This window comes from Thunnus maccoyii, chromosome 21 (assembly GCF_910596095.1).
Source record: "Thunnus maccoyii chromosome 21, fThuMac1.1, whole genome shotgun sequence".
NCBI lineage: Eukaryota > Metazoa > Chordata > Actinopteri > Scombriformes > Scombridae > Thunnus > Thunnus maccoyii.
Genome location: NC_056553.1, coordinates 1,659,906 through 1,918,169, shown reverse-complemented (window position 1 = coordinate 1,918,169; position 258,264 = coordinate 1,659,906). Strand labels below are relative to the sequence as shown.

Genomic DNA, 258,264 nt, shown 5'->3' with positions numbered 1-258,264 from the left:
GAGAATTGATGATCAACTTAGGAGATGCAGAGAGACAGACAGTGACTGAGATGGACTGTCAGTATCTGCGCTTATTCTTCTGTATTTAAATCACAGCTGGGCTCCAGCCACACAACAGAGACTAATCCAATTATTAAAATTTGAACCAGCTCTGGATTTAAGAGCAAAAACTAGCCAGGGTGGGGAACTTGACTTTCCGCCAGCCACTGCGGCTTTCCAAAATTCACCAGCCACGTTCCCTGTTTGAGCAGCCGTTTAGATAATTTTGGATTTAAACGTACCTACAGGTGATGGCTGGGAGGCCGCCGAAATGGCTGGTGGTGTCACCAGCAAGCGGGCCGATGACTGCTGCTCATCTCCCACTATGTGACTTTTGTAACTGGAAAACATGGCAGGCAGACGAACAGAAAGGCCGGCATCTCGTCACGGTGCCTTTACTGCACCGCCGCCAATCCCCGAGTCTCAGCTGGTTCAGAAAACACACAAAAACACTCACGAACTCGTCAACGTCGCATCAGATTTCTGTGTGAAAAAGAACTCTGAAAGGGCAGATATAGTGTTTGTGTTCTCCATGTTGTTTTTTTTTAAAACCCATCACACTATTGATCCCTTTATCCCTCGAAGCCACCCTGTGAGTTGGTTTGTGTGTTAATAATTTCTCATTCATAATCATTCTCAGTTGATTCCATGTGTGTACAGAGTCGAACATGTGGCACGTGATGCTAGAGTATTTTCTGTTTATTTGCGTGTGTGCGATTATCAGTGATATTTAGGTGTAGGGAGGGGATTTCTTGTTTTTTTTTTTTTTTTGTGGATTTTTTTATAACTGAACAAATCAAAATTTTTGTTGTGTTGGAATGTGTGAGACTCCCACCTGTCTGTCATCCTAGCCCCCTAGTGTTCATGTAGGGTTTATTACAGGGCCTCTGGCGTGCTAATGTATATTGCCGCTAACGGCTGACCCAGGTTCAGTTTACCTCAACCTCTGCTTTTAACTGCAACCATTAAAACAACAGAAGTGCAGCTCTGTAGGCAACCTTTTAAATCCTATGTCTTCCTAATCAAGGCGAGCAGGACTAATTCTTTGCTAGCCTGGTTTCCACTGTGGGCCAAATCAGAGCTACCAAGGGCTAACTCATTAGCCTGGCGCTAAACACAGCAAAGCAGGGCTAGCACGCCTAAGTCGTTACTGGCTTGGCTTGCACAATGGCCCAAACAGAGCTAACGAAGGCTAACAACAGTCTAGCATACAAATAGCAAGGCTATTGCTAGCCTGGTTTACGCATTGAGCCTTAACACACACACACACACACACACACACACACACACACACACACACACACCAGAAAAACAGCGCTTACTTAGTAGCTTAGTCTTCACCACGACTTATAAAATGGTTAACACTAGCTAGCTGGAGTTATTAGCCTGTATTCTGGTGTGACTAAACAGATATCAACCACAGAGCTAACAGACCGGACAAGTTAACCACATTAACGCATTGTTAGCTTGGTGAACCTGTCTGTTAGCTCTAGCTAGCTCTAATCATTAGCCTGAGCTTTGCTTTGTGGTACCCTAAGATATCAACCACAAGGTAAAAACACATGTTAGCTAGGGCTAACTGACACCGGGCAAGTTAACCAAGCTAAGGCATTGCTAAGATGGTTAACAGCATATCTAGCTAATAGCGGGTTTAGCTAGTCTCTTTCTAGTATTATAGCCGAATCTTGAGTTGGCCCCTGGAACACTTTAGTACTGTTTGTCCCTGTTTAGTCATTCATCCCTCTTTCCTGTTCCTTTCTATCCAGAGACAAACAGAACCGCTAAAATAATTTTAATTACTACATTACATATCCTTCAGTTTTTTTTTTAGAAACAGCTAAACTGAACGGTCAAACTCAGTGTTGATGTATCATCCCTGAGGTCATTAGATACCTGAAGACGTGGTCATGAATTAGCGTTGGAGACAATCAGATATATTTTTCAAATGATGGAGTGAACGTCAGGCTAAACGGATGAAACTTTAAAACTAAACCCCTCAGTTTAATCTCAGTGTGCTTTCCAGAAGAAGCTAGATGACAAGGTGAAAGGGATGGATGGATGGATGCATGGACGGATGGATGGATGGATGGATGGGTGGATGGATGGATGGGTGGATGAAAGGACAGACAAGGAAAGATGGATGGATGGGTAGGTTGGGGGGTTGAGAGCGCAACACTATTTTGTGCTCCTGAACTGTATTTCCCTGCTGCACACACAAACACAAGTTAAAGGGCTAATTCCTCCCCCTCACACCAACCTAACCAGACATTTCCTTATTGATCCTGTAATCACAACCAGAGGGACGGGTAGTGTGTATGTGTATTTTCTTTTTCGTGTGAAGATGAATATAGCTAATTTTTCTTCTTGTACATTTTCGTCTCTTTGTTTTTTTATATCAAGCAACCTCATAAGCAAAACAAATCGAACCTCAGCGGCTCATAACGGAACTGTAAAGCAACGACAGTCAGTCATTTAGTTGGTCAAAAAAAAAAAAAAGAAGAAAAGAAATAATGATCAACCGCAACTGGACTGACTGGCTGACTGACTGGACGCTGCTGTGAACTGGCACTAACAACTTCCAAAACTACTACTACTTCTACTACTAGTACTACTACAGTGGTATATCGCGACACAATCAAGAGAGAAAGAGAGTGAGAGATTCCCCCAGTTTGTCTAAACGTTTGTACATCACGCTCAACCTTGTAGTCCTCAACAACACCTGATATTGTTACTGAACACCTATCACACTGCAAATTATGAACAGCAGTTGCAGTCCTAATATCAAATCAAAAGACATTTAAGGTCTGGAGAAAGCAAGGAAATTGATATCAGAGTTTACAGTATGAATATAACAAAGGCTCAGAACTCCTGAGGTGTAAAGTTTTGAGTCCAGGAGTGTGTCTGAAGTAAAGCTGAAACTAATTTCCCAACTTCCCAGCTATTATTTCAGAGTCAAATCAATTTCTTTAATATGGAGCAACTTTATTGTGTCCAAATGGAACCATCTATTGTCTCTTTTCTTGCTTCAACATTTCCCTGCTCCGTCATTACTGACGGCTAACGCCTTCTTGTAAAATAAGCCAGTGAAAGTTACAGAGAAACTAAAGATGTAATATAGACATCTTATTACAGAATTATCTATGTAATGAAAAAGCTTTGTCCAATTTTGGGGGTTTCACGGTTGGAGATTTGCACAGGGGCAAGAAAAGATTTTGGTCTTAATCAAACAAAAAATGTCAATCTCAAAATTCTCTCCCAGCTACTCAGAGTAGTTCCAATTCGTGAGCAGTGATGCGGAAGGAAAATTTAATTTACCATTTAAAAATGACTCCTCCAGTCGCTAAAACCCTCAGTGTATATTTGAGTCTTTTAGCAGTTGTAGTACCTCTAGTGGCTACTTTCTTATATTAAGGCCCAGTCACACCAGAAAGCAGCACAGCAAAGTTCATCCTCAGGAAATATGCAGTGCTAAAACTGTCATCAACTCGCAAGGCTAGTTGATGATCCATTGTAGCCGGTAAGCTAATGGGCTAATACATTAGCTCTCCAAGTTACAACAGTCAGTTAGCAACCTTGTAGCTTGGGCGCTTATGATAAAATAAGTTCACATTGATCACTTGAGACCTTCTTGTACAATCAACCATCATAATTGAGTCCATGTCTCTTTTGAGGAGAAGTTTATATTCTGACAGAGGAGCGTTTTACAACAGCTAACTAGCTTCAACTAGCTTCCATTTTGGATTCAGTGTTCCTCAAAGGTCAGCACCATGTAGATGGTTATCCATTGGTCAAGGTTGAACCTGACGCAAAAACTCTACACAGATTTTTTTTTTGCCCAGTGATGAGACCACTGATCGCGACAATTCCATTGAAATTTACTGGTCTTGCTGTGAAATGTCACCATTTTAAATGCTGGTGTGAATGGGCCTTTACATTCTTGTCCTCCCGAAGTCCACAAAGACAAAGGAAATTCAGATTTAAATCAACAAAACCCAAAACAAAAACCCACGTGAACACTGATATCTGCTGGTGAAAGCAGGCTACTACTGATCTGCCATTGGCTGGTCTTTGGCACCAAGTAAATCTGAGTGATACCGATTGGTATCAAAGACCAATCAATAGTTCTATTTCACAGCAGACATTTTTGCATGTTGCAGTTTAGCTGTTTCAGTTCCAGGGTCCTGGTTATAGCACATGCTGGCTCATACGCTGACATGGTTTACAGGGACACTTGGACAGAACAGAGCCTGATTAATATTATTAGTGACACCTGTGCTTTCCCCTGCTATGACCAGTCAAAAGTGGGTCTCAGCCTCCACAGAGAATCTGCTGAAGTTCTTTTCATGACATACAGTCATAATTACTAGAATCTTAGTCAGTGTAACAGCTTTTACTGGTTACTTCTGAGTTTTGACATTCTTTTGATTTTCATATCAGTAAAGGGATTCTCTCTCTTTCTCTCTCTGAACTGTTTTATGTTTTGTTAGCTCTAGATCTATACACCCCTCTCCCTCGGGAATATGCGTTCATGTATGCCTGACCGTGTGTGTGTGTGTATGTGTGTATGTGTGTGTGTGTGTGTGTGTGTGTGTGTGCACGGCCATATGAATACTGGACTTCCATTCGAATGCACATGGACTGTTTTTAATGTATTTATTTGGAGCCCAGGTGTGTGTGTGTGTGTGTGTGTGTGTGTGTGTGTGTCAGTGTGAGTTAGTTTCTACAATGACTTGAGAAGAAGCCATGTATTAAAAATATCACATTTATGCTGCAGAACTGTTTTGAGGAACTGATGGTTTGTGTTGTGGACTAACCGGCTTGCCGTAGGGTGCAGTGGGCCGGGGTGCGAATCGGACTAGCAATAAGAATCCCTCTGAATCCAAAAGCTTTATGTAGATCTCCTGTATATGAGTTGAGAACAGACTGTGTGGGTCTATTGGATCTGTTGTTGTTTATTTTTAGTTTGGCTGAGAAATGATTTTTGTTGTGTAATTTTTTTCTTCATGACATATAAATGCGTATAAAACTGTGAAAATCCATTTTGTTCAGTTAAAGGGTGAGTTTTAGGCTAGGTTTTTTTTTTTTGCATGTTAATCTAATTTGTTCAATTATGGATGATTTATCCTTTCTCCATCTCTTCTTGCGCTATACACAAACATACATATATATGTGAGTGTGTGTGTATGCATATATATATATATATATACATACATACATACACACACACACACATATACAAACATACATGAATCTCGCTCTCAGGGTCTTTCACAAATCCATTATTCGAAATACTTCATGTTCTTATTTCCTGAGTTGCAATTTGTTTTTTCCAAGTCCTGATTATTTTGTCTTTTTTAAAAAAAAAAATGATTCAGAACTGTCAATCACTACATTTAGCACTTGACTGTGAACTCATCATTACCTAACAGAAAAGATGAAAGATGTTGAATTTTGGTGTTTTATAACCCAATTATTGTTGACATTTTTGTTCTGTTCTCCCCTCTCACTCGGACATTTGGTTTAAAAAGCCTTTTTTTTTGTTTTCTGCTTTGGTTTAACATTCATGTGGAACTTTCTGTCCTGGTCAGAGGTCAAAGGGAACGTCATAGAGGAGCTTTAAACACAGACTCCACTAACACAAACACATACACACAGATGCTGGACCTCAATCAGAAAGCATTAACACACAATCAATGGAAGACGTTTACTTTCTGTTGTTGTGTCTCCATCCTTCCATCCCCTCGTCTGTCCTCTCATCCCCCTGCTGTTAGTAAAACATGACAGTGTTTCACAAAGTCAAGAGATGTAAACCTGTTCTGTATTCAACCCAATAAGAAAAAGCAATAAAGATTATATTAAGGAAAGGTGTGTGAATCAAAAGCTGTCAATGTTTTTTGTCTTTTTTTTCCCCTCATATGAACATTACTGTTACAGTGCTGCTTGAATTTAGAATTTGATCTATTTCTGCATAAATATGACCTCAAACGTGATCAGATTTCCATGTCAACCAGATAAAGAGACATCAGTTAAACAAACGAGACAAAAACCTTCCACTTTCTCCTTTATTTATTGAGGAAAAGGATCCAATGTTACATAATTGTGTGTGGAAAACATATGTGAGCATCAAGGATTATCAATTCATTTGAGAGGGAAATTAGAGTCAGGTGTTTCAGTCAATGGGATGACAATCAGGGGTGAGCCGGGAGGTCCCTGCCTTATTTAGAGAAATCTGGGTCTTTACTATCAAGTCTGAGCTTCAAAACACAGGTTTATGGAAGTGTGTCATGGCTCAAACAAAGGAGATTTCTGAAGACATTATAGGAAGAGTTGCTGTTATTCACCAGGCTGGATAGATTTGTGTACAAATGGAGGACATTCAACACCATTGTTACCCTCCCCAGGAGTGTTCAATCAACAGAGATCACATCAAGAGCAGGTGTGTAACAGTCCAGGAGGTCACTAGTGATTCTCCAGGATAACGTCTAGGAAACCAAAGGCCTCTCTTGCAGTGGCAACAGTTAATGTTCATGAGTCCACCATCAGGAGAATATCAGGCCTCATGCAAGAAGCACTCTTACAAACAGATTCTTAAAATGCACGTACAAGTGATTGAAGAACATTTGTGACATTCATCAGTTTTCTTGTAGACTCAGTATTTTCTCTGAGGTATGAAAAAAATGTAGGAGTGGTCCAGACTTGTTGTACGTATCATAAATAAATCATCTCTGCCTTTCTTCACTGGGGAGAATTATAATGCCCTCAGAATTATAATGCCCTAATCTGAATATTTAAATATGATAACGAAATTAACAAAAAATAAAGTGAAGTAAAATAAACTTAATGCAAAATTTATTTTCTGTTTACCATATTTTCATCACATCATCACTGCAAATTTACTGAAAGGTTTTTATTTTGGTGCAGTAACGTCTAAATTTCAGTAGTTGTTGTAAACTTTTCTCAGTCAGACTGCTGCCTGTGTGTCTCTCTGCAGCTCTCTGTCCAGCATCATGTTGTGTTGCAGCTGACAGTGTAACATCACCTGTAGACTAATATCTCTGTGACTGTGACATCCCTTCATGGAGCACTTTGCTTTAGAGAGACGTTTTTTTAGCATCTATCCTCACGTCAAATCATTCCCTCTTTTTTTTTTCTGTCACAGTGCAGAGCTGTTCTGATGACATGTTAGCTGCATAAGTTATTGTTTTAGATCTGCTGAATCAAAGTCACTACTCTCATAGAAATACTGTGGAGGGACCTGAAGTCAGCAGTTCATGCAAGGAAGCCCACCAACATCCCTGAGTTGAGACCGTTCTGTAAAGAGGAACAGGCTAATGACCCTCCAAGCTGATGTGCAGGGCTGATAAACAGTTACCGGAAATGTTTGATTGAAGTTATTGCTGCAAAAGTGGGTCACACCAGTTACTGAAAGCAAGGGTTCACATACTTTTGCCTCAAACAAATATGTAAGATTGTAAAATTTTCCTCAATAAATAAATTAATTAGTTTGATGGGGTTTTTTTTCTCATTTGTTTAATCTGGTTTCCTTTATCTAGTTTTAGGACTTGTGAAAATCTGATCACCTTTTAGGTCACATTTATGCACAATTAGTGAAAATTCTAAAGGGTTCATAACCATTCAAGCGCCACTGTATGTCCCCTTTACCTTCAACCTTCAGCTGTTGAAGTTTTTATTCTGTGAGCTCCTGTAGTTCTGATATTTCCGACAATCACCTGAAGGCAGGTGTTCATTATTTCGAGATCTGAGCACAACACAGTCAGTGTGTTTAAGTACGAACTAAAGTGAAGTAGGCAGCAGAAATGGAGCAGATGTGATGAGCTGCTCTAGTATTAATGCTGTTTGGTGATATGTGGTGGTGATGGAGAGAACTGCAGCCTGGTTTGATTCCTGAACCAGTTTAATACTGGGATCTTTTCACTGCTTCTTCATATAGAAAAACTCATCAGAACCAATTACTACCACCAATTAAACCACTACACCTTAACTAATTTGATCCGGATTTGTATTTATATTTATTATGTCAAGACTTTGTGATCATAACATTTCTTGGTGATAGAAACATTTCTTTTCCTTCTGTAACAGCAGAGTAATTGAGATGATGCAATTTAGTACTAAAATACTTTTTAAGTGTCAACAACTATTTTTATTATTTATTTATTTATTTATTTATTTTTATTTTGACATAACACAGATATATATTTTACAGGATTCACCATCACAGTTAAGGCCTCCAATAAGACCACCTTCAATTTCCACGTCATTCATTGATTTCCAGATGCATTTTCGGTTCATTTAATTTTGGTATAAAAGAAACAATTTATACGTTAATGTTTGTTTTGCACTTGCTTTATGCAAGTTAAGCAGGAATACATGAAACAAGAACACATGAACACAAGGAATACATGAAAAAAAACACTGACAAATTTCTGTTTAAATATTCAGAATATTTTGAGACATGACATTTTTGCTGGATAGTCGGCAGACTAGCCAAGAATAGTTTTGAATTATATAGAAGTTTGATTTAAATGTGTATTTTTCATCAAGACAACAATTTTTCCCAATAAAAACATTCTTCAGTATCTCAGGGCCCCTTTTCATCGCTACTTTTTCCCATAATGAGTAGATTGCTTGATTTTTGGGGGGAGGAAAACAAATATACTGAAATTATTTTGTTTTCTTTTTCTGAGCACACCTCTTTCTTGTTCTAAACTGATTTTCACATTTTTAAAATGTACAGTGACTATAGAGTTTGATCAACACCTTTCTGACAGTGTTACACAAATTCCAGTTTTCTTAATTTATAAAACATGATTCTGTGTAATTCTATGACGTTCTAACAGTGATGACCAATAGTTCACTTGTGACAGTTGTCTCATATAAATGGGTCAAACGTGGGTTGAATGCTCAGTTAGCAGACTTACATCATATCCATCATCTCCTGTATGAAAGAAGCAAGTAGAAACGGAGAAAAGAATTAAATAATTAAACCTAAACTAATCAGTCTGCTTCTGGGTCCAAACCTTTGTAACTAGAAGCGTCAGTGGCAAAGCTACTCAAAACATTTAAAGTGCAGTAAAGACTGCACTGCATCCATCCAATGATGTTTTTGTACTTCTGTTCATTTAACACAAAAGAGTTGCCAGAGTTGAAGCTGCTCCTCTGTCTGGAATGAAGTTAAACCTGATAAGCCACCCCTCCTCTTTCTGCTTCCTGGTTTATGTCTCTTTCATAGTTCTGCCAGTTCACAGATGGCTTTAAATAATATGATGTGAAGTGGAGGAGCTGATCACCTCATTCACTGCAGATCAGCAGGTGAGCCAAAACAGAGAAGTCTGACTTAATGTTTGAATCAGAGCTCAGCTTTTATCTGTTATGAGGAAGTGAAACTCTCCATTTAGCATCTCTGAGACACAAGAATGGCTCAGCAAGGACTTCAGCTGGACGGAGAAAAATTCTGCTGTGCGATCTGTCTGGATCTACTGAAGGATCCGGTGACTATTCCCTGTGGGCACAGCTACTGTATGAGTTGTATTAAAAGCTGCTGGGATGAAGAAGATCAGAAGAAGATCTACAGCTGCCCTCAGTGCAGAAAAAGCTTCATACCGAGGCCTGTCCTGGGGAAAAACACCATGTTAGCGGATTTAGTGGAGGAGCTAAAGAAGACTGGACTCCAAGCTGCTCCTCATCATCACTGCTATGTTGGACCTGAAGATGTGGCCTGTGATTTCTGCACTGGGAGGAAGCTGAAAGCCACAAAGTCCTGTCTGCAGTGTCTGGCCTCTTACTGTGAGAAACACCTCCAGTCTCACTCTGAATCATCAACTTTTCAAAGGCACAAGCTGGTCAAAGCCTCCGCTAAGCTACAAGAGAACATCTGCTCATGTCATGATGAGGTGATGAAGATATTCTGCCGTACCGATCAGCAGATTATCTGTTATCTCTGCGCTGTGGAGGAACATAAAGGCCACGACACAGTCTCAGCTGCAACAGAAAGGACTGAGAGGCAGAGAGAGCTCGAGGTGAGTCGACAACAAATCCAGCAGAGAATCCGGGGCAGAGAGAAAGATGTGAGGATGCTTCAACAGGAGATGGAGGCTATCAACTGCTCTGCTGATAATGCAATGAGGAACAACATCAGGGTCTTCACTGAGCTGATTCGTCTCATTGAGAAAAGAAGCTCTGATGTGAAGCAGCAGATCAGAACCCAGCGGAAAACTGCAGTGAGTCGAGTCAAAGAGCTTCAGGAGAAGCTGGAGCAGGAGATCACTGAGCTGAAGAGGAAAGACGCTGAACTGAAGCAGCTCTCACACACAGAGGATCACACCCAGTTTCTACACAACTACCCCTCACTGTCACAACTCAGTGCATCTACAGACTCATCCAGCATCAATATCCGTCCTCTGAGATACTTTGAGGATGTGACAGCAGCTGTGTCAGAGCTCAGAGATCAACTACAGGACATTCTTAGTGAGGAATGGACAAAGATCTCACTGATAGAGCCAGAACTGGATGTTTTACTGTCACCAGCAGAGCCAAAGACCAGAGCTGACTTCTTACAATATTCATGTCAAATCACACTGGATCCAAACACAGCACACACAAAACTGTCACTATCTGAGGGGGACAGAAAAGCAAAACGTATGAAAAAAGAAGTATACTCTCGTCACCCAGACAGATTTACTAACTGGTCCCAGGTTCTGAGTAGAGAGAGTCTTACTGGACGTTGTTACTGGGAGGTGAAATGGAGTGGAAGAATTACAGTAGCAGTCGCATACAAGAACATCAGCAGAACAGGAAGAGAAAGTGAATTTGGAAACAACGACAAGTCATGGGCATTAGATTGCTACAGTGATAGTTATGTATTCAGACATAACAGAGTCTAGGCTTCCACCTCTGACCCTCAGTCTACGACAGTAGGAGTGTACCTGGATTACAGGGCAGGTATTCTGTCCTTTTACAGCATCTCTGAAACCATGACTCTCCTCCACAGAGTCCAGACCACATTCACTGAGCCTTTACATGCTGGACTTTGGGTTGGTGTTTATGACGGATCCACTGCTGAGTTGTGTCAGCTCCAGTAGCGTGGAGTTTTTTAAGTATGTGACATTCTGATTTATCTCTAATTTGACTTTGGACTTTTTTCTATATCTCTGTGGTTCAGTGCTCAGAGATCAGAGATCCCTTGTCCATAAAAAAGAGGAGGGCGGGACAGTTCTTCCTCATTCTGTATTCCCATTTCTGTATTCTGTATTCTGTATTCATTTCAATTTTCTGAAAACAACTCCTCAATATCACTGAACATAGAAACTCAGGACTCTCCTGGATAATGTAATGATTATATAGGCTTAAGATATGGACACCAGTTTTAAATATTTCAACTTTGTTTCTGAGAAATAATGTTTTCTCCATCATTTTGGGGGACTGCTCTAAATACTACAATACCCATGAGCTTTGGCTGCCATTGCTATGTCATCTGTAAACAGGATATGAATTTACACCAACAGGCAGCAGTGGTTCTTCTTTGTAGTTTTCATTTGACATGTATGTGTATGAGGAGGATGAAGAATGAGACAGCACCAGAATCCGACACAACTCTTAAACCAGAAGAAAAAAGACAACAGCACCACGATAGTCATATTGGAGTGTCTGCTTTCCTCTTGGCTGCAATGAGAGTGATCTTTAGAACAGTGTAAGTGCCAAGTTTAACCAAGCCATGCTCTTATTTATATTTCAGTTAATCAAACTACTAAATGTTCCTGTATGAAAATGTAGCATAGTTTTGGCTGGAGTTAAGGCTCAAGCCATAGCAGCTATTTGTTAGCTATAGCTAATGTAGCATCAAACATCTCATCTGTTACAATTAAGTGGGTATAAAATCAAGACTCAGATCTTCAAATGCATTTTAAATAAACCAAGAAAGTTACTTTTGTTGTTTCAAGTACAGATTTGAAATAAATCAGAGATGAGGTGGAATTGCAGAAAGACTGTTTCCAGCCATTGATGTGACTTCCTGTATACATCCATGAGTTTACGTCGTCCACCATGTTGCTGCAGCCAGGTTCTCTTGAAATCAAAACACTTTGTTATTGCAGCAATAAGACACAGTGCCATAGTTACTGAATTCATCCAGAATTGACCCAAAGTCTTGGGTCTTTTTAGTTTTCTAGCCAAAATTTTACCTTGAAATTATTATGTCCACAGTCTTGTATCTTCATCTTTTTATCAAAGAACCAGATATTTTCTAACACACTTGTTCATCTTTTGTTCTGATGATTCAACCAGGTGAGTTTCATGTTGATCCAAACTGTAGAAGATTGAGAACTGTGAGTTACTGACGTTGTCTATGAGAGAGACACTGTCAAATGCAGCAATGTTTTTATTTTTGTCCAATTTATGACATAAAAAGTAACTATGCATTATTGTTTGCCAAAAATATTTAATCATTTCCCCATATCATAGAGGCTGTGTTTACATCTTTTCAATTAAATAATCACCAAAATATGTTATTTGTCAAAGGCTGGCCAAACTTTTGCATACAACTGTACAGAGAATTACATGAAATTCAGTTTGAGGTTGCAGGTTGACCAAAATGAACCACAACCATTAAAAACACCCTGGCCTGAAAGTATTCAAAGTATTCACCTAAAGCTCATGTTATTCCACAACATACATCATTTGATTCCTCAGCCAGAGAAGGACATCACAGCTGACGCAAGCCTCCAAAATTTTTCGTATTGTGACTCCACTTTTTTCAAAGCAGTCAGTCAAGCTCACACTTCAGACACTCCAGACTTGAGACTCCAAATGTTAGATAATCCCCAGACGTTGTCCCAAATTACGTTATCTTCCTCTGCATCATCTTGTTTCTTCTTCTTGCAATATGTGCAATAAAGGTTTTTAGCATGTGGGATAGCTGGCTTTTCCTTCACATGGCCCAACTGGCGAAAAGGTGTCACACATGTCTAGTGGCAAAATTTTAAAAAAATATTTCCACAGTTCCACTTGAAGTTGCCATCTCCTGAAAGTACCAGTCAGCTAGCTAAAGAACAGGAGTGACAGTCGAATATTAACATCCATATTTATATTAATGGTGGGTGTGAACATGAATGACAGGTGTCAAGAATTGTCCAATCACATTAGATTAAAAAAACATAAAAACAATACCAATTTGCTGCCAATAAAAGTGGGAGTGTCTGAGGTGCAGGCAGCTACGCCCGTGGAAAATCTGAAGCAACCAATTAAAGGGCAGCCTCAGGTCACCAGCTTGCCAAAAGTTGAAAGACCTACACACACGCTAATTTTACCAGCGCCCTTCACCGGGAAGTATATGTATTCACACAGAAATTAACCAAATATAATTTCTAACCAATTTTTAAATATTGCTGACAGACTACCAGGTGTGTTGTATGAGTAAACAATTTTTATTGAATAACTATTTCACATTATCTAATTAATTTATGTTAAACATATTTAAGTAGACTTTCTTCTCTAGATATTTGGATGGGGGTGATAACAACTGAGTAAAACCATCATCACGATAAAGAGCAAAAACTTAAGTTACATTACATTTAGGGTCAAATATACTGTTTTCTAGTCTAGAAAACGGTAGCCATGTTTATTTGATTGTAACGTGTTGTATATTTACAGGCACTGTTGCTAAAAACAAGCAGCTTATAAACATAAGAATGCAAAAGGAGAAGATGTTTACAAAGAAAAGAAATGCAACCAAAGAGGCTTGGGAGTAATTTTTGTATTATAATATATGTATATGTAGTATTACATATAATGAAGGCTGACTATATGTTTGAAATTAGTGTCATTTTTTTTATTTAAACAAAACTGGTTTGGACAGGAACTTCTGTAAGTTGTTTAATATATTTATAATGGAACATTAATACATTTTTAAAAGGTTTGACAGTTACTTTGTGTATCATATCTCATATCTCACATGTATTTCATATCTTCGGAGACAGTTAGTGTTAGTGGCATGAGCTAACTATACTTGACTACAAAAGTATAAAGGAAAAGGTACATTTTACTGTTTCATTGGGAAAACATTCATTAAAGTTTGTGCACAAAAGTAATTACCACAGATAAAAACAAAAACAAAAGGAATAAAAGATCTAAAAACCAATAAATCACCAGGCAATGATGGGCTTACTTGTGAATTTTATAAAGTATTTGCGAACCAAATTGCAAAATTTTTACTTGCTGTTCATATTGAGGCTATATATAAGGAAGAATTACCCCCATCATTGAGGCAAGGACTTCTCACTCTTATTCCCAAAACAAAGAAGGATCCCTTAGTCATTGATAATTGGAGACCAATTACACTCCTTAACAATGATTAAAAAATGATTGCCTCCATTTTAGCAAAGTGTCTAAAGACTAGCCTAAAGGAAATAATTCACAAATCCACAAATCACATGTGTGGATTCATAAGTGGCCAGCATATCTCCAATAATATCTCTCTAGTTATTGACTTAGTTAATTATAAAGACTTACTTGATGACAGTCCCTTAATTTTATTCTTGGACTTTCAAAAAACGTTTGATAGAATGTCCCACAATTTTTTCATATTTGATAACTTTTCTATTAAGGCATTCAAAACCTTATACAGTGGTAACAACGGCCCTGTCAAACTGCCATATAGTACATCACTCAGATTTGACATAAAGAGGGGAATTCACCAGGGCTGTGCCATCTCTCCTTATGTTTTTTTTTTACTGGTACACCACGTTCTCAATTTATTAATGACCCAGCTTCCTTTTAAAGGCAAAATTAATTAAAGTACCCCAAATAACCACCACTCTGACAAAACACTCAATGCAGAGTGAAAGATGAGAAACATCCACAAAGTGAAACAGATAAAAGAGCAGGGGGAGTTAACAGATCATTAGAATAGTTATAATTAGAATTAAAATAAAACATACCAAGATATGAGTGGAAAGTATTGTTCCGGCAACTGCATTTATAATTTTTTTTTTTTTTACTCAAATGTAGCTTAACCATGTCATGTGATATACTACTTCAGTACACTTTACCAGCAAATATTACTGGGCCCACTACAGAAAATTGCAGATGAACATTTAATATCCAGGAATTCCCATTAAAGACACTACCGCTGACTATCTTTTTAAAAAAAACTTGGCTACAATATCACACACTGACCAGACACGGTCCAGACATATAGGTTTTGACATGGTCTTGTTGTTCTTCAGAACAAGCTTGTCTCACAAAGTGGCCTCACTGTATGTTTTTTGCTTGCTTTGCTCAATAACTGACAATTTATGTTTATGGATAGGATAGGATATATCAGCTATTTTACAGTTGTGAATTTTAAAATGACTTTATCAGAAGGGTTCCTTGAGAATGCCACCCCCACTATGCTGAGAGTCTAGCTCCACCCCTGTCAAACACTGTCACATTTAAAAACCTGTAACAAAAAATTAACCAAAACTATGAATTTATGCAAACACTTCAGTATTATGCCTGATTAGATAAACCTCGTGTGTGTGTGTGTGTGTCTGTGTGTGTGTGTTCATATACTTTTTTCTTTTCCTGTTTCCCTTTATACATCCATGAGTTTCCCCAGCAATCCACCTGCCAGGTATGAAGTAGATCGGATGAACGGTTGTCGAGATACACGAAGGACAAACACATACAGATACAGGAAGACAGACAGAGATTCCTTGCTTTATATAGAGTTCACTGTCAGTGGGTCTAGTTTTCCCCCTGTGGACTGTAGATAAGCGCTTATCTGTTTGACTTCACCTGTTGACACAGAACATACGTTTACTGGAAAATAATTGTTTTTAGTGCACTGAAAGTCTTCGTGTCTGTGTTTGTGACTAACAGCAAGTGAACGGTCAAAAAACTTTTCAGAAAGCTTTTAAATTCAGTTCATCGCTCGCACCTTAAACTTTAAGTGATTCGAGAAAGCGAGCGACTTGAAATAATAGTAATACAGCAAGTAATACACACACAGAGACGTTCACACACACACACACACACACACACACACACACACACACACACACACACACACACACACACACACACACACACACACACTTCCATTAAAAAAGTGGGGAGGAGCAAATAGGTAGGAAGTTAAATTGAAACTATTCAGTAAGACTCCATTTTAAAGTCAACAGAGCGGAAGGGGGACGACCACAAGTTTGAGGCATTGTGAGTTTTAATATTAGTGCTGCAAATAATGAAACTGTCATTACTGATCAATCTGATGATTATTTTTCGTATTAATTGTTTAGCTGATTAAACTGTGTCAGAAAAATATGAAATCATCGTTGACGTTGTCAAACGTTTCTGTTTGTTCTTTTCCTGGTTTCTTTGTCCTCAAAGCGATGTAACATGGCACACTGGCGCGGTCAAAATCGAGAAAAGTCACAGTTAAGAACAAGACAGATGTTTATCTGACAACTCATTCTCACAGCAATTAGTCACGAAATACTCGTGAAATTGAATCTATAGATTCATGTACGTGGACACGATTTTTCCACTTTTTTCATGACAGCACGACTTTCAGACTGAAGTATTTCAATCGGAAGTAGGTTTCACATTACACATCCACAGCGGTCCGTGTATCCTCCGTCCAAAGCTGTGTTCAGTTTATTTGATAACAGGATCGACAAATATACAATGCATTATAAGTTTTTCATGTGAATTAAAGAGCAGAAATTCGCGTGCTTTTCTCGTTTTCGTCTTCAAATCGGCAATTGGATTGAAATTAAATCAAGCTGCAGTGGAAGTATCATAACAAAAAGGGACTTTGGCACTAAAACGACTGTAACGTTGGAAGATATGTGCTTGAGTTTATTAAATACTTGCAGGGTACCCCCTCATTAAGAGAGACGCTGTGTGTATTTACGCACGAGGCACAGCAGCGTAACTTTGTTATTTAAATCTCCAGACATGCAGTTTCTTCACACGAAGAACAGCAACAAAATAATGCATTGTATATTTGTTTTTCCTGTTGTCAGACAAGTTGAACAGAGCTTTGGACGGAGCATACGCTGACCCACAGCCTGTATCAACCATAACAACTTCAAAGCACAATCAAGTCAACATTTCAAGGTGTTTGGGTTGTGTGTGGTGGTTCTTAAGGTTTTATATGCACACTAATAACAGATCATAATCGGCATATTAACCATAACACATAAGTCTGTCTTTCAAGAAAAATGGATACGAGCCGTTTTTAGTCAAATGGTGATTTTAATTCATCATGTTTGAAACTTAAGAATGCTGATATGTACAGTGGTAGATTTGTAGGCCTAACATGTTATGTCATACATTTAACATTTATTTTCATACAATAATTGAGATTTAGGAGGGTCAGCGTGAGCAAGCATTCTCAATGTGACCATTTCGTTTCAGTTTTGTGACTGGTAGTCTATATTCCTTTTTTAAATTCAATTCAACCTTGTAATGAAGTAATATTTTTTTGCAGTGTTTTCCACCTTTATATAGCCTGCATGAAACAACATGGTGAGAATGTCTGGGGCGAAGTATCTAAGATGCGCTTTTTGTAGTCCATCTTCAGAACATTGTAGTTTCACCACGGCAGGCCCATGTCAATAACATCCACCGTTGCATAATTATGTAGCCCAGTGTAAGTGGAGTCGGATTCCCCACCACGGTTGTCTTTTCCTAAATCCTTATGAATCCTCCTTCACATCTGTCCTTGACCTTGTGATGCTTTCCATTGAGGTCAAGGAAAAGTGGTCAGACGATAAGAGGTACTTTTCGACCGCAGCCTTTATTTCTTTATTAATTTTATCAGTCCAGTGGGTGGACCGGAAAGGATGCGCTGTGTATTTTCCTTACTGTTGAAATATAACATTTCTCAACACAAAAACACGAAGGTGTCCTTGATAATCAATAATACGAAAGGTTATGGCCATCCGTTTTATATCACAATTCTTGATTCTGAGAAATGAATTGTTTTTGTCAGTTTGGGCTGATAGCGGAAGCGGCTACATTAGCCTACCCATGATCCTCAGCGTCCGTTACTATAGTCAAGACGCCAGCTAAAGCCGTAGCATAACCTGTATTCAGTATAACATTATATAGTACTGCAGACTGATGGTTACAGTCAGGAACAAAATACTGTGTTGTATATTGAAATGTAAAGAAAATAATGTGTGTATTTTTCTTGAAGCAATACAGTTTGGGACTTGTAGTTGACTGAAGCTTTATAATGTAGCCTACACAGTCTCCCTAGGTTTTCTATTTCAACACAGTTGTTATTTGTTTGTACTGATGAACTGGGAGAGTTAAATGCTCATGCAACTGTTTGAAATGTTTAAACAGACCGCCATGAAACAGTTCATTTGGAAAAATGAATGGGATTACTTTTTCTTGTTTTACTGTTACTGTATGATGATTGTTAATACATCTCTTTGTTGTAAAAAAAAAAAAAGAAAATTAAAAAAAACATTATTATTGTTATTATTATTATTATTATTACTACTACTACTACTTCTACTACTACTACTACTATTATCATTATTTGTGAGGAAATGATCCAATGTGCTATTAATCTAGATGATATTTTTTTGGCCTATTCTTTTCTTAGCCTGCATCCACATCATGTGACTGTCAAGTTTCTGTCTGCTCAAACAAATAAAATGGCTGTCATTTCTTTTATTCTCAGGGGTAAATGCAATATCTTAAGATAGTTTCGGCATTAAAGTGCATTTTGATAACATTTCTAGTGAGAAATGTGCAATTTATTTTCATAATGGTTCAGTGAATGTATATGATGTTTAGTTGGTCAGTTATTAAGGAGATTCTTGCAGGCTTTCTGTTATTGCTATGGTGGTTGCTATGAACGCTATTATCGCTGAAACCACGTACTTGCATGTTTTTTGGATCGTCTGCATTGTGTAGTTATCTGGGTTGCTATGTTGTGTTATTTTATGTAACTGTTTGATGATGTTCTTTCAATAAAAAACGTAGATTTTAGAGCGCCCCAGGGATTAATTGAATTTGAAATCACAAATTTGAAGCTTTGTGATTGGCTTGAGAGGCAGGACTGAATTTATTATACTGTTTATGTGTGTGTGTCTCCAGTGTTACTGGTGTACCTCAGACTCCTCAGAAGAGGACGGAGCAGAGTCTCTAATATCCAGCCATCTGTCTATGAAGAGTGACCGGTCTAAAGTTTATCCTCCACACTTCAGTAATGAACCTGGATCCTCAGACACAAAGTAAGAGAATGTTCTTTTAGTAAACTGACCTGAAGATGATTCATTGTTAAAATGTCATTTAAAAACAAACACCACTGACTGACAACCCACACTCTACTACAACTATCTCCATCAGTTATTAGTGAGTGTCTGAAGATCTTCAACAGCAAGTTTAGCCATCTAAATATAAAGTGGCACCTGATGTCTGTAGTAAAGCTGTGCATCTCATGAAAATGTTTGTAAATGATACAGTCAAACTACATGCATGCGTCAGACCCTACAAACAAATTGTGAGATAAATGTTTAGGATGTGTGTCATTCATTCAGTGTTAACACATGTAGAAGTTCAAATCTCTTTGTGTTCACGTCTGTTTTCAGCTGTAGATACTTAAAGAAGCAGAGATCCCATATTCAGAGTGTGTATGTTGTTTTTTTTGTTATTTGGTATTTAAACACTATTGTGAAGATGCTGTAAAAAGGTTATCACCTGAAACGATGAAGCCCTTGAGGTGGGTTCAGCTATAGCAGTTAGAAACAAAAGGCCCAGTTCTGACACAAACACCTAAACTGTTTCTTATTTGCACAACAGAAGATGCTCCAAATGGTGTTGAGTTCTGAAAACTCTTCATACAATCATCAAAATCACAGACTGAACCTGCTGAGTTTATTGATCTTCTCTGGTGTCACAAAGAGCTCAAAGAGGAGAAGAACTTACTATCAACATCATTAGATGGGACTAGAATGTGATTTATCATAACTAAAGACAGACAGGACGGATGAAACAGGATGAAAAACGTGATATTACAGAAGGATAGTCACCATGTTTCACTCACTTTTTATTGGTGAACTGCTGGCTTACAGATCACTTATAAGATCACTTCCTTGACAGATTTGCATTCAGCAGATAGATTTAACAGTAGTTTAATTTTTAATTAACGACTAAATCACTTATGTACCCTACTATTAAAATCTTGTGGTTTGTCCTTTTTGCTTTCACAGAACAAAACAACACACAAGAGTCCACTTTGAGATAAGACCCTCATTTTCAGGCACTCTAGATTGACAGCATTAACGAACCAATCAAAACATGAAAAGACACCAGAGTTTACTGAACCAAAACAAACAGGTGACTTGTGAAAGCACAAGACAAACTGGACCTTGTGGTGAGATTGCTTTGCTGACTATTGTTTAAGATTGAACTTTTATTCTCAACATTTAAGCCAGAAAAATGTAAATTTTAACACTTACATTTCCTTGAGAACAGAGAATACTCGATCTGATAGAAAGCTCCAGAATAGTTACTGAGTAGACTTGTGGTGAGTTGTTTTTACTGAAGTTCCTCTTGAGTTTCTCTGACACTAAAAATTACTGTGGCCAAACTAGGCTTTTTGTCAAATCAGTCAGATCCAGTAAGCACAGAATGAGTTTGTACTGGCAGATAGACAGAAACACAACTAACTTGTTCTGAGTCACATCCTTCCTTTTCGCATGAGATGGTGTCCACCCCAGCAAAATAGGTTCTCACTTTCTACTGGATAATATCTCCACTTGTTTTGCCCCGATATTCGACTGTGGTAGAGAAATGTTCTACTCAGGTAACAGCATCTCTGGTTAATTATGCTTCCTACCGACTCCTGCCCCCTACCCCATCTCCATCATATCTACATCTACATCAGCGTGACCTCCAGCACAACATACATGTCCTATGTAATACAACTCAAGCTGATGCCTACACTGTACATCAAAGAAGTAGGCCTAGGACTAAAAACTTAGTGCAAATCAGCTTGAAGAAGCTTGATTCTGCACCTTCCATGCCCTCCTCAAATGATTTGAAATTTGCATTATGGGACATTAGATCACTATATATTAGTAATTTTATTTCTCAATATGGTCCACATTTTCTATTTCTTACTGAATGTTGGCTCTTGTCCACTGCCTCAGCAACATTTATTGAGGCTTCTCCCCCAGGCTATAACTTTTTATTCTCTGCTAGACAAGGCAAAAAAGGGGGTGGAATAGCAACCATCTCTTCTGATTTGGTCAATTTCACTGAACAAACTTTTGGAGATTTCTCAAACTTTGAATATTGAGCTATGATTATTAGAACTAAACAACACATTTTGTATTAACCATTTATAGACCCCCAAAGCACAATCCTAATTTTCTGTCTCAGTTTTGAATTTTTGCTGAGGGTGATTTCAACTTGCATATAAATGACTGTTCAGATTCTAGAGCAGTGGACTTTATGGACCTTGCTACTAGTCTAGGGTTAGGGTTTACCAACATGACAAGAATGCTGCTCACAACCATGGAAATACACTGGACCTTATTTTTACAAAGGGTATTGATGTTGATGTTTAATCTTTTCTACAGGTTCCAGTTTCTGATCACTCCTGTGTCTTTTTCAAAGTTTTTCTCTGTACTCCAACTAAGTGTCCAGAGCCTGACACATACACTTATCACCATGTTGACAGCACTGCTAGGTCTATACTGGCTGGAGTGTTTACCTGATATACTTGACTCCTGTAGTGCAAATTCTGATTCCCATAAACGCTTGACTCCGTTGCTCTTCTTACAACCAGAAGACGTACTTGAATTAAATCAGCACCATGGTTTTCAGAGGACACCTGTGCACTCAAACAGATCTGTAGAAAGTTTGAGCGCAGATGGCATATGACCAAATAAGAGGGTCATTGCCTTGCCTGGGTTGAGAATTTTAAGAAGTATAAACATGCACTTTCAGCTGCTAGGACAGCATATTTCTCTCTATTTCTTCAACTTTAATAAAAAATAATCCATGGTTTACGTTTGATACTGTTGCTAAACTCTTGCAGAACATCCCTGCCAATAGCTCTTCATTCAGTGCTGATGATTTTCTAAAATTTAAGACTGACTCAATTAGAGGTAAAGTCACTTGTCCACTATCCTCTCAGAATGATGGCTATGAACTCTCCAATACTTTGATGGATGCAGGCACTGTGACTCGGACCAACTGCACCCTTTCACAGTTTGAAATAATTTCCCCTGACACCTTTACCAGCCTGGTAACTGCTTCCAAACTTACAACCTGCATATTAGACCCTATGCCATCCAATATTTTTAAGGAACTTTTTCCTGTTTTAGCTAGTCCTGTTCTTGATATTATAAACAAGTCAATTTCCATGGGCTTGGTTCCCTCAGCTTTTAAAACCACTATTATTAAACCGCAGCTTAAAAAAAATAATATTGATCTGCAGATTCTGAACAATTATAGACCAATTTCCAATCTTCCTTATATGTCAAAATTACTTGAGAGAGTAGTTGCTGATCAACCTACTACCTACTTATCCAGCAACAATCTTTTTGATAGATTTCAATGTGGCTTTTGGTCCCATCATTCCACTGAAACATTCTTGACCAGAGTAATCAATGATCTACTAATTACTGTTAATTCTGACTTAACATCATTGTTGCTGCTTCTTGACTCGAGTGCAGCTTTTGACCCCATGGACCACAGCATACTTCTAGGCCGCTTGAAGAACCATATTAGTACCCAGGGGACATGGTTTCATTCATGTTTATCAAATGGAACTCAATGTGTAAATTACAACAATACAATCTCTGAAGTTTCTGAAGTAAAGTTTGGTGTACCCCAGGGATCGGTCCTTGGCCCTATGCTTTTTTCTATCTACATGCTTCCCCTTGGTGACATCATTTGCAAACATGGTATTCATTTTCATTGCTATGCTGATGATACACAGCTGTACATATACATATGTACCTGTAAAGCCAAATTATCCTTCCCAACTCCTAAATTTAGAGGCATGTCTATCAGACATAATAAAAAAAGGATGGATATAAACTTTTTGTTTTAACAGCATTTAACAGCAGAGTTATTAGTTGTTGGACCAGCCAAATATGGGCATTTGTATGAGAATTTGAGTGTCAACATTGATGGCTGTACTATTTCTGAAAGCTCAACCATCAAAAACCTTTGAGTGATTTTTGATTCTCGTCTGACATTTCAGTCAGTCATATCAAGGCTATTACCAAGACAGCATTTTTTCAACTTACTAATATTGCCAAAATCCAACCTATAATTGTGTGATGCTGAAACCTTAATCCATACATTTGTATCTTCCAGACATGATTATTGTAATGTTCTTTTCTCTGGTCTTCCTAGTTGTGCTACTAGAAGTCTGCACTTGTCCTGAATGCTGCAACTAGAATCTTGGCAAAAACTAGAAAATTTGACCATATAACACCCATTCTGGCATCTCTTGACTGGTTACCAATGCAAGATAGAGCTGATTTTAAGATTCTCCATTTAACTTATAAGGCCTTGCATGGACTTGCACCACCTTACCCATCTGAGCTAATTACACCATATACACCAGCATGCCCTCTTCGCTCTCTCAAAGGCGTGGTCATTCCTTCAGTTAACAAAAAATCAGTTGGCTTTAGAGCATTTACCTACCGTGCCCCTTATCTCTGGAATGGCCTTCCATTACATGTTAAAGAAGCATGTTCAGTTGAAATCTTTAAATCAAGAATGAAAACCTAACTTTATTCACTTCATTACAGCCTCCCTTAAAACTTAGCCAGGCCCATCACCTTTTAACATCCATTTAACATTGATGTCTTAATGTGGTTGTTTTAATTTTTATTATTGTAAATTGGTTGCTGTATGTTTTGTCCTATGTATTCTTTTTAACTGTAAAGTGTATTGGGACCATGCTGTATGGTGATTCTGCTCTTTAAATAAAATTGATTGATTGAACTCTTCTCTTATCAGTGTTCTCTAACTTTACCAGAGAGCCAAGATGACAGAGAGTGACCAGCTCCTCCTCAACATTCTGGATGATTTAGAAAATGAAGAATTTAAGAGATTCAAGTGGCACCTGCGGCGAGAAAAAGTGGGCGACATTCCATCCATCAAAAAGAGGAAGTTGAAGGCAAAGAGGCGGGATGTTGTGGATCTGATAGTGCAGACATATGAATTTGCTGGAGCTGTGGAGGTGATCAAGTCCATTTTAAAGAAGATTAGCAGGAATGATCTAGTGGGGGAACTGCCAAACATCGGTTCAGGAGCAGAAGGTCAGTCACAGGAAGAGACAAACATGACATCACATCCAAACAGCAGATCTGTGAGGAGAAACAGCCTGTGTCTTTATATTTTTCATAATTTTAGATACAGTCCAGATAGCAAGTGATTGGACAGTTACACATACTAATTTTTTGCTCTGTGCTTCAGCACATTCAATTAAAAATAAAGTATCTGATAATACAGTAAAGTCTCAGCTTTAATTTGAGTAGGTTCACATCAACATAGAAAGGACTATATGAGAGATATAGCCCTTTAACACATAGTGCCTAAATTGAAGGGGTTCAAAAGCAGTCATGAAGTCAGTCTAAATAATCATATAATGATGCAGACATAACTACGCTAGCCGATGCCTACAGTAAATCCAGCAATATCTCCTCCACTGACTAACAGACTCTGGTGGCTCTGAGACATACAGTACTTCCTGGAGGCTGATTTCACATTGCGGGTAATTTGGGGGGTTGTCATTGGATTATTGAAAGATTGTCACGCAACTTGGGAAACATGAATGAACTCTTGTCAGGTGGGCAGTGACGTAATTTTGATGGGTGGTTTCTACAAAGTAACTGTTACTGATTACTGTAATCAGGGTTGTAGATCTGTAGAACTTTGAGTTTCACTATGAATGAAAAGTGTGATCTAAATTAAATCAATTATTTTTATTATTTACCCAGTTAGATTTTTCCTGGAAAATGCCAGTTGTTCTGCCATGTGTACACGTAGCATGCACTTAACAAAAGAATGTCAATAGGGAAAGTGGAGCAGGTGAATGACAGGGGAGATCATTACACAGAGGGATTTATCCTTTCATTTAAAGTCATACTAAAACTTAGACTAACACAAAGTATCCTCTAGAAGTCCAAATAAGTTGGTTTCTACCACTTAACATGTTACTGTTTGTTGAATTCAGACGTAATAATAATAATAATCTGATTACATAAGCACATGTAAACACACTGATAGTTGTTCAGATCTATATTTTTCTTCTGTTCCAGCAGATGGTTATCTGCAGAAGGTTTTAGATCAACATAAGATCAGTCTGAGGAGGAGATGTCAACATGTGACTGAAGGAACCGATGAATCGGAAAGTGAAACCCTCCTCGACAGGATCTACACTGAGCTCTACATCACAGAGGGAAAGAGTGAAGAGGTTAATACCCAACATGAAGTGTGGCAGCTTGAGACAGCTTCCAAGATGGAGACCCTCCATGACACTCCAATCAAGTGTCACAACATCTTTAAAGCCTTACCCAACCAACAGAAAGTCATCAGAGTCGTTCTGACAAATGGTGTTGCTGGCATTGGAAAAACCGTCTCAGTGCAGAAGTTCATTCTGGACTGGGCAAAGGGTTCCAAAAACCAAGATATCAGTCTGGTGATTCTGCTTTCGTTCAGGGAGCTGAACTTGATCAAAGATAAGAAGTACAGTCTTCTGACACTGATCCATGTTTTCTATCCAACATTAAAGGTCACAGCAGAGAAGCTTGCTGTCTGTACAGCTTTGTTCATCTTTGACGGCCTGGATGAAAGCAGATTTTCGTTTCATTTTGAGAACAGGGAGGAGGTCTTATCTGACGTCACAGAGAAGTCATCAGTCAACATGTTGTTGACAAACCTCATTGAGGGGAATCTGCTTCCCTCGGCTCTTGTCTGGATAACTTCCCGACCTGCAGCAGCCAATCAGATCCCTCGTAAATATGTTGACAGGCTAACAGAAATACGAGGGTTCACTGACATCCAGAAGGAGGAGTACATCAGAAAAAGATTCAGTGATGAAGAGCTGTTCAGCAGAATCATCTCACACATCAAGGCATCCAAGATTCTCCACATTATGTGTCACATCCCAGTCTTCTGCTGGATCACTGCTGCAGTTCTGGAGCACATGTTGAGTACAGCTAAGAGAGGAGAGCTTCCCAAGACCCTGACTGACATGTACTCACACTTCCTGCTGGTTCAGACAAAGAGAAAGCAGCACAAGTATGATGAGGGACATGAAACGAGTCCACAGGAACTGACGGAGAGTGACAGAGAAGTTCTTCTGAAGCTGGGGAAGCTGGCATTTGAGCATCTGGAGAAAAATAGTGCCGTGTTCTATGAAAAAGACCTGAAGAAGTGTGGTCTTGATAAAAAGGCTTTGATGTTGTCAGGATTTTGTACAGAGATCTTCAAAACAGAGTGTGTGATCTTGAAGAAAAAAGTCTTCTGCTTTGTTCATCTGAGCATTCAGGAGTTTCTGGCTGCAGTCTACATGTACCACTGTTATACCAACAGGAACAAAAAGGTACTGGAAGACTTCCTGGGAAAAAAATGGACATATGAAAACAGTGATTCATCCCAGGATGTCCTCCAAATGGGAACCATAGAGGACTTCCGTGAAGATGTGGATGATGACGAATATGATGAAGCAGATGATGAAGAAGATGACGAAGATGATGATAATAAGGATGGCGATGACGGCGATGACGGCGATGACGGCGATGACGGTGATGACGGTGATGACGACGACAATAATGGAGATGATGACGATGACAGAAACGATAACCATTACCCCTCTCTGGATGTCTTCCTGATGAAAGCCATGGAGAAATCTCTCACAAGTAAAAATGGCCACTTGGACCTGTTTGTTCGCTTCCTTCATGGCCTCTCTCTGGAGTCCAACCAGAGTCTCTTAGGCCTGCTGGGTCAGACAGAGAACAGTCCAGAAATCTTCCAGAGAGCCATCAACAACCTGAAGGAGATGAATACGCGTAATATCTCTCCTGACAGAAGCATCAACATCTTCCACTGTCTGATGGAGATGAATGACCGCTCAATACATCAGGAGATCCAAGAGTTCCTGAAGTCAGAGAAGAGATCAGAGAAAGAACTCTCTGATATCCACTGCTCAGCTCTGGCCTATATGCTGCAGATGTCAGAGGAGGTTCTGGATGAGTTGGACCTGAAGAAGTACAACACATCAGAGGAGGGACGACTGAGACTGATCCCAGCTGTGAGGAACTGTAGAAAGGCTCAGTAAGTCCAGATGTTATTAACATTATAAATCAATGTAGATTAGTAGTTAAATTCTTCAAATATAAACAATAAGAAAATATTCGTATTATTCTTAAAATAGTTCTTGTTTATTACAGAAATTATGTCATTTATATTTAGTCTCAGATGTTCTTGAGCTGTTTAAAATGCTGTTGTGTTTATTGCTGTCAAGTTAATGAACACAGTGATTTATTTCCAATAATTATTATATTTTACCATTTATTCTTCTATTTATCTTCCTTTTGGGTGGTGGAGACATCATGCAAACCTGTAAAACAAATTAAGGAATTTAGAGGTTTTGGTTTATGTTCTATCATGGCTGCATTTTATCACAACATATTAGGGGTGTAACGGTACACAAAATTCATGGTTCGGTTTGTACCTTGGTTTTGGGGTCACACTTCGATACGATTTTGGGGGGAAAAAAAGGTAGAAAATAACACTTTGGTCCTTTTTTATTTTAAAAAATGTAAACATCCAACAATCTAGGAAAACACCTACCACTAGAACAATGAGACTCTATAATGCGACATACAAATTATTTATCGAAATGTGTCAGATATAAACTTATACAGATGAAAATATATATATATATATAGGCAATGAAAGTAAACTGACAAAAATATTGCTATAAATTGTTTTAATTTATCAATTAACTTCTTACAAAGTTGAGTAAACAGCAGAAACCTAAATGAAATCAATATTTTCTGTGAGCAGGCTTTGCTTTTAAAACAGCACCAGTTCTCCTCAGTTCACTTCAATACAGTTTTTCATGGTAACTTGCAGGTAGGTTGTTGTAACCATCCTGGAGAAAGAATGTTCTTCTGTGGATTTATTATTTAGGCCATCTCAGGTGCTTCTTCATGTAATCCCAGACTGACTCCATGATGTTGAGATCAGGGCTCTGTGTGGGTCAAACCATACCATCATCATTCTTCTTGTTGCTAAAAATAGTTCTTTATGACTCTAGCTGTAAGCTTGGGGTCATTGTCAAGTCATGAATAAATTTGGGACCAAACAGACACCTCCCTGATGGTGTTGCATAATACATAAGAATCTAAACATCTAGGGTGCCTAAAACTTTTGCACAGTACTGTATATATATATATATATATATATATATATATATATATATATATTACAGTCAAGGTGGCTTCATTCTAACATTGTGGAGATGGACATCGGATCAGATCACACTGACAGACTGTGGACATTATGTAAGCCTTTACGTAACTTATGCTGGAGGCCACATATAAATTATGTCAAAGCAAAAATATCAGTCAGTTGCAATACTGTATAAAGTTAAAGATCTTCTGAATCAAGGTTCATTACACACCTTATATTTCCTTCATAGTCTCATATATAAGTTACTGTTGGAAAGTTGGGAAATACATATGAAATAAACACTAATCCAATCTTCATCCTTCAAAAAAGCCATAAGAATTGTGAACAAAATCACTTATAGAGAACCAAAAAACTCACTCTTTATTAAATTAAAGGCTCTGAAATGTAAAGATTTTGTCGACTTTAAAACAGTTCAAATGATAGTTAAAAATCAATTAGCACCTGAAAGTACCCAACAGTTGTTTCAAATGAGAGAAAATCAACATGACCTGAGAGGAATTTGTATGTTCAAAAACCAATTAGTGAGGACAAATGTAATATATCATATTACAGTCAAAGGAGTTAATTTATGGAAGAGCTGTAGTAAGGAACTGAAAACATGTAATACCCTTAGTAAGCTTAAATGAACATTTAAAAATAAAATATTAAACAGATATGAAATGGACGATTAGAAAGAAAGACTGTCATAGGAGGACAGGGCTGCTGCTTCAGCCTACACTTTTTTTCAGACCGCAGAAAAAACGAGATTTTTAAGTTGGTTTATTGTGCTGTTTTGAACTGCTCTATTTAAATGTTTTTTTCATGCATTTATATATATAAAAAACAAACAAAATTAAAGCTGCAAGCAGCGTTGGTTGGGGCCTTGCAACCTAGCCTGTCGGGATCAGATCATTTTGCTTTTTAAAAATGAGGGATATTTCTTACAAGTGTGGTGTGCTTATTTTGAAAGTTTGATTGACATGTGTACTGTCAGGTGTGTAGAGACAATAAGTAACTGCAGCTGGACACAGAAAAATACTCATATATTTGAATGGAGAGTGTGAGCAAACCCACACCTTTTTGAACATTTACTGCTTCCACATAGTTTTAGATACAGACTTCATTTGAACTTTAAATGAAATCACAAGACTTTGACCTACAAATCTTGAATTTACGTGTTTTCTATCTTTTGCAGTTTTTGAGATATTAGAGTGTGAGTTTTAAAGTCTTCTTGCGCCTCTTGTGATTTTATCATGAGTATGTATTGCGGAATGTTTCACAGCACTGAGGGAGTGACATCACCAGGAGCAGTTGGAGAGGAGGATTTTAGAGAACGCTTCTTGTGAAATATCCTCATAAATCCCATTACTTTGGCCAAATCTAACATTAAGAATGATATTTTAGTGGGAAATTTCGTTGCGAATCCATTGATACAGGTTTGAAAATGGTCAGACTTATAGTTTAGACATCAGAAGCCTTTGTTTGGAACAAAGTTCATGCCCATAGATCTCCCCATTGGTTTACATCGTAAGGTGCGATGTGGCACTGCAACTTTCAGGGCTTATCAAATCCAAACCGTTCGAGTTATTCCAAAGTTTTTAACAACTTTTTTTCAGCACAGTGTCATAAGTCATGTATTAAAGATTGAATCTGATACCATTAACACCCTCGGAGGAGATAGCGTTTGTTGGGGGGCCAAAATTGGAGCAAAGTCTTATTTTGAAAGTCTGATTGTGGACCTCCTGTTGGATTTAGGTCAGGGGTGTCGGTGTATGATTTGTAGGTCTTGATGAGACTAATAATTCAGTTTTGGTTTGATCTCTCTACAACATTCCTACAGGCCGTGGTGGCCATTTTAGTTACATAGGTGGCGCTAGAGAGCACATTTTGGCCCTTTAGGGGTTAATTTTTATATTTTATCAAATTTTTCACCAGACCTGATTTGCGTGCCAAATTTGGTGAATTTAGGGGGTCAAATTTAGGTGTGATGTCCCCTGATAATAGAGAAAGAAAGAAAGAAACAAACAAACAAACAAACAAACAAACAAACAAACAAACAAACAAAACACACGAAAAACAATAGGGTCCTCACCCTTAGACGTTTTACATTAGTCCTTTGCCTTTTGGGCCCGGTCCCTAATGAAAACAAAAACAAATTTGTATATGCAGACCGGAAATAAATTCTAAACATGTTCTGCAAAAACTTAATTTTCTCTCCCTTAATCTGCATGATTAAAGCAAAGCACGGATTCAAAGTCTGCAGGCATGAAAGAGAGTGATTATTGTTTCATTCAAATACAATGACATAAGATTAGCTGAGCCACTTATGTGAAGGGAAGATGTTAATGAAAACAGGAAACATCAAACAGTTTGTCATCAAATACATGAAGTAAATATAAAGTGTCCTCTTTCATGATAACATATGTTGTATGTAGACTTTCTGACTGTGGACTCTCAGAGACTCACTGTGAAGTTGTGGCCTCAGCTCTGAAGTCCAACCCATCCCATCTGAGAGAGCTGGATCTGAGCGACAACAAGCTGCATGTTTCAGGAGTGGCGTTACTGTCTGCTGGACTGGAGAGTCCCAATTGTGGACTGGAGACTCTGAGGTCAGTTCACTGACTGTAGCTTTTGGTTGTTTTTCGTATATATTCAAATCAAAACTTTTAAGTTTCAAATATTTGGTTAATAAATTTGCCTGAGCACAAATTTGTACAATTTAATTTTCCGCAGTCAAAATCCACAGTTTTGTTCTATGAGAAATTGCTTCTTAAGTTTAAACTAATGGGGCTTCAACAGTCTCAGTTACAAATATCAACTTACTATCTTTGTGTTTCCAAAGTGTTTTCTTGCTGAGCTTCAGTTGAGGGATAGTAACTCAAAGAGGGAATTTTGTACTAAATACTCTATAACTGTGGTAAACACTAGGCATAGAATGATATAAAAATTTCATGTCACAATAGGACAGGATATAGTACTGTTGAACTACACATTTAAAACCTGAACATATCTATTTGGATTTTTAAATGGATTTTTATCTGCATCATTTATTCTTTATTCAGACTGAGTGGCTGCAGTTTGTCAGAGATCAGCTGTGCTTCTCTGGCCTCAGCTCTGAAGTTCAACCCCTCCCATCTGAGAGAGCTAAAGCTGAGTGACAACAAGCTGCAGGATTCTGGAGTGAAGCTGCTGGGTGATTTTCTGGAGAGTGAAGACTGTAGACTGAAGACTCTGAGGTCAGTTCACTGACTGTCTGTTACAATTGTTGATCTTATATGTTTAACAACTGAATGTAATTGATGTACATACATACCATGTAACAATTGAAGTATCCTTTGTAGGAGGACAACTACTTGTTCTTTAATTGTGATAACTAATCTTTGATATCCTAAGAAGAGGAGACCGACATGCCTGGATTCCAAAGTTGGTAAGCGCAGAATCTGGCCTGCAGGACTGACCTTTGTAATCCTCTATGTGGGGGTTGATCAGTGATGCTCAACAGACTCAGAAGGAGCTCTTAAAAGACCATTTCTTAACATACATCCAAAAATTATGGCCTGAACTAAAAGTAGAAAACTGCCACCTTAAATGGGACACAGAGCTTCTTGTTTGCACAATCCCAAGGGCATAAAACTCAAGAGGAACATTCCTTTGCAACACTGAAAAAATGAACTCCCATTACATTCAAAACTTTAATAACTGAAATGAAAATCATTATATGGACCCTGTCATACTGTTTAAATATAGATTTGAATAATCTCAATTGGAATTTCATACATTTGCATGTAAAAATTAATTTATTTCAGAAGATGCAGGCTGCAGACACTAGCCACACCTTAAGTCCACTGAGAACAAAGAAATTGAATATTCATCAGTAATTTTGAGTGTAAACCTTTAAAACACACCCAAACTCTGCCTGCATTTCCCTTGCAAATAAAGCCTCCAAGAGGCATTGCCTCCCTGAACTGGCCTCCTTGCCATGAGTAAGAAACTCCCCTTTTAAGATGTCTTTCTTTTTTTCTAAATAAGCGTATAATTTTAACTTTGTTTGGAAACAAGTTCAGTTATCGTTCTTTTATTTTGTAACATTAATCCTTGCCTTTTCATATATAGTCAGTGGAGTCAGGAAATTTTATTCTGCATCGAACCAAAAGATCACAAAAGACTCAAGCCTGAGTTCCCACTGGCACAGTGTTTTACAAGAAGCCAGTGAAAGCCCAACTTGACCTCTGCACATCTGTGACCCAAAGTCAGATGATCACTGTGGGCTGAGACAACTTGTCACAGCCTCACTTGCTCAGTGACTCACTGCTTTCTGTTGCTTGGGAGCAACTGATTGCCCGACAGTCTGACCCAGGACTGATCCACCCACCTGCTGTCCGAGGGACAGTGAAGACCCTCCAAGCTCACAACCACAACATCATCTGTGCTGTGTCACTTCTGAGACCCGGAGAGACCCTGGCTGCCTGCTAACAGCCAACTGCTGGGCCAACTTGACACCCCTAGACCTGCCAAGACACTTATGGTTAATTTTCAACAAAACAGTAGGCATACAATGACTTGTTGATCACAGGTTGATGCTGAATAACCTAAAATTCAAAGATAATTTCTGCTTAAGGTATGTAAGCTCTCCCTTTGCTCCCCATTGCTATATAATAAATGGAGAAAGAGAGAAAATGACTAAAAAACACAAAAGCACAGTCAGTGGTGTGCTATTTTGTTTAGCAGTCTGATAGCAGCCAGGTAGAAGCTTTAACTGAACCTGGCAGTGCTACTATGCAGGCTGCTGTACCTCTTACCTGAAGGCAAGAGGGAGAACAGTCTGTTGCAGGGCTGAATGGAGTCTCTCAGGATGCTGGTTGCTTTAGCGAGTAGGCATTTTTGGGCCAGATCCTCTATAGGTGACAGCGTGACCCCAATAGTCCTCTCTGCTGTCCTCACCACTCTCCTCAGAGCCTTCATGTCTGAGCTCTTAGAGTTCTCATGCCAGAGAGAGATGCTGATGGTCAAGAGAGAGAGATGCTGATGGTCAAAACTCTCTCAATTAAGTGCAGTGGATATAGCATCCTCAGTGGAATGATTTGGGCGATAGGCAAATTAAAGTGGGTCAAAGGTCGAGTCAGGGGGGAAGGACAGATGTGATATGATCCTTGACTAGTCTTTCAAAGCACTTCATTATAATGGGAGTGAGTGCTACTGGTCGTTAGTCATTTAGACTAGTAACTGTAGGTTTGTGTTTCCTCCTGACACTAACAAATCCTAACCAAAAAGGAGGTTGTGCTCCTGATAATGAGGTAATTAAATAATAAAGTATTAATACTCCTACACCTTTGTATAATTTAAAGGCAAATGTAGTGAAATGAAAAGGTAGGGTAACATGACGCCTGTTCTATCTGTAGCCAGGCTGGATCACCATGACATTTGGATGGTTGGACTCAGAAGAAGAGGGTGTGAGTGTTACAGGCCCAATAATAAAACTGATAGTGAAGTAGTCCCATACCCCCACTGGGTTTAGGCCTTTGCAAATATTCTCATCATTTTTCTAAATTTATTACCTTATTTAGGGTTGTGAAAAATACTTCTTAAGGATAAAGATAAGGATTGTAATACACTGAAATAGAAACAAAAATTTTTGAAGTGTATTCATTTTAAAAGCATTGATTCTGCTAGCTAATGAAATGGGGAGATGGGACCACTTATCATAGTCCTGTCATAGAGATAGCCAAGGGTTTGATAGCAAGCGCAAATAGTAGGGGGGAGAGAGGACAACATTGTCTTGTCCCATGTTGTAAGTTGAAGTGATCTGAAGAAATTGGTCTGGACTGATGCAAGAGGAGTGACATAATATAACCCACAAGATGATTTTTTTCACTGACCCAAACCTTTCACAAAAAGAAAGTCCCACTTGACCTTGTCAAAAGCCTTTTTGGCATCTAGCAAGAGAGGGACTTCTGGATGTTGAGAGAAAAGGCTAGAGGCTAGAGGAATAAATGATACTGTACAATCTGTGAATATTGGAAAATACAAATCTGTTATTTTTAAAGGCTGTTTAAACTGATGAAATGATGGTAAGAAGATGATTTTCAAGACAGGAAATAAATATTTTAATTCACAATTTTGTATTAACATCAAAAAGACTGATTGGTCTATAAAGCATTAGTTCATTTCTTAAAGTTTGGATAGTAATTTGCTTGTGTACTGCCATCTTGTCAGATTATACTGCAGAAGTTTGGACACTTTTAGCTTTCTGCTGGCTTCTCAAGTTTGGGGTGTGACTCATGTTGAACTATTATTTAATATCAAGTCTTGAAAATCTTATTTTTAATAAGAGGTAGCAATGTTTGAAATTAAAATTGAAATATGGGAGCAGATGGGACCTCCATCTAGCTCATGTCAAGTGGAAGCAGAAGCCGGAAATTTCCCTTTTTAAATTAGAAACACAAAACAATCAGACAGTAACAAATATAATATCCAATATTAACTCGCTCAACACTTTTATTAAGCTATGCAGTGTTTATACTGATTGAAATATTTAAACACAAGATGCTGTGAGTTTTTATGGTCATCATTCCATGAATGTAAATATAGTAGAATTATTGAATATCAGTTTCTCCCCAAATGCCCAAAGTCCATCCTAACATATTTGGTATCCTTGTAAACATTGGGATCTTGAGAAGAATCTGAAATACATTTCTGTGGGTATTTGGCTTGTGTTTGGCAGAACAACATGAATTTGTATAGATGGAGTCACTGGTGCAGCTGCAGAGTCCATATGTCTTTATTGAAGAAGCAGTATGTTGTCATTAATATTAATGGGAGCTTGTTTTCACTGTTTGTATATGACAGTTTTTAACCTGCATTCTGTTGGGTTCAGGTGTTTGGATTTTCCATTTCTTCAGCTCTGAAACATTGAATGAAACATTGACTGATTTCAAGCAGGAACTTTGTCTCCAAGTGACATCACATCATATATTCTCTATACAGATTGAATTCCTGCAGTTTGTCAGAGATCAGCTGTACTTCTCTGGTCTTAGCTCTAAAGTCCAACCCCTCCCATCTGAGAGAGCTGGATGTGAGCAATAACAAGCTGCAACATTCAGAAGTGAAGCTGCTGTGTGATTTTCTGGAGAGTGAAGACTGTAGACTGAAGACTCTGAGGTCAGTTCACTGACTGTGTTACTATTGTTGATCTTATATGTTTAACAATTGAATACAATTGATATACATACATAACCTACATCATTTTTTTATGATACAAAGTTTAGTCTGTAGTTATAGAAGATGACTGATACTTAAAGAAACTGTACAAAACGTCCACTGCTAGTTAAAGTAAATTAATGCTTTTTTAATGTTTGGTAAAATCACATCTGTCACATCTGTATACAGAATATCCTCACAACTAAAATTGATGACGTTTACTTGCTTAAGAAAAATATTTTTTTGATTTTACATTAATTTGAATCATTTATTCTTTATTCAGATTGAGTCTCTGCAGTTTGTCAGACACCAGCTGTGCTTCTCTGGCCTCAGCTCTGAAGTCCAACCCCTCCCACCTGAGAGAACTGGATCTCAGCTTCAACAAGCTTCTGGATTCAGGAGTGAAGCTGCTGTCTGATCTTAAGGAGAATCCACACTGTAGACTGAAGACTCTGAGGTCAGACACCATTTTTACCTCTGTGCTGAGATTAATATGATGTTTAAGTTGTGGTGGCACTAAACTGCAAACATAAAGCTGATATTATGCAGATCCAGACTGAGTATTTTAATAATAAAGTCTATTTTCTTCTTGGTTGGTTTAGTCCATTGACTGTTTCAGAACAATGTTGAGCTCCGCATATAAAACCTTCATTGGCAGTTGACAGTTTTTAACCTGCATTCTGTTGGGTTCAGGTGTTTAGATTTTCTATTTTCTAGACTTCTACATTCTAAACCTTTTCAGCTCTGAACAGATTATGAAACACTGAATGACTTCGATCAGGAACTATGTCTTCTAAAGTGACATCATTTATTCTTTATTCAGATTGAGTGGCTGCAGTTTGTCAGAGATCAGCTGTGCTTCTCTGGCCTCAGCTCTGAAGTCCAACCCCTCCCATTTGAGAGAGCTTGATCTGAGTAACAACAAGCTGCAACATTCAGAAGTGAAGCTGCTGTGTGATTTTCTGGAGAGTGAAGACTGTAGACTGAAGACTCTGAAGTCAGTTCACTGACTGTCTGTTACTATTGTCAATTTTATATGTTTAAAAACCCAATTGATATACATATGTAACTTAGATCCCTAAAGTTAATTTCCTTTGTTCCATATTTTAGTCTATAGTTATAAAAGATGACTGATTCTTAAAGAAACTGGAAAAATGTCCACTGTTAGTTGTTAAAGTAAATTAATGTTTGTAATTTTTAGTAAAGATTCACACCTGTTCATAGAAGATCCTCTTAACTAATATCTGTTTTAAATTGATAAAGTTTACTTGCTGAGGAAGAACGTTTTTACAGGTTTACATTCATTTTAATGTGTTTTAATGAATAATGTTTGTTTACTGATATTGATCCTATGGACACACACACACACAAAGGGACACAGATATCAATGCAGGTGTTTAAAGTATCAGTAGTATTTTTAATGAATCAGTGTTGACATCAGAATAAGAACAAGTTTACTTTTCAAGTCTGCAGGGACCCAGCAGAGGGCACTCATGTTGCACACAACACAGAAAACTCAGTTATAACTTACACATTACAATCACACCAGCAAAATAAAATATTAAATAACAATATTAAAACAGACAGGTGACTAGTAATAATGTAATTCAGTGCACATCCAGTAATAATAGCAAAACACTGCTACTAATGGCACGTGGAGTCATTAACTCCACTACATACATGATCATGTGCAGAACAACAGACTGCAGACATAGAAAGTTACAGCGGAGCAGCTGGATGAAAGCAGAGATCATTACATAGAATAATGCATCCTGGTATTTAAAATGAATCCATCTGAAAATTGACTGTCACTGAACCAAACCAAACAGCCTATAGAAGTCTAAATAAGTTCATTTCCAGTGCTGAACATATTTGTTAAATTCAGACACTTTCACTTGGGAGGAAAAACTGACTGCTGTCAGTCTGCTCCAACACAAACACACTCACCAAAAACACACAAAAAGAGTCAGAAAGCAGTTCAAATCAGTGAGCAATGCTTTGAGAATAAGATCGGGTTTAATGGAGAAATGTGATTACTGACATGCTGCATGTACACAAGGACTTACAGTAACCAGGTTACTATATATACATATATATATGTCAGTAATCACATACAGCATGTCAGTAATCACACATATATATCTATATTTATATCTGTACATATATCTATCTATCTATCTATCTATCTATATATATATATGTGTGTGTGTGTGTGTATATATATATATATATACATATATAAGGATGTATGGTAACCAGGTTACTACAGTGAATGTAAAGACATTGATTGATGAGGACATAGTAATGTTGAACTACACATTTAAAATTGGAACAGATCTGATTGGATTATAAATGTGTTTTTATCTACATCATTTATTCTTTATTCAGATTGAGTCTCTGCAGTTTGTCAGAGATCAGCTGTGCTTCTCTGGCCTCAGCCCTGAAGTTTAACCCCTCCCATCTGAGAGAGCTGGATCTGAGCTTCAACAAGCTCCAGGGTTCAGGAGTCAAGCTGCTGTGTGATTTTCTGGAGAGTCCAAAATGTGGACTGAGGTCTCTGAGGTCAGTTCATTGACTGTCTGTTACTATTGTTGATCTTATATGTTTAACAACTGAACCTAATTTATGTACATAACTTAAAGTTAATTTTCTTTTATCCATATTTTCATTTTTTATTGTACTCCTTTAGTCTGTAGTTATAAAAATTACAGATTCTTAAAGAAACTGTAGAAAATGTCCACCGTTAGTTGTTTAAGTAAATGAAGGTTCATAATTTTTGGTAGACTCACATCTGCATATAGAAGGTCCTCTCAACTAATATGTTTTAAACTGATAAAGTTTACTTGCTGAGGGAGAAATATTTCTTTTAGTTTTATGAATGTTTGTTTACTGATATTGATCCTTTAGATCACACACACACACACACACACAGGGACACAGAGATCAATACAGGTGTTTCAAGTATGAACACAGTATTTTTTAAGAATCATTGTTGACATGGATATGTGTTTGAATGATGTGGTGTTATTGGATAATGTCTGTCAAAGGCTGACATTATGATATTATCCAAATTAACACTAGGGCTGTACGACATGACAATATATATTGTGTGACAAGAGAAAAACGTCTATAGTTTCATATTATGCTTGATTGTTTTTTTACGTTGTGACGTAAATCATACTCTCTGCGGCACTATTTTTCGTCATTTGGAGTCTGTCCATCTTTTGCGTGGATTGCATTGATAAATTACTCTTCTTGGCTTTTTACAGGCAAACCTTTTATTGCACTTACAGTAACGTAATGAGTTTAGTTGTCATCAACTCTCCACCGTCTGTCTCTCCTGCTGCGTTGCACATACACAGTGGGTGGGAGTCTCCCTATTTTTAACCCTCTCTCCAGCTGTGCTCCCGACTGGCAATTATGGACCAACTATTTATGCATGAATTAAAATGTGCTATATCGGGATAGGTATCGTTATTGGGATATGACATGACCTATATCAGGATATAAGATTTTGGTCATATCGCCCAGCCCTAAATAACACAATGGCAAAGTTACTCTGCTCATTTTGGTGAAAAGGTCATTGATGAAGACATTATAATGTTGAACTACACGTATAAAACCTGAGCACATCTGATTGGATTATATATTGATTATTATCTACATCATTTAATCTTTATTCAGATTCAGGTCCTGCAGTTTTTCAGAGATCAACTGTGCTTCTCTGGCCTCAGCTCTGAAGTCCAGCCACTCCCATCTGCGAGAGCTGGATCTGAGTCTCAACAAGCTACCAGATTCAGTAGTGAAGCGGCTGTGTGATTTTCTGAAGATTCCACACTGTGTTCTGGAGACTCTGAGGTCAGTTCACTGACTGTCTCTTACTATTGTTGATCTTCTGTGTTCAAGAACTGAATCTGATTTATGCACATACGTAAGAGACAACCAGTTAATTTCCTTTTTTCCATATTTTCATTTTTTATAGCACAAAATTTAGTCTGTAGCTATAAAAGATGACTGATTCTTAAAAAAAACTGTAGAAAATGTCTACTGTTAGTTGTTAAAGTCAGTTAAATCATTTATAATTTGTGGTAAAAAGTCACATCTGTATACAGAAGGTTCTCTCAACTAATGTCTGTTTTAAATTGATAAAGTTTACTCGCAGAAGGAGAAATATTTTTAGATTTATGAATAATGTTTGTCCACTGACATTGATCCTTGAGAACACACACACACACACACACACACACACACACACACACACACACACACACACAGAGGGACACAGAGAGATCAATGGAGGTATTTAAAATATTTTTTATGTATCAGTGTTGAAATGAATGTGTTTGAATGATGTGGTGACATTGGATGGTGTCTGTAGAAGGCTGACATTCTGGTCATTTACAATAGCACAATGACAAAGTCACTCTACTCATTTTGGGTAAAAGCTCATTGATTACAACATAGCAATGTTGAACTACACATTTAAAACCTGAACACATCTGGTTGGATTATAAATGGATGTTTATCTACATCATTTATTCTTTATTCAGATTGAGTTGGTGCAGTTTATCAGACATCAGCTGTGCTTCACTGGTCTCAGCTCTGAAGTCCAACCCCTCCCATCTGCGAGAGCTGCATCTGAGCTACAACAAGCTGCAGGATCCAGGAGTGAAACTGCTGCGTGATTTTCTGGAGAGTCCACAATGTAGACTGAAGACTCTGAGGTCAGTAGTGAGTTGAAGTCAGTCCATGTTGATGAGCCCATTTATGTGTCTCAGAGGTGATATTTTGGACAATACAATTAGCATCCAATCAAAGATCCAGTATTTCCAAGTAGGGTGGATACTTTCCTCCATTAGTGTTGAAGGTGTGAGAGGAGAATGGAGCAGAGCCCTGAAGTCATATTTTCATTAACTGTCTGGCATCAGCTGCTTAATTCATTGATTACTCCCCACCACCCCTATCTCTTCCTTATGGCTTAAGTTTTTGTCAAAGCTATTTTAACTCAGATTTAATATTCATGTATGTTTATTAAGAGGGGATTATTTCTCCTGCTGAGTCTCCCTCAAACAGCTCAGCCTTTTCCTTCAACTCTAACTGTATAATAATTTGCTATAAGTTGTAATTTTCCTGACGCAAGTGTCTCTGGCTGAAATATATTAGTGTATATACTACGTGTCTAGGTTGTACAATTCTAAAGGGTCACCTCTCACATTGACTGGAAACCAGAAGATGAGTGGTTGTGTGGAGAAAGTGGACAAATCAGAGTCTCCAGTATCCACCTGTGTGTCCAAACATCATCCTGCAGACTTCAGTGATGAAACTGGACCATCAGACTTAAAGTAAGAGACTGTTTCTACTGAAAGCAGAAAAGCAGTTCAGTAATTTACCATAATGTGAGCAGGAACTTTTAATTCTCTTAATCATGAATTTAACTCTAAAGGGAACTTGATCTTCCCCTTGAGGAAATTTTCTGGGTGATGTATAGTGACCAGAACTTGGGGTGTAAATATTAATATTGCTGGTCTGCGGTTGTGCTTTGAGACGCACCACAAGTCCAGATTACTCCCCACTTCATGTAAATTAACTCATAGCTGGATTGAAAACTCCAGATGATGATAAACAGCTTGGTGGTTGTGTGGAGTCACCAGAGTTATCTTTAGAGAAGAGATATTCTGATTACTTGAACCCTCCAGACAGTCCAGCTAACCGCTGTGTTTGTATTTTTCCTTACAGGGTGGAGGACAGACAAAACAGCGCTACACCTGACAGACATAAAGGATGTGAGTGTTGGGACTGTGACCAGTTCAAAGTGCAATTGTGACATGATAAAATACACATCTAACGACAACTGGTTGAGACTGTGTCTGTGGATCCCTGTGAAGTATGTTTCTGACTAAGCTTTGTCTACCAGTTTTTATTTCACTTTGAATGCACCATGGTGCTTTTGCTCACTTATCAGGGATTCAGACCGAAAACAGCCCTGAGTTAAAACAACACAGAAGACTGTGTTGATGGGGTGGTTGTTGAGGTACAGGTGAGACAGGAAAGACCATCCAGGAAGTTCGTTTGTTTATTTGTGCTTTAGAACGCAACCGCTGTGAAACAATCAGAAAATAATGTTGTATATCTGCCATTCACAGGCTTTCTTCCTCTCAGAGAAAGCTTTCTACCACTGTCTCTCTGTCACCCTCCCATGCTCTCAGCTCACTTGCCCTCTCTTTTTCTCTTTTTTAAAATGAGGGGAAACCCACAACAAAGCCTAACTTTTAACTTTATCAAACGAAGAGAGATCTTGTCCCCTACTCTCTCTTATGGCAGTGTTGTGCAGCTCTGATTATGACATGCAGTCACAGACCCCAGAAGCCCTGGCCTGCTGCTGCAGGGCGGAGCGGCTCTGACTCTCTGTTCGCTTGTGTATTCAAAGTTTATTGATATTAAACGTGTTGCGTGTCCAAATTGCACCAAAAGAGCATCTATCTCCACAGTTAATCACCTGTTCAGTGTTTCATGGTTGTTTATTTGTTCTTTAGAATGTAACCACCATGAAACCATCAGAAAATAACATATTTCTGACCTTCACAGGCTTTCTCTCTTTCAGGTAAGGTTTCCACCACTGTCTCTCTATCGCTCGCTCATGTACTCTGTTTGCTTGCCCTCTCTCTCTCTTTTTCTCTTGTCTTTTTTAAAATGAGTCAGGAAACCCACAACAAGGCTTACCTTTTAATGTTATCAAAGGAAGAGAGATGTCACCCCCCTCCACTCTCTCATGGCAGGGTTGTACAGCTCTCAGCATGACATGCAGTCACAGAGCCCAGAAACCCCGCCCTGCTGCTGCAGAGTGTTGCTGGCTGTCCTCTTGTTTATTCCGAGTTTATTCATATTAAATATGTCTTAGGTCCAAATTGCACCAAATTTCACCAGTGCACAGCCTTGTATCCCCAGCAATACAATGCAAAGTGTGAAGTAGATCAGATGAACAGTTCTCAAGATATGCAAAGGAAAAGCAGACAGACAGACAGAGATTCCTTGCTTTATATAGAGATGAGAGGGCTGTGTTTTTTCACACAGAGCAAATGTCTGAAGATCTGACTGCAGCCTTAAAAAGTGTCAAGCCCTAATATCAGCTTCAGGGTGGTCTTAGAAATTTCAAACATTCATTTGCACTGTGCATTAGGAACAATTGTGATCACAAAATCTTTTAAGCAAGGTTTGACATTTTGTAAAATATGCTTACTTGCTTTCTGGCAGAGTTAGATGTTCAGATGCGTCGCTCATGTCTGTACGGTAAACATGAAGCTACAGCCAGCAGTAGGTTAGCTTAGTTTATCTTAACATAAAATCTGAAAACTCCCCGTATGGTGGGAGATTGTTGTTTTTACACTTCAGTTTTTGTCCAGATTAAACAAATGACAAATAACATGTTAATCAATGAGTATTAGAGGTGCTGGTAGATGGATTTTGTTATATTTGGACAGAGCCATTTCCTGTTTTTCTCTGTTTTATATCATTGTAAACTCAATATTTGGGGGTTTTGGTCTGTTGGTCAGATAAAACAAGGCATTGGAAGACATCACTTTGCACTCTGGGGAACTATAATAGGCATTTTTAAAATTTTCTTGTATTTTCTTCTGCTTTGTTCTGACCCTTTTTGACTGTTGGGAAAGATGATGTGTTGCCTCACTGGAAGAAGGTCTTCAGTTTGAATCTCAGTAACTTCTGTGTTGAGTTAGGGTTTTCTTCTTGTTTTCAAATTCCAAAGACAATGTGATCATTGAAAATGTTTTGTTTATGGTTTGAGCAAAACAAGACAGTTTGTCCCACTGCAATGATTGAAATAATGGTGAAAAAAATGAAAAAATGGCAAAAAGAATTGTTTATTATACAGATGATATTGATGATTAAGTGTTGTCACAAGACTTTGGCACTTAGACTCTACAGGGAGACTTTGAATTGAGGGACATCAGTCCTGAGCAGCAGCAAGATAAATCCCCCCATGGACTCCAGACACTGGTGGTGGTGGCGGCTGATAACTTCTGCAGAGACTGATAAGGCCGATGATGAGTGATATGCTGATGAATTTGTGAAGACTGGGCAGTGATGGGGAGGTGGTGGGCTGCACAAAACGGCACCATGAAAGCACTAAGGCAGAGAGGGAGAAAACATATTTAAAAAGACAACTAGTATGTCACTGTGCTATTGGTTAGATGTGACCAGCTGATGTGAACTTAATTGACACCCAGGAGATGACAGCAAGGAAATAATAAGTGAGCATGTGTGAGGGATGGGAATGACGGATGGTTTGAAAAATAATACTACAGACCTGAGCATGCAAAATATAGTCTTCCTGACTGACATTTCACTAAACTTCATTTAATGGACATTTTGTAAGTCCAATTTAACTTGGTTTCGGTGTAAATTTTATGTTCAAACTTGGTCTGGACTGAAACATGACTGTGCTTGGTCTGAAACTTTTTACAGTATTTCTTTGCCATTTTAACTTTATTGGAGGGTTTTTCAGTAGAAAAAACAGGAGACGTGGAGAAAGTCTGTCCAGCCTTAAACTGGGACTTTGTGTTGCGACTTTCTGTATGTGTCTTAGCCCACTAGACCACAAGGATGTCCAGAAATGAGTTTAACATCTGCTGTATGTCTTCTCCTCCACATCCAATGGCTCTAATCTCCCACCAGATGCGTCCACATCCAACACAACTCTTAATGTGTCTGAGGACAACAGAGAGGATCAGCTGTATCCTGATGATCCAGAGAGGTTGTTCAGAGAGGTAGAGTCAATGCAAATGTCCATTTTTCACTGTAACATGTTTATTAATTTGTTATTGATCAGACACAGGTTCCTTCATAGGTTAATACTCCGTACATCTAAACTACGAAAAGGATTTATTGTCATCTGTATTATCTGAAAATTCCTCTTTACCTCTCCTCTCACTCTTTGCTCCTTCCTCCTCCATCAAAAACTCTTTCTATTTCATTTCTACCTTCTCATCTGTGAAACCACCAGATGCTGTCCAATGTAGTCCTGCAAGATCATTTCACTGAAGAATGTAAACTTAAAGAGTAACTGATCATTTAGTCATGTGGAATACTGATAATCAAGTGATGAAAAAACAGCAAAGGGTGCGGGTAGAGTAGAAACTGAAGCAGTGAGGATCCTGTCAGCTGTACGACCATGAGAGCGAGGTGGTCAGTTTCTGTAACTAATGTTGTCACTTTCTACATTTTAGGACTCCACACCCGAAGTGCTGACTGAGTCTTCAAACATTTCATACAGGTAACCAGAACATAAGATGCAGAATATTTCAACCTTCAACCTTGTCAACTCCTTTCAGTAATGACACTTAACGTCCTTTCAGAAAGTTCCACTCTGTTAAGTAGTTTAACTCATTTTAGTTCTCAGACTTCTTTCGGTGATTTACACTTCACTTTTAATACTGCTCATACTCTTCATACTCCTGCAACTGCTGATTCATTCACATTTTGTCCAGCAATTCAGTTTGGTCTCCAGCTTTTTAAGCACTGCAGCAGTCACAGCACATTTTCTTCAGCAAATTCATTCTTCAGTTTTTATTCATTCAAACCAGTTGGATGACTTTGTGTTTGTGTTGTGTAATCAGCTCCTCTGTGTCCACAGGTTCAGGTGTCCTGGTCCAGGTGTGTTCCCGTGTACTTTGACTGGACTAGTGTTTGTTATGGCTCAGGAGGCGGAGCTGTTGTACAAGACTGTCCAATGGGATGAGAGCCTCCTACAACAAATTGGCAAGATGGCTGCAGGGCCACTGTTCAACATCCAGAGTCCTGATGGTGCTGTCAGTCAGCTCCACCTGCCACACTGTGAAACCATGAATGGTAAGCTGATTGCACTTTGTGAGTTTTATTAAAACAACAAGATTTCTGTTAGCACCACCTAAACCACCTACAGGCTGCAGAGTTCAGCCACAAGATAATTTCTGTTCTTAGAGTCTTACTAGCAGTTGAGCTAAACATGTTAAGTTTGCCCTGAGGAAAATCATCTGGGGAACATGAATATGTTAAGTAAATTTCAGAGAAATATGATGTTATATCATATCTTGTATATTAGTGGAATCTCTCACCTGATGGTAGCACTAGAGAAAAGCACTAAGATGTGCATGCATCAGCATTGTGTTTTGTCTGCCAGAAGTTCTTTCTTATCTTTACCATATCTTTTAACTGAAAAAAGGATTTTAGCCATTGGACATATTGATCTTAACATGTTTTCAAGAGCAGCAATGTGACTGTAACTTGTTCAGCAATAGTATGGTTTATCATTTGCCAAACCCTGTTTACAATTTCTGATATTTTAAAAATTTCTTCACTGAATATCGGACATGGATGCTGTTTAATGATTTTAAAGTCTTTTGAACTGTTCTACAATTCAACATAACTCTGACTTGCTGGGCTTGGTTCCAGTGGTTTTTGGGCTGCTGGCAGCTGAGCTAGCAGAACTATCAGCTAGCGACTAACCTTCACTCTGTGTCTGGCTGGTTTTATATAAATAGAAATACCAGAGCTACAACAACAACTAGTTTAATATCATTATGCGCTGCAACTAAAAAGCAGGGCACTGCAACTACTAACCTCAAGAATGTTAAGACCTGGCTTAACCCTCAAGTGTTCCCAGTTGCACCAATGATCTCCTGCAACAGTAAAGCAGGCAGGTGAAACACAGTGAAATACAGATGACACCAGGGGTCATCACACCCACCCCCAACCCCCACCCACCCCTTAAGACGGGGTCCCAATGGGATCACTGCAAACCCAACCCAAACTAATCACATAAAGAATAAAATAAAATAAAATAAAAAAGCAAAGCATATACACATGACACCCCCCATCCTGCCCCTTGGACTGCTAGTTGCCTCAGCAACCCTGGTGCCTGAGAAGCAAATTAAGATAACAGGTGAGGCAAGAGCACTTCCAAAAAACAGGATGAAATGGTAAACTAAATCAAAACCCAAACAAATCACAAAACAAAAACAATTTACAAAACAATCCCTCAATGAATCCACTGGGGCTGACTACCCAACCCCAGCAGGAACAAAGAGTTTGGCAAACAACTGGAGGACCTGAGGCGTTAACAGCTGGTGACAGGCATGGATCCTAGCCAACAACGTTGAGTGATGCTTTCCTATCCTACTGCATGCGACAGGAACTTCAGGACCAGGAGTCTTTATGTCCCTCTCAGGATCTGCAAACACAGAATCAATCACAAGTGCAGAAGACCAATTTTGCACATCAGCTTGTGTAGCTTCCAAATCTTTTCGTGCCACCTTACAGTCCAAGATGAAATGCCCAAATGGCTGGCTGATGGCTGGAATGGGCCAAGATGGAGCAGGCTCAATAAGCTGACTCAGTTCCCCTGTGAGCTGGCATATAAAGCACATCTTGACATACTTCATCATGCTTCAACTGAGGCCAAAAGAAACAGCGGAGGACACGGTCACCAGTTTTCCTTATCCCCAAATGTTCAAAACCATCATGACCCTCCTCCTCCCAACTACTCCTTCTTGAGAAAGGAGGAGTAGTTGGTGCTGTATTATTAGATCTGCGTAAAGCATTCGACACAGTCAATCATGATATTTAAATGTCGAAACTCTCTAAATTTAACTTCTCATCTAGAGCACTGGCATGGGTATCTTCATATTTATCTAATAGGATACAAAGTGTTAAAGTTGGTGACACACTGTCTAGTAACATGAAGTGCAGAATGGGTGTTCAACAACGGTCAGTGTTAGGTCCCCTATTATTTAGCCTATATATTAATGATTTCCCTCAACAGTGTCATGATCTAGAACTACCAATGTATGCAGATGACACCATTGTGTACACACATACAAAAAAACAGCTGAGTTAGCTGCTCCTAAGCTCACAATTGCATTGGAAAGGATCACACATTGGCTTGATTAATCATTTCTGAGTCTAAATGTAAACCAGACAAAAGGTATGTTTTTCTCTAAAACCATGGTAGAACCTCCTAATGCTGATATTCAAAGGTGAAAAGAGTGACATAGTTACTAATTTTAAATATCTTGGTGTGACAATTGATCCAAATTTGAACTTAAAGAAACATGTTAAAAAAAACAATTAGCAAATTTTCAACATATTAGAAACTGTCTGGCTTTGGACATAGCCAAGATATTTATGCATGCTATGATTTTTTCCCATATGTCTTATTGCATCACATGTTGTGGGCAGGCTGGAGAAACAGCCATAAAACCTCTTGAGTCCTTATACAAACAAACTCTAAAAACTGTGGACAAAAAGCCCATGCATTTCCATCACTGTAGGGTACTGGAGAAATACAATTTACTGAGCTTTGAGAATTTTAGATTATTCTCAAATTTGTACCTAGTTTATAAAATTTTAAATGGTGTGGCCCCTCCTCCACTATGTGATTTTGTGTACACTCGCTCAGTAAGTTCTATTAGATCCTCCAGAATATCCTCTATATATGATTGTACCATACCATTTCATCACACTGCATTTGGACAGTCATCTTTCTCTGTGAAAGCCACAACTCAGTCAAATGTCCTGCCTAATGATATGAAGAGCTGCAGTTCAATCAGTATATTCAGAACCAGGTTGAAGAATCTGCTGAAGGCCGCTCAGCTTTGTGGCCACTGAGTCTAGATTTGATCTCATGGTCTTCTCAAATAATCTTGCTTATGGTTCGACATGCTTGTATTGTTGAATTCTGGTTGACATTGTGGGTGTATGTGATGTGCTGTTGTGCATAGCTTTGTATTTTGTATAATGTGTTCTGTGTGTTTTTTGCTTTGTACTGTTTGTTATTGTGCTGTTATATGTTTTAATTGTAAGGGACTGCATATGAAAATTAGCCTGAAGCTAAATCTGGTACAGTGCATCATTTATGTTAAAAACTGTACACTGTCCCGATAAATAAATACAATACCATTACTGCTATACGAGTTGATAATTACATCAATTTTTTGCTTTTAGTACCTGACATGCAGATCCAACTGCCTCATGATGGCAAAATCTCTCATCAACCTCAAGTCCTATGGCCACAGAGGCCTGTATTGCTTTGAGGATGGGCCCCTCCACCATCACAGCAAGGACCTCCAGCGTTTCATTACTATGAAATGAGACTTGTAGTTTGTGTTTCTTCCAATCTATAAATGAAACAGAGCATGTATTATTTTTGCAATATTTTCATATAAGCTTACAATGAAAATATCAAAATAGCTCAAAATTGTACGGAACCTTTTACCTTGAGCTTTTCAAAATAATCTCAACCAAGTAGCTCTGCCAAGTCCAATAGCGCTGGATAACTGGTGTGAGGAGTCTGCTCACTTTGTCAAGTGGTACAGACATTTAAAGGCCCCTCTGACTACAACAGGCTCAAAGGCAACCAAGACTGAGGAACCTGTGTGCATCAGTGGAGGCTGGTCCATAGAAGCAGAGGAGGTTGCTCCTCTATTTTTTCAGAGGCAAGAGGGAGATCAAAACATAAAAAAGAATATTTGGTTGAAATAAACCATCACCAAATCTCAGTATTATGTATAAAATATTTTTCTCTCTTCTTTGGAAAAAATCCATTATTGAAATTCTGTTCTGGGGTGGCAGTGGGGGACAGAGGATGATGGGCTCCTGCTGTCCTCCACAGGGCGGGATCTCCTACATCAATTTAATGTACTTCATTTTTTTTCATGCTAATCTATGATTGGCCAAGACACGTAAAATGATGCTCCAAGGGAGGATGGCCTTCCTAATCAATCAACCAACAGAATGCAATATTGACATCGCTTTGGTCCAATGGTAGTTTCCAGATTTCATCTTCGACTCTGTACCACTGTAACTTACGTGAGTGTGACAAACTGTTAGAGAAGAAGACCGGTAAGATATAGATACATTACATTTCACTTCTTTTATGGAGCAGTAGATAGCTGCTTGCGTTAGCCAACACAACAGTTGGCTTGTTGTAGCAGCCCTGAAGGACTGTTAAGGACTATTGTTAAGCTAACGGGAGAATGGATCTGGACTGGGCAATGCAGCAGTGGCAGGACGCCTGGGAGTGGCTCGAGAGAGAACCAACCGGAGAAATAACCCAGGAGAATTAGTTTGTTTGTTATTGTTGCTAATGATATCAGACTGGTCAACCAGCAGCCACAAAGTTCTGTTAACTGACAAACAAGATGATCAACAGCCAGAAATGGACGTTATGGATACTTCATCTCCATGATAGAAAGAAGACACCAGATGACGTGAGTCAGATACAGCCTCTCTGTCTCTGTCTCTTTGGTCGATAATTTCATCTCTGATGGTCAAATGTCTCTGTGGCTTTTTTGTGAATTTATCTCCTTAACAAGAATGCAGCAGAGATATATATATATAATGTGTTGTGGGTAGTTTGCTTGTTGAAGTTACAGTGAGCTGTCTGGACTCACTCATTCATTTGGAATTGATCCAGTTTTTAATTGAGTGGTTGTTCAGTCACCTGTTGATGTTGTGTGATTAGTGAATGAGTGTGCAGGAGGTCTGGCTGCTTGCTTGTGACAATTTCTTCAGTTCGTTTTTAAGCTGAGTTGTATATTGAGTAATAAGCTTAAACTAACTAAAGTAACAAGTGTTAACATGTCAGCTTTGTAGACTATAGTAAGAGTACTATATACTAAGAGTGTGTAAGTCATGTATTTGATACATGCATTAATACTTTCTGATGTGAACCTACACTTTTAGATCTGTGAATGTTTTTAGTGTTCAGTCTTTATAGTATTCAGTACTGATCTGTATCTGTATCACATTATAAGCTTTGTGGTACTTTATATATTTCTGTATACTAAGAAAATACACAGGAAACACGTGTAAATCATGTGATATGTTGTCTGATTTTGATGAGAACATAAATCTGTTGTCACAAAAGAACAATACTATAAAGTTGAATTTCACTTTGTTGGTAAAATGACACATCCTGAACCACTCCAGGGCTTAAATGAGCACTGCTTCTTCTTATGTATATGCTAAATGTCTTTAAAGAAGCAGCCACTCAGGGGTTTTTGTTATTAAAAGCAAATTGTTTTAGTGGCATATAAAATTGTCCTCCACCCCTCCAATTTCATCAGGTGGGAGACAATGACATAGTATGATGCGGTTTGTTGTAAGATTCCATGTTGGTTTTTCTCCTGTCATCCCAAATTTTTTGAGTCACCAGCTGCCACTGGTGTGCATTGTAATTTACAAAAACATAACTTTTTCTTCCAAATACAAAATTGATGATGGGATTTAACACTGTTCCTATGGTGTTCACTCATCATGTGTCTGTTTAAACAGTCCAGGCAGTAAACCAGTGAGCCCTCTTCAATAAATGGGCGCTTTGACACTCCCCTCTTGGCTGCATGTCTATGTTGCCTACATAAGCAACAGAACATTCCTATAAAATGATGGATAGATTCATTAAGAATATTTTCATTCATATATTTTAATTTATTCATTTTACACACTCATTTTGTATTTGAAACTTGCCATTTGAAGTATGGTACAACCATACAACATTTTGCCATGACAGGCTGCCACGGAAAAATGTTACCAGTGGAAACACTGGGGTCTATGGGGAGTCACTCACTTTTGGAGCCATCCTCATTCGAGGAACTGCAGTTTTTGGCAGCTCTGCATTGGCCTAATTTTTCAGCCCCGCAGATTGTCACTTGATTAATATAATACTTTTATGTATTATATGCATTATTGTATTTTATTATGTATTGTTACCTTGTGTGTATTATTCCTTTACTCATGTTTTGTGGCAGATGATAATCCATCTGCCTCAACTGGAAAGCATTTTGGGTCAACTCCTGTTGTTTTTTAATGTGCTATATAAATAAAAGTGACTTGACATGATTTGACTTAACATTGGTCCATAGCATGATGTGTTGGGACAGAAATGGAGATAAAAAAAAATTCTTTTCCACAGAATTTGTCCAGGTATAGAGTTGTGGTGGTAAAGGGAAACAGAGCAACCAGACATCATCTTCTCCTGTTCAATTCATGCCTGCTCCTGTTCAGACTGCCCATTAAATTTTGATGTTTGTGATTTTGTAATAAGAGGACAGATGTCATCAGGATTTATCATCTAGGAATCATGAAAATACTAAAAACCTTTATTTACCTTTATTCCTTAGATTTTCCTTTTCTTCTAAAATTAATATACTTTTTATCTCCTTTACACCTCCCCCACTCCTCACAGAAGCCCCGACTGACCAAAAGGAGTCACAATCCTTCATTGGCTTCCCACCCACTAACAATGACAGATGTTACAGTTTCCTAACCTGGGAAACTGTTTCATTTTTCATTGACCAGACCAGACAAAAGTCCTTGAAAATTAAATTAAATGAGCACTAACATTATAATAAGGTTGTTGTTAGTGAAATAAATCTGTGTTTTCACAGCTCCGCTCCCTGAAGGTCTGCTGTCTGTCGTCCACATCACTGATGATGGAATGAACATCCTGGAGCCGCTGGAGATTACAGACACTCATGTGGTTGTGAACATCCCTCACCTCTCTGCCTTTGGCCTGGTCTGGGATCTCGTGAAGAGGTTTCACATCACACCACCAATTAGAGGCCAGGTTCTGCTGTCCCTCCAACCTCATGGAATACTCAGTGTATTTCTGCTGCAGGGCAACATTCCTCTGGACGAGGTAAAACTATTTGTCTTAATGTGTTTATCATCAGCCTGAACTCATGTTTTAAACCACAGTCAATTATGCCTCACTCCTCTATACCTGTTAACAACCCTTCTCAAGCTGTGGTAAGAATAATATTATTGTCCAGTCTGAACTGGAAATCTTCAGATTGGTCTTTCTTTTTTTTTCTTTTTCTTTTGTTTGGGCGGTGGTGGGTTTTCTAGAGTGCATTATTGTGTGCCATAGAGTCACTCATGATACCAGTACCAGGTGGCGAGAATATTGAATAGTGGGCTAAATTAATATAAAATGAAATATCTAGGTATTCCATATGGCTGCATGTTGGAGACACCATGACAAAAACTTTTGCTCAGTTTCTTGTCATAAACTTCTTGTTTTAACAACATATTTTTCATGTTATGAGATATTTTCTCATTTTTACAAGAAACTTTCTCATCATAATTAACAACATGTAACTATCTATATTTTCAACATAAAACTGCTTCTACAGGATCTCCTGGACAAATAAAAAGAGAGATCAATTACAAACATTACAGTGTTACACACTGCCACCACAGGGATGGAGGCTTGTTTACATCAACCTACAACTCGTCTAGATTCATCTATAGATGTCCAGCATGTACAATAACAGAATATGAATAGTGCAGATAAGTCATTGTCTATCTATCTGAGAATAAACGCCAATATAAATACGTCATTGAAGGTTGCCGCCCAACAAGGAGAAGCTAAGAACATCAAGAGCTCTTCCAACTGTCATCTCAGAAGTGGTCAAAGTTACAGGGTTCACTGTGAACCTAAGGCTACAATACAGCCTGAGGTGAGTCAGCTCTGATACACTTCTAATGGTTACAAACTAAATTATTATATGTACAATTTTGGAAAGTTGATTCGCGATCAGAGTACTTGATAAAAAAAATTTACAACAGGGATGAAAATGACACTTTGTTTCTGGTTTTCAGCATGCACCATTTCGCACACAGTATGGACCAAAGTTCAATCCAACATTTGAGGTTTCCCTCACTACAAACCAAGAGAAAGTGACTTTGATGGTCCAGGACCAAGAGGGGACACAAGTGTGGAAACGTGTTCTGACAGGTAAAGCTTTCACCCCGCTGCAGCAGCACTTCACCTCATCTCATAGTTTAGACCCCACTTACAATCCATAAGACATTATTGCTCCAATAATGAATCAAAGATCCACTTCTGGATTTGTCATGCAGCCTTCAGACAATGTTACAGAATTCTGAGGGGTTGTATTTAAGAAAGCAAAAAGATTTATTTTAGATACATCTATCTGGATGAAAAAATATTTGGTCAGCTGAATGATGGAAAAGATTTTAACCCATTTCCTTTCTATATCAAAACAAAGATGGCCGCCCGCCATCTTTGAAAATTAGTTGAAATTTGGGAAAATCTTTATCATTTAGTGGATTCAATGTTTTCATCCAGATGGTTAGAATAGTGTTTAAGGATGCTTGAAATACATTTCAGAAAAAGGTATGTTATAAATGTTGGGACGGGCAGTAGTGCGTTTGGTTATTAGCAATAATTCATAATTATCATAGATAATTATGAAATGAAGATATTGTTAACCTTAATCAATAATTCGGGCACCAACTGTTGGATCTGTGGGGAGCACAGTTGGTTATTAACAATAATTAACAATTATCAGTGATAATTAATTAGTGATAAAATTAATAGAATTATTAATATGTATTAACAAATACGGGGCACCACCTGGAAACCGGGACCAATAACCAAACAAGGTAGTCTTATAAATGGGAGCTCACCTAGAATGTTAATATCTGAGAGATATCAACATTCAAGGGTGAACAAAGAAGGGTGAATTCGAGCTCTGACTCCCTCAATCAACAACTTTTAACAATATGTTAGACACAATAATGACAAAAGAACTTCTCTTTAAAGATATAACAGTGTTTATTAAACTTAGCAGAATTAACAAAGTTGACAAATGCTTCATTCAATAAACAACTATTCTAAAATCTAATTCTACTAAACAAAACACAACAGCCATGTACAGGTTGAGCACAGGGGAATGCATGTGTGTGTGTGTGTGTGTGTGTGTGTGTGTGTGTGTGTGTGTGTGTGCCAAGATGGCGACTTGGCCTGACGTGATGACGTCGTCGGTCTGCGACGCAGACGTGACTATGGCTGGAAGTCATGTCACACGAGACCCGAATGGCGGACGTACGGCGGTGTCTTGGTTAGACAAAAGCAAGATGGCGCCGCCTGGTGGTCGGCGTCTTGCTCCCACCCAATTCTGTGAAAAACACACGTGTCTGATGGCAGATAAGGGAAGACAAAGCAAAGCTTTGTCCGACGTTATCTGACCATCAGATGTGCAAAAAGATGTCGGTGTGTGTATGTATGCGCGCGCGTGTATGTGTGTGTGTTAGTCGCAAGAGAGGGAGAAGAAGGAAAGAAAGCGATCGTGAGAGGAAGAGAAGCGGTTCCTTTGTCCACAGACAGCGTGTGTATGGACGGCAGTCTGTAACGCACGTTGTCTGGTTTCTGATCGACAAAGCCACTTACTTTCTCCCTCACAGTGGCACAAACACAGCAGTAGTCCTGAGCGGGACAAACACAAAACAGTCTAGCGTGGTGAACAAAACTAACAGGCAGCAAACTTAAAATACTCCTCAGAGTAAAGCAGAGAAAATGGACTCGGCGGTCCGTCAACAACACAACAAAACAATAGCAATAAAACTAAAAGCTAAACAACAGCACTGATGCTGAAAAGAACACACAACTAACACTGCCTCTGCCCAGACTTATGCCTCTTACTTGGTCGCCTCAGAAAGCGAGCAGGGTGTGTGTGTAGTCCGTCTTTCTGTCCTTGGCTCAGATGCAGACGGTGGCCGTTCTCGCACGGTTGGCGAAAATCACGGCAGCTGGCTCTCAGTGGCGTGGCGGAGAGAACAGCAGAGTCGACTCGGTGAAGAGGAGCGGGGCAGAGCAGTTCCACGTCTTCCTGAAGAAACTTTGTTTCTTCCTTTTCGAGGGAATTTGAGGACGCTGGTTGCAGCAGCGGTCTCTCTCAGATCCAGGAATGTGTTCGGGTGAACACGGGCGAAGTCTTGTCTCGTCTGGCGGGGGGAGTCTTCGATGAGGGGAAAACATGTGCATGGGGTACCCCCTTTAGTCAAGCTGACTCACAGAGGAACAGAGGTTACCCCTAGCTCAGTGACATGGAAAAGGTGTGTGCTTCAGGGCACTTCAGTTTTTAAAGGGGCGGTGATGTCATGGCTGCGTCATCAGGACACTCCACTGTGCAGGAGCGTCTCCGCCAATGAGGGACTGTATGTTGACTGTTCCCTGCTGAGGTGTGAAAATCGCAAAGCATCCTTGGAAATGGAGTTTGCAATGGACTCCCATTGTCTGTAAGCAGCATTTTGGTGCTATTCCTTTGTCTCGGGGGAAACAAAAGAAAAAGCACCTCGTGGTCAAGCCTCACAGGTTACATGTAGGCCTTCTCTGTGTGACCTCGTGGTTTGAGGCCAAACATAAACGACAATGGTTTCTCAAACATCACAGATTAATTATCTTTTAGAGAAACTGATAGTTATCTCTGTGTCCGTTTATGTTTCCATGTAAGTGGCAGTGTCGCTCTGCATTTTAATGAACGGGAGCATGATGTTAGCCATCTCAGAGTTATAGGCATACAGGTGGTTAATACGCCCAAACACAGAGGGAATAGATACAGACTGTTGCTCCAGACAGAAGCTTTTTGTATTGATTTTTTGTAGAAGCTGAAAGAAGTTGTTTCTGAATTGCTGGCTTGCTGGACAGCTCCTCCCTGTCTCCTGCCACATGGAGATCTTGTTTAAATGTTGGTCATTTCTAAAAGGTCTCTGTTTAAGCGACTGTTGGGTTATTAAATAACAGTCTTTTCTCTGGTTATCTTCCAGGTCAAAAAAAGAAGAATTTCTCAGCAGGGGACATCGTCCCAGCAAAGGTAAATGGTCTTGGAAGTTGACATTAAAAAGCAGCATCCAGCGTGCATGTATAAAGTTACCTCTCTAAAGTTCTTTTTATCACCAACAAAACACCAGATTAATACCAGACTCTTCTCATAGTTTAATAGATAAAGAATTGTTTGTAACAGAAAGAAGATAAAACCTCTAGAAAGTGTGAATTAAAACAAAACTTGACTGAGGTCAGCCTGCAGCACTGATATTTCTGACAGTCGCCCGAAAGCAGCACAGTGTTCATTATTCCTGAACTTGGTCTCAGTTTAAACACAACACTCAGTGTGTGTCAGCATGAACCAAAGTGAAGCTGGCAGCAGAAATCTGTTAACTGCTGTTTGGTGACATCTGGTGGTGATAGAGAAAACTGCAGTCTGGTTTCATACCTTAACCAGTTGATGCAGCTTTATACTGAAAAACATTTAAGAGATAAATCTTCAAAAACACACCAGCAACCAGAGAGCCAACATCTATTTAAAAAAAAAAAATAACAAACCCAAGAATCACCTTCAAACATCTGGACATAACTACTCAAAAAATGAAACAAAACAAAACCATTTCTTGAGGCTAAACTTGTTCCCTTCCCTGTCAGACGGTCCAGCAGCTTACTTGAGACTTGACCAGTTCTTGTGCTGAGTTCTGCCCTCAGATAGTGTTCTTAGTAGCCCTTCTCTCTCATGTCCCAGTTTATGTTTTGGTTGCAGAGATGACAGGTAGGGGTTGGGATTAAGGTCGAGTTCAAGTTAAGGTAAGGGGAAACCAAATTAACGCAACATGTTTATCTCAGTGGGACTAGCTGCTTCAGTAAAGGCTCCACATCATTGTATCATTTAATGACTCTTCTCATTCATTTGACATATCAAAGTATGCAGTCTGACTGGTCTTATGTCTCACAGATAAACCTCCTGACTCAAACTGTTAACAGCAAAACGCTGATGTCTAGTTAGCATAAGTGCACAGTTGATAAAAAAACATTATGTGAGGAATGAATTGTGCAGAATCTACTTTTTGCCATGATATCTCCTGCTTGGGTCAGCACCTGAAGAGTTTTTGGAGATGTATACTGTAGCGTTTTCTGCTCTGATCAGACACTAGAGGCGTCAATATTCTTTAAACAAAGTGTTTGTCGAATCCTTTAACAGCAGCAGAAACTCCCGGCGGGCCTTTCGAACACCAGAATTGGTCGAACTGTGTGACTTTTCTGAAACAGACAATCTGACACTCACTTTACGCACTGATTGGTCAGCTGTGTGTAGGTGTGAAAGGAGGCGGGGTTGAACTTCTCTCTCAAACTCTTTTGTCATTATTCACATAAATCTGTCACATTTAACGTGAACTACCGAGAGACTGTGTGGACATTCAGGACGACTATAAACACTTTTGACTTTAGATGTCAGACAAACTAGTTGGTTTCAACTCTTTAGTTCAGGTTTAACTTTCAGCCTGATTATTAGTAGAGAATCTAAGATGCTAATAAATATGGACATATTTTTTTAGATCATTTTTGCTCCTCACACCTGACTGCATTCTTGTTCCCTAAAAATCAAATATCCCTCTGTTTTCCAACATGTTTGAACAGGATGGCTGCTTCTTACTTCCATGTGAATGGTGGATTTACAGTAAATGTCAAACCATGGTAGATTCACAGTCTGGAACTTCCATCAGAGCAGTCAGACTACTTACTTTATTAGACAGACAGGATTAATATGTAGGATTTAATCTTTGGTCCACAGTCAGAAGCAGAGGGTGGCGGTAATGCACCTCATACGCTGGTTGCTGACCACTGTTATAAACCAAAAAGAAGAAGAAAAAGATTTTTCAAACAGAGTGGTACATCCTGTCAGCCGAGGGATTTCCTATCTGTGCAGCTGAACACCACAGCACTTCCACGGACTAACACATCCTGACGGTCCCGGTGTTTCCTCCGCAGGCTCCACTTCACTCAGCTGCCCAACAGACCCGCTGCTTCTTCCCACTTTAACCTGAATAACAAACCGGGGCTCGGTGCTCCGGTTGGATCCAAATGGAGAGCTGGGACTAGCTGGGAGGCTAGCGGAGCATTAGCCGCAGCATGACCAGAGCGAATCACAGCCAGTTAGCCTCCGCTAGCCTCCCAGGGAGCCCCGGTTTGTTATTCAGGTTAAAGGAGGAAGAAGCAGCAGGTCAGCTAAGTGAAGTGGAGCCTGCAGAGGAAGCACCGGTTAGCCCTGGTTTCACTACAGGCAGATACACTCGCTACAGTGGGCGAAGAAATAAAACCAATGAAGGGAAGTGAGGAGCAAAAGCGCACCGCTGTAAAGGAAACAGGTTTTCTAGATTTGCAACACAAGACAAAGCGACAGCATCATTACGAAATAACAATAAGAAACAATCATTGTTTTATCTCTGTTATCTTGTTTTCATAATCGGTGGGAGCCAAAATCGTAATCGAAAATAAAAATTGACTAATCGCACAGCCCCAATTGCACCCTCAGTTTAATATTTTGCACCCTCAAATTTGAATAATAAATGCCAAGTGCAGCGTGATAGGTCTCAGGTGCACGGACTGTGCGGACGTCTCTATGCTCAAATTTGGTTCATGTGTTTGCAGCAGCACAACGTGCGAAAGAGCTGAGTGAAGGTGAATAGATCAGCGGTGGTGATTAATAAATACACTCACATCACTGCCCTCATAACTCTGAGACAGCTGTGCCAATCACAGTTAAAAGTTAAAAAGTTAAAGTTATCAGTCCTGCTGCCTTCAGGTGGCTGCAGGGGTTTAATGAACTGAAGGAGAAGCTTCTTATACAGTATAAAGCAGCTGTGGACAGCAGATACAGTAAGAATCACTCACGTCCATTTATAGATCAATGCAAACTAATTTACTAACTCTCCTGCTTTTCTATCAGTGTTTACACTGGCACGTGCATGCCCAGTGTACGTGAATGGTCATGTGATGTGTTTTCAGGTGTGTTAGTATGGACAGAGTTTATTTCTTAAACAGTGCTAAAACATATGTGTGGTCAGAGAGCGTTTATTAGTGTGGACGTAATCTAAATGAACCTGTTATTTTGTCAACTATTGTATCACTTTTATTATTAATTTATAAGCCTGTAAAATATTTGAACATCTACTGACATGACAACTGTGCAAACTGCATCTGCCAAGGAAGACCATGTGACACAACAGAAAGCTCCAGAACAGCTACTGAGTAGACTTGTGATGAGACATTTTTACTGAAGATCCTCTTGAGTTTCTCTGACACTTACACGACTGCAGACAAATTGGGCTTTTTGTCAAATCAGTCGGATCCAGTAAACATAGAATGAGTTTGTACTGGCTGACAGAAACACGACTATTCTCTTATCAATGTTCTCTGATTTTACTAGAGAGCCAAGATGAAGGAGGACCTCTTCACCATTCTGGAAGATTTAACAGCTGATGACTTTAAGAAGTTCAAGTTGTTCCTGAAGGATGAAAAGGTTGGCGACATCCCACCCATCAAAGAGAGCCAGCTGTCGAAGGCAGAGAGGCTGGATGTGGTGGATCTGATGGTGCAGAAATATGAATTTGCTGGAGCTGTGAAGGTGATGAAGAGCGTTTTAAAGAAGATCAACAGGAATGATCTGGTGAGGAAGTTGCCAAACATCGGCTCAGGAGCAGAAGGTCAGTCACAGGAAGAGACAAACATGACATCACATCAGTCAGAGAAATGCTTTGATATCACATCATAACAGTTTGACGTGTTTCAGCCTGCATGCAGACAGCAGATCTGTCTGACGGAGGACTTGATATGTTTCATGATTTTAGATGTAATGATAGTCATTACTGAGACCTGTGTTACAGTTTCATGTCGGCAAAGTCACATTTCACCAATAATCTTTGCTGGTAAATTGCAGGTCATTTGTGAGTCCCACTGAGTTTGCATGTCGCAGCTTTGTTGAAAATCCAAATTTTACTGAAGCAGTTTTTAGAGCAGGGTGGAGTGACTTAGTAAAACAGGAAGTGCAGGTTTTTGTTATTCTTGCTCAACTGTCTTGCAGACAAAGTCCTAAAAAAAATGTTTCAATCTTGTTCCAGTCTTGCATCATTTTGAGAAAACATCATTTTAATGTATCTATAAAAAATCAATTCAAATTGAGAATTTTGTAGCACATTGCTCGGCCCCAGTCTGAACCACAAACCTGATGGTGGCGCTAGAGGAAAGGCTTGATGATCACTAAAGTCAGTAGTCAAGTCATGTTTAATTATAAAGCACATTTCATATGACAGGCAAACACTCAATGTGCTTCAAGATGAAAAGCAACAAAGTGCTGAAAGTGCAACAATAAATATGAGATAAACTCATTTAATATGAAATACAGACACCAAAAGCCTCACACTTGGAGCGTTGCTGCAAAATGTTTGTTGTTTGCTTCCTCAGAGGATGTAAATGTATTCAGCTAGAATTCATGTGATAATGTGGATTATCATGAGTTCTGCAGCGGTGAAAGACTGAAACTATGAAAATAACCAAAGTTGTGGCCTGTTTGTTCAAGCAGTAGATGATTTACATTTAACATGCACATGTACAAAAGTCATACTGGTAAAATGTCATGAGATGAGAACTGAATACTTGTCCTTCATATTTAAAATGTCTCTTATTTTCAGCAGGAGGCATAATGACAAAACCTGAAGAGGAGCTCTTTAAAATTCTGGCAAACTTAACAGAAGATGAGCTTAAGAAGTTCAAGTGGTACCTGGTGCAGCGTGGTGCCCTGGAGGGCTTTAAAAGCATCCCAAGGTCTCAGCTGGAGAGAGCAGGAAGGTGGGACACAGTGGATCTAATGATACAGAAATATCAGCGTCCTGGAGCTCTGCAGGTCACCATCAACATTTTAGAAAAGATCAACAGGAATGATCTGGTGCAGCGTTTACAACACCTCCCCTCAGGACCAAAAGGTAAGTTAGTGGAAGGAATCTGAAAAGCAGAGTCACATGGATTTCATACATTATTACATGAGTTATGAGTTATAGTGTTCTATTAATAGTAATGTGTTAACAAAAAACATGTAAAATAATGTTAGAGATTGATTTGTCATTATTTATGGAACCACCTCCATCAGAAAGATAAAGCAGCAGAATAAAGAATATTTCTTCAATGATTCACATGCTAAAATAAATTTGGTTAACTGGCTGAAAACATGAAAAAAACAACAACTCTGTTCCTGTTTTTACCTGCCACATCCTTGTTGTTGGCTGCAACCAGTCATTTGTTAGTCTCACTCTCCATCTTACCCTTACTGGGAAGCAAGAGCCCAAGATACCTGAACCTCCTCACTGATGAAACCCCAGAACCAGAAGAGATCATTTAACTTTTTACAGCCTCGTAGACTTATCTCAACTACTTCACACTTGGTTACAGATAAGATGAGACTTAATCGACACACAAAGCTACTGCTGTACAGAACCAAATAATTCAACATTACTACACATCACACTTCTCATAAATACCGAGATAAAAAATACTGAATATAAAAACTAAAAAGTAAATACTCAAAATGAGTAAATCACTTAAAAAAAATCACTTAAAACATTCAGCAGCTTGTTTGTGTTTTTCTGGTGGAACCGTGTCACTGGACGTTTAGAAATCAACCCAGTACTTGTAAAGGTCCTGGTTCAATGAGACCAGAAGACCTACAGTGGACACACTTTCTCATTCAAGTGAATGGGATGGTGGTCTGGGGTCTGTGCGCCAAGGCTTTACCTTTGTTCATCATCTGACTGGCAGTGCAACAAACCTCAGTGAGTCAGCATGGCAGCAACCCCATGTTGCTTTTTTGGGTCAAGTTTGACTGGACCAGATAGGTGCTGGTGTGGCCTCCAGGTCCCTCTCAGGAATCAGGACTCTCAGGTTTCCATTTTCTGCATAAAGTTGCTCTGTCAGTTATCAGGAATGATCCGGTGAGGAAGTTGTCAAACATCGGCTCAGGAGCAGAAGGTCAGTCACAGGAAGAGACAAACATGACATCACATCAGTCAGAGAAATGTTTTTATATCACATCATAACAGTTTGACATGTTTCAGCCTGCATGCATACAGCAGATCTGTCTGACTGAGGACTTGATATGTTTCATGATTTTAGATGTAATGATAGTCATTACTGAGACCTGTGTCACAGTTTCATGTCAGCAAAGTCACATTTCACCAATAATCTTTGCTGGTAAATTGCAGGTCATTTGTGAGTCCCACTGAGTTTGCATGTTGCAGCTTTGTTGAAAATCCAAACTTTACTGAAGCAGTTTTTGGGACAGGGTGGAGTGACTTAGTAAAACAGGAAGTGCAGGTTTTTGTTATTCTTGCTCAACTGTCTTGCAGACAAAGTCCTAAAAAAATGTTTCAATCTTGTTCCAGTCTTGCATCATTTTGAGAAAATGTCATTTTAATGTATCTATAAATAATCAATTCAAATTGTGAATTGTCCCCAAGCTTTAAAAAATATTTTTGTAGCATACTGCTTGGCCCCAGTCTGAATCACAAACCTGATGGTGGCGCTAGAGGAAAGGTTGATGATCACTAAAGTCAGTAAGAGTTATCTGCTAAGACAATCCACTTAATAGTTGAGATATTTAAGTGACTAAATCACAAAGTAACATATGGACTGCTGATGTTCTTCAGAGCTGCTCTGAACATCTGAGACAAATTCACATGAATTAATTCTGCAAACAGAAGATGATGTGGTCTAATGTCAAATGAGGAGAGGAAGAGGAGAGGAAGAGGGTTAAAAATTTAAAAAATGTGCAACAGGATTACCTGTCAGCAGGTCAGAGTGTGTTTCCTTGTTTCAGCGACTAGATGGAGAGAAACATCACTGATGAACAAAGAAGCTGCAGCATCAGGGAGAAATCAGAGAAACAGCAGATTTATTGAAAGACTAAAAATTAATATTGAATAAAACATAAAGTTGTCAGGGACAGTGGCTTCATGCAGCTAATTAATCTTTTTACACCCCACACACAAGTTTAAACATCACATAACGCAGAGCTGAAACCACCAGTCAATTAATGAATGAGTTGATGGACAGAAAATTCATCAAAACTAACTTGAGATTTTTTGATTTAAGAAATTTTTCAATAAAAAAAAGCTGAACATTACCTAGTTGCTGCTTCTCTAATGGCTCAGATTTTCTGCTTTTCTGTTTTGTCTGTCATTGTAAACTAAATATCTTTGGGACAATTGAAGATGTTGCCTTAGACCGGGATGAGTGTTTTTTGGCATTTATAGACCAAACAATTAATCAGTTAACTGAAAATAAAATAAACAATAATGAAAATAATAGTTAGTTTCAGCTCTAAATCAGAGCTCCTGCTGCTGCTCTTTCGGTGCAGTTTAAACCTTACAGCATTTTTCTTTTGGTCCTGTTCTTGTCACCTCTACGAGCTCTCTGTTAAAAGTGACAGCTGGTTACTGAACACAGGTACTTCTTCATCTTCCAGGTCCTGGTCCGGCAGAGACTCCGAGTGTCCCCGCAGACGAGAAGCTGAAGTCTGTTCGGATACAGTTTGTTGACAGAGTGTCTGAACCTAATCTACACAAGCTGCTGGATAAACTCCTGCAGCGTAGGGTCATAAATGATGGTGAAATGGAGTTTGCCGGAACACTGAACAGAGCAGATAAAGCACGGCAGGTGATCGACATGGTGCGAGGAAAAGGGCCAAAAGCCAGTTCAGCTCTGATCGCTGCTCTCTGTGAGGTGGATCCATTTCTGTCAAAAGAGCTGAACTTACAGTAGCAGAAAGTCTCACACCAACATCTTCAGTTCTCAGGTGTTTCTTTATTGTTTAACAACATTTTGTAAGAATCTTAAAACTCACAACACTGTGCTGCACCAGAGTTCAGGCTATGAAATCAAGACTTTTGGTGAATTTGAAAGAGTAACAATCAATATGAAACATTAATTCTCTTATTAAAGCTGGTGTTTAAATAATAGGACGAACAAATATTCTGTGCTTTCATCCATTTATTAACTCCAGTTGCTTCTATTCTGCTCTAATGGTGGTTATTCTGCCTCTTTTTTTAAAAATGGTTTCATTTAGAGGTCAACCCTTTGCTCTGTTCCTAAAATTAAACGCATAAGATTGAAAATGTATCCTGCTTTGACTCATTGAATACTGAAACATATGTGCCTGTAAGATTACTGAATATGTGTAATGTTGGAGCTTTCAGGGTTAATAAATCACATTTATGTCCCAAATCATCACCACTGTGGCTGTTTCTTATTTTCAGGTAATGATGAGAACTTTCGATTGCAATCAGTGCAGGTTTGAATCCAAAAGATCTCAAGATACAAAGAAACCATCGATACTGAGAACAACTGAAGAAATAAATGTTCTTTCTCCTGCTCCATGTACATTATTAACAGCTCTCCTCATAACAAAACCACCAACAGCATCCAGCTGCTGAGCAGAAAACCTACAAGTCTCCTCTCAACAGTTTCATTTTAAGTCTGAGATGGAAAATAATAATTAGTTTTCAGGTTTTCTGGTCAGTGGTGGAAAATTTGACACACAAACTCAATATCAACCCATTTTCACCTACAGACTTGTCATCTTTCTCAAAAACCTGTGTAAAAAGTGTCAAGTTCAACCTGGGGCAATTTGGGTTATTGATGGGGTTTTAAAATCCCAGCAACCCTGATTCCCTCAGTTTTACCATCCGTTTAACATATATCTGGACTTTCTTTGAGTAAAAAAAGACCTGTAAGATATTGTTTTTTTAAAAAAAAATCATTAATTATTTATATTACAGAGTAAAACAGTAAAACATACAGGATCTTTAAAAATATTCATTAAAAATGTTATGGAATTAAAACACAAAGACTTAGATGATGGTTTTACAAGAACAAGAAAGAGTAAAAGTTCAGTTTGGGAAAGTTAGATTCATTGTTTAGTTCCAGCTCCTGTTGGGTTTGAATGGCCTTATTGTAAGTGACTTTGGGTAAAAGCAGCACGTAATGTCATGTCACGTCACAGCCTTTATAAAATGAAGCAGAACAACAGGTTGAGTCGTTCAACACTCACACTGTCTCTCTGTCCCCGTCTTTCCTCCCGGTTTATTTTCCACAAAGGACGCTGCTTTGTTGTGTGTTTAGTTGCCGAGTCACTAATACACAAACCTCCCAGCCAGGATTACCATGGCAACAGTCAAACTTTTCCTTTACAGAGCCAATTTTGATTTACTTCCTGATTTCACTGCAGCTCTCTCTCTCTCTAATTGTCTCAGTGTTTCTCTCTCTGCCTCTGCCTCTGACCCGCCGGTTTACTTCAGTGTTTCGGAGCAGCAGTGGCTCGTACTCAGGTCAGTCACCAGTCTTGTCCTTTTTTGCAGCTTGTAAAGCTTCTCTCTGTGGCTCAAGGGCACTTGGGTAGTTCAGTTTGATTAATATGATGACTTAAACTCAGTGTTGGCAGAGTTTGTGTCTGGTCTCATCAAATGTTTACATGTGAGAGACAGTGATCCAAAATCTGACTGATTCAACTCAACTTTATTAATAAGCGCCTGTCATACAAACATACAGCCCAAAGTTCTTCACATAGCAGGATTAAAACAACACAGACAAACAAAAATGAATAAAAACAAAATAGACAATAATAAATACAATTTTGCAAGACTTAAAATTACAACAATAAAACAATGATGTTTCAAAAATAGAATAAAAGTCAATGAAATAAACACCAGGGATGAAATGATATAAAAACCAATGATTAAAACTTAAAAAATAAAGCTTAAGCTGTAGCATTACCCCAAGTTAAAATTAAAAGGCAGATTAAAAAGAAAGGATTTTAACTTCCTTAAAAATACAGAGAGAGCTTGATATTCTAATATCAGAGGCAGTGTGTTCCACAGTTTAGGGCCATAAAAATAGAAGGCAGCCTCACCAGTACTTTTATGGACGACACATAACAGAGAAGTGGTGTGATCTTAGTGATCTGGCTGGAACATAAAATGAAAGAAAATCTCTGATGTAGGGAGGAGCAAGGTTATTTAAAGCTTTATAAACAAGTAAAAGAACTTTAGAACTTAACTAAGAACTTAATCAATTCTGAAAGATACAGGTAGTGTCTTAGGCAGTGGGGTGATGTGATCCATTTTCTTTGTTTTAGTTTAGACTCTGGCTGCAGCATTCTGAACTAGCTATAGTGTTCTCACCGACTTTTTAGGTAATCCAGTAAAAAGGGAATTACAGTAGTCGACATGGCTAGTAATAAAAGTGTGAATGAGCATTTTAGCATCTCTCTGAGTTTAAAAAGGTTTGACTTTGTCAATATTTCTGAGATGAAAAAAGGGTGTTTTCATGACCTTGTTAAAATAAGAATTTTGTGCATTGATGGAATTTTTTCTCATGCAGCTTTGGGTCCTATTAAAAGAATTTCAGTTTCAGAATTTAAAGTGCAGTGTTATTAATTTTGCTCCCTGGTGAACCTGCGGTGTTAGTGTCAATCAATCAATCAATCAATCAATCAATCAATCAATCAATCAACCCTTATTTATACCATTTATGTTCATAGCACCTTTGTGCTTTACACGTGACTGACAAACACACAGGATGGTAAATATGGATTGGGAGACGCATGCACACTAAGATAAAAGTAAAAATGAAAACAAGTTCACTTGTAAAATGTAAATAAAATTAGAACATAAATAATAAAAGATTTTTCAAAAGATTAGAAAGAAAAATATGTTATAAAATCTACTTTAAAAGAGTTCATTGAATAAGACAACAATGAAAGATTAGTAAAGGGTAAAGAACAGTTCTAAATACAAGAAATAAAAGACATGGTCTGGCTTTGTGAGGTGACTCAGCATCAAAATGAATCCTGTCTCTTTATCAGGTAGATGTAACTCATTATACAGTAAGTCAGTGAACATGTGGTGCTGAAGCATGATGACTTCTGAGTATATGAATTTTAAAAATAAAAGGTTCTGTCAACATTTTACTCAGTGGATGCTGAAAACTTTTAAGCTGAATATGTCTTGACTCTCAGATGGCAGATCCAGAGGTTTCACAGAGGGAACAAGTACCTGTTATTCCTCCAGCTGGCAGCTCTGATCCTGGGCTGAAGAGCTGTGCTCCTTTCTTGGACACGGAGCTGCAGACAGGGGGGCAGGGAGTCCAGTCTGCCCCAGAACAGAGCCTTGATCCTGGGCTGAAGAGCCAGGACATCCTTGGGGCAGAGGAAGACGCGGAGGAGGCCAAACCCAGACCTCCTCTACTTCACCTCCGCAGAGGTACAGATGACACACTGATCCATTAACTGAAACGATAGTCAATTTAAAACAAATACTGATGTTAATACCAAAACTAGTGCTACTGACTCTATTGTAACACTCAAGATAAAAAATAACAACTAATTATAGGCTGCTGATGCTAATACATACTAATATTTAACAATACTACTTCCTGGTACAGTTACTATTAGTACTGTACAAATTTGTTTAAGCTACCAATTAAACTTTACCTTCAGTTTATCATCACCTAAAGACCCTCTGTACACTTTATAAGTTAAAAAACAACATGATTTCACAAGCAAAAGTACAAACACAGGTAATAATGTTAACATAACAACATGGTTGAGGTTAGGAATTTAAAAATAGAGATCATATCACCAGAACAGAGTTGGGGAAACTACTTGTCAAAGAGGAAAACAGTTAGTGATTTGACTTCCCAGCTGGTGAAATGAGGAGAGAAAAGATGTGTTTTCAGCCTGGATTTGAAAGTCTGCGCATAGCTTTCCTCCTGAATGTGCAGCGGTAGTTTATGCCAAACTAGGAGAGCTCAATGGGCAAAGGTTCTGCCACCAGAAGATTTTTTGTTAAATTGAGGAACAGTGAAGCAATCAGCATCAAGAGCACGTAAAGGACATAGTGGAGTATACAGAGTAATAAGGCTGGGGATATATGGAGCCGATCCATTTAAAGCCTTATAAGTAAGAAGGAGGATTTTGATATTGGTAGCCAATGCAAATACATCAGAATGGCTGTTATATGATCCAACTTCTTTGATTTTGTGAGGAGTCTTTAGCTGTGTTTTGGACCATTTGGGGACATTTTGTTGTTGTCTTAGGCAGGCCAGAAAAAGTGCATCACAGTGATCGATTCTTGATGTTATGAAGACATACACAGGGAATTCAGCATCTGAGTTTGATAAAATGGGAAGTATTTTGGCTAAGTTAACAACATTGAAAGAAGGCAGTTCGTGTTATGAACTTGATGTGTGGCTTGAATATAAGAGAGGGATCAAATACTATTCCCAGATTGTTAACTCTGTGGCTCTGAGAGATTGTGCAGCCATCACGATCAATGGAAAAATCTGTGAAAAGTGATCTGAGAGTAGCTGGACCTTGTCTTGTGTGCCTTTGCTTTACTGCAAATAAAACTACTACTACTGCCAATAGTTACTAATAAATTTATACTCCAAAAGTATGAATCTAATATGAATGCTAAGAGTAGCAGTAATATTTGTAACTGCTAAATCTTAATTAACTTCTACTTTTATCACTACTTGTATTACAATTCCCAATTTTGCCCCTTATACTGTGAGTAAGTCGTACAACTAAGTTATCAGTTGTCATTGTCTGACTTATTTTATTTTTATTTTCTATTCTTTTAATTCTTAAATAACTCTTTCACTGTATTTGAATGTCTTTTTATAATGTTTCTTTAGCATTTTGTCTTAATGCCTCTAATGTTTTGTGTAAAACACTTTGAATTGCCTTGTTGTTGTGCTATACAAATGAACTTGCCTTGCCTAATGCACCTAGCCCATTTCATGACACTGAACAGCTTTCAAACAAGACAGTTTGTCTTGTTTTTCTTCTCGCTGAATGTGAAATGATGCTGTCGTTGAAACTTGTGTCTGTCTTCAGAGCACACTTTGCATTTCTTCAGAGGCAGCAACGGGGCAGGGCTCAGACGTTTCTCTTTTGATTTGGATATTGATGCTCTTCCTTCCTTTTGCCAGTACGTTTTTTGGTTTCACAGCACTTCACAGCTCACAAAAGGACTGAAACGTGCAACCCAAGTTCAGCAGAATGACATTAGCCTCGCAATAGCAAAAAAATAAAAGATAACAAAATAATGAAAACAGAACGATGTGACCATGTGATTGGGCTCTTTTTCAGGTATTTCCTGTCTTTGGGGGAATTTTGTTTCTTTGTACCCTTTCACTGTTTTCTCCTCTGAACCACAGATGCGACTGGCAGAGGACACCGGCGAATAGGAGGCCAGAACCTGAGAGCCACCAATCACATTTCTTCTCCAGCAGCTGCTCCGTCCCCGACCACTGGCACCTCAGTGAGTAAACAGTAATGATGGTAGGATGTGTTTTCAGGTGTTCTCTATGTAAAAAATAGTATAAAGCCTTTTGTGTCTCCAGAGAGAGCTATGTGAGTGCTGTCTGATAAATTGCCTCAAGTGATGTCACTGATGATGTCACTTGAGTCAGCGTTAGTTGGGGCTAAGGAGAACAAGTTTGAAAAGTAAAATAATCTGGGGATGTGGCGTTAGAAAGAAGTGAGGTTAGTTCCTCATCTCTGCTGGAGGCTAGCAGCTCCAGGCTACATTAGCTGCTACTAGCATAACACACCACAATCTCTGACTGAACTGTCTGCGGTTAAGTTGCATTGTGGGTTATGTAGGCAGCCGGTCTTGACAAGGAAGAAGTAATGTTTTTTACTGTCTTGATAAACCTGTGGACTACTCCTGAGTCCTTTTCAGTATCAATATCACTATGAAACTGCTTTAATCCTGCCTGTTACAGTTGTTTACGTATTTATTTCTGCTTCAGTTATTTAATTAAATCAACATGACTTCTTGTTCCAGCGACTGACAAAGTGGTGATAGTATTTTCAGTATCTAATCTTTCTCCAGGTGTCTGGTAAAAGGACAGTGCTGCTGTCCAATGAGGCGAGGAGAGAGATAGCGAAGCAGGCGAGAGCCTTGAAGGAGGAGAGGCGAGCGATGCTGGATGCCCGACACAAATACCTGATCAATAGGTTGGTGGACGCCGTGACCCTGGGGGAGCCGGAGGTGGAGGACGCTCTCATCTCTGATGATAAGGTGGCAGCATCACACTCTGGATCTAAAACTACAAACTCACAGAAATGAGCTTTTCTCGCTGTCAGATAATCTTTGTTAATCGTGTCTGATCCCTCCAGTTCAGTCTGATTGATGATTTCTTTGCTGCAAATGGATCCAAGAAGCTGATTTTCTTCTATCAGAACATGAAGCAGGTAACTTTTCTCTCTTTATTGATTTATTAACTTCTATGTACAATTTTACCTTTTCTTTCCTTTTTCTGTCACTCTGTTCTTTTTCTCTTTATGCTTATTTTGTAACATTATTTTTATGTCAGACAATGGATGCCAGCCTCCAGCTTGTTAAAAATATGATGGACTGTGAGAACATCAGGGGCAACAATGGAAATAAGTTCAGGACTTTATCATTGTGTCCCTGACAAAGTCTGATATATTCTGCTGCTTTATAAGTGTTATCAATAAACCCTAAATCTTTTTTTGATGTCAATCTCTGTGTCTCTCTCTTTCCTCAGTTATTTCCTCTCTTTTCCTGATTATCTCTCTCTCTTCCTTTTCTCAATATTCCTCTCTGTCTCTACTTTTTTATTCACCTTTCTCTCTCTTCTGTATGTCTTTCTCCCCAGAATCTGTCCTCCAGTCATTCCTCCTTTGTGGATGTGTCCACCTCAGCTGTGGCTCAGAAGAAACTCTTCCTCACTACAGGGAGCTCTGAGGTATTTGCTTGCTTTTGTGCATTCCTGCTTGACTCTCTGTAAAACTATGAAGATATTTGATCAACTATGCATCCAAAAGCAACAGCTTTGCTTTATAGAATCGTGATGCAACTTACTGTGTGAACTCTGTACATGAGTTGTAGCAGCCTTGAGGTCAGTGTTTATTATACATTTGATAGGACTATTACATATATTACATCTCCACAAACTTTGAGCATGTGCAGCACGGTGCAGGTATCACTGCAGTATAATTGGCAAAAAAAGAAACCTAATGTAGGAGGTGCTAACGAAAGTTCTTGTCTTACAATAATCAGGGTGGCTCCTCGAGGAAGCACAAAGCAATTGTGCTGATTCTTTCACATTAAATTTGCAAGCAATTTAATTCATTAACCTGACCAAACAGAACTGCTGTTTTCTGCAATTCTTGAGAGTTAATTTTCAAGTCTGAGAAAAATCAAAGAGCAAAGGTTTGTAACATTACAACCATGCATTCAGAGACCCACAAAACTTTTCAGCTTTTCTCAGTGTTGGAAGAAGTACTCAGGTCCTTTACTTAAGTAAAAGTACCAATGTGACAATGTAAAAATACTCCTTTACAAGTAAAAGTCCTGCATTTAACGTCCTACTTAAGTGAAACTACATAAGAATTAACAGCTAAATTTACTTTGTTGTTTTGTAAGAAATATGCCGCAGTGACTGATAAAGTACGTATGTTTTAAAAAGTACATCATTAACACTGATGAGTCAATGTGTATGAAGCATTTTACTGGTCCAGTGGTTCCCAACCTAGGGGTCGGGCCCCTCCAAAGGGTCAGAAGATAAATCTGAGGGGTGGTGAGATGATTAATGGGAGAGGAAAGAAGAAAAAACAAAGTTCTGATACACAAATCTGGTTTCAGTTTTTGGACTTTTTCTAATCTAATCTTTACTTGTTTGAGAAATATTGGAGAATTTTACTCTTAGGGCTTTGAACAGTTAATTAAATTAAACCATGTGAGATGTTTAGAGGGGTAATGTCTCTTTGGTGGAACTGCTAATAGACAAAAAGTTTGTGGTAGAACTGGTAGTAGAACTAGTTTGTTGTTTAATCATTACAATGCAGTGTAATTTATAAATGTATCATGTTATTTTATGTAAAATCTTCATCTGAAAGGTAACTAAAGCTGTTAAATAAATGTAGTGGAGTAGAAAGTACAACATTTCTCTCTGAAATGTAGTGGAGTGGAAGTATAAAGTAGCATCACATGGAAATACTCATAAAGTACAGGTACCTCAAAATTGTACTGAAGTACAGTACTTGAGTAAGTATACTTAATTACTTTCCACCACTGTCTTTTCTTCTCTTCAATGAAAGTGACGCTGCCAGCTTAATGTTCACCATTGTCCTGCCTTAGAGATAATAACTGAGTCTGTGTAGTGTTTCTATGGAAGAAAATCCTATGAGCTGCTTTGTTTTGGTGGTTAGCAAGGTGATACAAACTCTTCCAGCAAACATTGCACAGCCTGAATAAGTCTACCTGGAAACTGCGTGCGGACCAGTCTGACTCAGGGCAAGTAGTCGGGTTACCCTACAATCCATTTCATGCCAAGTTTCTGTCTCTGTGAGAAACACAGCAGAGCTTGAGCTATAACACTACATACTAATAATGGTGCGAGTGAATCATGGTCTGATCATGGTTTTAAAGGTATTATCTCAATACATTTATAAATCCAGCTGTCAACAAGTTGATTGCCATCTGAAAGATGTTTTCACTCAGTTGCACAGAATAAACATGTTGTGATAGATTTTATAACACAAAAACAGACTATTAGACCTGCAACAATAAGTCGATTAATCACATAGTCAATCAACCGAGAATTAATCAGTAACAATTTTGGAAATTGATTAATTGCTTTAAGTAATTTTTTAAGAAAACATTTCCAAATTCTCTGATTCCTAAATGTGAATATTTTCTGGTTTATTTAGTCCTCTATGACAGATAAACTGAATATATTTGGGTTGTGGACAAAACAAGACATTTGAGGATGTTACCTTGGACACTGATCAACATTTTTCACAATTTTTTGAAAGTTTATAGATCGAAAAAATAATTGACTGATTAATTGAACAGTCTGATAACATTTGCAACAAATTTTGCATGTTTAAGACAGTCAAAGTGCAGAAAATGAACACATTCAATGTAATCTGTATTGCCTGAGTTGGCAGTTTCACTCACTATAAGCCTCGCTCCTACAGGCTACTGAGCTTTATATGTGCCATTTGTCACCAAAAAACATTCACTGCTGTGGTCCACAGACAGAAATGCTCAATCTCACTTTTTCTTCTTCCATTTTTAAAGCAGTGGCTTTGGTTCGGGTCCATGTTTTTCTTGGGTTTAGGTAAAAATATACCTGCTTTTCAGGGAATTCACTGCAGACTGTCCTCTATCTGCAGCACAGACTGTATTTTAATGTGCGACCAACTTGAAAGGTTTTCCCAAAATATGGGAGCTGAGTGGAAATGCTCTTTATTGTCACCTTTAGATCACAGTATCTGATGCAAGTGCACTGGATTAAACAAAACTCCATCTTTCTGTTTTTTCCAGCCTTTACTGGGGAAGTGTCTGTTCTTCCTGAGAACCACTGACAAGGCGATAACCACTGCTAACGTACAGCAGGTCAGTAAATCCTTATGCAGCTATAATCTAACTTCTGTTTTCTTCACCTGTATGCCGTCATGCTGTTGTACCTGCTGTGTTTACAGGAGGTGAACTTCAGCATGTTGGACTGCAGTGACGGCAGCATCCTGAACAGTCTGGAAACTCTGTTGTCTTACATCATGTTACCGGCGCTCAGATCACAGCAGGTACACACCAGCATCCATTCTTTATGCTCTGCTGATGAAGTGTTTTTACATAACCTGAATGAAACCGAAAAAGATTTTTATCATTTAGAGATCCATCTGTTTTGTTCATTATAAGTAGCAAATTATTAAAGGTATCCTGTGAAGTTATGTTCAGTTGAGTGTTTCTCATCAAAACACAAACGGATTTGTTGTGAAGAAGTGGCACATACAAGCAGTTTAAGAGAACCTGTCCTATTTTCTTTGTTACAAATAAAATGTACAATTACAGACTTGTCGTGTGAGTCGTAGTTCATAAAATGTTTTACAAACTCACCAGATGTGAAAGATTCTTCTTAGGTGCTTTGCAAGTGGAAAAACAATGTCAGGCAGGTGTAGAGTCACAAAAAATATGATTTACTCCAACTGAGAAAAGTCAAACCATAAAAAAAATTCAAAGAAGGAGAAGATGGAGTGCTGCTCAGCTGCAGTGCACTTTGCAATCAACCCTATTTCCTAGAAATTACGTTCATATATGATTAAATTGTTTTCCCAATTATGTTGTGTTAACAAATATAATCTCTGCCTGGATTATGTTCACAGATAACATTTTGTTGAATGAATAAAGCTACATTTATATATCGCTCTGAAGTCAGTTCACATCCTGTGTGTGTTGTTTAGACAACAAAAGCACTTTGGTTCAGGTTAGTGAAAGATGGTGGTGTCACTTAAATGTTTATAAAAACAGACAGGTTTGTCTCATGATATGTTCTGTTTGTGCTGTGAGAACAAAAGCATTCAAGACACTCCTATTGGTGAAAACAAGCCTGAAAGAGGGCAATAATGGTGACAGATTTAGCTCCGTCCTTCACTCAGTGATATTTTTACTGCTGACCCTTTCTTCCTCTGTGCAGATTTGGGGCACGGTGGAGGACAGCGTGTCCTGTCCAGACGTCCAGTCCTTTCTGTCTTCAGTGGATCAGTTTGTCAGTAATCTGAGCTCAGCCAGAATCAACATGGAGAGAAAGTTCCAGTTGCAGCAGGTCAACCTTCCTGATGTCATCAGCCAGCTGAGCAGCCCTGCAGACTACACCTCCGCAGGTAAGAAGGTCAACCACAGCTGCACCTTCAGTAATCTGCAGCTGTCTTTTTTTGACTCATTCGAAATCACATCAAGAAAATAGTCCAATCCAATTTTTCCACATCAAAACATCCACCAATATAAACCCATGTTCTCTCACCATGACCTGGAAAAATCCACACACTCCTCTTCTCCAGACTTCATTATTGTAACACACTACTCGCAGGAATCAGACCAAAATTACTTTCACACCTTCACTTGGTCATAAATGCAGCAGCTCGGCTTTAGCATTTTTTAACAGTCATCACAAAACTACAGTTCCTGCCAGTCTATCTTAGAATTGATTTTAAAATTGTAGTTATCATTATCATTCATACAGAACTACTGACTTCTTATGAGCCAGTGTGCAGCCTCAGATCCTCTGGCAGGTCTTTAGTTATCATTCCAAACTCCAGATTTATGACAAAGGCCCAAAATTATGGAACAGCCTGCGTCTTGTTCCCGTTGGGACTGAATCTGAATGTTGAGATTAGAGCAGTGAATCAACTTTCTATACAGTCCTGAGACAGTACCTCCATCTGATGTTAAAGACATGAATTGTTTATCTGTCTCATAATTATAGTCAAAGTATTCTTTAGGGAAGTTTTGAGAAAATTCATTTTGATTGGGCGAACTATGGAAAAGTGTTTATGTTCAATTTATATCTGCTCCTCAAAAAGGATTCCCATCTATACTGTATTGCTACCAAACATAGTTTGACAGCTGATTTCCTGCAGCTTTGAAGGCTGTGTTGTGCCATATTGGACAGGATGCTAAAGACGTTCTTGTGATGCCAATTTTTTATGGACTTTTTTAATAATATCACACAATAACTTAATAATGCCATTATCTAGCTTTGTACATAGAACAGGATGATACCACAGTGATGATAATGAAATCAATTTCTTCTTGTCTTTTACAAGATACTCCTCCAGCCTTTGTTTCTATCCTTTTTATAGCCCTCATCCATATAAATACAGTCTCATCCATAGTTTTAATAACAGTTCGTGCTTCTGCTCTCAGCCAATAACAGCGAGCTGGTGGAGCGTTTGGAGGGCGTGGTCTCAGTGTGGACCAATCAGATCAAGCAGGTGCTGACGGAGAGCGAGCAGATGAGGAAGGAGGCGGATGACGTCGGACCATCAGCTGAGCTGGAGCACTGGAAGAGACGCATGGTCACCTTTAACAGGTAGATGTACAATATAAATGCTGTAATTAAATCAACTAATTATACATCTTCTCTTCATTATCAGATTAACCTTCAGAGATCATTTAAGTTTATTCTAATCTAATCAATCTCTTCTTGTTTTGTCTGATCTCATTTTATCTCATCTTGGAAATATGACCACAGTTAGTCTAATCTTATCTAACACCGTCTCCTCTAATCTCATTTTCTTCAATTTTGTATCGTCTAGTTTAATATCAGTTTGTCTGGTTTTCGTTTCCTCTAATTTGATTTTGTTTTGTCTCTTTTTGTAAAATATTGCTCGTCCTTTTGATTCCATTCATTTTTATTCTTGTTTAGTTTTTCATGAGTTCATAATTTTTTAAGTCTCTCCTAAAACAACAGTCAGGAGCCCAAATGGACATTAAACCTGTTTTTCTTGCTGTAATCATTCCTCCTGTTCATACTGACCATTAGAAGATCCCTTCATAATGCAATTACAATATAAGTGATGGGGGACAAAATCCACAGTCCTCCTTCTGTGTCAAAATGTATTTAAAAGTTTATCTGAAGCTAATATGAAGCTTCAGCGTCCAAATGAGTCAAATCAAGTAGATATCTTTCAACGTTACAGTCTTTTTAGTGCCAAAGTCCCTCTTTTTGTTACTATACTTCCACTGCAGCTCAACATTTTGGTCTCCATCACTTACATTGAAAGCAGATTTGAAGGGGATCTTTTAATATCTGGTATGAACAGGAGGAATGATTACAGCGAGGAAAACCTCTTTCACTGTTCATATGGACACCTGACTGCTGGTTTAAGACTCACTTGAAAAATTGTGAACCCGTCCTTTAATCTTAAATAGTCTGATGTAATTTAATCAGATTTTACATCATCTTACATCATCATTTTTTAAAAATTTCAATAAACTACTTGTCATGATGTGTGTGTGTGTGTGTGTGTGTGTGTGTGTGTGTGTGTGTGTGTGTGTGTGTGTGTGTGTGTCAGCCTAACGGAGGAGGTGAAGCGTCCTCTGGTGAAAAGGACTCTGGGAGTTCTGCAGGTCGCCAAGTCCCGAACGCTTCGAACCTGGAGAGAGCTGGTCAGCTTCTAAAAGACACCAGTTTAAATTCACATTTAGTGTAACTGAGTTCAAACTGATCTGACAGCTGTTAGGTTTACATGGCTAACATCATGATTGATCAATTGATTGATTCATTCTCTCAGGACGGGGACATCACCGTCGTGGCCAACGAGGCCAAGGACAACGTGAAGTTCCTCTACACGTTGGACAAGTTCTTCGGACCGCTGGGGAAATGCACTCCGGTAAAAACAGACTTTTTATGTCTTTTATAAAGTCTTTGTATTCAAACTAACAACCTTCTCTAAACTTTAAAGTTCCTGTCTGAGGTTTGTTATCAGGATAGAAAAAACAATATACTGCTTCTTCATCATATGTGGCAAGAAAAAGCAAAAAAACTGAAAGAAATCATATATATACAGAGCTCCCACAGTCATGAAAGGTGATACTTTTTTACTATTAAGTCATATGTGTGAAACATTTAACATCAAATGACTTATAATCATTTATAGTTTAATTTCTTTTATTTCTGTGTCACGACAAACATTTGGCCCATCCAGTTTGGGATTACAAGACACCACTATTTTATAAAATCATATATCTTCTGGTACTGCATATACAAAGCATGTGGAAAAAGGAGAGAACGAAAAATAAACACAAACAAAATTAAAAAAAAATTTTAAAAAATCAAAATGAGCTGTTCACATAAAGAACTGTTACATATGCATTGACTCGATAAAGAGCTTTTTTTCTCTTGCTAACTTGCTAATTTATATGTTTCATATGTGAACAGTCAACTCAGCCTTTGTGCATCAACCATGTTTGCAAAATAAACATCTATTTTCTTTTACTAAACATAACATCACACAGTTTACAATAAAAAGGACAGTAGAAAACAAGATGGAACTCATTTTCTATATCATTTAGACAATACATTGGACAAATCCTTCATTTATAACTTCAGGATTGATGACTTATCAGTGACTGTAACTATTTAGCAATTATTTACTATTTACACCCAAGAATGTATGACTAAATCTTCTTTTGAGTGAAGCCTGAAGACAAAAAGGCAAAATAGCACATTGAATGTTTCAGTAGGATACAGTAAAACATCTGTAATAGTATTGGATCTATCATTACCACAACAACATTTATATAATAACAATCTCAACAATCTCTATATCTATGTCTCTAGACACATATCTACACAAAAACCTAAATATACATGTACATAGAAGCACACACACACACAAAACATTGGTGCATCGGAAGAATGGCATCCTAAAGAAGTAGGTTTTAAAATGTTTTTTGAATGTTGACACAGATGTTGACAGTCTGGTGTCTATAGGAAGGGCGGCCCAGAGTTTGGGGGCCCTGAAAAGTCTGATCCCTCCTCTGGTTACTAAATTGGACTTGAGAACAACGAGGAGTAACTGGTTAGATGATCATGTTCAGTCTCAGAAGATGTTAAGAGGTCTATTATATATTTTGGGGCCAGAGCAAGTTGTGCTTTAAAAGTAAGTAAAAAAAATAAATAAATCAACTTGAAATCAACGTGATGATGCTAAGACAGGTGTAACGGGGTCTTTTTTGTTAATACCCATTAAAATCCTGGCAGCTGGATTCTGAACCAGTTGTAGGCATTAAAGTTGCTTCTGACTGAGGCAGGAATACAGAGAGTTGCAATAAAGTCAAGTCTGGAGAAGATAAAAGCATGTATGACCTTCTCCAAATCACTGAGGGACAGAAGATTTAATTTAAAAAGCATAAAGAGTTTTTTGAACAGGCTGCAAAATGCTGAGACTGCATTCACACTGGACTGTGTTTGTCACTGAACAAACCACCAAGTAGACTGTCAGGACGTTCATTCAATATAAATTTAAAGTTAATAAATTGATTTTCTTTTTGCCTTTATGCACAAGAGCAGCAAGAATTTCATTGCGTTACATTCAGAAGTGAGTTAGCTGAGTTCTGTCCGTTATATGGCGGCTGGCGAGTGGCATGTTGGAGACGCACATGACTTTATGATAAATGATCTTGTTCACACCACTTAATCATGTACAAGATAAAAAAACCTTTGAGGACTTTAGGGGTTCTGTATATGCTGTACATATATTATACAAAAATAATACAAAATGTTATGGCTCCAGTAAATGCTCTCACACCTCACTGGGGATCCAAAGCTGCAGGTTAAGACCTGGTGTCTCTCTCGCTCTGACAGACCAGAATGCTGGAGCACATTCCCGGCCTGATGACCAGTATCAGGATGATCCACACGGTCTCTCAGTACTACAACACCTCCGAGAGAATGACCTCTCTGTTGCTCAAGGTCACCAACCAGATGATCAGCACCTGCAGGAGCTACCTGTCGCAGGACGTGGCCCGCATCTGGGACCACAGCAGGTACTCAAGACCAGACTGAACTAAATCAGACAAATCCTGATGATGAGACAAGATTAGATTAGATGATATGAAATCAGTCAATACAAGACTAGAGGAGAGATGTAATGAGATCAAATAGAAACAAGTCATTGCTGCAAACCACTGACTGTATGTAGTCTAAGAAAAATAATGCTTTACACAAAAAAACAACATAAACTACCAATATAAAACATTTTTTTCTTAATGACCAATACTCACTCAGAGCAAAAATGTCCTCCTCACTAAGTGTTTTCATAAATTCATCATAGGAATGGATGAACTTACAATTTATTTTTACATTTTTACAATATTTACAAATACACAGAAGGTTCTCAAAATGTTGGGGAGGACAGGACAAAGTGGTTGTGCCAAAGTAAATAAGTAAAAATATAAAACTAATAACTATATCTGAAAATAAAACAAACAAAAGGAATAACTTACCATCTACAAAAGCAGTAAACTTAGTGTGTCTAATAACGTTTAACTATGTGAGTGAAAATGTAAACCGTCCTCAACCTCCCACCACACACCTGTTTTATTAACTTCAACAAGTTTATCTGACAGTGAACCAACAGCTCATACAGACAAGTCAAGGGCAGAGGAATGAGAGAGCCTCTCATAGGCTCTGGATGATGATTGGCTGATCTGAAATCTGAAGGAACCAATGAGATGTACTGTATGACTGACACGCACAGGTGGAAACCAATTAGCTGATGGCACCTGGAGAGAGAAACAGGAGTGGAGAGAAAAAATATACACATACAAAGACACAATTACCCGGACTAACATGTAACATAACTGTGTGTGTGTGTGTGTGTGTGTGTGTGTGTGTGTGTGTGTGTGTGTGTGTGTGTGTGTGTGTGTGTGTGTGTGTGTGTGTGCGGCAGGCCGGTGCTGCTGCAGCGGATCTCTGACTGTTGTAATCTGAACGTGGAGTATCAGAGGAGCTTCCACACCATCAGAGACAAACTGAGAGAAAACCCTGAAAACAGACAGTTTGACTTCAGGTAAACTTTTTCACCTCATTTTACAACAGAACTTGTAACTTCCAAAGAGAAGAGGTCTGAGATGAAAGTTTAAATAAACCTTTTCCTGCTTTCTTCTCTTCTTGTCAGTGAGAATTACATCTTTGGGAAGTTTGATGCATTCTGCAGGCGTCTGGAGAAAATCGCCGACATGACGTCCACCCTGCAGAGCCTGGCCGCTCTGCAAAATATGAAGGTCTTTTTAAAATGTTTTATTCTATGCTACAAATTACCACAAAGTTTTATTTTCATATTATTTTCTTCTTCTTCTACTACTTCTTCTACTTATTATTATTATTATTATTATTATTATTATTATTATTATTATTATTATTAAGTGTGGGTGAATTATTTTTGGGTTATGTCATGATTTAGATTTTTTATGTGGAAACAAATGTTCGGGGTTAGTTTACACAATCCTGCAAATATGTGTTTGATAAATTGCTGCGCATAAATTTAGTCATAGGAACACTATTCCATATATAAAAATGTAAGTGTTCAGAAAGTTTAAATGCTCAAACTGTGGTTGTAGCTGCAAAGTTTAGCAGGTTAACAACTTATTCTTCTGCACGAATCAGCCAATATGTATTTTGATGTCACCTGTTGGTTTGTTGAAACATAGATATACTGTATAGTATATAACACACACACACACACACACTGTCATTTCGAAAGAAGACTGAATCAAACTGAGCTCAGCTGTGTTTTAGGTGGAGGGCATTGAGAAGATTTATGTTCGCTATCAGACCATCGTCTCCACCACCAAGTCCAAGACCTACGACATCCTGGACCACCGCAAGCCGGAGGTAAAGTACTACTGCATATTATGTAAAAATGATATATATATATATATATATATATATATATATATATATATATATATATATATATAAATAAATAAGTTACAATGTGGTTCATAGAGGAGAAAATTATATAAATTCTGTACAAGCAACAAAGCAGTAGAAACAAGTAAAAGGGCGTTCAAAATAACATTTGCTCTGTGGTTCCTTTCCGTTATATCATTTATTACCAGAAAACACATCACACTGAAAAAGTGTTATTTTAAAAATGTTGTGAGAAGGGATTTCTAGAAACTGAAGTGTTTCGATGTTCTAGTTCAATAGACAAAATCTTCAAAAAGTCTGAGGGCTCTAAAAACCCTGATTGTGTGTGTGTGTGTGTGTGTGTGTGTGTGTGTGTGTGTGTGTGTGTGTGTGTGTGTCAGTTTGACAGTGACTATGCAGACTTCCAGCTCCAGGTTCAGGGTTTGTTCCAGTCTCTCCGGTCTCTGTTGGACTTATGGTTCAGTCAGTCTCTCACTGTGAGTTCAACACGATCAGAACTAAAACTTAAACTCTACTGATGCAGAGTCATGTTGTGTAAACGTTAAAATGAAACGTGTAGACTGTGGTGGAAGTAGTACTCAGATCCTTTACTGCAGTAAAAGTACCAATACAGCAAAGTAAAAATACTCCATTATATTATTACATTATATACAGTTAGCTAGTTTAGTCCAGTGGTTCCCAACCTAGGGGTCGGGGCCCCTCCAAAGGGTCAGCAGATAAATCTGAGGGGTGGTCAGATGATTAATGGGAGAGGAAAGAAGAAAAAACAAAGTTCTGATACACAAATCTGTTTTCAGTTTTTGGACTTTTTCTCTAATCTTTGATTTTTGCTGAAATATTGGATCATTTGAACATTTATTGAAATGAAAGCATGTGAGAAGTTTAGAGGGAAAAATCACTATTTGGTGGAGCTGTTAACAACTCATAGACATGTGAAATGTGACCCCGACTACACACTGCTTTTTGTAAGACGTCAAAAGCCAAAAAGGTTGGAAACCACTGGTTTCATCTTTAACAATGTGTTGTATTTTAAAAGCTTGTTATATTATCCATTGTGTCAAATCTATATCTGAAAAGTAACTAAAGCTGTCAAATAAATGTAGTGGAGTAGAAAGTACAATATTTCCCTCTGAAATGTAGAAAGTAGCATCACATGGAAATACTCAAGCAAAGTACAAGTACCTCAAAATTGTTCTGAAGTGCAGTATTTGAGTAAATTTACTTAGTTACTTTCCACCACTGTTAATATAATTGATTGAGGATTGAAAAGATGATCTAATGTGTATAGGGGCGAAACAGAGCGACATCCAGTGTGTGTGTTTCAGACGGAGCGGATGCTGGAGCTGCTGGCGGTGTTTGAGTCCGGTCCGACTGCTCATCTGGACCTGAAGCAGTACTACCTGCTTCTGCTGCAGCGTTACAGCCGAGAGCTGGAGCTGCTGAGGAAGACCTACCAGAGACAGAGAGACAGGCCGCCCATCGGACGCAACCTGCCGCCAGTATAAACACCTGTCTGTCTGTCTGGTCAATTAGACAATGCGATAAAATTTGCAAAAATGCCCTCTCACTGGTTTCTTGTTTCCAATTTTTCTTTTATTTCATGTGGTTAAGATAGACAACAGTTTTTCCACAAGTAAAGGTGACAATGTGAACACATATATATAACCAGCAGAGGAGAGGCTGCCCACTGGTAATATCACCCGTTGGTCTGACTGAACCTGTCTCTCTCTCTCAGGTGGCAGGTCGGATCTTGTGGTGTCGTCAGCTTTTCAGGAAGATTGAAGCTCCCATGTTGATCCTGAAGAAGAAGCTTGACGTCCTTAAGGTACGACCTCACATTTTACCACATCAATCATATCAATATTACTGATCAATATGACCTCAGTGACTCTGCCTGTCTGTCTCTCTGCTGCCAGGGACCAGAGATGACGAAGGTGATCCGGAGCTACAACAAGCTGGCCGTGGTGCTGCTGCAGTACGAGCTGTTGCACCTGCAAGGGTGGAGTCAGGCTGCAGAGAGAACACCACACTGCCTGAACGCCACCCTGCTGGTCCGACATGAAAACAACAAGGTGCTGAACGAGGGGGATGATAAATAAATGGATGAATAAACCAGCTATCAAATGTCTCAATGTGGATTTTAGGAGAACTGTGGTGTTTATAAGAACAGTTTTTAAAAAGTAGATGCCATTATTATGGTCCATTAAAGGAACATTGTGACCTACAGTTTCCAAACCCAGAGACATGTTTCCTCTGTGTGTGTCCAGTACAGAGGTAAGTCCATGACCTGTTCAGCTTAGCTTAGCACAAAGACTGGAAGCAGGGGGAAACAGCTAGCCTAGCTCCATCAACAGAGAAAAACATGTCGTATGTCATGTAGGAATGGATTAAAGAGTCCCATGTTTATGACTTGCCAGCTTTCATTACCAGCTGATTAAACTAAAAGACTGGAATGTGATCGGCAGTCAGCAGCCACATGTTCTTTTGCTTCGGATTTTCACTGTTTGATATTATTATGTCTTTATGAGACAAAACCTGGAACTGTCTGTTTCACAGGAGTGTTTTGTGAACCTGGACCCTGTGGTTCTGGAGGTGCTGCAGGAAGTCCGCTGGATGACCAAACTCGGCGTGACCGTACCAAAGGTCATCATGAAGATGACCTCCAGAGAAGCACAGCTCAAAGCTCTGTATAACCGGTAAGAACAACTGTTCACTATGAGTTTTCCCAAAATCATGAATCTGACAGTCACACCTGTGTTACTCATAGATTAGCCAGGTGTGTGCAGGTGTGAAAGTACGTGAAGTTTGACCCACCTGTTTTTATTTCCATTTTCAATTTGTTCTTAAAAAACCTGAGTGGAAATATCATAAAAGAAAGTGTTTCCTGTTGTCTGAGGTGTAAAAGTGGTTGTGTGGGGAGTGAAGCACGTGACTTAAATGTTGCTGAAGACTGTAGGCAGGCTTTTCACCTCACCTTCAACTGGAACAGCCATAAACACTTTTGACTTTAGACAACACATCGTACAGACTACTTTGCTCAGGCTTTAAGCCTTTTCACTGGTGCTAAACTCGTGTTGTCTTTGATTGACTGGCTCTCTGCCCTGCTGGTCCAGGCTGCTGGACTTGCTTCAGGACTACAGCTCGGTGGTTGCCAGGATCCCACCTCTCCTCTTACCTCTCATGCAGCCATTCATTGGCCGGGTGGAGGCAGCTCTCTCCCCTGGACTCACCACACTGTCCTGGACCACCCTCAACACTGACGGATGTAAGGAAGAAGTGACGGACAGACGCAGTATATAAAATATATAAAAACTGATGTATACCAATCTTAACCTATATAAAATATGAATATGTGAACATCAGCGTCTTCAACAATACTCAAGTGATGAACCACCCAGTACTCTCTGTCTTGCTCAGTCATAGGGAGTGTGTATCTGGCTCTAACAGAACTGGATCAGGTCACCAAAGTTGCCACAGACCTGCTGGAGTGTCGTATTGGTCGGCTCCTTGAGGCCATATCGTCCTGCTGTCTGCTGGTCCTGCCTGAAGACTCACCTGTCTCACCTCAGGACCTCCTGCTGCAGACAGACAGCTCAGTCCAAGCTGCTGCTGTCACTCTGAACTGGTAAGAAAACAATGTTCACACAATTACTGTCACCATTAATACTGATATTACTGCTACCGCTGGCGCACTCGTGATGTCTTGATGCACATCAAATGGTCAGGATGTTCTGCTATACTATTTCCTATTTTCCACATGCATTAAAGTCCAACTGAAATTAAATTTTTTTTTAATCTCATACAGCATCAATCAGCAACATATCTGCTCTGGGAATAGCTTGTCCCATGTTCTCCTTTGAGGAAAAGATCCGAAACCAAAAAGGAGAAATTACTTTTTTTTGGTTTCATGAAGGCACCCCCTTGTTTTATATTGACATGACAGAATATATTTAGCTGTCTGCCTACTTAAATGGAGACCTTGTTTCCATACTGCAAATCAAATCTTTGCATTAAGCGATAATGTGTTGTTCTATCACAGGCAGAACAACGGTCACACTGAGCCTGATAGCATCCTGCTACACAGCACAAGAGCCACACAGACCCTGAACAACAACCCACGTTAGCTTTCCTGCTGAAGTCTCCTTCTTATCGTACAAACATGAACACACATCTTGTCCTGCACCTTAGCTTGTTGAACAAGCCACCAAACAAACATTAACTGGGGAAAAGTGCACCGCTAATGTCAGTTAGCAGGCTAGATAGCTAATTAGCTGCTCAGCTGCAGAACATTAAACAGCATGTAAACATACCTGCAAATGTCACTTCGGACCTGTTAGATGCTGGTTTGGTCGTTCAAAATCCCTGTTAGCGACACGCTGTCTGTCCATGACTTGTAGCTGCAGCAGTTTGTTTACTTTGTCTCTAAAAGTTGAGCCAGGTTCAACTTTTTTACCACAGCCTTCTCATTCAAACAAATGACTGTGTTTTATTAGGCAACGCTGTTGTTTGTCAGAACACGTCTTACAATGTATAAGTGTGTTTGTGTGTGTTTATACAGGCAGAGCCAGCAGGTTGAGAAGTATGTGTTTGAGCTGATTGAGGAGCTGAAGAGGAAGATGAGGCCAATAGAGACTGTTAATCTGGAGGTAACACACACGCGCGCACACACACACACACACACACACTCACACACAGTATTGATCTAAAAACAAAATTTAAATGATTCATTGATAAAGTTTGTGTCCTGTCTTCTCCTCCTCAGGGATCTTTCCAGTGTCTCCATCCAGACTCCAAACAGAAGACTCGCTGTCTCACTTGTCTTCCTTGTCGTTTCTACAACCTGATTGGTCAGCTCTGCCATCGCAACACTGAAGCCCTGGTCAAAGGTCAACCTTCTTTCCTGACACGTCTTCATCCCTTCCCTGCCTTCTTCCTTCCTTCCTTTCTACCCTTCCTTTTTCTGTCTTCCCTCTCCATCCTTCTTGTCTTCTATCACTCCTTCCTTCTTAATCTTTACTTCCAGAGAACTGGGACGGTATCTTGTTCAACTTTCAACTTCCCTTACTGATATCTCTGCTCTGATTCATCCTTTTCCCCTCAGCCACCAAATCGTCTCTGGACACACTGAGGAGGAGCCTTCATATCCCCAAATACCAGCCGTCGTCCTCCACCTCCAGTAGCAGCCAATCAGCTCCTCCTCCTCTCTTCAGAGCCTCCATTCAGCTCGCCATCCCCAACATCGTCCTGAGACCCAGCCTGGATGACATTCAGGTACAATTAACTATCTACAGTAACGCATCATACTTCATACCAACTGAATAAAGATTAAGAACATGCTGCACACCAGGACTTGTTGAACAGTTATAGCCCAGCCTGTATCAGACTTTGAATTAAGTTACGGTGAAACTAAAGATATACCACATGTTGTGTGGAGTGATGAATCACATCTCACTATCTGGCAGACTGATGGACAAATAAAAGTTTGGTGCCTGAATGAAGAGTGGAGGAGGAATACTGGTCTGCCTGGGCGTTTTTTTTCCCTTTTTGAGCCCCTTTGCTCTAATGAAGGGAAATCATAATGCTACAGCATACAATGATATTTTGGACTTTACTGTTCTTCCAACCTTGAAAGTAGAAGAAAATAGCATCACAATCAACCAAAGACAAAAAAGACAGCTGGGATGCTTGTGACCACAAGTAAAGCCAACAGTTATTTACCTTTTTAAAGGACGGGTTCACAATTTTTCAAGTGTGTCTTAAACCAACAGTCAGGAGCCCAAATGAATATTAAATGTGTTTTTCTTGCTGTAATCATTCCTCCTGTTTATGCTGACCAGTAGAAGATCCCTTCATAATGCACTTACAATGTAAATGATGGGGGACAAATTCTAGGGGTGAGAATCTTTGGGAATCTCAGGATTTCATTCAATTCAGATTCTTGGTGTCCAATTTGATTCAGAATCGATTCTCAATTGAATGAATAGAAAAGGTGGTAATTTCCTACTCCAGTCCACTGAAATGCATTATGACAACATATTAAGATAAATGGTCTTGATGAAGGCCACTGTCAGTAGAGAAACGTGTGTGAGAGTTCACAAATTTTTGATTTTGAAAGGTTAACTACATTCATTTGGAAACATTTTACAGTCTTCTGACTATATGACTGTATGTATGAAATTAAAGTGTAGTTTACTGACCAACAGTACTCGTCAAATGTCTTTTGTCAAAACAGAAGTCGGTGTTTGTGCCCTGGAATAAGGGGAGGGAGAGGCATTTAGAAAATTGATTTTTGACATTTGTGAATCAAATTCAGAATCGTAGAAGATAAGAATCGTGATTCTCATGTGAATCAATTTTTTTTTTTCAACGATTTTCACATTAAAGTGTTTGTGTGTGTGTGTGTGTGTGTTTCAGAGCACCGTGAATAAGCTGGTGAGCGTCATGTTGTCCCTGACTAAAGACATTCCTCTGTGGACTTACTCTCATCTGCAGTACAAACAGCAGCAGGTACACTCATCAGTCATGTCATGTCATCTCATTTTGGAAATTCCTGTTATCAGACAACCAATCACATTCCAGCATTTCTCTCTCTCTCTCCCTTTGGGTGTTTTCCAGGTGGAGCAGGCGGCGGTTCGGGATGCAGGAGACGACATCCTGGTGAAGCCGCCGGTGCTGAAACCTCTGGACAGACAGCTGGCCGAACACAAAGACATCACCAAGTCAGTCCAATAATACAGTGATGAATATGGATTTATGGAATGTGGATTTTTAGATTCTAAAGTTCATGCACCAACATCAATACGAACCATAATATACAAGTTTATCTGCTTTTTATTCATATGCTATCATTAGCTGAGAGCTGGCTACATATCTCACTGACTAAAACCAAGCAGGAGGTTTACTCATCTCCTATCATGATTGACAAACCTGCTGCAAGTCTTTGGGACAGACATTTTTTCTTGTTTTTATTGTTTTCTATGATATTTAGTACAGATAATGAGAAAAATAAAAGAAATTCAGTGGTGAAAAGTAACTAAATACATTTACTCAAGTACAGTACTTAAGTACAGTTTTGAGGTACTTGTACTTTACTTGAGTATTTCCATGTGATGCTACTCTCTACATTTCAGAGGGAAATATTGTACTTTCTACTCCACTACATTTATTTGACAGCTTTAGTTACTTTTCAGATGAAGATTTGACACAATGGATAATATAACAAGCTTTTAAAATACAACACATTGTTAAAGATGAAACCAGTGGTTTCCAACCTTTTTGGCTTTTGACGTCTTACAAAAAGCAGTGTGTAGTCGGGGTCACATTTCACATGTCTATGAGTTGTTAACAGCTCCACCAAATAGTGATTTTTCCCTCTAAACTTCTCACATGCTTTCATTTCAATAAATGTTCAAATGATCCAATATTTCAGCAAAAATCAAAGATTAGAGAAAAAGTCGGAAAACTGAAAACAGATTTGTGTATCAGAACTTTGTTTTTTCTTCTTTCCTCTCCCATTAATCATCTCACCACCCCTCAGATTTATCTGCTGACCCTTTGGAGGGCCCCGACCCCTAGGTTGGGAACCACAGGACTAAACTAGCTAACTGTATATAAAGTAGTTGAAACTAGCTCCACCAAACCACTACTTTTACTGCTCAGAATACTTATGTACTTTTACTGCAGTCGTATTTTTCATGCAGGACTTCTAGTTGTAATGGAGTATTTTTACTTTGCTGTATTGGTACTTAAAGGATCTGAGTACTTCTCCCACCACTGGATACTGACATAAACAAGAAAGAATTGGAGAAAAAACACCTACCATGAAGTAAACTGACTTAAAATCTCAGTTAAGCTAAATTAAACTCAAGGTGCAGTGACACTAAACGACAGGAGCAGATTAAACTGCAGTTTATGAGAGCATAACAAACTTAAAGTGGAACTGCAGTAATTTTCCACCTCAGTGTGTGTTTTTATGTGTCAAAAGTCATATAAAGCCTCTAATGACTCCAGAGCGAGCTGTGTGAAATCTGATAAATTGTCTCATGTGATGTCACTTGAGTACAAGTTTGAAAATGAAAGAAGTGAGGTTACATTGTGGGTAGGAGACAGGTTTTAACAAGAAAGAGGATTGTGAGGAATAAAATACTTCTAATTCTGTTGCATCAATTTTGATCTTTTTTTTACTGTCCATCATGAGTCTGACAATGTTTTAGGAGTTTTTGTGTGCAGTGCTAAGCTAAGCTAATGAGAGACAAACAGCCGCACCAGTGTTCAGGCTCCATTATGTTGTTGTTTGTGTTTGGAACAGGTTGGTGATGCAGCTCGGCTCCATCGTGTCGTCTCTGAGAGCTCAGGCTGCCAACACTCTGAATGAACTCGCTCACTTCTCCACTCTGTGGAACCAGGTCAGTGTGTGTCTGTGTGTCTGTGTGTGTGTGTGTGTGTGTGTGTGTGTGTGTGTGTGTGTGTGTGTGTGTGTGTGTGTGTGTGTATTGGGTTGCTGTTGTTGTTGTTCTTGGTGAGTTGGACTAACAGTCGGGTGTGTTTAGGACCCAGAGGAGCAGGTGCAGGCCTTCTTGCAGTCCGACCCCTCGCTGACGGAGTTCAGCTCTCAGATCTCCTTCTACTCTGTGAGTCCAGTTTCTGTCAAACATCACATCAGCTCTCAAGATGACTGCAGTTCTGCTCTGTTACTGAACATTATTATCATGATCACGGTTTACTATAATACATGACAGAGGGTCACAGTTTGATGCAACTATGGATTCTGAGTCATGACTCTTGAGCCTAATAAACATTTGTTTTTAGATCCATAAAAATCTCCAACCAGCAGACACAACAACAGCTTCAGTTGCTCCAATAAGCAGCTAAACTGTTCTGTTATTAAACCATAGACTGTAAGAAATATGGACGTAATCACCGTGACATCACACATTGGTTGAGAGGATGAGCGAGAGGGTGGAGCTGACCATAGTGCTAGCTTCTAGATGGCCCCCTGCTGGCCATGAGAAAGAATGCAGGTTTAAGGCACTTCCACACTGGCTTCACTTTTCAGGCTGGGAGCTTCCCACTTGTATTAAACGCAGAATATGTAATTTCTGCCGCTAGGGGTCTCAATCAAAACAATAACAAAAGACAGATTTTGATGACATTGTGAAGCAGTGTGGGATCATGGGAGTTGTTGCCGTCATTGCAGTCAGTTTCTCCCTGTTTGGATTCCTTCAGTGTTCATCGTTCAGGATGTTTTTATCAGAGCTGAATAATCTGCAGAGGTCTCCTCCTCACCAAAACAAACAGACACAGTGATTAAAACCGGTAAAAACATTGAACATAACAGTTTCATGTTAAAAATCAATGTTTCTCTGACTCTGTTCGGCAGACAGAGGACGTTCGGAAGGGGCTCTGTATGAGCCGAGCTGCTGCTGACGTTTGCTCAGCTTGTTTCTCTGATAACTTAAGATCCAGACATCCGACGACTAAAATCCTTCATCCGGTTAAAAGATAAGGTTAAAAACCAAGATCTAAAAAGTTTATCGTAAAAATGTGGCTTAAAACTGGATAAAAAGTCAATTTATGACAGTTTCTAGCGGACAACCAGAATGCCAGTAGTTCATTGTCTTTACCCATGATGCCTTGCTGTCCCTGCAGAAGCTGGAGATGCAGATTTCAGAGCTCCCTGCGTCCTGCACGGTGGGTTCGATTCTCTTCGACACCGACGAGCTGAAGCTGGCGCTCACTCAGGAGTGTCGTCTGTGGAAACGAGCCTTCGGCGCTGCGCTCAACCGCCGGGCGTCCGCCGATATGGACGACATCTTCTTATTCGTGGACGGGCTGACGAAGCGCCTGCAGCGTCCAATCACAGACCTGGAGGACGTCCGAGGAGCCATGGCTGCGCTCAGAGAGGTCAGCTGGCGCCTGATTGGCTGTCTGTTGAGTTCTTTTTTTTTTAATTAGTTTCATTCATTCACTCACTCACTGTTTCATTCAAAAATCCAGTTAATCTTTCAATCACTTATCAGTTAATTAATAAATTGCTCCTTATACTCATTCCGTCACATTCATTCATTCATGTTTAATTGACAGACAGAACCGTTTATCTAAATTTATACGTATTCATTAACTCATTATTATAAGGATCTGTTCTACATTCATTCAGTCATTTTTATTCTTTCTTTTTATTCATCCATTCATTTGGTCATTCATCAATAAATAAAATAAAAGTAAATTCCTTCATATGCTCATTCCTTCACATAGTCTCAGTTTCCTAGAGCACAAGATGACTTCATCATATGTCGTCTGGTCGACCAACACTCCAAAACCCCAAAATATTTGATGCAAAAAGCATTAAATTCCCACATCTGAGAACCTGGAACAATTAAATATTTGTTTGGGTTTTTTTTGCTTGAAAAATTACATAAACAATTAATTAATTATCAAAATAGTGGCCAATTAATTTTCTGTCGATCCACTAATCAGTTAATCAATTAATTCTTGCAGCTCCAGTACTGTTGATACACTGCTGCCAGTCATACTTTCTCTCTTGGTGCTCATTCAGTCATCCTTTCATGTGTTTACTCTTTATTCTCTCACTTATTTATCCTGCTGATTATAATCCGTTCATCCCTCCCTCTGTTCACTCGTTCATCTCCTCACTGTTTTACTGTTTTGAGGTCCGGGAGGCGGAGGTTTGTATCGATGCCACCATCGGCCCGGTGGAGGAATCCTTCGCTCTGCTCAACAAACACGAGCTGCTCTTCAACGACGGCAACGCCGAGCGCGTAGACGGTCTGACGTACGCCTGGAAGAACCTAAACGTCCTGGTGAGATGGAGGGATGCTGATGTTGTCACTAATGATCTAATCTGTAAAACATTTTGACTTGAATTCAGTGTATGAGGCGCCCTCCAGTGGTGGAGTTTGGTGTCACTATGTATGTGTACATGTGGTCTTCTGTCTGTTAAAAAAAAACCCTTTCAAACCTTAACAGTGAAGATGTTTTTGAAAAGTGAAGTCATTTAATCAGGTTCTTACTCTTCAAAGTGCTGTTTGAGAGTTAACACTTATTTTCAGGGCTACAGTCAGGATTAAATTTACAGGTTAGGGAAGGCTTGATGTCAATGAGCGTCTGCACAAGTACAGAAATAAAAGTGTGTGTGTGTTTTGTGGTTTCAGGTGGTGCAGAACCAGAACACTCTGGTGAAGATCCAGCCCAGCATGAAGGCAGACCTGCTGTCTGCAGTGCAGAGCTTCCAGAGCCACGTTCAGAGCTTCTGCTCTGAGTACAACCACAGGTAAAATAATAATAATAATAATAATGATAATGATAATAATATATCTTTATTTATGTAGCACTCTTTAAAAACATTGTTTACAAAGTGCTTAACATCATCTGCACACGAAAAATCAATGCATTTTTAAATTACAGTGTTAAAATAAAATACAATGATGTCCATGGAATAAAGTATAGGAGAAAAAAAGGAGATCAATGTAAAAAATAAAACCACGAGTACTAAACGATAAGATGGTGAAAGACATGCACACACATCAAGAAGAAACACTCCTGATGAAGCGTAGTATGTGCAAAAAGTAAAACTTGTGTGTCTGCAGGGGTCCGGGGGTGGAAGGTGTGGCTCCAGCTGAAGCCAGTGAGCGGCTGCAGAGTTTCCAGGCTGAGTTTGACCAACTGTGGAGGAAATACACCACCTACTCTGGAGGAGAGGAACTGTTCGGACTGCATGTAAACGGTACGACTGAATTCCCTCCTTCCTTTCTTCTCTCCCCCCTTTCTTCTCTCCTTCCTTCCTAACATCTCCTCTCCTTTCTGCAGAGTATCCAGAGCTGCAGAGGATCAAGAGGGAACTCTCTCTGCTGTCCAAACTCTACAGTTTGTATAACTCAGTCATCGACAGTGTGGCCGGCTACTACGACATCCTGTGGGCCGACCTCAACATTGAGAAGATCACCACAGAGCTGCAGGACTTTCAGAACAGGTAGAACAGGGAGATTTTTTTTTATGTTATTGAACATTTATTTAAATTAAATTTGATGAAGATTGATATGATGCTGCCAGTTAATTTAAATCTGTATTTCAGCTTCTGATCAAAGAAAGAAATTGATCTTTTTAATCTTTTGAATATTTTAAAGCAAAACCTGTCAACTCTTCAATAAAAGTTGCACATAGAGGAGTGTAACTTTACTGCTTCATCTCTCACTTTGTCTCCTTCTGAGTTTTCAGGATCCGAAAGCTTCCAAAGGCGCTGAAGGAGTGGCAGGCCTTCAGAGATCTGAAGAAAACCATCGATGACTTCACTGAGACCTGCCCTCTGCTCTGCATGATGGCCAACAAGGTGGGACAACCTGCCTGACTTACTTTACATATGTATAGTATAGTATGGTGAATTTTGATAAACCCTGGTTTAAATAATAATAATTATAATGATGATGATGCTTTTCAAAATCCACATTACAAAGTGCTTCACAAAGACATCAAAATAGCTGTAAAATTTAAAAGGAAATAAAAGACAGTTCCAAGAAATTAAAACTCAAATAACATCAGGAAAGGCTCTCCAATAAAAGTATGTTTTAAGAAAGGACTTAAATGAGACTCAGCCGATCCGATTTCCTCGGGCAGATCGTTCCAGAGCTTCGGGACCCTGACTACAAATACTCTGTCCTCTTTAGTTTTCATCTGGGCCTCTTTGTATGTTTATGTTTGTCTAAATAAATGTATTTTTTAAAGTGTTAGTATGCTAGTGCTAGTAAACAAGAAAAATGATCTTTGGGATGGATTAGTGTGATGGAAGAGTCTCCTGTGCTTTAGTCTTCAGTTATTTGAAATATAGAAATTCGTGGCTCAAGAGTGAGCGGTGTTGAGGCGGTACTTGTTACTGCATCACACCAGAAAGTCAAATCAGATCTGCAGGAAGCTTTAGCATGAGTCCAAAAGCAGCCCACTGTAAGTGTGCTAAAGCTAAGCCAACAACCTCCAGCTACATTTACTTTGTGAGGAAACTTAGACATGATCTCATCGTTCTGAAACATCCTGTTGAGTCTCAGCTGTGCAGCAGCAGCTTCTGCCTTCATTCAGGATCAGACTCCTTCATAGACGCTTTATACTGTCTTACATCTCCAGCTGCAGACATTGCTGCAGGTAAACGTGCTGCGTAAGGGAACTCATATCCACATTACAAATTTTTATTTTGAAAATTCTCAAAAATATATGTACAGATAATACCATCATAGTCATCCTGATGTTTTTAACTGACTGTTATCCTTCAGGCCATGCTGCCCAGACACTGGACTCGTCTCAGTGAGTTGACTGCTCACAATTTCCAGGTGGAATCAGAGAGTTTCTCCCTCAGAAACATCATGGAGGCTCCGCTTCTGAGAAACAAAGAAGATATTGAGGTATTGATGCTGAAAACACAAACAGATGCAGATGTCAGTCTGGACCAGAGAGCTACTTATGAATTCTGTTACTTTCATCTCTTTTTTTTTTTCAGACCTTGATTTGAAGAACATTTTTCATTAATTTTAGGTCACACAATAACGTCTGTTCTTTAATTTCACTATAATTTCCAGTTCTAAATGTACAGTATAATGTCTTACATTGGCTGACTTGTTCCTCCTTATTTCACATAGTTGTTTTTTTAATGGTAATTGTACTGGGATTCGGCTTGTTTTAAGTCTCACTTGGCCTTTTTTTTTTTTTTTAAATAAAATTCTGAAAAGTCTATAACAACCCTGAAAATGCCAAGGTGACATGAAAAGTTAAAATAACCTTAAAAAATAAGAAATAAACCTGTCTGGAATACTGCTGTAAAGTCAGGGGTAAACTAAAAAATTTAGCAACGAAAATTTGAAAATAAATAAATAAATAAAAGAAATAACCTTGAAATTTTCAAGTGAACCCTGGAATTTGGCAATAATCTTGAAAGGTGGTACTAATCTTGAAAACTCACAAATCATCCTAAAAGATTAGAAGTACAAACTATTTTTTTTTTTTTTTTTTTTTTTTTTACAAAACTCAAATATTGTAGCTGCAAAAAGTCAAGAATAATCTGAAAAATTTTGAACGAACCCTATAAAATCTGCAGTAATCCAGAAAAACTGCACAGACAGAACCAATCTGAACACTCGTCAACAGCCTTGAAAAGTCTGGAATCAAAATGCTTCACTTTTACGTTTAAACCATTAAAAACAAAAGAGTTTAATCATTTAAAACTTACTTTCTCTTTCAAGATGTTTGCTGAAAGAAGATTTCCTTATGAGACTTTTTTCCTTTGTGCATCAGGATGTTTGTATCAGTGCGGTGAAGGAGCGGGACATCGACGGCAAGCTGAAGGACGTGGTGGCCGAGTGGAGCAGCCAGATGCTCAGCTTCGCCACCTTCAGGACCAGAGGAGAACTGCTGCTGAGAGGAGCTGACACCGCTGAGAAAATCTCCATGATGGAAGACAGTCTGATGGTGCTGGCATCACTGCTTAGCAACAGGTAGGGAGACAAGGGAGGCAAGGAGGAAAGGAAAGAAGGATGGGAAGGCTTGGAAGGAAAGAAAAGGGCTCGGGAAGAAGAAAGAAAGGAGAGACTTTGAAGGAAAGAAAGAAATAAAGACTCTAAAGGCAAGAAAGTCCTGAAAGACTGAAAAAAAGACTTGAAAGGCAAGAAAGAAAGACAGAGATCCAAAACCAGAAACTGAAAATAAACATGAAATGTAGTGAAATGAAAGAAGGTGGTAATGTGACCGAAAGATCAGTGAACAAATGACTGAATGAATGGATGCATGTATGAACGAACAGGTGGTCTGTGTCCGTTCTTCTGCAGATACAATGCTCCGTTTAAGCCGTCTATCCAGCTGTGGGTCCAAAAACTCTCCAACACCTCTGAGATCATCGAGAAGTGGCTGTCGGTTCAAAACCTCTGGATCTACCTGGAGGCGGTGTTCGTGGGAGGAGACATCGCCAAGCAGCTGCCTCAGGTCGCAACAAACACCAAAGTCCCAAAACCCACTTGATCCGTGCGGTTGTTTATTATATGTGTAGCCTTGACATGTTCGTCACATTAGATAGACTATAAAGGTTGTCTTTAACTCATCCAGGAAGCCAAACGTTTCCAGAACATTGATAAGTCGTGGCAGAGGATCATGCAGCGAGCGCACGAGGTTCCCAACGTGGTGCAGTGCTGTGTGGGAGACGAGACGCTCATCCAGGTGCTGCCCGCGTGCCTCTTAGCAACACAGCGTTCACAAGATTCTGCCACAGCTGTTAAATATGGATCCATCCTTGATTCTGACTAAATCTTTTTCTCTTCTTTCTCTTTTCATCGTCCTCCAGTTGCTCCCTCACCTGCTGGAGCAGCTGGAGCTCTGTCAGAAGTCTCTGTCTGGTTACCTGGAGAAGAAACGGTTGGTGTTTCCTCGTTTTTTCTTTGTGTCCGATCCCGCGCTGCTGGAGATTCTGGGCCAGGCCTCCGACTCACACACCATACAGGTAACACACATGTACAGGTAATACTGATAGACTTATAATGTTTTACAATTTAACTTTAAGTTACTTTACTTTCTTCCTTCCCAACTCCGTACAGTATCTTTTTCTCTGCTTTTGGTTCTTGTACATTCTTTCCTGTGTTGTTGTTACTGTTGTTGTTTGATAAAATCATATTAAAATCCAAATCATCTCTCTCTCTCAGGCTCATCTGCTCAGTCTGTTTGACAACGTTAACAGAGTTGTTTTCAGTGAGAAAATCTACGACCAGATGATCAGTTTTCAGTCCCAAGAAGGAGAAACTGTAGATCTGAGCCAGCCTGTCCTGGCACAGGTATGTACACACACAAAGAAGTGTCACTGTCCTTATGGGGATTTGCCATGAACTGCATTGATTCTCTGCCTGTTATTATAAATATAGATTTTAACATTAAAGTTCTTATGTGTAGGGCATATTAAAGACGATGTGGCAGACAGTAATCCAGAGGTTCATCAAAACCTGCAAGGAGGCGTCAGTAATCCAGTTCTTTGTAAAGAAAAAAAAGACCTTCCAGGACTGTAATAATGGGAAATATGGCAGTTGCATATTGTGCACAAAGAACTGGTTCTTTCAGAAGTTAGAAAGTGGAAAAACTCCTGTAAATGTCACCAAGCATTGCATAAGAAAAAGTTGAATTCCTACAGACTATCAGCATCAAACAATCAGAGCTTAGTAGAGATGCAGGGGTTTTTTGTCATAGACCAACTGGATTGTTCTTTTTATGCTGCCCTCTTGGCCAGGTCAGTCTTGAAAAATAGATTTTTAATCTCAATGAGGCTTTTACCTGGTTCAAAAAAGTGAAATGGGATGAAAAATGAAGTTTTAACAATTGAAAGAAAGAAAGAGACTCAGAAAAAAGAAAGAAAGACTTAGAAAGAGACAAAGATAGAGAAGTTTTTAACGGCTGGACGTGTCCCCTCCAGGGGAACGTGGAGGTGTGGTTGGGCCAGCTGTTAGCCGGAGTGAGGCAGACCCTCCATGCCATCATCCGCCAGGCCTTCCTGGCCATCAGCGACCCGGGCCTGAAGCTGCTGGAGTTCCAGGCTGCGTTCCCGGCTCAGGTCGGCCTGCTGGGAATCCAGATGATCTGGACCAGAGATGCAGAGGAAGCGCTGGTCCTCAGCAAGTCTGACAAGAAGGTTTGCTTTTATTTTCAAAACAGGAGGAGGGGAAACATGTCATTCATTATTGAGATCCCTCCCCCTTCACTGTCTCCTACCTGATTGGCTGGCAGATCATGCAGACGACCAATCAGAAGTTCCTGGACCTCCTCAACGAGCTGATCGACATGACAACCAGAGAGCTGAGCAGGAACGAGAGGACCAAGTACGAGACGCTCATCACCATCCACGTCCACCAGAGAGACATCTTTGACGAGCTGGTGTGTGGACAGACGGACACACAAAAGTACAGCTTAATATCGACAAGAGAGGGAAATATTATTATTTTATTATCTCAACAGGTGCGTCTGAATGTGCGGTCTGCGTCAGACTTCGAGTGGCAGAAACAGTCAAGGTTTTACTTCTTGGAGGAGACGGACAGATGTGTCATCCAAATCACAGATGTGGAGTTCAGCTACTGCAATGAATACCTGGGCTGCACAGACAGACTGGTGATCACCCCACTGACAGACAGGTATACAGACACCTGACACATGCAGCAGGGTGATGTGATTATTAAGATGATGCCGTCATTGTCCAGCCAGAACTAGATATGTATGTTTGCACATCTGTTCAGGTGTTACATCACTCTGTCCCAGGCTCTGGGGATGAGTATGGGTGGAGCTCCAGCTGGTCCAGCAGGAACAGGTAACACAGTCTCGGGTGACAGCTTAATGATGTATTCTCATATTGACTTTGTTGCTCTGATACAGTGTGTGTTTCCAGGTAAGACAGAGACCACTAAAGACATGGGTCGCTGTCTGGGGAAATATGTGGTTGTTTTCAACTGTTCGGACCAGATGGACTACAGAGGACTGGGACGTATCTACAAAGGTGAGTGAATGTGTGTGTGATTACTCTAGTGCATTGGTTAGTGTGTATCAGTAGATAGCGGTAACCTCCTGTTTGCTTCCTCCTGTATTCAATAACTGCTAATGACCAATGATGCTGTGAGCTCACAGTATAACTGAAGGCCACTCAGATAAGCATTAAACATTTTTAATCAACTCAGAGCTTCTCTAATCTGGATCTCGTTGGTTGGACAGTGAGAGGACACTGTTTAGAGAGATTTTAGTCAATGAATCAAAGTTAAAAGGTAAAAGTGACAAAGACTAAAATAGGATTTTGCAAACTGAGGCGGATGATCCCCCCCATCAGCAGTGGAAATTATGCTTTTGTCTGGACCCAAACTCAGTTCAGTTCAGGTTGGTCCACATCTTTTGGGTTTGAGGGGGCAGATCTAGCTGAGGACATCTTGCTCAACAACATTATAAGAAGACATGGAGACTCAAACTGGAAGTGATGCCAAACAAACCTCCAAGCAGCCGGATGTAGATGAATTGTTACTGACTGAACATCAAAGAATCTACAGTTGGTTATTGTGTCTCTGCAGGTCTGGCCCAGTCCGGCGCCTGGGGCTGCTTTGATGAGTTCAACCGCATCGAGCTGCCTGTGCTGTCTGTCGCCGCCCAGCAGATCTACATCGTCCTGCAGTGTAAGAAGAACAAGAAGAAACAGTTTGTCTTCACCGATGGAGACGTGGTCGACATGGACCCTGAGTTCGGCATCTTCCTCACTATGGTAACTGAGCTCTGACCTCACGAAACACTGCTAAAACATTATTGCTGTTATTCACTCACAGAAACATCACAGAACCTGTTAGTGAAGGAAGGTAATCAGGTTCTCAATAATGTGTATCTAAAAGCTTCAGAAATATCCTTGAACATAGATTTTGTCACATAGTTAGCTGTGGAAGTTCCCAGAAGACTCCTGAGACCATCTCAGAGTTTTCCAGAAATACCCTGACTACAATACATTCGACTAAAGGCTTCTAGAAAAAGAAGGAACAGAAACTGCAGTACAGTTCTAGAAATGAAACTAGAACTGAACTTCTTCAGAAACAGATTTTGAGAATTGATCTACCTGAGAACCAGAGTTAGATAACTGATCTACATTGAACCCAGTCAGAAATTTCTAAGAAAGCACTGGATTACCTCAGAACCAGTTTTCAGGAACTGTGCTACCTCAGAACCAGCCTGATAGCTCTATAACTGTTCTACTTCCGAATCACCCCGATAGTTCTAGAACTGTTCTACCTGAGAAACAGTAAGGTAGTTCTCATACTGGATTACCTCAGTATCACTCAGATAGATCTAGGACTGAATTTCCTCAGAACCAGGGTTTGCGAGCTAGTTCTAAAACTGGATTACCTCAGAAATAGTCAGAACCTGTCAGAAAGTTCGAGAACTGTTCTACCTCGGAACCAACCACAAAGTTCCTCTTGGTTCTCCAGAACCCTGGTTATGCTGGTCGCCAGGAGCTGCCCGAGAACTTGAAGATCCAGTTCCGCACGGTCGCCATGATGGTCCCGGACCGAGCCATCATCATGAGGGTCAAACTGGCCAGTGCAGGTTTCCGTGACAACCAGGTTCTCAGCAGGAAGTTCTACACACTCTATAAACTGTGTGAGGAGCAGCTCTCCAAGCAGGTCAGGAGACTGATGATAATGATACAGCTGAAGACTCCTCTCTGTGCCTCTCTCTCCCTGCAACAATCCCGTCAGATTTTTGTCATTTCTAAAACTTTCTCCTCCTGCTAAAATTCTCATTTTGCTCTAAAATTATGTAGTTTCTCAATTGTCATTTGTCAGTTAAAATCCTTATTTTGTCTCTTTCCTAATTAGATTACTACATAATCTCAATCATAATCACATGTTTCTTGTTTCTGCTTATTCAGCTTGCAAAAAGTATTTCTTATATATTTGACCTCATCATCATAATGATGCTTTTACACCAGGTCCATTATGATTTTGGTCTGAGGAACATTTTGTCAGTTTTGAGGACGCTGGGAGCCGTGAAGAGATCCAACCCGTCAGAACCAGAGAAGACTGTGGTAATGAGGGTCCTCAGAGACATGAACCTCTCCAAACTGGTATGTTTGTGTTACAGGTGTTTAGGTGCTTTTATTACTTGACATTTATGAATAACCGTCACTAATTCAAAAGTCCAGTTTGTTGTTAACACATCCATCTATGAGCTATATTTCCAATTATTCTCAAAGAATTCCTTTTATTTGATAACAAATATAATCCAGTTGACTAACCCTAATTCTTCTTTTAACCCTCTCAAGCTTGTCTTGTTTTTATGGTACGTTTATGTTCCACTATCTATAAAAAATAACAGAACACTGTGTGTGAGTTCTAGTAGGAAGAAGGAAAATGCAAATTCACCATGATGGGAAGTAGAGAGCAGTATGCTTACTCTATTTACAAAATTGTCGTTATTTTTCATTTTTGACTGCAGATTTAAAGTATGTTTTTAATATGAAACTGAACTAATACATTTAGATTATTCATTATTATATTCTTTTCATAACAGTAAAAGCTTAACGTGGGTTCTCTCTGTCTCTCTGTAGGTGGATGAGGATGAGCCGCTGTTCATGAGTCTGATCAATGATCTGTTTCCTGGTATTGGTAGGTTGCCTCTATCACATCACATCCGGAACATCTCTCTGCTGTTGCAAACTATGTGTAGAGTTTCTAATCAGAGCGGTTTTGGATGTAAATAAAAACACTTGAACATTTATGAGGAGATATTTTGGTCTGAGGTTGTTTGATACTTTGCATAATGCATCATGCAGAGTTTAACCATGAAGTGACTGATTTATTCTGTAGCAGTCATTTTGTGTTTTGCTTAGTTTTGGGGTTTTTTGTTTGTTTTTTTCTGTTGAATGTCTTTTTTATGTAGGAATGATTGTAAGGATGCTGCTAATTATGTCTGGAGATATCCTTAAGAGGAAGTATATCTTACACTGTATTTTATCTTATATTCACATGACAGGTCTCTTTTTGTGGCTTAGTTTTACATGATTAATTTTCTAAATATGTTTTAAAGACTTTTTTTTTTTTTTCCTCATCCTCCTCCTCTGTAGTTCTGGATAAGGCAGGGTATCCAGACTTGGAGTCATCCATCTTCAGTCAGGCTCAGCAGGCCGGTCTGATCGCTCATCCTCCCTGGATCCTCAAACTGGTTCAGCTCTACGAGACGCAGCGAGTCCGACACGGTACAGATCATTCCTTACAAAACATGAAAGTGCTGGATAGAAAATGTTAAGATTGTCCTGAGGGTGGCGATAGAGTAAAGGTCACATTAAAATCTAAAGGGTTCATCCTCTGGAGAGCAGGAATATGAAGGACGAAGCACAAATAGGATCATTGTTATTATAATGTCATCATTATTTGGTACTAAAGACAGCCATCAGATGGGTTTCAGTACCTGTGTTTCACCACTAGATGTCAGGTTTCCCAGAGATTTGGACTGTCAGGTCAGTAGGTGCAGTACGTCATTCGTGCTCTCAGTTTAGTCATTCCTGGCTAGGTATTACTTCATTTGTGTTCTCGATTTAAAATAATTTTATATATTTTGCCTCATCCCATCTTGTAGTGAGTAGCAAACACCTTTGTTGCAGCGCATTCAGTCAGCCTGAAGTTTTAACCTGATGGTGAAGAAATTATCCTGTAAAATATGTTTAAGGAATCTCAAAGATAACTGCGTTTTGTGTTAAAACTATATTAAATCCAAGGAATTCCTTCCAGAGTGTAAAAATCTGTATGTGGACTTGAAATTATTCCTTTGGATCATTTGTCTTTGTCTTGGTGTTTATATTTGAGTAAAGGTTAATGATTGGTGTCAATTAGTGTTGTGAATATATTTAGTGGTAGGCCTCTCTACACACACACACACACACACACACACACACACACACACACACACACACACACATTATTCTGCTAGATGTACTGCTGTACAGATTGTAAATCCTCCTGAGGCAAATTTATGATTTGTGATATTGGGCTATACAAATTGACTTGATTCATTGAAATGTAAAATTCCTCTAGAAATCAACAACTGCTGTAAAACTTGAAACACTCAGAAAACCTGAAATAACTGTGTACAATTATTTTCAAAACATTTTAGGAAATATTGAGCTAGTAAAATGTGGGCTAATGTTAGTTTTTTTTCCCCACAAGAAGGTCAAAAAGCTGGCAGCATGGAGCCCTCTCCATGCTGCCAGGAATACAATTCTGGTGGAAAAACATTAAATCTTTTATTTATATTATTGACTCCAAAATACTGAGAATTTTTTGTTTGTTTGTTTAATATTTTTATTAAGAAATATGACAAGAAAAAATGTCAGTCTAACAATGAGAATCAGAGTTGAAACACAGAAACGTGATAATAGAATAATCAAAGTACTGTGAATCTCAGTGGCTCAAAAGAAAAAACAAGCCATACTTTCTGCTTTATACTATTCAAAGCTCAAGCACACAAAAACAAAACAAAACAAGGCAAAATGAGAAATAAACAAACAAAAAACCTTCAACCTTCAAGGTTGTTAAAGCCCCCAAGATTTCCAGAGAAACTCCTGCTGTGCTCAGTATGGAAGTGAGAGCAGCTGTTCCTCCGCTCTTGCAGGTATGATGACGTTGGGTCCCAGCGGCGCTGGGAAGACGGCGTGCATCCACACGCTGATGAAGGCCATGTCGGAGTGTGGCTCTCCTCATCGGGAGATGAGGATGAACCCTAAAGCCATCACGGCCTCGCAGATGTTCGGCACGCTGGACGTCACCACCAATGACTGGACAGACGGAGTCTTCTCCACTCTGTGGAGGAAGACTCTCAAGGCCAAGAAGGTTGATGGATGTTTCAGATGAATGAATGAACGGATGTAGAGAGCGCAAACCAAAGTAAACATTTGAGATAGTACAAAATATTCTTTCAACTAGTGAAATTTGAGAAGAAGAAGAAAATCTGTCAGTGGGGTCAGCAAGAATGAATTAATGAGTTTCCTTGAAACTATCCAACACGATCTAAACTTAAAACTACATTTAGTTGTTTTTTAAAAACATGATATGTATGGAGAGAGAGGTGTGCAAAAATGAATACCGTATGTCTGTTTGTGTGTCAGGGAGAATCCATCTGGATCGTGTTGGACGGACCGGTGGACGCCATCTGGATCGAGAACTTAAACTCAGTTCTGGATGACAACAAAACCCTGACGCTGGCGAATGGAGACCGGATCCCCATGGCTCCCTGCTGCAAGGTGACGAAGCAACAACCCTGAGTCTGACTGTCATGTCTCATGTTTTAGTCAGCTGCCGATTCATATAGAAGATCTGAAGTGACGTCATGTCCTTCGCATTCTGCCTGCAGATTGTTTTTGAGCCCCACAACATCGACAACGCCTCCCCGGCCACGGTGTCCCGGAATGGGATGGTGTTTATGAGCTCCTCGGTGCTCGGCTGGAGACCCATCCTGCAGGCCTGGTTACAGAAACTACCAGAACAACAGGCCGATGCCCTGAAAGTCTGCTTCAACTGCTGCTACCAGGTGAGCACAAGGAGAAACCTTTGTAAAAATCATTATTGGCAGCCATCAATTTCTGTTTATTTCTATACAAAATCTACTCACAGAGAGATAATCTATCACAGTCATTGTTTCATGTTTTTAATTTTCTTAACTTATTTGTTATTTTCAGCTTTAATACTTTTAATGTTGTGTGGTAAATGGAATGGTATATAGAATGTCTCCATCAGTGCATTTAAGGTGCTACGACACTTGCGCTGGTAAAAAAGGAAAGAAAGGAACATAGTGTTGTTATTTTTCTGTTCCTCCTTCAGGACTTGTTGGACTTTGTCTCCACTGCTGTGTCTCCTAAGATGCTGGTGCTGGAGTGTATGTACATCAGACAGACAATTGACCTGCTGCAGGTATGACAAAAAAGTAAAACATAGTAAATATACTTCAGTAAAATACACTGGATACTGTGGTTTTTCTTTTATTGTTGTCGCTGTGACCTCCTGCTCAGTGGGGAGATCTTTAGGAAAGAACTCATAACGTGTTAATGTTGTGTAATGTTCATCTGTAACCCGTCAGTCATCAGTGACTGTTAACTGAAGAAGAAATGAAAAGGGTCACTGATGACTGACGGCAGCCTGAATCAGCCTGTAGAGGAGACGGAGATGAGCCGCTGTTCTCCCCGCTGTCTGAGACTCTAAATGCCGCTCAGCTCGGTCAGACAGCTGCTGGAGAACAGCTTTGACTGTCTGTGTCAGTGTTGTTTACAGATGTACACCAAAGAGCACTCTGTCATCCTATTGGTCAACGTCAAGGAGCACATCGTAGGAGATGTCATACTCCTACGATATTCTGACATGCTAGACTTTTTGTCAGGGTGATGAACCACGACTGTTCTTTGACTATGTCGCACTACAAGGCCCGTTCGTTGTTCCCAAAGTCCATAATTGGGTCCAACGCTGGAAATTTGTGACAAAATTTGAAAACAAAGTCGGGCTGAATTTGTATAATCTGATCCCGGCATTAATCTCCTGTTGTCTCCTCGTCTCCACACAGTCCTCCGGATGTCTTTTTTTGTTTGAGTATGTTGATGTTGATGTGTTCAGGGTTTGCTCCCAGCAGCGGAGGAGAAGCAGGGTTCCCATGGCGATGTGGGTCGACTGTTTGTGTTTGCGGTCATGTGGTCTCTTGGAGCGCTGCTGGAGCTGGACGACAGAGCCAAGATGGAGGCCTTCCTAAAGGTGCGTGAATCTTTTATTTCTTTTTTTGTTGTTGTTGTCTTTGTTCGGTCTAGTGATGCGTCAGTCGTGAACGAGTCGGTTCTATGAGGCAAATTAATACAAGATAGAATAATAGGATGATCTTTTCACAATGTGCAGCCACGTGCATGCACTGACTGAATGTTGTGTTGATGTGTGTGTGTGTGCGTCCAACCAATCATGTGTGATGACAGAGATCATACAATTAGAGTAAAAGCAGGTCGGGGGGTTGGCGGTCTACAGTTCAGTTCTACAATTCAGACTGTAGCTGCCCCTTGTTTTCTCTTTGATTTACCCATGTCATTTAGCATTTTTAACTTTAATTTTAACATTTTTAACAAGCTTGCCAGGCCACCAGGAATTCTCCCGGTGCTCCTGATGGCTAGTCCAGGTCTGACATTAAGATCCAAACATGGTGAGAGCCATAAGATTGGGCTCCCTTCAAAGAGCCGCAATTCCCATCACTAGTTCAGTCGTGTTTGAAGTTGAGATATCTCCACAACTGGTGTCCAGATTTCCATGTAATTTGCAGTGGATACTCATGATCCACAGAGGATGGATACTAAGGATGTCTGACCTTTCCTCTAGCGCCAACCTCAGGACAAAGTTTATATTTTTATTCTCGTTACTAGTAAGTAATGCTCGAAAACTGCTTAAATTCAGGGATAAACAGCACACATTTTCAGACAGTATCTTCTGGGAAACATTGTAGTGTTGCACACATGTTCATACAGAAAGTTACAGCAAAATGTGGTGGAATGAACAAAATAAAGAAAGACATGAAGTCAGATTGTCAGTTTTGGAAAGTTAGAAAAATTGTCACATAGAATAGACACATAGAATCAGAATCAGATTTATTCGCCAAGATGTTCATTTTGTGGCTGCAAGGAGCCTCTAGAGGACACTTAATTGTCACCCCCATCTGTGATCATTGTACAGCACTTCCTCTTCCCAACTGTGAAAACACCAAATATTGTTGTGAAACCAGAGGTCGTAGAATTTTCTCAGCAGTGACTTAATGTATGTTTTTATTTATTTATTGAAATAGAACAGATCTGTGACAGATCTCAGTCACCCGATCACTTGGTTCACTCTTGTTGGACTTTAGGAGGCTGTAATGGATGTAATGTTTGTATCTTCTATCTCTATCTGAAGAGCCGCAACTCGTCTCTGGACCTGCCGCACACTCAGGATGATCAGACCATCTTTGAGTTCACCGTCAACGAACAGGGACAGTGGGAGCACTGGTCCAACAAGGTCTGTGGACACTAAACTTCCGCATTTCAGTCAGAGGTCCAGGAAACTTTGATACAACTCAATATTCAGCCACCTGACCCTAACCCTTTACCTCCCATGTTCCCCTGAAAATTCCCCTCAAGTTGCCGCAAAGTTAACGATTTTTTCCACATATTCTGTATCTGCTCACTGCAGTGCTTCATTGCAAAAAAAAGAAGGTTGAATTGGTCAAATAGACGTCTGCAGGTTTTCTTCAATATCTCCACATTAAAAAACACTTTAGCAAAATGTTATGATGTGATGATATGATCCAGGTCCCAGAGTATGTCTACCCCAAAGACCACGTCCCTGACTACTCGTCCATCCTGGTTCCCAACGTGGACAACGTGAGGACGGACTTCCTGATGCAGACTATCATGAAGCAGAGGAAGGCTGTGCTGCTGATCGGCGAGCAGGGAACCGCCAAGACCGTCATGATAAAAGTGAGACGCAGAGAGAGAATGAACACTGAGGAATGAAACTGTTGACAAACATAATCTCACCTGGCAGACAGCAGCATAATAATACTGTTAGTGTCATAACTTTTACACAAATATGCAACAACTGAAAACACTCCTCTTTTAAGACTTGAAGATCCCCACCAGACATGTTTAAGACATAAAACTCCTGTGCTCTGAATAATAATTTGTGTCTGACCTGGGTTTTCCACAGAAATTTTTAATTAACCTGTCAGGAAGTCTCTCCTACATGTAATGAATAAATATGTAAATATTGTTCATTTCTAAAGTTTTTCCTCTAAACACAAGATGTCTCCTACTTTACTGTAAAGTCTACTCTGTGTTTGTGCACAGGAGGCTTCAAGTTTCTACATCACACTTGTGTAAGTTGTATATTGAACCACGATTGGCTCCAAACTAGCTGTAATGTCACAAATCGTGCCAACACACGTGTTAAAGGACACATATTCTGCACATTTCCAGCTCTATAATTATATTCTGGGGCTCTACTGGAATATCTTTGCATGATTTCCAGTTAAAAACTCCTTGTTTATCTTCTACTGGTCCTTTATGCAGCCCCTCAGTTCAGCCTCTGTCTGAAACAGGCTGTTTTAGCTCCTGTTTCTTTAAGGGCCCGCCTCCTGATGAGCCCACTTTATTTCTACATATGTTCACCTCAGGTTTTGGAACTTAAATCATGTTTAATACCCGATATCAGAACAGGATATAAATGAAAAGAAAAAATCTCCAAAAGCAGAATATGTCCCCTTTAAATTCAGATTTAAGGTGAGCTCACAGCAGATGAGTGTGAAAACAAACTCTGCACATACATCATTCAGCACAAAGAAGAGAACAACATCCAGCTGAAGGAACAAGAAGAAACACGTATTTTTGAGTGGAGGACTTAAATAAATCTGGATGTTTTGATGACTAGGATTTTGACTCTAAGAGTGATCTGCAGGTTAACACTTCTCTCCATTCGGCTGTGGTAGTTGGAGCTTGTTCTTATCCTCAGCGAGCTAATGCTAAAGCTACATGTTCCTCTCTGGCTCCCTCTGCAGGGTTACACCAGTAAGCTCGACCCGGAGCGTCACCTCAGTAAGATGGTGAACTTCTCTTCAGCCACGCTGCCCGGCATGTTCCAGAGAACCATCGAGAGCTACATTGATAAACGAATGGGCGCCACCTACGGGCCGCCGGCGGGCCGCAGGATGACGGTCTTCATAGACGACATCAACATGCCCGTCATCAACGAATGGGGAGACCAGGTCATCTTCAAGCTCTCTGATCTCTTGTCTTCTGTTCATTTCTTGTCTTGGTTTCTTTTTTCCTTCATATTTATTTCATTTTTTTTATTTTCTTCTTACTAATATTCTCTTTTCCTTCCCGACACACTCACACACTCCACAGTCAGCACATAATATACCTCCAAACACACTCACATATTGTCTTTTATTTCTAATTGTTGCAAGAAAAATGGAATAGATGCGATTAACCACTACAATTTATCAATAATCCTATTTAATCATGTTCAATGATGTTACTGATACACTAATCTGCACTTCCAGATGAACCAAGTAAATTATTGGTTTAATTTCTTTAAAAATCTATTTTCAAGTTTTCTTTTTATCAATAAAATATTACCTTATTTCTATTTGTTCTCAGATATGTCTTTATTTCATTATTTACTCCACTTGACACTTCAGCAGCCGATCACATTAACAAGCTCCTTTTCCCCAACTCTACCTTATATTCTTATAACCAATCAGATTGTTGATTTGTCCGGCTGTCAGATAACCAATGAGATTGTGCGTCAGCTGATGGAGCAGGGAGGTTTCTACAGTTTGGATCGTCCGGGAGAGTTCATCACCGTGGTGGACGTTCAGGTAACAAACTCAACACGGAGGCCTTGGTGGATGGAAGAACTGAGATACAGAAGTATTATCAGTAAGATGTACTGAAAGTGTCAAGTGCTCATCATGCAGACTGGCTTCCTTTAGAGTGTTTATTATAGTGTGTTTTAATGTTGAAGTTCATTGATATGCAGCAAATTTTGGAACTAGTAAACAAAACTCTTGTTGAGAATGTTTTAACTTTTCATCTTCCTGCCTGGTACTGTCACTTAAACTGTAGATCTAAGAATAAACTTTCCAGGATTGTTCTAATGGCTGCAGAAAAGTTGGCAAATCCCAAAAGTCCTTGATTGAACTTTTTACGGAAAGGACGAGGAACAAAAAGAGAAGCATCCTTACATAGAGCTGCCATCCTCTATTCAGCCAGTTTAAGCCTCTTAAAAACGTATTTAAGAAGTCCTTCATCCCAAGATCAATCAGTAGTCTTAACTCTGCAAAGAGACTGATGAGCCAAAGACACGACACTGACTGCTTCTCTGTCTCCTCACATAAGAATCATGTGTATTGCGTCTTCATGTTTTGATGAGCTGAAGTCAGTTCTCCACCCTGGTGGACAATAAAGATCTATTCTATTCTAATTTAAAGGTCTGCATCTGATGAGCAACATATTAGACTTTTAGATATCCTTTAAATTGCTTTCAGTTTGTCTGTATGAATGATGATGATAACAGCCACTGCTGCTCAAACTTCAGTGTGAATAAAGATAAATAAAGAGTGTAATAACCTTTAACAGCTGGTGGCAGCAATGATTCACCCCGGCGGCGGTCGCAACGACATCCCTCAGCGTCTGAAGAGGCAGTTCTCCATCTTTAACTGCACTCTGCCCTCCAACTCCTCCATCGATAAGATCTTTGGCACCGTGGCTCAGGGGTACTTCTGCTCGGAGAGGGGCTTCCCCGCCGTGGTCTGCGACCTCGCCTCCGCCCTCGTACCCACCACCAGAAGGGTGTGGCAGGCTGTGAAGGCGAAGGTAAAATAGTTACCTTTTCTTTTCTCTACATTACATGCTCATGTGCCTGGTTGCTTAAAATGTAGTTTCTCTGTTTGTTGGAAACGTGAAACAGAAATTTTTTTTGTAATTTTTCTACGACTCAGCGCTTTTTCTGAAGAGTTGAACCTCTATCAGCTCTGAAAAATATGGAGGTTTAATATGTTTAATATGAAACAGGTCATTGGAGGAGCCACGTTACAGAACATGCAGCCACCAGACAAATGTAATAAAATCTCTCCTCTGTGTTTCCTCAGATGTTGCCGTCTCCTGCTAAGTTCCACTACATCTTCAACCTGCGGGACCTCAGCAGAATCTGGCAGGTAAAAATCACACCAGCTAGTTTGTTTTTGCTTTTTTTCTCAACAAAACCTATTTAAAAAAAACAATTTAGAAGTTTCTTCTGCTTTACTTGTGTATTTTCACTTTGGAAGACTTTGCTCACCTATATTTCAGAGGTAAATCTTGTACTTTTTACGTCATGTGTTTGTCACAGGAGAAAACTATTCCTGTGCTGTCAGTAAAGTTCAAAGTGCTTCTTGAACAGTTCTCTTGTGTTGATGTGAGCAATATTTGACCAGGAGTATCTATACTTTGACTCCAGTAATGGAGTTGTGTACTTTGTCCACCACTGCTGGTTACTTTGCAGGAATCATTTGGGTTCTAATGTTAATTTTATTAAAAGTAAACATTTAATAAAATAAAATTGAAGAAAATGTGCGTATCAGACACACGTATGACCCAGAACCAGATGTTACATCTTGTTCATCTAGAAGCCAAAGATCTTCAGTTGACTGTGGTTGGCAGATTCAAAGATATTCAGAAGGAAAACAGACTGTGTGAGAGAATTAATTTCCATGAAATGGCTCAACAAAACCCTGAAATATTCTGCTGCACAGATGTATAAAAATGGAAATGGCTGTTTTAATGTTGATTTGTTTGAATGTGCTGTTAAAGATTTACTGTTAAATTATTAATGTATGCAGGCTGGGGATAGTTGTGTGTTCGACACAATAATAAACATTTCCTTCAGTCATTAATTTTCACCATATTCTCGCTGACCAGTGACAGTAATGATGAGCTGCTGCAGCTGAAACTGTGCACACAGTATAATATCAGAGCCAGACTTTAACATACATGTTATATGGAAACTCTTCATTCAGAATAATGAGCAGCTGTATTATGATATTTCTACACATTAATCTGCTGAAATGTTTTAAATGCAGGACTTTTACTTGTAATGAAGCGTTTTTACATCGTAGTATTTGTCATAGTAATATTTTTTTGCTCTGTGTGGAACTATTGGTCAAATCATTTTTCTATCATTGACATGACCACAAACAGTCTGGAGACTGTAGAGTCAGAGTTCATCAGTGTGAATGTGTCACAGTGTGTGAGGGTGTTTGTGTATTTGTGTTTCAGGGGATCCTGACGGTGAAGTCTGATGTGTGTCAGAGCTCTGAGCTCCTCTCCACTCTCTTCCATCATGAATGCAGCCGAGTGATCGCCGACCGATTCACCGACAGCAGCGACAGACAAACCTTCAGCTGTATCATGGAGAAGGTGTGTGTGTGTGTGTGTGTGTGTGTGTGTGTGTGTGTGTGTGTGTTGGGGGTGCCTTTATGGTTCTCATTATAACGAGAAAATATCAATGGGATATTTAAATTGGAAAGTTTCTCAATATAACAACATGTTTTTCCTTATTAATACAATACTTGTTTTGATGATAAAGTTTTCTAATAATGAAAGGCACTTTAATTGGTCTTGGTTCTTTCTCCAGTAGAGACACAGAGAGGAAAATATCCTCTGGATGCTGATAACAACACATCCATGTTGCTCATTAAGCAGAATTTCATCATGTGTTCGCTTTAAAAGAGAGAAAGACTTTATCAATTTATTCAAATGTTCACACTCATTAATTTCAGCAGCAAACACTTTTCTTATTAAAACTAATATTTATCCTCATTATAACAAGAACATTTAATTGTTTTTACATGATAAGCATCTTTTTTCTTCTTATTTTTCTCATTATAACTAAACTCTCCTATTATAATCAGAAAACTTTTTATAACTGAGCAAATATCCTTTTTGTCATGGTGGCAGCATTATATTCTGTAACTGGGACTTTTATTGCTTCTTTAACGCCCCCTCACACACACTCAGATCACAGTGGAGGATCATGGGAGAGCTCTGATTGAGCATGCTCAGTGGGACGGCTGCTTTGTGGACTTCCTGCGTGAAGCTCCGGAGGCGACGGGGGACGAACCTGAAGACACTGAGCTGGAAGCTCCAAAGGTCCTCAGCTCAAAGCAGACGTGTTATATTTCACTTATGGCACTTTTTCCTTCTTCTAATTTAAATTTTTATAAAGACAAAACACAAAGAAAGTAACAGATACTGTACACCAGGGGTCAGCAATGGACTGGATTTATTTCAGCATTGTTTTCTGGAGGCAGGTGTCGGTGAAAACGTGTTTTTGATACGTTTTTGTTTGTATAAAACAGTTTTTGGGTTGTATCTGACGGCAGATATCTGAATTCTCATTAATAATCTAACACAGTAAACAGTGGCGTCATTTATGGTTGAAGTACAGTTATTAATACAAATCTGTTCTGGTCAGATAAGACAAATTATTACATTATGTAGCTGTATAAGAGTTTATAAGCTCATAGTTATTGGGATTTAGGTGAATCTTGTGTTTATATTGTTAACTATTCTAGATTTATGTGTAAAAGATTTGATGTTATTTGTAAAAGGGGCCAAATATTTTTGTTGGAGGGCCAGATTTGGCCCATGGACCACTATTTTCCTACCACTGCTGTATGATTATACATGTACCAATATCCATACACATGTATATTTATACTCATATATATACTGTAAGTGCTTATGTATAACATACAGTATATATGTATCCACCCATGTATGTTTGTATGTGCATATATTTAAAAAAACAAGAAGAAGAAGTCAGTGTGTTTGTGGTGTCTTGCCATAAACATGTATAATTAGTTAGGTCTTTAATGATTAATTATGTCACATTTTAAATTATATTAAATTTTAAAAGTCAGAACTTCTTCTGTTGTCATCATAATATTAAAATTTCCACACAGAACAGTAACATTCATATAGAGACACAGTCTTCAGGCTACAGAATATATGATAAATTATAATTATATTATATGACAGACCTGTGATGTTTTAGTTCTGATGTATGAATATGATTGACAGGTGTATGAGCCAATCCCGTCACTGGACGCTCTGGCGGAGCGGCTGTCTGTTTTCCAGCTGCAGTACAACGAGGCGGTGAGGGGCGGAGCCATGGACCTCGTCTTCTTCAAGGTGATGAAGGATTTCTATCAGACATGATCCGCTTTTTTTAAAGATCTCCTCGAGACATGTTTTAAGTCTGCTTTGTGTATAATATGTGTTTTATGCAAAAAAAAAAGTTTAATTACTGAGTTACAAATTGTTAAAATCACATCTACTTCTTCTCCCTCATGTGAAAATCCATATGAATATGCAAATAGCAAGATGTCTCCTACTTCACAGAAAAGTCCATGATGTCATAAATCCTGCAGGTGTTAAACTGAGATTTAAAGGACAGTTCACAGTTTTTCGGGTTTGTCTTAAAACAGCAGGCAGGTGTCTGTATGAACAGTGAAAGAGGTTTTCCTCGCTGTAATCATTCCTCCTGAAGCTTCATATTAACTTCAAATAAACTTTTAAATACATTTTTTGCACAGAAGGAGGACTGTGGATTTTGTCCTCCATCACTTCCATTGTAAGGTCATTATGAAGGGATCTTCTAATGGTCAGTATGAACAGGAGGAATGATTACAGCAAGAAAAACAGCTTTAATGTTCATTTGGGCTCCTGACTGTTGGTTTAAGACACACTTGAGAAACTGTGAACTGATCCTTTTAAAGTGAGAACAGAGAAACTTTCTGCAGCATCCAGCTGAAGAAACAAACAGAGAAACATGTTTTTGAGTAGAGGAGGTCTTTAATGAAAGTGTTAGCAGTTAGTCGCTAATATACAGAGACACAAAATGTAGTATTTGAAGCTCAAAGAAAAAAAAGAAGCACTAACGTTCACACTTACACGAACAAAATATGCAGCTACTGTAATGAAAACATCTCTGTGGTGTTATATTTATCTTTCTATTGTCTCTGTTTGGGTCCAACGGCAGGACGCAATGACTCACCTGATGCGGATCTCACGGATCCTGCGGACGCCGCAGGGGAACGCCCTGCTGGTCGGGGTCGGGGGGTCGGGGAAGCAGAGTCTGACGAGGCTCGCGTCGTTCATCGCAGGATACCAAACCTTCCAGATCACACTGACCAGGTAACTGCCAACATGCAGCACACACCACTAACTGTCAATCACTGTTTATTAATGGATCAGGAGCATCTAAATATCATTAATACAACAGCTACAGAGGCTGAGACAGATGTGGTATGTAGACTGACACAAAATGATGGAATAACCTTCTGATTAGCATACTTACAGTAGTCACTTTATACTGCAAAAATCACATTATAAAGGAACTGATATTAGCTGTTATTATAAGTTTAATTCACTAACAGTCTTAATGTCTTCAGGTTCTCTGTTGTTGTTTATATTTTTTTTTACATTTTTTGTTTGTTTTTTCTTGGCTTTATGTTGTATTATGTATTGAATTGTTGTATTTTGTGAGATAGATGGTGTGGAGGGGATTAAATATATACAGACTACATATGTACATGTAAAGATGTGTATGAGGGTTTATAATATATTTAGCAGCTACACTGGAGAAAGTTATCTATCCACTGTTTTAATAATTAAAATTAGAAGTAATTTACAAGTTAATGTTGTCTCTGGTTGTCTGTGTGTGTGTGCGTGTGCGTGTGCGTGTGCGTGTGTGTGTGTGTGTGTGTGTCCGTCCTGCAGGACGTACAGCAGCAGTAACCTGCTGGAGGATCTGAAGACTCTGTATCGTATCGCTGGTCAGAAAGGGAAAGGAGTCACATTCCTGTTCACAGACAACGACATCAAGGACGAAGCCTTCCTGGGTAAAACTGCCTTCAAAACATCTGCAATTTAAACACATTTTCTCGCTGGATCCGTTCATTCTGACCACTGTGCTTTCACTTCTTCTTCTGCCTGTATGACGTGTTCGATGAGAGCTGCAGGCGTCAGTTGACACATTAAATGATTCTCCTTCTAGTGTCACCTGGAGGCTGCAGGGTTCATTACAGCCACAATAGTTAAAGGACACGTTCACAGTGTTTCCAGAGTGTCAGGTGTCCATATGATTTGTGTATGATGTGCTTTCAATGGAAGTGATGGGGGCCAAAATCCACAGTGTGTCCACACAGTCATTTAAAAGTCTCTGTGAAGCTTATATTCAGCTTCAGCAGTCTGAGTTAGTCATATCAAGTGGATATCTGCCATTTGGGCTCCTGACAGACTTGAAAAATTGTGAACCGTCCTTTACGTGTTGGACAGACGCAAACAGCACCCTGATAATTGAGCTCTTCTTAGAGTCTTGGAGACCAGCAGTCTCTCCTCCTCTCCTCTACAGAATACATGAACAACGTGCTGGCGAGCGGCGAGGTTTCCAACCTGTTTGCTCGTGACGAGCTGGATGACATCACTCAGGATCTGATTCCTGTCATGAAGCGGCAGCATCCTCGTCGACCTCCGACCCCAGAAAACCTCTACGACTTCTTCCTGTCCCGCGTGAGGAGCAACCTCCATGTCGTCCTCTGCTTCTCGCCTGTCGGGGAGAAGTTTCGCACTCGTGCCTTAAAGGTGAGACAAAGACTGAGCCATGCCTGAGTCTCGTCTTGCATCGTAACACAACTCTGTTTCACATGACGGATGAGATAAAAGAAAAAGGTGAAATGAGATAAGATTTGACTTTAATGTTCCTCTGAAATGTGTTTTGTGTCGGAAGCCAACTCTTTGTCACATATACAGACGAAAAAAGACAAGATGGACTGATGAGATCAAATGTCAAATGAGACAAGAGGTTCAATGGGATTAAAGAGTAACTGAGATTGCAGCAATTAACACAATTTCAAGAAATCGCTGCAATATTTGTGAGAGTTTGCAATGTTGCTAAATTACAGCAACTTTTCCACATGAAATGTACAAATCAACAGACTTGATTTGGACCAATTGTGACATTTAGTGTCACGGTAACTTAAGTAATCGCAGCACATTCAGCAAGGATATAAATGAAACTCAAGTACAGTATTTTCCTTTTTATATAACTTTGAGTCCTTATGGTTCTCATGTTCAGAAGATACATTAAACATTAGCACTGAAATATAGTTGTTTCTGTGATGTGCAGGATGCTTTTTATCCAAGGAAGTCATTACATATGACTCTTCATTGATTGTAGTTTTTTTTTAAAAAATGCTTTATTTTCCTTTGATTGTAGTTTTTCCCAATTCCTGCAATTTTACTGCAAAAAGGGAACATAAAACATTGCAAATTTTGGGCGAAGTCGCTGCAAAATCAAACATTTTTGGCTGCAAGAATCACATAAACGCTGTGAAATCCTGAAAGGACTGATGAGATGTGACGAGATGAAAGAATGTGATGAGATTAGATGAATGTACGGGATGTGGTAACATGAGATCATGTGATGTGATGTGGTGAAATGTGATGACATCACACGGTTGTAGTGCCGTCACCCCATATAAAGGGCAGAAGATGTTATTTGGCACTTGAAACTTTTAAAGGGTTCGTGCACAAAAAGGTGATGATTATGAACAAAAGCATTAATGAAACAGGGAATATGAAACGTGGGAAATTAAACTGAAGCAAAGGACAAACAAACCCCTGACCTCTGACCCCTGACCTCTGACCTCTGACCTGAACAGTTCCCAGGCCTGATATCAGGCTGCACAGTGGACTGGTTCCAGCGCTGGCCTCGGGACGCCCTGGTGGCCGTATCGCATCACTTCCTGTCTCAGTACCAGGACCTCCGCTGCTCAGAGGACGTAAAGCAGAGCGTGGTGGTTACCATGGGAACCTTCCAGGTAGTGCTCACATTGTTATCAGACAAACTCCAGTCAACCCCAGAAATAAAAACACATGAATGAGAATTTGTCTAAATTTGAAAATATGGCAGGAACGGTCGCTGCTGCTCACTTTGGGATCAGGTGTGTGTCGTCAGATTCTGATCACATGACCTCTCTCCCTGCAGGACCTGGTGGCGGAGAAATGTGCAGAGTACTTCGAGCGTTTCCGCCGTCAGACGTTTGTGACGCCCAAATCCTACCTGTCCTTCATCGACAGCTACAAGATCATCTACGCAGAGAAGATCGCTCACGTCGGCACGCTGGCCGAGCGCATGAAGACGGGTAGATTTATTACTTATTACCAACTAGAGAAGGATTCACACAACAAAACAAATCTCGGACTTTATTTAACATTTAACATTAATGCTGAATGTACATTCTTTCCAGTTTTTCACACAGATAAAATATATGTTGTTGTGACTTTGTTGCCATATTCTGCTTTTCTGCTCAATGCTTAAAGATCTGCTGCTTCACAGTGTGTCCCCCTCATACTGAAAACACAAATATTAGACCTAATTTAATACTTCATTTCTTAAAAGAGTGGAACAGAGTGGCTAAAAGTCTTTCCTTATTTAACGATGAGCTACAATTACTGATAGAGTACAAAATACTTGATTGGCAGCTCAGTCAATCACTCATGAATTCAATTTTATCCCATTTTTACATCCATTTACTTGAATAAGATGGAGGCAGAATCAGAAAAGACAATAGAACATAGATGTATTTTATGGATAATTTGATACTGTACTGTCTGATACACAAATCTGTTTTCAGTTTTTGGACTTTTTCTCTAATCTTTGATTTTTGCTGAAATATTGGATCATTTGAACATTTATTGAAATGAAAGCATGTGAGAAGTTTAGAGGGAAAAATCACTATTTGGTGGAGCTGTTAACAACTCATAGACATGTGAAATGTGACCCCGACTACACACTGCTTTTTGTAAGACGTCAAAAGACAAAAAGGTTGGAAACCACTGGTTTCATCTTTAACAATGTGTTGTATTTTAAAAGCTTGTTATATTATCCATTGTGTCAAATCTTCATCTGAAAAGTAACTAAAGCTGTCAAATAAATGTAGTGGAGTAGAAAGTACAATATTTCCCTCTGAAATGTAGAAAGTAGCATCACATGGAAATACTCAAGTAAAGTACAAATACCTCAACATTTATACTTAAGTGCAGTACTTGAATAAATGTATTTAGTTACTTTCCACCAGTGGATGCAGTGGGTGAATCATGCAGTCTGTAACCTGTGTTGTTTGTTCCTGCAGGTCTGTGTAAGCTGATGGAGGCGGAGCAGTCGGTGTCTCTGCTCTCTGAGGAGCTGGTGCTGAAGGAGCAGGAGCTCGCCGTCGCCTCCCAGAGGGCGGACGAAGTCCTGCAGGAGGTCACTGCTAAAGCACAGGCTGCTGAAAAGGTTTGATACAAAACTAGTTAACGTTTACAGTTTGTTAAAGCCCTTGTGTGTACATTTTTTTAATTATTAATTAAATTAAATTAAATTATTCTGATGAGGTTTTGTTTGTAATTTGATTAACAAGGTGTCGTCAAATAATTTCAAGTCCTTTTAGTTTTACTTATTTTTTTATTAATTACAATTAATAAAATAAAAAAAAATGTTTTTTGGTCACTTAAATCTTTATTTGCAAACGATCTGCAGGATTACACAATGACAATAAGAGAAAATAACAAAAAATACACACACACACAAAATATTTTAGGAAGCTCAGTCACATCTTTTCCATCATCCATGAAGTCCTGTTGATTCGTTTATTTGCGTCTCTGATCCCATGTTGCTATTTTGAGACTTGTATAAAGTCATTTTTTCCTGTTTTACCTTCCAGTGGTTCTCCTTGTAGTGTCAAAATATGTCAGTTTCATCATTAAGAAGATTTATTCAGCTATTGTTTGTCTTTAATCTTTGTCAGAGCTGCTGCCTTCCTCTAACTTCTCATAATAATACACATAATAATACACTCTAAAATTGTTAAAATTGGACACTACCGTCTTCCAAAACACTGTTATTTTCTGACTTTTCCAAAAAATATGTGTAATAAATTAGCAGTGGATTTATGGATTTATTCTCTCTCTCTCTCTCTCTCTCTCTCTCTCTCTCTCTCTCTCTCTCTCTCTCTCTCCAGGTGAAGCAGCAGGTGCAGAAGGTGAAGGATAAAGCTCAGCTCATTGTTGACGAGATTGAAGCCGATAAAACATCAGCAGAGTCCAAACTGGAGGCTGCAAAACCAGCACTGGAGGCTGCTGAGGCTGCACTGCAGGTCTCACACACACACACACACACACACACTCACTCTCGCACACACACACACACACACACACACACACACACGCACACATGCTTCTCCTCTCTGTGCTTTTGCTTCAAACTAACATCTACAGCGAAGAGGAGAATCTGCTGAACTCTTCTTTCACCAGCAGAGTGGAGTGATGAGGCGTTCGTGGCCGGTGGGAGATTTATTCAGAATCACTGTTGATAACTAACAAATCATTACAGGGTTGGTTTGTGTGAGTTTTCAGCCTGCAGCCTTTACTGTATTCCTTTATTTATCAGGGACAGCAAACATTAATTGACATCAATATGATGTAAATGTGTCAAATTTTGCAAAGAAAGCTCATTTTTATCTGCAGTCCGCGCAGGGTTGATGTCATATGTTCAAAGAAACAAACAGGATGGACAAAATAACTTCACTCACAAAGACCACGCCATTTGAACGGTATAAAAGTAGATTTATTTGGATTGTGGAGAGGGTTCAGGAGTGTATGGTGGGCTGGACGCGGATCGAGGAGAGGGATGAAGGGGTCGATTGCCGGGGGATGAATGGGAACTGAAGGTAGGTCCGGGTCGTGTACGGTGGGGTAGAGGAGAGGGATGAAGGGGGTCGATGGCGTGGGGACGTGGGAATCACAAGGAGGCTGGAGCGTCTAGGAACCCGGGGGTCGAGACTCAGGGTGGGGGACACGTGTCTCGATGAGCTTTCTGCTTCGTCATCCCCCTGTGGTTCCTAGAATAGGACGAGAAGAATCACTTATGTGGAAGTGTTAACCCTAACGAGCATGTCTCTGATTAATAAAATACAGTTTTAAGAAGTGATTTAAAAGATGTTTCTGATTCTGAACCACAAAGTGCTTTAAATGTTATCAGCAAAGTGAAATCTGACAGTGACGAGGCTGAAACAGGAGTGATTCGATCTTTGAACTGACTAAAAGTCGAGCAGCTGTGTTTTTTTTAACTAACTGAAGGCATGAGAGTGTTTTTCCACCAGAAGCCAGAGATATATAGACGCATTCTCTTTGTGCGTACGCATAGTTCTGTTTTATAAATATCAGTCATTGTGGAACTGGACGCCTCATGAGCCTCATTTCCTGTCCTACAATTATCTATAAATAGATGAAGACGCCTTTAACCAGACGTTTTCATATCTATTCGCCGCCTGCTGTCTGTACACCTGTCAATGAAACTTACAGCTGTTTATATCATTAATTCATCACACAAACCTGTAAACCATCATCAGCAGTGAGATCTCAGAAATATAATCAATAATTAGTTTGTGGCTCATATCTAAACCAACTTTACAAGCTGTGTCACAAAGAGAATATTAACAGCAATAAAATGTCGACTCCTGTGTCAATTAAACAAATGATAGATTGATCACAGGAAAGTCATTTATCAGTATTAAGTTTATAAATGATTGGCTTTTTACAGATCTGTGGAAATGCAAAAAAAATCAGTCAGTGCAGCTTGTTATCAACCGTAACAAACAGTTTATGTGCAGGAAACGGCGTATGCATGATTTTTTGTGTGTGTGCGCTTCATTTATGCGTCTGGACCCTGATTCTCTAGATGCTCCTCAGCTGGACGAAGCATATTGCATGTTGAATGAGGTCACTTTTTCAGTCAAATTTTATAAAGCACATTTTAAAAACAACAAAAGCTGAGCAAAGTGTTACAATCAAAATAGCAAAAGCCATAAAACAGAATAAAAACATAAAAACACTTTAACAGACAAAAAGACGAAGAAAGGCGTCTCTATCAGCTGATGTTCGTTGGTTTCTACGCTGGTTTTTAACGGAGCATAAAGCTCATATGGCAGGATGAAAGTATATTAAATATCATGTTGGCTGCGTCGTTTCTCTACAGACCATTAAACCCGCAGACATCGCCACCGTGAGGAAGCTGCAGAAGCCTCCTCATCTCATCATGAGGATCATGGACGCCGTGCTGCTGCTGTTCCAGAGGAAGGTCGCTGACTCTCACGTCTGCTTTCATCCAGTTTGTCATTAGAGGCTGAAGAGACATGTTTGTCCTTCATCTTCATCTTCATCTTCATAGTTCTGTTTTGTTTTTCCCCGCATGTTTGCTCTCAGATCGACACAGTGACCTCTGACCCTGAGCGTCCGTGTCCGCGACCATCATGGGCCGAAGCCATGAAGCTGATGCAGAACTCGGCCTTCCTCAGCATGCTGCTCAACTTCAGCAAGGTCACGCACACACACACACACACACACACACACACACACACACACACACACACACATTTATATTATCATACATGTGAGGATCATCAATAACATTCTCCAGCACCCTTACCCCAAGTTTTTTTGTGACTATCGGGGCCAAAAATGTTAAAAATGTCAAAAATTGCAATACAATTTGCAATGTTTTATGCACTCTTTGTGCCGTATTTTAACTCCTTCCTCCTATGAAGAGTCATATATAATCACTTCCTGCGTGCTACAATGGCATAAAGTTACCACGACACGAAACACAACAATTGGTCCAAATCACAAGCGCTCTCTTGATTGGTCCATTTCATGAATTGGCAAAAAGTTGCAGTAATTTAGCAAAACTGCAAGTGTAAATTTCTTGAATTTGCATTAAATATTGCGATCATAAAATCACAGTTTCCTGGAGGGACTGACTGGCTGCAACTAGGGATAAGTTTCTATAAAACGATTATCCAATTATCACCATAATTGCTGATTAAGTCTGTGTCGATCAATTAATCTTTGCGGCTCCACCCTAAACCTGATTCTATCTTTAACCCCACAAATGGTCCTTTTGAAGAAGTGATGACTTGACAAAATGTGCTCACAAATATAGAACAAACAGCAGAAATTGAGAACTGGCCAAAATGTCCTCAGTCCCAAGGTCTAAATCTCCAATTGGTCCTCACAAAGCCAGACGTTCAAATACACACACACACACACATCTATGCGTATCAGTGTGTGTCTGAGGGAAACTCCCTTCTCATCTTATCACACTGCAGCCATCACCTGCTTTTATAGTGCTGACTATCAGTGTGCACACACTTAATACCTGCTAAGCTGTGGATTAGTGGAGCTGCCACTGATCGTCTGTATGTTTAGAGCTGGAAAAACCCTGAACTATGTATGTGTTTATGTGCTGGTATTTCTATCCTTCTGAGGACCAGTTTTAGTTTTACAACATCGTCTGACATTTTGACTGGTCCTCACTTCTTCAATGGACTGTTTTGAAGGTTTGAAGACATTTAGTTGTGATGGTTTAAGCGAATATAATCTATATTTCTATCCCTCGACAGTCTGATGTGTCAGTGTGTAATGTGTTGGTTGTGGCTCGTAGTGATGAACCTTCAGAGAATTATCAGAGACTCTGCAGCTCCTCTCGGCTTTACGGAGCTTTATAGTGAGTTTCAGCTCATTGTTTATCTGTCCGGCTGCAACTTTACTGTTCTGGTTCACTCTCAGCGACTCATAGTGTCATTTTCAGAGAAAAAGCTGTAAAAAAGCCACTGTACACTACCTGCTCAGCACCAAACGGCAAACAGACACAGTTAGCTGTAGACTAGCTGGTGAACATAGTGGAGCATTTAGCAGCTAAAGAGCCAGATATTTCCCTCAGGAGTTGGTAGAGAGTAAAAACAGAAGCTAAAAGAGAGTGAATATTGGACTCACATTCACCAGGTGGACAGAAACACGACTCCACATGAATGATAATGTTGCTCCGTAACTGCTGGATGTGGAAATAAACAACTGTTTGCTAATAAGTTCAATATATCAACTTAAGATATCAACTCAAGATTTTTGAATATAGGTGTTAAGATGATACAGTACCTCAGTTAGACTGCAAATATCTCCAACTTCACTTTGTGATTTAGTCCTAAAATCTGACCCACAGAGCCAGAATCTAGTTCTGGTGGTTTATGACAGTCACCTGTGTTATAAACCTTTTAAATGCTAGATAGGGGAACTTAAAATAAAGTGTTACCATTTTAACGAGGTAATGGCACTTTTGTTTGTGGAAAAATTATCATTCAAAGCAGAGTATTTTTACGTCTTAAAGGACCAGTCTGTAGGATTTAGTGGCATCTAGTGGTGAGGTTGCAGATTGCAACCAGTTGGATACCCCTCCACCTCCAAGCATGTAGGAGAACCTACGGTGGCCGCAAAACTCGTAAAAAATGTGAAAGTCCCTCTCTAGAGCCAGTGTTTGGTTTGTCCGTTCTGGGCTACTGTAGAAACATGGCGGGCTCTGTGGAAGAAGACCTGCTCCCTCTGTAGATATAAAAGGCTCATTCTAAGGTAACGGAAACACAATGATTCTTATTTTCAGGTGATTTTACACTAATTAAAACATATTTATGATGTTATATTCCATTTCTGCCAAGTTTGTTCCTCTAGATGCCACTAAATTCTACACACTGCACCTTTAAAACGTCTATTGAATTGCTGTTGAACGTTTGTGAACTCTATTTTCGTACTGAGATCACACTGCTGTTAAATCTTTCACCCTCTGAAGCTATTTTCTATGATGTTTAACACACAGGTGATCCAGCCGGTGAGATAACGGCATCTACATCACTATTAGTTTACTGCACTGATCTGTACTGTGTGTTTGTGCTGCAGGACTCCATCACAGGGGAGGTGGTGGAGCTGCTCGCTCCCTACCTGGACATGGACGACTACAACATGGAGTCGGCCAAGAGGATCTGTGGTAACGTGGCGGGACTCTGCTCCTGGACTCAGGCCATGGCCGACTTCTTCGCCATCAACAAGGAGGTCCTGCCGCTGAAGGTAAACACAGAGGACTCAAATATTTACAGACTTTATGTACAAGACAATGTTGTTGTAAGTGGTGTAACAACTGTGTGTGTGTGTGTGTGTGTGTGTGTGTGTGTGCACGCAGGCTAACCTGGCCCTGCAGGAGGCTCGTCTGGTGGTCGCTCAGGCTGAGCTGGCTAAAGCTCAGGAACAGCTGGATGCCAAACAGCAGGAGCTGGATGCTGTGCAGGTAAAACACACACACACACACACACACACACACACACACAGTTATTAATGGTTTTATATATTCTGCTCAGTAGCTGTCAGGGACCAAGCAGTCAGACTCAAGAACACCAGGTGTGTAAAGCAAAGAATAGTAATTTATTTACAACTTAAATTCAACTTAACAAAATACATTTTTCAAAATACAAAAATAGGAAAACTAGAGAAAAGTAATTTCAACACTAGGACCTACTGACCTGACAATGACACAAAGGGAGCATTTATATACTCATAGGCTCGCCTACACGAACACGAGGAGGACAGGAATAAACAATTAACTCTCTATGACAAATGAACCTTAATACAAAATAAGATTTAAATCAAGAAACTATTTGCAACCAAACTAATTGTCAAACCAAGAAAAACAACTAAACTTAAAGTTCCAATATAATTAGACTCCCCTCTGGCAAGCCCAGTTGGTTTCTCCCACTTCCTGCCTGCCACAGTATAAGAGGCCATCTTTACTGGCGCCGTTTCCTTTGGCCAGGAGAGGACATGAAAAACAAACATAATTTAAAGCAAGTAAGAGTTAATGACATAATGTTAACCAAAATGCATGCACTCAAATTAGCAAACAAATTGTCAAATAATAATAAAGTGTTTGCTGTATGAGAACAAAAGGCTATGTGTGCTGTCATTACTACATTGCTAAACAGAAAACCACTAACACTCGGTGTTGGCATGTGGTGCAGCCGCTACATTAGGGTTTGATGTTGTTTAAATACTCTAATTGCTTGTCCAAATTGCCAGCATTGGTTGGGGGAAAAACAATGAATACTAATCGCAAAGGCTGTCACAGTTTTATTAACTAACCAACCATTTATGATCTATAACTCTAAAAAATGTATAATGTGTTTTCAGTTTACTGGGAACTGGATCTTTCTCTCTCGTATGTGCTACTTATTTTCATTCATTTAACCCTTTATTATTATTATCATTACTTTCTACATCATGTAATGTAACAGTGTCAACTCCTGTGATCCTGAGAGGATATAAAGATTTATTTGTTGCCATGTGCCAACCAGTCCCTGAATATCAATAAAAACTCAAATGTCATAAAACAAAAAGTAAAATAATCAGGTGTGGAGTTAGAAAACAGTGAGGTTACCAGACCTCTATAGCTCTTCATCTGTGCTGAAGCTCTACTAGCATTACACACCACAATATCTGACTGATGTGTGGGCCGTCGAGTTGTATTGTGGGTAATGTAGGCGTCAGGTTCTGAAGAATGCACAGATTAAAAAAGACGATATCTCTGTTTCAGCTGCATCAGTTTTGATCCTTTTTTTACAAAACCGTCCATCATGAGTCATGTTATCGGAGTGAAATGATAAATCTGAGGAGTCGTCTTTGAAATGGTTTATCTCAACTCCATGAATTTATATTTGCTCTTCTTCTTGCATTCATACCATCGCTTCATCCTGTTAATGTATTTAAGTGTATAAATAAGCGATGTGACCTGATCTTTAGGCGCTTTACGACGCCGCCATGAAGGAGAAGCAGGACCTGCAGGACGATGCCCAGGCCTGCCGCCGCAAGATGGCCAACGCTACGGCTCTGATCGACGGGCTGGGAGGAGAGAAGGTCAGCTTTTACCCATCAATCCCTTCATCCATCCATCCGAACATCCATCCATCCATCCATCCAAACATCCATCCATCCAAACATCCATCCATCCATCCATCCAAACATCCATCCATCCATCCAAACATCCATCCATCCATCCATCCATCCATCCAAACATCCATCCAAACATCCATCCATCTAAACATCCATCTATCCATCCAAACATCCATCCATCCATCCATCCAAACATCCATCCATCCATCCAAACATCCATCCATCCATCCAAACATCCATCCATCCATCTAAACATCCATCCATCCATCATCCATCTAAACATCCATCCATCTATCCATCTATCCATCCATCCAAACATCTATCCATCCATCATCCATCCATCCATCCATCCGTCCATCCATCCATCTCCTCCCCTGGTGTTGTCCTTTTTCAGGTGCGTTGGACGGACAGCAGCGCCGGGTTCCAGACTCAGATCAAACACCTGGTCGGGGACGTCCTGCTGTCCACAGGCTTCCTGTCCTACGCCGGTCCCTTCAACCAGGAGTACCGCAGCCTGCTGCTGGAGCTGTGGAAGAAAGAGATGGAGGAGAAGCTGATCCCCTTCAGTCCTGTGAGACCTCAGACAGTCACCTCACTGACACGTTAACTCTTTCAGTCACCATCTGCTCTGATTATATCCTGAATACCTGCTCACTGTAGCACCTGCGTTCACTCACACAAATATTTTTATTATATTTCTGTTTTAAAATGAAGACATTTCAGTTTTTGAACAGTTTTTTGGACAATAGATATATTTAAACAGACATTTTAGCTGCAGATGTGAAATGTGTTCAGTAGTTTTGTTAATTGGCAACAAGTTTCAGGAAAATGGTGAAACATCAAAGAAACTGGGTGCTTGTTTTTCTGTGTGTTGAGTTTCAGTGATGATAGCAGAACTAGAAGTGACTGAATATAATAAGTGAATTGGAGCAGTAAAAGAGAAACTCAGAGTATTACTCTTTACTTTTGGAATTATTGCATGTAAATGTATGTTTTACCGAATTAACCACTATTATAGTACAGGTAATTGTTTTACACACCTTTTATTAGCAGCTGGCCTTTATTCATCCATTCCTGTCTATTACTTAAATACTGGCTTTTATTTAAGAATTTACAGAAAGTTAAAACCAACAGTTTCTTCTGCAGTTATTCATTTGTTCATCCATTTAGTTTATTCACACATTAATTATCCCCCTTGTCAGACTACTGTTATAGGTCTTAGTTTAATTAGTTTCATTCTATGTTCTTTTCCGTCACGGCTTTTTATGTTTCATATCATCATTAGATGCTGTTTATCTTTTGCTCTGTTGTTTTGCATGAATAAAATAAAAACTGTTTGCAGACAAACTAATCTATAGGATGTGAATCCTCAGAGAACACAGTGATGGAAGAAGTACTCAGATCATTTACTGCTGTAAAAGTACATAAGTATTATGAGCTTGATGTAGTTAAAGTATTGCAGTAAAAGTAGTGGTTTGGTCCCTCTGACTGATATATTATTATATATGACATCATTAGATTATTAATAGAGAAGCATCAGTGTTAGAGCAGCATGTTACTGTTGTAGCTGCTGGAGGTGGAGCTAGTTTACACTACTTTATATACAGTTAGCTAGTTTAGTCCAGTGGTTCCCAACCTAGGGGTCGGGCCCCTCCAAAGGTTGGAAACCACTGGTTTCATCTTTTACAATGTGTTGTATTTTAAAAGCTTGTTATATTATCCATTGTGTCAAATCTTCATCTGAAAAGTAACTAAAGCTGTCAAATAAATGTAGTGGAGTAGAAAGTACAATATTTCCCTCTGAAATGTAGAAAGTAGCATCACATGGAAATACTCAAGTAAAGTACAAGTACCTCAAGACTGTTCTTCAGTACAGAACCTGAGTAAATGTACTCTCTTACTTTCCACCACTGAACATTACAAGGTCACACAGCCATATCTGTCCCCTGCAGGACCTGAATGTGATTGGTCTGCTGGTGGACAACGCCACAGTGAGCGAGTGGAACCTGCAGGGTTTACCCAGCGACGACCTGTCCATCCAGAATGGCATTGTGGTGACAAAGGCGTCACGCTACCCGCTGCTGATAGACCCCCAGGGACAGGGCAAGACCTGGATCCAGAACAGAGAGAGAGACCAGCAGCTGCAGGTGAGTTTTACACCCTCTTTCATAAATCTACCTGCTGGTGAGGAGCATACACACCACAAAGACACATAAAGTGAAAATAAATCTGTGTGATTTCCTTTTCTCTCTCTCAGGTGACGTCTCTGAACCATAAATATTTCCGTTCTCACCTGGAGGACAGTCTGTCTCTGGGGCGCCCCCTGCTGCTGGAGGATGTAGGGGAGGAACTGGATCCCGTCCTGGACAACATACTGGACAAAAACTACATCAAGTCTGGATCCACTTATAAAGTAAGACAGCTCCAACTACACTAGACACTAAACAGGAATTCATCCTTTAGTTTTTCTTCTGCTGAAATGAATCAAATGATAAAAAGTAACACTCTAAAACTCCTCCTGCAGGTGAAGGTAGGAGATAAGGAAGTGGATGTGATGAAAGGCTTCACCCTCTACATCACCACCAAGCTGGCCAACCCGGCGTACAGCCCCGAGGTCAGCGCCAGGACGGCTGTGGTCGACTTCACTGTCACCCTGCGAGGGCTGGAGGACCAGTTGCTGGGGCGAGTCATACTGCTGGAGAAACAGGTCACTACTAACTACTGGATGTGTAAATAATAAAAATATATCAACTTGAAAGGTGACAATATGTCAATGTTGAGTTCACAACTTGTTTCTGCTGCCCCCAAGTGGCCAAAAAATCAGTTATTGCAGATTTAAACCTTAAAACGTCTACATAAATTCATTCAACCTTGTGGGTCCCGCCAGGAGCTGGAGGCTGAGCGAGTGAAGCTCCTGGAGGAGGTGACGTCCAACAAGAGGAAGATGCAGGAGCTGGAGGACAGTCTGCTGTTCAGGCTGACCAGCACACAGGGGTCCCTGGTGGAGGACCAGTCTCTGATCGAGGTGCTGAGGGTCACCAAGACCACTGCTCAGGAGGTACAGTTGTCTGTTTCAACATGTCAATACCAAAGTGCAAAAAGCCAGCTCCATAAATAAATAATTTCACCAGTTTGGTGTGGAAGAACTTGACTGAACTTGACCTCAACACCATCCGCCACCTTTGGGATGAGCTGGAATACCGAATGTATGGAAGATAGATTTCTTTCATGGTCGTTGAACAAAATCTCCTAAGAATCATATAAAAGTTACAAATAGAAAGTGAATAAAAATAATTTGAAACTGAAAAATTACCCCAAATGCAAAACTTGCAATAAAACTATACGAGACCAACATTTGATTACAGTATTCTCTACTTTTCTGTCACTGATCAAGATTTCTCTTTTGCTGTCACTTTGTTCAGTTTTTGCTGCTGAATTTTCAGAATCTAATCCTATACGACTGGGGACCAGGCTTTATGTAACCCAACATCAATGTAGGACCTCATTAATGCTCCTGTGGCTGAATGGGAGCATTTTCACATTTCCCTACTTTTCCTACCAGCTTATCCAAACTCTATGACCAACACATGAAATAAAAGCACAAAGGAAAACAATTAAAACTCTTAAAACCAAACCAACTTCATCTTCTTGTCCTCCAGGTGAGTGAGAAACTGTCAGTTGCCGCGGAGACAGAGGTAAAGATCAACCAAGCCAGAGAGGAGTACCGTCCAGTGGCCACCAGGGGGAGCATCCTTTACTTCCTGATCGTGGAGATGTCACTGGTCAACGTCATGTACCAGACTTCGCTGCGGCAGTTCTTGGGACTTTTTGATTCGTCCATGCAGCACTCTGCCAAGTCGCAGCTCACCTCCAAACGCATCAGCAACATCATCAACTTCCTCACCTACCAGGTACCAGCTAGTTTTAGTCCACATTGAAGGTGTGACCCTCATATTTCTGACAGACATTATATCTGTTGAGGCAAATTTTAAAAAATCAATTCACATACTTACCTCTCTATTATAAATGTGTAACTGGCCAATCAGCACTCATTGTGTCAACCTAAACCATTTGTAAAAACAGGTTACATCTGGCTGTGATTGGATGTAAGCTGCAGGTGTAACTAACTGTTTGACCCTCCCTCAGGTGTACTGTTACACAGCCAGAGGTTTGTATGAAGAGCACAAGCTGCTCTTTACTCTGCTGTTGGCTCTGAAGATCGACCTGCAGGACCGAAACATCTCGCACACCGAGGTGCTCACCTTCGTCAAAGGTTACACACCCATCCATATATATATATATAAACAGTATATATATGTATACATTATGTAAATTATTCAAGTGTGGACAGTCTACTACCTTAGCAATAGCCTTAGCAATCTATCCATCCATCCATCCATCCATCCTCCCTCTCCGCCCCTTCCTGTCCTCTTTCACTATGTTGTACCTTCCATGTCTTACCAAATCTTTTCTTTATTCTCCATTCCTTTCCCTCTGTGCTTCTTTTCTTTTTTTACTGAAGTAATGTCACAGTAAGTACTTTGTGTGTAGGCGGCGCCTCTCTAGATCTAAACTCTGTTGAATCCAAACCACGGCGCTGGATCCTGGATCAGACCTGGCTCAACCTGGTGCAGCTGTCTGGCCTGACACTGTTCAATCAGATCCTGACCCAGGTACAACCCAGACCCATGGTCATTAGAGCAGGTAAAGCTGAAACACACAGATTGAAAGAAGTTATGTTCCGGTATGTCTCAGGTGGGCCAGAACGAGCGTGCCTGGAGGATGTGGTTCGACCATCCGGCCCCAGAGGACGCCCCGTTGCCTGATGGGTATGAGGAAAAGCTTGACACCTTCCGGAAGCTTCTGCTCATCCGAAGCTGGTGTCCCGACCGAACCATCGCTCAGGTCTGACTGCTGAACACTGTAGTTCACCCACAACAAAAGACTAGATTTCATTACAGGACAGATCAGAATCAGAGTCAGCCTTATTGGCCCAGTATGTTTACACATACAGTTTCTAGTGGATCTCAATGTGCTTACATGTACAACACAAACATATGACTATTATGTACAAGCAAGTAGGTGAAAAAATAGACGCACAGAAACAAGAAATGGACAACAACATATAAGTCTATACAGGTCAAACAGTTTCTGTAGACTGTAAACAAGGATACTAGTAGTGCAAAGTTGTGTAAAAGAGCTGAAATAAATATTGAATGGCTGATGTAATAAGTTACTATATATACATATAGTAAGTGGTTATGTATAGTCTATGCATGTGTACATATCTGTGTACAGTTAAGCCTGCTTAAATATATATTTGACAGTGATGGGTGACTGATTTAACTGTTCATAGACAGATGCTGTGATAATTCCTCCACCGCCTATCAGTTCAGACTCATACCAAACTGTAGGTAAAGAATAAGTAAGTTCAGTGCAAATGTTTATTAATGTTAGCAGGTCCTGATTTAATGCTAACTGTATCTTGTAGAGGAGGACAAACTGCTGCTGCAAATCTTCAACTCACCACATGTCAAGTCTCTTAAAATCATCACACTTTTAAATTTAAAGTGATAAAGAAGCGTAATACTAACAGTTATAGATAATGTTACAGTGCTGACAGTTATTCTGTTATAATGCTAACAGTTAGAGAAATAATGACAAAATTGAAATACTAACAGTTAAAATGTAATTTATAATGCTAACACTAACACACGCTAAGGGTGTGATGCTAACATTAGAAATTTAATGGTGAATTTATGTGTCCTATACATGTGGAAAGATGACAGGAAACGAAGTACGGAAATGAAACAAACAAAACCACCCCCCTAAATAAGAGATTTTAAGATAATGCAAAGCTAATGGATAAAGCGGTAACTCTAAGAGTTTGTGATGTCATTTTAACAGTTAGAAATCTAGATATATAATGCTAATAGTTATAACAGTTTAACACATGTAACAGGTTTTGTGTGTTTGTTGGCCAGGCGCGGCGCTACATCTCAGGGTCTCTGGGTCAACAGTACGCTGAAGGTTTGGTTCTGGACCTGGACGCCATGTGGGCCGAGAGCGATAACAGGACGCCGATGGTCTGTCTGCTGTCGATGGGCTCCGACCCAACTGAGAACATAGAGAGACTGGCCAAGAACAAGGTGAATGATAGATGAGAAGATGAAGAGATGATGAAAAGAAATTAGTGGATGAAGGATGGGAAGATGGATGGCTGGACGACTGAAGTATATGCAAGAGAAGATAATTAATTAATCAGTGAAAGCAAGAAAGATTATAAACTATGTATAGAAGATTAGCTAATGGGCAGAAATACATGAAAGGATTGAGAGAGAGAGAAGTACCAAAATGACCAAATGGAAACGGACGGGCTAAAGAAAGGATGGATGAATAAAGGAAAGAATAGAAGAGAGAACAGTTAATAGATTGATGGATTTGTAGAAGTTAAGTAGGATATAAATAGGGCAAAAAAAAGATGGACAGATGATGTGATGGATGAGTAGATTGAAAATGGATGGATGAACAGCAGAGACCTGTCCTCTGCCTGCAGGGGGCGCCGTGCCGTCCCATCTCCATGGGTCAGGGCCAGGAGGTTCACGCTCGCAGGCTATTGGCCAACAGCATGACGGACGGCGGCTGGCTCCTCCTGCAGAACTGCCACCTGGGACTGGACTTCCTGGATGAGCTGCTGGAGACGGTCACCATGGCAACACCAGAGAGCGTCCATAAGGGCTTCAGGGTGTGGCTGACGACCGACGTTCACCCCAGGTAATTGATAACGCAAGACGAAGTCCGGTGACCTGCTAGCTCCCCCTAGAGGCTGCTGTGTTCATTACACCAGAACAAACATGCTGATGAGGGGTTTCAGCTAAAAATGTAAAGTAAGTAAATAACTGACCAAAAACCAACCAAAGTGTGTTTTTAGCTGGATCTGATGAAGCACATTTAAGTAAAGTCTTTTCAGTCTGTACCAGAAGGTGTGTCTACAGACTTGGCAGGTCTACATCTGTAATTTCACTGTGTTTGTGTTTCTACAGATTCCCCATCAACTTCCTTCAGTCCTCCATCAAGTTCACCAATGAACCTCCTCTCGGTAATAAACTCCTCTCTGAAGTCCAGTTATATTGTTTGTTTATTTAGTCTTGTTCAGTGAATTCAGTTCTTCACCTTTATGTTCATCCTCAGCTGATAATCTTTTCAATCAGCTTCTTGATTCTTCTATCATCATGATTGATTTATTATCTAATTTATTAAATGTTACGTACTTTATCCTCTTGCGTCTTGGATATATTTTATGATATATTAGGCTTCTGGTCCTCTTTACGGTTAGTTTCATCATGGCTAATGGATTAATTGATATGTTAATTAATTTATTCATTTACTCTGCCCATTTTTTTATCTTTAGTAATTTCCATCTTCAACATCCATTAGTTGTTTCTTTGCTTTTATTTCTTTCTCTTTTTTTATTTAATTTAATTTAGGACAAATGTTTTGTACATGTTATGTCATGGCCAGTTTTCCATCATGTTCTGTTTTTAATATTAAGAGCCAAGGGAATGGAAAAGAAGAATAAAAGAAAATAATAATAATAATGATAGTTATATATATTTAAAAAAACACAAAACAACAAGAGCTGTATATTCCTATTTAAACCCATATATATGTGCACATATCTATGTGTGTACATTTAAACTGGCCTCTGCTCATCTACACATGCGCCTGTGTATAAAAATCTATTCAAGGCAAAAGGAAGTAGATAAATAATAAAGCTAAAGAAGGTAGGGGCTAGAAAGAGATTACAACCAAAAAAGATAAATAAGATAATAAATATGTAGAAAATAAGTATTTTCTTTGGTTTTCTTCACTTTCATCTGCCTTCATCAGGGATGAAAGCTGGTCTGAAGAGGACTTTCAGTGGCGTCACTCAGGATCAGTTAGAGATCAGCAACCTGTTTCAGTGGAAACCTCTTCTGTACGCTGTGGCCTTCTTACACACCACTGTACAGGTATCCGCCTGTTTATATGCAATGAACGACCAAATGACCAAATTTACATTGTTTTTACAATGACTGGTGTCACTGCTTGTTCAGAGTTTTACAGTCCCTGCATCACCAAAAACAAACCTGATTCAAGTATTGATGACTGCAAGTTTCACATCTCTGCATGATAATTTTCATAAAAATAAACTGAAATGAAAAGCTGCCAGGAAGGAAACCGATCAGTGTAAGAGCTGATGGATGTGATTTGGAAATAATACTTTCTTTTTTCCTTCCTCTGTCACCCCGTCAGGAGCGTCGTAAGTTCGGTCCTCTCGGCTGGAACATCCCCTACGAGTTCAACCAGGCAGATTTCACCTCCAGTATGCAGTTTGTTCAGAACCACTTGGATGACCTGGACGCCAAGAGAGGAGTGAACTGGAGCTGCCTGCGCTACATGCTGGGTCAGACTTCTTTAAATCTATCATGCTCTTTATTCTACCAGGCGAGAAACTCCTGAACTAGGCTGAGTTTCATCCATTATTTAACTAAGGCAGTGAAACTTCAAACCCTAAACAACATCAAATCCTACACTATAGCCACATTTTAAACACCAGAAGTCACTCAGTAGGTCTGGTCTTGGTCCTGTACATCTTTTATTACTTTACAGACAAAATGAAGTAATATTTCAAAGGTTGAGATGAGCAAAATTTGTGATACAACAATAAAAGATTCAGCACACAACACAATAGGACAAGATGCACATTGCAACATGACAAGATGCGACACTACAAGACACGACACAACAAGATACGACACAAGACGCGACATGACAAGACACGACACAACAAGACGCGACACAACAAGATACGACGCAGGATAATACACAAGATACTACACAACAAGGTACAACACAAGACACGACACAACGAGACATGTCACAACGAGTCACGACACAACAAGATACGACACAAGACAGTACATACAATGATACGACAAGAAGATACGACATGACAAGAAACTACACAAGATATGACACAAGACACAACAAGATAACACTTGACAAGACACTAAACAACAAAATACGACACAAGATAATACACAAGATATGACATGACAAGATACAATGTTACAAGATACACACATGACACAATATGACAACAAGACACAACTCAAGCAAATACAACACGACAAGCTATGACACACCAAGACACTACACAACAAGATATGACATGAAAATTTACAAGACACGGCACAAAAAAATACAACACTACAAGAGATGAAGACAGGCAGGGTGAACCAAGAAGCACAACACTGAACCTCTAACTTGCTCAGATTAGATTATTAGTTTATTACATTACTCTTTTTCTACATGTCCATAACCAGGTGAGGTCCAGTATGGCGGTCGGGTGACCGATGACCTGGACAAACGCCTCCTGAACACCTTCACTCATGTCTGGTTCAGCGAGAACACCTTCAGTGAAAAGTTCTTCTTCTATAAGGGCTACAGCATCCCCACCAAGGCCAAGACCGTCCAGGACATCCTGCAGCACATCGAGGCCCTGCCGCTGGTCGACTCACCTGAGGTCAGAGCATGCTCAGAAGCATGACAGAGTTAAAGGCTGTCTGTGAGCACCAGAAACAACACGTTCACATTGATGCTCCTTTTTATTAACACATCATCATGAAGGTTATGAGAACACAGAAGAACTCACAGAAAAACAGTCCAGCAGCTTCATCATTTAACCCTTGTCTTCCTGTTCGCAGGTGTTTGGGCTCCACCCCAACGCTGACATCACCTACCAGACCAATCTGGCCATTGAGACGCTCAGCACCATCATCAACATCCAACCGAAGGACAGCGGGGGCGGGACCGGAGAGACCAGGGAGGCCAGTGTACAGAGACTAGCCAATGAGATGCTGGAGAAGCTACCACCTGACTACGTGCCACATGAGGTGTGTGTTTAGTGCTGAATGGGCTCCAACACCAGACCGGCACAGTGCCAGTTTGAGCCAAACAGGCGTCGTTTACTTTCTAATTTGGAGCAAAAATATATCTGTAGAAAAAACCAAAGTGCAGTTTTACAGGCGGTTATGTGCAGGAATGCTTCTTGGCTCTAAGCTGTTGCCAAGCACCTGGCCAAAGAATCTTCCAACACAGCCTGTATAACAGTGAAGTATCGTTTTTACAGTTAAATTAACAAGATATGAAGCTGCAGCCTTTATAATAACAACCATCTGGGAGAAGTCTATCATATCTAGAGAAAGGTACCTGCCAAAGTATTATTGAACTACACATCTATGTGTAAATTAACTTTGTTATTACAATCAGATAAGACAAAAGTTTAATTAAACTTATTTAGAGGTGCTGGTAGGTGGATTCTGTTACTTTTGGACAGAGCCAGGCTAGCTGGTTCTAGTCTTTATGCTAAGCTAAGCTAACCAGCTGCTAGCTGTAGCTTCATATTTAGTACACAGGTATGTTTGTGGTATCAACTTTCTAATCTAACTCTCCATCAGAAAGCAAATAAGTATATTTCCCAAAATTCAATGTTCCTTTGATATTAAACAATACAAATGTATTCTCTGTAATTCTCTGTAGAAATGCTGAGTAAGTCTTGAGTGTGTTTTTTTGAAGGTCAAAGGTCAGCTGCAGAAGATGGGTCCACTCCAGCCGATGAACATCTTCCTCCGGCAAGAAGTAGACCGCATGCAGCGAGTCATCAGCAGCGTGCGGAGCACGCTCACCGACCTCAAACTGGCCATCGACGGTCAGTCACAACACACACACACGAACACACACATTTTCAACATTTAAACATCCCATCACCCCAGTCCTGGCTTCTCTCCATCGGCTCCCCGTTCAAGTCAGAATTGATTTTAAGATTTTACTGATCATTTTTAAAGCACATCTGGGTCTGGCTCCAAACATAACAGATATACTGGCCCCATATGAGCCAGTTTGCAGCTTTAGATCCTCACATGGGGCCTTTCTGGCCGTTCCAAAGTCGAGGCTTTATAGACTTGCTTTCACATGATGTTTTTTTACTGTCTTTTTATCTTTCATCTTTTGCTGCCTTGTCTTAACTTCTCCTCAGAGGTGCAAGAAACGACATTCAGCCTCTCTGGACGTCAGAAAACAACTATTTGCTATGTAAAGATATAGCGGAGTAATGGCGTTCTGAGCAGAGAATGAAGTCACACTCCCTCTGTGTGTGTTGTAATCTGAGCTTCTCTGTTCTTTGTTTTGATAGCCGGTTCAGCTGCACGTGCATGTTAGTGCATGTGAGTCCCTCCATGTCCTCCGTGTCTGTTTCCAAGACGGCGGCGGCGTGTCACAACTTTATCCCAAATTACAGCTAAACATCACACAAAAATATGTTGTACACTAACAGAATCTTGATCCGTATTTGATCAGCTCTGCCTAGTTTGACAGTTTGATCAGAATTTTGTGAGCTGTCGGTTCAGGGACACGACACAACGAACACATTTGTTTTGGTCAAGATGCTGGTGCTATAGTGTGACATCTAGTGGCTGAATGTCGTGTATTGCATCTTTAAATTAATCTTAATTTTGTCTTGCGTTTGGCCTTTCGGTTTGGCTTTCTGAGTATCCTGCTTTTGTTTTGTCTGTCAAATTGTCAAATTGCAATTTGTAAACTGTTTTTAACAGAGCGATATAAATAATGTTGTTATTGTTATTATTATGAATATTATAATTTGACACGCTGCAGGCACCATCATCATGTCGGAGGACCTGCGCGACGCTCTTGACTGCATGTTTGATGCTCGGATCCCTCGCCTGTGGCTGCGGCTCAGCTGGCCGTCGGCCACGCTGGGCTTCTGGTTCAGCGAGCTGCTGGAGAGGAACCAGCAGCTCAGCAGCTGGATCAGCACTGGACGGCCAAACCAGTTCTGGCTCACGGGCTTCTTCAACCCGCAGGTCGGTTCACACCACTCCACCTTCGTTCATTTAGTTTATTGGCATTTTATCTTTAGAAGTGAGTGTGTGAGTCTGTTGTTTTCCCTGCAGGGCTTTTTGACCGCCATGCGTCAGGAGACAACACGCTCCAACCTCTCTAGGGGCTGGGCCTTGGATACGGTCACCCTTAGCAACGACGTTACCAAGATGATGAGGGAAGATGTGTCGGCCCCACCCCCAGAGGATATGGGCGGAGTCTACATCTATGGCCTCTTCCTTGATGGAGCAGGATGGGACCGGCGCAGCGCCAAAATCACTGAGTCCCCGCCCAAGGTCAGTGTGTGCAGTTTTATTAAAATAATAAACGATTATAAACCTAATAAAATAATAAATAATACGAAACTCCCATGAACCTGTCCGCTGTCTCCTCTCAGGTCCTCTTCACTCCCCTCCCTGTGGTTCACGTCTACGCTGTCAGCTCAGCCAACATGGCCGACAGTAAGCGTCAGCCCGGTGGCGGCGGGGCGATCAGCCTGTATTCATGTCCGGTGTATAAGAAACCGCGGCGGACCGACCTGAACTTCATCTTCTCGCTGCAGCTGAGGAGCGTGCAGCCGGCGGAGCACTGGACGCTGCGAGGCGCCGCGCTGCTCTGTGACTGCAAATGATCCTCTGACTTGTTGTGGTCAAGTAGCATAAAAAGTAACAAGTAGGTGTATTTTTTTAAGGTTTTAGCTGTTAATTTTATTTTAAAGTCCTGCTGATCATTTTCCAAACCATCCCTCATCTTTAGATTGATTTCCTTCCTTCCAGACAGCCGTTGGTTTCATTTTATTTCTATGAAAATCAGCTGGCAGAGACTTGAAACTTGATGCAATTCAATAATCTGAGGTTTGAGCCACATATCTTCACATCACTGTTTGCATTTCTATGTTTTCTAAATAGTTTGTAATAGAAAGACGTGGTGATTTGTGCATACAAGATGCATTTAAGGGCCGGAGGACGGAGGAGTGAGGACGCAGAATTAGCAGAATGGAAAGCATCCTTAATAATGATGCTGGGTTGCTGATAAAAACTGTTAAGTTAACTAAAATTAAAAACCTGTTATTAATCAAATTATTCAGATTGGTGTAAAACAAATGTAACAAATGTATCATGGCAATGAACCTTTTGATTGATTAGATCTCTTTTGATCACTTAGAAGTTAAGAGTCGCTTTCCTCCAGACACATTTAAACACTGATTCTGCTTTGTGTCTGTTTTTATGACACTGTGAGATCTGTGAAGATTTAACAATAAAAACTGATGTTTGTCCTCAGAGTCAAACTCAGCTTGTGAAGTGAGTCAGTCTGTTGTTTGTTTCTTTATTGAAGTTAACTTAGATGAACAGCATCAGTGAGAATTCACAGAATTATCAACAGAGATTCAGCAGAGAAGAAAACCAAAGTCAATTAAAACTTTGTGACACATTATCAGTGTTGAAAATCACTACTACTAACTTCTATAAGTTGCATATATTTTTTACAAGATGAATACTGTCATGACGGTGAAAAATAGAATAAAATAAAATCTGAAACACCGAATTAGTCCGTAATTAATGAAGAAATTCAGCAGCTTTGCTCCAGCTATAGAATAAATCAAGTAAACGTTTATTCTTTTAACATGACAAACATAAATCTGCTTTAAGGAAATATCACTGACAAACTACAGCCATGCAGTCACACACTAACAAAAGCTCAAACACAAACAAATACTGTAAAAATATGGTTTTGGTTGTCAAGGTTTCCATATAGAAAAATACACAACGCCGCCATCACTGCTAAATCAAGTTATTTGTGACAATTTATTTTTCTGAACTAATTTCAGAAACTTCACTTTAAGTAAAATGACTCAATTTTTTTTTACAGACCCTGAAGTTTCCTAAAATGTATTTATTGAATCTTTTTTTTTTTTTTTGGGCTTGCTGAGGTCATCGTTAATGCTATTAGTAACACCTGAGCTTTTCCTCGTATAACGAGTCAAAATGTTCTGAAAATCCTCGCACTCCCCATGTGTGACACTGACAACTTTATACAATACATATTTTAAATTATTTAGATATTTATTGATCAATTAAAATCATTATATGTAAGTGTTGTAAAGAATTTCTAAAATACTCGTTTGGTTTTATTTACAGCCACTTATCTAAAAAAGCTCAGCTCACTAATGTCTCAGTAATTTACTCACTTATTCTATTAAACACAGGTTTTCAGGTTTAATCTCTTTCGCTGCTTCTACTAAAGCAAACAAGACGTCTTCACGGGTCCAACTTACTGTATATTCAGTCTATTTAGGTCCAGGTAGTTTCCTGTCCTGTTGCTTCGAGTCTCTGGTCTGTGTGTCAATATCTCTGATATGATTCCAAACTTTTTGGATCCATTAAGTCCTTTAACGTGTACAAACAACCTTCTGCCCTCATAGTTGTCTCCAAACACAAATTTGTCTCTATTCTCTCTGTTGAGTCAAGTTTATTTAAGTTGATCTCCACTTTTTAACCTTTTAACCTTAATCATGTCACAAGTGCAAAACTCCGTATTACAGAACCAAACGTACCATGACCCCATTATAGCTTTATCACCCAACATGTCTATCTCATCAACATGCAAAAACAAGCAGCGGTGTGATAATGTGAAAAGTTTTGTGGAGAAGTTCTGAACACTGTTCATTTATTTTCCAAAGTCAGTGTTTATTGAACACGAAACAAAAAAAAAGACTTCATATATTTTGCTGATTTGATAATAAATGTCCAGGAAGACACTGCATATGAAATAGCCTCAATGATTTGAGGAATCTTTGGTTGTCATCTTGATGTTCAGTCAGATTGGATCTGTAACCGGCCTGTTCTCTGCTCACTTCCTTCAACAACGTTCAAACAAATGTTAACCTTCATCATTTGCACTTTTGCAGCTCCGCTGGGTGGCAGCGACCCTAAAACTTCTTCTTCACTTGCTCTGTGTGGTCTCAGTAGTCCATAGAAAACGGCACAGATCATCACTGTCTAAAGCTTTACGATAGCTGCTTCATGTCGTACATTGGCACCTCTGACTCCTCTGCCTTGCCCTCGTCAGCAGCCGCCTTGGCGGCGTCTGGGGTGCCCTTGCGGCCCTTGGGAGGCGGGACGGGCACGGCTCCCTCCGTGGCGCCCTCAGCTCCTTCCTGGCCCTCTGCCACAGTCCTCTCCTTCTTCAGGTTGAGCTTGGCCGGGACGCTCTTGGTGATGGTCTCCTTCAGCCTCTCGCCTGAGTGCTTCAGCCTCTCGCCAGACTGGCGGATCTTCTCGCGCCTCTCGGCCGTCACAATGCGCTCACCAAACTTGTTGACCTTAGTGCCCAGGCTCTCGCGGGTCTTGCTCATGTTCTGCTTGGAGAAAGTGGCTTTGAAGCTCTCGATGCGCGTCAGGCCCGTCTTCTTCATGCGGCTGGCTGCTGAGGAGTCAGCCTCCTCCACCACCATGTACTCCTCGTCCGACTCTGGAGGGAGCTCGAACTTGTCCGGTTCCACCTCGGCTCTGGCGCCGGCGCCGCCGCCCCCGCTGTGTTCTGCTGGCTCATTGCCTGGCGCGACGGCCTTCACCTCCTGGTCACCCTGATGGAGGAGAACACAGAACAGAATGAGAATCCAGGAGGAACATCATGATTAAATGATTGTGACAAACTTTAAAATAACACAATGCTTTAGATATAAAAAATTATATTTGTTTTTTCTTCTCATTCAGATGGACAAACTTTGAATGGTTGATGTAAGGTTTATTTCTGTTCTGGTTAAAGTGTGTCATGCAGACTTTAGCGTGCAGGCCTTGATCCTGCCTCTATAAATAAACTGCAGCACCTGTTTCTGCAGCTCAGGGCTCGGCTGCAGGAAGCTAAACATATCAGCGAGCAGCAGCGTACGGAGCAAAGCTGGATCACTTTCAGCTTCGGGGTACGTCACGGCATGCCTCAGTCTGGAACTGTAATATCAGTTTACACCCAACATTAAATGGGGCAGAAATGCTGAGGCCGAAGCTGCAAACTGAACCAGATCCCTGTAGACGTAATTCGCTCAGGGAAGGTTGACCCTGATCCACAATGAGACTCATTCATGGTGAATACTGGTGAACAGCAGCCAGAATTCTACGAGAAGTAAACAAAACTAGTGAAAGCCTATAAAAGAAAAGCAACATCATATGACAGCCTGTCACAGAGTCTGGTATATTTGCTATTTGTGGTCCTAAACTATCAATCAGAATCTATTTCTGTATATTTAAGAAGAAAAAAAGGATTATTAAAACCCTGATTAAATTGTTGTTAATGATGTTCAGCAGTTTAGAGAGACAGTCTTTTACATTTTGGTCTGTAGTGAAATGTGAGCTGGACAGATGTACAAAGCTGACTTTGCAAAGCCATAAATTTACTGGGGACCTCCTACAACCTCCTCAAGAACTCCCAGACGCCAGTTTGGACCAAACCTGAGATGGAAAGTAAGAAAATGTAAGAAAACTGACCATTCATTTTCTATCCTGAGATCTGAGGAATTTTAGGTTTTTGTATCTGTCCTAAATGAAGGAATCCATGAAGCAAAATGAACCTTTATTAACGCTAGTTAGCTAACTAGTTTGTAGCATGCAAATGGGAGCATCAGGATCTTTGATTACACGCATCATGGGCACCAAATGACACCTGATAGAGAGGCTGACATTTCCAAAGCTTTAACAGATTGCATTACAGTCTGCAGTCTGCAAACAAGCTTAAAGGGAAGTAAAGTTCAAAAGTACACCTACTAGCACCTCTAAAGATCATTAATTAACACGTTTGTATCTTGTTTGATTAATCCGTAAACAAACAGGAATGTAAAAAGATGTTTGTGACTTCAGAGGGCGTTACTGCATCCATCAGCTGTTATGCCTCAAGGAACAGTTGCAGCATGTGAGCGTCAGGTGTGGTACCATAGTGTATGTATGGAGACCAAAACTAAAACCGTATTATTTATTGAGCTTTTCAGGTGTTGATAGGTGTATTTTTGAACTTTGGACAGAGCCAGGCTAGCTGTTTCCCCGTTTCCAGTCTTTATGCTAATCTAAGCTAACCAAGTCCTAGATATTTTATACTTGTCTGTAGCTTTTGGCAATGCAAGTTAGACAGTCTCACAAATATGGCTTATTTCAAATGTTAGCCATTTGACTCAACAGCCATGTTTCCATGGTAACAATCACTGACACCTCCTGACCAGAGCCATGTTTTTCTCTTTAGAGGACAAAAAAGAGAAAAACATGGCTCTTAATTTGCGGTTTTCTTGCATTTTGTGGGTCAGTAAAAAGAAGGGGAAAAGTTTTTAGAGACTGCAGTAATCCATTGCATATATAGGAAATTGTCATTTTTGTTCCGAGTGTGACTGACGAGTTGGCAGCAGTACTGAGTCCTGCCACATTAAGAAGCATCCCTGCTCTGCTGCAGGTCTGCACTGCGCTGAGATTGTATGCTACTGGAAGTTTTTTCTATCGCTACACTTGTGGCTGAATTGTCCCAATTAAATGTTCTTGCAACTGTTCAGGTCTTTCAGATGGCAGTCATTTTCTGCCTCAGCGAAGGAAACTGAGCAGTTTGACATGGCAAACTAGCCCTACTTAACTTAGTCAAGGTCTAGACATCTTTGTGCAACAGATGAATTTGGACGTTTATCTGAAGTCTGACTGTTCAATTTAAAGCTTAGTCAAAGTCTGTCTTTGTGAACCTCCAGCTCTGCACTTAACACACAGATAATCTTGATATCTTTTCATCTGACTAACAGCGATGCCGACATTCGGTGTTTGACATGTTTCAGTAGTCAGTGCTCGCATACATTACAGGTCTAATACCCAGTCCTATTAAAAAGTTAAAAAGTTTATCAGTCACTTGAGTTTTTCTGTTGATTTCAGTGCATGAAACTACAAAGTTGTCACAAAAGGTGTCACTTATTTAAATATTGCCAGTCAGAGAGCAGCAGCTCGCCAGTTAATCCAACGTTAAGAAGGAAAGTAACAGAGCACTAGAGGTTAAGGTCTCAGCTCGCAGGGATCTCTCCTCTTTTAAAGTATGGGCAGGGAGGAGTGGTCCAAAGTGGGTGGGTCAAAGGTTATGAGCCCATTTGACCCCATGACATCACAGTTATGTGCTGAAACCCTTCAGCTTCAACTGAGAGGATTTCCCTTCACCAGTCTAACTAAAACCCGGTGTCAGAACAAATCAAACAGCGAGCGCAGCCTGTTAGCAGCTAACGAAATGATTTATAACGTTCATCCAGGAGGTTGTTGTTAGCTAATCCAGAGAGAGAGGAAGGGAGAGAGAGAGAGCAGACAACTATATTAGGAGATGGTGGAGGTTCAGACTCAGAATAACCTGGTCGGTCAGCGCTCAGCTGGCACAGTCACTTACAGTACAGAAACCACACAGCAGCTCTGCTAACTGAATATTCATTTTTTGTGATGAAAAGAAGTTCAGAGGCTTTTTAAAAACACATAACATCTTTAAAAAGTTATTATTTCATGGTCGGTTTCTATTTTTTGTAAGGCCACAACTAGGAGTGATATATAGACTCTTTCAAAGCACCACAGAGAAACAAGAGGAAAAACCTTCAGTGACTATTTCCGAAAAGTGTCTTCTTTTGGTTTCCATTTCTGAAAAACTACAGAAGTGTAATAATACTATGAATTTGGTGAGTGCATCAATCATTAATAACATTTCATTCAAATGACTTTGATGCGGTTCATATTCAGATCATTAATGGTTTGTAGTGTGACCAAATGTGTCCTTTAGGGATTGAGAGTAAGGGTGTGGAGGTCTTTGTCATTTAGTGCATCAGATATTAATGCAGGAGACCAGAGTTCTGCACCAGTCACAGACCAGAAATTTTCTCTAAACACAATCCTTCCCTAACATAACCACATTCTAGTTGCCATGTACAGATCATGTAGAAAAATGTCTGCATAGGATACAACCATCATAAAACTGTCTTGAGTTGTTTGATGATGTGAACGCTCGCAAAACATAAGCCGTCTCTACCTTCCATCCCACGAGACGTGAACATGACACTTCATGTGCACAATGCAGCCTGACATCCAGCAGCTGCAGCCAGCCAATCACATGGTCTTTCTGAGGTTCAATTAACATGTTCAGTACCTCACTGAGAGTCCTGCAACCTGACACTGTACCTTACAGAGTCCAGATTACAGTAGCTGACTGCACACTAAGCTGAAATGATTTCATTGTACAGCCGTTTCAACCAAGAACTCGCCCTTAGAAAGACCAAGTGTGGTCAAAATGTCAGATAAAATCATTGAAGCTAAATGTGCAGCCACCCTCTAGGACGAGCACCTCATCTTTTTTGTGCATTCACCAGACAACTCTTGCAGATTGAACATCCTGATATGTTAGCACTCTAATGATATCACGGTGAGATGCATGCAGTCAGCGTGCATCTTCAGATTCAAAAATAGTTGTTGGTCGTTTGCAGTCTCAGCAGTTTTATTGGATAAAGACTAAATTTGTGACAACTCTGACATTACATTTTTCCTTTACCTTTGCTATTACTAAAACTTATTTCGTCTCATTTTGTTTATTTCTCCTTTTGTGATGGAGCACAAATGAGCATTTTTTTTAGAAAATTCACAAACAGGCAAAAACAAGAAAGCATCAATATTGCATCATTTTGGCATGTAAATACCAACAAAGTTCATTGGCATCTTTTACCACTTTTTGCTTTGCTTTGTTGAAGATATCCGGTATGTAAGAACCAGTTCCTAACCCAGCTCAGGAATGAAAGGTAAAAATCTTATAACTGCTCCAAGGTAGGGACATCAAAGAGGGAAAAAAGGGAATGAAAAGCTGTAGCTGCACTCAACTTTCCCTAATGAAACCATCACTCAGTCTCCAGCTGCACCTTGTCAGGATTAGTGGATTAGTTTTCTACAGTATAGCAGCCAAATAATCATTCACAAATTGTTATTTCTGTGTGAAAAAAACTCTATGTGTTCCAGATCTGTGGTGTAACCTTTCAGCATACTGACGTTTATCCAGGGCTAAAATAACCAGGTCACCATCGCGCTGGCAGCTGCTAACAGTGAAGGCCAAAGAAGTAAAACGAAGCCTGGTGTGCGTGTGCTTGTTGCTATTTCAACCTCTAGAACGAACTGAGACATACATGCAGCTAATGCAATTTGTTCATCTCAACAAAGTCAGAACTCAGAGATGTGAATCAACAGAACCTTGAGAACGTTGTTCAGTGTTCACAAGTGTCTTCTCATAACTCACAAGTGAATATCATGAATATATTGTAGATTTTGTTTGGCTTTCGGTATCGGTGGTGTCATTCTTAGTGGTCTAAATCTGGGTGCTGAAACATCAAAACAAGTTTGCTTCTTTTGGAAATTTTCTACCTTAACTATTTAGTAGACAGAAATCTTTTATCACACTCATCCTCTGTCAGACAACTGGCCTCTTGACCTTTTCAGTCTCCTCAGTTCTTCCATCATAGAAATGGTGAGAAACAGAATCAAAATGCACTGAGAGTGAATGTTAAACGCCTTCACGATTCGATTCTGTTCCCAGTGATCAAGAACCAACCATGGCCAGAGCTGGGCAGAATCAAAATTGTATTTGGTCCAATTGGATCAGGTAGGGAAGGGTCAGTTCGAGTTAACCGTTTGATTCTTTTTAGATCAGATAGGAATGTCCTCGGGCCCCCTTGGTATCGAGTCTTTTTTTTTGTAGGAGTAATTTAAGCATGTTGGGTTCAGGTAGGTTTTCCACAGAGTCTCAGTGTTTCAGACCTGGTTCAAAATTTCAACCCTTGCATACCTCTGTTTTGTCGAGGCAGCATACCAGCTTACCATCTTTAAATCCTGACCCAAAATCCTAAAAGCATTAGAGGTACATTTAATCTGATTCTCTTCAACCTTTCTAGAAAAGAATAAACAGTCTACAGTCCTGATACAAGAAGAATCACTTAAGCACTCAGTTTCCAAGAGGCAGTTGATCAGAACCCCAAAGGTTCAACGAAAGACACCAAAAAGTACTCAACAGTGGCACAATGTGTCTTTGTAACCAAACATCTGAGTCTTACCTGATAAATGACCACCCTGAACTTGTTCTTGGCCAAGAGGTCGACCTGGGTGGCCTCCACCTTCTTCACCCGGATGTTCTGGTTCTCCACTCGCACCCTGACGTCCTTGATGTGGCGGCTGACCTTGCGCGTCTTCTCCAGCAGCCGGTCAACGGTAGAACTGGTGGTGGCGTGGTCACTGGTCAGCTTGACGACGTCGGACTGGATGGTCTTCACTGTGTTCTCCAGCTCCAGCTGACGCTCCTCCATGCGCTGCTGTGTGGTCTGGACACTATCCATGAGGCCCGCCACGCGCTCCAGCAATGCCATGATGCTTCCAGCGTCATCTCCACCACCCGTCGGCAAGCCTGGTTTGTCTGCCATACTTGATTGTCGGTTGACTTGCTAGTTGCCTGATTGATCGACTGTTAGAACCCAGTGATCCAAATGTGAAAAGAAGGGACAAAGAGGAGAGGCAAGCTCCGACAAGATCTTTGGTAAAAAGAAATCTTGGAAATTTGGAGAAAAAATAAAAATCAGTGGCGCAAAAAAGAGAAAGATGAGGGTTGCGGCATCGGTGAACACAACAAAGCCTCCTCTGGAAGGAGAAGGAGAGCCAAGAGGAGGTCAGGAGGACCAGATCACTCCTCTACAACTGGAGGTTGACCCTGAAACTGGTCAGATCAACTGATAGACTCCACCCTGCTGGGGCAGAGAGGGAGGGAGGGAGGGATGACAGGAGTTAAGAGGAGTGAGGGATGGATGGAGGGGGGAATAGTGAGGCTAAAAAGAGTGAGAAGGTAAAACACAGAGGGAGAGTTGAGAGGAAGAGGTGTTAGTGAGTTTTAACAATGTTTAATCAATGATTTAACAATGAAGCTCTACATTTTAAAGTGAGTAAAGAGACTGTTAAAGTAAAACTTGAATGGAAGTCAGTTTATCTAAGAAGTCATGTTCGATTACCCACAGACTTCAGCAAGTTCCCACCAATCAGAAAGTTTAAAAATGGAAAAGGATATTACTGGAATGTGAGTGTTAATGAGAGATAAAGAGTGACATGGATCCCGGCCTTGCTCTGTGTTCTCTGCTGCTAAAAATACAGTGAGGGTAAAGTGACTCCCTGCACCTCTTTGGGACATGAGTGTATTAAAGGGAATGGAAACTCCCTCACATCTATTCCTCCATCATCCATCTATCAACTGTCACCTTTTCACTTGTTCAGTCTTAATCCCTCCCTGTAGGTTGAGTCTTTTTTGGCATCGACAGGCCTCCAAACGAACAGCTAGGTTTTCTAAAAGCATTCCTAATGCTAACTCTCGCCATCGCTGCCATCTTTGTTAGTTACTGGAGCCAGATAGTCCAAATCTGGGGTGGGGGGGTTGGATCCTAGAAGGAGCTGAGGTGAGATGACAAGTAGCTCACTGCGATGGGATGAGACAACTGTCAGTCAAAGCAAACACACATTTTAGGTCTTAATATTGTTTCCGTGGTTTTCTAAATCTCAAAACTTTCTCACAGGCGCATCAGAAAAAGTGAAATTAGATTTTTAGACCATAAAGGTAGTTAGATGGAACATGAAGTGAATTTTAGTAGAACAACATTGATTTGTTTATTAGAAGTACAAGACACTAAATGGCAACAATAACCAGGATGGCCACATGACAAATCATAATGTACAGATACACCAATTAAAAAAAGGGAACATTTCAAAACATTCAATTGACATGACAGAAATGTTTTATTATGGTGGATACAGTGTTCTCTGACTTAGTTGTCACATTTTCTATAAATCTCCTCCTTAAAGAGCCAACTCAACATAGTTATCACCTTCTGACAACCAAAACAAATCAGGATTCCTGAGCTGAATTTTTTTCAAGCCGATAATTCCTCGAGTCGTCGTACATACGGCAACAAAACACAAAATGAAATTCATTCTCAGCAACACCAAGATCACAAAAAACACAAACGCTGCTCTTCAGGAATACATTTATACCTTTTAAAATACAACACATTGTTAAAGATGAAACCAGTGGTTTCCAACCTTTTTGTCTTTTGACGTCTTTTGTAGTCGGGGTCACATTTCACATGTCTATGAGTTGTTAACAGCTCCACCAAATGTGATTTTTCCCTCTAAACTTCTCACATGCTTTCATTTCAATAAATGTTCACCAAATATAGTTAGTGTACTTGAATGCTGGATTTGCTCTATGTTGATCATCAGTCCAAACTAGAGCTGAATTGATTTGTCAGTTATTTTGTCATTTATCAAGCAAAAATACTGAAAAATGCTTCACATTCTCAGGTTCCAGCTTCTCAGATTACAGGATTTGCTGCTTGTCTGTATCATATATAACAGTAATATGAGCACCTTTTAGGTTTTGACCTTTTTGTTTTAACAAGACCAATCACCTTGGGCTCTGCGAAGCTGTGATTAGTACTTTCTCACTTTTTTTGACATTTCATAGATCAAAATAGAAAAAAATAACTAGCAGATTAATCAATAATGAAAATAATCGCCTTAGTGTCAACCAGGAGTCACCAACCAGTTGCTCAATTGATCTTTGCGGAGTTCAAAGTCAATAGCGAAGCATTTCTGCTGAAAGGTAATTTACTGATTCTCCTCAGTCAGCATGTTATCCTATAGTTGCATCTTTTTTTACTACTAATTCAAAGTAATCTGAACCAATGGACTTTATTATTGTTCAGATGTAACTGTTAACATTTGTGAAGTAAACATACAAAGTTTTGAAGTTTAATCAACTGTCTGAATACCTATTAACTTCTAAAAACCTGGAAGGGAGTCGATTGCAATTCAAAACATGCAGAAGACAGAGGAGGAGGAAGAAGAGGAGGAAGAAAGGTGTTAGGATGTGAAGAAAATTAAGTGAGTGGAGAAGGGGACTCCCCGCCATCTAAAAACCCTCCACCAGCTGCTGCCTATAATTATCCTGCCGTCACTTCTATATTTGACATGGATGCTTCCACAGCCGACAGGAGCGCTTGGTTTTCACTCCTTCACTCTACGTGGGTGGAGTCTTCAGGTTGGCTTGTCTGATATTCCTGCTGTTTGATGAATCAGAGGGGACACAGTTTCATGTGACTGGAGGGTTGTGATTCAAGTAAAAACACTGTCAGTTCCTGAGACTGCGATAGGCTGAAACACCTGTCAGTCAACCCAAAACGTGCTTCTCTTTCAGTATGAATATGGTTCTGATAAAATAGTGGGTTAAGTTGTGGCCATTTTGTTGTGCAAAGCTTCCAACTTAGATCGTCTTTGGATTTGGTTGTTTTCAAATTTCATTTATCTTTTTCTGACTGGGCCAATCATCTGCGTTGATGTCATGAGTGGCAGGTAAATTTGTACGAGAATCAGAGTGTTGCAGTAGCCTGATGTGCTGACAGTCAGCAATGGGTGAACTAAAGCAGAAATTTAGCTTCAGTATCAGCAGCTACCACATCTTGAGGCTCAAAGCGCCACCAACGGCCGCTAGCTGCTCCAACTGATTCACATTCAAAAAGCCTCAACTTCTCTTTAGAAACACTGAGTCAATCATTGTTTTCAAGTAGTCATTATGGTCTCAACCTCTAAATTCAGGCCCTCCAATAAGTGTGCTGGTGGTCATTTTGGAAATTATTGCTCCATTAATAGGATTTGAAGACTTATAGTAGCTTTGATGTCTCACTGTGTGGGCGTTAATTGACAGCTGTGATTGACAGTTGGCTCACCTGCTGCTCTCCCCGACTCTGGGATTCACACTGAGTCGGACTATCGACAGATATCCGCCCTGTTACTGCAAGTTAGCTAAAATAGCTAAGGTTAGCCCTAGTGTGCAGTAATCAGTGTTCCCAGTAAGCTAGCGTTAGCTTTGGTCCGAGGTAGCGGGGCGTGTGTTGTGAAAGGCAACATGCTGCGCTGCTTATCTGGAAGGTCCTGACTCCAAACAGAAAAGATGGCGCCAACCAGAAGCTGCAACTCTGGGCTTCAAACCGACTCCAATGAAACCAACGGGTGACGTCACACCTCGCTACGTCGATTTGCATATACGCTCTATGCTCTACACTAACAGGTATGTGGCCTAATTTTTAAATGCTGTTTTTCATGTGGAAATAATTTGTATCCACGCAGAAACACCTGAATAACATCAAACGACAACATTTTGTCTACTAAAATCCAACATCTGATAAGGAGGAGTAAAACATCTGACCAAATCCCCATTTTATGATTGCAATGTCATCTGATAAAACATGAATACAAGAGCTGTGTTGTTAAATCGGCTATATCGTTTTTTTAAATGAATGATCTCAGAGGAGGTTAGAATTTCTGTTGTCTGTCGAGCCTTGAATTTATCACTTTTACTATTTTAATGCAGCTGAATTCACCAAATAGTTGGTCTCATTTACATATTTTTCTGTTTCTGTTGTCAGATGATGGAGCGAGTATGAAATTCAGCATTCATTCTAAAGCTGCTGCACTGCGATGATAAAATCTTACAATCGTGACGATGTCGGACAAAATCAACATAAATACAGGATAATGATTGTCGGCCATATTAATGACCACAGAGAAATTAGAGGCGACTTCAGTTTGTCTTAATGCACGCGGACCCGACCCGTCATTGTTTTTCAAAAGCTTAATTTACCCCGTACACACAGGAAGCCGGCATTTGAGGATTTACACGCTGTGGAGGATGTTTTGGAAAGGCTCAGTTTTTGAAGATAGAAAAAGATGCATTACAAAACTGTAGTGTAAACATAAAGTCAGTTTTTGGCGGCGGTGGTCACATGGTTCGGCCACTCTGATGGAGGACCAGGTCAGTGTTGGGCTGCACAGAAAGGCAAACGATCCCAGCTCAGCCTTGTCGCGGCCACCACACTCAGCTGCATCCTCACTCACTCTGTCTGTAATCTCACATCAGTTACATCAATTTATTTATATAGCGCCAAATCACAACAAAAGTTATCTCAAGGCACTTTTCACATAGAGCAGGTCAAGACCGTACTCTTTAATTTACAGAGACCCAACAATTCCCCCATGAGCAGCACTTGGCGACAGCAGTAAGGAAAAACTCCCCTTTAACGGGTAGAAACCTCAAGCAGAACCCGGCTCTTGGTGGGAGGCCATCTGCTTTGACCGGTTGGGTTGAGAGAGAGAAAGAAAGAGGGAAAGGGGGAGGAGGAGGAGGGGATAAGCAGCAGCAGCCAGGGAAGGATGCCAACAGGACTGTGAAGGACCGCGAAGGCTCAGCCTGCATCCCAGGGTTTCCTGCGAGATGAGAAAGCACTAAAACTCTGGGGAAGAAGCAAAGTTAGTGACATGTTACATGAATGCATACAGGTGGAGAGGAGGAGGAGGAGAGAGGAGCTCAGTGCATCATGGGAAGTCCCCCAGCAGTCTAGGCCTATAGCAGCATAACTAAGGGCTTCACAAATTCATTTTGTGTTTTCATCGTCCTCACTTCAGAGAGCTCTCACAAGAGATGCCTTTACTTTTAAAAGCTTTTACTGAAGCAGTTTTCAAAACAATCTTAAAATCTAGCAAATTCTTTGATTTTTGAGTTTCAGTACAGATACCAAAACTTTTTTTTTCTTTGTAGAAAAACATTTTATATTCCTCAAATTCAGTGTTTAACTTTGTTTTAACACAAAGAAACCGTAATCTTAAGTGAGCAAAATTATGATCAAATTAAGTCTGATCAAGAATTCAAATCCAACTTCCGATTCTCCAACACTCAAAAAGTATTGAGATTCATTATCCAACATGCAATTTATAACCTCATATTCTTTTCATTCTGCTTCAACGTCAAGTTATACGATTTAAACTCCTTAAAGCAGCATTAAACTCAATCTGCTGTCAAAGAACAGATCAAAGCGACGACACAGAGGTTTCGAAGAACATCATAATTTAATTCTAGTTCAACTACAGCACAGTCTAAACATCAACTTCACTGGTTCATGCAGTTTGCAACATCTACAGTAAAATCAGGCTGGTTTCCCACAAGCATCACATGACTGAGACCGCAGCTTCACTCCAGTTACAAGTGTTTGTTTTTCTGAACAAAGAGTCGAGTAAATCTGATGTCAGAGCAGCGATGCTTGAGGGAACCTCGGCCCAGCTTATTGAGTCTACTCCTTCTACCACAAAAAAAACAACCAACACGGACATTTCGTACCATTGTTACAAATTATATAAAAAAAAAAAAAAAGAAAAAAAAAAAAAGAAACTCGACCAAAAAACAAAGTCATTTAAATTATCATCAGCTTGTGTAAACACACAAAAAAAACATTGGAATCCATTTCCGGAATGGCGTCATCTGAAAATTAAGCAATAAAATAATTATAACAACAACCTGTACATGTCAGCTTGTACCTTATCATTATTTTAAGCAGTAGAAAAAACAGCATTTTGGTTTTCAGGTGCATGTCATCATAACAAATACAAAAAAAAGGAGGAAAATAAAGTTTATCAAAGTTACATAAAAGATTGTTTTTGACCCTGTGAGACGCAGCAAAACAGAACATTTGAAGTTTGCAAAAAAAAACCCAAGAGGGCTTCAGTGGTCCCTGATAATCCTGTAATCCCAGAACAAAGCGCCCCCTAGAGGATTAAGGCGTTATATTACATTAGCAGACAGACATGTAGGTACATTTTTAAAAAAAGGTGCAATATATGACATTCAGCCTCACTAGGTGTCGCATTAGCACCAGCATCTCAGACCAAAATTAACGTGTGCGTTGTTTACTCAATAAAGTTGGGAAAAAAAAGAAAGCGGCTCCTGAACCGATGGCTCATGAAACTCAGATCAAACTAGGCAGAGCTGATCAGATATGGATCAATATTCTGTTTCTGCCTCAAATGTTTTCAGAAACACATCTTAGTGAACTGTATAGCTGTAATTTGTGAAAGTTTGTGACGCGGCCGCCATGTTGGAAACAGCTGCGGGAGCACAGCAAGGGACTCACATGCACTAACATGCACGCTCACATGCATTCACATGCACACGCGGCCAAACCGGCGACCAAAACAAAGACGAGAGAAGCTCAGATTATAAAACACACACAGAGGGAGCGTGACTTCATTCTCTGCTCAGGATCTTTACATAGCAAATAGTTGTTGGCTGACATCTAGTGAGGCTGAATGTCGTTTATTGCAACTTTAAATTTCCAAAGTTGCTAAAACTCTCGAGAGTCCACGTGGTCTTAAACACGCTGTGCTGCAAAGAATCTGTAGTTTTATGCAGCAGGATGAAAGTGTATCTCAAATATAGAAGCAAAAATATTAATAATTTGAATCTCATAAGTAAACTACTTAATACTTCATGTTAAAATTTAAATATCACTGAGACTTTAGCACTGACATGTTTAATGTCTGTCCAGTTATTCCCTGGACTACCCAGGAATCCTCTTCCTCTTGTATTTTTGCAGGAATAGATGATCAGATCTTGTTCATGTATGATAAGTTTTAATATTTCATCTTGAATTTTAGTGTCTGTATTTATTTAACTCATCCAATCTGACCAGAGAGAGTTTTTTTTTTGAAAGCTGGACACTAACATTTTCCAATTCAGATGTTCTGAAATTGCTCCACTTTAAACAAACTTTAGAAATTTCAAAGAGGGGGAATTCAAACCACATAAATTCAGATCACATATTATTGTTATGTTATTATTGGTTTTTCTTCCATAATCCATAAACTAGACATTTCTAGTCTAAACAAATCTAAACAAAAACACAGAAACAGCATCAGTCTGCGTCCCACAGGGTTCAAAACAAAAAGAAAATCTGTTTTCCCAGTTTTGGAGGTGGACGGTCCAGAGTGAAGATACAATCAGATAAATAAGTGTTTCTGTCTCCCGTCAGAGGATCCACAGTGTTTCAGAGTCTGAGTGGACGGCAGCGTCATGACGAACACAGAAAACAAACTGTACGTCTGTCTGATGGAAAACAAAAAGTCATCTGCAGACAGCGAAGAGACGAAACTGTCCAGACAGAAAAGGAAATCGAACACGGAGGAAAATCTTAAAAATAAGGCCCCTTAAGAAATTGAAAAAATTATTTTTTAAAAAAAGGGAAAAACAAAAGAGGCACCAAAAAAGTCGAGATATCAAAAATGCAGTCTGTCTGTGTGGTACGAAAAACTTCTTGTGTTTAATAAAAACGAGAGGAAAAAAAAAAAAAGAAGAGCAGCTACATCATCCTGGAGGACGTTCCTGACGGGAAGTGGCCGAGGTGCTGCTTCTGTCTCCGGCCTCGCTTCGTCTTGTTGCACCTCCTGCAGGAAACGACAGGAATTACACGTCAAGAACATGCAGTTGCAGCTTTGGTCCAAATTATTTTAGAGGTCATGCTTTGATAATACTAGGGCTGTAGTCTGCTGGTCGACTGGTCGATATGCTCTCATCTGACTAAATTCTCATTGGTCGAATGATCTCCGTGTTATGAGGAGAAAAGTGCTACATCAACAGCTTTCCAGGATTAATCCATTATTTCCTGCGGCGGGAGGGACAGACTAACAAATTACCTGTGAAAACAACGGGGGTGTATTCAAAACACCCCCGTTGTTTTCACAACTTTGAACTCGCCCAACATAATGAAGACTGCTGGGTCTAACTGTACTCAATGTTTACTGAACGTTTACTGAATCAGTCTTTCTCCATTCTCCATATCCATTCATTCGGAAATCGACAGCGTCTGGGAGTCTCTGTGCAGCGCTGTTCCGGTACGTGAGTCAACCTCTGTGTCATTACCGGGGAAACCACCGGTCGCGTGGCTCCGTTAAGGAGTATGTTTGCGTAGCGAGCGGGAAAGAGCGAGGGACAGAGAAGTGACGGTGGATACGAGCGGAGCAGAGGAAAAGGTTAGTAGTGAGTTGTCAGTCTGGCAGTAAATGTACAGTACAGACTACAGTGTGTCAGTTAATAAATGCTAAAAAGTCACGTCTGCTGTTTCCTCAAATGCTGGAAAAGTAAAGGAGGTTAGCTCCAAAGTTAGCAACAATGGGTTAGCCTAGCCTGAAGACACAAAACAGGGAAATACAGAACAGAGAAATGTGTGGCTGCCCCCCCCCCCCCCCGCGTGACTAATCGATTAGTTGAAGATTATGTACGATTTTAGTCGACCAAGATTTTCTTTGGTTGACTACAGCCCTAGATAATACTGTTTATGCTGGAGGAACGCTTTACTTTCAACACTCTTAAATCAGACGTAATAAATAATAATATATTCCAAACACATCTACTGATCAAATATACAAATCACTGCATAGTTTATATTCAAATCATGCAATAAACATGTACAGATTGTAGTGAATGACTACATACTGAACATACATGAATTAAATTATTATTCTCATCTGCCTGCTGTCCCTTTAGTCCAGCTTGACGTCCACTGCTACCACTATTATTATTAGTCATATTATTACTGCTATTATTGTTGTTGCTGAGCTTCTCTCTCCTTGACGTTACCGACTGGTCTGCCTATTATTTTCTCGATTATTCACTTTGTCTATGAAAAAAAATTTATACCTAATATGGTATAAATGCTCATCATAAGCATTTAAAGCCCAAAGTGACGTCTTCAAATGTCTTTTTTTGTTCAGTTAAGAGTCTAAAATGCAAAGATACTCAATTTAAAATGCAATTAAACATTAGAAAAGCACAACAACAGAATATTTGGCATTTTTGCTTGAAAAATATTACTTAAATGATTAATTCTATTCGATCCTGTCTTTTTCTCTCAAATTCTGATTCACTTAAATCAATTATTTGACTTATTGTTTCAACTCTAAAACCTCTCTGTCTGTTTTTGTACCAGTGAGAAATTTGAAATTTTGAGACGATTTCAAGTAAACTCAGAGACATTTTCTGTTATTTTGACACTCAGCATCAAACACCTGGATACGTTGTTAATTTCTTTGTTTTTATGCTTTATTTGAATTTTTGGCTCATATGTTTCAGCCTCTTTTCTTATTGTTATTCTAGAGATTTCTGTGTGTATGTTATTTATGTTGAGCTGTGATATTTGAACCTGACAGCACCGAGCCTCCTGTTTCTCTGTATGTTTGCACAGTTGTTCTGTTTCTGCTGTTCCATAAACAGTATTTATATTTTTAAATAAATACATAATACAAATGTTTCTCCACATGTTGAAGCATGTATTTCCTCTGTCAGATGGCTTTAATGAACTGTCATCAGCTGGTTTCAGGACTGATCAGAGGATGTGTGTCAGAGTGTGAGCGCCCTCCGCTGGCTGAGACGGCTTACTGCAGCACAGACACTGAACAGCAGCAGCAGCAGTAGTAGTAGTAGTAGTAGTAGTAATAGTATGATATACATACTTTTAGTAAACTTTCTGACTTTTTATAACCAAACCTTTGACTGCAGTAGAACCTCTAGAGTAGTACTTAAACTAGTTAGCAGTAGTTGTTGTGCAGTATTAATATTAATAGTAGTTTTAGTGATCTTATAGCAGTAGTATTAACTGATAGTACAGCTGCCAGATGTGGTAGTAGTAGCAGTAGTAGTATTTGTACTATGAGTAGTCGTGATGTGATGTGTTTACCTGGTGAAGCACATGACCACAGCTACGATGACGGCGATCTGAACGGCTCCGATGATGGCGGCGATGAGGACGTAGTGCAGCTTCTGACCGCTGGGAACCACGTACAGGATGTTAAAGTCCAGGAGCTGATCGCACTGAGTACCACCGTACGCCGCCTCACACCTGAGACACACACACACACACACACACACACACACACACACACACACACACACACACACACACACACAGAGCAGTTTTTTAATATACTGTTTTTATACTTTTTATTTCTTCATTAAAATTTATACCCTGATATGTTGTTTGCAGCTGTTTCCAAGGCTCCAAATTTCTTTGTACTGGAAATGTGCAATAAAGACGTTCTTTTGTATATCACATATCTGACCTTGTAAAAAACATACTGAATGTTTTTGAAAAGCTTGTTATATTATCCATTGTGTCAAATCTTCATCTGAAAAGTAACTAAAGCTGTCAAATAAATGTAGTGGAGTAGAAAGAACAATATTTCCCTCTGAAATGTATTTTTTTTTAACTTGAGTAAATGTACAGTTATTTTCCACCACTGGCAGTTACATGAGTCAAACATACTGCAGATGTGGGTGCTGATGATTAATTTGTCCTCACAGAGACAGGACAGGAACACACAGACAGACAGACAGGTTACCTGCAGGTGGGCAGGTTGTGTCTCATCTCACACTGGCCGTGATCACAGAACTGGAAGTAGTCTTCAGGACAGGGGGCGGGGCTGTCCACAAACCCCTCCCCCTCGCCAGGTTTGGACACAGCTGGAAAAAAAAAAAAAAACACAAACAAACTCTGGTTTCTGATTGGCTGATTGGAGGAAACAGAATCACAAAGTCAAACTGCGGTCGAACTTACCGTAGATGTCTGGTTTCATCTTGATGCTGTCATCCTTCCTGCTCTTATCTGAAACCACAGAAGAAGAAGTTGTGAGACAGAAGAGATTATTGTTTCACACCTGACTGCGCTAACGGGACGTCCCCTGATATTTGATTTAAATGTGATAATGTTCATGATAAAAATGTGGTGAAGAACAGCAGAGCAAAGAGAGAAAGATGCAACAAAGAAGAAGAAGAAAAATAAAAAGCAGGAGGTCATCGTATAATAAATGTGACCAGCTGGTTGTTCAGCCGACCGTGTTAATCCTCAGTGTGTGTGTGTGTGTGTGTGTGTGTGTGTGTGTGTGTGTTCAGATTGGGGTCAGGTCATCATTCAATATAGATGAGCTGAAAAAACAGCAGAGTCTCTTTTTTATCCTCCTTTTTTCATCTCTTTTCTATCCTCTCTTCATACCCTTCATCACTCCTCCTCTATTCTTCCTCTGTCTTGTTTTACTCCGCTTTTCCTTCATCCCTCTTTTCCTCCTCCTGTCGTCTATCTTCATCTTCTCTTCTTGTCCTTCCTTCCTACTCCATTTTTCTTCTTCTTCATCTCTCCTCCTTTTCTTTCTCTTTTTCCTTTTCATCCCTTTTTCCTCCTTGAATTTCCTCTCCTTTTCTTTTGCCTCCACCATCTCTTCGTCTTTCCTTTTTGGTCATCTATCCTCTCCTCAACTCTGTTTTTCCTCTTTCTACCTTTCCTTTATCCCTCCATCCCTCCTCCTCTTGTCATTTTCTTAATTTAGATTATTGAATTTATTTATATCAGGGACCGTTAACAAAATACATTTATCTCAAACAAAGAGAAAAGATGCTTTGTACCAGATTTAGCTGCTAGCAGGTGATCAGAAACAATAACACGTTTCATAGGAATAAACACAAAGCAGAATATTTAATATCTATATCATACTTATATCCAAAGTGATAAAACTGATGCTGACAGGACTGTTAACTTAAAATCCATTTTTTAACTTCACAGGAGAAAATATCTGCAGGTTATTCTGTTCTTTAATGGCTTTAAAGGAAAAAGCAGATTCTATTCTATCCCTCCTTCCTCCTCCATCTCTCCTCTTCTCCACTCCTTTCTTTATTTCTCCTCCTCTTCCTCTTCCTAAAACACACCCTCCTCATCTTTTCTCCTCTCCTTTATCCTTAATATCTATCCTCTTTCCTCCTCCTCTTCCTCGCCTCAGGGTTTGTGTTTGATTTGATTAGACATTTGTTGGTGTGTGTGTGTGTATTTCTCCGTTACCTTGGCAACGTCCCACGTGTTTGATGTCAATCTTGAGCTGTTTGAGACACGACGCCTCGCGGACGTGGCACGGCGTGTCGTAGGTGACGCCGTCGCCGCCGCACACCGGGTTGTCGTTGTGGCCGTTACACACGATGTTACACATGCAGCTAAAAAAACAAACAAAACACACAAACAAAAAAACCACACACGAGTAAACAATCTGATGCTACAGGAAGTTTGTTTCAGAAAGCAGGCTTAACAAACTCTGAGTTTTCGGTTCGAGAACAGCTGATCAGACTCAGTTCAATAAACTCCGAGTTGGCGTCATTTGACTCTTTTTCACGCACAAAATGGACCAATCACGTGCCGCCTGCTTCAGTCAGGAGGAACAGGTCATTATAACGGAGAGATATGAAGAATATAAACACATTATTACAGCAAAAAGCAACACTGTCGCTGCAAATAAGGCGAGAGAGGAACGCTGGCAGAAAATTGCGTTCATTAAAAAAAAAAATCATTAATTTCGTAAATAGTTTATATACTTATTTGACCACTCAATGCTCTCTCTCTCCCACATCCAAAAGCTCTTAAACTTTAAACTCGATGCAGCAGATTTAAACATTAAACTGTCTGATTCTGTCCTATAATGAAGGATCAGTGGAAATCACTTTATATTCTGGCTGAATCAAAGTGAAACTAATATTATAGATTGAATATTATCTGTGATAAATACCAATAGATTCATCTTTTTTTTTTGTTCAAAGTATTTCTTCATTGGTTTTTTTTGGTAACCCTAACCTCTTGCACCGTTACAAATTTACAACATGAAACATCAAATCTGGTAGTCAGTGAAAGTGACGGCGCTTTTTATCGCCGATTTAAGCCGAAACTCGAAACACAACCTGCTCCGGACCAGGTTCAGTTTGCAGTATAAGTTACCATGGTGATGCAGCCTGTTGTCTTATTTGTGTTTTTGTTGCTGCAGATTTCTGAGGAGAAGCTCTACCGACAATCAGAAAACATACAAATGAATATAAACACACACACAGATCATGTCCTCAGTGATGTGTGTGTGTGTGTGTGTGTGTGTGTGTGTGTGTGTGTGTGTGTGTGTGTGTGTGTGTGTGTGCGTGTGTGTTTGTGTACTAACAGCATATCCTCAGAGTCTTCGTCACACTCGGCTCCAAACTTGCAGTTTCCACATTTCGAGACCTTTTTACCGCGACCGGAACCCTCGTCATCTGCAGACGCAAAACATCACGACAACATTTGTAATTATATTATTTTTACTGAAAATGTTTGAAACGAATAACGATCAGAAATAAGAAGCAGTTTTTACCTCCATCACCAGATCCTGAACCGCCGTCTGACAGACAGAAACAGAGAGATGTTACGATGGAAACGGTTTTCAAGACGTTTTTTTATTAAAAGGCAATGAACTCTCCCATCAGACCGTCTCTGTCTGATCAGATAATAACAGCAGCTTCACACCCACAACAATATCAGAAGCAAACATGACAGTCGTGCTGATCTGAACTCAAACAAACTGAATCTCAGCCTGTAAACTTCTTTAAATTTCCCCTTAAATGTTCCCAAACACATCCGGTGTTACATGTTAGAGAGTCTGCAGGGTTTCCAGATGAATGCAACACATTCTACCTTTATTATCTAATTATCTTTAAATCACAGCATCACCTGTATTATCACAACTACTGTAACACAGCTCAGGGTCAGAGTTGAACTAATTTAACTCTTCAGTGTTCGCTGGAGTTAAAGAGTTTCAGAGTGATTTTAAATTATTCTTAGGAATATCACTCTTATCGCAGGATTTCTCCACAATAATGACATTTGATTGTAACTTCCAGGTATTGTGGTATTTTTCTCGGGTAATGGGAGCAGATTTTGGCGAGAAATCCCGGGATGTGAATACCCGACATCCAACCCCATACTCAGAACACAACAGCTCTGCCGTGACGTCTAGTTTTATGAAGTTTATACATTTTCAGTTTTTGTCGACATTCTAGTTTATGTTTATTACTGATCTTGTAGTGTCATTAAATGAACGACTGATATGTGTAATTTGGTGCGTGGCCATAACATAACACGCTCTGTTGCTCAGACGGGGGTAGAAACATGTGTGTGTGTATGTTACCGTGGTAACAGGGTCCCTCTGACAGGATGGTGATGGCTCTCTGTTTCTTGCAGGCGGCTCTCCTGAGGAAACACTCGTTCTGATATGTGTCTCCATTGGACCCACAGACGGGTACGTACTTCTTAGGGCACTACAACACACACACACACACACACACACACACACACACACACACACACACACACACACACGCTTGGTTCACTTTGGCAACAACAACAAAGATATTTACTGAAATTATTGTCTTGGCCCAAATATGAGACAACATTTGTTTCTGGAAATGACAACGAGACAATTACATGTTCACAACATCTGGTGTGTGTGCATGCGTGTGTGTGTGTGCGTGCGTGTGTGCGTGTGCGTGTGCGTGTGTGTGTGTGTGTGTGTGTGCATGCGTGTGTGTGTGTGTGTGTGTGTGTGTGTGTGTGTGTGTGTGTGTGCGTGTGCGACTCACGTGGAACTGACAGACACACTTGATGTCGGCTCCGTTCTCGCGGCAGGTTCCTCCGAAGCGACACGTCCCGGCGTCGCACACGCGCAGGTCGCTCTTCTTCTCTGACAGATCTGTTAAATATAGATATTGATTATCAGCAATATTCAGCTCCAACTGAAGAATCGTATCTCGATATATCTGTTAATTATCACGATCAATACAGTTTAATCTCCTCCATACATTCAGATATGCAGGTTTGTGCTTAAACTAACGTAACTACGAGCAAATTCAATCATCTCATGTCCGTCCACTCACACTCACACCTTCAGAAGAAAAAACATCCAATAAAAATTTGCACACAAAAACATCTCTGAAAACATCAGGAAACAATAGAAAACGGTGATCAGTTTCCTAGAAGGCGACAACAAACTGTCCAAAACTACAAAATATTCAATTCACAATAATATAAGCAGCAAATTCTCACATTATAATAATCTAAACTGAGGTGTTGGACACGTGTGAACTTTGACCTCATGGTGGCGCTAGATGTAAAGTCAGAGGATTCTTCTTCTGGACGTCGTGAACGTCTGAACAAAATCTGATGATGATCGATCCAACAGCAGTGAAGATGTTTCACTCTGGAGCAACACACACACACACACACACGGCGGGAAACACACACACACAGGCTATTATCCAGGGTGGTCATTTTCTGATGGCGGCTGATTGGCTGGCGGCCTGCAGGCTAGCCAATTAGAGCTGGTAATTACAGGGGTCGTGACCCCCGCCTCCCCTGTAATTAGAAAATACTTCAGTGTGCTGAGACAGCCAGAACAACCTGCTGACACACACACACACACACACACACACACACACACACAGTAACCATCAGCAGAACCTGTGTGTGTGTGTGTTTCTCTGTGATGCGTTCAGGGTCAGTCGGTCCTGATAACTCATCACATTTCTGACTTTTCCTCCAGTAAAAGTTTTTACAGCTTCATCTGTGATCTGTGTGAAGCGAAAGTGTTGAGAAGCAAACGCAGCTTATAACTCTGATGTCACTGAACGTATTGATCCTCGCTGGCTGATCAGCAAATCAATCAGAGTGATCAACTGAATGAAAACGTTGTCTCCTCTATCCATTCAGATGTGGAGATTTATATCAAGACAAGAAACTACAAAATGTAAATTTTTTTGTTTTTTCTTTCCAAATTAAAAGTCACATTTGTGATGAGCTTCACTTCTCCTGAAATAAACAACATGGCCGCCTGGATGACACATGTAGTGACTCTGCTGTCGGGTTCAATAATAACATTTTAGTTTAAAGTTTTTTTGAAAGTCCAACCATCAAAACTCACATTTATGTTCAAGTTATGTTCATCTTGTGAGCTGAAGTAAACCAACACAGAACTGTATTTGTATCTGACTTTAATCAAAATGTATCAGTTTTCTTGTGAAATCCTGAATCGTTTCATCTCTTTACGCCTTTAAAATCCTACAAAAACCTGAGAGTTGGTTCTCTATCAAACAGTTTGAGAGTCTCAGACATGATCTGGTTCCAGCTGCTCCGCTGTGAAGAATCTATTATTTTCAGTAAACTAAACAGTTTCAGGTGTTACTAGAAAGAAAAGCTGAATTGATAAAAGTTTTATTTAATTGCAGGTTTACAGGATTAAAGCCTGAGATGATTCGTGTGATATCAGATGTTAAGACTCTTCTTTCATCTACATCATAAAACTACAAGTTTCTCTTCAACAACATGAATCTGACAGCGATCTGCCTGCAGAGAGAAACCACTACCATCAACTATGATAATCTCCTGTTGCTATAGTAACTAACTTCTCATCAGCAGCCAATTACAGCTTGTTTACAGAGTCACAGGTCTGCAGAGACCCGTCACGGAGGCTCTGTGGGGAATAAAGCCTCCATTTACAAACTGACAACACAAAACACTGAATGATACCAGACGATCATCACAGCTGGAGACCGAACAGGAAGTCAGAGACTAAAGTCAGAGAGTAAAGTCAGACAGGTAATGAACCAGGACCTGGATCTCTCTGAGGAGGATCGGAGAGTCTTCTGGACCAGCTCTCAGCGTGAGAAAGTGTGTCTCTGTGCTGTCGGCTGGATTTCAGGTCACTGATTCAAACCTCTGATGAGTCAGTCGACTGAGACACAAAGACAGAGAACGACGTCATCTCAGAGTCCGAGAGACTCGAGCGGAGCTGAACTGAACTGACATATCAGGTCGGAACACCAGCTAAACTCACACAGTGGGAAGAACACACACAATTAAAGGAGCAGTTCAACATGTCGGAGAATACAGTCATTCACTGTCTCTACAGCCAGAGACATACAGAGTCAAGAAATACACCCTTGAAACAGGAAATAGTTCCAGCACAGACAGTAACTCCCCTTAAAACATGTCTGTTTGTGAACAAACAAACATCACAACATGTTAATTAACGGGTTTTCACAGAGCCATGCTAGCTGTTTCCCCCTGCTAACAGTCTTTATGCTAAGCTAAGCTAACGGCGTCCTGACTCAGCTCTGTACTGAACACACAGACATGCAGAGCTGCAGTTAACCGCTAGTTTCATTATCCATTAACCTGATGTCTCTTTGTTTACTCTGTAATAAATCTGCAATGATCAGTGATTAATCAATGACTGGCAACTATTATGATAATCCATTCATCCTTTTAGACATTTTTTTAAACAAAAAATTGCTGATTACAGCTTTTCAAATGTTATAATATCATAACAACAACAACAAGAAGCAATTTTCTGACACTTTATAGAACGAACGATTAATAAAGTAGATAATATACAATCGTTAGCTGCTGTCTGACTCTATAAAATATCAGAAAATAGTTAAAAATGGCTTTTACACTTTCTGAAAGCCCAGAGCGACGTCTTCAGATGTTCAAAGATATTCAGTTTACAATGATATACAACAGATATTAATGTAATAGGCGGCAACAAAACGATTAATCGACTAAATGTTGCAGCTGAATATGTATTGACCCAAATATAAGACGATTAAAAGATGCTCCTCCTTCTCCAACAGTCTGGAGAACCACTGTTAGAAATATTTCTCATCCTTGAAGATTTTCTGGTGTATTTCAAGTTTATTTGTCAGGAAACCAGCAAAAATGTGTTTTTAGTATCATTTCCTAAAAAATATCAGAACAAGCGACTTTCAGCTCTGCAAAAAAAAGACTGACACACATCTGAACTGTTCCTCTAAGTGTTTTTATCAGTGATGTGTACTGAAGCTTCAGTGATGAAGTGAAGCTGATTCGAGGCCAGTCGGTGATGAAGAGGCAGTGAGTGAAGCACGTCGACCTTTAACTGGAGTGGAAGAGCGTCTCCGTCCTCTGAGGATCTCTCTCTCTCTCTCTCTCTCTCTCTCACGCTCTAACGACTTCATCTTCTCTCTCCTCGGTTTTCCTACATCCTGACGTTCCCGACTGTCTCCATCCAGAGCTACGCTGTTACACTACGCGTCCAAAAGTATGCGGACGGCTGAACATTGCGGTTATATATGTGACTGTGGCACCGTGAGCTCTGCTGTAGCAGCCTCCACTCTGATCGTGTTTAGTTCAGTTTCATATCATATATATATAAAATATACCCTAATTAAAATACAACTAGCTCACTTTAACAGCTTAAACTGCATATTTTCATTATCTGTTGGTTATTTTCTCGATTAATCGATTAGTCGTTTGGTGCAGAAAATGGTGAAAAATGTTGATCAGTGTTTCCTAAAGTCCAAGACGACGTCTTCAAATGTCTTGTTTTGTCCACAACTCAAAGATCTTCAGTTTACTGTCATAGAGACTAAAGAAACCAGAAAATATTCACATTTAAGAAGCTGGAAGTTGGCGATTCATTTAATATTTGGCAACTAATCGATTAATTGATTCGTCGTTGCAGCTCTAAAAACGTTCAGGAAACCAATCAGACGTCGTGACCCTTAAAACTGCTCGTCAAACGGAAACTTTTGCAACAACAGTCGGAGTCAGCGTGAGTCTCAGAGCCAACTGTCAATCACAGCTGTCAATCAACGCCCACACAGCAGACATCGAAGCTGCTATAAGTCTTCAAATCTTATTAACGGAGCAATAATTTCCTAAATGACCACCAGCACACTTATTAGAGGGTCTGAATTTACAGATTGAGACCAGAATGACTCAGTGAAAACAATGATTGACTCAGTATTTGTAGAGAGAAGTTGAGTCAGCTGGAGGCCATCGGTGATACTTTAAAGGTGCTTCAGCTTGGCTTCAGTTTCAAGCTGTGGACCTGACCGGCCCTAAAGCTTAAAACTAACAGACTTAAAGCTGTTTAACTCTCACATCATGTTCATGGTGATGAAGCAACATGTCGCCCAGTGCAGCTCTGTGGCTCACTGATGTGTTTTTAATAGTTTCTTGGACAACAATGGAGGAATAAGATACATCAGGCTTTGATACACACAATACTTGTTAGTCCATGAATTCACTGACAAGAAGTAAAAATAGAGTATTAGCAGACCTCTCCTTTAAGTTTACGGGTGAATGTGGTTCCAGTTTGATGTATACATGAACATATATGTTGAGCACAACACACATATGGGCCTAAACACACACACAGGGTACTCCCTCATTTAGCCTCGCCCTGTTCCTCCACCCTGTAATTAACCCGAAAATAGAGCCCAGTTAAAGTGAGGAGTGGTCACAACACACACATGAACACACACACGCACACACACACACACACACACACACACACACACACACACACACACACACACACACACAGAGGCTGTAGTACGAAGGCCTTGAACTTCTGCGAGCAGCAACATGGCCGCTTCATCAAGTTAAACCTCATCACTACCTCTGATCACACTGTACAGGTTTGTTCATGTTTCTGTTGTCATGACGACCGCACTGATGATAAACACTGGTGTGATGCTAAGGTATCCTTATCCTTGAGTAGCAGATTGCATTCATGAGCCTCCATCAAATCTCTGGTTTATCCTGCTGATGATGCTGCTGCTGCTGCGGTCGTCATGACAACAGAAACACAAAGATGTGTTGATGACAACAGCTGGGTCATGTGATCAAGCTGCACTGAGACATTATTCAGTAAATGGTGGCAGAGAGAGGGTCAAATCACCACTGTGACCTCTGACCTCCACATGCTCAAACCTTCAACATCAACCGGATTCAGAGAGAAATTAACTCTTAATTTAACTCCCATCAGCTTCACACTGTGACGTGTTCAGGTGTAAACAGGCTGGGAGTGTCTCACCTGGGCAGTCGGCCTTCCCGGGGCCGCAGTCCCCACTGCTGCCTCCGCTGCGGGGGAACGAGCTCCGGGCGGCGGGCAGAGCCAGCAGAACCAGCAGGCAGCAGCACCAGGAGCACCGGGATAACCGGCACACCGGAGCCATGATGGAGGAACGGAGGGACGGAGGGAGGGAGGGAGAGACAGATGGAGGTAGAGACTGAAAGGTGACAGATGTAGAGAGTTAAAGAGGGAAAGATAAAGAGGTGAAGGAGGCTTGGAGATAGAAACAGATATGTGGAGATAGATAAGAGGTATACAAAGAGAAACAGATGAGTAGAAAGAAGATAAAAAAGGTAAAGAGAAAGAAAAACAGAAACAAAAATGATCTGTTTTTCTGGAGTCCTGCTTTAAAACCTCTTAGTACAAAAACACGCCGCAGAAAAACAAGAATAATCAAAGCCTGCAGCCAGAAACAGCCTTAAATCCTCCTGTTGTCCATGTGTTTCCCTGCCAGCGGCTCTCAGGAGGAAGGCTTCATGCTGAAACTGAGGAGAAATAAGCTGGAAAAAAACCGACGAGAAAGCCTGAAGGAGGGTTGCAAAACGAAGCCCAGGATAACAAAGCAAAAGCAGGGCCTGGGGCTTCACACACCGACCCCCACACCTCCGCCACCCCCTGAAAACCAGTCTGCTCACAGCCCGGACTGAGCCTCCATCCCCCAGCCCCGCCGCCTCGCACTCAAACCGGCGAGGAGAACCGCGGAACACCGCGGAGAAAAAGATCCAGAAACAGGTCCGGAGGGGATTCCAGCAGCATCCAAGCCGAAGCGGAGCGAGTGTGAGCCGGGGAGGATGCACGGATGCGGTCGGTCGGTCGGACCGGGACTTTTTTTTTTTGTCCTCCTGTTCTCTCTCCACTGAATCACATCAACAAAGGCCCGGACCACGTGACCCGCAGGAGACCCCTCCCACACACATCCTGCTCATCTATTCTCTGTTTTAATTAAACCTCACCTCACTGTCCCCATCTGAAAATAACTCATCAACAAATAACAAAGCAAACATCCGGTCACATCAAACACAAGTCACTTTATTTACAAATTCAAAAAAGTTGTTGACCAAAGATTTAAAATATAATTAAATAATAAAAATCAATAAATGGAAGCACATTTCTGTCAGTAAAAGAAAAGAAAAGTGAGTCAGGATGAAATAAAAGGCTCATGATAAGTCACAACACTGACTCAGTAGGAATTATGAGATAAAAATCCAAATTTTGAGACAAAAAGTCACAATTATGAAATAAAAATCTGATTTGTGGGACACAAAGTCAAAATTATGAGATAAAATCCAAAAGTTTCACTCACTAAGTCGAGATAAAAAGTCAAATTTATGAGATAAAAATCTAACTTTTTGAGCTAAGAAGTCAAATTTGACAAAGTAAGTAAAAATTATGATGTTTTATCTCCTAATTTTGATTTAGCATGAGCCATTGTTTTTATCATGACTAAACTGTAACAAATATTAGAGTTAGTTAGATGATGAGTGGGTTAGATAGTTTTAGTTAGATAGTTAGGTTTTACTTTTCATTTCTTTTATTAAGACACATGTAAAACTCTTAGTTAGGGGGTTTTATTTGATTTGATTTAATCAGCGACCTCAGACCCTTTTACTTTGTAGTTTGCCTCCTTTTTTGTAAGTTACTTATGACCAATCCATGCTATAAATAATTTTATCCATCCGTTTAATCCATCTGGTGTTATGTTGCTTCCCTCTCAGCTAACGCACCACGTCCAGGAGGAGGTTTTATATTTTATATTTTATATTTATTACCATGTTTAGCATGTTGACATTTGCTAATTAGCACTGAACATGAAGTACAGCTGAGATTTTTCAGCATTTTAGCTTTTTCTTTTGAGTATTTCATAATTTGTAGTATTCATTATTTTTTGTTTTTATCCTGAGTATTTTATTGTACTTTTTTATCACAGTATTTATGAGATTTATGATGTGTAGTACTATATGTCAGCAGTCCTCCTTCTGTGCAAAAATGTATTTAAAAGTTTATCTGAAGCTAATATGAAGCTTCAGCGTCCAAATGAGTCAAATCAAGTAGATATCTTTCAACGTTACAGTCTTTTTAGTGTCAAAGTTCCTCTTTTTGTTACTATACTTCCACCTGCAGCTCAACAGGGAAACACTGTCCGAGGAAACACAAAGAGGGAATTTGATGCTAAAAAGACTGTAAATGTGTCAGATATCCACTTGATATGACTAACTCAGACTGATGAAGCTGAATAGAAGCTTCACACAGACTTTTAAATGACATTTGAAGGATCTTTTAATATCCAGTATGAACAGGAGGAATGATTACAGCAAGGAAAACCTCTTTCACTGCTCATATGGACACCTGACTGCTGGTTTAAGACACATTGGAAACACTGGGAACCCGTCCTGTAACTGTCTGAAACACTGGGATCCTGATGTAAAAATACATGTTGTTTGTGTTGCAGCCAGCAGGGGGCGCTGTCTGCCTGCAGAAGAGAGGGAGCGACTGTGAACTGCTCCTTTAACTGCTCCACCCATCCACACTGCATCACTGCTCTGAGGTTTGATCACTTCAATCCACCATGTTTAGAGGAGAACAGGTGACATCATTCAATCAGAACAATGAATGGCAAAAAAATACGACTCCATGTTTCAGTGTTGGCAAGTAAAAAGTAAAAAGATTGATACATAACGTGCAATTGTGCCACAGTGGTGGAAAGTAACTAAGTACATTTACTCAAGTACAGTACTTAAGTACAGTTTTGAGGTACTTGTACTTTACTTGAGTATTTCCATGTGATGCTACTTTCTACATTTCAGAGGGAAATATTGTACTTTCTACTCCACTACATTTATTTAACAGCTTTAGTTACTTTTCAGATGAAGATTTGACACAATGGATAATATAACAAGCTTTTAAAATACAACACATTGTTAAAGATGAAACCAGTGGTTTCCAACCTTTTTGTCTTTTGACGTCTTACAAAAAGCAGTGTGTAGTCGGGGTCACATTTCACATGTCTATGAGTTGTTAACAGCTCCACCAAATAGTGATTTTTCCCTCTAAACTTCTCACATGCTTTCATTTCAATAAATGTTCAAATGATCCAATATTTCAGCAAAAATCAAAGATTAGAGAAAAAGTCCAAAAACTGAAAACAGATTTGTGTATCAGAACTTTGTTTTTTCTTCTTTCCTCTCCCATTAATCATCTCACCACCCCTCAGATTTATCTGCTGACCCTTTGGAGGGGCCCGACCCCTAGGTTGGGAACCACTGGACTAAACTAGCTAACTGTATATAAAGTAGTGTAAACTAGCTCCACCTCCAGCAGCTACAACAGTAACATGCTGCTCTAACACTGATGCTTCACTATTAATAATCTAATGATGTCATATATAATAATATATCAGTCAGAGGGACCAAACCACTACTTTTACTGCAATACTTTAACTACATCAAGCTCATAATACTTATGTACTTTTACTGCAATACTTTAACTACATCAAGCTCATAATACTTATGTACTTTTACTGCAGCAGGGTTTTCATGCAGGACTTTTACTTGTAATGGAGTATTTTTACATTACTGTATTGGTACTTTTACTTAAATGAAGGATCTGAATACTTCCTCCATCACTGCATGTTCAAAATGAAAGTTAATCTAAGTTTAATTTCTATGTTTGGCAACATTTCATTACAGCCAGAATTAGATCAAAATCCAAATTAGAACTAGACTGATAGATGTATTTAAAGTATTAATGTGACAGAGAGTAAAAAAAGCTCAAACTACTGAATGAAAGCAAGTTCTTTAGTCTTTCTTCTCAACATCAGACTTCAAAATGAACTCAGGATCAAACCAGCAACCTCAAAACGTCTGCAGACCTTTCATACCGTTGGAGCTACAGAGTCAGTGTTGCTGTTTCTTTTCAGAAATTCCAGTCTTGCCTCTTGGTGTTAAAGAAAGAAAGACTCAAACACTTTGAAGAGTCAAAAGTTTGAGCTGCAGGGTTGGTTTGAAAGTTTATCCCTCAGAACTTTCTGGCCTGAACTGGGATCCTTTGTTTTCAGAATTCATAAATTTACTCTGATACGCTTGAAACATAAAACCTTCTTGATCTGATGAAATCTAGAATCAGTTAGAGCCACAATGTCTGTCTGACGGTCAGTCCACCCCCGTGAGATTTGGTTCACATATTCATGTTTCCCTCAGGATGAACTTTAATAACTTGATCTGACATTTTACTGGAATATCTTTGCATGATTTCCAGTTAAAAACTCCTTATTTATCTTCTACTGGTCCTTTATGCAGCCCCTCAGTTCAGCCTCTGTCTGAAACAGGCCGTTTTAGCTCCTGTCTCTTTAAGGCCCCGCCTCCTGATGAGCCCACTCTGTTCTGATTGGTCAGTTTCAGGAAGCTTCCTCCGGCTCCGGAGGCTACGTAAACAAACTATAGTAGCAGGATTTCACTTCTTTTTCTCCTTCTTTACTCCAAATGTCAACTTCTCAAACCCATCCGTACATGTTGGAGCTGAATCACATCTGAAATATGAGAGTGAACGACACATGGAAACACCTTAGCAACCACCTTAGCAACCACCTTAACAACAAAGACGAAAGAATGGACAGTCATTTATGGGCATGTGCGAACAAGCTGACATCATTGGGAGGAAGTACAGGTCACTTTGCAAAGGAAGTGTTAAGAGCAGGTTGAAGGCCTGACTTTTGACTTGCAGGCAGCATTTCTACATGCGTTCACCTCAAGTTTTGGAACTTTGACCATGTTATCATGAAAAACATGACACGTCGTCCCCTTTAAGTCTCTCTTTTCACCACCTGCCTGTTTTTAATGATTAAAAGTTAAACTGCAGTGATTTTCCAGCTCAGTGTGTGTTTCCTAGCAGCTACAGGCTACATTAGCCGCTACTAGCATAACACAGCTGAATCTGTGCAGTCGACTGAACAGAGTGGATTTGCATTGTGGACGATATCTCTGGTTCTGCTGCATCGATTTTCATCCTTTTTTAAAAAAAACGTCCATCATGAGTCTGACAGTGATACAGGAGTGCAATGATGAGTCTGTGCAGGACTTTTAATGGGGGTTACAATGTTAAAGAACTGAAGCGTTTAATGATATACAGAAACACCATAAAGGAAACAAAGTCAAGGATTGATTTGATTTATAATTTACAACAGCAGTTTGTCTCTGAGTGTGAGGTCAGTGTTTCGCCTGAGGACATTTTCACTTGCAATGGTGAATATTGATCACACACACACACACACACACACACACACACACACACACACACACACACACACACGCACACATTCAGTTTATTTAATCCAGTCCCGCAGGTATGGATGTTTTGCTAAGCCATCTGGGGTAATTAGTTTACTCTCTTCTCCTCCATCTCTGTTTCCTCCTCTTCCTCTCTCAGTGTTTTGAGGTTAAACTCTCCTTGAACTAACTGTCAGATAAACATCAGCACACAAATAGATAGAAACTTAGCAGCTGCTGCATGGAAATGTCATTTTTCCATTTTTCCCCCCCAAGGAATAATGTTATTTGCTTTTAATTTCAGGTAAAATAGGATATTTTCATGCAGCACTGCCGCATTTAAAGCCAACTGAACATTCATTCATTATAAATGTATGACTGAGACTTTGGTTTTCATATATGCTGAATTGTTTATTCACATTTTTGCATGTTCAGCAGACCTGCTGTGTTTTTACTAAAAGGTAAGACCTCTGCTATAGTGTTACATCTCCGAGGTAGCACTATAGCAAGGTGTTTATTTTCCCTAGAATTACTTTGATATTAAATCTGTTTTTCCAGGAAACATCCAAGGAAATTGTTCGGAACATATTACTTGTAAAATAAGGTTTTACCTCTTCAACAGTATAAAACATTACATCAATGACTGTTGCTGTAAAATACTTAAAAAAAGTTTTTTGTAAATATTCAGTGTGAGGATTTTAGCAGCAATTATTGATATAAATGATTTCAGACATTTTCCTGCCAAACAATCCCCCATAACAGAAAAACTTGACTTGAAGATGGACAGAGGACTGTTTCTGTGATATTTGTGTCTGTCTTTCATCTAATTTTATACAAATATCCTGGAAATTTTTCAGAGTAATTTGCAGGTATTTCACAGTTAATTTTTAGTACATTTTACAAGAAGAGGTGTTGCAGTTACCCACTCATTATATCTGGGTTCATACATAGTTCTTAATTTGGGAAACGTCTTAATAAATTAAAGTTCTTAACAATAATTTAAATGATACTTATGTTTTCAGTGTGTAGTTTATGTGTATCAAACTATTTATTAGATTTTTTCAGTAATTTCCCAAAAGTAGTTGCTGTGTAACTGGGTTGTGTCATTTCGTATTATACAGGAAATGTGTTTGTTGCAGAGTTTTTAATAAACAATCTAATATGCTAACATGTAGTTTGACACACAAAACTACACATTGAAAACTTTCTGTCAGTTAAAAAATTGATGTGAGTGTAATTTATTAAGATTTTTTGCAAATTAACAACTGCATATGAACACAAATATAATGAATCAGCACTCAACCACTTCACACTTTTCAGTTTTCGTACCAAACAGCACCACCGTCTCTGTCCTGTAAAATACCTGCAAATTACTCTGAACATTTCCAGGATATTAGTATGAAATTAAAGGACCTGTAAAATACAGCGTTATTCTTTATTCGTATAGCACTATTCATACTTTCCAACGTTTTCCATTTTTCCATTTTTTACTTCATTTCATCCTCTTCTTATTCCTTTTTTTCCGCCCTCCACTCCTCCATTATTTTCCACTGAAAGCTCTCAGTCGATTAACCTGATTCCACCTGCAAACGCAGGACACGTAAAGCAGCAAAGAAAACAGGAACAAACCTGTCACCTTTAATCCTGACTGCACTGACTGAGGAGGAGGAAAACATTGGGGGGAAGGATGTAAGGAAGGAGGAGGAAGAAAGCCTGCACATGCTTCTCCTCTTCCTCCTATTTCAAGCTGCCTGTCAAAAAACTACAAACGTGTTCTTCCTCTGCAAAGAAAAAGGTTGTACAGCAGCATCAAGTCCCTTCAACTGTTTGTTGCAAACTGAGATCAGGTTACAGTGTAATAAGCTGTAAATGCATTTCTATCCACCTGTTTTTATTTGCATTTTCAACTTGTTCATATAAAAGCTGACGTGGAAACGCTTGAAATCCTGCAAAACTGTTTTTACCCTCTACTGTGTTTCGAGTCATCTTTTATATTTTATCAGATGTAAAGGTGTGTTTGCCTGTCTACGCTCTTACTGCACATTAAAAACAACACATCAGGTCGTAATGTCAGTCACCCCAAAAATAAGCTGTAGTTACGTTTGAGTGACAGATGCCATCTGCAGGCTGTAGTAATTCTTCCTTGTCTGCTCTAGATTGGACAGTTCAGCATGAAGCATGAAGAGAGCATGAAGTAGTCTGAATACAAGGAGAAGGACTCAAGCAGCTGTGAAAGCAGTATACAGTGCTGCTTGAAAGTTTGTGAACCCTTTAGAATTTTCTGTATTTCTGCATAAATATGACCTAAAACGCGATCAGATATTTACACAAGTCCTAAAACTAGATAAAGGGAACCCATTTAAACAAATGCTATTTATTTATTGAGGAAAATGATCAAATCTTACATATTTGTGGGAGACCAAAGTATGTGAACCCTTGCTTTCAGTAACTGGTATGACTCCCCTTTACAGCAATAACTTCAACCAAACATTTCCAGTAACTGTTTATCAGCTCTGCACATCGACTTGGAGGAATTTTAGCCCAACAACAGTCCAGAACAGTCTCAACTCAGGGACGTTGGTGGGCTTCTCAACATGAACTACATGCTTCAGGTCCTTCCACAGCATTTCTATAAGATTCAGGTCAGAACTTTGACTCGGCCGTTCCAAAACATCATCTTTCTTCTGTTTTAACCGTTCTTTGGTAGAACAACTTGTGTGTTTAGGGTTGTTGTCTTACTGCATGACGCACTTTCTGTTGAGCTTCAGTTCACAGACGGATATCTTGACATTTTCCTGTAGAATCTGCTGGTAAGACTCAGAACTCGTACCTCCATCGATGATTGCAAGCTGTCCTGGTTCAGAGGCAGCAAAGCAGCTCAAACCATGATACTACCACCACCATGTTTCACAGATGGGTTCAGGTTCTTATGCTGGAACGCAGTGTTTGCTCATCGCCAAACATAATGGTCTCATCCATCCACAGAACATTGTTCCAATCACCTTCTGGCTCCATGAGGTCTTGAGCGAACCGTAGACGGCAGCAATGTTCTGTTTGGAGAGTAGTGGGTTTCTCCTTGCAACTCTGCCATGAACACCATTGATGTTCAATGTTCTCCTGATGGTGGACTCATTAACATCGACTGTAGCCACTGCAAGAGAGACCTTTAGTTTCCTAGACGTTACCCTGGGGTCCGTTGTGGCCTCCTGGACTATTACACACCTGCTCTTGGTGTGATCTTTGTTGTTCCACCACTCCTGGGGAGGGTAGCAATGGTGTTGGACGTCCTCTATTTGTATACAATCTACCTGACAGTCGACTGGTGGAGTCCAAGCTCTTTAGAAATGGTTTTGTAACCCTTTCCAGCCTGGTGAGTATCAGCAACTCTTCTTCTAAGGTCCTCAGAAATCTCCTTTGTTTAAGCCATGACACACTTCCACAAACTTGTGTTGTGAAGCTCAGAGTTTGATAGTGAAGACCCAGATTTCTCTTCTTTAAATAAAACAGGGTCTCCCAGACTCACACTGGATTGTCATCCCGTTGATTGAAACAACTGACTCTAATTTCCCCTTCAAATAAATTGATAATCTTAGGGGTTCACATACTTTTGCCACGTACAAATATGTATCATTGGATAATTTTCCTCAATAAATAAACAAACAAGTGTAAAGTTTTTGTCTCATTTGTTTAACTGATGTCTCTTTATCTAGTTTTAGGACTTGAATGGAAATCTGATCACGTTTTAGGTCGTATTTATGCAGAAATAGAGCAAATTCTAAAGGGTTCACAAATTTTGCATGCAGACGCACAGTTTTGAGCAGGAGCAGAGCAGGGAATATTTATGTGAAAGCTTTTCTGGGTTTTCTGCACTAAAATTGAATTACTTTTGCTTAATTTGCTCAACTCCATTCCTGATTTTTGAATAAAAGATGTTAAACTCCTGCAGGTGAAGTTGAAATGCTGACTGTTGGATTCATCAGTTCTGAGTGTTACAGACCTGTCCTTGAACTTTTCTGAAGAAACATTCCTGTTAACTGTTTCTTGTATGCGGTGATGTCATCCCCCGCTTTGATATTTTATTACTGGCTCAGGGGCTTTTTTTTAGACTGATAAAACAGATAAGATGTGTGTGTGTGAGAGACAGTTATAACTTGTTGAGGAGGACATGCTGAAACACTCCAACTGTCACACTGATGGATTATTCACGACCTAATCTGAGAACTCATATACTTTTGACTGTGTGTGTGTGTGTGTGTGTGTGTGTGTGTGAGCAGGGGGCGAGGGGTTGCGTGCAAATATGTGCCCAGCTCGCTCCTACACTTACAGCATCGATTGTTATCAGCGATTCTCATTTTGTGAAGTCTAGTTGGTGTCCAGTAACATCTGTGTATTTCGTAATGAATAAATTTCCCTCCAGCTCCTCTGACATTTTTTCTGACATTTGATATAACATTTCATATTATCTTCTATATTAGTTACAAGGTCTTTCTGCCTTATTACATCTAGATGATCCCAGGAACCACCTGTGGCGTGTTTGAATACTTTGTAAAAGACTTCCTGAGTTAACATGAAGTACTAAGTTAAATTCCTTTTACTTACAAGTTTCCTCAACAACATCTTTAAACCTCGGTCTTCCTGATTCCTCATGTTGTTCGCTCCACCTGAGGTCAGTTCTGACCCACATCTGAGCTGAGCCGAGGTGTTTCTGCCTGGCGACACGCTGTCGCTTTTTATTAGAGACAAATGAGCGAGAAAATCCATTAAGGGGCTTTTTTTTCCTGCTTCCACAGATGCTTTGTTGGCAAAAAAGCGAGTGGCTGCACACGGAGGGATTTTAAGTAAACAACAGCAAAAACACACACAAAGCAGAGGGAGAGTTATTAATTATGAATGCAGAAAATACTGCATTGTTGGTGAAATCAGTGACCCCATTAGCATGAAAACACATGTTGAATGAACGAGCGCCAAGCTTCAGATGGTTTAAATGAATCCGACTGAAGACAAATAAATAAAATGTCATGAATGTAATGAAAAGTCCCAGAAAAACACCAACACATGACCTCAGATGTGGACACGCTGAGGAGGATCTGCTGAAGTGGTTTATGAATGTTCCTTTTGATCACATGTGTGGTTGTTGTTTCTTTGTCTCATCATTCTTTTCTCTGTTTGTTTATGACATAAGCTCAATTATTACAAACACACACACACACAAACACATACTTTTGTTTTCAGGTTCCTTTTGTCGATGGAGGGAGTGGCAGGTTTGAAGAATCATATTTCATGTTTTATTTCCTTTGCTGCATTCAATTAAAATACACACACACACACAAAAGCCCCCTAAATACTGTATAATCTTAATGGAAAAAACACTGCAGTTTAATTTGAACCAGTTAGATTTATTTGACACAGTTTATCTGTTATACTGGAACCTATTAGTCACCCAGTTTGTCTGAAGCAAACCTCCAGATTTGATAAATGAACAGGTGAAGGGAGAGAGAGCGGCCACTAGAGGGCCCCTCAGCGGACAAATTAGAAAACTGAAGTCAAGGTTCCTCTTTTGATCCTTTGAATTCACAGATATATTATGATTGTTTACGTGTGCTGCTTTTATTTTTGCTCTTTTCTGAAAATAACGTTTGTTCTGCACTTTTACATAAAACTCTTAGTTGTTTGAATTGAGGGAAAAAAGCATAACACTGGGGTACAGTGGTGGAAAGTAAGTTAGTACATTTACTCAAGTACTCTATTTATGTACAAGTGTGAGGTACTTGTACTTTACTTGAGTATTTCCATCAGATGCATTACATTTCACATGTCTATGAGTTGTTAACAGCTCCACCAAATAGTGATTTTTCCCTCTAAACTTCTCACATGCTTTCATTTCAATAAATGTTCAAATGATCCAATATTTCAGCAAAAATCAAAGATTAGAGAAAAAGTCCAAAAACTGAAAACAGATTTGTGTAATACTTTAACTGCATCATGCAGGACTTTTACTTGCAATGGAGTATTTTTTGCTGTATTGGTTTTTTTTACTGCAGTAAAGGATGTGAGTACTTCTTCCAGACTGCAGATGGGTGGTGGGTGTAATTACAGTTGATCTAATTGGCTCTACAGCAGTGACCCATCATGTGAATACAACAAACTGGGCTGAACTGAAATCTCACACACAAGGACAATTTAAAAAAAAAAACATTATTAATATTTGACTCCTTAAAGCTCCAGCCATTCAAAACCCTTCATATGTCATGTCAATAAAGCTAATTGAAATTTGAATAGAGGGAGAGGGAGAGGTGTGGATCAGGAGGGGAGGTGTGTATTTCTCTGCTGAGCCTCGTTGAATCCACAAAGATCCGTCACAACACTGAGACACCCGGACCTCCCGCTGCCGCCGCTGCTTATGGATAAACTGCTTGTCAGCGGCCACCAGAAGAAGAAAAAAGTTCGCGGAGTTTTTTTAATTAAAAAGCAGCTGCGGACATGAAGTTTTCCGGAGGAGGAGCTGCGCTGCTGCTGCTGCTGCTCGGCCGCTGCTGCTGCACCATTCCCGGCAGGAGAGGTAAGACTGAGCCCGGGGCGAGAGCTCCGGAGAGGGCGGGAGTCAGTGACAGAGGCAGAGTTAGAGTCAAAGATGTTATAATGTTCTTAAAGTTTCACCACTTTAACTCAATGACAGTAAAATGTGTTTCCCAATGTGGTTTCACTGAAGAAAGAGATTCTGTTTTTCATTTCTGTAGTTTTTTGAAGAATCCTGTGATTTTATTCAGGATTTAAGCTGCAGATCACTTTAGAAAATGCAAATAAAACACTTAATATGAAAGTTATATCACTAAAACAGAGTGAACTTAAAAAAAATGGTGCATTTTAAATTCCCAAAAATAATAAAAAAAGAAAAAACACCAAAAAACACGTAAATTTCGTAAATTTGGTAAACATGAAATGAATGTTGTGATAACAAAACAGCTAAAATGTCATTAAATACAGAAAAATGACTGTAAAATCATTACAGAGTTCTACAAATATATATTAGTAGGCTACTATTAGTCACTATAAATATTACAGACATAGTCTATTATAGAAATATTCAGAATGATGATAAAGAGTTTAAAGTAATATAGTATTATAGGACTGTAACAGGAACAATTAAGTGATGAATAACCATTAAAAAGTAGCATAAAGTATGCAATGGTTACTTCAAACTATATAAATACAGCTTACACCACAGTAAGTATATTATAGTAATATGAGTAATTATAATAATGGAAACATGTCATAAAATGCTTTAAACTACCAGGTAATTATGAATGTAATTGGGAATAAAAGAGAGAGCAGCATCAATATTATTGCAGATAAATCCCATGTAAGCTCATTCAGACTGAATTATCATTAATTAAATGTTCATTTCCTGTGTTTTCTTTGTATTTGAGCCAAATCACCAACACAACCAACACAGCACGAAACAAAGACAACAAGAAGACAGAGAATGCATAAAAATAAATGATTAAAAAAGACAAAAAAAAACATGTGAAACAGTTCAAATGCAATAAATTCATGTAAAGGTATGGAGGTGACCTTTTCCCTACTGAGCGACGGCAGCGAGTTAAACGAGTGTTTGTATCTGCGGGGACTCTGGATGCAGGGGTCATTACTTTGACCCCTTTTAATGAATTTCATTGTTCAACATTAAGAGAGCCAAAGCAACAGATGAAAGGAAACGTAGAGACACTTTCAGTGTTGAAAATATAGTCATGAGATGCCATTCAAATGAAGGTCTAGAGCTGCAACTAACAATTATTTCAATAACTGATTTTCTCAATTAACTGATTAATTGCCTGTCACGGTGACGTCTTCAGATGTCTTGTTTTGTCTCATAAACGATCCAAAACCCAAAGATATTCAGTTATGTCAGAAAAGCTTCATATCATCACATTTGAGAAGCTGAAACCAGGAGATATTTGGAATTTTGGCTTAAATTTTTAAAAAATGCGATTATTAAATTATACACATGGTTGCTGGTTCATTTTTGGTTGATCTACTAATGTTGCAGCTCTATGAAGGTTATAATCAGCTGTTCCAACAACAAACTGACACCACAAACCTCCATCAGATCTGTCTGACTTTCATAAATCTCCTTTAAATCCTCGTGTTTCATTCTGAGCGGCGAACCAAGCAGCTAAAGACCGAGCGACCCCACTGATCTCTGTTAGCTTGGTGCTAGCGTTACGTTTCTTTTACAGCATATATGTGTGTGAGATTTGTATGAAATGATACATTTCTTCTCATTGAAACGACAGAAATCAGGAGTTTGATGATGGAAAGTAATATCTGCTGCTGGTTGAATGAACACTGCAGCCTCTAGGGGGCGCTAGCAGGATTTAAGTGTTAAAATGCTAAACAGGAGGAAAACTGAGAAGATTTTTCAATTCACAAGCACATTTATTTTGATCAATGAATCGTTGAGATTTTGGCCTCTCACATGTTCTCAGCTGCAGACGGCTGAAAATGAAAAACTGTGATGATTAACACGTGAGAACAAAGAAATCCATCTTGTGTGGAAACTGCCCCACTGGGAGTGATAACCTCAGAGAGGAGAAGAAGAGGGAGGACGGTTCACAGTCTGGGTGGAGTGGGTCAGTCCAGGGCTGCACTGTGTCTGGATATGAACTCTTAATGTGTTATGTGTGTGTAGTACAAACTATTGAAAACTGGTCTGACTCATATCATTTTAAATTTGATTTATTCCACCAATTCCAGACTGTTTTATTTGGTCCAAGTCGCTTCAGCATACGACAACTTTAGACTTTCTTTTTTGCTACAAACAGCTTTTCTCAGAGCATTTTGGTATCTTTACTGAAGCTGAAAGTCCCCTTCAACTCAAAAATATGTCTTGTTCCTACACGTGGATGTTTGAAGGTGTGTGTCAGGAGCTCAAATGAACATTAAAGCTGTTTTTCTTGCTGTAAAAGATCCCTTCATAATGACCTTACAATGGAAGTGATGGAGGACAAAAATGTATTTAAAGTAAAGTTTATCTGAAGCTAATATGAAGCTTCAGCGTCCAAATGAGTCAAATCAAGTAGATATCTTTCAACGTTACAGTCTGTTTAGTGTCAAAGTTCCTCTTTTTGTTACTATACTTCCACCTGCAGCTCAACAGGGAAACACTGTCCGAGGAAACACAAAGAGGAAATTTGATGCTAAAAAGACTGTAAATGTGTCAGATATCCACTTGATATGACTAACTCAGACTGATGAAGCTGAATAGAAGCTTCACACAGACTTTTAAATGACTGTGTGGACACACTGTGGATTTTGGCCTCCATCACTTCCATTGAAAGCACATTTGAAGGATCTTTGAATATCCAGTATGAACAGGAGGAATGATTACAGACACCTGACTGATGTTCAGTAGAAATGAAAAATATTTGCAAATTTATAGATTCTGTTATTTTTAATGAGGGAGAAGGAGGAGATGTCATTTTATGGATTTTAAAGTGGTAATTATACTTTGTAAAAACCGCATTAAACTCACATTATTGCTCCAAACAGAATATTTTATGAGTCTCAGTATGTTTCTGGAGGGAATCTTTAAGTACTGTATCAGTACAAGTAGCTAAAAATGTTAATTTATAGTTGATAAAAAAAATAATACCAAGCCCTTAGTTTCACTCAGACCTTTGAGTTGAACTGCATTGAGACACAGTAGAGTCACATTAAATACTGTGTGAAATATCTCAACATCTATTGGACAGATTGTCATGAAATTAGGTTGGTGTTATATATAATAAATATATGTATTTCAACATTGTGAAAATACACTTCTGACTCATTTTGGTTTGCGTGGAAGTGTTTAAATACTATCTGAAAGATCTCGAGATCTCAGATTGTCTTTCGTCCCTGAGTGGTTTGTGGCTGAAAAACAAACAAAACAAAAAACTCGCCAAGCATTCTGGGAATTATGAGCGACGAGTGAATTATGAGATTTGAGCGTATCTCGGAACAATCAGCTGAAATATGAGTTTTGTCTCCTGAAAGATGGAGAGAATGGATGAATGAATAAATGAATGAATGAATGACTGGAAGGAAACGCTGAGCTCAACTGTTCAGACCGTTATCTCAGAGTGTGTGTGTGTGTGTGTGTGTGTGTGTGTGTGTGTGTGTGTGTGTGTGTGTGTGTGTGTGTGTGTGTGTGTGTCAGTTATAAGTGAAAACAGCTGACTGCACTCTCTCTTTGTCTTGACAACAATTTGATTATGGGGAGACTCTGTGTTTGTGTGACTCTCCTCGTCTTGAATGGACTGTTGTGGTGCTGCTCTCCACAGACTGGTGTTTCAGTCTCATGTCAGAGTTCAGAGTTCAACTCCTCCACCGGTGTGTCCTCCAATCAGAGACCAGGACTCTCTGTGGCTGCATTTGAATATTTTAGGAGTGCTTTAAAAACCCAGCAAACTTTGGACGTTACCTGGCCATCAGCCGGACGTCCTTCCTGGTTGTCCCAGCGACGCCGAAATATGTCGTTACCATCATCAGCGGGCGTATTGAGCTATTCTGCTAAAGTTTATGCACACATTGTTCATTCTGCAGCTTTAAACATCCTGCATGTCCAGATTAACAATTTAAAATGCTTTATGTTCTGAAATAGTCCAACCAACCTGGACGTCTGTGATACATCTTAGTGACGTGTCACCTTCAAGACAATCCTGATAATAAATGATATATAAACAAACATACATCAAAAAGTATCTTAATTAATACAAGACATGCATCATTTTTACAGCAACACACTGAATCAATATTGATGTGCAACAGTGTTTTTTTGGATAAACATCATCAAAAGTACAGCTTCTTGTAGATAATCTGACAACTGTAATTCTCAACTCTTTATTCCATCTGATGCACTTTGCTCCAGTTTCTACTGAGGCTGCAGCAGGCTAATGCTAATGCTAATGCTAATGCTAATGCTAATGCTAATGCTAACTCCAGCTGCTGACAGTCTTTGACTGAACTCTGTAAGGAAAACAGAGGCTCTAAATCACTGAACTCTTCCTCATCATGAGTGTTATAGAACATACACGCCAACATAAAAGCAAACTTACCCAACAATGTTATTTCTGCTCCGTTTCTGTCCTCTTGGTCCTGTTGCCAGCAGCACACTCTCAGCTCTCAGCTCTCATGGTGAACTTCATGTGTTCTCACGATATATATCAAACATAAGTAAGAGTAAGAAGATGATACATCCGTGATGAAGATATGTGATTCAGTAACAAACCCTTTTCTAAGTTTTACTAAGCCAGATAAAGCTCACATCATTGCTAAACAGTTAAAAACCTACAATGCTCAGTGACGTTGATTTTATGTATAGAGGACGTCTCTTTAGGACAATCTGCTCTCAATCAATGTAAGAATAAAAAAAAGTTTTTGTATGAAAAATACAGAACAAAACACACGCATATCTGTATTCCAAATATGTGCATGAATTCACTAAAAAGCAATTTGACTTGAGTTTCATTATTGGTGTTTCATGTGCATGTTGCTGTTTTTGTTGTCCAACTGCGACATGACATCACTGTCCCAACAATGTTTGCTGGGAAGGTTGTAGAGGTCACTGAGAAAGATTTCAGAGGTCCTTAAAGGGCACATATTCTGCTTTTTGTGGTTTTCTGTTATTCATATCCTGTTCTGATGTCAGATGTTAAACATGGTCAAAGTTTCAAAACTTTAGGTGAATGTATGTAGAAATGCTGCCTGCAAGTCAAAACTCAGGACTTCAATGTTTTTTTTTGTTCAGGCTTTATTCTGACTTTTTCTCGTTAAGTTAAAACTTTTTGTTCTCGTATTGTTATTACTTTTTTTCTAGAGGTATGTCGGCTCGTTGCACACACCCATAAATGTTCGTTCTGTAGCCTTGGTTGCTAAGGTGGTTGCTAAGGTGTTTCCATGTGTTGTTCAGCTCCAACATGTACGGATGGATTTGAGAAGTTGACATTTGGAGTAAAGAAGGAGAAACAGAAGTGAAATCCTGCTACTATAGTTTGTTTACGTAGCCTCCGGAGCCGGAGGAAGCTTCCTGAAGCTGACCAATCAGAACAGAGTGGGCTCATCAGGAGGCGGGGCCTTAAAGAGACAGGAGCTAAAACGGCCTGTTTCAGACAGAGGCTGAACTGAGGGGCTGCATAAAGGGCCAGTAGAAGATAAATAAGGAGTTTTTAACTGGAAATCACTAACATGTATTCATATGAATCATAACCACACTGAAATACATGTATATTCAACTGAAAAACAAGATGAAAGCTTCCTGCTGCATTTCTATGACTCGTTCCTGTAGATACGCTGTAGTACGTTCTATAGAGAGCTGCACATCTGACTGTATTTACACTATACACACATTTATACACTATCAACCATTAAAACCACATAAACACAATAAAGCAGCGATGTACCTTCACGAACGGCCATATAAAGATCCTCATGCGCTGCTTGTGTTTTTATCTCAGCGTGTCTGATTGACACATGAGTTGTTGTGTTCGTGTCAGTTGGAGGGATTTGCTTTGTGTGTGAACTGTGCAGGGAACCGATCGTACAAAAAAAACTGTAATAGCATTAGACAAGTTTTTAACTGCTTGTGTCTGATTAGTTGACATGATCATAATCTGCACATTCAGCAGCTTTTCTTGGCTCGTTTCAGCGGTTCAAGTGATGACTGACGTGAAAGCAGAGAGAGAGTGAACGGAGAGTCTGGAGGAGAGCAGCTGCCTGTTTTTCTGTTTGTTTTGTTTTGTTTGTTCTGGATGTTAAAGCTACATTTTTAAAAAATCTCCATTTCAACTGAAATAAATGACGAAACTCTGTTGTGACTGCAGAGGTTCGACCTTCAGTCTGCTAACAGAGAACTTCTCTGTGTGTGTGTGTGTGTGTGTGTGTGTGTGTGTGTGTGTGTGTGTGTGTGTGTGTGTGTGTGTGTGTTGTTCCTATTGACTTTTGGGAAAGACCTTGGCAGTGTGTTTGTGTGTGTGTGTGTGTCTTTACATGTGTGCGTTTCTTTGGAAGCAGCAAACCGAAACTCTACTCCGACAATAAAAGAAGACGTTGCAGGCTCGTTGTAACCATGGCAACACTGTTAGCATACTGAGCCGAAGAGAAATGACTGAAAACAATCAGCCCGATTCAAAACACACTAAGCCTGAACTGAGGTCTGTAGTTTCTCAACACTGGAAACATCTTTTCACCAGTTTTTTGCTGGCTGGACAGAAATAGTTTTACGCATCAGTCAGGAAGAAAACTGCACTATTTTTTTTGATTATTACTATTTATTGGTTTTATTTTCCTGCTCACTGCAGCTTTATATTTCCCCAGTGAAGTTTTAATTAATGAGTTACCAACATATGGATGCATTGTGTTTATTTTTATATTTGATTAAATAAAATCAACTCAGTATGAGCAGGACAAGTGATGAATATGAGTCATAGGAGGTTATTGTTGTCTACATGTTTTTAATAATTAAACATAATTTAATCAGTATTTTTACTTCACTCAGCCCTGGTCCCAAATGTTTCTGTTCATTTATCATATTACACAAATAATACAAGTTATCCTGATATTGAACATGTTCACTCACTGACATGCCGCTCATGAGTCATTGTTAATGTAATCGGTTACACATGTGCCTTTTCTGCAGTGAACAGAGTAGGTGGCAGTTTGTGAGGTGGCAGACTTGTTAGTTTTTTGTTTTGCGGCAGCTGAAATACTCCAGTCTGCCAACCTGTTTCCTCAACATCCCTTTCAAAGTTTTCTCAGTGCCGAACAACATCTTTTGTCCTTTATAAGGCGTGTTGGCACTAAACAGTCAAAAGTTCAGGCAGTAAAGAACAGTGGTCTTTGTAGAAAAGACGAAAATGCAACCCTAACAGCATCAAATATCAGGTCTCAAGTAAATTAAATGTGATTTTGATTTGGGTTAGTGCATCCACAATAATAATAATAATAATAATAATAATAATTATACATTGTACCCCTGCCCCTCAAAATGTGTCTCACTCACTGTGTTTAACACTCCTTTATCACTACTAGTTTGGGGCCAATTGTGAAGTGAAGGAAGAGACATCTGGTGTCCAGCAGGAAAACTTTAGAAATTAACAATATTTACAGATTCAGACATTCTGGATTTTTAATGAAGGAGAAGGAAGAGATGGTGTTTTAAGGATTTTAACGGGATAACTGAACTTTTTTTTATGAGGACATGTTGGACACAAATGATCTTAAACACGTCTTTTCTGGGCTCAGTTGCCTTCCTCTCATAAGGAGCATGAAAGCTGAACTTCACCATCAAACACAATTTTTTGGCCCATGTTTATTTGATTTTGGTCGCTTTTAACAAATCTCAGCTGCATTCAGATTGTGGCTTCACACAGATATCAAGTAATAGTGTGATGAAATTGTCTTTTCAATCAGCAATGCATTAGGAATATCATCATGTTTGATAATGAGGGGATTATCTCCACATGCTCAGGAGCAGCACCTACAACATGCGTTTTCTGACTATTTGTGTGATACTGGCAGAGAATAAGGAAATGCAAAAAAAGCAGACAGGAGACATGTTCAGGTATTTACCGAAGGCTTAGGTTGGCATACAACAGAAAGCAAACTCTTAACAGAAAGTGAACCTAGATCAATGAAACTCTGGCTGGGATCCCAGCAGTGATATGCTAATGCTATATGCTAAAGCACCAGATGCCACAGACTGATAAAGATTAGTATAAATTTGTGCGGTATCTTTTCCCATCAGCGACAGATGCAGCTCCGTCCCTGCAGGTGTGACGTGCAGACAAAGCAGCAGTGCAGCCTGGGGGATTTTCAGAGCTGGAATGTGAGGAATGTCAGTAATGGAGCTCAGAAACTGTTAGCAGGATTATACAGGCTGCTCTCTCTCTCTCCGTCTGTACTGTAACATGCAAACTCCGTGTTTGTGTTTAACCTGTGTTTGACCCTTTTCATACCAAACTGCTGTCACTGCCAAGTCAGTCCAGGAGGTCAGAGGTCACACTTGAGCTGCAGCTGGACGTCTGTCAGCTGTTTTCACACGTGTGAAACTGCAGCCGATAGCAGTGTGAAGCCATGTTTACACTTCGGTGTCCCATATAGGAAAGTAATACAGTGTCAGGGAGAAAGATTTCTGTTCAACTTTTCCTTCATTTCAATCATTTGTATCCTCACATTATTTAACATGCTGGAGATGGTCTGTATTTTCATCAATCAGCTGTAAGACTGTGTTGGTGTTTTTCACATTTAACACTTGATTTTAGAGCTGCAATAATAAGTTGATTAGTCGATGGACAGGCTTTTTAAAGGCGTTAACAGAGACGGCAGATGGTATGTCTAAAGGAAGTGTTCCACAGTGTTGGATTACACCACCTCAAACACACGATCACCTTTTGTTTTCAATCAAACACGAGGGACAACCAGTAAGCCCTGGTCAAAAGACCTGGGTGACCCACTGGTGATATAAAGATGGAGCAGGTCCGAGATGTACATGGTTGCCTGACAATGCAGGGCTCTGTATGTGAAAACAAGAACCTAGCCAATGTAAAGGTGATAAAATGAGTGTGATGTGAGACATACTGAATGTCATCAGCGTAATAGTGATAAGAGATACCTTATAGAGAACAAATAGTATAGGACCCAAGACTGAGCCCTGGGGTACACCACAAGAAAGAGCAGCAGTTTCAGACATGTAGGGACCAAGCGACACAGAAAAACTCCTATCTGAGAGATAGGAGAACCAGTCCAGGACGCTCCCAGAGACACCAACCCGCTGCCTAAGCCTTTCAGTCAGGATGCTGTGATCTATAGTATCAAAAGCTGTGCTAAGATCCAGCAGCACCAAAACAGAAAATTCAGCCACATCAGCAGACTGTGAGAAGAGCTGTTTCAGTGGAATGCTTCTGACAGAAACCAGACTGGAATTTATCTAAAATGTGATGTGCAGTCAAGACAGCGCTAAGCTGTTTGGCAACAACTTTCTCTAAAACTTTTGAGATAAAAGACAGCTTAGATATAGGCCTGGAGTTTTTGGGAAGTGATAGGTCAAGGTTCTGTTTATTCTTCAGAAGAGGCTGAGTAATTGCGTGTTTTAAATAGGCTGAGACTCAACCAGATTACATGGAACTATTTATAATAGAGACCAGGCATGGAGCAATAGAGCCAAATACATTTTTAAGCATGGATGTTAGTAAAATATCTGCAGGACTGGAGGAAGCTTTCAGGCTGCCCACAAAGGCAGTCCAAAATTGACGGCCAAGTTGAACAGGCATAAAAGGGGATAGAGGAAGGGTTGATGCTTGCCCTGACATCTTTAATCTTATCCACAAAGAAAGCGAGAAAGTTACTACAATCCTTATTTGAAAAAACAGGTGCATCAGGATGGTATCAAACAGGGCTTTAGGGTTGCGTTTACTGGAGGAGATTAGGTTGGCAAAGTAGGAAACCCCCTTTAACCATGTTGTTAAACTCAGTTAAAAGGTCTTTGTCGTGGAGATGGTGCGTGTGGAGCTTGGTATATTTCCACAGTCGCTCTACCCTCTGACATTTACCCAAGAAACGATGAATATTGTCATTTAATCAAGGTGATGAATTGATGGACTTTAACCAAAATGGCAGAACGATGAGTGGACCAGACGAGTAACATCAGCGTGAGAAGACAACACTGCGCCTGGCTCAAAAGATGCGAAAAACTTGTCAGGTCAGAGGCGATTTAAGATGCGAGAGCACACGTTTACTGGGCAGAGAATGTAAATTAAAAGACAGGTTGAACAGATGCAGCTCCTCAGGGCAGATAGAAGCAGTTTTTAAACCAAGTGTAAAACCAGGGTATGACCCTTAATGTGTGTGGGACCAGACACATGTTGGAATAAAATTAAAAGACTCAGTGACATTAAGAAAATTAGCAGCAAAGCTACAAGAAACAACATTTATGTGAGTATTAAAATCACCATCATAACTCTGTCCAATCCAATGATAGAGGGTAAAAAAATCACTGAATACAGACATAAAAGAACTATTCTAACCAGGGGGTTGGTAAATTAAAATACAATAAAAATGGATTTGAACAACCCAACTTTGGTCATCTGCAGTTCAAAGGAAGAGAAAGCCCCGTGGCTCACCATCCGACTTTGAAGGCATTTCCTGAAAACCACAGCGAGTCCTCCGCCCCGGCCCGAGGTCCTGGGAGTGCTGATAAAAGTACAGTCCGGCGGGCACAGTTCGATTAGGCAGGGGCGTTTTCAAAGTTCCTCTGCCAACTAACGGTCAGAAACAGAAAATCCCAGCTTCAATATGAAGGACTTATTTGCAATGGAGTGAGCATTTAACCTGAAGGGCAACAGCAGAGGCCCGGGCCGAGGGGTCGCAGTTAACGAGGCCCCGTCATGCACAGCAGAACGTCTCACCAGAGAGGAGGCCTATGTCTCTGCGTAATTATAAAGGCCATTTTTTCACTCTAGTCTGTCAATTTAAAGACAGAACAATGAGAAAATGATTTGCAGATTAATTGCTAATGAAAATAATTATAAGTTGCAGCCCTATTTCATTGGTTTTGATCAATATGGTAAGAAAATCAACCTGAAACCATAAACTGAGGGACATCAGTGGTTTGGTCTATTAATTGGCAGAAAATAGAGAAAACTTCCAGGGGAAGTGTTCAAATGTCTTGTTTTGTCGGTTTAAAACCCAAAGATACGCAGTTTACTGTCATAAATTTGACCTTTGAGAAAGTGTGATCCTATGTAGGAGGATGACGTCCCCGTTCTTAAACCCGCCTCCTTGGCGGAAACAGGCGTCAGTGAACACCAGACCTGTTTCATCACCTACAAATCCAAATAAGGCACTTTTCTTTTTTCTTTTGGACACATTTCATGATCTTTAGACTGATGCAGAGCATGACGGGTGACTTTGTGGCCTGAGCGGCGTCCACAGGTTTTGGAGCTTCGTGCCAGGCCGCGTACTGCCTCCAAGAACCTTCACCTATCAGATTTATTTATCGATGATTGATTTTTATTTGCAGACATACACAACAGCATGAAATCCAGATAATAGAAATACAACTGGTATGACAGGAGAAGCCCAGAAGCTGCTGGATTATACTTAACAAAACAACAAACAAACAAAGGCAAAAATACTGATAAATGCAACACGATATAGCAAATAAATAGCAATAAGAAACCACCAATCAGCAGGCAATAATCTTGTAAAAACAATGAAAGAAAATACAATAAAGAATGAGACATGAGTCTGTTTGGCTTTAGGTTAGAAACGTTGATGTTACATTCTGCCAATCACAGCCTGAGAAGAAACTCTATCTGACAAAAATTCTGACAAATGGCTCCGAGACAAACTTTATTATTTATTTTTTATGGATTATTTGATAGGGACTGATACAGTGTACATAGACAAACTGAGAACACCTATCCCCAGAAGGGCTTTGGTGAACATAAGAGATTAAAACAGGTAAAATAAAGGTAAACTGGAGATAAAACACACATGTAGTAGTAACTTAACTACAGAAAAGTAGACATGAGTACAGGTTTGTTGCTGAATAACCAGGATTTGGAAACTCTTTTTAAAGTTGTAAAGTTTGCAGTTTTTTTTGGGGGGGGGGTCCTCTGAAACAGAAGCGGTTCGGTCCTGGTGGAATTTTCCTTGAAGAGCAACAAAGTAAGAGTGAAGCAGGTTTAGTGTGACAGACAAGCAGAGTCTCGCTCTGACCTGCACACACTGCTGCAGGCAGGACACACACACACACACACACACACACACACACACACACACACACACACACACATAACTGACATGTGCAGGCAAAAAAAAATGCACACATGCACAGTGCAGATTCTGTGATCGAGAATAAGTTTGTTCAGGATTTTCCGTTCAGTTTTCTCTCTGTGGGAGAGGATCGTGTGTGTGTGTGTGTGTGTGTGTGTGTGTGTGTTCATGCAGCTGTGAAGTCTGTTTGCACTCAGACAAACCACATTAAAGAGTTTTTTATTAATGTAAGTGAACTGGAGACCAGAACAAGCTGACAGGAGGACGCCGACTCTGACTGAACCAATAAAAGATTCTGAAAATACAAATAGATTAAAAAATAATGTCATTCTATCCCTCAGAGGCTTTTTATTTATTTGCACAAATAATTGGAAAAAAAAACCTCATAATGCATCAGTAAAAAGGCAACAAATCCTCTGAATTAACCAACCAAATAAGTGGTTTGACCATGTGACTCCAGAGTGACATATAGGAGCGTTTTCTAATCTGGCGTCTCTATCAGCAGAAATCGGTTGGATGACATCATGTGTCTGTGCTTTCCAAAAACCGTTACACATCACTGTTAAACAATGATGATGTTTTATGATATGTCAAGGCTGCGGTAAAGGTCTGGTTAGGTGTAAGGAGGGATTTTTTTTTTTTTAGATAAAGGTTGCAAAGGCTGGAGAACGTGCAGGGTGCGGCGTACACAGTTTCTGCACATACCTTAAGAGTGCTGTGAAAAAAATTATGATTTGACAGTCAAAAGTGTCCATAAGTATTTAAATTTTATCCCAAGATGGAACAAAAAGATGAAAAATAAAAGTTGTGACAAATGAACAGTGTTGATTTTGTAGGCCTGACATGCGACGACATGCTTATCTCCATATTTGATACTATCATCATACTTGGGTGCTAATTCGATTCAAAAGCGATTCTTGAGTGAATGAATACAAAAGGCGGCACTATATTCAGTCTCTTGCTCCAGTAGACTGTGTGCCAAACCATTCACTGATGTCCTTCATCCCCTGAAATACAATATGAAACAGAACTGGCACCTCTTTTATTCTAAAAAGTTAACTGCATTAATGAATGAATGAATGAATGAATGAAAGCATCTTACAGTCTCCTGCCTGCATGAGAATAACAAACTGAGGGGGAGGCAGACTGCTCCTCTGTGTTATTAACATCATGTCTCCAGCAGTGGAGAGCAGCGTCTCTGCTGCTCCGGAGCTCATCGTTAAATCGTACAACACGCTGTGCGGGTGCGGGGTTTCTGAGGTGAAACAGACTGAGCACCGACTTATTTTCTTTACACCAGAGTGGGTTTAAGTTGATGTTAATGCTGCAGTGTGTGTTGGTCAGCTGCTCTCGTTTGTTACTGCTGATTGCTGCTCCGCTCTGCTAACGTTAGTCTCTGGGTGACGGTGTAGAAACTTAACTTATTTAGTCATTAAATCAAAACATGCTTGCAACCGCTGCCTTTTTTGAAGATGAATTACAAGATAACTCTAGCGTGTGCGTGTTGTAGACTGTCCGGTTGCTGCGTTCCACCAACATCCCGTGCCGCAATAACGTTAGGGAAAACCCTGATATATATATATATACGTATATATATATCTCTATATATATAGATATATATATATACGTCATCTGAACTGCACCACTGCTCCGGGTCACAATTACTACAGCTGCTAGATGGCACCTGTCACTCAAACTAATATACATTATGACCTGTTGTGTCGTTTTTCTCCAAAAAGGTTAAAAGTAAAAGAATCGAGCTGGTGAGACTCTAAACATTTGTTCGGTTTTCACTTCCTTTATTTACAAGAGTCACTACGTTTCATGTATTTCTACTATTTCTGTTTTCAGCATAAATCGGGTAATTCAGAAATACACATAAATATTGAATAATGGATGATTTTTCAGAAAACTTCCGTCTCATCTAATTATATTCCTCCTGCCCACTGGACTCAGACACACTAGGTCTCTTTAGCTTCTTTTAAATCTCGTCTTAAAACTTTTTTCTTTGTGAAAGCTTTTGGAAATGTTTGATATGTTTTAATTACTGTTTTTACACCTATTAATTGATGTTATTTTATCTTATTTTTTTATCATTATTTTACTCCTGTGCATTCTATTGTCCTTTTATTACTATTATTGTGCATCTTCTAATGTTACTATGCACCTCTTTGTTCCTCTTTGCTTATTTTATCTGCCTTGTTGGTTTTATTTTCCTGTGTAAAGCACTTTGTAACATTGTTAAGAAAAGTGCTATATCAATAAAATTTATTATTATTATTATTATATGAAGCGAGACACACGACATACTGTAGAGAAAGGTTCTGATCCGAGGTCGGATCTTTACTGATTAGCAGAATTACACGTTAATGAGATTTTTAATGAGGTTTTCTTACTTGTGGAACAGAATCCTTAAGTCCCAGTTTGACTTCGGCTCTCTATTTTCAGCGTTAAGTTGCATTGTGGGTAATGTAGGCACGACGTTTCAAAAACAAGAAAGTGTGGACTAAAAAAGACGATGTCTGTGTCCGACACTGTTAAAGCAGTGCAATGATGAATCTGTGCAATGAAGAAATGAACCCATCTGACTGATCAGACGAGTGTGATTTAACATGAAAGCAGTCAAAGTGAAACTGAAATGTGATTTTCTCAAACCTGCTGAGTGTGTGTGTTCAACTAGACGACTGCTTCTCAGCTGGTCGAGACATTCCTCGCGTGTGTGTGTGTGTGATGTAGAGAAACAAGGCCACTGTGTTCTTGTTATGGAATCCTGCAGGACAAAATTATGTCTCTCTCTGCGTCTCACGTCTAGTCCACCAGTTTGGTCAAACAGGGAAGAGGACAGAAGCTGGTCTGTATTAAACCAGGTTCAAGACGACCTCTCGTGTTTCTGTCACATCGTGTTCAGGATCATCAATAAAAGCACTTAAACACAATTTAAAATTTTATTGAATGTTTGTCAGCAGAGCAGAATGACCCAAAGCTTTCATTGATTTATCACAGAGTGCATATTTGAATATTTGAGGCCCGTCAGTGGTGTGTGTGTGTGGCGGAGCTCCAGGCAAGGTGACCGCAGATCAAACCCTGAAACTATTGATTTCCATGTCATAGTTTTAAACACAAGCTTTTATGAATTGATCTCTTTTTGTTTTTCTGTTGTTTTCGGGGGGCTTTTTCAATCAGAACTCATGCTTCTCTTCTGTTTCCAACGTCTGCTTTAGTGAACACTTTGTCGAAGGCAGAATCAAATCAGACTTTATTCATGACGCCATTGTCGTGCAAATCTGTAAGTTGCTGACATAAGACCATAAAGATAGAAAAAAACAAAGAAAGCAAGAATACAAAAACATGGAGATACATTAAAAACAGTCACTGCCTTCACATTATAGTCTTTGGAATCGATGTATCGATCAGAATTGATCTTAAAACAAGGTTTCATTTTGGATCCGTTTATCTCTTTTAACCCTTTTTTATTACCATCACCGCAGATCATCCATGTTGATTATGTGTTTGACTGTAACTCGTCAAAAGGCCAGAGTGAAACTTGGCAAATGAACTTCCTGCAGACTGGTTTCTGCATTCAGCCAAAGATTGTTTGTTAGAGGAAGAAGCTTCACTCTGTAACAACACTGTAGGATCAGGAGTGTTGAGTCTCAGCTGATCGCATCACATGTCGGTAAACATATACTGTATATTAAGTGTATATTATTAATCTTATTAAGATTCAGAGGTAAAACTTTATTTGAACCCTCTGTTTATCATGTATGACAGTTAATAAATTGTTTATAACACACTGTAATGTGGTTGTCAGCAGATATAAGTGTTTATTAATGTCGTTTATTAATGTGGATAAAAGCTGTTTAAACAGATAATGAATGACAATATAGTGAAAATATAGTGAATATAAAATATGTATTCATAGGAGAAGTTATAGCTAATATTGTACATTGTACAAGTTGTACAAGTGCTAATAAATGCTAAATGTGTTTGTGTTTTTGGGTGAACTGTCCCTTTAGTTGTGTGATTTTTGTGTCTCTGCGAGGAGAACTGTCTGGTTGAAGGTCGCTCTCCATCTTCTTCCTCTGTTTTCTTCTCCTCTCCTCTTTGATCTTTTATGAAGATGGATTTGGTCTTGCTGCTCTGAGAAGGAGCCGCCGCCTCCCAGAGTAAAGACTCCCGACTGCGACTCATTCAGAACGCTTGCCTTTTCTCTCAGAGGGATTAGCCGCTTCAACCGGGGTCACATAAATAAAGAAGAGCGAATTTGCAGGGTTTTCAGCTGCAGAACAACTGAAGAGTTGATGCACAGAATCATGATGAGAGAACTTGAACATGATGTGACTGAGGACAGAGATCTCTAGTTTTAAGTTTCACAGTAGAAAAGTGACCAATTTAAATAAACCTAAAACAGTCAGTATGCTTAATCCACTTGATATCTGTTGCTTTTGTAAATGGACACTATTGTCCCACATTAATTCGAGCTGGATTTTTTTCTTTTGCATGTTTTTAGAAATGTAGCTGCTGAAGAACAGACGCTGAAGTTTGATTTGCTTCCCCAAAGTCACAATTTGATTGATGTCCGTCTGCGTCCACATTGATAAATTAATTCGTACCAGTCAGAACACAAAACAACATTGACTTCTGGAATACAGTGCACACTACAAACCAATACAGCATGATATCAGGACAGAGCTCATGACATCCGAGAAAAACGACACAACAGGTCATCATGTCAGTCACCCCAAAATGAGCTATAGTTACATTTGAGTGACAGATGCCATCTAGCGGCTGTAGTCATTCTGACCCGGATCAGTGGAGCAGTTCATATGACATATATATATATTTATATATATGTATATGGACAGATTACCTCACATGGAGGTGGCTGTTTGGGTGGCTGGTAATAACCACATAGTGGACTTTTAACAGACAAATGATGTCATCCTGCTGATAGAGGCGCCAGATTATAAAACACTACTATGTGTCGTTCTGGAGTCACATGATCAAACCGTGTATCCACTCGTTTCATTTGGAGGACTAGTTGTTACATCAACATGCTAGCAGTGGGTCGACCTGCCTTCCTGGTGGACTTTGACAAACACATTTGTTGCTGTTGATCAATCAGAAACCACTTTGACAGTGCTGACCTTTGAGGAAACAAAGAGTTTAAAATGTTGGAAGCTCTCATGTGAGCTGGGTGGCAACTTCCAGTTTTATATAAACCTGCAAGCAACGCTGAAAGACTTTTCGTTTGTCATGAATGAAGTCAGTATATAATCATCAGCAACAGGTTGAAAGAACCGTTTGTGTCACGTTTCTCTTCTCTTAAATATCTGGGAATTAAAAAGGAATGTTTGGCAAACAGAAGGGGAGATTTGGGGATATTTGGAGAAATTGCTCTTTAAGAGGGATCTCGAGGAACGTTGGAATTAGTGGGGACTGTTCATAAATGTTAAATAATGCAAATAATGTTAAAGTACCGAAAGATGAGGCTGAAAGAATGCACAGTTTGGTTTGACTTGATTGAGAGATGGACATTCAACATTTTACCTATTGTTTGCTTTTGTATCAATTTTGTATACAGTCATTTTGAAGAAGGGACTGATTATGATGTTTTGTGTGTACGGTATTTGAAAAAAAATCTCTGCACAACTCAACATGCGGCAGGACTTGAAAATGATGAGAAAGCCTCCCGCACGCCGTCTCGCTTACTGCAGTAAAATCTATATACAGTATATATATATTATATATATATATATATATACAGAAGCTGCCTCAATCATCCAATCACACAAATTAGTTTAACTGATGAGCACCTTAAACTAACCCAATTATTTTAATAATTAATATTATAATTATAGCAACATCCATATTACCCCAAACTCTCCAAAGGTCACAAATAGAATATGACAACAAGTAAAAATGCTGATATATCATAAATTTTACATTGTTATCAAACATATTGCAGCAAAAACTGTAACTTGTCAGACATTAAACATTACAGCCACCTCCAAATAGCATCAAACTGTCACAAAAGGTCAAAGATGTACAATAGCGAAGCATAAATAGAGGAATGAATGCCAATTCATCATAAATCTTTACAGTAACATCCATATAATTTGGATAGTAAAATAAAAAAATATATATTACAAAAGTCAGGAGGTAAAATTGTGCAAATGACCATAACTCTTAATCAATGCATTTATCTTTTTCAACCCTGGAACAGTGCAAGTCATAGAAAAAGCAAGAATTTAAAGGATTTTATTGTCATTCAAACACATTGTACATGTAAAGGAATAAAATGATCATTACTCAGTCCCAGATATAAAAACAACAACAAAAACAAACAAACAAAATCACACAAAGTACGTGAATAATGAATACTATAAATAATTAAAGAGTATAAATCTTTAAAAAAGTAAAGTAGGAAGGTAAGTATGAAAGTACGGGTATTCATCTTATTAATTATTGTATCACTTGTGTATATAGTAATTTGTATGGGCTGATTGTGGTGTTTGTGTACGTGGTATTTACATCTGTCTTTCTCTAAACAGGCAGTTTCGCGTTTTTGTGGTAAACCTCAAACACAGCGTCAGATCAGATCAAATCTCAGACTTGTTTTGTGGTTTATTTTGGAGGATTTGCTGGTCTGAGGGTAGAGTTAGGGTTAAATTGGGGTTAGTTCAGGTTCAGACTGAGGTCTTCACGCTGTCGGTGTAACGAGGGTCTTCTGTCCGTTCTTCAGGCAGCTGATTGGACGATTCAGACTGTCAACAAGTGGACAAACTGCCTCAGTGCTCAGAAACAACATGTTGACTGAGTGACAGTTATTATGGTGAACACTGACTGTGGTGTTAAAGACGAGTCAGCAGCTCTTCACTCATTACACATAATTCAATACTGACACACACACACAAACACACAAACACACACACACACACACACACTGGTCTGCCTCCCTGAACAAATAGCATTCCCCTGAGAGAGAGAGAGAGAGAGAGTCCAACATGAATGTTGCAATAAGAAAGGAGGCGGTGCAGGTACTGCTGTGTGTGTGTGTTTTTTATCTCGTCCATCTCTTGCAGGTTGTGAAACAGATAGATTCTTTGGCTCTCTGAGCTCTGATTGGCTGCTGCTGTAATCACAATCTGCAGAGCGTGCTTTGGAATTAAAACAAAACTCAGTCTTTGTCTACATGAAGCCGCTAACTTCTAAAATGTGGTTTTTGAGCAAAAATGACCTGCGTCCTCTGCAAATACCTTTTTCCACATTTAGTTCCCGTTTAGTTTATTGCGAGTAGATTCCAACAGTTTCAGCTCGAGATGCAACGATACCAATACTGATACCAGATATCAGTAAGATACTGACTCAAATAGATGGATCAGGTATCAGTGGCAATGGGCCGATCTGGTATCAGATACCATTATTTTAATAAATAACAATTCAGTAAATTTATATATTTATGTATTTATTTGTTACATATTATTTTACAAAGTAAGGACAGCGATGTTTAAGTCAAGCTTGATGCTGCCTTACACACAAAAGAATGATCCCAGAAAGTATTTTTGTTTTTACAGTTCATCCTCTTGGGAACATGAATGCTTATACAAAAGTTCACAGAAATCCATCCAATAGTTGAGATATTTCAGTTTGGATCAAAGACAGACAGACATTGTCTTCCATAGAGGCACCGCTGCATTAATACTGACCCCCACTATACATGGTAGTACTATAAAGCTAAAATAATTAGTGGAATAATCAATTAGTCTCATGTTTGACAAGTGATTAATTGGTTTTAGTCATTTTTTAAGCAATGGCAGCTTCTCACATGTGAATATATACTAGTTTTCCAGTTTTCCATGATAGTAAACTCAACACATTTGAGATCCAAATAAGACTTCTAAAACACAACTTTACAATAAACGAGCTCAATAGAAACTAAAACTATAAAAGTCTTCAAACAGAGTTCCTTATTTATGATTAATCAGATTATGTAGACGCAGATGATGTGGAGTAAAGCTGGGCAGGGAACTGGGGTGACTAGAAACATCTATCTTCATAAAACGACAGACAACAGCAAAATAAAACAAACTAGAATGTTTCTTTAAAGATTTTCAGATTGGGAGGCGACAGATAGAGACGTTTAGACTGTGGTTTCATTTATTGTGTTCCTGCAAAGCTTTAAAGGACCGATCCAAAGTCCTCCTTCTGTGCAAAAATGTTTTTAAAAGTTTATAATATGAAGCTTCAACATCTAAATGAGTCAAATCAAGTAGATATCTTTCAACGTTACAGTCGTTTCAGTGCCAAAGTCCCTCTTTTTGTTATTATACTTCCACCTGAAGCTCAACAGGGAAACACTGTCCGAGGAAACACAAAGAGGGAATTTGATGCTAAAAAGACTGTAAATGTGGCAGATATCCACTTGATATGACTAACTCAGACTGCTGAAGCTGAATAGAAGCTTCACACAGACTTTTAAATGCATTGTTGCTTCATGCGAAACCCAAACCTGGTGACGCTCCAAGGACCCAATTATGCAATGGGTCCATTGTTCGTTTGTCCATGAGAAGTCAGTAAAAAAGATCTGTATAATAAAAAAAAAGGTTTTCCAGTGTTTCCCCTAGAATTTTTTTCAGGCCTGGTGGTACGCACCGAAAAAACCTTAAAGAGACGAGGCGTGAAGGACGGCATATCATGCAGTCGGCTTCGGTCAGGTGGTGCAGCAGGTGGTTTGTGACCACAAGGACAGGATGACTTAATAAGCTGCATTTATGGCATAAAAATAAGATTCCCCTTTCCCTTCTTCCCCATCTGTATTTTTACTTGGCTCCAGAGTTTTGGAGAAAAACATTAATATACGTGTTTGTCTGTCACTCGTTAGCTAACCCGCGTCCCATACGCTCGCGCTCTGCATTAATCTCTGATAAACTCTGGTAAACTCTGATAGCAGTGGCACTCCCATCACATCAACAGTTTCCAAGGCAATGACACAAAGGTTGACTCACGTTTTGGAACAGTGCCACACAGAGGCCCCCAAAATCCATATGATTATTGATTACCAGATGAATGGATATTTGGCAGTTTTCAGATTGAACATATCTAACAGTCTGACAGTGCTGTGCAGTGCATTTATATTTGTTTTTAGGTAGATTGTGATGATGAAACAGACTGAATTTCAATGTTGATTTGTCAGATTTGACAGAATAGAGTCTCAGTAGAGACAGTAGAGACACTTTCTACATCCTGTCACCTTCAACACGATGAAAACACAAACAAGTGTATGTTTGTCAAACCCTGAATAAAGGTCAAATCCAAAACAGATAACATGTTTCCCGTCAGAAACACGCCTCTTTGACACACACACACAAAAGTCGGAATATTACAAGGCGAAAATCGTAATATTATGAGGAAAAAGTCGGAATAATACGAGAACAAAAAGTTGTAATATCACACAATAGTCACAAATCACAAATGAAGCACTCAGAGCAGGTTGATGCCCTGACACATGTTTAAACATGAACATGTTTAACATCCGTCATCAGAACAGGAAATAAATAACAGAAAACCCCAAAAGGCAGAATCTGTCCCCTTAAATTATTTATTAATAAATCCCAAATTTGGGGTTTATCTTAATTGAAACTTTTGAAGATTTTTAAGGTACAAATTCAGCTGTATTTTCTTGATAATAGGTACAATTTTAAGGATATTTGCCATTAAAACAGTCTGTAATCAAGAACAAAACCCATTAAAGGGTTGCCACATTTGAGCTCTTTCCCAACTCTACAGTCGACCAAACCCAACTGACTGTAGGATGGACTGCTGACTAGCTGCTTAGCCAACAAGATACGACATGAAAATCAGACGGACTTGGAGTTATTGAAAGGTGGATTTTTTTCTTCTTTTGATGGAGCTAGGCTAGCAGTTTCCCTCTGCTTTCAGTCTTTATGCTAAGCTACGTTAAACACACCCTGGATTTAAATGGACACCAGAACTGTTGAACTGTTCCTTTAAACATAAAGCAAGCATCGAGAAAGAGAGAGACAGAGGTAGATGACCCGCTGAAAGTGATAAATAAAGCAGTTTGACCCTGAAAGTTGGAACAGTATGTCTAACCAAACACACACACACACACATACACACACACACACTGTGTCCAGCTGGTGCTTTAAGACGATTGGAGGATTTTGAAACTTGCCATTTCAGAAAAACAAAACAAAACGATGACGGCAACAGCAAAGATTTACTTATTTACTCCTCTCTAGTTGCTGTAGAGTCCAGCTGAGTCAGCAGGAACATGGAGGCAGAGGAAATATGGATAAAGAGGATTTAACAGATCCAGTTTCTTCATGTTCGTCTGTCGTTCTCACTCTGATTCATCTGTATTTTATCTCTCTGAGCCGTCACAGGGTGGTGTGAGGATCATTGACATGCACATGCACGAACACAAATAGCTTCTTTAGGTCAAAGTCAAGTTGAAAGGCACAAAAAAGTCACAAGATCTAAAATAAGTATTGTGTGTGTCAATCCAAAGCCTGATATAGCTCCATTATTGTTGATAAACTGTTAAACATGCTTCAGTGAGTCACAGCGCTGCACCGTTTGACATGTTCCTTCATCACCGTGAACACACACACTGTAGTTTATTTTGATTCATCCCACACACACCCTCCTGCTGCCAGAGATACTCACCATAATACCGAATGTGGATTCATCCGCAGCTGAAAATACAAACAAACAAATACTGTTGGGGACGGAGGTCACACTTCTATGATGATTTACAAATTACAAATTATAGCAAAAGAAATACGACTAAATAAAACAGTAAAGGAGAAACACCCATTAATAGCCTGTAACAAGAGCATCTAATAGAGTTCATACAGATTTATGAGATTGTGGAGGATGAAAGTAGTTTACAGAAAATCTAAGCAAGCACTAGTTTGGAGAAGGAGAAAAATGGAAGGATATAAGCGGTAAAACATGGAAAACAAGTTTGTTATTTTGGAGAGATTTAACAGCGGCAGCACTTACAAACAGATAACCAACACTACAAATAAGCAACAGGAAGGACACAATTAACAAAATCTATAAAAATGGTGGTGAATTTAGCTCATTTGTTTGATGTGAGATGGAAGAGGGTACGAGAAACAAATGTACAAAAATAAAAACTGATATTCCCAGAGCCAAATCCACCTCATATTTGTTTAATTATTTGTTTTATTTGGATTTTCTTAAACCAAGGTATTATTATCATTGTGGTTATTGGCGTTACTTGTATTTGTATTGAGTGAAGGATGTAGTTATTCTAAATTAGTTTGATTTCTCGATGGGATTAAAACTATCCAATAAAGAGTGTATATGAAAAAAGAGAATAGTCCCAAACAAATGCCCTATTTCCTTCTGTTTGCTAAAAACTACAGTGACCAGCTGTATTAGGAAATTACCGAACCACTTAAATTTAAACTATGTATTTGTGAAGTATTTTTAAGATTACCTCCAAAATATGTCACACAAGCTGTCAGAAAGTCCTGCGTGTTTTAATTTTAGGACTTACAAACTCTTAGCCTTGCAACATTAAGGCTAAAAACAACCCATAATGCTCTGTTGGCGCCAGTACAGTTACATTAGTACTCTCCATTCAAAAAGAATATCTGATCTTTATGAATACATAAATGTCTAGTCCTCAAATATAATACCCTACTTTTTATTTTTTAAAATTTCTTTTTAATTACTCATAGCAGTTTGATTAATTGAATCGTTGTTTGGTCTATAGAATGTCAGAAAATGGTCAAAAATGTTGATCACTGTTTGCCAAAACCCAAGATGACGTCCTCAAATGTCTTGTTTTGTCCGCAACCCAAAGATATTCAGTTACTGTCATAGAGGATTAAAGAAACCAGAAAATATTCACATGTAAGAAGCATTTGGGCTGATACAGTAGTTTTTGTACAGTGACAGTTTTATCTTAACAACAGAGATTTGAAACAGGCATCAGACATACAAACAGGATATTTTTTTGTTGAATTTTGGGTCAAAGAACAGTACTTTGAACAACTGTCGAGACTGCAGGATTCAAGGTATGATATTTCCAGTCAAACCATCACATAGTATCATTCTAGAAGGCGCAGACCTATTTTGTCGCCTCTCCGTAAGCTCCGCTAAATTTATGCTCTTTACTTTTCGTCCAAAATTATTGGACAATGATAACATATAACAATGAGTCACTCATCAGGATGGGGAAAAGGTCAACTCACCACTTTGGAAACTCCTCCTGCTGACTCTGCTACATGGCTGGATGAGGTTTTCAAATAAAAACATTTGAGTAAACACCGAGGAAAATGTGGAGGGGATAAACACCAGCTACAGCCCTGACCACACAGACAAGTAAGACCATCTCTGCATCTATCTAAATATTGGAGCAAACACTGAAGTAAACGTGGAGGGATTAAACACCAGCTGCGATCCCGGCCACATGGATCGTCTCTGCCAAGTGTCTTGCTAGCCAATGTACAGGCGTTGGATAATAAACTGGACAACCTCCGTGCCTGCATCAGTTTCTAATGGGATATCAGGAACTGTAATGTCCTTTGTTTCACTGAACCTTAAGCTAAATCCTGGAATACTGCCAGCACCATTAGACCAGGTGACTCTTTTTCTGACAGAACAGAGGACTCTGGCAAGAAAAAAGGGGGAGGACTGGTGTGACAGTGGGAATATTAAAATGTTCTCCCGTTCCTGTTCACCTGATCTGGATTTATTATCAATCAAATGTAGACCGCACTTTCTCCAAGGAATTTACATTGGTCATGATCACAGCAGTCTACGTCCCACCACAGGCAAATACAGAGGCTGCCCTGTAGGCTCTTTGCAAAGACATAAACTGCTCACAGACTGGTAATCCCAATGCTGCACCCATTGTTGCTGGAGACTTCAGTCAGGCTAACCTTAAAAAGGTTATGGTTGACTTCTATCAACATATTGACTTTGCCAAAAGAGGAAAAAACACTCTGGATCACTAAATTTAATTTATGAAACAACAGAATCAACTGTACCCAGAACTACAGTTAAATCATTCCACAACCAGAAACCATGGATTACCAGAACCATCTGGGATGCCATAAACACGCACTGCAGCCTGCAACTTGGGGCTGCAGTCTGGAAACATGGACAATTATAAAGCAGCAGCCTACAATGTAAGAAGAGCAGTAAAGGAGGCAAAAAAGGACTACGGGAAGAAAGTGCAACTACAATTGATTGAGGGCAGCTCCAGAAGCATGTGGCAAGATCTAAGAACTATGAAAGATAACAAGCTCAGCCCCCTTCCTTGTTAGGTGCTGATGTGTGTCTAGCAAGTGAGCTAAACAACTTTTATGCTCACTTTGAGGCCATCGGCAGCCAGCAAGCAAAAACAGCTGAAGCAGAGGTTAACAGATAGGTGGGCGTACCTTTCAGACCTATTGCCCTTTCTGAGCATGACGTCAGGAGTGCTTTCAAGCGTGTGAACACCAAGAAAGCAGCAGGACCAGATGGTATCAGTGGGCGGGTTCTCAAACTATGTGCTGACCAACTAGCGCCAGTGTTCACAATGATATTCAACCTGTCCCTGACTCAGTCTTCATACCCATGTGCTTCAAGGTGTCCACCATCATTCCTGTGCCCAAGAACACAAGACCAGCCTGCCTGAATGACTACTGCCCAGTGGCACTCAGCACTGTACTGATGAAGTGCTTTAAACAGCTGGTCAAGGATTACATCTGATCCGCACTACCCAGCACACTTGATCCACTACAGTTTGCCTACCGTTCCAACTGATCAACAGAAGACACCATAGCACACATCCTTCACACCACCCTATTTCACTTGGATAAGAAAGAGAGCTATGTGAGATTACCGTTCATTGACTACAGTTCAGCGTTTAACACCATAGTTCCCTCCAGGCTTGTTACAAAGCTCAAGGACCTGGAATTAAACACCTCATTGTGCACGTGGATCCTAGACTTCCTGACGAGCAGACCCCAGGTGGTGAGGGTTCTGCCCTCCTCCTTAACACCAGAGCACCCCAGGGCTGCATTTTGAACCCCCTGCTGTACTCCCTGCACACACATGACTGTGTAGCCACTTTGGACTCCAACACCATCATCAAGTTTGCTGATGACACAGCTGTGGTGACCTGATTACAGATAACAATGAAAAGTACTACCTGAAGGAAGTAGAGGGCCTGACCTGCTGGTGTCACGACAACAACCTACTCCTGAATGTCAGCGAGATTAAGGAGCTGATAGTGGCCTTGGGAAGAAGCAGGGAAGGAACTACGCCCCCCTTAATATCAGTGGGTCCTAGATGGAGAGGGTGGACAGCTTCCAGTACCTCGTTGTACTGTGAAGTACCATCACCAAGGGCCTGACCTGGGTGCTGCATACTGACTCAGTGGTGAGGAAGGCAAGGCTGAGACTGTTTCACCTCAGACACTTGAGGAAATGCCGGGTAGGAATTTCTAATCCTGCACCATCGAGAGCGTCCTGACGGGGAACATCTCTGTCCTGTATGGAAACAGCACCAAGCAGGACTGTAAGGCCCTGCAAAGTGGTTTGTTCGGCTGAACACACAATAGGTGGTGCTCTAAGGATATTTTCACCAGGCACTGCAAAAATAAGTTTCAGAGAATCATTAAGGATCTCAACCACATGGATAAAGGCCTTTTCTTCCTGCTGCAGTCGAGAAGAAAGTACCGGATACACCAGGCCAGCACAGAGGGGCTCAGGAAGAGCTTCTACCTTCAGGCCACTAGGATCCTTGTTTTTGTTGAGTCTTGTTTTTGCTGCTCAAAGAATCATACACATATATTTATTACTATTACTATTCTATTTAAACTCTTAAATACACAAATTGAAGGAACTGGTGGTATTAAATTTCACTGTGACTGTACCTAATATGATTACATGAGACAAATAAACTTGATTGATTGTATATATACAGTGTGTGTCTGTGTGTGTGCTTATCCTGACTCCGATCAAGCAGCCACAAAAAACCCCACTGTCGATCTTTATCAGAAAAATGCCCAGATGACGCAAGAGTCCTGTGGTATAAAAACATTCTGTTGCAGAGCTGCTGAGAAAATTTGTGAAATGCTTTGTGACAATAAGCATCTGTCTAAAGGTGTGGGAAGTGTAAAACACACACAGTTCACACTATCAGGAAGCCTTTCATGTGCATTGTGCCATACAACAGCAGAGGATGTCGTCCAAGAAATACTCTGACAGATCAGACCTGTTCCTGAACAAACAGTACTCTTTGTGTGTTTGTGAAGTGTGAAGTGTGTGTGTATTTGTGAGGTGTGAAGTGTGTGTGTGTGTGTGTGTGTGTGTGTGTGTGTGTGTGTATTTGCATATGTCAATGTCATCACTATCAGTGTCTTTTCTTTTTCTTTTTTTAAAAATACTTCTAAACTATATTTATAATACTACAAAGTATCAAATATTTATAACATATATTAATACAAAGTATTTTCCAACTTCAACAGCTCATGATAGAAGGTTTGTAATCCTGACAGGGAGGGAGGAAGGAAGGAAGAGGGAGACCACAGGGAGGAATGAGTGGGATGAGGCCGGATGGAAAGACAGAAAGTTTAATGGTCACTGTGTCTGCGTCTGCGTGTGTGTGTGTGTGTGTCCAGATGTGTCCCCCGAGGCTTCGGCCAATGGGCTTCCCCCAATGTGAGCCAACAGCCAATCAGAGAGAGGCAAAGAGCAGTGCTGCTGCAGCTGTGTTCTCTTTGTCACTGACTGGTTCAGACTCTCTCAGACTCAGTATCAAATCGATTAATTTGCTGATTATTTTCTCAGTTAATTGTTTGGTCTATAAAATGTCACAATTTCCAAAAGCCCAAGGTGACATCTTCTAATTGGTTGTTTTGCCTGACTAATAAAACTGGAAGATATTAAATTTATGATCACACAAGTCAATATTTTCATGAGTAACAAGAGAATGTTACAGATAAATTTTCAGTCAATCGCTTAATCGTTTCAGTTCTACTTTCATGCTTAAAATCATGCAGATTGTTTCCTGCAGAATCAGATCAAGTGTGGAGGAAAAACCTGCAGGACAGATGTAAAAAACTGCAGGTTATCAGTCATGACTGCAGGGTTTTTATATGATCGGTGACGTCACTTCAAGAAAATCCTCGAAAGAGTGCACCTCAGCTCCTTGTATCAAACTGATTTATTTTTATAATCCTCTATACAAACACATCCCATCCTGAGACATTACAACAAAAATCCTGCAGGTCTCGCTTTGGTCTTTTTGTTTACAAATGTGATTGTAAGTAGCTGACGTTCTGCAGGAAGTTACTCATCTTTAACCTGTAAGCTGCTGCAGGCGACAAAAGGAGCCAGTAGGGTTTCATTCCTCACTGTCATGCCAGCAAAAGGTTACAGAGGTGTCAGATGCGTACTGCACCTGTGGTCAAACTCGTTATGGGGGAATTAGTTTCTTTAGAAAGGTGTTAAACCTCCTTGCTCCTCCCTGAATCTTAAATACAGTTTCACATAATGACTTCTTGTCTGGAAACAAGACCGTGTTAAAATACCTGACTGGATGTTATCGTCTTACACTGTTCCTCCACTGGGTGAGAAGCTAAAAAATTTAACACTTTAGTATCCAGTAGCAATTTAGAAGACAAGATATCAGAAGTCCTACATATAACCACCAAAGTAATGATGCTGTGTACATTTTGACATAGAGTTGCCCTGTATGTGTATGAACATTAAATCTAGTTTTTTACTTGGACACCAAGTAGCCCAGGAACATTTTTAAAATCTCTGTACCATCAATATTCTTAGTTTACCTTTAAATTTAGTAATGCATAAACTCAGAAGAAGTCATTTTCTTAAATTACTTAATGAATTTCTGAACATATGAATAATTTTTATTTCCATACCATTAAAACAGCCCAAACCACTGAACAGGGATTATATGACACACAATAACACCACATATAAAGAAAGACAAGTCATGCGTCAGGCCACGTACCACACCATATCAGTCCCTCCAGGATTTTGCTTAGTTATTTTGTGATTATTGCAGCCAAAAATTCTCGATTTTGCAGCGTCCTCTCTCAAAAATTGCGGTACAATTTGTAATGTTTTGTGCTCTTTTTGCGGTAAAATTTCAGGAATTAGGGCAAAATTGCAAGCTATGGAAAATAATGACATTTTTCAAATTCTACTACCAATGAAGAGTCATTGATAAACACTTCCTGCAATAAAAAGCATACTGCATATCACAGAAACAACTATATTTCAGTGCTAATTTTTAGATTTAATCAATTAACGATTGAACTTTTAAAATATTGCGACAATAGTCTGACGCAGTGCAAGTCCTGGAGTTGGGAAAAGTGGCAGGTGAGCCAACTGTCAATCACAGATGTCATTCAACACCCACACAGCAGACATAAAAGCTACTATAAGTCTTCAGATCTTATTAACGCAGCAATAATTTCCAAAATGGCCACAAGCACAGTTATTAGAGGGCCTGGGTTTAGAGATTGAGACAATAATAACTTCTTTAAAAAGATTATTGACTTGGTATTTCTAGAGAGAAGTTGAGGCTTTTGGGAGTCATTTGGGGCATTTAGCGGCCATCGGTGGCACTTTAAGGTGTTTCAGACTCAAGACGTGGTAGTTGCTGGTTGGTTTTCACATACACTTCAATACAAGAGAAAACAGCACCATCTAGTGTCTGTTAGAGAAACTGCAGGTTAACACACTTCAAATGTGACTTCAATAACTTCTTTCTTTCTTTCTCTCTTGCTTTCTTTAGTGTGCCAGGGAATGAGTAACCAGCTGACATTGTTGGGGACTCGTGAAAATCACTATGACAACATGGTGAGGATGTACTCCAACTGCTCCGTCGTCTTGGAGAACCTGGAGGTCACCTACATTCTGGAGCACCAGGACCTGTCCTTCCTCCAGGTCTGTGGCATTCAGATATCAGCAGCAACAGTGGAGAGCTCCATTAGTGTTTTAGTCTTAACAAATGTTGATATCACTGTTGGATTCCTGCTTATTGTTTTCTAAATCATTCATCAGTTTTTATATTAATTACTTTCTTTTCAGGCAGCATTTAGTTTCAGTTCTATGAAACTTGCAACATACTTTAGTCATCTTTGTTTTATGTCAGAGTTACGTTAACTTCCTGTAGTGCTGCAGATGTGATCTTTGTGTTCCATCCAAGGACGCTCTGACATCTGTGAACTGATGATCAACTGGCAAACAGCCTTGAGAAGCTCTGTTACTAGAAAAATCAAACCCAGATAAGATAAACATGGATGCTCTGAAAAGGATCATGTCGGATTTTTTTAAAGTTGCTGTAGTCATGTCATCACATCAAACAGAGGGAGTTTAAAACATTCTCTGCTCACAAGTCCACGTTCAGATTATCCCTCTGCATCAAGTCTCCAGTGAACTAATGATGAGAATTTCAAGGATAATTCTGGCGATTTTCTATATTTTTCTTATTGTATATAGGGAGAAAACAGCTTGAAGTTGAAGCACCTTTGGCAGCGGTTACAGCCTTGAGTCTTCTTGGGTATGACGCAACAAGCTTTGCACACCTGGATTTAGGGATCTGCCATTCGTCTCTGCAGATCCTCATAAGCTCTGTCAGGTTGGATGGGGACCATCAGTGGACAGCCATTTTTCAGGTCTCTCCAGAAATGTTCGATTGGGTTCAAGTCAGGGATCTGGCTGGGCTACTCAAGGACATTCATAGAGTTGTCCCTAAGCCACTCCTGCATTGTCTTGGCTGCGTGCTTACGGTCATTGTCCTATTGGAAGGTGAACCTTCAGCCCAGTCTGAGGTCCTAAGTGCTCTGGACCAGATTTTCTTTAAGGATATCTCTGTACTTTGTGTTGTTCAGCTTTCCCTCAACCCTACCAGTCTTCCAGTCCCTACTGCTGAAAAACACCACCAAAGCATGATGCTGCCACCACCATGTTTCACCGTTGGGATGGTACTGGGCAGGTGATGAGCACTGCCTGGTTTCCTCCAGACATGACACTTAGAACTGAAGCCAAACAGTTCAATCTTGGTTTCATCAGACCAGAGAATCTTGTTTCCCATAGTCTGAGAGTCATTTAGGTGCTTTTTTGCAAACTGAGGAGAGGCTTCTGTCTGGCCACTCTGCTATAAAGCCCAGATCAGTGGAGTGTTGAAGTGATGGTTGTCCTTCTGGATGTTTCTCTCATCTCCATGCAGGATCTCTGGAGCTCATCGGGTTCTTGGTCACCTCTCTTCTTACCAAGTCCCTTCTTCCTCAATTGCTGTTTGGCTTGATGGCCAGCTCTAGGAAGAGTCCTAGTTGTTCCAAACTTCTTCCATTTTAGAATTATGGAGGCCGCTGTGCTCTTGGGAACCTTCAATACAGCAGAACATTTTTTTGTAGCCTTCCCCAGATCTGTGCCTCGAGACAATCCCCTCTCTGAGCTCTGCAGGCAGTTCCTTTGACCTCATGGCTTGGTTTTTGCTCTGATATGCATTGTCAGCTGTGAGACCTTATATAGACAGGTGTGTGCCTTTCCAAAGCATGTCCAATCAATTGAATTTACCGCAGATGGACTCCAATCAAGGTGTAGAAACATCTCAAAGATGATCAAGAGAAATGGAGGGCATACTGAATACTTGTGTCAATGTGATATTTAAGTTTTTCCTTTTTAATAACTTAGACAAAAAATTCAAAAAATTTGTTTTTGCTTTGTCATTATGGGGTATAGAGTGTAGATTGATGAGGGAAAAAATGAATTTAATGATTTTTGCATAAGGCTGGAACATTACAAAATGTGAAAAAGTGAATGGGTCTGAAGAATGATGGAATAAAGTGTACATTTTTCCAAAATAATGAACTTTTTAATCCTTAGCTGTGGCTCATAATCATCGCAAAATACAAATAAGTCATAAAACATTTGAGCAATATATTTAATACAGTTATTCCATCACTTAAAATTGCTGCTTTTTGTCACTCCTCATTACATGGCCAGTCAAATTTAATATATGAAATCTAGCCAATAATGCTGCACAATGTCCAGATTTCATTTGAGAACATACATTATAGGAGGCTCAACATGCTGGGCAGATCAGCCTATAAAATAAAGTCTGCCTTTTAACAGAAAACAGCTGTAACAGGAAATAATAGCAGAAAAACAATAATCGATAAATCATTGACATCCCTAAAATGAACCCAGTGGCTGCTTGGAAGGAAGGAAATCAACCTAAAGGCTGATGGATGATCTATTACTCATAAAAACAAACACTGATGACACTTCTTTTCTCTTCCTCTCTTTCCTCAGTCCATCCAGGAAGTGGGCGGTTATGTTCTGATTGCCATGAACGAGGCTGCAAACATCCCATTGGTCAATCTAAGGCTGATCCGAGGTCAAAACCTCTACGAAGGCCAGTACGCCCTGCTGGTGATGTCCAACTACAACAGGAGCCTCTCGTCTGCAACTCTCAACTACACCAGCGGGCTGAGACAACTGCAGCTCAGCAGTCTGAGGGGTACATAAGATATGATATACACAAACACATGAGGCCAGGGAAATCTATGTTGTTCCAGCAAATATACAGTTGGTATTTCAAGGTGACCAGGGAATGTGGAGTTTTCACAGCAATTACACAGAGCCAGTGGGTAGTTTAAGGTGACCAGGGAATGACAGGTTTTCCCAGCAAATTCACACAGTCTGAGGGTAGTTCAGGGGGGCCTGGGAATGTGAAGATTTCCAAATAAACACACAGATTCAGTGGGGACTTCAGAGGGCCTGAAAATACATAGTGTTGCCAGCAAATATACCTTTCCAGGCTGTCTCTGCGTAGTTGGAAAGATTGAAATATCAGTGGCTGTTTGAGGTTGCAGAGGTCGAACTGGAATCAGTCAGCAATACTTGAGAAACCCAGCTGATATTACAATTATTTTGTGTAAAGAGCCAGAAAAAGTTACTTGTTGCACCTTTAAGATCAGGGAAACACTTTGTTACTTTTGGAAGTTTGGAAGAAGAAGTTTCCTTGGAATCAAGAATCAAAAATATTAAATGCCACCAGTGAGTAAGTTGGATTTTAACATTGTTCAGTTCTAACTATTAAAATTTTAGTTCCTGTAGGTATTTTCTCACTTTTCATTATATTATTTACTACTTATTGTTCTCTGCTTCATTTCATTTTAAAAGTTGTCAGTGATGTTGCCTCATTCATTGTACTGGCAGTGAGCCAGGCGGGTGGAGTCTGCACACCATTTAAAACCTTCAGTCAACACCAGATTGTGCTCTGGCAGAAGGAAATAGACCGCACCCATACGAGCTTTGGCTGATGACGTAGATGCTGTTCTGTGCATGCAACCAGAAAGCTGTTTACTCTGCCAGAGTGATATCCAGCAGTATTAAGTGTATTTAAAGTGAGCTCTGTCTCGGAGGAAAGAAGATGCGTCTGTTGTTGATTCTCAAAGAATAGCTGTCTCCTTTCAAAAAATATAACTTTGTAGATTTGTAGCACCAGGTGAGGTGCTGGAGGACCTGTAGAAACTTGAATTGTGTTTTTGACAGATATTGTATGATGTGATTGTGGTTTCTTTAGATTTATTAAAAATGTATTTAAATTTCTTTAAATATAACATCAAATACACATTCTGTGTCTCCCTCTCCCAAAAGGATCATTAAGCTGAGTGAAATATTCAAACCCAAAAACAAAAACCCAAAGCACCATCCCATCTAATGACAATATTCTAGATGTTTTGTTCTTTTAAACACATTTCCCCAAATTAGACATATTTAAGCTATATCAGAAAATATCATATAATTTTGTAAAGTAAACTTAAAGTGATTAAAATATAATAACTTTCTGGACTCTGCTGGATCTTCTGCCTTGTGACATTGTAACTTCAACCTTATGACTTGGGAAATGATTGAGTGACTTGAACTCAGTGATGTGGGAAAATTTTAGCTCTGGTAACATTAGACTGTTTATGTGACTTGGAGCCTGTGACTCGTGACTTGAGCTGTATGCTATGACTTACAAGTTTAAACACCCTCACCCAATTCAATGTAATCCTGCACTCTAGAGCATCTTGATGAGTCATCACTGGTATGCACATCAACATGTCAGGATGCAGCTTTGTTCTGCTAGCGTTGACTTGCATCAACTTTTCAGAGGAGCCAACACATTACACACTGACGGCTAAGACAGTGACATTATGAAAAATCTTGATTATAGGCTCTTTAGCTATGAGAGCAAATTGTGTATGGATGGTGCCATCCTCATTATAGCCACTTTAAGACTTGGCACTTACTTGTCCCTCAATGTTCATAACTTTAAGACTTTCGACTTAATTCTGTGACTTGGGACCTGAACTCTCTAACCTAAGACTAACTTATAACTTTTTCACACTGACCTGGACTCTTTATCATTTATTATGTTTCTCCATCATCTTCTCCTCACAGAGATTCTGAAAGGAGGGGTAAAAATGACCCACAACCCCCTGCTGTGTAACATTGAGACCATCCAGTGGTGGGACATACTGGACAAAGCCAGCAATCCCAGCATGCTTTTTAAGATGGACACCTTTGCCCGTAAATGTATGTGGAATCGTGATGAAGCTGCAATGACGCAGTTTTATATTTTACTCATTCAGCTGCAGCTGTGATCTGTAGGGTTTTGCTGAATATTAATGTTTATGTGTGTGTGTGTGTGTCTCCAGGTGACAAGTGTGATCCAGGGTGTGTTAACGGTTCCTGTTGGGCAGCAGGACTGGATCACTGCCAGAAATGTAACACACTTGGTTTAATACACTCTCATGTATTTTCTCTCTATCTCTGTCTCATATCTGTTGTACAGGATCTCACCCACCTACCTTTCTCCAACTTTTATCCCCCTATATTCAATCTCCTCTTTCTTCTTACTTTCCTTCCCTCTGTCTCTCACCCCTTCATGTATTTCTAACTTCACTTAAAGTAATAATCTTGAAGATTTTCATTTAAATAAATCGCGTGTATTCTCCTTTTACAGTTTTTTTATTTGCTCTTATTTTATTTGTTTTATTAGTTAGTTTGTTTATTTTCCTTTCAAAAATGTCTTGTTTCAGTGGCAAATTGGCAGACAAAACAAGAAAGGATATTGCACTTAAAGACAGACATCAAACAGCATAGTGCTGTCTTTTTGCATGATGTTTATGATTAAACTTGATTCAATCTGACATTTACATTTTTTCTTTTCAGAACAACTTTAAGACTTTATTCCTCCCCTGCATATATCCATGTAATTTTTTTTACAATGATGCTTTAATTGATGTTTAAATTTAATTAAACAAAATGTTCTTATCATTCATGTTAAATTTTCTGCCAAAAATGTAATGAACAGTATCTCTCCATGTCTCCACCAGTCACCAAGTTGCAATGTGCGGAGCAGTGCAGCAGAAGGTGTCGGGGTCCAAAACCCAGCGACTGCTGTAATGAACACTGTGCTGCCGGCTGCACTGGACCTCGAGCCACCGACTGCCTGGTCAGTGTCTGCATGTTTGTTTGTGTCCATACTGTAGTCAACCACAGTACTGCATTATCCTGACATTGATACTATCAGGATAATAACTTACGTTAGTTGTTATAATTTGTATGTAGATTCAAATGCCTGGGACAAAAAACATTTTGGCAATCTCAGAAATATGGGGTCTTGAGTCTTACCTGTCTCTGCCTTGATTACTCTACCTGGAGTCTTGTAAAGTAAGTGTCAAGTGTCAAGACAAGAAAGTCCAGAGTCAAATGGGCAAGTCCCATACCATGACAGGTGAGTCCCAAGTCAAGGCAGCCAAGTACCAAGTCAGGTAAGTCAGGTCACCAAATCAAGAAACAAGGAAGTTGGAACAAGGAAGTCTCAAGTGAAAATGGGCAAATATCTATGTCTATATCAAGAAAGGTAAGTTCTTAGTCAAGTCCTCAGTCAAGGCAGATCGGTCCCAAGTTAGGTCCCATGTAAAATGGCAAAGTCCAATACCAAGACAAGAAAGTCCAAAGTCAAGATGGACAAGTCCTATATCAAGACAGGTAAGTCCCAAGTGAAGATAAGCATGTACCAAGTTATGTCCCAATCAAGGTGGGCAAGTCCTGTACCAAGACATGTATGTAAGTCCCAGATCAAGTCCCCATGGCTGGCAATTCCATATCAGGTTCCATTCAAAATGGGCAAATCCTATATCAACACAGGTAAGTCCCAAGTCAATCCCAATCAAGATGGGCATGTCCTGTACCAAGACATGTACGTAAGTCCATACGTAACATTTACAGGTCAAATATGAATGCAGGCAAGTTCCAAATGAGGCCTGATTCAATATAGGCAAATCCCATACCAAGACTGATGAGTCAAACAGTGCACTTTGCAGGTCAAGACAAGCAAGTTATTAGTCAAGACAGACGAGTCCAAATTAAAGAACATGAGACACAAGGTGAAATTGGCAAGTCCCATCTTTTGGTTTACTAACATATCATTATGTGCTCTTTACCCAATTGAATACCATTCAGAATCGTCAGCCCCCTGCTTGAGTGCAGTTTTAGTAGTTTGAATCTAAACATTGATTGTCTGGCTGCAGATGTCTCTGGTAGAACCAGCTACATAGCTGCTCTGTCTCTGATCATGTCCAGTCAAGATTCTTCCTGTTTGCTCTTGGGAGGGGGTCAATCATATAGCTCAAGTGCAAATTCAGTAATTTGTCATTGATGTTAATATGAAAGTCAGTGTATCTGTCTTTTTTGATTTTTTCAAGTTGAGTCTGAAGTAATCAAATTCCTTATTGAAGCCTGATTTGAGGCAGGTCATTTGAATCTAGTTCAGACCTGATAATTTCATGAGTTACCTTCTCTGTGGTTGAGTTATGCTTCACTTCTTGTCATCAATGAACGCTACAGTTATCAGTTTTAATTGCCGCTCTCCAATGGGAGGAACTCTGAGAGGAACATGATGAAAACAGACAAATCATTGTCACCATCTTTTCTCTCTCTCCGCCTCTTATCTAGGCCTGCAGGGATTTTAATGATGATGGAACCTGTAAAGATGCTTGTCCTCCTCTGACACGCTACAACCCCAAAACTCACCACGTGGACAAGAACCCCAATGCCAAGTTCACCTATGGAGCAACCTGCGTCAAGGCCTGCCCACGTATGGACTTTAAATCGTTTATTTCTCTGAGATCGACCCTGTGAATATTTAAATATTTACATCCTCAAGAAGACTTACATTATGAAGTCCTGCTGGTGCCCTCTGGAGGCTACAGCAGTTACTAGAGCCACAATATCAATGTGTTGGACAGAAACAAAATCAATATCCTGACAATTAAGAAATTCTCAGAGCCTTACCAGTAGTAAGCTAAAATGTGAAGTATGTCTGGAGGGGAAAGTTTTCTACTTATTGTTTCATTTGGCTATTTTAAGCAAAACATTTTGTTGAAAATATACATTTTCCTAATCAAATTTGTGATATACAATAGATAACTTTTAGTAGTTATTGTTGGTGCATGTACAATCTGCAGTGGTACATTTTGCTTGTTTATATACAATACTAGTCAAAAGTTTGGACATTCAAGTGAATAGGAAGGTGTGTCCAAACTGGTACTTGACTGGTACTGAATATTTTATATTGCAGTTTGATTTTGTTGTTTACCCCTTAAGTGGATGGGACCCCTCTGTAATCAGTGTTTCTGGTTTGTTGTTGTTTGCGTATAGATAACTACGTGGTGACAGGTGGATCGTGTGTTCGCACCTGCAGCCCTGGAACATATGAGGTGAAGGAGAACGGAGTGCAACGCTGCAAAGCTTGTGACGGACCCTGTCCTAAAGGTAGAGAGACCTATAGAGACACAGAGAGAGAGAGAGAGAGAGAGAGAGAGAGACCTGAACACTGAAGTCTTTTTTGTCCTCCAGCCTGTGACGGAGTCGGGGTTGGTGCTCTTGTTAACACCATGGCCGTCAACGCCTCCAACATCGAATCCTTCAGGAACTGCACTAAGATCAATGGGGACGTCTCCCTGATAGAAACCTCCTTTAATGGGTGAGATAACCCCAACTGCTTAATTAGCGGTTCAGGTGGTGCTGCTTATAGCATTAAAAATGACATGTAGATAATTCAGCAGCAATTTGACTTTCCAGAAACAGAAGTGTCCTGGTTACTTAGATTAACATTTAGACATTTAGCTGAAGCAATTGCAAACTGAAGTTCTGGTTCCATGAACATTTCTTCCAGGTAAACGTAGTCTCACCTAAATGAGCGGAAGCACTGAGATAACGTTTAGTCAGACCTCGGACTTGTCAGGCTCTTTGATAGATATTATTTCTAATCAAAACAATTCTGTCTGTGCATTATCCAAATTCCTGAGATCTGCGATTGGCTCAGACAGCACCGTTTTAAAGTAAGGGTTGTTTTCATTGGCTGTTCTAGGGACGCGCACTACAAAATCCCGCCCATGGACCCGGCTAAGCTGGAGTACTTCAGGACAGTGAAGGAAATCACAGGTAGGTCAGAGGTCAGCTGAGCGTCTCAATTGTCACTTTATTTCATAAAGTGGGATACAACTATTAAAACTTTGACTCCTCTTATGTTCGTTTATGAGCATCAGTTACCATTCTGAGGTTTAGGGTTCTGTGACCTCTGACTGCTTGAGAACCGGTTGCTTGTACAGTAATATTGATGATCTAATAACTGAAACTCACTGAATTGTCTAAAAAACTACTAAGGAACTTTCTTAGAAGCTGCTTTTAGTTTTGTATCCTGATCATGGAATGACATACAGAGGATGGTTGGTCTTACTGAACAGTACAGGAACAGTCAGTGTTTATGTGTCCAACAGGTTTCCTGCTGATCCAGTCCTGGCCAGAGAATCTGACCTCTCTGTCAGTGTTTGAGAACCTGGAAATCATCAGAGGAAGAACAACAAGAGCGTGAGTCTCATTGCTGCTTCACTGACAATAAATATATTATTATAGAACTTGTTAGTTACACCAAACAAGTTACCAGTTTAGTTACTTTGTTGACCAACTATTTGAATAACCTTATTGATAAGAAATTATGATGCTTGATTAACTGTGAAGTAAAGAAAAGGAATGTGAAAATGAATATCTGAGATTTTGAGGGGTCATTAACAAAGTTCTTTTTGTTATAGAGATTTTGCACTGGCAATAACTGTTTCTTTAGTTCAGTCATTTTAAAATATTTTATTTGCAAGTCTTTGCTCATAAATCACACCCTGTGTACCTGTTTTATTTGCAGACATTTAAAACACTGTGACCTGCATAACAACATAATCAAAGATCTGAGGCTCATTTACAAGCTTTCGGAGCTAGTTAGTGGACTGCTGAGCTTAGATTATTTTGTTACACATCCTGTTCCCAAAGGTCAAGAATTTCATGCTCAAACTGCAGCCTATGATTAAATAGATTATAACCAGGACCAATCTTTTAAAGAGTACGGTCTTAACCTGCTCTATGTGAAAAGTGCTCTGAGATGACTTTTGGCGCAATATAAATAAAACTGAATTGAAAAAATTGAATCTAATGTCCCTTCGGCTGATTTAGTTGTAAGCTTTCAGAAAGTTGGGCTAGCTGTGAGAGAAAGATTAAAAAACAGAGACTGACACCAACCGCATACAATTTGTGTCACAGTCTGATCTGTCAGTGTGTAATGTGTTGGTTGTGGCTCGTAGTGATGAACCTACAGAGAATTATCAGAGACTCTGCAGCTCCTCTCGGCTTTACGGGGCTTTATAGTGAGTTTCAGCTCATTGTTTATCTTTCCAGCTGCAACTTTACTGTTCTGGTTCACTTTCAGCGCTCTCATAGCATTGTTTTGGGCCGCAACAGGCAGCTGTTTTCAGAGGAAAAGCTGTTAAAAGCCACTGTACACTACCTGCTCAGCACCAAAGGGCAAACAGACACAGTTAGCTGTAGACTAGCTGGTGAACATAGTGGAGCATTTAGCAGCTAAAGAGCCAGATATTTCCCTCAGGAGTTGGTAGAGAGCAAAAACAGAGCTAAAAGAGAGTGAATATTGGACTCACATTCACCAGGTGGACAGAAACACGACTCCAAATGAATGATAATGTTGCTCCGTAACTGCTGGATGTGGAAATAAGCAACTGTTTGCTAACAAGTTAAACATATCAACTTAAAAGCTGATGATGTGTCAGTGTTGTGTTCACTACTTGTTTCTGGTGAAAACTAGTGGACAAAACATCAGTTAATGCAGGTTTAAATATGAATTTTAATCTTATCTCATATACATGTTTTCTGTGCCTCTTCAGTCAGCACAGTTTAGCTGTGGTGAGGGCGAAGCACCTCCGCTGGCTGGGTCTGCGCTCTCTAAAGGAGGTGAGCGCTGGGAGGGTGATGGTGAAGGACAACCATCAGCTCTGCTACACCCATCCCAACAAGTGGACCCGCTTCTTCAGATCCAAAGATCAGATCATCAGCATGCGCAACAACGCTCCCCCAGACGTCTGTGGTGGGTTTCTGGATGTGTGTCGGGCTCTTTGAGTGAAGGTTTGGAAAATAAGAAAATATTTGTCTTGTCTCACTCACACAGAACAACAGAGTCAAACCTGTGACACGGAGTGTACAGATGAGGGCTGCTGGGGTCCAGGTCCCACCATGTGCGTCTCCTGTCGACACTTCAACCGTGGGGGGCGCTGTGTGGCGCACTGTAACCTGCTGCAGGGGTGAGAAAGAGCTGCAGAGCTGTTTCTGGCTGCTGGGACTTGAACCCGTGAACCTGTTTTTTGTTGCGAATATTAACTCATTGTTCTCTTTATGATAAAGTCTAAAATTATTCAATAGTAGCCAGTGCTGTTATTTGACACAACTACAGATCGGACTTTATTTGAACCAGGCTATTATTTTAATATTTATTACCAGCTTTGTTTTAATAATGTATATTGTATGTATCTGAATATGTCATTGGTTCAGATATTATTCTTTTCTCATGTCCTCCTGTCCTGACTCCTGATGTCTCTCTTTGTGTGGCAGTGAGCCCAGAGAGGTTGAGGTGAACACCAGCTGTGTCCAGTGTCACCGGGAATGTCTGCTGAAGAACGGGAACCCGACCTGCCTAGGGCCGGTCAGTCTGGCTGCTAATGCTGCTTAATTCTGCTGTTCAAATCTCAGCTGCCCTGTGTGTCCTGTCAAATAGCGACCTGTGCAATCTCTGTTTTGTGTTTTGATTGATTCTCATATTAATCTGCACTTCATGATGAGGAACATTTCATTTCCTCATTTTTGCTTATCATACATGCTTTAAAAAGAAATCATAACTTAATAATAACTTGTGGTTTATAGTACATACCAAACTTTATATGTACACACATAAACTAAAGAAACAAACAATAGAATAAGAAATAGAGATAATCACACCAGAGATAATGAAAAAGTCCAACAAAATTAAAAGTTAAAGGGTGAAAGTGTCATTAACAGTGTTTTAGCAGAATTTAATGAGAGAAATGAACAAATGTAAAATAATGAAAAATAATATTTCATAAGGTTTTCAATCTCTTCTGTTTTCAAAATATTTTTAAACATTTAAAAATATCTAAGAAGATAAAACGTGTGCTTAAAATTCAGATATCAACTTTAGGAACTGAACAAATTTGGACTATTAATAACTTATTTTACCTGTTCACACCTGCAGGGTCCAGACCAGTGTTCCCAGTGCGCCCATTTTAAAGACGGTCCCCACTGTGTGCCGCGCTGCCCCCACGGTGTGCTGGGAGATGGAGACACGCTCATCTGGAAATACCCCGACATGACGCGCCAGTGCCAGCCCTGCCACCTCAACTGCACCCAGGGGTGAGACACATTTGTCATCCAGACTTTCTACTGATGTCTGTGATGCTGAATAAATGAAGCAGAGTGACTGATTCTGTATTTAAATGTAAGATGTTTTGTGTCTCTGTATCTGCAGGTGTTCAGGTCCAGGACTGTCTGGATGCAAAGGGTAAAAATACAACTTCAGCTTTTATCCACCACAACTCAGCAACACCGAAAGGACCAGTGTGTAATATTTAGTGGCATTTAGCGGTGAGGTTGCAGATTGCAACCAAATGAATACCTTAAAATATAAAATTTCAATGTGGATCGGTATGAACTTCATGTTAGTACGCTGAATCTGAATGCGAGTCAATTCAGAACTCTGTTTTAGTAGGCTAAATTTTAAGTCTATGGGCATCTATGGAAACCCTAATGGATGACTATGTGAATGCTACTTTGCATGACAAATTAGCATAATTATTTATCAATTAGATGGGAATCTATTAGAACTCTATTAGGGATGTGCAGAGGGCCCAATATTTGTATTTGTGTCTGTATTTGTTGAGGCAGCAAAATTATTTGTATTAGAATAAAAGTGGAAAGAGGTTTAAAAATCCTGTTTTTGTTTTAATTATGCTTTTAATTTTAGAAAATTAAAGTGTTACAATAAGTGTTCATGAATAAACTACCTTACGAAGGAGGTCCCCACACCGGGTCTCGAACTGGAGTCTCCCAGATCATAGACGACTGCGCTGACTACTGAGATAAAACTTTACTTGTCACCTCATTGCAGACAGACCTCTACCTATTTATACACCCATAACACAGAGACAGCACAGTGTGTAAAATGTAGAAAAACTTCAAAGGTGATTATTACTTTGCACTTTTCATTTATTGCCTATTTTTTACAACCTAACTTTATGGAAAGGAGAAGGGGAACAACAGGTTATAAAGAGTCCCTTGAGAGCACTTCGCATGTGTCAGTAGCTCAGCTTTATCTCTGGGGAACACCCCCAACACCAGGACTGATGTCCAAATAAGGACGTCATGTAGCAGGTGGATGTGACTCCCCTTGTTGAGACCTGCTGATAGATGAAACAGTGGAGCAGAGGAGAGACACTGAGATAGCGATGTAACCAACCTGTGCGCTGGTATCTGACATGTTTCTTCCCAAAAACAAATATTAAATAAATATCAATGAATATCAAATTGTATGAAGCAAATATTTGTAAAAAATCCACTATTTGTGCTTTGCTGAATAATGTATTTGTCTTCAGGCACACCCCTAGACACCTCATTATGTACCTCGGGATAATTAAAAAAAACAAATGTCCTGCTTTCTGTGTCTCCTCACAGTGCTACCGCCCACTCCACGCTGGCGGTTGCCGTGGTTGGTGGGCTCTTGGTTGCTGTAATTCTGTCGCTGATTATCTTTGTGTTGCTACGGCGACGACGAATCAGGAGGAAGAGGACTCTGCGCCGCCTGCTGCAGGAGAGAGAGGTAAATAGAAACACACGGACATACAAATACTTGCTTTATTTTTAGGAAAAGTTTTCAGTCTTTCTCATATGTGTGTGTTGTAGCTGGTGGAGCCGTTGACTCCTAGTGGTGAAGCTCCTAACCAAGCGCTGCTGAGGATCCTGAAGGAGACAGAGTTTAAGAAGATCCGGGTGCTTGGCTCTGGGGCCTTCGGAACCGTCTTCAAAGTAAGAGGGTTTGAAGCCACTATATGTAGGATTTTTATGTGATTTTACATTATAGCATCCTCAAAATTATTCTGATGCCTCTCAGAAATTCCTAATTTCACTTCCCTTTGTATCAGAACATTGACAACCTGTAACAGATTTTATTCATTGAGTAACAAGTAGTGGCCCTGTTGCGCTTTTTTTAATGTATTATTTTGCTGTTTAAAGATTAAGATGATAATGCTGATTTGTGTGTGTTTGTGTTTAGGGTCTGTGGATCCCTGATGGAGAAAATGTGAAGATCCCAGTAGCCATCAAAGTTCTCAGAGAGGCCACGTCACCTAAAGCCAACCAAGAAATCCTGGATGTAAGACTTCCCTTTTTCTTCTTTTAATTCTTCTTTTTCATCTTCTTGTTCCTCCTCTTCTCTTCTTTTTTCTCATCCCACCACTTCTTCTCTTCTTCTTGTGCTCTTGTGATTATCGATGTAGTTACAAAATTACAAAATCATGCTCTCACAATAATTAAAGTTGGACATAAAACAATCCCATTTTGATCTTGGACTGAGATATGTGGATATACTTCAGATTTTGGCCGTTCAACACACATTGCTCTGAGACAAGAAAGGGGTCAAATCAAGTAATTTGAGTGCCCAGATTATTAATTTGAGTGAGCAAATTAAGTAATTGAAGTATATTCATCTCTAAATTAAAGGACAAAATAAGTATATTGAAGGCACACTCACTAAATTCAGGAAATTATTTATCAAAAATGATCCACACCAGGCTCTGGACCCTCCTGCTTTTCTGCTTCTGCATCCATTTCCAGGACGTCCGATAGTCATTGTGGATGTTTCCTCAACATGTTTCCGACAATTATGTGAATTTGTGTGTGTGTGTAGGAAGCGTATGTGATGGCGAGCGTAGATCATCCTCACGTGTGTCGTCTGCTGGGAATCTGCCTGACGTCGTCGGTCCAGCTGGTGACTCAGCTGATGCCGTACGGCTGCTTGCTAGACTACGTCCGACACCACAGAGACCATGTTGGAGCCCAGTGGCTGCTGAACTGGTGTGTCCAGATCGCCAAGGTGAGTTCAGACAAGAGCTCTGTTTGTAAATCTTCTACACACCTGCAACCGTCTGCTCATGAGTTCAACTTTCAGATTACATTCTTGTAAGAAGAAAATCTCCTCCCTCGCTCTCCGCCTGAGGCATCAGCTGTCTGCAGCTCACTGTAAGCCTGCTGAGGCCTATTAGCTTGAACACAGCAGGAAATTGTGTGCATGTGTTGATCTGCTCAGTCTCTCTTTTAAGTCTTAAAGTGCTGGGAAAATCACAAACAACAAGGTCGTGAGCTCAGTGTAAAGTCTTTATGTTTACGCAGAGGGCTCCGGCAGATAAAGTTAAACCTGACTTTGCTTTTGAACTTTTACTGCAATGTGATGTCAACGAGAGAGGCGCTGCGGTGGCCAATCACATACTATACATGCAAGCACACATTCCTGGTAAGAAATGACTTTATAGCGTGAACAGAGAATTTTTACTGTTTACCTCGTGATTGTTGCATTTAAAGATAAAATGTTTGTTCCTGTGATAACTTTCCGGAGCAGCAAAATCTTTCCGCATAAAAATAATAAACCTCTGCAGTGTTGTCTGATAAGCCTTCATGGATCTGTTTGTGAGACTGGAAATATAAAGAACAATAATAAAGGGCACCTGATACATTTAACAGGCCCCCGTCAGCAGAGAGCAACAATGCATGTTTGATAAAAAGACTACATCCTTGATTAAGACTAACATTTTATAGGGTGATTCAGAATATAAGGAAACAACACCTCTGTATTAAAAGGGATTTACTTTTTTAACATTTCTTTTGCAAACATCTGTTTAATAAAAAAAGTGAATGAGTAACATTTTAAATTGTATTATTTATCTCTCAAACACATCTGCAGTAAAAACATGGAACTATTAAGATTTTCAGAATTAACTGTTTTGAGCAGTCTTGTCAGGGAAGCAAGAAGCAAAGAAGCCAGACTGGTGAAATCAAAGGAGAGTTCTTTTGGTCGTGAGTTTGTAAATGTTAATGACCTTGTCACGGTCAGTTGGGACATCGCTCTCAATGGACAACAGCAGAAGATCTGAGTGCCTTCCTTCTCCACATCTGTTTCTAAGCTGGATCTTGATAAGCTTCAGTTTGGAGAATGATCACTCGACTAATGGCAGTTGTCACTGACAATGTAGCGTTCATTTTGAGTTTTGTCCACTTTGGAAATACTGTGTTCACGTCGTTTTCTTTAAGGCATGTAAGCATAGCTTGGACATTGCTGGTAGGGAGAGCATAGGAAGAGTCACAAGAGTTATAGTTACAAGACTGTCTTCCTCCATGTCATAGAATTGGCGAACGGTCTTGACATCGTGGGCAGCTCTGTCATTTGTCATGCCTTTTTAGTTACTTGGGCTGGTAAGGCACGACATACAGCGCTAGAACTGCACTAGCCCTCTTACCTTGTCATGTATGTTTTTATCCCTACCAAGGAAGTTGTTTTCACTCCTCTCCATTTTTGTGTCTGTTAGCAGGGTTACTCGAAAGGTTATCTTCCAGATTTCATAACAGTTTCATACATTTATAAACTTTTTAATGTGGCTAGGCAGAGGTTTAAATTCTACTCATCTCCTCCCTGACTAGCTGGATTTTGCATATCCCAGGGCACTTCAACATGTTTTTTTACTTTTTTTCATTGAAAGGGCACGTTTTCTTGTTTCTGGGAGTTCTTTACAGGGCATATTTTCTTCCACCCATGAGGGCATTTCATCCTGATTTACCCATAACTGAGACAGTCATTACAGAACTTTGATATATTTTTTCCTTTGTGCTGGCACCTTAGATGGCATTTTATTATACTGTGGGGGCACGTTAGAGGGCACTTTTGTGGATACCCCGCCAGTGGTCTCACCTGTACCTGAAACAACCTGTATGTTTGTGTGTGCAGGGGATGAACTACCTGGAGGAGCGTCACCTGGTGCATAGAGACCTGGCAGCAAGGAACGTCCTGGTGAAAACTCCTAACCACGTCAAAATCACCGACTTCGGCCTCGCCAAGCTGCTGACGGCTAACGAAAAGGAATACCACGCCGACGGAGGAAAGGTGTGTGTGTGTGGCAATAACTCTGCTTGTGCTGTCCAGAAATCTTTTAACAATAAGAGAACAAAAGATTTTTAACATTCATTAGAAAATAGTGGTTTTATTTCAGGGTCAGATAAGGCTTTGGATGGAGCTAGGCTAACAGTTCCCCCCTGCTTCCAGTCTTTGTGCTAAGCTAGGCTAAACATGCAGAGAGATGAAACTGATATCCATCTGCTCATATGACATTTTTGACTTCCATTAATGACGATATATTAATGTTTAAAAATAAACCTCCTGGTTGTTTTAAATCACTTTGGTACTCTTGTTGGACTTTCAGTGTCTCCAGAAGTCAGCTTTAAAATCAGCAATATATGTTTGTCCCTTTTGGTTTTCTGTAGGTTCCCATAAAGTGGATGGCATTAGAATCGATCCTTCAGTGGACCTACACACATCAGAGTGACGTCTGGAGTTACGGTGAGTCAACCTGTGGCAGTCAGACGTCGACGTCTACCTGCTCTGACTGTATCTATCCATGTTGGAAAAATCATTCTTTGTCAAAAAAATCAATAAGTCTCAAGGAAAACAAGCATCTTGATGTCAAGATGAACTTAACAGCTGAAGCTTTGATTGTTTTTATTTGATCTTCAGGACTTTATAAGAGTCACCAGATAAACCTGAGTCACTGTGAGATGATAATTTGTGTCGGAAAGAAGAAAAAACAAAGTTCTGACGCATGAATTTGGATTCATTTTCCAGAACTTTTCTCTCATCTTTGTGTTTTTGTGAAATATTGAAGTTTTACCTCTTTGGATTTTATTTATTTGAAATAAAGATTAGAGGAGCAAACAACTCACAGACATCTGAAACATGACAAGGAGACACAACTACACACTGATATTATGTGCAGTTTAGGAAATGCTGGTTTAATCTTAAATAATGCAGTGAAATTTAGAAGCACAGCTGTCAGATAAATGTAGTGGAGTACAAAGTACAATATTTCCCTCTGAAATGTAGTGGAGTATAACTACCAAGTAGCAGAAAATTCAAATACCCCAATAAAGCACAAGTACCTAAAAATTGTACTTAAGTACAGCACTTGAGTAAAAGTTAGTTACTTTCCACCACTGGTGTGTAAAAAGTGTGAGAGTGATGCTACATGTTTGTGGTGTGATAGTATAGTGATAGTAAAGTAAAAAATGGAGATGAAATACTATAATAACAACCAGGGATGCAACTAAGAATTATATTCATTATCAATTAATCTGTTGATTATCTTCTTGATTGATTCATCATTTTGCTATGAAATGTTACGAAATTGTGAAAATTCAGTTTCTTAGAGCCCTCTGTGATGCTTCAGTTCGCTTCTTTTGTCCGACCACCTGACCAGAACATAAAGATTTTAAAATTACTTTTATATATGTTGAAGCATAACAGCAAATCCTCACATCTAAGAAGTTGTAACCAAAGAATGTTTGGCATTTTTTGCTTGAAAGATGATTTAAACGATTATTCGATATAACGTTCTGTAGATCGACTAATCGATGCAGCTCTCACAATAACTTCTTCATTTCCAAACACAGTTCAGCATTGTTTCTATTGGTCGACGGAGCACATCTACCTGATCAAAGTTGAACAAAAATTGTTGAAGCCAGCTAGAGCTCAAACCAAAATGGAGTGGAAAGAGCATAGGACAGAAGTGTAGTGTGACCATTTCTTTATTTGTTTTTCCATCTGTTTTGGTTCAAATTTAGCGGCAGACTAATGATCAGCTCAGTCCATTTCTTCAAATAGAACAGTTCAAATCAGCTGTGTGAAGACTTTGCTTTAAATGCTTAAATAATCGCTTCAGTGTTTCCTTAAATTACTCAAACAGCCGACATTTTATTGAGCAGAATAAAGCTTCTTTCAACTTCTACCGGCAACATGACTGGTCTTCTGATTAAAGTTGTCTTTTTGGACGTGTATTGACGTAACTTAACCAACCAGTGATTTAACAGCCATCACACCTGTGGTTTACAGGTGTGACAGTGTGGGAGCTGATGACGTTCGGTTCAAAGCCATATGACGGCATCCCGGCCAGCGAGATCTCCTCAGTGCTGGAGAGAGGAGACCGGCTGCCTCAGCCCCCCATTTGCACGATTGACGTCTACATGATCATGGTCAAATGTAAGAGCCTAGCGTGAAAGAAAAGAAAGGAAATATACCATGTTACAACACATGGAGAATAACGACTGGGAGTGCAGTAAAGGAAATGTTTATGTAGATGATTCTCTCTCTGTCTCCAGGTTGGATGATTGATCCGTCTAGTCGTCCCAAGTTCAGAGAGCTGATAGTAGAGTTCTCTAAAATGGCCAGAGACCCTTCCAGATACCTGGTCATACAGGTACACTGTGTGTGTGTGTGTGTGTGTGTGTGTGTGTGTGTGTGTGTGTGTGTTGGAGTTATGTCTTCTGGTTTATAAGAACTTCAATGTTTTTTTTCACAATTTGGTCATCATGATTTCTGTCTGTAATAACATTTTACTCACCAAGTTAATTCCAAGTCATTTTCCAGACTTCCTGTATTAACTTTGACCTACTGTACTTTTTCTATGCGAAATTATTACAGACATTTCAGGCACGACCGCTTTCAGTTTGACCTCCAGATGAAGTGGTGTAGACTAAAGTATCTGTACACTAAATCAAAGCTCCTTTTCATTTTATTAGCAATGTTTTGACCTACTACAGGTCTTCCTCAGGAAAAAGAGCTTTGATTTAGTGTGCAGGCCCTCCTTTTATCGCAACGTAATTGAGTTTTGTATCCAGCACCTATCCCACTGAGATTTTGTGGATGTGCACATCAGGGTCTGAAATTAACGGGGGCTCAGGGCAAAATGCCCCAAAAAATGTAACATTGCCCTTGGAATTGGGGATAGTGGGGGCTTTTACATGGCCTCGTTAAATAAACAGTTAAACAAAGACTTGATACTTTTTGCAAAGCATGGCCAGATGTTACTCTGTATTCAAAGTGTAAGCATGCAAATGACGAATTGAATTAACCTTGAAGTGCGACTTGGCAATGTCTGGGCCAGCTAGGCTTCCATACCTGCACAGCCCCTCCTCTTCCTCCCGCTGGAGTGCTGTGAGGTTGTGAGGCAGCTGCGAGGGCTACTAACATGTTACCAACATGGAGCATTTTTTATTTCACAAACTGCACATAACATGCAGACAGTCAACCATGCTGCTGAGATGCTGAACTGTGACGTTCTTACGTAACATTGTGTTTACTGTTTATACTTTTGAAAATAAAATCTGCATTAAATGTGTAAAAATCCTCACACAATCTGTAATGTGCAACTGGGATTATAACTCAGTGTGAGTATCTTTACCCATTAAATGTTCTAGTATTATAAGTTCGGCTGCCTCCCTTTACTTTTTTATATAAGAGTCATTGAATATTCATCTGTCAAATTATTATATATTAAACATATTTCATCAGGCCTTGTAAAAAAAAAGTAAATTTTCAAATGTGCACACAACTACTCAGACCTATTAGACCAGTGGTTCTCGGGCTGTTTGGCTTTTGACCCTCATCACAGGTGAGGTTTGTCTTTGGCAGTGGTTTTCATAATATGGGTCCGATGTCCCATATTTGAATCTGAATGGTCTTTTTTCTATGATTTCTAAGATGATTTATGGTGGTTTATTGGCGATGGACTTCAAAGATGATGATATCATCAGGAAGTGAAAGTCACACTGAATCTAAAATATTTGTATGTGTTTGTGTACAGCTTTTGTTGATTTTTGACTCAAAAGAGTATGAGTGTGGACACCTCTTGTCTCTCCCTCCTTCCCTTAAACTCCCTTGTGCCCCTCACATTTTGAAAACCTCTGGTCTATGTGTTTGAGCAGTTCAACAAAAGGCTGATGTTCCTTTCTTGGATTGATTACTTGAATTTTTAGAGACTTGAAGGTCTCAAATTATCCAGAAACCTGACGGTAAATAAGCAAAGATTTGGGAAATGTCAGAAAAAATAGAACGGTAATCATGTATCTTGATAACCTGTTGGTTTGTTTCCAACTTATTCCTGACCTGTCATACTTGTTTTAAGTGATATCACTGTGATGTCAGTGTGTTCCCAGATCTCAGATCAAGTTATTATTACTGATAGACATGATGGACAAAACTACAAAAATAAGACCCAATTTGTGATAATCCTTTTAAATAATCCTTCAAATAATCAAGTAACTAATGAATGAATGAAACATGACCAGTGAGTCTATTGCTTATAAGCTGCTTTTAAGGTGACAGCTGATGCTTGCCTTTAACCCATTTGACCATTAATAGGTTACAACTAAACAGAAAAGTGTGAAAGAGTGAACATAATCTAATCTCATGTGACCCGTGTCTCAGGGTGACCTCCCCAGTCCATCAGACAGCAGGTTTTACTCTCGCCTTCTGAGCTCTGACGACATGGAGGACGTTGTTGACGCCGATGAATACCTGCTACCTTACAAGGGACTTGGTAACCATGACAACCGTCCCTGCAACCCCACGGTACATGTGCATGCAATACTTGAAGTATTATTTTGAGACACACACCCTATCTTATGTTATGTTTACAAGATGTACTTTCAGTCTGTGTAAATACACTCAAATTAAAATAAGCTCTATTGGCATGACAGATCAGAAACCTATGTTGCCCATGCAGTACAGAAAATTATTAACATTGACAGATGATTAGCAATAAATATACAATATACAGTATTTATAAGCACTCTCTGTGTTTGTCTCTTAGAACGGTCATCCAGTCAGAGAAAACAGCATCGTTCTGCGTTACATCACCGATCCGACTCACAACATGCTGGATAAAGAAGACTTCACTGGCCACGGTACAGATCAAAATGTCAAAGACAATAACAGAATACATTTAAGAACAGAAAATAATAAGTAAATAATTAAGACTAATAAACAAACTATCATGTTAAAATATTAAAACCACAATTTAAATAATATTAAGTGGCAAAATAAATGGTTGTACCAATGCAAACAAATAAGCATTCACAAGGTGAATAAATCTAAACAAACTAAATCGCCCTTGTTTTTCTCTCCAGAGTACATGAACCAGAGTTTGAGTGAAACCAGTCGGAGCAGCCGGCTGTCGGAGGTTTTAAATCCCAACTATGAGGACCTGAGCCTGGGCTGGGGCGCCACCTCACTCCACTACCCACAAGAGGATCTTAAATGCCCTGCACAAGTTTCTGGGGGACCAGAATACCTGAACACCGCCCAAAGCTCGCTACCCCTGGCTGTCTGCGACAGCCTCGACAACCCGGACTACCAGGCAGACTTCCTGCCCCAGGCCACACCCACCACCACTTTACCCGGGAGCAGTTTGTTCCTCCCAGCAGCAGAGAACCTAGAATACTTGGGTTTAGGTGCTGCACTGCACGCCCCCGTCCGTTAGAGTGTTTAATTTAGCTGCTTTTAATGTACATTTTTTTAGGAAACGCCGACTGAGCAGCAGAATCACATAGAGTTGCTTGGTCTGCAGCTACACTGGAACAGAACCTGCATACTGAGTGTTGCTCAACGGCAACACTCAGGAGAGCCAGACTTTTTCCCCGGGATTCAAGCCAACAACCTTCTGGTCACAAACTGGATGTTTCCTTGAACTTTTAACTGGTTGCATTATTTGTTTGATGTCACAAAACTGCCGTTGAGTTCAGTTCTTTCAGAACAGGAAGGGGAATCCATCTTAATATACCAGTGAGCCCCTTTAACCTTCTTGGCCTAGATCTGCTGCAGGAAGATCTGGGACTTAAGCAACACGATGGATTCCTCTGCACAAATTAAACTTCCATATTTAATTTTCAGTTTGACATCCAATTCAGCCTTCCTCTGCATCCTTCCTCTGTCAGCATTCACAGGGATTGTGATCGTTATGGAAGTAAAATGAGGACTTTAACATTGAAAATACATAAAACAACATTTTCAAATGTGCACAGAGGTTTGAAAATGTGCAGAAGTGGGTTACAACCAACAAAGGAGAAAAGATTGGAGATGTTTTCTTGTGATTTGCATTTTGTAATTATGAGAAAAGTATCACAAAAATGAATTAATTACATGTGATCATGTAGTAGTGCACAGGATAGATCCTTTGCTCCATCAGGTATCACCAGGCACAATGGCGCTCCCAGCTGGCTCTGCAGTGCACCACAGGCTGGAGGATGAGTTAGATACCAAATTATTTCAGTTAAACAAAAAATGTTGTATTATAGCAAAATATCTTGTTAAATCATGAAAGGAGCAATACGCTGCCATACCATACATCTTAAGAGAGTCTCAGCTGTTGAGTCTTCTTCTCTAGATCTTCTAAATAGTCAGACGGTCCATGAGAAATGCTAAATTGAAGGTGGAGTGACTCCAAAAAAACAGTGCAGAGAATCTACAAAATGCCATCAAAAAGTCCTGTTCACAAAGACACTGCAGAGGAGATTATTGTCTTTTATTTATCAGCAGATGCTCCAAATGTAAAGTGTGTAGTCTGATATCAGTCACATTTATTACACTGTAGTCTGCTGCTACACAAGAATCCTGCTGATGCTTAAATATCTCTTTTTTTAATGCTTTGGACATTTTTAAAGATTGTGTTCAGCTTGATTTTGTTTTATTTGGATTCCTGATGTTCTGTTACACAGAGATGGCCGGAGTTTGTGGTTTGTTGTGTACATAGAAGAAGAAGGAAGCGAGTTTCCATCCACTGACCAAGGACTTTTTGGATGGAAGAACAGTGTTTCTGTCAGACACATGCACTCTGTAAAAAAAGTTATATTTGTGATTAAGTGGAGAATGAATAATGTGCTTAAAAGAAATACGCTTGATGAGCGTTTTTATGTTACATTTCCACTTGAACCAAGAAAGAAGGTTTAAAGTTCTCAGTTGAATCATAAGAAAACAGGTGTTCGTGAAATGAGTAAAAACTTGTCATTGTTTGACTTGAAACACCTTGAGTTAAACTTAGAATTTTTCCTTTTTTTTTTTTTACAAATTTAGATTTTTTTATTCTCTCTGTCACTTGACAAGAATGAGCCAAACTCTGGTATGCTGTTACTGCACACTGACTCTATAACTATTAGTGCTTGTTGCTGTTTGTCACTGCTGTTTGTGGAAATGTATGTTGGCGGAGAGAGCACGGCTGTGGTTGCTGATAAATCTTAAGGCTCACAAGATCAGGACTTAATCATCTGATTATCTCAAGATAACAAATGGAGCTCATATTTAAGGAAGAGGAAATCTCCATGCATTGTGCACCTTTTTTAAAAGGTCTTACTAATAGTGGTGGAAGAAATACTCAGATCCTTTACTGCAGTAAAAGTACCAATACAGCAATGTTAAAATACTCCATTACAAGTCAAAGTCGATGTAAAATCGATGAAAAACGATGTAAATCTGCATCAGTATTGCATTATTTGATAAAGTCATTTTTACAACTCTGAGAAAAAATATAGTTAAAAACAGAATATTATTGCATTTTTCCAACATGAGGAGGCGTGGTTGTTACATGGCAAAGGCACATGATGGAAAATTACCTGTACAGTACTTAAAAATGACAGAACAGTGACGTGGTATCAGGATAAATAAAGCCGACTGGACTCCAAACCTGAAACTGTAACAAGCAAGAGTCAAAACTCCTACAAGACCGAGTCAAAAGATGCCAGAGACCCAGGACAAGTCAGAGATTATAGCAAAAATGTCTCAACACGTCACCAAAGAGTTTACCAGAAAAGATTTTTTTTTTTTTTTTAGATTATTTTTTCAGGCTTTTGCCTTTAATTGACAGGAGATGTAGGGAGAGAGAGGGGCATTGACATGTAACAGATTCCATGGCCAGGAGTTGAACCGTAGACGTTTTGGTTATGTGGTATGCGCCTTAACCATTAGGCCACCAGGGTGCCCCAGAAAAGATATTTCCTAAGTTTTAATGGTGCAACCTGATTTAGTAAATCACTAGTTTGAAATTGGTTAGTAATTACTAAGAACTAAAAACTTAAAACAAAACTTAGTGATGGATTTACAAACAGCTGGTGCAACACAGTCCTGATCTCTGAATATGATCAAATAATTACTATAAGTCATTTTCAGGATAACGATGATAAAAAATGTGTCACAAAAACACACTTTTGTTTACTGGAGAAAATGAGTTAATGAGCCTAAAAATATATAATATCAACCACGACTGTATTAAGCTTCCATAGAAATGACACTGAGGAATCCGTATGTGTTGAATATCTGTAAATGTGTTTTAATTGTGTAGCATTTTAGCTTTAGTTGTTGATGGATGTGAAAATAGTTGTGAAGCCACAGTTTGAAAGATCCATGTTGAACACCTTTGTTGTTTACAGGGTACAGGTGATCTAATGGTGCCACTGGATACTTGGACAAAACATTAAAGTCATAGTTTCCACTTTACAGTATAAGTTCATTAAAGTTTAATATTTTAAAAGGCATTTCCGTGCTAGCTGGTGTTATCTTGTTGGAGCTTTTGTTTTTTAGTCTCAACATTGCTATCTGTTTTTACTGAGAGCAGGTTGCCTGTTTGTGCCCCTCATTCTGACCCAAAAACTTTTAATGACAACAGTTCATAGCTTAAAAACTAATTTATTTTATTTAAAAAATTACATGAGACTAATAATGGTTGATATCTCTTTTTGAATACATGCTGATTTCTCTTTTAAATGTTTCTTTACATCTTGTTTGTCCTCTCTAAACCAAGCACTGTATTAGATGTTGCGTCACACTTTTAACTTTTATCTTGCATTGAGCTCAGACTCAAGGTGGTTTGAATTTTCAGAAGTGGATTTTAGATGTGGATTAAGAAAATGAAACTAAATCTTGATCAGATTTTTCAGTTTGAGCTGCTGGTCAGTCCTCAGCTCTATTGCTGTTAGATCTGTCAGCTGCTTTTGACACGGTTAACCACCGAATCCTCCTCTCAACACTCACTGAGCTTGGTATCTCAGGATCTGCCCTCTGCTGGTTCATGTCCTACCTCTCAGGGAGGTATTTTAGAATATCTTGGAGGGGAGAAGTGTCCAAACCTTATCCACAGGGGTTCTTCAAGGGGTTACTACTTTTTTCTTCATTCATATGGAAGTCCATGTACAGTACACAGCTGTATTTAAGTGGGTCATTTTGCATCATTGACAGTTTCTTTTATGTTGGGTTAAATTGTTTAAAAGAGTTTTGAATCTTGTTTTATCAACTTAAACTTTAACTTTCTTTAAGTAAACTAGGATTAATCCTTACTTTTTGCTAAATTAAGCAGTGAGAAAAAAACCTTTCCCATCATCAGTTCAGTATTCACTGCAGTGGAATAGTATTACATCGGGTCATGTAAAACAGAGGAGATGGTGACATCTGCTGGCAGAAAGCATCTACAGCTGGAGCTACAGAACATGAAAAACAAAGGCTTCAACACTGATTTCTGTGGAGAAAAAGCTCACACAGGTTGACTCAATTTGTCTGTATTGAGTCATGTCATGTGAAAACTAACAGGATCACACATGAAACTGTGATGCACTGACGAAAATTTAATTATCAAATTTTTTCCAGCTCTAAAACTTTAGATTTTAAATTAATTTTCAGTTATCATGTTTGTAAAGGACACTGCAAGTAAGCTTTTAGTTTTATTGTCATTTTTATTCTGGACAGTTCTATCTGTACGTTAGGACTGGAAGAATGCAGTCTTGTATTTACTACTATAATTGTTAAATCTATACAGTGTATTTTATACTGTCTGTCTTCAAGCAGTCATGCAGATATTCATTACATGGAAAGCAAATTATGGACAGCATGAAATAATGTGTCAAAATATGTTATGCATAAAACTGAAAAGTGACATAGGATTAAAATTAGTTAATATAATTTATTTTCATTGTGTTGAATCTACAACTTTGCTTTTGTTTAACTCCATAAAAACTGTTTTAGCCTCAAATACATGATTGAATTCGTTTGTTAGCCTGATTTTTTTACATCAAACATTTTGTACAAACAAAAATGTACTGACTTTGTATCAAAATACAGAAATAATATGTTCATAGTCAATTGTTAGAAGCAATTACTTATCTGTTAAAATACAAAAAACTCTGAATGGTGGTAATAACCAGGACCTCACAGAGGCAACTTTACACATGCAGCCTGATTGTATACTCCATTATTCCATAGGGTGCAGCTGCAACATAAAGTTATGTTGGTATTAGTGGTACTAATCTGCTGTCACTTCTGGTTCAGAATATTCTAATTCACCTGAAATGTAAATATTACAGAGAGAAAAACCTATATCCAGATCAGGTGCAGGTGGAGGGTGGAGGAGGTGGTTGAATGGAGGAGTCTCAGTGTGTCTGCAGAGACTGTATAGAAGGACAGAGCAGCAGCAGAGCAATCCAGATACACTGATGATACTCTGTCAGATCCAGAGGAACACACAGGGATGATGGTGGACTTTGTGTCTGACAGTGGAGCTGTTCTCAGATCAGTACTGTACATCTCCATTTCTTCTGATTCCTCTGTCAGTCAGTGCTGGATGAAGCTCTCCTCTCAACTTTACCTCCCAGTAACATGGTCCAGTCAGAGCCTCTCAAGCTTCTACTGTTGCTTCAACCTCTCTGGATCAACAGGATATAACTGATCCTCTCTCAACACATTCTCCTGGATGTTCACTCACACTCTTACAGAGATCATCAACATCTGATGAGAGAAGAAGAAACAGCAGAAGTCATAAATGTGTTGGTGTTTAGTGATTCTCACTTGATCAGCTGTCACTCAGTGATGTAGCACATCCAATATAAAGAGCAGTAGGGACTTCAGTCCTGTTCAGACCAGAAGTTGAACAGCTGTGCAGCGTAGCCAGCTTCCTTTCAGCTCCAATGTTAACGTGTTGGAGTGAACACACTGAGCTCCAAGTTCACAGACCTGCAAGAACTTTTGGTATCAAGTCTGTTTGCAGATTTCACTGAAGTACACAGAGGGAATACACTGCCAAGAGTCATGAACACATCATCACATCATTACTGCAGAAACACTTTAGTGATACATTTACTGTTGTTACATGTGACCTGCTCTTAAATTTAAAGCAAGAGTCTCTGTATATTGATTAACATCTAATCTGCTTTTGGAACATCTGACAAATAAACATGGAGGCTGTCATTGAAAATATTTGGAGGAAACCAAATAAGGGACAGATATAAAGATGTGATTCCTGGACCTCAGCAGAGGTTCTGGTCTGTATAAAGACCACATGGTTACTAAACATTATGATGGTTTTGTGAAATCAGAGCCAGTGATTTACAGGCTTCAGTCTTAGAGCTCTGACACAGATGAACTGATCAATTATTTAGTGTTGAGAAGAGAACAAACACTTTCAGATCAGATTTGATGGCACAACAATTTGATGATGAGGACCACTGTCTCTATACATCTTGTACGGCTGTCAGCTGTAATCAAGCGCTATTTCCTGCTGACATGAACACAATAGTCATCTCCACAATTTTTCTCACAGCAAATGATCACAACAAGCTTCTGGCTGATCTGATTGGCTGATTGTTCTCTCTCTCTCTCCGTCTTTCTGTCCAATCCTGAGGCCTGTCACCATTCTCCTCTCATAGCTTCACTGAGGAAAGCAGTCACTGAGAAGGTTGGAGATTCACCAGGAAATACTGGATCTTTGCTCTGATACTAATTGTGTTTAATACAATACTGCTGAAACCCTACTGACCTCAGAGTCTCCAGTCTACAGTGTGGACTCTCCTTTAGATCAGACAGCAGCTTCATGTCTGAATCCTGCAGGTTGTTTCCACTCAGCTCCAGATCTCTCAGATGGGAAGGGTTGGACTTCAGAGCCGAGGCCAGAGAAGCACAGCTGATCTCTGACAAACTGCAGGAACTCAATCTGAATAAAAGAATAAATTATGTCGCTTTAGAGGACAGTACTAGTTGCATTTACATTGACCCAAATATTCAACTAATAAGCGGAATAATAGTTGGATCAATCCAAATAAAAATGCCTCAGAATAAAAATGCCTCATGTAACCACTTCAATCGGAAGAGACTGACTCTATCCAGCCCGATCGGAAGGAATTTTCAATCGGGTTGAGAGTGGTGGTGTCAACCTTTGATAATCTGTTCAATAGGAAAATGGTAACACATAATAACCATGTAAATGCTTAATCTGATTGTTTCTCTCTGGTTGGAATAAATATATTCTTTGTGTGCATGTTTGCCCCATGTGGGGGTAACATTAGGTGATGTGAACGAGTTTCCACACCTTATGGTAGAAAGGCTTGAAATAAGTGTTTCAAGTGAAAAGATAAATGATGCTGGGATAGACTGAAGCATTGGACAAATTAAAAACCACTGGAAAACTTTGAAAACTGCCTATTACAAGGCCAAATCCCAAAACAACAAAAAAGGTAGCTGTTGAGGAAGACAAATGCATGATATATTCAACACTTTTGCACATGTCACACAGCTGTTCCAATGAAATGCACTGGTGCATGTAAACACCAGTCCATATTAGAGCGCATCCCATGTGAACATTTGACCCAAAATCTTCAATTGGATTGATTTCAATCAGAATGAAAAAGGTGTGCATGTAACCGCAGCTGATGATCCTGCTTGTGTTTTATAATCTGTTCAGGGCTGAAGAAGGTTTAGAATGTAGAAGTTTAGAAAATGGAAACTCCAAACACCCGAACCCAACAGGATGCAGGTTAAAAACTGTCAAATACAAACAGTGAAAAAGAGCTCTCATATAATAATAATATTATATATAATAATATTAATGACTTCACCTCTTAAACTCTGCAGCTCCTCCAGTGACTCCATCTATACAAACCCATGTTGTTCAGCCAAACACAAGTAAAACAGACAGTATTGTACACTTTATTTCAAATTCTAATCAACATCCAAAAGTTCACAAAGATACTAAACATGTCAGGATGGAGAATTGTGAACATATTTATTCTGAACTCTGATAACCTGCTGTTTCCTTCCTAAAAAGGCAGCATATTGAGTTATAACCAACCAGTCTGATGTGTGTAGAAGTGAGTGTGGTTATTCTGTATTAGCTGGATGTCGTTTTATGTTGACTTAATGAAAGTGCACAGTGAACAGTCGTGGTTAAAGAAAATGAACTCTGATGCAGCACTTCCCTGATCAGAAGCTGCAGATTTATTAAAATATCTGTCCTGCTGCCTACAGATGCTCCAGGATTTAATGAACTGAAGATGAACCTTTTCATACAGTATAAAACAGCTGTGGACAGCTTATACTGAAAGAATCACCCACATTCATTTATAGATCAATGCAGGCTGATTTACTGACTTTCCTGTTTTAACTGCATTAAACGTTATTCTCTGTGATGATTTTGGTTGCAGTGTTTAATTAAAATCATTAATTTATATTTCAAGCATTGTTCTGTTATTGCAGAATGTTTGCAGCAAGTATTTAGTTTACTCTTGTGATAAAATGACCAAAGCAGCAGCAGACTGATGTTGTGACAGAAACAGACGTGTTTCAGACACATCTGTCTTCGGTGCAACAACCAAATTTCAACCAATATACAATGACTGGCTTTTGCTTCTTGATTTTTGACTGTGTTTGCACCTCTCCAGGAAAATACCAAACAGCTGGAGTAAGCACTACTTGTGCTGGTAGTTATATCTCCAATAAAATAGGGCCCTTAGAATGAATGCATCAGTGCAGCACTGTTCTTGTTACATTAAGGTATTAAATCTGCAACTCAACATTGCTCTGACACAGTGAATGGACGAAAACACTGAAAAAGACAATAGACTTTGCCATTAAGATACTCGGTATGGATCAGCATCAGCACCTTATGTCTGCAGTTTAGTGTCACCACAGTTTTCAAAACATATTAATCTCAGCACAGAAGTAAAGAATGGTGTCTGACCCCAGATTCTCCAGTCTACAGTGTGGACTCTCCAGAAAATCACACAGCAGCTTCACTCCTGAATCCTGAAGCTTGTTGAAGGTCAGCTCCAGCTCTCTCAGATGGGACGGGTTGGACTTCAGAGCTGAGGCCAGAGAAGCACAGCTGATCTCTGACAAATTGCAGGACCACAGTCTGAATAAAGAATAAATGATGTCACTTTAGAAGACAATGTCCCTGCTTGAAATCATTCAGTGTTTCATAATCTGTTCAGAGTTGAAGAAAGTTAAGAATTTAGAATGTAGAAGTTTAGAAAATGGAAACTCCAAACACCTGCACCCAACTGTATACAAGTTAATAACAGTCAAATACAAACAATGAAAAGGAACTCTCATTAATATTAATGACAATATGCTGCATGGGGCGGCTGTAGCTCAGAAGGTAGAATGGGTCATCCATTAATTGGAAGATGCTGTTACTTCAATAAAGATATGGTGACTTCACCTCATAAACTCTTCAGCTCCACCAGTGACTCCATCTATACAAACTCGTGTTGTGCAGTCAAACACAGGTAAAAAACACTGACATTTATTTCAGATTCTACTAAACATCCAAAGGTTTACAAAGATACAAAATATGTCATGGATGAATTTGGAGAAATGTGAACATATTTATTCTCCAGACATCTACATCTTTAGTTTTAATATTTCAGTCAGTATACAGTAAACATCACGTATCATCATAAATGTTCAGAATAAGCAGATACTGAATATATTTTTTATTGTTTAAAAATGTGGAAAACATTAATGTCTTTGTTTTTATTTAAATGAACATAAAGTTAAATTTAAGAAGAAGATCAAATGTTGAAGATATTAAGAGTGAATCAGCCAGTGTAGGATTAAATACGTTTTAAATGTGAAGCTCAACGAGATGCTTACTATGGATCACCATAAGATCTATGTGGTCAAATCCCATCAAGACTGTTAACATTAAAACTAAGATCTGATTTTTTGAAGGTATATTTTTAAAGGGTTAACTATGATTTAATTTAAATATTCAAATAGTATCTAAATATTTGAAAACAACATTCGAATGTCTAAATCTGAGGGGGATTTTACCTCATAAACACCATCCTTATGTCTGCAGTTTAGTGTTGCCACAGTTTTCAAAACATATTAATCTCAGCACAGAAGTAAAGAATGGTGTCTGACCTCAGAGTCTTCAGTCTACATTGTGGACTCTCCAGAAAATCACACAGCAGCTTCACTCCTGAATCCTGCAGCTCATTTTCACTCAATTCAAGCTCTCTCAGATGGGAGGGGTTGGACTTCAGAGCTGAGACCAGAGAAGCACAGCTGATCTCTGACAAACTGCAATGATGCAATCTGAATAGAGAATAAATTATGTAGATAAAAATCCATTTATAATCCAATCAGATGTGTTTAGGTTTTAAATGTATAATTCAACACTATGTCCTAATCAATTAGCTTTTCCTTAAAATAAGCAGATTGACTTTGTCATTGTGTTACTGTGGATCATCGTAATGTCAGCCCTCTACAGACATCATCCAAATGTCATAACAACATTCAGACACCTATTCATCTCAAAATTGATAAATAAATCCATCAGATGTGCACTGAGCACAGTGAGAAACATGTTCTACTAATCCTAAATGTAACCTAGAACCATCCTTTTAGAAATATGCATGCAGTGGCATATTTATGCTCCTGTTACTGGTGGTTGTCACTTTAGAAGACAAAGTTCCTGCTTGAAATCATTCATAATCTGTTCAGAGCTGAAAAAGGTTTGGAAGGTACATGTTTAGAAAATGGAAACTCCAAACACCTGAACCCAACTGTTAACATAAAAACTAAGATCTGGATGTTTGAAGTATATTTTTAAAGTCTTAACCATGGTTTAAAATTAAATATTTAAATAGTATCTAAATATCTGAAAACAACATTTTAACGTCTAAATCCGAAGTGGATTTTACCTCAGCAACATCAACCTTTCATCTGCAGTTTAGTGTCACCACACCTGTCACATCACATTAATCTCAGCACAAAAGTAAAAAAAAAAGGTGTCTGACCTCAGATTCTCCAGTCTACAGTGAGGACTCTCCAGAAAATCACACAGTAGCTTCACTCCTAAATCCTGCAGCTCGTTTTCACTCAAATACAGCTCTTTCAGATGGGAGGGGTTGGACTTCAGAGCTGAGGCCAGAGAAGCACAGCTAATCTCTGACAAACTGCAGTCAATCAATCTGAATAAAGAATACATGATGTCACTTTAGAGGACAATGTTCCTACTTGAAATCATTCAATATTTCATAATCTGTTCAGAGCTGAAGAAGGTTTAGAATGAAGAATTTTAGACAATGGAAACTCCAAACACATGAACCCAACAGGATGCACGTTAAAAACTGTCAAATACAAACAGTGAAGAAGAGCTTTCATCAATATTAATGACAACATGCTGCTACTTCAATAAAGACATAGTGACTTCACCTCTTCAACTCTGCAGCTCCACCAGTGACCCCATCCATACAAACTCATGTTGTGCAGCCACACACAAGTGAAAAAAACACTAATATTCATTTAAGATTCTACTCAACATCCAAAAGTTTACAAAGATCCCAAAAAGGTCAGGATAGATTTTGGAGAAATGTGAACATACAGTGGGGTCCAAAAGTCTGAGACCACATTCAAAATATCTAATATTTTCACATAAATTTTGAAATAATCAGAAAGTTCGAGGATTCAGAAACACAAGCCACTGAGAAGGTTGGAGGTTCACCACAAAATACTAGATTCTTGCTTTGATACTAAGTGTATTTAATACAATACTGCTGAAACCAGCATGGACTGACTCAAACTCTCTACTGACCTCAAAGTCTCCAGTCTACAGTGTGGAATCCTCTTAAGATCAGAAAGCAGCTTTACTCCTGAATCTTGCAGCTTGTTGTAGCTCAGCTCCAGCTCTCTCAGATGGGAAGGGTTGGACTTCAAAGCTGAGACCAGGGAAGCACAGCTTATCTCTGACAAATTGCAGGATCTCAATCTGAATAAAGAATAAATGATGTCACTTTAGAAGACAAAGTTCATGCTTGAAATCATTCGATGTTCATTCGAACATCAAATGAAATCATCTATGCCATTAACTAATAATTAGCTGCTCATTCATTCCTAATTGGTTTTTCCCCTTATTCCTCAATTAACTAATCATTAACTACGGATTAGCTACTCTATGAAATTTGATAAGAAGTACTCAAGTACTGAATATTAAATGATGGTTAGTTCCTAAGTTGTTCCTCATTAGTTATTTAGTAACTACTTGAAATTTTGTGTACCTTCTTGTAAAGTGTGACCCCAAAAACTAATCAAAAATTATGAACATTTATTTGTTTTCACAGAAAATGATGTCCAATAATTCCAGTTTTCTTACAGATGTTTGATGCTTTTGATTATTGACTGAATTCAAAGTGAAACCAAGTGGTCAGGAATTTGGACTGACAAACTTAAAAATATATTTTTGTGATTTATGGCAAACAAATGAATCAAATAAAATTTGAAACTTTGGTTATGGATTTAAAGTGGGTAAAAATAAGATGTACAATATGAAAACACAGTCAGTGAGCTGACCTCAGAGTCTCCAGTCTACAGTGTTGAATCTCCAGAAAATCACACAGCAGCTTCACTCCTGAATCTTGCAGCTTGTTGTTACTCAGTTGAAGCTCTCTCAGATGGGAGGGGTTAGACTTTAGAGCTGAGGCCAGAGGAGCACAGCTGATGTCTGACAAATTGCAGCCCCTCAATCTGAATAAAGAATAAATGATGTAATTACAGAAGACAAAGTTCCTGCTCAAAATCATTCAGTGGTTCATAATCTGTTCAGAGCTCAAGTAGATTTAGAATGTAGAAGTTTAGAAAATGAAAACTCCAAACACCTGAACCCAACAGGATGCAGGTTAAAAACTGTCAAATACAAATACTGAAAAAGAGCTCTCATTAATAATAATGACAACATGCTGTTACTTCAATAAACATAGTGACTTCACCTCTATACAAATCCATGTTGTGCAGCCATACACAAGTAAAAAACACTGAACAAACATTTATTTCATAGTCTTCTTAACATCCATAAGTTTACTGAAATACCAACTATATATAAGTGTATATATTTATACCCCAGGCATTTACAATATTTCTATTTTATGGAATGATGAAGCCATAAAAATCATGTGATCTTCAGTTTTAATATTTCAGTCAATATAAACTTCACATATCATAAAGGTTTGGATCAAGTAGATATTTTTTATTGTTTAATAATGGGGAAAACATTAATGTCTTTGTTTATATTTAAATTGACATGATAATTAAATTAAAGGTGACAATCAAATGTTTCAGACATTAGAGATGAATGCAACAGTGCAGCATTTCCATGTCATATTAAGGTTTTAAATCTGATACTCTGACACAGTCAATGAACTAAACCACTGAAGAAGAAAATAGACTTTACCATTATCATGCTCAGTGTGGATCAACATAATATCAGCTTTATGTCTGCAGTTTAGTGTCACCACAACTTTCACATCATACTAATCTCAGCACAGAAGTTAAAACAATGGTGTCCAACCTTAAAGTCTCCAGCCTACAGTGTGGACTCTCTAGAAAATCACACAGCAGCTTCACTCCTGAATCCTGCAGCTTTTTGTCATTCAGATCAAGCTCTCTCAGATGGGAGGGGTTTGACTTCAGAGCTGAGGCCAGAGAAGCACAGCTGGTCTCTGACAAACTGCTGTCACTCAATCTGAATAGAGAACAAATGATGTCACTTTGGAAGAAAATGTTCCTGTTTGAAATTGTTCAATGTTTCATAATCTGTTCAGAGCTGAAGAAGGTTTACAATGAAGAATTTTAGAAAATGGAAACTCTGTGCACCTGAACCATACAGAATGCAGATTAAAAACTCAAATACAAACAGTGAAAAGGAGCTTTCATTAATATTAGTGTCCACATGCTGCTACTTCAATAAAGATAAAATAAAATAAGTTCACCTCTTAAACCCTGCAGCTCCCCCAGTGACTTCATCTATACAAACTCACATTGTACAGCCAAACACAAGTAAAAAAAATATTAATATTCATTCCGGATTCTACTCAACATGCAAAAGTTTACAAAGATACCAAATATGTCAGGTTGGACTTTGGAGAAATGTGAATATATTGTGGAGTCCAAAAGTCTGAGACCACACTAAAAATATCTAATATTTTCACATAAACCTGGAAATAATCAGAAAGTTTGAGGATTCAGAAACATTTAAAAACACAAGCCACTGAGAAGGTTGGAGGTTCACCAAGAAATACTAGATCTTTGCTTTGATATCAACTGCGATTAAGACAATACTGCTGACAGCAGCCTCAACTGACTCCTTTTCTCTACTGACCTCAGAGTCTCTAGTCTACAGTGTGGACTCTCCTTAAGATCAGACAACAGCTTCACTCCTGAATCCTGCAGCTTGTTGTTGTCTCTGAGATCCAGCTCTCTCAGATGGGAGGGGTTGGACTTCAGAGCTGAGGCCACAGAAGCACAGCTGATCTCTGACAAACTGCAGGAACTCAATCTGATAAGAGAATAAATAAATTTGCTTTCACAAACAAAGCTCCTACTTGAAATCATTCTATATTTCATAATCTGCTCAGTGCTGGAGGTTTAGAATGTATAAGCTTAGAAAATGGAAACTCCAACCACCTGAATCCAACTGATAACATTAAAACTAAGAATGTTTGAAAGTATATTTAAAAGTGTTAACTGTAGTTTAAAATTAAATATTTAAATAGTGTCGAAATATCTGAAACCAACATTTGAATGTCTAAAGGTGCAGGATATTTTACCTCATAAACATCATCACCACCATTTTCACATCATATTAATCTCAGCATAGAAGTAAAAAAAACGGTGTGAGACCTCAGAGTCTCCATTCTACAGTGTGGACTCTCCAGAAAATCACACAGCAGCTTCACTCCTGAATCCTGAAGCTTGTTGTAGCACAGCTGCAGCTCTCTCAGATGGGAGGGGTTGGACCTAAGAGCTGAGGCCAGAGAAGCACAGCTGATCTCTGACAAACTGCAGTGACTCAATCTGAATAAGGAATAAATGATGTAGATAAAATCCATTTAGTCAGATATGTTTTTCTTTTAAATGTATATTTCAACATTATGTCCTAATCACTGAGCTTTTCCTTAAAATAAGCAGATTGACTTTGTCATTGTGTTACTGTGGATCATCATAATGTCAGCCCTCTACAGACATCAGCCAAATGTCACAACAACATCCAGACATCTATTCATGTCAAAACTGATTAATAAATTAATTAGATGTGCACTGGGCACAGTTAGAAACATGTTCTACTAATCTCAAATGTAACCTAGAACCATCCTTTACAAATATGACTACAGTGCCTTATTTATATTCCTGTTTACTGGTGGTGCAACTACACAAAGTGAGATCATTTTCTGACAGGAAGCATTATGCACATGTTGAAGTGTAACATGTCATTGTTGACTGCTCAGACATGACTAAAGGAAATATGATTTGCTCTCTCTGTGTCTGTGTTCCTGTATGAGAGGTTTAAAGTGTGTGTGAGAGGGAGAGACTTTCTATTTAAGTTCCTGCAAAATAGTGTGTTCTAAATGTTTAACATGAAAGATATTCTTGAAAATGCATTGAACTTCTTGAAAATCTTTTTATTTGGTTATCAGTTTTGAGTGTCACATACTGAAACTAAAAACTAACCATATATTCTGAACATTTATTTGTTCTCACAGAAAATGATGTCCAATAATTCCACCAGCTTTCTTACAATTGATATAGATGCTTTTGATTATTGACTGAATTCAAAGTGAAATAAAGTGCATTTGGACTGACAAACTTATAAAAATTGTTTTTGTGATTTATGGAAAACAATTGAATCAAATAAAACTTGAAACTTCAGTTATGGATTTAAATTGGGTAAAAATAAGATGTAAAAGAAGAGAACACAGGTAGTGAACTAACCTCAGAGTCTCCAGTCTGCCGTGCTTACTCTCCAGAAAATCACACAGCAGCTTCACTCCTGGGTCCTGCAGCTTGTTGTCACTCAGATGCAGCTCTCTCAGATGGGAGGGGTTGGACTTCAGAGCTGAGGCCAGAGAACCACAGCTGATCTCTGACAAATTGCCCCAGTTCAATCTAAATAAAGAATAAATTCTGTCACTTTAGAAGACAATGTTCTTGCTTGAAATCATTCAGTGTTTCATTATCTATAGCTGAAGAAGGTTTAGCATGTAGAAGTTAAGAAAATGGAAGCTCCAAACATGTGAACCCAACAGGATACAGGTTAAAAACTGTCAAATAGAAGCAGTGAAAAATAACTCTCATTAATATTAATGACAACATGCTGCTACTTCAATAAAGACATAGGGACTTCACCTCTTAAATTCTGCAGATCCAACAGTGACTCCATCTATACAAACTCATGTTGTGGAGCCAAACACAAGTGAAAAATACTGACATTTATTTCAGATTGTACTTAAGATCCAAAAGTTTGCAAAGATACCAAATACGCCAGGATAGATTTTGGAGGAAAGTGACATCTATAACATTTCTATTTTATGGAGTGATGAAGCCATAAAAATAACATGATCTTCAGTTTTAATATTTCAGTCAGTACAAACATTAGATACCATCATAATGGTTTGGAACAAGCAGATACTGAATATATTTTATAATTTTTAATGTGTAAAACATGAATGTCCTTGTTTTTATTCCAACCATGAATGAAAACACACTGGACCACTGTTACACAATATTACAGAACACATATTGCTCTGTTCCCCATGCAGTTTTGGGACTCTGATCGCTGTCGTGTCCCAACTTACAGGCAGAAACTAAAATCTGCAAAGCCTGTGGATAAAACTGTGAGGAGATGGACCAATGAGTCAAAGCTGGAACTACATGTCTGCTTTCACTTCACTGATTGGAGTGTTTTTGAGGCTGCATCTACAGACCTGGACAAACTAAGTGACACTGTGACATCTTACATCAGCTTTTGTGAAGACATGTGTGCACGCACCAAAACTTGCTGAACCTTCAACTATGATAATTCCCGGTTCACAGCAAAACTTGGGCAGCTTTGTCAGGCCAAGGAGGAGGCCTGCAGGAGTGGGGACAGGACTTTGTACAATGAGGCCAGAAACACATTGACAAAGGAGATCAGAGTAGCAAAGAAGAGCTATGCTTTTCAGCAAATTAACCTGTGTCAGTGTAGAGAGGCCTGCAGGACATCAACAGCTACAAAAACCCTTTCACCCTGATGTCTGTGGTCATGAAGTCCTTTGAACGACTGGAGCTGACCCACCTGAAGGACATCACAGGCCCCCTGTTGGACACCCTGCAGTCTGCCAATCAGGCAAACAGGTCAGTGGATGAGTCAACATGGGACTGCACTACATCTTGCAACACCTCCACTCCCCAGGGACAGATGCAAGGATCCTGTTTGTGACCTTCAGCTCAACACCATCATCCAAGAAGTACTCCTCACCAAACTCACCCAGCTCACTGTGCCCGCCTCTACCTGTCAGTGGATCACAAACTTCCTGACAGATAGGAAGCAGCAGGTAAGGCTGGGGGAAATTACATCCGGCATGTGGACAGTCAGCACTGGTGCCCCTCAGGGATGTGTGTTCTCTCCACTGCTCTTCTCCCTATACACCAACGAGTGCACCTCAGGAGACCCGTTTGTTCAACTCCTGAAATTTGCAGATGACACTATGGTCATCGGCCTCATCCGAGATGGAGGTGAGTCTTCATACAGATGGGAAGTTGAACAGCTAGCCTTGTGGTGTGGCCACAACAACCTGAAGCTGAACATGCTCAAAACTGTGGAGATAACAGTGGACGTCAGAAGGATCCCCTCATCACTGCCCCCCCTCACCATACTCAACAGCACTGTGTTGGCTGTGAACTCCCTCAGGTTTCTGGGTTCTTCAATCTCCCAGGACCTAAAGCAAGAGTCCAACATGAACACAGTCATCAAAAAGACCAAGCTGAAAATGTACTTCCTGCACCAGCTCAGGAAAGACAACCTGAGTCTGTTCTCTGCACTTCCATCACTGTCTGGTTTGGAATCAGCCACCAAACAGGGCAAGAACAGATAACAACGGACAGTCAGGTCTGCAGAAAAGATTATTGGTGCGGACCGGAAAATCACTGCAGACACCCTGGAAATAACCTGTTCCAAATTCTCCCCTCTGGTAGGCGTGACAGAACACTGTACACCAAAACCACTGGACACCGGCGCGACAGAACACTGTACACCAAAACCACTAGACACAGGAACAGTTCCTCCCCCACCACTGTCACACTTATGAACAGTTAACTCACTGTGGCACTGTGCAACAACCCTGGAACGCTATAATACCCACTGCACCTATAAATTACATGTATCTATTTAGTCTAAAATACAAATATAATACAAGTACAAATACAAGTATGCCGTACATACCACTCACTACTGTATATCCTTTACCATCTAATATCTATCTCAACTCCCCTTGCACTCTTCACTTCCTGCTTACAATTCACAGAAATGGTTTCCTGAAGATTGTTGTGTTGTTATTTCTGAGTATTTCTGTAAGTATTTATTATTTCTGTAAGTACAGTAAGAGCCACTAAACACAAGACAAATTCCTTGTATGTGTAAACATGCTTGGTCATAAAAGATTATTCTGATTCTGATTCTGAAGATCAGATGTTTAAGACATTAGAAATTAATGCAACGGTGCAGCATTTCCTTTGTCATATGAAGTTTTTAAGTGTGCAGTTCAACATTACACTGACACAGTCAATGAACTAAGTGGAAGAAAATGAGGAAGAAAATAAGCTTTTACCATTAACATATCCAGTGTGGATCAACATAATATCATCTTTATGTCTGCAGTTTAGTGTCACCACAACTTTCACATCATATTAATCTCAGCACAGAAGTAAAAAACAGTGTCTGACCTCAGAGTCTTCAGTCTACAGTGTGGACTCTCCAGAAAGTCACACAGCAGCTTCATTCCTGAATCTTGCAGCTTGTTTCCACTAAGCTCCAGCTCTCTCATATGGGAAGGGTTGGACTTCAGAGCCGAGGCCAAAGAAGCACAGCTGACCTCTGACAAATTGCAGTAACTCAATCTGAATACAGAATAAATGATGTCACATTAGAAGAAAAAGTTCTTGCTTGAAATCATTCAATGTTTAATAATCTGCTCTGAGCTGAAGAAGGTTTAGCATGTAGAAGTTTGGTAAATGGAAACTCCAAACACTTGAACCCAACAGGATGCAGATTTTAAAAAAAAGTTCTCATCAATATTAATGACAACATGCTGCATGGGGCAGCTGTAGCTCAGAAGGTAGAGTGGGTCCTCCACAAATCGGAAGATCAGTGGTTCAATCCCTGGCTCCTCCACTCTGCATGTTGAAATGTCCTTGGGCAAAATACTGAACCCCAAATTGCTCACCGAAGGCTGTGCCATCAGTGTATGTGTGTGTGAATGGGTGAATGTGGTATGTAAAGTGTTTTGATTGGTTGGAAGACTAAAAAGGTGCTATATAAATGCAGTCCATTTACTTCAATAAGGTTGTAGTGAGTTCACCTCTTAAACTCTACAGCTACACCAGTGACTCCATCTATAGACACTCTTGTTTTGCAGCCAAGTGAAAATCAATTGTTTAAGTAATGAGATATGAATGTATGAGGGCAGCATTTTCTTGTCATATTAAGATTTTAAATCTTCAGCTAAACATTGCTCTGACACACTCAATGAACTAAACCCCTGAAGAAGAAAATAGACTTTACTATTAACATACTCACTGTGGATCTACATAATATCTTATGTCTGCAGTTTAGTGTCACCACAACTTTAAAATCATATTCATCTCAACACACAAGTAAAAAAATGGTGCCTGACCTCAGAGTCTCCAGGCTACAGTGTGGACTCTCCAGAAAATCACACAGCAGCTTCACTCCCGAATCCTGCAGCTTGTTTCCACTTAGATCCAGCTCTCTCAGATGGGAGGGGTTGGACTTCAGAGCTGAGGCCAGAGAAGCACAGCTGCTCTCTGACAAACTGCACCAATTCAAACTGAAATAAAAAATAAATGATGTCACTTTAGAAGACAATGTCCCTGCTTGAAATCATTCAATGTTTCATAATCTATTCAGATTTGAAGAAGGTTTAGAATGTGAAAATTGAAAATGGAAAGTCCAAACACCTGAATTTAACTGGATGCAGATTAAAAACAAATACAATTACAGATTAAATACAGATTAAATACAAATACAAATACAGATTAATTACAGATTAAATACAAATACAGTGAAAAAGAGCTCTGATTGATATTAATGACAAAATGCTGCTACTTCAATAAAGACGTAGTGAGTTCACCTCTTAAACCCTGCAGCTCCCCCAGTGACTTCATCTATACAAACTTTATTTCAGACCCTTTTATTTCAGATTCTACTCAACATCCAAAAGTTTACAAAGATACCAAATATGTCAGAATGGATTTTGGAGAAATATGAACATATTTATTCTACAGACATCTACAATGTTTCTATTTTATGGAATGATGAAGCCATAAAAATCATGTCATCTTTAGTTTTAATATTTCAGTCATAAATGTTTAGAACAAGCAGATACTGAATATATTTTTATTGTTTAATAATTGGGAAGACATGAATGTCTTTGTCTTTATTCATATTTACATAAAGTTCAATTTAAGGTGGAAAATCAACTGTTTAAGACATTTGAGATCAATGCACCAGTGCAGCATATTTCTGTTTTTTTTTTTTTTGTTATATGAAGGTTTTTGATCTGCAGCTCTGACACAGTCAATGGATTAATCCACTGAAGAGGAAAATAGACTTTAACATTAAGATACTCAGTGTGGATTAACATAACATCATCCTTGTGTCTGCAGTTTAGTGTCACAACAACTTTCACGTCATATTAATCTTAACACAGAGGTAAAAAAGGTATCTGACCTCAAAGTCTCTGTGCTACAGTGTGGACTCTCCAGAAAATCACACAGCAGCTTCACTCCTGAATCCTGCAGCTCGTTGATGCTCACATCCAGCTCTCTCAGATGGGAGGGGTTGGACTTAAGAGCTGAGACCAGAGAGGGACAGCTGCTCTCTGAAAAACTGCACCAACTCAATCTGAATAAAGGATAAATGATGTCACTTTAGAAGATAAAGTTCTTGCTTGAAATCATTTAGTGTTTCACAATATGAAATCTCATCATCCAAATGTCACCACAACATTCAGACACATATTCATGCGCACTGATCACGTTGAGAAACATGTTCTCCTAATCCTAAATCTAAGATAGAATCATCCATTACAAATATGCCTTCAGTGCCATATTTACGCTCCTGTTTACTGGTGGAGCAGCTATATAAAGTGACATCTTTTTCTGACTGGAAGCATCATGCACATGATTAAGTGTCACTTGTCATTGGTGGCAGCTCAGACACGACTAACAATACAAACTTCATTTGGAAATATGATTTGCTTTGTCTATGTGTGAGAGAGACTTCACATATACATTCCTGCAAAATAGTATGTTCTAAATGTTTAATATAAAAGACATTATTCCTGGAAATGCTATGAACTTGAACTTTTTTTCACTCGGTTCATAGAAGTGTGCTACACACATGTACAAAATTATAAGTATTGATTTGTTCTTACAGAGAAATGGAGTTAACATAACTGAGGTTCAGGAACAAGACCACGCCCCTCTCACCTGTGTTTATCTATATAGACGTGCCTAACCCCTGCCCAACCTTTGACCCTCCTTTATCCCACCCTTCTATGCTCCTTCATCCCATCATTTACTTTAACTGACATCATATCATGAACCAGCACACAAGCCTCTCGGATATTTTCCATCCACTCCCCAGACACCCTCATATTTCACACAAAGTAAGACTGATCAGTTTGACCTCTCTCACCCTGTATTTTCCTCCAACCTAAAGTCATATCCAAGTCCTTTTGAACCCACCTAAAGCAATCAGACAAGGAATCTTAGACCAGTGGCTCCCAAAGTGGGTGCTGTATTACCCAGATGTGCTGTTTTGACGGAGCAGGGGTGCCACAAGATTAATCATCATTGTTCATCTATTGTTTGCTTTTAACATTTCACCAAATTAAAAAAAATCTGTAACATTTACATTAACTATATTTTATATTAGGTTTTAGAAAATAAAACAGAATTGAGCCACTTTGCGGTTGTGGGTTGTCATAGTAAGACAACAGGCTTTCAGACTTGGGAGTTCTGCAGGAGCTCAACAGTCAGAAAGAAAGCGAGCATCAGAGCAGCAATACAAAGATTTGAAATGGTGGACAGAGCACAACGAAATGCTGCTCTCACCTCATTATTTGAAGCTAACCTTGGGGGATGATGAAGCCAAACCTTGTTGAGATTTGCCCTCATTCTGAATCTTGCTCTCTGGATTCCTCAACATTCCAGATGCATCATGACCCCCATTCATCCTCTCCCACTCAACCCCTGTCAATTCTCTCCTTGACCCTCAATCATCCCACCACACACAACCCTCATTCAACTGTCAAACCAAATAAACTATTTTGGTGTGGTCTTGTTAGTAAATTGTCCAATAAACTGTATAGTTTTCTTACAAATTAAATAAAAGTCTTTTAGTGATTTGTGAAAAACAACTGAATAAAACTAAATTGGAAACTTATGTTATGGATTTGAATAATTAGGTAAATATACGCATCTCAACTCAAATGTATTTATAAAGCACACAAAAACAAAAACAGTTGTGACAGTTGTGCTGTACAATCAAGATAACAAAAGTCATAAACACAATAAAGACACAAAGACCAGTTTGACAGACAAAAAGACAATGAAATGGAACTCTCATACTGAGTTAGAAGCCAAGGAATAAACACTTGTTTCAAGACAAGTTTCAAATATAATTTTATATATATATATATATATATATATATATATATATATATATATATATATATATATATATATATATACATATAAGATGTACAAGAGGAAAATAGTCAGGTGAACTGACCTCAGAGTCTCCAGTCTACAGTTTGGACTATCCAGTCCAGCAGATAGCAGTGTCACTCCCGAATCCTGCAGGCTGTTTTCACTCATATCCAGCTCTCTGAGATGGGAGGGGTTGGACTTCAGAGCTGAGGCCACAACTTCACAGTGAGTCGTCGAGAGTTGACATTTAACAAGTCTGTAATTACAGATAATATAACATTTAAAATATAATAACATCAAACATTTTTATCACAAAAACAGATTAACATTGGGCTTTACCTCTGCTGGCAGAGCTGGTCAGCCATTATCACAAGGTTGGTGGTTGAAACCCGAGCTCTTCCTATCTACACATCAAAGTGTCTACACATGAAAATATAAGCCGCTAGTTGTGATTTACCCAGCAAATCAAGGTTCAGTTATTCAGTAATTCTTTTCTTTCTCTCTCATTTCTCCCCCTTTAATGGGATTCACTGTTATGGTTTAATCTTGCAGATGAAGGGAGAGAAAACCAAGCTGCATTTAAGCTTCTACAATGTCCACAATGTGTAGCAGTCACCCATTCTTGGGACTTGCTGTCATTTACCTGTTCCAAATTCATGTAGCTTAATGTCAAAATCCCTCTGAGGAAATGGGAGGGTTATGCAGATCACCTGTTGTGCAGGGGGTGGAGAGTGGCTGCCAAATAGTAATTGAGAGCAGCTGAGTGCATTCTCCTCTTGGCCAATCAGGGTATGACAATGCCTATTTTCTGGGGTTTTATGAGAGTTGGGAAATTGCACACCCAGTTCACTCTGATCTTCCCTCAACTTACTACAGAACTCATTTGAGCAAATATTGTTAGCCAGAAACTTTGGTCTGTTCAGGCCCTTTTGAGTCAGTTTCACATTTCTGAGTGAGCAGGATTGTGGTGCAGACTGCAAACTAAATGTAGTTTGAAAGTGAGTCTTTTAAACAAGCCACATATAGTCAACATGTTTTAACAGCATTTCAATGACTGTTTAAATTTACTATATTAGTTGAAATAGTTGAAATAAGGTAACTGAATGCTGTTGAGCCAAGATCCATATGCAACTAATAATTTACTCTGTTTGAACCTTGATGCCCTTTCAACTAAAATTTATACACTAGAAGACTTTGAAAGTACTTTTAAAAGACTCACACCATCTCACCTCTAAAAACAATGTGTTATAAGTCCCTGAGTTTAGTCACAGACTAAGAATTTGCAAAGACAGGATCTTACAGGGTCACTATTTGCAAGACTACAACTAAATTCATTTTGAGATTATATTCCCATCCTGCTCCTGGCGGAAATTTACAAGAGGAACAATGGAGCAGAAACAGAGGCAGGGTTTGGCTATAGCTGCCCTTGTGCGTGCAGTGGTTTGTTCTGAAAAACCATCCAAAAAGAAAATGTAACTCAATGAATTCATTCATTTATAGCTGAAGAACAACAACAACAACAACTGTGAAGAGAAACAAGAGACACTACATGCTGATTGTTCCTGTTAACTAATTTTCATTGAACATCTTTTTTTTAACAAATAAAATTTTGGGGGGAAGGGTCAACATTTTTTTAGATAATATCAGCTAAGACAATCACATTTTAAAAGGTATTGCCCTGTACTGAAAAATGCTTTAAATTTCCAGGTTTTCCAGGATGTGTGGAAACGTATTTCAATAAGCAGGATTAACACTAATTTAAGAGAATTTTAAGAGTGTGTAATTTTTATTGTCTGCGTGTGTGAAGTCTGTATTTTTACTGCAATACCGATGGCTTCAGATGAGAAGGCAGCTTTATAAAGTTGATAATCACATCTGGACTTACTGAGCCTTTCTGCAGTTTCTCACAGCTGGGATCAGTCTCAGTCGTCCCTCCTCTGATGTGTTGTACTTATTTAGGTCCAACTCATCCAAGACCTCCTCTGACATCTGCAACATGTAGGCCAGAGCTGAGCAGTGGATGTCAGAGAGTTCCTTCTCTGATCTGTTCTCTGACTTCAGGAACTCTTGGATCTCCTGATGTACTAAGCGGTCATTCATCTCCATCAGGCAGTGGAAGATGTTGATGCTTCTGTCAGGAGAGATGTTGATCTTCTTCTGCTTCAGCTTGTTGATGGCTTTCTGGATAATATCTGGACTGTTTTCTGTCTGACCCAGCAGGCCTAAGAGACTCTGACTGGACTTCAGAGAGAGGCCATGAAGGAAGCGAACAAACAGGTCCAGGTGGCCATTTTTACTTCCCAGAGATTTGTCCATGGCTCTACTCAGGAAGACATCCAGAGATGAGTAACTGTAGTTTTTTCCCAGGAAGTCCTGGAGTACCTCTGTCTTCCTGTTGGTGTAACAGTGGTACATGTAAACTGCAGCCAGAAACTCTTGAATGCTCAGATGAATGAAGCAGTAGACTGTTTTCTGGAAGATCACACTCTCTCTTTTGAAGATCTCTGTACAAACTCCTGATAACACAGATGCCTCTGTGACATCAAGACCACACTGCTCCAGGTCTTCTTGGTAGAACATGATGTTTCCTTTCTCCAGATGTTCAAATGCCAGCCTCCCCAGCTTCAGAAGAACTTCCCTGTCAGCCTCCGTCAGCTCCTGTGGACTCATCTCATGTCCCTCATCATACTTGTGCTTCTTTCTCTTTGTCTGAACCAGCAGGAAGTGTGAGTACATTTCAGTCAAGGTCTTGGGCAGCTCTCCTCTCTGGTCTGTAATCAACATGTGCTCCAGAACCATAGCAGTGATCCAGCAGAAGACTGGGATGTGACACATGATGTGGAGGCTCCTGGATGTCTTGATGTGTGAGATGATTCTGCTGGACAGCTCTTCATCACTGAATCTCCTCCTGAAGTACTCCTCCTTCTGAGCGTCAGTGAAGCCTCGTACTTCTGTTACCCTGTCAACACATGTTCGAGGGATCTGATTGGCTGCTGCAGGTCGGGAAGTTATCCAGATGAGAGCCGAGGGAAGCAGCTTCCCCTTAATGAGGTTTGTCAACAGCACGTTGACTGATGACTTCTGTGAGACATCAGACATGACCTTTCTGCTTTTGAAATCTAATGAGAGTCTGCTTTCATCCAGGCCGTCAAAGATGAACAAAACTTTACAGACAGTGAGCTTCTCTGCTGTGACCTTCTGTAATGTTGGATGGAAAACATGGATCAGCATGAGGAGACTGTACTGCTCATCTTTGATCAAGTTCAGCTCCCTGAAAGAAAGCAGAATCACCAGACTGACATCTTGGTTTTCCAAGCCCTCTGCCCAGTCCAGAGTGAACTTCTGCACTGAGAAGGTTTTTCCAACGCCAGCTACACCGTTCGTGAGAACGACTCTGATGTGTCTCTGTTGGTCGGGTAA

The 258,264-nt window shown here is 39.5% G+C and overlaps 7 protein-coding genes and 1 pseudogene across 11 annotated transcripts in view; 5 read left to right on the top strand and 3 right to left on the bottom strand.

Annotated features, from left to right (window-relative positions):
* Positions 1–5,918, top strand: part of rreb1a (ras responsive element binding protein 1a) — a 31,251-nt gene extending 25,333 nt beyond the window's left edge. Inside the window, exon 17 of the mRNA XM_042399570.1 lies at positions 1–5,918. This exon is cut by the window's left edge and continues 1,061 nt beyond it. The gene's annotated coding sequence lies outside the window, so the exon portion shown is untranslated.
* A 3,555-nt stretch (positions 5,919–9,473) lies between these two features.
* Positions 9,474–11,154, top strand: LOC121888180 (annotated as a pseudogene).
* Positions 11,155–16,189: 5,035 nt separating this feature from the next.
* Positions 16,190–64,585, top strand: LOC121888174 (NACHT, LRR and PYD domains-containing protein 12-like). Of its 5 annotated transcripts, none has more exons than XM_042399573.1 (24): positions 16,190–16,248; positions 19,153–19,289; positions 24,062–24,344; positions 25,350–27,363; positions 30,921–31,094; positions 31,548–31,721; positions 35,470–35,643; positions 35,966–36,139; positions 36,506–36,679; positions 38,071–38,244; positions 39,367–39,540; positions 40,233–40,406; positions 40,866–41,024; positions 41,419–41,465; positions 44,374–44,465; positions 44,925–44,971; positions 45,332–45,546; positions 52,122–52,372; positions 53,082–53,195; positions 53,338–53,473; positions 56,308–56,354; positions 59,736–60,012; positions 60,997–61,287; positions 63,822–64,585. In XM_042399573.1, the coding sequence occupies exons 3-24, from the start codon at positions 24,071–24,073 to the stop codon at positions 64,115–64,117; spliced, it is 5,652 nt and encodes a 1,883-aa protein (XP_042255507.1). In that variant the 5' UTR covers positions 16,190–16,248; positions 19,153–19,289; positions 24,062–24,070; the 3' UTR covers positions 64,118–64,585. The 5 variants fall into 5 exon arrangements, with proteins under 5 accessions (XP_042255507.1, XP_042255508.1, XP_042255505.1 ...); XM_042399574.1 differs by having other exon boundaries at positions 25,347–27,363; positions 61,000–61,287; XM_042399571.1 differs by having other exon boundaries at positions 25,347–27,363.
* Positions 64,586–67,370: 2,785 nt separating this feature from the next.
* On the top strand, positions 67,371–139,805 carry dnah5l (dynein, axonemal, heavy chain 5 like). Its single transcript, XM_042399607.1, has 97 exons — positions 67,371–67,614; positions 69,575–69,678; positions 70,255–70,443; positions 70,542–70,616; positions 71,045–71,134; positions 73,720–73,791; positions 73,878–73,979; positions 74,870–75,056; positions 76,099–76,264; positions 77,250–77,343; positions 77,469–77,567; positions 79,544–79,725; positions 80,631–80,750; positions 80,859–80,964; positions 81,479–81,574; positions 81,994–82,089; positions 82,939–83,112; positions 83,349–83,438; positions 83,530–83,685; positions 84,170–84,309; positions 84,727–84,878; positions 85,031–85,238; positions 86,172–86,259; positions 86,376–86,499; positions 86,715–86,884; positions 88,028–88,120; positions 88,229–88,332; positions 89,922–90,018; positions 90,163–90,243; positions 91,262–91,516; positions 92,284–92,433; positions 92,785–92,903; positions 93,220–93,356; positions 93,440–93,602; positions 93,848–93,959; positions 94,891–95,019; positions 95,906–96,105; positions 96,436–96,589; positions 96,710–96,820; positions 96,945–97,100; positions 97,300–97,428; positions 98,058–98,273; positions 98,369–98,515; positions 98,597–98,769; positions 98,872–98,942; positions 99,021–99,128; positions 99,688–99,875; positions 100,588–100,782; positions 101,091–101,225; positions 101,709–101,766; positions 102,225–102,356; positions 103,769–103,986; positions 104,262–104,396; positions 104,507–104,683; positions 104,974–105,063; positions 105,757–105,891; positions 107,065–107,166; positions 107,460–107,627; positions 108,704–108,910; positions 109,436–109,528; positions 110,289–110,525; positions 110,801–110,866; positions 111,966–112,106; positions 112,707–112,838; positions 113,772–113,882; positions 114,733–114,887; positions 115,473–115,594; positions 116,107–116,336; positions 117,416–117,574; positions 117,742–117,898; positions 118,889–119,034; positions 119,759–119,893; positions 121,774–121,875; positions 122,001–122,114; positions 124,521–124,688; positions 124,801–124,905; positions 126,411–126,524; positions 126,955–127,131; positions 128,513–128,707; positions 128,818–128,973; positions 129,085–129,267; positions 129,448–129,618; positions 130,220–130,471; positions 130,707–130,833; positions 131,112–131,233; positions 131,316–131,465; positions 132,545–132,709; positions 133,117–133,334; positions 133,604–133,659; positions 134,451–134,572; positions 134,856–135,006; positions 135,929–136,128; positions 136,310–136,498; positions 137,181–137,313; positions 138,276–138,484; positions 138,575–138,796; positions 138,898–139,805. The coding sequence occupies exons 1-97, from the start codon at positions 67,371–67,373 to the stop codon at positions 139,129–139,131; spliced, it is 14,088 nt and encodes a 4,695-aa protein (XP_042255541.1). The 3' UTR covers positions 139,132–139,805.
* On the bottom strand, positions 139,790–148,214 carry cavin4b (caveolae associated protein 4b). Its single transcript, XM_042399599.1, has 2 exons — positions 147,577–148,214; positions 139,790–142,086 (listed from the first exon to the last, which is right to left on the bottom strand). The coding sequence occupies exons 1-2, from the start codon at positions 147,937–147,939 to the stop codon at positions 141,508–141,510; spliced, it is 942 nt and encodes a 313-aa protein (XP_042255533.1). The 5' UTR covers positions 147,940–148,214; the 3' UTR covers positions 139,790–141,507.
* Positions 148,215–153,438: 5,224 nt separating this feature from the next.
* On the bottom strand, positions 153,439–169,144 carry LOC121888507 (tomoregulin-1-like). Its single transcript, XM_042400072.1, has 10 exons — positions 168,122–169,144; positions 162,846–162,955; positions 162,395–162,524; positions 161,582–161,608; positions 161,393–161,483; positions 160,261–160,409; positions 158,989–159,036; positions 158,774–158,894; positions 158,113–158,274; positions 153,439–155,824 (listed from the first exon to the last, which is right to left on the bottom strand). The coding sequence occupies exons 1-10, from the start codon at positions 168,261–168,263 to the stop codon at positions 155,740–155,742; spliced, it is 1,065 nt and encodes a 354-aa protein (XP_042256006.1). The 5' UTR covers positions 168,264–169,144; the 3' UTR covers positions 153,439–155,739.
* Positions 169,145–179,620: 10,476 nt separating this feature from the next.
* Positions 179,621–233,714, top strand: LOC121888316 (melanoma receptor tyrosine-protein kinase-like). Its single transcript, XM_042399764.1, has 27 exons — positions 179,621–179,980; positions 210,052–210,203; positions 212,577–212,784; positions 214,716–214,850; positions 214,973–215,041; positions 215,654–215,772; positions 217,278–217,419; positions 217,983–218,096; positions 218,181–218,307; positions 218,695–218,768; positions 219,104–219,194; positions 220,553–220,752; positions 220,834–220,966; positions 221,274–221,364; positions 221,932–222,089; positions 222,205–222,237; positions 223,407–223,551; positions 223,635–223,757; positions 224,005–224,103; positions 224,638–224,823; positions 226,726–226,881; positions 227,259–227,334; positions 228,880–229,026; positions 229,146–229,243; positions 231,253–231,396; positions 231,638–231,731; positions 231,954–233,714. Exons 1-27 carry the CDS (start codon positions 179,902–179,904, stop codon positions 232,304–232,306), a joined length of 3,546 nt encoding a protein of 1,181 aa, XP_042255698.1. The 5' UTR covers positions 179,621–179,901; the 3' UTR covers positions 232,307–233,714.
* Positions 233,715–240,728: 7,014 nt separating this feature from the next.
* Positions 240,729–258,264, bottom strand: part of LOC121888315 (NACHT, LRR and PYD domains-containing protein 14-like) — a 30,623-nt gene continuing 13,087 nt past the window's right edge. The window contains exons 12-23 of the mRNA XM_042399763.1: positions 256,730–258,264; positions 254,927–255,100; positions 250,834–251,007; positions 247,846–248,019; positions 246,757–246,930; positions 246,236–246,412; positions 245,426–245,599; positions 244,432–244,605; positions 243,677–243,850; positions 242,880–243,053; positions 242,002–242,175; positions 240,729–240,985 (exon numbers count right to left, since the gene is read on the bottom strand). The exon at positions 256,730–258,264 is cut by the window's right edge and continues 251 nt beyond it. Coding sequence (XP_042255697.1) covers positions 240,766–240,985; positions 242,002–242,175; positions 242,880–243,053; positions 243,677–243,850; positions 244,432–244,605; positions 245,426–245,599; positions 246,236–246,412; positions 246,757–246,930; positions 247,846–248,019; positions 250,834–251,007; positions 254,927–255,100; positions 256,730–258,264 — 3,498 coding nt within the window. The 3' untranslated portion in view covers positions 240,729–240,765. The remainder of the gene's footprint in view (positions 240,986–242,001; positions 242,176–242,879; positions 243,054–243,676; positions 243,851–244,431; positions 244,606–245,425; positions 245,600–246,235; positions 246,413–246,756; positions 246,931–247,845; positions 248,020–250,833; positions 251,008–254,926; positions 255,101–256,729) is intronic.

Bases quoted from the DNA above. Each gene is read 5' to 3' on its own strand.
- dnah5l (XM_042399607.1), top strand. From the start codon at position 67,371: ATGGCAGATCCAGAGGTTTCACAGAGGGAACAAGTACCTGTTATTCCT. The intron at 76,265-77,249 runs GTAGATGTACAA...TGTGTGTGTCAG, and splicing joins CGCATGGTCACCTTTAACAG to CCTAACGGAGGAGGTGAAGC. The intron at 77,568-79,543 runs GTAAAAACAGAC...TCGCTCTGACAG, and splicing joins CGCTGGGGAAATGCACTCCG to ACCAGAATGCTGGAGCACAT.
- LOC121888316 (XM_042399764.1), top strand. From the start codon at position 179,902: ATGAAGTTTTCCGGAGGAGGAGCTGCGCTGCTGCTGCTGCTGCTCGGC. The intron at 210,204-212,576 runs GTCTGTGGCATT...CTCTTTCCTCAG, and splicing joins AGGACCTGTCCTTCCTCCAG to TCCATCCAGGAAGTGGGCGG. The intron at 221,365-221,931 runs GTCAGTCTGGCT...TCACACCTGCAG, and splicing joins ACCCGACCTGCCTAGGGCCG to GGTCCAGACCAGTGTTCCCA.
- LOC121888174 (XM_042399571.1), top strand. From the start codon at position 24,071: ATGACAGAGAGTGACCAGCTCCTCCTCAACATTCTGGATGATTTAGAA. The intron at 31,095-31,547 runs GTCAGTTCACTG...TTCTTTATTCAG, and splicing joins TGTGGACTGGAGACTCTGAG to ACTGAGTGGCTGCAGTTTGT. The intron at 53,196-53,337 runs GTGAGTCAGCTC...TCTGGTTTTCAG, and splicing joins AGGCTACAATACAGCCTGAG to CATGCACCATTTCGCACACA.
- LOC121888507 (XM_042400072.1), bottom strand. From the start codon at position 168,263: ATGGCTCCGGTGTGCCGGTTATCCCGGTGCTCCTGGTGCTGCTGCCTG. The intron at 162,956-168,121 runs GTGAGACACTCC...TATATTTAACAG, and splicing joins CGGGAAGGCCGACTGCCCAG to ATCTGTCAGAGAAGAAGAGC. The intron at 158,895-158,988 runs GTAAGTTCGACC...TTTTTTTTCCAG, and splicing joins GATGAAACCAGACATCTACG to CTGTGTCCAAACCTGGCGAG.
- cavin4b (XM_042399599.1), bottom strand. From the start codon at position 147,939: ATGGCAGACAAACCAGGCTTGCCGACGGGTGGTGGAGATGACGCTGGA. The intron at 142,087-147,576 runs GTAAGACTCAGA...CTCCTCCATCAG, and splicing joins TCAGGGTGGTCATTTATCAG to GGTGACCAGGAGGTGAAGGC.